Source organism: Candoia aspera, chromosome 3 (assembly GCF_035149785.1).
Source record: "Candoia aspera isolate rCanAsp1 chromosome 3, rCanAsp1.hap2, whole genome shotgun sequence".
NCBI lineage: Eukaryota > Metazoa > Chordata > Lepidosauria > Squamata > Boidae > Candoia > Candoia aspera.
The window spans coordinates 197,456,210-197,707,679 of NC_086155.1; the positions used below are offsets into that span (position 1 = coordinate 197,456,210).

General features: G+C 40.9%; 5 protein-coding genes across 23 annotated transcripts; 2 read left to right on the forward strand and 3 right to left on the reverse strand.

The window, feature by feature from the left end:
- Positions 1–27,427: 27,427 nt before the first annotated feature.
- On the reverse strand, positions 27,428–44,973 carry TMEM65 (transmembrane protein 65). Its single transcript, XM_063299651.1, has 8 exons — positions 44,410–44,973; positions 33,330–33,374; positions 32,631–32,698; positions 32,298–32,352; positions 30,646–30,688; positions 29,674–29,779; positions 28,532–29,153; positions 27,428–28,388 (listed from the first exon to the last, which is right to left on the reverse strand). The coding sequence occupies exons 1-7, from the start codon at positions 44,756–44,758 to the stop codon at positions 29,055–29,057; spliced, it is 765 nt and encodes a 254-aa protein (XP_063155721.1). The 5' UTR covers positions 44,759–44,973; the 3' UTR covers positions 27,428–28,388; positions 28,532–29,054.
- A 20,552-nt stretch (positions 44,974–65,525) lies between these two features.
- On the forward strand, positions 65,526–78,945 carry RNF139 (ring finger protein 139). The gene is made up of 2 exons (XM_063299652.1): positions 65,526–65,937; positions 76,878–78,945. The coding sequence occupies exons 1-2, from the start codon at positions 65,754–65,756 to the stop codon at positions 78,662–78,664; spliced, it is 1,971 nt and encodes a 656-aa protein (XP_063155722.1). The 5' UTR covers positions 65,526–65,753; the 3' UTR covers positions 78,665–78,945.
- A 268-nt stretch (positions 78,946–79,213) lies between these two features.
- TATDN1 (TatD DNase domain containing 1) lies at positions 79,214–91,627 on the reverse strand. Of its 2 annotated transcripts, XM_063299655.1 has the most exons (12): positions 91,501–91,627; positions 90,850–90,915; positions 87,276–87,325; positions 87,051–87,114; positions 85,394–85,537; positions 85,264–85,306; positions 83,677–83,762; positions 83,543–83,583; positions 82,917–82,993; positions 82,042–82,112; positions 80,286–80,412; positions 79,214–79,590 (listed from the first exon to the last, which is right to left on the reverse strand). In XM_063299655.1, the coding sequence occupies exons 1-12, from the start codon at positions 91,520–91,522 to the stop codon at positions 79,488–79,490; spliced, it is 894 nt and encodes a 297-aa protein (XP_063155725.1). In that variant the 5' UTR covers positions 91,523–91,627; the 3' UTR covers positions 79,214–79,487. The 2 variants fall into 2 exon arrangements, with proteins under 2 accessions (XP_063155725.1, XP_063155724.1); XM_063299654.1 differs by lacking the exons at positions 90,850–90,915; positions 91,501–91,627 and having other exon boundaries at positions 85,394–85,524; positions 87,276–87,331.
- A 739-nt stretch (positions 91,628–92,366) lies between these two features.
- On the forward strand, positions 92,367–99,812 carry NDUFB9 (NADH:ubiquinone oxidoreductase subunit B9). The gene is made up of 4 exons (XM_063299680.1): positions 92,367–92,496; positions 96,514–96,706; positions 97,932–98,045; positions 99,568–99,812. Exons 1-4 carry the CDS (start codon positions 92,411–92,413, stop codon positions 99,697–99,699), a joined length of 525 nt encoding a protein of 174 aa, XP_063155750.1. The 5' UTR covers positions 92,367–92,410; the 3' UTR covers positions 99,700–99,812.
- Positions 99,813–101,726: 1,914 nt separating this feature from the next.
- Positions 101,727–235,800, reverse strand: MTSS1 (MTSS I-BAR domain containing 1). Of its 18 annotated transcripts, none has more exons than XM_063299659.1 (16): positions 234,859–235,800; positions 215,460–215,521; positions 208,447–208,520; positions 139,905–139,989; positions 138,739–138,830; positions 136,644–136,718; positions 130,714–130,725; positions 125,463–125,620; positions 123,303–123,410; positions 122,201–122,298; positions 118,880–119,087; positions 115,390–115,512; positions 114,017–114,214; positions 109,048–109,212; positions 107,499–107,661; positions 101,727–105,015 (listed from the first exon to the last, which is right to left on the reverse strand). In XM_063299659.1, the coding sequence occupies exons 1-16, from the start codon at positions 234,928–234,930 to the stop codon at positions 104,330–104,332; spliced, it is 2,379 nt and encodes a 792-aa protein (XP_063155729.1). In that variant the 5' UTR covers positions 234,931–235,800; the 3' UTR covers positions 101,727–104,329. The 18 variants fall into 18 exon arrangements, with proteins under 18 accessions (XP_063155729.1, XP_063155728.1, XP_063155727.1 ...); XM_063299658.1 differs by having other exon boundaries at positions 115,390–115,509; positions 118,880–119,090; XM_063299657.1 differs by having other exon boundaries at positions 118,880–119,090.
- Positions 235,801–251,470: the final 15,670 nt, after the last annotated feature.

Below are 251,470 nucleotides of genomic sequence, written 5' to 3' on the forward strand. Positions count from 1 at the left end.
GGCTATTTTTGGACCTAGATCTACTGGTTTTTCAGAAGACCAGCAGAACTATATTCAGAAATAGCTCAAGTGACAGGTTATTAGACATAGCATCTCTGCACTGATGACCTGTTGCTCAAACAGCTTGAAAGATAGCTAAAGCCTCCTGTCTACACTTACCCAAGCCTGCTCCACCACATTTTAAGTAGAGTGCTATTTCCTGCCAGTGGGTGAAGTTGTGTTGGAGAGGAAATGAAACGGGGGGAATCTAACAATTGCTACCCTTAAATTGCCCCACATTAAAACTGAGGAAGATTAGAGCTTGTTTGCCAGGGCAACTTGAATTATGCTAACATAATTTTCTGCCAGCTGGAGGAACCTTAGTAAGCTGTCCTTTCCAATCATGGCCTATCCTTTATATTCTTTTTTCTCCACTTCACTATGAAGTAGCACTGGTACTTTTTTTCTCTCTCCCTCTTTTCTTTATTGGACAAGGGGGAGGATCATTGAATATTTTTTTTTTTAAGTATATGGTGCCAAATTTGGAGACCCTCTGTCTGTGGGGCTCTGGACCTGTAACTAACAGTCCAACCCCATTTGAAAGACACCCCCATGACAAGAAGTAGGCATTTTTAGCGGTCACCCCACTTTTGGGGTGTAAAGGATGTAATAGGCCATGTTTTAAAGGCAAGAGCTCATCTTTTATGGAGGCTTTTGGCTGGTGCTTTCTGATCCTTCTTCAGTTTTATTTCTGACTGTGATCATCTTGCAGGACCAGCTAGAACATAAAACCAGACTGAAATAGACAAGGGGGCAAATGATAACCCAAAAGGAAGAAGAGGTAAAACAGCTCCCCTATAAAGTTGCAACATTTGAGATGACTTAAATCAGAAGGGAAAAAAGGCAAGTGAGAGGAACATGACAGAGATATATAAGATTATTCATGGTACCATATGGAGAAAGTATATAAGGATATTTTTTTCCTTGCTGTTTTCAGAATGCTTAAACACCTAATGACCTTGAATGGTGGAAGGAAATCAGGATGGACAGAAAGAAAAATCTCTTCACCCAGCAGAGAATTAAGCTATGAAATTTGTTAGCAAGAGGTAGTGATATCCAGCGGTGTGCTGCCATTTTGTTAGGAAGGGCCTCTACAGTCACAGTTGGTGGTGGGGAAAGGAGGGGTGATGAGAAAAGTCTTACGGTTACAATTTTTATTGAGAATTTTTCCATAGTTACTGTAAAAGACAACTCTAAAAAAAAGCAAGAGAAGAGAAGAGAAGAGGAGAGAGAGAGAGAGAGAGAGAGAGAAAGAAAGAAAGAAAGAAAGAAAGAAAGAAAGAAAGAAAGAAAGAAAGAAAGAAAGAAAATTAAAGAGGCAAGAATCAGAAAAAATAAGCAATTTCTGACCTTCTTTTCAACAGATATAAATAAACTCATTATCCCTCCTCCGTCTTTGGTATTACAGAAATCCCTTCAGCCCCTTATTTAATTGTTTTTCAATGATCAGATCCATAATTCCTCACTTTACTTTTTTTCTATTTTCAACAAAAAGCCCATAAAAGGTTTTCACTCTTTTAAAGAAGTACTTATTGTTTTGTCTCTGACCAGGCAGGTCAGTTTTGCCATTTCTGCCAACTCTGCCATCTCCACAATCCATTCCTCCACTGTAGGAATTTCAGTATTCCTCCATCATTGTACATATAATAATCTTGCTAGATGCTAAGAAAAGTCTTTACTTAGTGGTCCTCGAGGACAATGACATCCTGTTTCTCTTTCTTCCTCATTTCTGCTTCCCTTGGAATCATGTTAGCTGAGAGAGACAAAAGTGAATAATGCCACCAGGTAACAATGTGCAAGCCCACCACCTCCCAGGTCTTGTTCAAGCACTCTCCTTCTTAACACGCCTTACATGGGATCAAGCTGCTGTCCTCTTATCACCTGTCTTAATTTGCTTGACCTAACCAAGCTCCTGCAAGAGATCCTCCCTTGATGCTTCTCTCTGCACTCTCTTGCACTGCTCCATGATTACAGCCTTAAATTTTTATTAGAGGAGGCTTGGATAATCCCCCCAAATTTAACAGGGGGCTCCTGGAACTCTGCAAGTCAGCACATCCCAGGTAATTATCTCAAATTGATGGGCTGAAGGGATGTTAGATAAACCGTGACCAGTCCAACACTATTAGCCATGATATTAGTCTTATTATGAATACTTAAGCTGTTTTTTTAATACTTAGGTTTGTTGAATAATCACCAAGCTAAACCAAAAATAGACCATTATGGCTTAGGGTAATGTGTGAATTTAACTGACTGCCTTCACAACAGCTCATTCAAGCTACTTGAAAAACCTGTTCTTCCTTCATAAGCTACAATATAAATAGCCAACGTGTTCAGCCGGAGAAGAACTAGTGAATTTATTGTATAAGGATCTCAGTTTCATTTTGAAACTGGAAAGGGTTCAGGTTTGCTATGCATAGAAGTGTTGTAAATATTATTTATTTATTTATCAATCAAATTTATCACCTCCCATCTCCCCCCAAGGAGGAATTATTTGGATTTCTTTCAGATTACCCATTTTAAAAACAAGGGCAAACGATGTGCATATTTGTGTATACTCACAACTCCTGCATTTGCAATCATTTTGCCCCTTTATATAATTCTGTCTGTACTCCTGTGCATTGGAGATGACATCTTTATTTTTAAAAAATCAATTTATTATTGTACTACAAACCATCATGATACTTGGGTGTTTCAGTTTGTAATAGTTTTTTATGGCTGAATGATAACACAGTGAATTCCCTGATAAATTGATCTTGACAGTGTGATTTCAGGAATGAGATACTCACTCTTCAAAAAATGATCCAGATTATATAAATATGACAGGTTACTAGCAGACACAAAGTTATGGAGTGATACAAGCTTTAGACAAAAGAAATAGTGGGAAATGTGACAGGAATGAAGTCAGACTAACACAGATCAGATAGGACAAAGGTCTTGCTCAGCCTGTTATCTGGCTGTAGACTATGGAAAGGGAGCTTCAAGGTCCTGTGCTCCATTTTTAAGGTTCCATATCTTTAAAGTGCCCAAAGTATGAGAGTCTAAGCCTAGGTATCTTTGCTTCTAGGGAACATTCTGGTCACATCATCAGGAAAGACCAATCACTTGAAAAGGACATCACGTTTGGTAAAGTCGAGTGCCAGAGGAAAAGAGGAAAACCTTCAATGCGATGGATTGATACAATTGCCACAACAATAGATGAAAACATTGGAACAGTCATATGGCGCAAGACTGAATAGCACTTCATTCTGTTATACATAGGGTCACCATGAGTCATAAACGACTCAACGGCAACTAACAACAACAATCTTTCAAGTGGACTTCAGCTAGTCAGCCCTTCAATTAAAGAACATCTTCAAAGAGAGAACTGTTCCCAAGCAGGATAACTGGCCAACCATTATGGAATTCACTCTTCAAAGAGATTTATCTATAGCTTTTCACGTATGCACAGAAGGATTGGCTTTCTTCAGTGTCGTAGCTAGAAGTAGGTATACCTGAAATCACAAAGCAGCTGTTTTAAAGAGCAAATCCTAAGTCTTCTTTGTTGGTAACTCTTAGTAATCCAAAACATGTGTGCACAAATATCATTGCAGATCCTCAGGGAAATAAGGTGGTGACACTGAGCCTGACTTATTCCCTCTAATGCAGAGTACCAGAGGAGGTGACCTCGGTTTCCTAATGCAATATAATCCACACAACATGTTTGGCTAGTCTAAAATGAGGTTGGTAGTTTGTGGTTCAGTGTGTTCTGGGAATCCAGCCACTGACTTAACAAGTTGTATGAAGCACACTATGATAATAAATCCCCCTCATGTGATTTATTTGTGTGGATATACCATGTTATGTGACAATAGCAATTGGGTATTCTTGACCCAGCTTTAGATTTTTGTGTCTTATGTAAACCAAGCCGATGACTGATAGGGAATAGAGAAGGCACCAGCCTTTTAGGGTGCCTGAGAAAGATCAACATAGGAAGAGGCATCTTGTGTATCACCAAATATGCAGCTAGCAACACATGAGGAGGGAACAAGCAATGGGTAAAGGAAAAATATATAATAGGCACTAATAGGCAAGGGTCATGTGGGAATTCTTAGAAATTGGGAACCCTGCACTGCAGAACTGAAAACTTGCTGTTGTTGCTGTGGGAATGATTGATTAAAGAGTAACACAGTCACTACTTCCTTTCAACTAATCCTTTTGCTCTATCAGCTTTCAACAGCAAATGGCATTCTAATGGCATTTGCGATAATGCTGTCCTCTGGCAAGATCAACTCTGCCTAAAATACACAGCCAGAGAAGCACAATTAATTTTACTTTTCCTGCCTCTGGAATTCAGTGAAATGCAAGAAGAAATGTAGGCCATCTCATTCCACAGTGCATTCTAGGGTATTACAGATTTCTTGTAATGGCAAATGAAAAGATGCCTCATGTTTTAATGATAAACAAATGCAGAACTAAAAACAGAAGAAAACATTAGTGTCATTTTCATTGGCGCCAAGGTTCAGATAACAATACTTGCCATTTCTTGGTACAGAAGAGGTTGTGTTGTGCAGTGACTGAACCAATATTCTTTCTTTGATCAGGAGCTTTATAGCATGGCCAACTTTGTCATTTATGTTTTATCTGTTTGGGCCAGGACAAGGTTACTGAAGCACAGAGCTATAGTAACCCATCAGCATTGTGCAGTTGCTCATGCTGAAGATAATAACAGCCCTGCTGAATCAGGACACAGCCCATCATGGTCTACCATCTTCTCAGAATGACCCACTAGATGCCTCTCGTGCTCAAAAGCCGGAGATGTACACATACCCCTCTCTCTTTGCTGTTCTCCTGCAACTGATTTTTGGAGACATCTCACCCATCCTGGAGCTAACGCTGAGTCTTCCAAACTAACCCCTTGATAGACTGTCCTCCATGAGTTTATCTAATTCTCATTTAAAGTTAGTAATTCTTGGTTAAAGTTAGTAGTAACCACTGAGAGCCAGTTTGGTGTAACGGTTAAGGCATCAGGCTAGAAACCGGGAGACCGTGAGTTCTAGTCCCACCTCAGGCACAAAGCCAGCTGGGTGACCTTGGGCCAGTCACTTTCTCTCAGCCCTAGGAAGGAGGCAATGGCAAACCACTTCTGAAAAAACCTTGCCAAGAAAACTGCAGGGACTTGTCCAGGCAGTCTCCAAGAATCGGACATGATTGAACAGATTAAAAAAAATGTAACCATTACCATATCATGTGGTAATGAATTCTGTTGGATAATTATGTGCTGTGTGAAGCATCTAATATGACATAGGATTATTTTATACAACTAAAGCAATTTTGGTGATGGTTGCACCATTGGACGACCTGAAGGATCAAGTTAGGGATAGATCATCATGGAGAAAATCTATGTGGTCACTAAGAGTCGACACTGACTTGATGGCACATAATCAATCATAACAATTTAACCAAGAAAAATACAAGGCACAGATCCAGGGTTATTTCATCCTAAATTGACTTTGTTAAAAAAGAGTTTTGGTAATGTTGATTCTCTAGATAGTGAAGCAAGTGGCAGGAAAGTGACTGGCCATGATTCACAAAAACATTCAGAAAAGGATGATCTTCACATCCTTTTCAGGGACAAACTGCTCCCACAGCACATAAAGTAGAGAAATGGATCTCTACTTTGTTAGCTGTCTTAATTAATGTCTTAATTAATGGTTGCAGTACTGATATAGAGTTTTTCCCTACAGAGCTGGGGCTATCAACCCATCCTTGAATAGGCTTAAAACATGTTTATATTATGTATAAAGTGTGCATTGCTAATCCCTGTCCTGCCTCTATTGACTTTGGACGGTTCCACCAGCAGCCTTAAGCTGCTTCTCTCTGGTGCTGAAACGGGCTAAAAACCAAGACAGCTTAAGAAACAGCTGTCTCAATTTTAATCTGCTCTTCAATTGATGCTAGCCAGGAGGTCTGTCTGGATGGTTCCTAGTTGTGGATTTCCCTGCTTCTTTAAACAACCCCACTTCAACTGTGCCAGGAAAGCAAGCACCAATTGTTTTGTGGGGGTATGTGAGTCTTGCAGAATATGTGGTTTCCACTGATAGACCTTTGTATAAGCCCAGATCCACCCACCCTCTCCTTCCCATCTCTCCACTGGTGGAAAAAAGAAAAACACTGCAGTTTTCCCAGTCTTTCTGTTGCTTGGGCCAGAAGGACCCTTGTCAATTTCATGTGGTTCCACAGAAGGAAGAAAAGTTCACCTGTGGACCTCTGAAGAGAAACAAACACACAAAAACCCCTGCCCCTGGCTTTCATTGGTCTACTGGTGGACCAATGAAACAACAACAGAAAGCAGAGGTTCATCATTTCACAGAAGAAACAAACAAAATAAAGCAGGTCCACTGGTCCATTGTCCTTGCAACTGGGGCCAGGAGCCCAGCAGCCCCAGATGAAATTGTTATGGAGGGCAGTGATCAGTGGGGAGAGGACATCCCTACCACAGTGCAAAGGTCTATCAGTGGAAGGGTGTGGCTACAATGAAATTAGGTACAGAAGGCAGATTGCTAAGTACTGCTTGTGCTGGCAAAAGTCAAGAGTTTGCCTTTAGGGGGCCTGGAAGGGTTGAAGAGGACCTTGCGCATTCCTGTCCTTGTGAAACAGTTAGTAAGCAGTCCTCTCACCAAGGCAAGGAGGACATGACATAAGCTCTTTGTATCAAGTCATTGCGTACACCTGAGTTTCCTCCAAGATAAATTGATGACAATGTGTAAGAGGTTTTATACACCTTGAAGTTGCCTTTGGAAAGTATCAGTATAAGAGGGAAAGCATTGCTTTAACACGGGTTCAGCTAAGCACCACTTAAGCCTGTCTCAGTCATAAGCTGGGGATGAGATGAAGGCAACATCATGAGAACATGGCAGAAAAGAGATGCTGCCAGGGCATGCTTGTGCTGTAGTGGAAGTCCCATAGACACTAATGAGAAGTCTGTTTTAAGTGCACAGAATACAAATCATCAGGATGGGAAATAAAATGATTTTTGCCTTGTAGGTATTGTATGTGAAGAGCTTAAGCAGATGTTTGCAGGTCTCAGCCTTGGTAAATCAGTCTGGAATCCCTCATTAGATTGGCATTGCTTTGACCCTTGTGGTTGCTAATATAGCAGCTTCTTGCTCTTCATAATTCTTATTCAACATTTGCAAATAAACAGCTGTTACTATTTGACTTTGGCTTTTATATTTGAAACATACATTTTGCTTCATTTTTGAATTTTGACGTGGATGGGTATCTGTTAAAAAGTTTTGCATATCAAATATTACACGGACTTTTGAGGCAATGTTAAATAACACTACACAGTTCAATGCCTTATCATTTTTAAGAAACACTTTGCATTGAAAATTATCTCTAATCAGACACTAATTATCTAATTAGTAGATAATTAGTAGATAATTAGCTAGTGCGCTAACGTGATGATGAGAGCTAGTGTGATGTAGTGGTTAAAGCAGTGTTTTTCAACCTTGGCAATTTTAAGCTGAGTGGACCTCATCTCCCAGAATTCCCCAGCCAGCAATGCTCACTGGGGAATTCTGGGAGTTGAAGTCCACACAGCTTAAAGTAGCCAAGGTTGAGAAACACTGGGTTAAAGTGTTGGCTTAGGAGTGGGGAGATCCAGGTATTGATCCACATTCAGTCATAGAAGCTCACTGGGTGATTTTGGTTCAGTCACTGTCTCTCCGCCCAGTCTACTTCACAGGATTGTTGTTGTAGAGAAAAATAGGAGGAGGAGCATGATGCAGGCCATACAACAAACAAATAATTAAATATAGCATTTAGTAGGGAACTAATTTTAAGAATGTAACAGTCAAACTTGTGCAATCAAAATTAATTAGAATTAATGCTTAAGAATTTAATGTCAGTTTTTTCCCACTCTCATCAGCTCTTCCAAGTCGGGAGATGATTATTGAGATGATTATTATCTCCAAAAGACGACACCCCTATGAAGAATGCAGCTTGAGAAATGCATTTAGAACACTGCTGCTACACTTGCCATGGCATTGTAGAAAGGAGTTTCAAAAAAGTCTTCTGTCATTTATATATAGAAAGTGATAATAAATTCCCACTAGGCTGCTACAAATAGATGGGATTTGGTTCATGTTAAAAATAGAGCAGAGGAAGGGGGAAGGGCCGAAGAGAGCCCACAAAGAAATGGAATGAGGCTGCTATCATTCAAATGGGTCTGCGGCATTTGCTGAGATAAGTCAAATCGCAGAGTGGTGATGAAGCAAAATTACAAAGCTGTGACTATAAAGATGCAAAAGGAGTACCAGAATTTCCAAACTAATAGAGATACAGAAAGAGTACCAGAACTTCCGACTAATTCAGCTTCTTTGCTCAATTACAAATAACAAGAATCAGCTCTTTTTGATACAGAGCACAATACAGTGCCTATAAATTGTTACTTAGAAACATTCTGCGTGAGCTGGTTTCTGTTTCCTAGATCTGTTCAAACGATTGTAATTTTTATGAGATCTTGAAGCCTATATTGTTTTTTCTCATATGACTGGGATGGTAAATGAGAGTTGTGAAAGTGAGTAGGTACAGATTAAGTTTTAGCATAAAGCAGGGATGGCCAACTTGCATGCAGCCGCCAGTGGCATTTTGCTGACACTGGACCCACAATTGCATCTTCCTTCCCTTTGTTGTTTTTGCTTTTCTTTGTTTGAACTGGAATAAGCCAAGGCAAATATACGTATGTGCAAAGTCTCCCTTTTCTATTTTAAATGGATGCGGTTTCTCCTGCAAGACTGAAATTTATTTTATTCTGCAGCACATGGAATCTTCAGAAAGAGGTATTATAAATGCAGTCTGGAAAAAACTTCTCATGAGAACAAGTTATGTTTTATGAATGAGGCACAAATCACAGTGATGGGATAAAATGCCATCCACTTATGCTCTGCTTATATATTTTGTAAATCTGCCTTACTCCCCAGCATTGTGCTTCTTCCTGCAGTGTATTCTACTCCAACTAGTCCTTTCCTTGAAATACTGGGGTAGTTTCTCATGTTACATGCATTGCACCCACATGATCCACAAGGCTTTCTCAGAAGGTCCCAGAACAGCCAGAGAGAACGTGTTTCGTTGTCTGTGTATGTTTGACCTTGGCATTTGGAACACACATCATTGGCATGATGCCGACCTAAGCAAGGAATACATATTCCTATGTCCATCAACCTTTTCTTCTGAAGGTCTACATGCTTTCTTAGATTACAACCTTTTTATTTTCCTGGCAGGGGTCCTGCATCTTTAACAGCTGCAAGATGGTTAGAAAACCACCAGTTGACAATCTCAGCATCGAAGTATCAACATACTGGGACAGGAATGAACTATGGTTACTAGTTTAGAGGACTTAAAAGGAAGATATAAAAAATAATATCAGAGCACAAGGAGACCTAATAAATATTAATTTTAGGAAGAAAATAGAACTTCCTTGTTCATAAATCTCTACTGTATTACATGCCAGTTAAAAAGGGTACAACAGGTAATTCAAGTGGCTATTGTCTTCATACCTTGGTTTTGAATTTCTCCAAGACAGAATCAGACTAGAATAGGATGGGGCAATCAAATCCCATTTGATCCAATCCTGTTTGATAGGCCATTAAATCCCTCCTCCCATAATAAAAGAATCCAAATTAAACCTTCTCAGACAGGTGCCCAGCCTCCACTTGAACATATCTGATGAAGGGCACCCCCCGTCTCTAGATAATTGGTTCCACTATCAAACTGTGCACTGCAATGCCTCTAATGTTCTTGTAATTCAATTCTTTTATTCTGTGTCCTGCACCCTGGAACAAGTGAGAACCGGTCTTGACCTTCTTCTATGTGACATCTTCTCAGATATTTGAAGAGTGCTATTATATTCCCCCTCAAGGGGAGGACTGACCACTACCAAAAAGAGTTCACTGGTTCTTCATGTACAAGAAGGTGGTTCTTGTTCTCCTACGCTGCTTGTATACTTATTCCAGGAACAGGAACCCTGGGAGAAATATGACAATTATAAGTGAGACAATATGTGGAGACATAATTCCCATTATTTGATATGAGTACCTGGTTCCATCAAGTACTTCAAAATTGCAACTCTGTTTTTACATGCACATTTTCCCTGTCATTCACAAAGAGAGAAGAACTGTAATTCCTTTAATACTTAGCTGGTGTTCAATTAGTTAATCTGTGTGCTTACCCAGATGAAAATCCAATAACAGCTGCCTGCTTCAGGAGATAATTATCATAAACAGATTTGCAATGTCACTTGTCCATATCTGCACATCATGTCCTTATGCATATCAGTTCAATGTATTGTAATCTGTCTGGGGCCTGAAGGCCAAAACCGAAACTGGGTGAGCAAAGACAGCCCTACCATTAGGTAGGATATACCAGAATATACCTGAATAGGTGGAAGATTGGACAGGACTGGTCACTGCTACATGGAGCAGCTATTTTTTGCATCTAAAGCATGCAGCTCTCCAAAACAGTTTGTCCCTAGGTTGGCTGCTTTACAGGCATTACTCAAAGGGCTCCTCAGAATGATGATGGTCCACCACTCGTAGGGAAAACCCCACCACTTCTCCAAGACACATGCCTACAGTGCTAGCTGCAAACCAGGGTTGGTGCACTGCAAGCTGCCAAATTATCCAGCTTGTTCAGAAATTTACAAGAAACAGCTCTTTTCTTCCCTCCTCTGGCCTATGCCTCAGGAGACATACATTCTCATATACTCGCCTCCTGTCTTTGGCTCTTCGGTTGAAGAAATTACTTCCACCCAGCCCTCCCTCTCTCAGCTTGCAGGTTGTGACCAGCCGCAGGTGAGATGTTTTTCAGGCATCCTTCCCTTGGGTGACACCCTTCCTTGTGTCACCAGTGGGCTGTAGCCCAGCTGGACTCCTTGGGGTTGATTTGTCTACCCAGGCAACTCTCACACCAAACTCACATTGTCTACTCCTGTAGAATTCCAATAGTGTGATGAGTGAGTGGCAACAAGGAGCACTAAGGGAGCATCAGGTGCTCCACACATCCCAAGGAGCTGATCCTCTTCCACCCACCATTGGCAGATTGCTTTTTTGTGTTTTTCTATGATGGAGCAGAGGTGTGCAGTCCTGGCCTCCAAAGTGGTCAAGGGTGCTGTGGATCTGGTGTGAGCATACTCTCCATACCTCTGTTGTAGGTGAGAGAGTCTGCTCATATTAGATCTGAAGTATCCTTGCCTGCTTTGGATCCAGATACTTCAGGTTGTTAGCTTGTTTGAGAATGAAGAGTACACAAAGCAGGAGTTATTTGTCACAAATTTATAACCCCATATTTTCTCTAAGGTGCTCAAGGAAGCTTATAAGGATTGTCATAATGACCTCCTGCTTCAAAATATATCCCTGTATGGCTGCTCACTACCCAGAGTAAGCCATTAGTCATAATTGTTTCCACCTCAAGACAGTTGCCAAATTAATTGCTGTTCCTAACAGTGTGACAAAATGGAATAGTAGAATGCAGTTTTGACAGCTTCTGCCACCAGCTAAAATTTACAAGAGAGCAGCAGCCTTTTTTTAAAAAAAAGAAATCTGTAATCAAAGTTCCACTCTCTCCCTGTTCATCAGAACCAACATAACACAAGATCTGAATAAACAACCTTGCATATAAATCACCCTCTTTAAAAACACACACAGAGAAAAAGAATTTGTCCTCTGAAGTTGATTATCACCTCATTTACACTCAAATAGTCTTTAGATGCATATTTCAGTTAAATGCATGCCAGATAACTAAGCTGTATAATTCCAGCTGATGATCTGAATTATAAGGTGCAATCTGGTAGCATTAAGGGTACATTTGATGTGATCTCAGAATGTACTGGCTCCCACTTGAAGCAATAAACTCATAGGATGGGGGAAATGCACACTTAGTGTGCTGCTGAAAATCAATATAGGTTTGGCTTGGAGGGTTTGTAAACAATGCGTATCACCCTCAGTAGCAACACGGACTTAATTTTTTTTTTAAAAAAGGATCAAACTTGCCTTTTACAGAAAGCACTTGTGTGCAATTATTCCCCCATGTATTCCGTATTTTTCCTCCTGTGTCACATTACAATTTCTAATTTAGCATCAAATTCTAGAAGCCATACCCATGACTTCTAGATCACCCTTGTCCCTGGACCCTGAGGTTGCATCTGCCTGATTTAGAGGCTCTTGGAAATAACTGACACTGTTACCCTTTTAATTCAGATTTTCTGTAATTGCTTCTTTTGACAGAGAACTGTCCTCCAGCACACTGGAAAGGTTGTGTGAGCTGCATCAACTCTTAGCACATGCAAACACATGATTGCATGCATATACTAGTAGGGATAATATAATCCCAAACCATAGAAGCTCGTTAGCAGCTCTTTATTATGCCAACAGATGCTGGACTTTGCCAAGGGCTTGTGTTTCCATGTTCCTGATGTCACTTTAATTGAGTTGAGGATAGTAAATAACCACTATGAGCTTGGTCATAGGATCATAAAAATTGCCTTGTTGGATTTAGCAAATTTTATATGCTACTGAATAATTAACATGGTGCTCAGGGGAAGCTTACAGAGAGAGCATAGTGATTATTCCTAATTGTTGCCTACAGCATCAATTCACCAGACTTCTAGTGCCTGCCATGAATATGAGGGCTCCAGTCATTGTTATTGTGGTAAATGCTCACTGTGAATTTGTCTCATCTATTTTTAAAGCCACCTAAGCTGCTAGCTATCAAATATCCAATGTCAATGAGCCATTTTATACACTGAATCATAAAGCCCTTCCTTATTATCTCCGTAAATAGATTGTCAGGGCCAAATATGTGAAGGGAGTGGGCCTTGCTTTCAGTTTATATACTGTGGCTAGGCCCACTCCCTCTTCATACTGAAGATGTTGCCTAGTCTGGCAATGAAACGTCTGCAAGAAAACAACAAGGCTCAGAGAGCACCAAGGACTCCAGTGTTTAGAAGTAAATCAGAAATGTAATAAAAGGAAATTATCTATGGTGCATTGGGTGATTCCTCTCATTCTAGGCTGTGGAATGAACTTGCACACAATTTCTATTTATTATCAGAAAAAACAGGTGTGTTATTCATTGTGTTCTATTGCACTGGATAATTAAAAACGGAGTGCAGTAGAGGTCTTTCCATTCTTTTAAATAAGTTTTTTTGGTGCAGAGGAGGAAAATATTTCTTTCGTGTGTTCTGGAGGAAAACTTGCATACCTGAGTACCTTTTGGTTATTGATAAGGTTTGCAGATTAAAAGAGTGTAGTGAAGCAATAAATAACAGGCTTCCTAGGATAAAAAGAAGCAAAAGTCCTCTATTATAAATAGGTGAAATATACCAAGGGCAGCAAGAACAGAACTTGGGGACAAAAATGAGTGTTTGTTCAAGATCAAGTATGATGGTCAATTAAAAGACCTTTGAGCCTCGAAAGGAAATTCTTGAGAATGGAATTGTCCCGTTAAGCAGATTTTCAATCAGGGTTCCTCTAAAATAACCTCATGACTCAATAAACAACCTGTTAGGAAGCCCACCAGAATGCTCACATACCAAATCTATAACACCGTCTGGATCAGTGTTTCTCAACCTTGGCCACTTTCAGATGTGGACTTCAACTCCCAGAATTCCCCAGCCAGCAAAGCTGGCTGGGGAATTCTGGGAGTTGAAGTCCACACATCTGAAAGTAGCCAAGGGTGAGAAACACTGATCTGGACTGTCAGTTCTCCAGCTTTGGTTCCTTTGTAATGACCAAAGATAAGTTGATTCATTTTTGGTTACTTAAGTAGATCTATAAGGGTTCCCAATAGTAAATGACTTTTCTTTTGCTTTATATTAACAATAATTTGATTTGATTTTAAGCCCTGGCCAGGTGATATATACTGAGATAGTCCTCACTTCCACTAGTTCAATAATGTGATAATATTTTATTTGTTGTGTTCTTTGTTTAGTGTCTTTGTATTTCTGTTTGTCACACCGAGTGGTCGTTGGCCACAACAAAACAAACAATAAAAAACCTAAACGCAAATGTCATTTGGTCTAATCTTGTTGCTCAATCTCAAGTGGCAGCCTTGTATGAGATACTGATTTATTTGCCCACCAAATTCTTTGGTTTCCACCTAAAACCTCGGCCAGTTATATATCACCTCCACTCCCTTGCAATGTGGATGATATGAACCAGGTAAGTGAGGAAGTGAGAATTAAACAAAAAGTGCCATTTAGGAGATTCTGCTGGTCTCAATTTCAGCTTAATAAAGATTTAACTGTGACTACTGGTAAGAGAATTACATACCCACCAGCATCTGATGCAGCTTTTTCTCATGGTTTTCAGATGGAAGATTTCATGGCTGGTCATCATTGGCATTTCAATGATGAGTTCATACATTCATTTCCAATTCAGACCAGACCACTGCAACATTGTGTAAGAACAGCAATACAAAATATTGATATCTGTTAAAATTGTGCAAAGCTTTGCATCCAGTTTGGAAGATAGGTTTGAGAACACAGAAGAATGTGAATGCAGCACCTGTCTGCAACATAGTCCAGCAGTCAAATTATTTCTCCCACACCTCTTCTGAAGCAAACCTAAAACATACCACAGTCCTCATTATCTACTTATCTTTGTATACTCAGATATTTGCCAGATCATATTTTATGCATTCTACTGAGTTTTTTCTAACTTGGTGCCTTGTGGATCCATGATTTCTCCTGTCCTTAACTTGTATCTTAGAACACCGAGTTTCTGGCACCATCAAGGTAGTGGAGTTTTTTACCTACATAACATGGTGATCTCCAATGACAGACTTAACTCGCTTGTAAGTATAGAGATAAGTCCCCCAGAAATATTGGTGTTCAGACACTTGTAAAATGGGAGTGGAACTGTGGAATTACATGCAGTGCCTATCTTCTTTTCTGGGTTCTGCACAGGCCCACTAATACTTCCATCTGGAGTATTAGTGGTATAATAGCTGAAAATCAATTGCTGAAATTAATCAATCAACTACACTAATTAGGTTTTGATTAAGAATAGATGCAGGGATGCCAACAAGTGCATCATGACATCAACACACAAATGACATGACATACAGACCTGTATCATGATGTCATGGCATAATTGCATCATTTGTGCAAGAACATGACACAAGCATTATCATTTTGATACCACAATACTTTGGCCACATAATGAGAAGGCAGGACACCCTGGAGAAGATGCTGATGCTAGGGAGAGTGGAGGGCAAAAGGAAGAGGGGCCGACCAAGGGCAAGGTGGATGGATGATATTCTAGAGGTGACGGACTCGTCCCTGGGGGAGCTGGGGGTGTTGACGACCGACAGGAAGCTCTGGCGTGGGCTGGTCCATGAAGTCACGAAGAGTCGGAAGCGACTGAACAAATAAACAACAAATGGCTTATAATGGATCTCATGTACAATTTACAAGTTTAGTGCTTCTCTGAAAATTAACATTAGCACTAAGATCAAGCTTAGGTTTATAAGGAAATAAAAATATTTTCCAAGCTGATTATTCATAAACATGACAGTAGAACATGCTGCAGAGGAACGGGCCATACATCTACATATTGGATTTATGTGCACACATTTGAGAAGTTTGCAGGGAAATTTCTGTTAAATAGATAACCTTTTGCTTTTGAGGATTCCTTTGTTCTTCTCTGGAGAGCAGAAAATGGACATTCTTTCCATGTGGTTCTTTCTTTGTTCACAAAATTTTGTTACCTTGTGAAACTTAGGTGTTGTTGTTGTTGTTACTATTATTATTGAACCTGCTCCCTGAAGAGGTTACCAACCTCTAGTTTGCAGGAATACCACTTTGAGAATGGAGTCATGGTCCTCCCTCATTTTTGCTTGCTTGCTTTCTGTATATCCTTTTTTTTTTTTTTTTGGGCTAAAGGAATCATTTTTCTTTGGTGCATTGATTTTCTGTAAGACCATCAACAATAGCTGATCAAGAGCTTTTCTTTTATTGCCACTTCCTCCTCTGTTGCTATTGAGGCAAACCACACATACAGCTGCAGCGTTGCACAGTGCTAATGCTATTTTCCATCAAACTTAACCAAGCACCCCCAGGGATAAATGCAGAGGCCACAGATCTCATTCATACTGTCACTGTAATGTGATCCCTTGGGGGAGAGAGAGAGAGAGAGCACACTTTGCATTTTCACTTTGCATTTTAAGTACCTTTTAAATTTTTTTTAAAAAGTGAGCATTTTAAAAAAGTGAGCACCCTATTTCAGAAGAGATCACCAAAAACAGCATCTTCCTTATTCTGCAAGAAATGTTTGGTAAACATGCAGAACAAAGGGCTGGGTTCTCATATGCTCCTGATATATGGACACTACTTGAGAAAGTGTTACTGCCAATGCTGGGAACAAGCCAAACCTAATTACCACCATCTAGTGTTACTATTAAGCCAGGACAGGAGACATTTGGTGGAGGATCCTGCGGTCCAGTTGCACCTACCAGATAACTTCCAGATACTAGCGTCAATGGAATCCTGTACTGCTGTCCTGGCCAATAGTTGAAGTATGATTGTAACCAATCAGATTCTGCCTTTGGGGGGTACAGAGCAAGTAAAGGCATTGAAGCAGCAATAGATTCTTACAATAGTTTCCTCTAAAGCAGTGTTTTTCAAACTTGACAACCTCAAGATGTGTGGACTTCAACTTCAATGTGTGGAGCTGAAGTCCACACATCTTAAAGTTACCACGTTTGAAAAACACTGCTCTAAAGGATGCTACTAATCGATTCAAGTCCTCACTGTTCATTAGGGCTGAATTGTGCTCTGAAAATCATTTGGAAGAAATCCTTCCAACCTTGTGCAAGCACAACACCTCTCTGCTATTCAGGCTTCCAACAAGCCAGAAAGAAGATGCTGTTGCTTTAAGAGTTGCGTTAAATTTAATGGCTGGACACTTCATTAAAGTAGATGCATGCCAGAGCCATCACAAAGAAGGAACCATTGTTCATGGTTGGTCTTCTTGTCTTAGTACTTCTGGAATCTAAACTTAGCCTGGCCAACTAGATCTTGAGCTATATGATGTTATGTGTGGGAAGCATGCACATGTGTGTGAAATGTGGGAGGATGGCGAATACCTGACTTGAGAATATATTATCAAGCTGCACATTTAGACTATATTATTCCATTTATTTTGGTAGGCCCATCTAAACAATAGATCTAAACTGAAACTATATCAAAGCCAGATAATTTAATAAATCAACAGTTCTTCCACCCAAAACATTTTTCAAAAATAAACAAAATTGATCTTGCTTTTACAAAAATGATGCTCCAGATCTGAAAGAATAAATACATAGCCTTGATAAAGGATACTTCCCCGCTAACTCCTTTAATAACTTACACAGGGCAGGATAGTCAATGCCGAAATGAAACTTTTGAGAGGATGTAACCTTTAGAAAACAAGAGATTTCTATAGCAATAGGGAACCTCCCAATAAATAACAGATACAGCAATGAAAAGGTGAGAGTTATCATTATTTTTCTGGTACAGTATCAGCTTTAGCCTCTACGGGTAATAAGGACGTCGGAGCTTCAGCAATTTGTCCTTACACAAATTTTGAGAATACTTAACTATCTGGAACAACCAAAAGGAACAATTTCAAAATGTGTAGGCTACTATTGCAACTAGAAATAGGAGACAGGTTTAAAGAGGCTTGGAATACAGGTTTTGGTAAAGCTATACAGGAGACGAAATGGCACGCATTATAGAAATCAGCAGGATTCATCTCAGCTTCAGTGCAAGAGCTTCATTATTATTATACATCGCTGACACTTGAATCTAGTCTGCCTGGCATATGTGTATCGTAATTATTCTTCCAAATGTTGGAAAGGATGTCTACAGAAAGGGTCTTTCTTTCATACAGCATGTGGTAGTCATGTGATGAAGTCAGACTGTGCTGGCATAAAATTTTTTGGTGAAATAAGCATCATTACCAAACAAAGAACTGAATGCTCCCCAGAGTCAGAGTTACTGTATTGATTTACAGGATTGAACCTCAAATTTAAAAACAAGAAACTTGTTATTTACTTAATTTTAGCAGCTAAAATAATTGCTAAAATATTGGAAACCCTTAGGTAAGTTAATAATGGAGATGTGGATTAACAAGGCTTTTTCAATTGCCATACAGTATTAGAAAAGATTATAGATAAAGGTAAAACAATGAAACATCAGAGGCAAAAACCACAGTTCTATCAAACTAGGGTAGACTTTATATTTTATCTATATATCTTTATCTATTATTTATAGCAGCATTCAAAAATAGTTAAGGATACCACTGATGTACTAGCTGTCTTGCATCCAGACTGAACTGTCCCATTTCAGTGTGATTGGGGATTACTGATACACTGTTCTGACATTTTGCTACCATGGTGTTACAGAAGATTCATTTGGGCAAGCAGGCAAGATCAGCAATGATTTACATCTACCAATTCCTTGGACCAGAATAGCCAATTAGCTGGAATGCCAGCCAAAACTACTAGGATGTAATTTCCATACAGTATAACATTAGAAGCATGTAAGATGAACACGTTGCAAGAGATCAGCAGGCTTTCTGATTCCCAGTTATCAAAAGCAACCAAAGAATTCAATCCATGCCCCCACCCAAAATGATTGTGCTGAAACAAACAAACATCTGGAATAACTAGAAATAAAACTGTGGGTTCTTTACAGGTCAAGTACCCAGAACAATTTCCTGGCTCAAATTATTTACTTCTAAATACACAACATTCACACCAGAAGGTGGAAATCAATGTTTTAATGAGTCATAGTCATAAGACAAGGTAAGCACCTGTAGTCCTTTCAGAAAGAGATTTCTCATGATTTTTCTATAATCAAGATTGAGTGAACATCAAATGTACAATTATAAAACGGGAAAAAAAAAACATTTAGACATCCATCATGTCTTCATACTAAACACAAGCAAGATTCCCAATCCTGTGTTTCCTTCTAGAGGAGAAAATGGGAGGGGGAAGGTTTAGAAGAAAGTGATAGGTAGGAAGGGAAGTGCTTAACTCTTTTCTACCTGCTCCTTATTCTGTACAACTTTTCCTGACTTTTTCAATCCAACCCTAATTATTTCAGGATACAAACAACGGACACATGGGGTTGCGCCTGGGATAGAATTCTACTTGGCTATACTAACTCCATTTGCTCTGCAAACAAGGAAGTCACTCACTGGCAGAAGATTAAGATACCCTGTAGGTACAAGAATGTGGCTATTATTGTAGCTAAGTACTAGCTACTCCTACTCTGAATGGATATTACCTCAAAATCTAAGTGCTAACGGCCATAACTGTAAATGGAGACTTCCTGGTTTCTTAGTAGTGCTAGAATGAATGAATGAATGAATGAACGAATGAAGATGCTTGTAATAGCAATGCAATTTCTTTTTATGTATATGCTTGAATCTGAACTGTCTATATAAGCTTGCATGATCATATGCTTGGAGTCTTGCCCAAGAAAGCATTGTCAGACATGTGTGTTGACTAATATTAGTCTGCAGCTTAATAAAGGTATTGGAGACTTCATTAATTGTGTCCTGATTGAGTAGAGGGACAGACCTAAACTGATCTTAGTCACTTAAGTGACTGAGAAGGGGGAAGAGCACTGTGTTCTCCAACACAGACTCTTAGCTGAAGACTAAAATTGATTCATTACCTGTCAAATGTCCCAGAATGTCTCAACTTAGATCAGTGTGTCTCAGCCTTGGCAACTTGAAGATGTGTGGACTTCAACTCCCAGAATTCCCCAGCCAGCATGGCTGGCTGGGGAATTCAGGAAGTTGAAGTCCACACTTCTTCAAGCTGCCAAGGTTGAGAAACACTGGCTTAGATAAAATATTTTCTATTAACCACCCCACCCCACCACAATCAGCTTCTCCCAGTTGGTCAGAATAAATCAGGAGTAGGGATAGAGTTGAACAACAATTCTCAGCATTTTACCCTTATTCATGATGCCTGGCCCTTTGAGAATTGTCCTGCACATTTGGAGACCATAGATCCCAAGCCCTGACACAGACATTGCTAGACAACATAGGTAAACAGGCCATTGGTTTCAATGGGTTGACATATATGCCTCCCTAATTCCATTAATTTCAGTGAGCCAAGGCTGCCCTCAGTGTTGATTGGATGGCTATGGAAAAGAAGCCAGAGAAACAAAATTCAGTGAATTTTAAAATTAGAATGGGAAAATTAGGAGCTAATTGTTCACTTCCATATATGTTATGCTAGAATAATCACACATCACAAATCCTTAAACAAAAGAAACGAGGGTCTTGTTAAGAAAATGAGTCATGGGTTTTAACTGGCAGAATGGAAAGACCTTTTGTTGCAATAATGGTTGTTGGGTGTTGTAATCTGTATCTTTCTGAAGGCATTCTGCTGTTTCTTAATCTAAATAAACAAAGATCACTGCAGGAGGAGGTTAAGACTTCTACAGCAAGGATGATCTTCTAATCCCAAGAAAAATTTACTCATCCTTTTCTACAGTGGCAACGGTGGACAAATCCAGATCCACTTCTGTGCCAGCACTCCAAGATACCCCAAAGTAACAAAGCTTTAGTTTTGCTTCAGTTTTGTGGAGAGGGTAATTCTGGGGAGAGAAAAAAAAATCCATTCTTGTCAGAGATATAAAACGTAAATTTAATCTCTTGAACAAATCTCAACTGCTCCACATTTCCTTGGGGTGGAGGTGGGGGTAAAAGGGCTAAATAGGTTTCTTAAACCTCTGAAACTCTCCCCCAAACTACCAAAAGACCAAAGATTTGACCTGACCACTCTGGTGATGCTCTCTGCAGCTTTGGTTTAGAAATACAGTAAAAAAAATTTTTTTTGTATCCATTCAATCGTGTCCAATTCTCATGTCCTGGACAAGTCTCTGCAATTTTCTTGGCAAGCTTTTTCAGAAGTGGTTTGCCATTGCCTCCTTCCTAGGGCTGAGAGAGAGCGACTGGCCCAAGGTCACCCAGCTGGTTTTGTGCCTAAGGCAGGACTAGAACTCACGGTCTCCCGGTTCCTAGCCCAGTGCCTTAACCAATGCGCCACACTGGCTCTCACAGTAACATTAATAAACAGCTAACCTACTTTCAGGACTTTAAGGGAAAACTGATGTCCAAGAACACATAGGGAAAGCCAGACTACCCTACCATTAAGCAGAATGAGACAATTGCTTCTACCCCTGAGCTATATCCTGGGTCAGACTTATCTTCTTGAGCAATGGGAATCTTTGCAAAGCATGCGGGCATAATCTAAAAGCTCTCTTCTTTGAATGGTTAAAGCATATCCCTGGAAGGCTCAAGATATCAAAACTTTTCCCAGCTGTCTGCATGTGTACAGGCCTTTCACCAGGTCCACCAGCAAAATGAAAGCACCAGCAGCAAGCATTTGAAACAGCTGCATCAAACCTTCTGAGCTGCTTTAATGCTTTGAAGGTTGTTGTTTCATTTGCATCAAGTGAAGCATCCCTTTCACATTCTTTGCACCATCCTAACGATTTATTCTACTCAAACAAAAACTCTACCTGGTACTTAACAGTGTTCACATAACCTATTCAAGTTGTATGTTAAAGGAAAATAACCCTCCCTCACCGGAAGACCAGGAAATAGGACAGAAGGCTTTTGACCAGATTACCTAAGAGAGTTTGGAAATACCCATCAGCATCTTGCAGCTCACCTTTGAGATGGAGGTAGCACATGGTGACCAAAGGCAAGTTCTGCTGAAGGTTAGGTGACTCAGCCCCCAAAAGGAAGATAAGGCTGTTATCTTCCTGCCGGCCAATAATTACCTGAAATTAATAGCACTGAGGGGCAACTTGTGTTCCCCGAGAATAGAGGAAAGGAAGACAGCAATCTGCGGAGGAGACTAAGCTGATAACAAAGAAGGGGAGAAGCCTCTGTTACTGTCCTCAAAGAAAAGTATCTTCAATGCAGAACTTCCTCTATCCATAAAAGATGAGCACTCCAATGAGAAGTTTAGAAAACTGAACATTAAATTGGTGGAGTTATCTACTTTTCCACAGAGGCAATCAGTTACAGGTGTTTTCCCCCTACATACGGAGAATAAGGCTACCATTCTGACGGGACAGGACCAGAAGTCCTAAATATAGTTCCTGGAACAGAACTGGTTGGAGATGAAGACCAACTAATTTTACAGCTAGGTATCTTATGGTACAGGCAATTAATTTGAATAATTACTCCAATTAATATTAATTGGTTAGTACAGGTAGTCCTTGCTTACCGGCTGCCTCATTCAATGACCGTTCAAAGTTAGGATGGTGTAAAAAACAGTCGAAGCATATGCGTTCACAATGATGCTATGATGTGCATCCCAACAGGTATGTTGCTAAGCAGCTATAAAACAGCCAGTACCTGGTGGATTCCAATAATCTCTAGCTAATCCCAGGAGAAGTAAATATGCCAGTGTACACTGGTAAAGTTGCATAAGCTTTCCCTGTTAGTGTGACAAACCTTGCTTCATGCAACAGAAACCAAGGATGAAATGTTACACTCAAGACAGAGTATATGTATATGAGAAATGTGTCTAACGACACAGCATTTATTATTATTCAATGTGCCGCCCTATGTAATCAACCTGGTGGTCATACTGTATAGTATCTTTGGAGAGGTCTCCAAGATAGCATCACTGGGTCTCGACGGCTCAATAGGCTTTTCAAAATTGGGATTTTTATGATAAAAAAGTTAGGCTCCTTGGTCAAGCTTGATTCCAGGTGACTTCATATTCATAGTTTTCTCGGCAACATTTCAAAGTAGTGTGCTTTTACCATTGCCTTCTTCCAAAATATGCTCCCACTTCCATGTCTAACCATCAGTTCTGATAGTCCTTGATGTCTCCCATCCAAACACTAATGAGACCTTTGCCTGCTTAGCTTCTGAGGCCAGAAACAGGTGGCTGAAATATATTTAATGGTATGTATTTAATGTGAAAAGATACTCAGATTTTAAGGATAGCTTGGTATCAGCACTCTATAAAGCTGCTTTGAATAGTATGTTATCCTTCAGTATTGTAATAATCAAATCAAATCAAAAATATTTTAAAAATAATTTTTAAGCCCATTCTTGCTTTACAATTTATTGAATAATGTATAGGAAATGCTTAAAAGCAGCAACATTTTTCTTTACAATTTCAGAGTGCAAGACAGTTGAAAATTGATACTTCAGTTCAAATAAATATATATTATAGTTCAAGCCAAATATACATTTGGTTCAAATTATATACATGGATACATATTTATAAACACAAGTCTGAATCAAGATTTACATTATGTTAGGTCCCACTGATTTCAATTACCTTAGCCTAAGTTAGTAAAGGAAGAGTTTTGTAGGACTGTAGTGCTGGAAAAGGCCAGTGTGGTGCAGTGGTTAAGGCACCAGGCTAGAAACTGGGAGACCGCAAGTTCTAGTCCCACTTTAGGCACAGGGCCAGCTGGGTGACCTTGGGCCAGTCCCTCTCTCTCAGTCCTAGGAAGGCCAGGGCAAACCACTTCTGAAATCTGGCCAAGAAAACTGCAGGGACTAGTCCAGGCAGTCACCAGGAGTCAAAAACTGACTTGAAGGTGCATGTGTGCACACGCACACACACAAGACTTTAAAGTTTGTATAATAACACAGTGTTTGTGGGGAAAAAACTATTTTAGTCTGTGTGTGTATGATCTGTACCATATAAACAAGGACCCTAACACCAAGAAAACAAACAAACGGATCATTGAGCAAATCAACCCAGAATTCTCACTGAAGATACCAATGACCAGGTTCAAATTATCATACTTTGGACACATTACGCAAAGACCTAGCTTTTTTTGTTCTTGCCATTGTTCCCCAACATCAGCTCATCTGAACATTAGTGCTATAGAGGTAGTACCTCTATTCAACCCCAGTTGACCTATCATGGTTTCCAATACCTTTTGGATCTCTGTGATATTAATGAACCTAGACATGATTCAATCTAGAACCAATGAAATAGCATCCAACCATTTTTTTAAGCACAAATGTACACTAAAATACCAGAGCCATTCACTCTTTCTCCTGAAACTCTTAAGATATTGAAACCTGCTTTACCTTACAACGGAAACCAACTATTTCTAGACAACAGTCTCCACCACCTAATCAATAGTAATGCAGGTGTTTTAGTGATACTACCAATATTTGACACTATTCCTTAAACTAGGATTATATTCCTAATACTTAAATTAATTTTGACTTTGATTCAGGTATAGTACCCTTGAAACTCATACATTAGGAATAGTAATCACAGCCATCAGTTTACCCCATCTTCAAAGACATTGAGCACCAGCTACCACCATCCCATTTCCAAAAAAGCTATTGAAACGTGTTAATAATTTAGCCCTTTTTGCGAAAAACAGTGAAGAATAAATTTCCCTACGTGACAGGATTTAGCATTGCAATGAACAGTGTGTTGCCAACCACTGCTGCATCTGTAGTGGCTAGGTAATAGTATCATAAATTCAGACTCTTGATTTATACTAGGATTATATTCCCCTCAAACCTCTCATAGTGAGACACTGAACAAGTGGAAAAAAGACTGCAGTGAGATATGGTGTCCAATTCTGAAATCCAGACATACCGACAAACCTGCTCATAAATGTTTAGAGCCTTATTCTTAAGCACTAGATTCCTCAATCATGTCTTTTCTATGTACAATGAAAGCATTGCTGTCATCTTTTCTACAGCTGGATTTCTAATGTGCGTGATTATGGCAGACCAAAGAAGTAGAATGCATCATGGTGCAACAAATTGTATTAACATTCTTCAGTATGTTGTGCACAGGTTTGCCCAGGTTCAAAGCTGATACTAGGGCTGAGGATCCTTCACCAGCTTCAGGGCAGCCCATTATGTCCCACTTTGTTTCTACTGTTAGGGAGGTCCTTTGCCTTTTGGGTAAAGGGGTTGGACAAGACGCTGATGGCCATTTTGACCCCATAGTAATAGTAGCAGCTATTGCAGGTACAGAAGTGGGAGACAGGGTGCTCAACCAGAATCTCTCTCTACACACACACACACAGTATATACCGTATACACACACACACATACATATTCATTCATTCAATCATTCATGGATGAAAAATAATCATTTGCATAATAGCAAATTTGCACAAAGTGAGAGAAACCTGTACTATTGTAAATAACAGGCCGGCATGAAGCATTTTTCACTTCAAGGTATTCCCTTGATCTGGACCATCACAATGGTCAGAATGGGGTGGAGGCTGGGCTGTGGGTCAAAATGGGCTGACTTGATTTGGTCAACAGTGGACAGAGGCTGCTATGGACAAAGAGCACCCAAGTCCCTTTTAGCATCCAGATGGAGGCACAGAGGCTGCTTCCAACTGATCGAAATTGCACCAAACCCTGCACAACCCTAGCAAACAAGCCATATGCAAGAATAATCTATGCTACAGATTTCAGAATGGCCTTCTGAAGATTTCAAGGTTACGTGGAAGTTCCAGTGGCCAACTTAACTTCCACAGGCTAGGTTCTGTCTTCATGGGACAACCCACTGAACAAGAAGATCCAGAACAGCAGCAAAAAATCTCCAAAAGAAAGAATGATCCACAGGACTTTGCCTCCGTAAGTCAATGGTTGCTGGCTTTGATGATGCTTTTCCTATTAGCTTACATTCCAAAAAAAGTGAAAAGAATTACACCTACGGCTTTTAGCTACGTTTCAAGTGCATTGCATTTTTGTGAGGTCAGATGCATGACGCAAAACTTTAGAAATATCTGTTGCACTGTCAGGTAACATTGCTAATTAAAGATTTGGACATATGTAGTTGGAACTCAGAGTTTCCGTCAACTCTATCTCCCTTTATAGTAATTAAATTTGTGGCCATGATTTTACATTCCCATTTAGAGATGTTCTCTAGGCAATGATGGCACCCTTTCCGTGTCACAACTCAAACTGCTTAACAGATCCACCATGATGGCCAGCATTATTCATTAGACAACAGCAAGGAGCAGTTAAGACAAAACTACATACTGTATCAAATAAGTAGTTCATTTCCTTTTGTTTCTAGATTCAATGCTCTGACATATAATAGCAACAAAATATAATCAGTTAAATACACAAATCAAGACGATTGTTATATACTTCATAAACACAACATATTGCTGCACATTGAATGGGGTTTGTATTCTTCTATAACAAAGGGTATGGGATGGGATTTTGTGTTTGTCAGGTCATATAAAGATGTTGTCTGTTTGAAGGACGTTTCAATACTGTACCATAAAAGTTAATCCAGGTTAGGAAAAAAACGGTAAGCAAAGTATTTCAACAGAAATAAAAATAACTAAGTCTGTACTTACCACTTTATATGCAGCTTCTTCAAAACAGACTGAATCAATTACCATGAGGAACAAGGAATATACATTTGCTTAATGATGAATGCAAGTATTGACCTAAAATTAATGCTACCACAAATATTTATATTTACTACTATACATATGTATCTCTGAACATGCTGAAGACAAAGAACTAAAGAAAGGAAACAATGTTGTGATTCAACCACCATGCTAGGCCAGTTTACTGAATAAACCACAATAGCCAGTTGGTACAATACACTAGGCACAAAGGGCTGTGCAGTTCTTCGGATTCAAAGGCAAAAAGGTGCTTCAGGACACTCAGGGGTATGTGTATGTATCTGTCTGCAAGTGTTACATCATCATCTGACTTTTTTCTACATCAGTGCAATGGCAGCCACCACCTGTTCCAAAATGCTGTATGCACAGGCCTAGAACTTAGTGTTTTGTGTGAATTCAGTCAATGCACATACTTAGAGGCAAGAGGGGAAACTGAAGGATTTCCAGTCTCTCTTCAAGGCAATACCCTCTTTTTCACTACTTTTATAAGATTTTTATCTAGTTTCACCCTGAAAGTAAAGGCATATGCAGATGATAAGTAGTTTAATCCAGCTGGAAGGAACTATATGGAAGTTTAAACTGGGGATTGGCATTATACTGGCTGCATTTTAAAAATGATTTATGAGGACCACAGTGGGTTTCAGTGTTATTTCTCTACATTTTTGTGGGTGTTTAAAGCTAACCCAAATAATGTTCCCCAACAATTTTTTCTCCTTTTTGGGGGTTGGTTCCTCCTATAAGAAGGATGGATTGCAGCATTCCTTCAATGTAGTAATTTGTCACTAATTTTAGCAGTGCAATTCTTGGTGGCTACAGATGAGTTTGGAACGGCATGTGGTCCACCCTTCACTTATCCCAGGTTATTGCAAAATATCTGGACAGCAGAACCCAAGGCACATGATTTTGTGATCAAGTATGCTATTTAGGCCTTTCAGTAAGTATATTTCACTGGAAACAGATGAACAAATGGTCCTCTTTATTTAATAAAAACAAAATGCTTAGAATATACCCACATAATCAAGGAGACATAATGCTCTTTACTAAGTTTCAATTGTAAGGATTCTTTTGAATGCTGCACAGTAACTACAAGCATAACATGGCAAAATGAAAAGAAACCCTATTAAATGAAAAGTAAACAAGTTTATTTCTGTAAATTGAAGTCTGCACATAATAATCACTCGTCCAGACAGTGCCAAATAGATTACCATTCTCCCCCATTAACATTCACAGACAAGGACACAAATATCATTACTTCTGAATTGCTAAAGCAGAACACATGCAACAGTGGCAGAGATTTGTTTTACACAAAAGTCAGCGCATTTTGGGGGACAGCTGTATCTTTCCAAGGCTTAATACTTTACTTTATTCTTCTGCTAAACATTCCTCTACTCTCATCTTTGAGCACTGCCTCCCCTTCACACTGTGTTTCTGTTCTTGTACACGGCCTCAAACCAGCCACATCCTCTTCTGCATCCAACAGAACCTTTACCCTGTTTCCCTAATGCCTTGAAATCAGGAATGAAGCTTGGGCTGATTAGTGTTTTTTTTTCCAGAAAGCTAAATAGGGTTGGAAGTTCATGTGCCAAGTGAGACTAAGCCTGATTTTCAAAAATACTGTGGCAAAACAAGTCATGCGCACAACGGGTGAGAATATCTGACAATGGAAATCTGAGAATGAAGACTGCCACTACTTGCTGCAGAGGCAAGATGTTTTAAATGCTTTCCAAGTCTGTTGTGTTGCAAGTTAGCTATTATTGGAGATACCAACTTGTAGGGTTGCTTGGATCTAAGCTGCCACCTGGATAACTTAGGGACTCGCTCTGAGCATTGTCTGGGGAAAAAAACTGACCATAAATGGGTCTGTATCTTGGCCTCACTATACAGCAAATACCTCTCCATCACTCCTTTCAAGTAAACACTTGTTCTAACACAGGGTTCCTCAACCTTGGCAACTCTAAGCTGTGAGGACTTCAACTCCCAGAATTCCCCAGCCAGCAAAGCTGGCTGGGGAATTCTGGGAGTTGAAGTCCGCACAGCTTAGAGTTGCCAAGGTTGAGGAACCCTGTTCTAACAGGCTTTGTTTCAGGCACCTGTATACAATTATTGCCACAAGATACCGTAAATAAAAGCAAAAAAGCTACAGCATGGTATTTCTTAGGGCCCCTGTCACCTAACTACACTGAAGTCTGGAGTGGAGGATTCCATGAATATCCAGGGCAATTTGTGCCATGCATTTCCAAAGACTTAGAAAAATGCAAAACCAAAAGCTATACACTGCATCAATGACAGGTAATTAAAGTAACAATCCCGGTGAAAGAAACCAAGGAAGAGGGAGGGAGGGAGGGAGACATGGTCAAAGTCAACCATCAGTGTTAAGTGAAATCACATGTCAACAATTTACTTTTAAAAAAAGGAAAACTCCTTATAAAAAGATGTACTAAGACAAAAGCCACAATAAGTTAAGTGTTTCTGTAAAATAGCATGCTGCTTGTTACTGTCTCTAAATTCCTATATACTTTGACAGCATAGTTGTATATCTGAGGTACATTAGTTTATATATGTGTAGATAAGCATTGTAAAAAGGTTATTTTTTTCCTTCCAGTTTTTTGTCTTCTTCATCTCCAAGGAAGAACAACGGAAACATTCCTAAAAGGCAGCCAATGGTCACTCCAATAGCTTTACCCTAAAAAAAAAAGGAAAAACCAAAGAGAATGGGGTGTTCACAGAGTCAGATCAGATAGTGAACATCCAATTGACATCACTTATATAGCTCAGGCTGAAGTGTTCACATTAGGAACTCATCACTTTGCACAGGAATTAATGTGCAATGAGGCGGATCTGAAAGTCTCTTCTCAAAATCAGTTGTATGCAGAACGATGTATTTGGTGCATAATCTATAACAGTGTTTCTCAACCTTGGCAACTTTAAGATGTGTGGACCTCAAGTCCCAAAATTCCACAGTCAGCATGCTGGCTGGGGAATTTTGGGAGTTGAAGTCCACACATCTTAAGGTTGCCAAGTTGAGAAACACTGATCTATACTCTGAAAAGATCTGGTTTCTATTTTCACTCCCACAGGAATAATAGGGAATAACACACACACACAACAAGTATCCAAATGCTAAGGTTTAAGTAGTACTGAAGTTGCTATTTTTCCCTGACTTGGTGTCACTTGAGCCCTCATCCATAAATTCACATACTCACCAAGTGTGCACTAAGACGTGTTTGCCACATGTCAGCTTGTTTGGGAGTGAGATCAGGAATTGAAAGGCCCAATCTGGAAGCCATAGCTTCAACGTAGCCTGCAAGACTTGGAAGAAAAACACAGATGTGAGCACAAGAACCTCTGAAATATACCAATTTTGCTTAGTTTTTATTAGCAAGCAATTAAAGAGTCAGTCTCTTTAAATTCTGCACTGCCGACCAGTACCAATAAATTATACAGTAGAAAAGAGAGCATTTTTAATCTTGAGGGTAATATTGTTTTGAGTGATTTATAAGTGCACAAACATCCTACATGATGTAAATCCTAAGTACAGAGTGGGTGGCAAAAACCTAGTCTCTTCCTTTCCCCTCCAGTATTTTTATCATTCTTGCCTTCTTTTTATACATAAACAATGTGAAATATTTTTGTTTCAAATCATTATATTCTTAAATCACACTAAATTTATTAAATCTCCTTAAATGCCACATTATCCCCAGAAAGGCAAATTATAAATTTAATAAAAACATGATACCCTGAACTATGATTCTTTGTCAACTCATCAGTCTCCCACTCTTCTTCACATAAACACCTATTCCTACCTGAGGTGAGAACTGGGTAAGAATTCAAAACAGAATGAGGATGTATGAACTCAATTGAGTATAACAGGCACAATGCTATACAGGCACACCCTTTGCTCCAACGTCCTAGCTTGAATTGCAGCTCAATTCCAGCTTCACCACTCTGTACTGGCCTGTCCAAAAATCCCAATAAATATATCAAAATTAAAAATACGAGGGGATGCGCAAAACATTTCCATGTTCAAGCCAGTTTATTAGTTACTCAAAGGGTTCTGGTGCTGTTCTAGCTATGATTAAAGTATTTTGAGCTAAAACCAGCAGGGCATTTTGAGCCTGAAATACTTCTATTATATAAAAACATTTTAAGATCACGAAAAATACAATTAAACTTACCCCAATCCAGCTAAGTCTGAGACAAGATTTCCCAAGGCAGCAGCTAGTTGGAAAATCACAAGCATTATATAAATTAGTAACAGTGCAGAAATACAAAGAAAATGTTTTATAATCATATTATTACTTAAAGCTAAAATTCTTCTGAAGACTATTGTTGGATATATGTATATATCTCATCAAAGCTGCTTTTCAACATAGGTCAAAATAAAAACACAACATCAGTAAATCAGCCATCATGAAAACTAAAAAAAAAGGTATGAAAACACCACAAATTTAGCAGGGTAACCTACAAAATTGTTTAGTAATTGCATATGAATGATCCCTAGGACCAAAACCACTTCTAGGTTATTGCTATTAAATGTAAAGAAGCTCTCTCAGATACCTTTTTGGTACTGAGAGAATCTGAAACAGTCTTCAGAAAAGGAACTTGACAAAAAAAATTTTTTTCCCAGATGGGCAATTCCTAAGAATGTATGGCTCCAGGACAGAGAGCTTTTAAGTCAAAGAGAGGACTTTGATTTGAGCCCAGAAACAAACTGGAAACCAGAGAAGCTAATATAACAATATGAATAATACTGCTGAACTGTAAAGAACTTATACCCATGTTCTCCATTCTTTAGTATAATATGTACGGATGATTAGCTCAAACCAGAAATCAAGCATCATGAAAGCTACACAGTATTTCCACAGATATCTTATTGGCCTCAATGGGAAGGGAATGTTAAGATAGGTCTTCAGTCTGCTCCAACAGAACTCTTTTTATATTCTTTAGACAAGACCATGATAAACTTTTATCTACAATAAACCAATATTCAAAATTCAAACTAAAACTAAGTAGTGTTTATTTTATTTGAAGAAAGCATGTTCTTTCCATTTCTCAAAATTATACCAAACTTTAAAAAGTTGAACCATTAAATAAAGTGTAAAAGATGAAACAAATTTCTAGGTATATTCTCTAAAAGCTGGAAGCACAATGACAAGGTCAGTTCTTCATATGGAGGGTCTGAATTTATATATCACACTAAACCACAGATTGTTAAACCATAATGGCTGACTTAGCCAAAATCAGAAATCACAAAATAGCTTAATGCCAATTGACTCATCCTTTAATCTATTTTTAGAAAAGCAATCAAAAAGCTGCATCCAAGCAGTAGGACAGGTCAATAGAAGCTCCTTAGTTATTTCCTCCAATAATAATAATAATAATAATAATAATAATACATCATCATCATCATCATCATCATCATCCAATTGATTGTTCGGTAAGTCATAATTATTCCCCTTTACAAAAATATCCATACTCTTCCAATTGCTTCTTCTACGGAATAACTTCCCCTTAGACGCTTTTGCACCCATATAGGGAAGCAGCTCAGATAAAGCTATTTTAAACAGAGAGTAGAAAAGCTATCATTCATAGATATAATTTATCCAAGACTGTATTGGAATAAACACAGAAGAAAAATATCAAGGAACTTCAGACGAAGAAGTATGTGTTCCTAATTTTATCTGGTGATAAAGTTTCCACTGATGTTAAGCACATGTTTTCCTCAAGCAGCAGCAAAGGGTTTCTATGAGTTTCGCTGCACACATAAACTTAGATAAATACATAGCTATAAAAATCTATATGAACAGCAATGACATTGATTACTTGCCTGCCATGGTAGAAATTCCAAGCACAATCCCTATTGATAACTCTATCTGTGTGCCCTAAAAATAACAAAGAGTTTCATTATCACCTACACATTACTGTAGACAAGGCTTCAGAAATCACCATATAGGAAACAATGCAAATGTTAAAGGGGGAGGGGGCAAGCCTGCTCATAAGTTCCTCCAGAAGGCCCCCCCAAAGCAGTATACATGATACGGCATCTTTGTAATGGTGTGTTAAAGCAGAACCAAAACTAGCAATACTGCACTGCTGCAATACTAGAAATGGAATACTGTATAATTCAGTACATATAAAGATTGGTACCAAGATGACTTACCGCAGCAATCATAATTGCATTATCAAAAAATCCAAAGCCTACAAAAGGTACTGCATTGTGGAAGAACACTAGAAGAAAAGAGAGGTGTACAAGGAATATTTTAAGTACCTTAATCTCAATTTGCCCCGCTCTGTGATATTACTTGTTATTTATCCAAATCCAAATATGGACTGAAATGTGCTTAAAATCCCAGGCATGACACTCTGTTTCTATAAATAACCCAACCCAGAAAAGGCTTTTCATACCGTCTTGAATACAACCAACTACCAGCAATTTGTATGCAGTGATCACTAACACCAAAGTGACTATCTCTGAAAGGCCAGGTTCATTCAGAGTACTTTCTAGATAATGCCATGCGCAGTTGGGTGATGCAGGGGAAACAACAGCAGCGACACAAAGGAATCACCGATAATCACCAGTGGAATTGCTTTCTATCACAGCTCTGTACTCAGCTACACAAGTTATTTTAACCAACTTGTAACTGGGGAAGAGATGAAGAATTCAGGAGATCCCCATCAAGCAGACCATTCTGTTGCAGATATTTAACTGCATGGCGAATACTATCCCCAAGAAAATGAAAAGTAACAGCCAAATACTAAGAATGGTAACACTACAGTTCTTGGAGGTTTTCCATTCGCTAACCCATGGAAATATCTGATTTTTCAAAGAAAACAATACAAAATAGACCCAAGCATTTACCATGTTTCAGTTGTCCAGTGGATGGTGGTGCAACCTCCAACTTCTCTAAATTTAAAAAAAAGGAGATTGAAAGAATAACATAAACACAGACTTATTTGGTTAGTTATTTTGTATACAACACAATTTAAAAGTGAACATATTACATATAAAATAATGCTGTAATTCTGATGCATGAAAAAAAGACAGGCATCAGTCAAAGACCACCACAGAGTCTGTTCTGCCTTGTCTGCCACACAGCCACATGCTACCAAATACCCTAACCGAAGACTTACCATTAATTTTGTTTTAAATTATAGTAAATATTATGATAAATGTATAAATGTTAACTATAATTAATTATTGACATTACTTATAAGGATTTGTATGTGGAGAATTGAGAGCCAGTTTGGTGTACTGGTGAAGGCATCAGGCTAGAAACTGGGAGACCGTGAGTTCTAGTCCTGCCTTGGGCATGATGCCAGATGGGTAATCTTGGGCCAGTCACTCTCTCTCAGCCCTTGGAAGGAGGCAGTGGCAAACCACTTCTGAAAAAATACTGCTGAGAAAACTGCAGGGATGCGCCTGCGTAGTCACCAGGAATAAAATCTAACTCAAAGGCAATAAATAAATATAAATTATAATTGTAATAAATTCATTTTTGCTATTTCTTCAGTAAATGGCTCAAAAACGCAATCATGTGAGTAATCTCAAATGGATTGATTTTAAATTTCCAACGAAGTCATTATAAAGACATAATGCACACAGAACAAAGCATCACTTTAACAATGACAAAGACGTTAAGAGTCTCCAGAGTCTCATTACATCAGAACGCACAACTAATGGTAGATGGGATTCTCCACAAACCTAACTGGAATTGAAAAACTGTCTCTTCAGTCACCAAATATGACACGTTTTTTCTTAACTTTATTACCACTATATTATAGTGTCCCACAATTTAAGATGGCTCATCATATTCAAAGAATGGGCAGGATATAGGCTTTCTAAAGACAATCATTTATCCTTTCATTACCTTGATAAAATTCATCCTTCGCTAGGGAAGGCAGAACTACTGAACTTCTGAACCAACACTATAAAAATATTAAGCTGCCCAGAAGAATTCTGTAACATTGATTTCCTGCTACCAAACAGCTCCTTGTCAGAAGTCTACCTCAGCTTCTGCTGACTTCAAGGATTACTCAGGAATTTAAATTGATTTTATTTACACTGGGAAGAAATTGTATTAAAAGCAAGGATGCTTATTTCACAGCAAGCTACTGCTGCAGTGTGAATAAACATATGACTATAAAAGAAAAGTTGTAGCCTAAGCACCCATTACAGAGCATTTTCCAGCAATCCAAAAGTAAAAACTTAGTTCCCTGTTATAAGCTAACAGAAACATGAGCCATTTTTAGCAGCCATAGGCTGGAATGGGCAGGGGCAACAGAATGGAATGGGTGAAGCAATGGAGCTAAATGAAGATTTGCAGGCCTGTTTTTAATTGTTCGTTGCCCCCAAATGGTGTTAAATTGTGTCTCTGTTTCTTAGCAGTTGACTACTGAAAACTGGCAGTGCAACTTTTGGGATATTTAGCAGCCGTATTAGGGGATTAAGGGTGTGACGAGCAGGTATTTAGGAAGTGTATGGTAAGATTTAAAGCCTCATGTGGCACAGAGTGGTAGGTGGCAGTATTGCAGCCGAAACTCTCCCCACGACCCGGGTTCGATCCCAGAGGAAGCTGGTAGCCGGCTCAGGTTGACTCAGCCTTCCATCCTTCCGAGGTCGGTAAAATGAGCGCCCAGCTTCCTGGGGAAGGTGATGACTGGGGAAGGCAATGGCAAACCACCCCACTATAGTGTGCCAAGAAAACGTTGCGAAAGCAGCATCCCTCCAAAGGGTCAGACATGACTCGGTGCTTGCACAGGAGACCATGGTAAGATTTATTGTAATGTTATGAAGTTTAAGCTTTGTGGGTTATTAAATTATGTTTAATTTATGTTTGTAATGTGTAATACATTTCTCTTTACTTGTAAGCTGCTTAGATTCACTTGACTGAAGCAATATAAAAGCACTTGTAATGCACACATACGTACATACACACCCTGAACTCAATTTTGTGATATGCAGCCTATGGTGAGTTGCCTCTGATTTAATAGCAAAAGTACTGATCATGCTTGGCAAAGAATTATGGCAAATAGATACTATTTATTAGTATCTCAAGCAAGTCAAGAGTCATACACAACACTAAATTATGAGCCCTTATTTGCAAACCACTGTGGCTGCATTCACATATCACTTTCAGCAAAACCCAAAGTCCATTAGAGTTTCAAATAATGTGCACATGCAAATATACATGGCATGGCATCATTAAGAAAAGTTTAGCTTTGACTGGTGAGTTATTTAGCACAGTCTAATCTGTCTCTGCATGAAAGTTCCTGGAGTAACAGGAGGAAATAGATACAATACAATGCAAAATGACTATTTGTCAGTCCAGAACCACTGATAGAATGGTGGCCTGATATAAAAGAATCTACATATACAGATTGAAGAAATATCTTTCCTGAATTTAGTAGTTGTGCCTCAGATTTAGTATTACCTTAGAGTATATAAGTACGTAGTTCCTCTCCAATCTGTCTGTTAAGGCAAAGCCAGCAAGCCACTTGCCAAGATACCAAGACGGTGAGAGTTGTAAATACATTACAACAAAGGCAACTTATTTCTCTTTGTACAGAGGAAGATTTTATTCACAAATCCTTTAAAAATGGCACTGTACAAGAGAGGACATATGGACTGGTAGATAAGAGGCACAGAAACCAAATCAGTATTTTAACCTTATTCCAGCAACTGGAATATTCTCTTTTGGGAGAAGATACTCCCAAAAGAATGGGAAGTGGACAAAAGAGCATGTGAACTCTGCTTAGAACAAGGTGGAAAGAATATTCTCAGAAACAGATTGTAAGAATTAGCAAAGGCTTCAATTGAATGTTTCATTTGCAGATTTAACATGAATATGCAAATATTTATCAAATCTATTCTTAACAACCTCTTGCCTTTGGCCTTCTAAGGCAAAAAAAAAAAAAAGTTATTCAAACATAAAAATTCCTGGGACCTCAGCTAATTACTTTCTTACTTAATTACCCTTCTTCACTATTAGGAAATACCTACTGTAAGGAAAAGGCAGGGGATGCTGGCAATGAAGCCATCAAAATATGAATGCCTTCTAGTTGGTAGGGCTGGGTTTACAAGAAATGCATTTTGAGGAAAATCGCAACATATTCCGAACGAAGACTACTATATCCAGGGGGGAAATTATTCTACTAGGTTGCATGAATGGACAAGTGGAAACAAGCTGAGAGAGGGCAGAAAAAGTGATGGGGTCATTTGGAGATGCAAAGAGTAAATTAGAATGAGTGTCTGGTGAGTACCTGCTTAGAGAAAGCCCTGGTTTCAAAAATACATATGGCAAAGGAATAAACATAAATGTAAAAGTTGATTGATTTGGCTGATTATGGAAGATTGAGAAAATTAAGACATTCTGAATGTGGGATTTTTTGGGGGGTAGTATCACAAGTGGATCTTGAGAAAAAGAAAGAGAAAGAAAGAAAGAAAGAGAGGGAGGGAGGGAGGGAGGGAGGGAGGGAGGGAATGCAGGCGAATGACTGCAACAAGAGTATTAATCCTATATGAAAAAGTATCAGAAGATACTCCCAAAAGAATGGGAAGTGGACAAAAGAGCATGTGAACTCTGCTTAGAACAAGGTGGAAAGAATTATGATACGAAGTGCTACAGAGGTATGTAAAGGTAAAGATAAAGGTTTGACATTAAGTCCAGTCGTGTCCGACTCTAGGGGGTAGTGCTCATCTCCGTTTCAAAGCTGAAGAGCCGGCGTTTGTCCGTAGACACTTCCTCTGTGGTCATGTGGCCAGCATGACTACACGGAACGCCATTACCTACCCGCTGAAGCGGTACCTATTAATCTACTCACATTTGCATGTTTTCAAACTGCTAGGTTGGCAGGGGCTGAGAATAGCAACGGGAGCTCACCCCGTCACGCGGATTCGAACCGCCGACCGTCCGATCAGCAAGCTCAGCTGTTTAACCTGCAGCGCCACCGCGTCCCACAGAGGTATGTGGAACTATGCTAATGAGAAGAATGAAAAGGTATTGTGGTGGAATGATGAAGTGAAAGGAGCTGTGGATTATAAAATGCATGCAAGAGGATGAATGCAGCAAAAAATAAGCTGAAGATAATATATGGTATGTAAAGGCAGAAAAAGATAATTGCAAAAAATACAGTCAGGGAGAGCAAGGTACAGTTAAGATATTAAAAAACAGAATATGCAGAGCAATTTTGATGGAAATGTAAATTTTTATGGAGTTTTTTTTTTTTTAATTGATGCATTTTTTTTCAATTTAAAATTAAAAAAAAGGAACTTCCAACAGAGTGAATGGAATTAAAAATAAAACTGATGAAATGTTTTGCGGTGAAAGTGAAGAAAGGGAATGTTAGTAGGAGTATTTTAGAGATCCATAGGGGAATAACAGCGGATGGTTGAAAAATAGATTGGGAATACATATCATGAATGTGGACTGAATACAAAAATGAGTGACCAGCAAGGGAGTAGTATGCAGAGGTGGTTTAGTCATATAGAGAGAATGAACAAAAATGAATCACAAAAGAAGTAAGAGTGAACAGATTAAGAGAAAGAACAAAAACATGTGGGCTCAACAGTGATGAGGTTTTCAAAATAAGAGAGAAACTTGAAAGAATAGAAGATAAAATATGAAGTGAACCAAGAATGGTTTGAAAGGGCCAAAAAGTATGGAGAGATATAGTGAATGGTGTTGGTATTAACTACTTTTAGTTATGTTTCTTTTTTACTTTCCTTATCTTTTTTGCTATTTTCTTTTATTTCTTTTCCTTATGGTTTCCTACTCTTTTTCTATGCTCTGCATAACACTGCTTACCCAGAAAGAAGATAGCATGATAAGTATGCAAGTATGAAGGTATTTGTATTTTAGGACCAAACTGAATTAACCTTATTACTTTATACTTATGTAAAAGAATGCCATGGTAATCTAAATAAAAGATTGGAAAGACAAAAGGCAATTCATCTGTTTTTTCCATTGACAACTGAAATGGACTATAAACGTTTTATATAACGTTCCCTACATTTGTAACTTGAAGCAGAAAAGACCGTGAATTGTATTAATGTACAGTTTTTCCATAATAATTACTACTGGTTATATTTAGAAATGTTAGCAATTTAGTAAAAACATAGGGGGAAACCATTGTTAGTTTCATTTAACTTCAGAAAGTGAAACTAGAACTAGGATCATAGGTCACACTAAACCAGAGTGTGAGTTTTCTTTTTCTGACTGCTTTCAACCTGACCATTGTTATTTGTAAGGCATGTTTACAGCTTGGTGAGATGTGTGAACCCAGCTTGTGTTAAATATTCAATAAGCTTGACTCAAACAATTATGGTGCTAATGGAAATGAGATCCAGGCTTGCGTATTTTTTCTTCCACTGCGTGCTACAATCACATCAACTCCTGATAACAGTTCGGCATTATACCTGATACCTGTAAACTATAGCTTGCATTTTTGTATGGCAAACGTAAGCCGTAAGTTAGCAATTTGGACCGGTAATTAATTAAATAAATGAAGAGTGAAGGGGTTAACGAAGCACTTGTATGCTCAAGCTGTGCACCAGTTTCTGCCGGGTCAGCCAAATTTGAATCATGCCTTGTGCTGGAACACATGCTGAAAAATATAAAGGAAATAATCAGCTGGGCAGGAATACCTTGCTTGGGGGAAAAAAAGCTAAATGATGTTAGGTTTTCTGTTCATAAAAAAGAACTCATCAGAAATGAATGAAATTACAGCCAGTGCAGAGAAAATAGGCAGAGAAAAGCAGCTTGTTTTCATTATTATAGAAATGACTGGCAGGGGATTCAAGGCCAGCAGGAATGTTTCTTCATACAATGCATAATTACGTATAGAATTAATTTCCGCAAGTTACAATGACAACAACCACTTGCTTCAAATTTAAAAGAGCGCATTCATTCATTTGGGATGAGTTCCTAAATCTCATGCAAATAAACACTGTAGCTTAACATTAGATGTGATCCAAAGCCAAACACTTCTTCAAAATAATATTTTAGAGTAACTGTACTAATGGGTAAGACAATCTTGGAATCACACAGCAGAAAAGCCAACTAGTTATTACAAGCAGGGCTTCATGACAAAATGTCAGATTATTTGGGGAGAGTTCTTTAAACTATGGTTTGTTATTACATCCAGATGAGACAAAGAGATGTCAAAATTTCAGTTTCCTAAATTAAACTGAAAATAACCCATAATAAAAAGTATACTAGAGGCCTTATCAGAATGTATATGCTTTTCAATGGAACTTCAATTTCCAGGTGAAATATGAATTCATGAGGGTTCCATATTAGTCCACGCTACATTTTATAAACTCTTAATACAAAGCTGTATTCTTGCAGTTTCTATTTTTGGTCTGATATTAAGTAAAATAATAGCCCTGGTCTCCCTACAATGCTTACTATGATGGAAAGTTCCTGGAACGAGTTTGGACAATAATAATTAGCTGCTAGATCTGTGATTTGCTGCATGTGTCCTAATGCAAAAATGATCACATAAGTAATGTGTTTTTGCAAGATACAATAAAATGTCAAACTCTGCAGTTTTCTACATTATTCTTTGTAGTTTCACATTCTTTGCATTAGTAGGAATCTAAAGCATACTTAAATATTACAAGTAATGTTATGATACAATTCAGAAATGTGGATTTATGTTTGGCATTTAATCATCTGTTAATCTAGCATGACTGGTATCACATAAGGTAATTACTGTAACTTGATTAATACACAAAGAATTATGCCTGATTATGCTTTGAATAGATTTGGCCTGATCCCTTTTAACCTTCCACAAGTCCCTCAAGACCTGGTGGTGTCATCAGGGGACCCGAGGGGACTGACAAAACATTGAGATGGCTCCAATGTAATTAGCACTTGTTCCATACACACTACTAAAACTCCCATTGTGTTTATCTGTTTGTGCCCCCAAGTCTGCCCAAACAATGCATTATACTGCAACAATTTTTGAATCGAGGTACCTAAAATCCGCTAACTTCAAGAATGTGTAAAAAAATCTGAGACCCATTATTCCTGTGGAATTGAAATTTCCGTGATGTTTATACCCATTTTATTTACAAGGTTGTGGCCACTACAGTATCCCCACAGTCACATGACTGTAATTTCCAATGCTCCCTGCAGCTTCCCAAAACAAAGTCAACGGGAAAGCCAGCAGGAAGTCGGAAGTTGCTCCCGCTCCCACTGCTTTTTGCCCGACCATGATCATTCCGTTGATCTGTTTAGGTAAGTAAATATTGACTTATTATTGAAGCTCATTTGCCATTACAATTATTTTTCTATTTATGATATACGTTCTTCTTAGATGATCATAGGACTGTCCAGCACTGGGGTAAAAAAAATATGGTCAGCCTAAAATTTAATGTTCATTCTGGTCACATCAGACTGCACTACCTTTCTCTCAAAGGACGACCCAACGGGTTACAGGGTTGTCTAGTATATATTAGTTTTGTGCCTTTTATAATTTTAAAGTTTTGAATAGTAATATTAATACTTGCTTGTATATATTGTTTTTAGCTTTGTTGTACGCTACCCAGAGTCACTTGCCTGTGAGATGGACAGCCATATAAATATGACAAATAAATAAAAAAATACACACATAAAATATTAGCCTGATCCAAAACCAAATTCTGGCATAACCTCTATCTGTAGAAATTGACTTGCAGTTGGGATTTTAAACTCTGGGAAAATTACTTTAAAAGTTCTAGTTTTAAAAGCTGTAATTAAAAGAATAAGAACACACAAGCATACATGGCGAACGAGATGGGAAGTGTTTCTTCTATTAAGCATTCATCAGGGGCTTAATAACAACACACTTGTCTCTTATCCCCAAGACTAGAAACACTACAGGCCACTCAAATTCCTTCTTCAATGACACTATTACATGGATCAAGGTCAAATGCAAGTGACTTATGTAAATACATAAAATACAAAGCTTAGGCTTAATAGTTGCAGTTAATAATCTAACAGATAAAAATTTTAAAAAGCTAAGCAAGAAATTTTTGATTATTTTCCATTTCAAAGGTTGAAATAGCTAAAGAATTGCTCTGAATTTATCAGCTGGCTGACAGCTGTCCAATTGCAACTTTTTAAAAAAGAAAATGAAAAATCAATGTGAAAGGTAACAGGAGATTTTCAGAGCAACTTTAGACTTCAGTACAATCACATGCAGGCAGACTGAAGCTCATTTATTAGCTGTCGTTTGTTTTGGAAAAAGCCGAGTAGACATTATTCGCACTATGATGCAAATCACATACATCAGTAGTACATTTTATTGTATTTTATCTCACCTTAGTATATTTCATCTTATAGTATTGGATTTTATCTGTCTTATGTTACTATATTTTATTGTGGCTGATGCCCAGTTTCTTGATATAGTCAATTGACTAATCAATAAAGTTATGTTCACATACCATGCTAGCTATGCCAGTATTTGCTTTAGCTAAAGTTTGCTGAATAAGCCAGGGTCCTATTTTACTTATAACCCTAAGCCATATACCATGATCTATGAATCACAATGACTTGATTCAAATATTAGGCTATACCAAAATGAAGAAAACCACATTAAATAAGACTTAGCATGAGGTGTGAACACAGCTGAAGTACTTGGACACTGGAAATGTCTGGCCACATTCTGCGATAACAAATTAGTTCATTTTAAGGTTCCATTAGACTCTTTGCTACATTAGACTGACACAGCTTAGAGGTATGATTTAATGTTAACCATTATGGTTAATTACATCTAAATATGTCAGATTTCTTTTTTTAACCAGTTCCTTTGTTAATACTAATTGCACTTCTCTTCCATTTCTGTTCCTCATCTAAACTGTCCGTGGTAAGCAGTTACAGATCTGTCTTCTAGTACTCAGTAAAATGTCATCCACAGAGGCTGAATTCACCCATTCAGTCACGATATTTAAACCATGGTTTCTTTTACAAAACATAATGGCTGAGTTCATTCAATACCCTAAGCCAAAATAAAAACAAAGTACATTACGATGTAACATATGTAAATCCAATCTGTGCTATAAAATGAACGCTGCCCAAAATTGAGTAATCTGGAATCTTATAACTCCCATCGTTGGTTAAACCTGTTTTGTTATCCAACTGATTAAAGTCTCAAAATAAGATGAATCTTCGATCAAGTATAATATTTATATATTGCTTTACAAATTAAACTGGTTGCTCTATATTCATCACCCACCCTCCAGCTTAATATTCAAGGCATTTACAAATGAAGGGCCAAATCCAATGGGAGCCTTCCACTGATACAATTGTTCTCAGCAGAACAAAAAGAAGTTATTCCTCTAACCCAAATAATTCACTTTGAAGGATGTGCAATCTTCCAGAATAGCCCGTGTGTAGTACCGCAGCCTTCTCCTGGTTCCACTGGGACATGTGCATCTGTTAGCTGCTAATTACAAACTGCCAATTAGCAAAATAAAGCTAGCAGGAAGAGCCCACATTAGCAACTGTAGTGTCACACTATGACATGGTTATCTGGAACCACACTGACAGAAGTATGACCCCTTCCTAGTTTTGTGTATCAGGGCTAGTTACTGAAGAAAGTTGCAGCCGACATGAACTCTCAGAAATAAGTAGTAAATAATTCAATTGATTAACTTTGAGATATAACTGCAACCAACACTGGCAATGAAAGTGGAAATTCAGGGATTCTGAACATACGCATGTATTATTCCCTTTTGGGATGGGCAACATTATGCAGCTTGCAGAAAAAGACGGAAAAAGAACAAGCTAAAGGAATTAAAGGTACAAAAATCTTGGGCCAAAGTACTATTTTTCCCCTGTATTTTTATATTTCAGTAACACTTGACACACTATGCATTCTTTCTTCATGTTCTACTGCATCGGTTTTTTAAAAAATATCCTTATCTGTGTTTTAATTCTCAAAACAGGGATTTTAAGTTGGCTTTGATAGCTGATTGAAACTATTACTACCTGTTCAAGTTCCACTGCTTAAAAGTATCAACAGGCTAACTGAGCCTATTAACGGCATCATAAAATTGTGCTAAAAAGGTATCAGTCCCTGCCTGCATTTATCAAGCACACCAATGAACCATAAGGCAGAACCTGAACACAAGGATAGGCACACAACATGAAGCGCACACACACACGCACACAATTGCAAAAACATTATAAAGCACTGGAATTTTGAACACACTGTAGACCTCCAGAAATCTTTTTTTTTTCTTTTTAATAAAAAAAATCTGCAGGAAGAGGCAATCAAGTGACACATTGAGAGTCTTCTTGCACCACCGTCTGGCACAGCACCGCAGCTGAACGAAACTATGAGAAAAGACCATACAGGTATCACTCCGGGCACAGAAGCCGGTTCCGTAGCTCCCGTCAGTCGTGGGATGCAGCTGGAAAAGCAGCAACAGCAAGCCAAAAACCACAGCTGCACGTGCCCAATCACCAGCTGCCGCGCACCGGGGATCAGCCAGGAGCGGAGTATTTTCCTACAGCAAAACGCAGGCGCGCACATGCCTGTTTGGGGCACCTGAGTTAACTTGGAAGCGTTTGCTTAGGGAATGCAAATAAGCGGACTTACATCGTCCCGGAGGCGTTTCATTCCCGGGCCCCGGAGTCGGATTGGATTCCTAGCACTAAAGGGAAATGGCCAAGCCCTCCAGGGCCGATGCCAATATTCCTCATCCAGTCGCTCCTTAGTCTCAATCCCAAGGACTACGTGCGTACACGTGTTTGCACGACTTCCCAAGAAAGCCAGCCTGCACGCGGGGGGGTGCCCGCCTAAAAGTGCTTTGCGAGGCCGCCGCTCTCGCTGACCCCCCCGAGACGCGTGTTCGGATCGACCCACCCACCGGCGGTCGGGCGGGCCAGGCGGCACCGCACCCGGGGGCGTTCACACGTCCCCCCCCCGATTCCCCCGACGCCGGGCCTTACCTTGCGCGATGGCGATGGACTCGAAGCGGTGCAGCTCTCGCAGCAGGCAGCTCCGCTCCGTCGAGTGCAGGCTGTAGATGAAGTCGCGCGCGCCCTGCGCCGTGTTGAGCGCCTCCATCGGCTCCTTCCTGGGGTGCGTGCCCAGCGGCCGCGGGGAGCCCGAGCAGGAGGCCGCGTGCGGGAGCCACAGTCCGTCCCCGGGCCGGGGGGCGCGTCGGAGGGCGCTCAGGCGCCGGCGGAGGAGGAGGCAGCGGCACCCGCCGAGGCGCGACGGCCGCGCTGAGGAGCCGGCCGGGCCCACCGAGCCCAAGCGCAGCGCCAGCCGGCAGCTCAGCCACGTCGACGACATGCCGCCCGCCCGCCCGGCTACCGGCGCTGGGAAGGAGAAGGGCGGCGACGCCCGGGCGCGGGCAAGGCGGTGCTCATGAGTCTCTCCCGAGCCTTACCCCGGCCGAGCTCGGTGGCCGCGCCTTGCCCGGCAGTCCCGGCGAGTCAGAGCCCGAAGGCGGCTCCCGGCAGCCGCAGCATCTCCCCTCCGGCGGCAGTAGCGACGAACCCCGCGAGCAGCTCCCGCCGCGCCTGTCGGGCGGCACTGAAAAGAGGGAGGTGGCTGGCCGGCGCCACGCAGGCGCAGTAGCCTCTCCTCGTCCAGGGGCCGCGGCCCCGCCCCCAAGTCTTCCAACCAACGGGAAGACGAAGAAGCCTTCTTTTTCCGTCTCCGCCTTCTTTCTGCTGCTCGTAATTAGATGCGGGGAAGGACTAGATTCCAGCCGCGCCCACCTCCCTGCAGATCACCGCCCTCTCCTTTTGTTTGCTTTGAGTAGCATAGCTGGCTGCAGAAATCTGGGTGTTCGCTGGGTGACAGGCAAAAGCCCCAACTTTGGCTGAATCTTGGGGTGGTCCGGATCTTTGCAATCCAAAGCTGACAGCCCTCCCACCACCAGTGCACGCGCTCTTCTTGCATATTCCCTCCTGAGTGTGGGTGTGTAAAGGTGGAGTTTCACTTCTGCTAACTTCATGGAAACATCCATATTACTTCCTTGGGAGCAGTCCAGAAGTTCTGCTAGGAATATAAAAGCAAAGTCTGCAAGTGGAGACTTGGTTGCTGGTGACTTTCAAATACGTGCATGTAGGAAAGTGGTTTGTAATTCTTTCTTCCAGAATGTTTTAATTTGGGAATACAGTATACCAACAAGACCTGTCTCTTTTCCTATCTCCTTAGTTTTTTGAAATAGGTTATAAGTTAGTGCCTCCTTTATACTATTACAAAGGGGATTTTTTTCTCAATTGAACCCCCAGCTTTGACATACTTTTTCCAATTGGGTATAGCTAGGCTCCACCGTCTGAGCCAAGCATTTTAATTTGTATAACATTTCCATCTGTATTTGTATTATAAAATTGTTACAGCCATCTATTATTACTGCTCTTGGATAATAGTTTTAAAATTCTGGGGTTTTTTAAAGTAATTGATTATGTATGTAAGAGCTCACCCTGGTGTCACATATGAGGAAAAGCAGAACAGAAATATTCTATAAATAAATAAGAAATCACCCATGTATTCTTGCTTCTACTCCCTGATTTCTAGATCAGGATGAATATGAATATTAGTGTTTCCTTTTTCACATTACACATGTATATCTGCTGCTTTAAAATTGTCTGGGATCAAAGCGCCCTACATACACACTACTGAAGATGCTTTAAACTCTGTCTTGAATACATGGCAGTATTCTTCCCCAACTTGATGTCTTCCATATTGGTTAGGACTACAACTCCCAGAATACCCAGCCAGCATGGGGAAGGCTGCCCTACAAGGCAAGAGAATCTATACAGTTTAAATTTAATCCAAGGTGATCATGAAAATTCTGATTTAATGCTGCAGCATCCCCTGAAACAAACTTGTATAAAGATACGAGAAGTCAAAGCAGAATTCACCCTATAGATGAAACTTGGATTTTTTTTAACACTTCAGGGAAATCAACTACAACAATAATCTTTTGTTTCAGTCATAGACTGGCATAAGATAACATAAAACTTCAAGGATGTAAACATTACATCCATTTCAGCAGGAACTGAAGCTTACTATTACTAACCTAATATAAAATTTTACAGCTCTAAGTTGTATGAATAAAGGTGTAGTACTAACACCAGTTTGAGCAATGAAGCACAAGCTAACTATAAGATAGAATGATTTTAAAATGCTAATAGAAACTAATAAAATATATGTCTAAAATTAATGAGAGATTTACTATCAATTTACCTCTAGAGTATGAAAGAAAAATCTACATAATGTTTTTTACAAAATTTTAAAAATTGGCTAAGCATTATTCTTAATTTTTAAAAAATCAGTATTATAAAGCATCACTCTTCTCCCTGCCTCCGTCTGTCTAAAAAATACATTCTTTTAACAGAAAAAAAACATGGATAATTCCAGAGACCAAATTAATTGATTCTTACTTGCCTATGGAGAGTTTGGAATGAAAGAGCCCAGTTTTCTACCTTTTTCTACCTTTTTGTTTGTACACCATTGTGTCTTGCTAAAACACTATGTGAACTTGATGTTTATTTATTTATATGATTAAAACACAGGAAAACCATCACATATAGCCCCCTCATCACCCATGGAATAAATAATAAACAATCTATAGTTACCTTACTGTTTGTCCTGTTCAGACTATGCGACCAGGCAAGGTCTTATAAAACACTCTTTATTAAATAACTATTTACAATCATTAAGTCCTTGGAATGCGAAGACTTGAATCAAGAAGCCCACCTGGGCACAACAGGCAGCAAAACAGGACTTCTCACTGGACAGATAGGCTGGATGCAACTGGAACGCAGTGTGTTGGAGGCAGCAGATCTCAAACTGGAACGGTACTGGAACTGTCCTGATGCTGGATCACTGGCTATCTGGAACTGGGTTGGGACTGGACGCGGTAACTGGAACCTTGGAGCAGGACTGTGAACAGTGAATAAAGCTGGACCGAATACTTGAAGCAGGACTTGAACTCAAGACAAGGCTAGACTAGGCTGGAAGCCCTGGACTAGGCTGAACTCTCTGGACTGGAGACTTGGAGCAAGGCTTGGAACTTGGAATGGGGCTGGACTCGGCTGGAAGCCCCGGACCAGGCTGGATTCTCTGGACTGGAGACTTGGAGCAAGGCTTGGAACTTGGAATGGGGCTGGACTCGGCTGGAAGCCCCGGACCAGGCTGGATTCTCTGGACTGGAGACTTGGAGCAAGGCTTGGAACTTGGAACGGGGCTGGATTTGGCTGGAAGCCCCAGACTAGGCTGGATTCTCAGATCCTGAACAATATAGGCGTGAAATACCTGGACACGGCCAAGCACACGAAGCACGGTTGGCTAGAACCGAAGATTCACTGCAGGGCTGGGAATCAAGGATGCACTGAAGCCGCATGGAAGAACTGGAGCTAAGTGGCAATCTGGGAACGTTGCAAGGCTGCACCGAAGACTCAGGATGGAACTGCGGACTTAAGGCATGACAAGGCTGAACTCGGCTGGAGACTCCTGACAAGACTGGAATCTGAAGCACGACGAAACTGCGCTGGAACTCCTGGGCCAGGCTGGATGCTGGAAACACTATGGAACTGAGCTGCAGTTCCGGAACAAGACTGGATTTGGCACAACGAAACTGTACTAGGAACTCTGGACAAAATTTTTTGTTTGTTTTATCTCTGTGTCTTATCTAAGTAAGAGATCCTATATGTGGATTTTTTAAAAGCAGACAAATACAGGATTATACTCTTCGCTGGCTTGAGACTCTCTGAAGCATTTAAAATGACCAAGTCCATAATGTATAGGAGAATACATTACTACCCCTTGTTAGCCTTTGATAATCTTTTTTTTTAAAGCACGCAGTCAAATTACTAAACAACTGGAAATAAAAATTCAAGCAGAAATTCCAGCAAGTAGTAGAAGACACATCAATAGTGGTGTTGCTTGGTTTAAAAGGGAACATTCTGCCCCCGGAAGTGAGGCAGGTCCCTTTGTTCCCAGCCTTCCAGAAGAGTTTGAAGACCTGGCTGTGCCACCTCACCTGGGAGGGGAAGGGCAATAGTTCTTCTTGGGGGTGGCTGGCACTGTAGAGCCCTCCCCGCTGAACCAGATTTCATCGCTCCTCGCATTTTATACTTTCTTTCTTTCTATTTATATTTGGCTGTTTGTACTGTATTTTATATGTTTTATGGTTTTAATCGTTAATTTTATTGTAAACCGCCCAGAGTCCCCCTTTTGGGGGAGATGGGCGGTGATAAAAATTGGAAAAATAAAAAAATAAAAGGTCTGTTGTATTTTGTTAGCAGGACCTGAAATATGAAGAGGTACAAGATCCCACATTTTCTCTTGGCAATTTATATATTTCAATTCGATACCGTAGCAAAAATACTCTGATTTAACTAATTTCTAGATGAGTGTACCTACTAATACTTTTTGTCCTTGATGGAGGACCATTTCACAATACCTATCCATTGGGGAATTATGGCATTACAAACTTGCCATGTGTGAAATTTTCTCACCATGGATATGAACACAGTTTGTGCATCTGATATTGCAGATGATCTTGTACTCTTCTAACTGTTACAAATGTCATGGATATGTGAATCCATTATAAATGCTGTTTTATTGTTCATCTCTAGCTACCCATCGTTTCTTATACGTTGGTCTCACACACAACAAGAATCCAGAACCCAATTTTCTGCAGAGGTTTGTTTCTGTTCTTCAAAAACCACATCTCTGATTCATTCCTCCTCTTGCATTTCACAACTACAAGTGTTATTTGCTGACACAAGTTGGGGAGGGAGGGAGGGAGGGAGGGAGGGAAGGAGTCATCTGGCATGAGTTCTATTTCTAAATAGAGATTTTTGCCTTGGATCAATTTTACTGGAACATTTCACTAGGTGGAAAGAGTGCAAATCCACTACTGTATGGAAAGCAGAGAAGGTGAGCTGCAGTCTTCATCATTTATATTTATTATCGCTAAAGGTTGTTGGTCACAGTTCATTAGAAGGATTTGTCTGTGAAAAGCACATACGGCACTCTGCTGGAAATGTTTCACATGGTTTTATAATTTCTGGAATGCTACTCCTGCAAGATGTGGAGGGATCCTGCCAACAGCATAGAGAAAATAAACAGAATGCAGCAGCGCTGGTGCACCTTGGTCTGTATTTATCCTTCCCGCATTGCTTAGTTCATCTAGGCCCCAAAGCTTTGTCTGCAACTTGAACAGTGTCAGATGTTCATTTTTTAAAAAAAAAAATACTGAATTTTGTAATAAACATAGTAAAAACTAATACAAACTAACCTAGAAGAAAAAAGAAAAAGACAAGTTCCGAAGGTGCAGAAAAAAGAAAAGGAAAAGAAAAAGATAAAAAGGAAAAAGCAACAAAGGCAGTAATAAAGAATTGGCTTCCAACCTTCCTCACACCAAGCATAACTAATATAATAACTTTTCACCCTCTTTTAAAGTTACAAATAAAAAAACTCTTCTCCCCATAGCCTAACTTTTATCTATACGCAATCCAGAAATCATCTTTTCAGTCCCAGTTCAGCAAAACATTCATTAGGCGTTACCAGAAATAATCAAACAAATAGTTTATCCCTGATCAAATAGTCCAACTTTATATTCCTTCTTTTTGCTCTTCACAATCTTAACCTTTAAATCATTCCAGTGGCATCACGGGATTTGATATTTCATCAATCTTTGGCATTCAAGAGGAGCCTTCAAAGCTTTCACCAGCCTACTTTGTAAATCCCATAAAGAGGCAGCACCAGATGTTCACAGAACTTGGTTTCCATTCCTACTTGCTAGTATTGCATGCTTCGAACGCTTCACAGAAGTGGCCTCTCTTTCTTTAAATCCTTTCCCAAACCTTGAGGTTTTGGGCACATCCAGCAGCCTTCCCAACTTCTCAGATGGCTGGGAATTTGGGGGTGGTAGTCCCTACACATCCAGCGGCCATCCCACTGGTGAAGGTTGCCCTCTTGCTACCAAGCCTCCGTTCTCCAAGCTGCAAATATGACCTTTCTCTCAAATTCTGTCATAGACATTGCCAGTGAATATGTTGGAGGGAGTTGTACTCCTTGTGACCCAGAAATTCAGTTAGGTAGTCTAACAGCTTTAACAGGGTATGGAAATATTAGACTTTAGATCCATAACAGAGATCCTCAAGCTAGAGTTATGCTATTTTTACCAGTTATATTGGTTCCTGGCAGCCTTTTGAGGTAGACCAGGTCAGGAATCAGACATCACAAGAAATACTAAAACTCTGCTTTACTGAGATGGGCTATACCAGTGTTTCTCAACCTTGGCAACTTTAAGATGGGTGGACTTTGACTCCCAGAATTCCTCGCCAGCTTGCTAACAGCCTGACAGCATTTTCCCATTTCTCCCTCCTATACCCAAGACAGTCAAGGTGGGACAATGTCCCTCACCCCCTCCTGTCTTTCTGGGCTAAGCTGATGTTTTTGTAATGGTGCTGTATATGTTCTTCAAAGCTATCTCCGTACCCTTCTATGGTTTCTGCTGTAATAATTTCTCTGTTGATTCCTATTTCTATAGTTCCTGATGTTTAGATTCCTAATCTATACTTGATTCCTATTCCTTTTTATATGTTTCAAATTTTAATTAAACATTAAATTTAATTAATTAGTTTAAAATTATAAAATAATTTAAAACCAGGTCAAGTACAGAGCACAGGGAGGTCTGGGAAGTTAAGGAAGTTAAGTTAATAAGAATTTGGGAAGTTTGATATGCAAATATTCTTTCCCTTCTAACTTTTCTGCAGGGCCCACGTAGGGCAGAATTATACTGAACTTGTTCTGACAGCTTATTGGTTTTTCAGAGATTTTACCAATAGAAATGTCACTGTAATACAGAACCAGATATATTTATATGAATTAAATCTGCCACCTAGTGGCAAGGAAGGAAGGAAGGAACAAACACCTGAATAATATAAATAATTTATTTTTATGGCAGATCGCAAAGCTCGTTATTTGGTTATTTATTTATTTTTGTTTCTTACAATTGTTGTATACTACATAAGTCCCAAGTCTCTGTAGAGTTTACAGGCTTCAATAATAACAGAAATAGAAATAGAAATAGATAAAATAAAAGACCCTAAATGGGAGTTTATTCCTGGGAACAAGAATATGAAACACCAGAATGGGTATACAGGGGGAAGAAAGGAAGGACTGTTCATGCTATAATTTGTTTCTAATTTTTATCAAATTTTGAAAGAGAAAAGTAAGGAAAAGTAGTAAGTAATTGAAAAAAAGTGCAAAGAAAGAAATAGAGAAGAGAAAAAAAGGAAAAGGAAAAAGAAAAAGAAAAGGTTATAAAGAAGCAGCTTCCAGTCTTCTTAACAGCAGTTACAAGTTCATTTATATTTTACCCTCTCTCTTTAAGGTTACAAAATAATTTCCTTCTTTCCATAGTCTACCCTTTCTAATCACCAGACCCATAAATCATAAGTTCATTTTTTTCTCTCTTCAGCAAAAAGTCCACAAGGGATTTCCAGTCACTAATGAATGTAGTCATTGTCCTTTCTCTAATCCAGTGTTTCTCAGCCCTGGCAACTTGAAGATGGGTGGACTTCAACCCCCACCCATGCTGGCTGGGGATTTCTGGGAGTTGAAGTCTACCCATCTTCAAGCTGCCAAGGCTGAGAAACACTGCTCTAGTCAAAGAAGTCAATTTTGCCATTGCTAATTACGCCATCTTTACCAGCCATTCCTCTGTTGTGGGTATTTCAGAGTCTAGAATTTGTTTCAACCTTTTTATATCTAGGGTTCCTATTGCTTGACAGCTGGAATTTTAGAAGTTCAACTTCTGAACAGCAGGTGGGAGAAGCAACTTGAGGGCCCTCTTTTGACATTTACTCAACTTCACTTTTTTACTTTTAGTTATAATCAATTTCCAAATCTTGATATATGATATGCTTCCATAAATTACTGCTGTCCTACGTGGCAACAAATTTATATTCACAAGCATTAATTGTTCAGAGACAGCAATGAGTAGATGATTTTGCTAACGCCAAGATGCAGGGCCGCAACTGGGTGGGGGGCAAGCAGGGCATGTGCCCTGGGCGCTGCGCTGGGGGGGCACCAAAATGAGCGCTGGGGGGGGCACCAAAATGGGCGTGGAATCCATGTTTGCCCTGGGTGACACAGGCCTTAGTTGGGACCCTGCCAAGATGGATATTATTAGAACTGCCAAATCAATTTTTATTTTGGCAATTAAGTAGATTTTCAGGTAAGTATCCAACAGATCCTGTTCCCAAGTCAACCCTGGTATTACTTGTTTTACACTGGCATGACTCCAATATGCATTTTCACATGTATGTGCATGTCTGTCCAAGCTGATAGAACACTTGTTTTCTGCCCACAAATCTTTCCAAAACTTCATTTGGACTTTTCATCCCCACCAAACACGAACAAATTTCTTAAGGTAATACACTTAGTTATTAGTGTCAGCATGAGCCAGCAGCTTTGACTCAACAGAGCAACAGAGATTCCTGTAATTATAGTTTATCTTCGGAAAGTTGGACTTCCCTGATTCATGGTTGTTAGCGCCCTGAAACTGGATATACTCATTATTCAAGATTCACAAATATGAGAAGAAACCAAAGCCTTTCTTTAAATTAGAGAAATTCAGAATATTTCCAAATGGTTGAGATATGTTCATGTTACTACACACAAAACAACAGCAACACATAAAATGATATATATGTGCAGTTGGGTATATATATGTGCAGGGTACAATTATACAAGATACTTTAAGATTTGAATGTCCCAAATATCACTAGAAATGGAGAGGGTGTTGGGAGATTCCTAATTATTAGGTTTCCTCAAACCATTCCAAAAGCTAAGTGACATTTGCACAGTCCAGATCACAGTAAATACAGCCTTCCAAGTCATTTTCTTGGCTTACAATGATACTTTCTAAGTGCTGAGGATGCTGTCCAAGGACTGAGGGCCTTGGAGATGCAGAGGCTGGGAGATGGGAGGGCCTCCAGGAAGAGAAATGGCATGGTGGCAGTCAATGACTCTGGGACTTCTGCTGCTCTCATACTTCATGGTGTGATGCTTCTCAGGTGGCACCTGGGTCTTGGGACAGGGGCAGAAGAGTGGTGAGATTTGGCCAAGGAAAGTGGGCTGGGAGGCTGGGGCTGCCCTTAGGGAAGGAAGAGGTGGCTGGTCTGGCTGCCCCACCGTGAAAGTGTATGCCTTTTAATCAAATGTGTTAGTTGGAAAGATGTTACTAGACTCCTCCTGATTTTTTTATGTTAGGCAAAGACTGGGAAAGACAGTGAGCAACTAAGGGAGATCTCTGTGCAGGAGGAAGGAAAGAAGGGAGGGAGGGAGGGAGGGAGGGAGGGTTCAGCCAGTGAGGGGAGGAAAGAAGCAAAAGCAAAGCAGAAAAAGCCAGAAGGGGAGAAAGATCAGTGAGGAGAGGTGGGGGTGAAAGTATGATTTGGGCATCTCTAAGATAGATGTTCTAGATCAGTGTTTCTCAACCTTGGCAACTTTAAGATGTGTGGACTTCAATTCCCAGAACCCCCAGCCAGCATGCTGGCTAGGGAATTCTGGGAATTGAAGTCCACACATCTTAAAGTTGCCAAGGTTGAGAAACACTAATCTAGATTGTATCATCCTATATATGCTCTTGAAAAATACTACATATCAGTCCAGTAATATTGGTGTGGTGGTTAATAAAAAATACTGCCACCGAGTGACCAAAGTAATGTGCCACTTTTACAGTTCTGTTTTATAGTAAAGTTTTTTAAATTACAATTCATGTTTAATGGCTTATCACAATATTCTTCATTTTTGATCCACTAGAGACTTTTTATTAATGTATGAAAATGCTTCAGTGTTGTAGCTCCTGTACTGAAGAACTAGTCTTCATGGGACACTTGTGACAATTTAAGCACCTTAAGATGTTCACTTTTCTATTCCTTAGGTGGCCTTCAAAATCTCTGTTTTGATTTTCATTTTTTTAAAAAAACCTTTTAATTATAAAAAAGATGGTAAGTGGGCATGCAAGAAAGCAAAGAACAAGTCTCTAGCATAATTGTTATTTATAAAAGTGCTTCTGGGCCAACAGGCATTCCTAGAAGATAAAAATGCTGGTTGGCTGCAAGCCATGTTTTATTTGGAAATGTGCCCACCTGTCAGAAGAAGGAAGAAGTTGAGGTTGAAACATCATTAAGAGCTAGAAGGGGTGGCAGAAAAGCTTACCAGTTTCCTTTCTGGTCTGGCCACTGCCACCATAGCAATTATTTCTGAACAGGCACCCCCTCCCAATGGCAACCATTTTGTGAGTGTGCCCATGTGCTCTCAAAATTCTAGATTTGTCCACTGGCCCAGAAAGGATGTGTTTACCTAGTCAAAACATTTGACATTCTGCTTCTTATAAGAAGTCATAACATTTAACTGATATCATAAGGCAGTATTTTATTACAGAAATCTTTAAGTATATATAGGGTGTATATGTAGGGTGACAACAGACAGGAAGCTCTGGCGTGGGCTGGTCCATGAAGTCACTGTTGGCAGAATGCTGGGAAAGCCTTTAGCCCAGGAGAGATCAGAAAAGTCACACACACCAGGCATATCTATAAAAATAATTTATTTACAGAAAGCAAAACAAAATTTAAAGGACTTAGCTCTCATGGCTTGCTACATGCCGGCAGAGAGAAAAAAGAGGAAGTAAGAAAAAAGTCTGGGCAGGATCCTCCCCCCAGGCAATTTGCATGAAGCACGTGCGAGGAGACAATCAAATACAACCTCTTCAATGGGCCAAAATGATTAGGTACAATAGCAGTCTTAATCGTTAGTAGGAAAACCTCAACAGTCACGAAGAGTCAGAAGTGACTGAACGAATAAACAAAAACATGTAGGGTGTAATGCTAGTCTGTAGAAGATCTATTGCTTTTTTAACTCCACTGGAATAACCTGTATGTCTAGTAGTAACTAGAGAGCTTAGTTAACTAGTATATTGTACACAACTGTTCAGATACTTGATTCTTGTATGAGATTGAGAGAACCCAACAAATCTGTACTACATTTACTTTATTAAAGATTCTACTACTTTATCCTGGAGAAAATCTATCTACGTGGTTGCTAGGAGTCAAAAAGGACTTGATGGCACATCATCAATCAATCAATCAATCAATCACAGTACTTTAACCCTGCCTGCTGGAGGTGAGAAGGATGAGAGCCAGGCTATTTGAAGGACTGCCCACCTTCCATGTTTCTGCCTATCCAGTAAGACTGGGAAGAGCTGGTGCACTTTGGATTCCATCAATTAAACAATGCTATCTATTTATGCTTGGTTTAGCTTGTTGTATTAATCCAGCCATTGTGGTTTGTAAACCATGATTTATAGTCCAGCAACCTGGCCGACTGTGTTGCAGTCAAACATCCACCCAGCGGCATCTGTGGGGAGCCAAAATTGGCAAGATGGTAGACAGTGTTGTGATGTATTGTTGTTTATTCGTTTAGTCGCTTCCGACTCTTCATGACTTCATGGACCAGCCCACGCCAGAGCTTCCTGTCGGTTGTCAACACCCCCAGCTCCCCCAGGCACAAGTCCATCACCTCTAGAATATCATCCATCCACCTTGCCCTTGGTCGGCCCCTCTTCCTTTTGCCTTCCACTCTCCCTAGCATCAGCATCTTCTCCAGGGTGTCCTGTCTTCTCATTATGTGGCCAAAGTATTTCAGTTTGGCCTTTAATATCGTTTCCTCAAGTGAGCAGTCTGGCTTTATTTTCTGGAGGATGGACTGGTTTGATCTTCTTGCAGTCCAAGGCACTCAGAATTTTCCTCCAACACCACAGTTCCAAAGCATCGATCTTCCTTCTCTCAGCCTTCCTTATGGTCCAGCTCTCGCAGCCATATGTTACTATGGGGAATACCATTGCTTTAACTATGCGGACCTTTGTTGTCAGTGTGATGTCTCTGCTCTTAACTATTTTATCGAGATTGGTCATTGCTCTTCTCCCAAGGATTAAGCGTCTTCAGATTTCCTGACTGCAGTCAGCATCTGCTGTAATCTTTGCACCTAGGAATACAAAGTCTTTCACTGCTTCTACATTTTCTCCCTCTATTTGCCAGTTATCAATCAAGCTGGTTGCCATAATCTTGGTTTTTTTGAGGTTTAGCTGCAAGCCAGCTTTTGCACTTTCTTCTTTCACCTTCATCATAAGGCTCCTCAGTTCCTCTTCACTTTCAGCCATCAAAGTGGTATCATCTGCATATCTGAGATTGTTAATGTTTCTTCCAGCAATTTTAACTCCAGCCTTGGATTCCTCAAGCCCAGCATGTCGCATGATGTGTTCTGCATACAAGTTGAATAGGTAGGGTGAGAGTATACAGCCCTGCCGTACTCCTTTCCCAATCTTAAACTAGTCCGTTGTTCCGTGGTCTGTTCTTACTGTCGCTACCTGGTCGTTATACAGATTCTTCAGGAGGCACACAAGATGACTTGGTATCCCCATACCACTAAGAACTTGCCACAATTTGTTATGGTCCACACAGTCAAAGGCTTTAGAATAGTCAATAAAACAGAAATAGATGTTTTTCTGAAACTCCCTGGCTTTTTCCATTATCCAACGGATATTGGCAATTTGGTCTCTAGTTCCTCTGCCTTTTCTAAACCCAGCTTGTACATCTGGCAATTCTCGCTCCATGAACTGCTGAAGTCTACCTTGTAGGATCGTGAGCATTACCTTACTGGCATGTGAAATGAGTGCCACTGTTCAATAGTTTGAACATTCTTTAGTGTTTCCCTTTTTTGGTATGGGGATATAAGTTGATTTTTTCCAATCTGATGGCCATTCTTGTGTTTTCCAAATTTGCTGGCATATAGCATGCATTACCTAGCATACATCATCTTGTAAGGTTTTGAACAGTTCAGCTGGGATGCCGTCGTCTCCTGCTGCCTTGTTATTAGCAATGCTTCTTAAGGCCCACTCAACCTCACTCTTCAGGATGTCTGGCTCTAGCTCACTGACCACACCATCAAAGCTATCCCCGATATTGTTATCCTTCCTATACAGGTCTTCTGTATATTCTTGCCACCTTTTCTTGATCTCTTCTTCTTCTGTTAGGTCCTTGCCATCTTTGTTTTTGATCATACCCATTTTTGCCAGGAATTTACCTCCGATGTTTCTAATTTTCTGGAAGAGGTCTCTTGTCCTTCCTATTCTATTGTTTTCTTCCACTTCCGCGCATTGCCTTCAGCAAAGGATTGTTACCTTGTCGTGGTGCTGGAGCTTGAGCACCTCAATGATGCCATGAGCTAAACCGTGAAGGGCCACCCAAGACGGGAAGGTCATGACAGAGAGGTCAGACTAAATGCGATCCCTGGGGAAGGTAATGGCAACCCACCTCAGTATTCTTGCCGTGAAAGCTAAATGGATCAGTACAACCAGAGATATGTCGGTATACCATCGGAAGATGAGACCCCCAGGTCGGAAGATGGTCAAAATGCTACTGGGGAGGAACAGAGGATGAGCTCAACTAGCCCCAGACGTGATGACGCAGCTAGCTCAAAGCCGAAAGGACGGCTAGCGGCCGACGGTGCTGGTGGTGAACGGCGAATCCGATGTTCTAAGGATCAACATACCATTGGAACCTGGAATGTAAGATCTATGAGCCAGGGCAAATTGGATGTGGTTATTGGTGAGATGACAAGATTAAAGATAGACATTCTGGGCGTCAGTGAACTGAAATGGACTGGAATGGGCCACTTCACATCAAATGACCACCAGATCTACTACTGCGGACAAGAGGACCACAGAAGAAATGGAGTAGCCTTCATAATTAATAGTAAAGTGGCTAAAGCAGTGCTTGGATACAACCCAAAAAACGACAGAATGATCTCAATTCGAATTCAGGGCAAGCCATCTAACATCACAGTGATCCAAATATACGCCCCAACCACAAATGCTGAAGAAGCTGAAGTAGAGCAGTTCTATGAGGATCTGCAGCACCTACTGGAGAACATGCCTAAAAGATATGTTATTTTCATCACAGGAGACTGGAATGCTAAGGTGGGCAGTCAAATGACACCTCGAATTACAGGTAAGTATGGCCTGGGAGAACAAAACGAAGCAGGACACAGGCTGATAGAATTTTGCCAAGACAATTCACTCTGCATAACAAACACTCTCTTCCAACAACCTAAGAGACGGCTTTATACATGGACTTCACCAGATGGACAACACCGAAATCAGATTGATTACATCCTTTGCAGCCAAAGGTGGCGGACATCTGTACAGTCGGTAAAAACAAGGCCTGGAGCTGACTGTAGTTCAGATCACGAACTTCTTCTTGCACAATTTAGGATCAGACTCAAGAGATTAGGGAAGACCCACAGATCAGCTAGATATGAGCTCACTAATATTCCTAAGGAATATGCAGTGGAGGTGAAGAATAGATTTAAGGGACTGGACTTAGTAGATAGGGTCCCGGAAGAACTCTGGACAGAAGTTGGCAGCATTGTTCAGGAGGCGGCAACAAAATACATCCCAAAGAAAGAGAAAACCAAGAAGGCAAAATGGCTGTCTACTGAGACACTAGAAGTAGCCCAAGAAAGAAGGAAAGCAAAAGGCAACAGTGATAGGGGGAGATATGCCCAATTAAATGCAAAATTCCAGAGGTTAGCCAGAAGAGATAAAGAATTATTTTTAAACAAGCAATGCGCGGAAGTGGAAGAAGACAATAGAATAGGAAGGACAAGAGACCTCTTCCAGAAAATTAGAAACATTGGAGGTAAATTCCAGGCAAAAATGGGTATGATCAAAAACAAAGATGGCAAGGACCTAACAGAAGAAGAAGAGATCAAGAAAAGGTGGCAAGAATATACAGAAAACCTGTATAGGAAGGATAACAATATCGGGGATAGCTTTGACGGTGTAGTCAGTGAGCTAGAGTCAGACATCCTGAAGAGTGAGGTTGAGTGGGCCTTAAGAAGCATTGCTAATAACAAGGCAACAGGAGACGACGGCATCCAGCTGAACTGTTCAAAATCTTGCAAGATGATGCTGTCAAGGTAATGCGTGCTATATGCCAGCAAATTTGGAAAACACAAGAATGGCCATCAGACTGGAAAAAATCAACTTATATCCCCATACCAAAAAAGGGAAACACTAAAGAATGTTCAAACTATCGAACAGTGGCACTCATTTCACATGCCAGTAAGGTAATGCTCAAAATCCTGCAAGGTAGAATTCAGCAGTTCATGGAGCGAGAATTGCCAGATGTACAAGCTGGGTTTAGAAAAGGCAGAGGAACTAGAGACCAAATTGCCAATATCCGCTGGATAATGGAAAAAGCCAGGGAGTTTCAGAAAAACATCTATTTCTGTTTTATTGACTATTCTAAAGCCTTTGACTGTGTGGACCATAACTAATTGTGGCAAGTTCTTAGTGGTATGGGGATACCAAGTCATCTTGTCTGCCTCCTGAAGAATCTGTATAACGACCAAGTAGCAACAGTAAGAACAGACCACGGAACAACGGACTGGTTTAAGATTGGGAAAGGAGTACGGGAGGGCTGTATACTCTCACCCTACCTATTCAACTTGTATGCAGAACACATCATGCGACAAGCTGGCCTTGAGGAATCCAAGGCTGGAGTTAAAATCTCTGGAAGAAACATTAACAATCTCAGATATGCAGATGATACCACTTTGATGGCTGAAAGTGAAGAGGAACTGAGGAGCCTTATGATGAAGGTGAAAGAAGAAAGTGCAAAAGCTGGTTTGCAGCTAAACCTCAAAAAAACCAAGATTATGGCAACCAGCTTGATTGATAACTGGCAAATAGAGGGAGAAAATGTAGAAGCAGTGAAAGACTTTGTATTCCTAGGTGCAAAGATTACTGCAGATGCTGACTGCAGTCAGGAAATCAGAAGACGCTTAATCCTGGGGAGAAGAGCAATGACAAATCTCGATAAAATAGTTAAGAGCAGAGACATCACACTGACAACAAAGGTCCGCATAGTTAAAGCAATGGTGTTCCCTGTAGTAACATATGGCTGCGAGAGCTGGACCATAAGGAAGGCTGAGCGAAGTTAGATCGATGCTTTTGAACTGTGGTGTTGGAGGAAAATTCTGAGAGTGCCTTGGACTGCAAGAAGATCCAACCAGTCCATCCTCCAGGAAATCAAGCCAGACTGCTCACTTGAGGGAATGATATTAAAGGCAAAACTGAAATACTTTGGCCACATCATGAGAAGACAGGACACCCTGGAGAAGATGCTGATGCTAGGGGGAGTGGAAGGCAAAAGGAAGAGGGGCCGACCAAGGGCAAGATGGATGGATGATATTCTAGAGGTGACGGACTCGTCCCTGGGGGAGCTGGGGGTGTTGACGACCGACAGGAAGCTCTGGCGTGGGCTGGTCCATGAAGTCACGAAGAGTCGGAAGTGACTAAACGAATAAACAACAACACCGCGCATTGCTTGTTTAAAAATAATTTCTTATCTCTTCTGGCTAACCTCTGGAATTTTGCATTTAATTGGGCATATCTCCCCCTATCACTGTTGCCTTTTGCTTTCCTTCTTTCTTGGGCCACTTCTAGTGTCTCAGCAGACAGCCATTTTGCCTTCTTGGTTTTCTCTTTCTTTGGGATGTATTTTGTTGCCGCCTCCTGAACAATGCTGCCAACTTCTGTCCAGAGTTCTTCCGGGACCCTATCTACTAAGTCCAGTCCCTTAAATCGATTCTTCACCTCCACTGCATATTCCTTAGGAATATTAGTGAGCTCATATCTAGCTGATCTGTGGGTCTTCCCTAATCTCTTGAGTCTGATCCTAAATTGTGCAAGAAGAAGTTCGTGATCGGAACTACAGTCAGCTCCAGGTCTTGTTTTTACCGACTGTACAGATGTCCGCCACCTTTGGCTGCAAAGGATGTAGTCAATCTGATTTCGGTGTTGTCCATCTGGGGAAGTCCATGTATAAAGCCGTCTCTTAGGTTGTTGGAAGAGAGTGTTTGTTATGCAGAGTGAATTGTCTTGGCAAAATTCTATCAGCCTATGTCCTGCTTCGTTTTGTTCTCCCAGGCCATGCTTACCTGTAATTCCAGGTGTCATTTGACTGCCCACCTTAGCATTCCAGTCTCCCGTGATGAAAATAACATCTCTTTTAGGCGTGTCATCCAGTAGGTGCTCCAGATCCTCATAGAACTGCTCTACTTCAGCTTCTTCAGCATTTGTGGTTGGGGCGTATATTTGGATCACTGTGATGTTAGATGGCTTGCCCTGAATTTGAATTGAGATTATTCTATCGTTTTTTGGATTGTATCCAAGCACTGCTTTCGCCACTTTACTATTAATTATGAAGGCTACTCCATTTCTTCTGTGGTCCTCTTGTCCACAGTAGTAGATCTGGTGGTCATTTGATGTGAAGTGGCCCATTCCAGTCCATTTCAGTTCACTGACACCCAGAATGTCTATCTTTAATCTTGACATCTCACCAAGAACCACATCCAATTTGCCCTGGCTCATAGATCTTACATTCCAGGTTCCAATGGTGTGTTGATCCTTAGAACATCGGATTCGCCGTTCACCACCAGCACCGTTGGCCGCTAGCCGTCCTTTCGGCTTTGAGCTAGCTGCGTCATCACGTCTGGGGCTAGTGGAACTCATCCTCTGTTCCTCCCCAGTAGCATTTTGACCATCTTCCGACCTGGGGGTCTCATCTTCCGATGGTATACCAACATATCTCTGGTTGTACTGATCCATTTAGTTTTCACGGCAAGAATACTGGGGTGGGTTGCCATTACCTTCCCCAGGGATCGCATTTAGTCTGACCTCTCTGTCATGCCCTTCACGGTTTAGCTCATGGCATCATTGAGGTGCTCAAGCTCCAGCACCACGACAAGGTAACGATCCTTTGCTGAAGGTTGTGATGTAAACCCCACCTTTTTGAACATGCATGCAATATTAGCACATGTACAAAATGGGCAGAGCTTGCATCATGGTGCTCTGCTTGCCATCTTGCTAATTTTGACATTACTTGGGGACACCCCTGAATCTAGGGTGAAGGAGCCCTGGCTTCACACATTTGTACCCAGACAGTCTATGTTTGTAGATGGAATCTGTGTGATGTGAATGGAATACATGTGTGCATGTGGATTTGAGTGTGGGTATGAAGCACTTGTGTGATCACAAACTTGACAGCATGCACCACTGAGCATTGGTCCAAAAAGTTTCCCCTTTCTGCTATTAATATAGGGGACCCAGCTTTGTATGATATGACACTCCTAAAAACATACATACCTGTGAAATGAAAAGGTATTTTTTATATATGTAAAGAGGAAATGTGCACTTTATTTCAAAGTGCAAACACTTAAAATACTGTAGTTGCATGTGCCAGTCACTAATGGCATGGCAAATGTTACATAAGATCCAAACAGGGAGAGTGACCTGTGCTGGTAGGATTCCAGGTGATAGATCATCTAAGATTTTGACATCCAGTAATTTTACAATAGTGTGTACACATCCAAGTAAAGGGAAATATGTACCAGAGGTGGCTTTGTGTTAATCAGTTACTTTCCAGCCTTCAGTATTCCTTGTCAGAATGGGAGACCTAAGTTCACCCAGCCATAGTATTCAACTGTCCAGTCACTCTCTCTCAGCCTAACCTACATCAGACTAAAATGAGATGGGGTAGATTAAATATATATGCTACCTCACGGTCCTTGGAGGAAAAACAGGAGAAAAATACAGTAATAAACAAGTTCTGTTGGTTGTTCCATGTATAAATATTTTCTTTGCCTGTACAAATGCATCTACCCTACAATCCCTTCTTTTAACATATAACAGGTAGATGCATTCTCACTTTAAAGCAGAGTTGGGGAACCTGGGGTTGGGGGGAAATCCAGATGCTGGAGAACTACAATTCCCAGGAAACCCAATGAGAATAGCTGGTGCTGAGGGATGATGGAACTTTAGTTCAACAATAGCTGAAAAGTGGAGGCTTCCAAACTTTAGGTTAGATCTCAGGTGGTTAATGGGTGTTTGTGGACCCAGATGCAGCCAGCAACATTGATTTTGCCTTAGGCTCTGTACTTTAGCTGTTTTTTAAAAAAAAATAATTAAAATTAAAGGGGAAGCTAGCATGCTTCTACACAAAGTACCAGCTTCAAGCATCTTTTTATTTCCACAAATGCCCTTGGATCCCACATAGACTCCCACAACATTATCAGAAGCTAAAAACGGTGGGTATTTGTCAGCCTATGGTTGAAAGGTGTAATAGTATTTGGGAATGACCTTGGGAGATGGGGCGAAGAGACACTGCCTAAGGAATGGTCAGATAAGAGACAGCATAGCCTGCAGCTAGATAGTAGGAGGGGCAAGAGGCTCAGAAGGGATCCTCCCTAAGTTCTTGGGTTGTAAAGGAGACAGGAGGAGGACTGTACTTTCAGATTCTGTCAATGTAGCTTTACAATAAAGTAAAAATAGCTCATCTGGTTGGGGTTCCTATTTTGTTTACCGCGCAAGGCTGACAGAAGTGTACTCCTCTACCCAGAAGATGTGATAGGAGAGACCTCTCAGGGGTTGAGAAAGGTGGCAGGGAGCATCTTTGCCAATTAAACTTTTGATAAACGGGTAATTTCTAACCAGGCCATGTCCTCTAGGATAGTGTTCCACAACCTTGGCAACTTTAAGACGTGTGGACCTCAACTCCTAAAATTCTGGCTGGGGAATTCTAGGAGTTGAAGTCCACATGTCTTAAAGTTGCCAAGGTTGAGAAACACTGCTCTACAGCAACCATTTGGTGATTGCCCTTCAACACATTCTCCAGTTTCAAATATGCTGCCCAGCTCCAAAAGGTAAGAGGTCCTTTGAGTGTATGTGTTTGCTTGTAATTTCACCAGCTTGGTATTTGCATGCACTCTCAGGCATAAGAAAAGTCCTCTCATGTGATTTGGGCAACAACAGTTGTACTGTTGTTTACTGCAAACAACTGTGCAGGATTTCCCCTCTATTATCCATCCTTGGAAAGGCTCAGGGCTAGAAACCAGGAGACTGTGAGTTCTAGTCCCGCCTTAGGCATGAAAGCCGGCTGGGTGACCTTGGGCCAGTTACTTTCTCTCAGCCCATCTCGGTGCAATGTAGACTAGCCTCCTCATGGTGCACCCAGGGCAATGTGACTTGTCATGGCTAAATAGTCTACACATCTGGCTGCTGGATCTCACAAGGATTTCCCAGCAAGAAAAAAAGCGGCATGAACACCAAACTGCTATGCCATACAACAACAAAAAACCAGACTTCTAATCTAGAGGGCTACCCTTGCCCATCCCTGCACTAGATGCTGAACAAGAGCTGTATTTGGGTAATAGGTTGAAGCTATGTTCAACAACATGCTGTCCCCTGGCTTGCTTAATGTTGATCCAACCACAAGTGGCTGGGTTCACACGATGCGTTAAGGTGCAACAATAGTGATAGTGTGCATGAGACCGTTCTCTGGTTATACTGATTGTATGGTGTTCAATTGTCTTCAGCTGCTATTTTATGCTGTTTTGTTTTTAATTACTGGTTGTGTTTACTTTGTTCCTATTTTACTGTTAGCTGCCCACAGTCATGTATGAGTTGGGCAGCCATATGTATCCACTAAATAAATAAATAAAACCAACCCTACTGACGACTTGAACATATTGTCTGATTTCAGAGATTAAAAATATCAGAGCAGCCCCAATGGGCCAGTCCAATTGGGTTTCTTCCCAGGTCCCTTGGAGGTTCACAAGCAGGAGATGGAGACCTCTCACTTTCCCCCCATTGCTGCCCTGCAACTGGGATGGAGGGGCCCACTGCTTCCACCCAAGGGTAACCCTGGGGTCCTCTGAACAAACGAGGAAAGCTTTTAACGCGGGTTTAGGAAAAGTGCGCACACCCACGACTGGAACACGAAGGGACTGAGAGGGCGGGCGTCCCGTGGCTCCTCCTCTCCTTCTCCTGGGAAGGGGCGGGACCTTTCTTTGTGACGGAGGACGTCGAGGCCGCGCCCCCTCGCACCTCAGGGCGTCTCTCGGACGCCGTTGGCGACGTCAGTGGTGCTGCTGCCGTTGCCGCAGGTGGCGTGCGCTGGCTGGTCCGCGAGAGGAGGCGGAGGCGGCAGGGGAGCCGGGCGCAATGGCGGCGCCGGCGGCCCCACGCGCGGCGGCGGCCACGCGGGTGGGATCCCAGGCGGCTCGGGGGGAAGCTGAAGCGAGAACCGGGCGCTAGAAGAAGCCGCCGCCGCCGCCGCCATCCCCTTTCTCTACCTCTTCCCCGCCAGCCGCCCAGAGACGGACAGGAGGCGGCGGGGACTCGGGGATGGCGGCCCCGGGCCCCCCTCAGCCGCCGCCCGAGCTGCTCGGCCCGCGGCTCCGGGTCGCCCTGGAGGTGGTGCTGCGGGTGCCCACCCTCTTCCTCATCGACGCCATCTTCAACTCGCCCCCGGTGTTTCCCGGTGACTCCTTCTGGGCCGGCTTCCTGGGGGGGCTGCTGCGGCTGCTGGGTAAGCTCCTCTCCTGCCCGTCCTCGTTGAAGGGGGGGTCGGCCGGAATGCCCCCCGTCCCCCGCCCTCAGTTACGCTGTCCCCGTGGGAACGTGGGCACCCTTCCTGGCCCTTGGCCCCTCTTTCACTGGGGCAAAGTACGGGGCGAGGCCTGCTTGCCTGCCTGCCATCTTCCTGAAAGTCCCCAGCTTCCTCCTTGGCAGCTTCGGGCTGGCACAGCATCCCTTCCCCCTTATATTTCCCAGTTCCCAGCGTCCCTATAAATAGGTGTTGAGATGGCAGTGGACAAACAAGTCTGGAAGACTGTGTCTCTGTCATAGTTCTGCCTTTGTGTTTGTGAATGTCAAGGGCGCTCAAAAGCTGACATCTAGGGAGCTTCCTCTTGACATGTAGTTGACTTTGTATTTACCAGCTAAGGGAATTTCTTATGTAACCTGCATTCTGATCTCCCTAGTCACTCTTAGGGCTCTCCCAGCAATTTATTGTGAAAGGCGCTTCCCATTTCATCTGCCTAAAGAATGTTACAATTATGGAATGACAAAGGCCCATTGAGACCAGAAACTCTGACATAGGTGTGCTGTGTCTCTGTTAGTTTCACTTTTTTTTCCTTAAAATGACGCCTTCTGAAACACAAAAGTGGTGCAGTCATTCGGGTGATTCACCAAGTTACTGCCATGCCCAATACAGAAATGGGGGGGGGGAGGTTTTTAAAAATAATCATGACAAGTTTGCCCAGTTTTGTTTTATAGTCTTGGCTTGAAGTAGGCATTATAAACATCTTGGGTGTAACTTCTGATGTTTCAGTTTCTACTCCCTGTTGTAGTGAAATTGTTGGTCTGTTGTTTAGATAATTGTAAATCCTTTACCAAAACTTAATCACTTTATATATAGCAATTGTGTATGTCAGCCTTTCTCGACCTTTTGACCCTGGAGGAACCCTTGAAATATTTTTCAGGCCTCAGGGAACCCCTGCACATTCAGGCTCAAATATAGGCCAGAAGTTACAAAATTATTATATTCATTTTGTGTGTAGGCCTGTATATGCATTAACAGTGTTCTTAAATTAAAAATAAAGAATGGAACTTACGGTTGCCCAAATTTGAAATAATTTTTTAAAGCATGATCTCCCAGGGAACCCCTAGTGACCTCTTGTGGAATCCTAGGGTTCCATGGAACCCTGGTTGAGAAAACCTGGTTTACGTGGAAAGTAGCATTCAACTTCATGTAGTAGCTGCAAAGGTTGTTTGCGAAGAAACAACTTTTTGGAGAGCTATAAAGACATGGCAGTTCAGAAGAGCATTTGGAGTTAGTAAAATAATGCTGCATATAATAGTATTGATTTTTTTTAAAAAAATTAATACCTTCAGCTGTGCAGTGTCTGTAGAAGTGGAGCAGTATTTAAGTCGTAGTAATATATCAGTTGTTCATAGAAAGCCACAACTAGTCACGTGTAGGCTACAAACCTGGGTTGCCAAAGTTTATCTGCACACAAATGCTATCATTCCAAGAAATGCCACACTTCAAATGGCTGGTAAGTCAGGCATGACAGTACTTCTTGACTAGCCTGCTAGAAATAAGAATTGACTTTAGTTGGCCAGATAAAAACGCTGTAGTTGGCAAAGTTGGAAACCCTTTTTACTTTCAAGTTCAGGTGCCAAAAATAAACAGAATATATTTGTGGGCTGCAGTCATGTAAACAAATTTATTATCTGCTAGAGGTGGCAGGACCTAGTTTACCTTGGTTGAAAAAGAACAGTGTTGAACTTGGTTAATACAGATCAGAGATAACAGGAAATCTCAGAACTGTAGGCCAGATTGGGAAGCTTAAATAAAAATTCTGGACAAACCATTTTCCTACTGTTGCCAAAAAAAAAATACATGGATTTGCTCATGTAGTCACCAGAAGTTGAGCTCCTTTGGAAGTCTTTTTCTTCTAAATCACTTTTGTGTCTTTTTTGTGAATCCTCTGTAAACCTTGTACTAAAAATCTATTTTAAAAAAACCCTGTATCACAGAGCTTCTGAGATTTTTCATCCCTTCTTCCCCATTTAAATTCTTATGCATATTTATTATATAATGATTAGACATGAACACTGCCAAATCTGTTCAGGCTCCTGACAGATAACCGTAGTAGCATATTTCATGTTCGTGAATATACTGAAATGAATTTAACTGTTACCTCTGACTTAATCCCAAAGTAGTCAAAGTATCAACAGCATATTGAATTTGAATCTGTATACTACAGGTAGTCCTCGTTTAGCAACTGTCTTGTTTAGCAACTGTTTGCTGTTGACAACAGTGATGAAAAAGTAACTTTGCAACCAATCCTTGCATTTATGATCTTCGCAGGTCTGTAAAGCAAAGGAAAGCTAGACTAAGATTGTAAGCACAGTCGTGGGTTCACTTAGCAACTGCTTTGCTTAATGACCAAGTTGCTGGTCCCAATTATAATTGCTAAATGAGGACTACCTCTACTACATTTATTCTGTTATGGCAAATATGTTTATTTTGCAATAGAGAAAATATATTTTCTTTCACTGTTAACACAATTTCTGTTCTTTCTTTCATTGTTAACACAATTTCTGAGCATGACTAAATTGTGCACTGTGAATTTAGATTACTGATGCTTCAAAACATGTTCTAACTGACCCGGATAGAATTCCCCTTTCTGAGAATTTATCATTGCATAGAGGAGGAAAACAACTGAATTGGATGTTCTTTTATCTCATAACTAGACTTCTGTCTTAACTCTCATGGCCTCCCACAAAAGGCATATATTCCATAGCATGTAGGTGTGTCTTTACATACTGACATTTTAATCTCTTTTTCTCTGTTGCCAAAATACGCTGGAGATTAAACTCTGTTTGATTATATTGTTGATAAACACTGGATTATTGCTGGGATGGGATTCTAATACTGATGTCCATAATGTGACCCAAAATAGACTTAGTTCTTCTATATTGCATTAAACCATAATGTGTCCTTATTTTAAGCTTAATATTGTGTAAATATTGTGTGTGATTTGCAAACCACTGTATATGGCCTAGCATTTTGTGCGAATTCAGGTAATTCTTTTGTTCAATTAAGTTTAATTAAGTACATTCCATTGTGTGATAGACGAATCCAGACCTAGTGATCTGGGCATAGGGCACAGGAAGAAGGTACATTGGAGTATGGTAACAGTCAAAAGATAGTTTAGCATAAAGCACAGAGAGAGAGAGAAATTTTGAGGTGGTCTGTCATTCAAAACAAGGCATTCATTGAAGCTAGCAGGACAAGTTAGCTAAGGAAAGAATCATTTTCAGAGTGAGGCTTTTACATATTACAATTTTGTTTCTTCTTGATCAATTTTTTTGATCAAGGAGGTGGTGTTGGAATTATAAATCTCATCAAAATATGTCCTTTATGCTTTATCACAAGAGTTTTGAAACTGATTCTGGGTAAATTTGCTTGGTCTGTTACTCAATAATCTCTGTTAAGAGCACAGTGTTAATATTAAATGATTAGTTCCACTTGAGAACTATGTGCAAATGGTTATTTTCTTGAAAGGATTGGAGATAAATAGGGTCCATAAAGCCTTTTTAAGAGACTGGTATGGCATTTATAGCTCAGTGAGCAAGGAAAATGGATGCAGCTTCTATTGATAATTCAATGAAACAGGCTTCACTTACAAAGGGAAGTCCCTAAAGTAATATAAGAAGCTTCACATTGTCCTCTTTTTCCTTTTGTATTATTTTTAATTAATTTAATTTGGATTATCTGACACTGATTATTTGAGAGCTGATAATACTTGTTTTTTAATTGTTTAGAAGGCAAAGTGTGTTACATAAGAAAGTGGAAAGGCCTAACTACACTGCATGCACAATTATTAGGCAAGTTGTATTTTTGAGGATGAATTTCATTATTGAACAACTACAGTGCTCTTGGTCAATCCAAAATGTTAATAAACCTCAAACCTGAGTATTTAAGAAAGTAAAAGTGAGGTTTTGGCTTTCTTAGGAGCATATCTATGTGTGCACAATTATTGGGCAACTATTAGTGTGCAGAATTATTATGCAACTAAATGAAAAACGAAAATTCCCCCATCTCACTCGTTTATTTTCATCTGTTAAAGTGAAAATAACAAACAACTCAAAATTTACAAATAAACATTTCTGATATTTCAAACAAAAAATCAGTGACCAGTAGAGCCACCATTCTTTGCAATAACAGTCACAAGCCTTCCATTCATGGAGTCTGTCAGTTTCTTGATCTGTTGATTATCAACTTTTTCTGCAGCAGCAACCACAGCCTCCCAGACACTGTTCAGAGAGGTGTACTGTTTTCCTTCACTGTAAATCTCCCATTTGAGAAGGGCCCACAAGTTCTCAATAGGGTTTAGGTCAGGTGAGGAAGGGGGCCATGTCATTATTCTTTCATCTTTGAGGCCTTTACTGGCTAGCCACGCAGTGGAGTACTTCGATGCATGCGATGGAGCATTGTCCTGCATAAACATCATGGTCTTCTTGAAAGATGCAGACTTTTTCCTGTACCATTGCTTGAAGAAAGTGTCTTCTAAAAACTGGCAGTAGGTTGATTTTGAGTCCATCTTCGACCTGAAAAGGTCCAACTAGCTCATCTTTAATAATACCAGCCCATACCAATACCCCACCTCCACCTTGCTGGCGTCTGAGTTGAAGTGGAGCTCTGTGCCTGTTACTGATCCAGCCACGGGCCCATCCATCTGGTCCGTCAAGAGTCACTCTCATCTCATCAGTCCATAAAACCTTTGAAAAATCTGTCTTCAGATATTTCTTGGCCCAGTCTTGCCATTTCAACTTATGTGTCTTGTTCACTGGTGGTCGAGTTTCAGCCTTCCTTACCTTGGCCATGTCTCTGAGCACTGAACACCTTGTACTTCTGGGCACTCCAGGTAGGTTGCAGTTCTGGAATATGACAGCACTGGAGGATAATGGGTTCCTGGTAGCTTCACGTTTGATTCTTCTCAAATCTTCGGCAGTTAATTTGCGTCTTTTTTTCTCAACACGTTTCTTGCGACCCTGTTGACTATTTGCAACAAAACGTTTGATGGTTCTGTGGTCACGCCCCAATATCTTAGCAATTTCAGGAGTGCTGCATCCCTCTGAAAGACTTTTTACAATTTTTGACTTTTCAGCATCAGTTAAATCTTTTTGCCCATTTTGCCTGAGGAAAAGAAGCTGCCTAATAATTATGCACACCTTGATATAGGGTGTTGATCTCCTTAGGCCACACCCTCCCTCATTACACAAATACACATCACCTGATATGCTTATATCCAATAAGCATTCAGATTTATACAGCTTGGAGGTGGAAAATATGCATAAAAACGATGATATGGTCAAAATACTCACTTGCCTAATAATTGTGCACACAGTATACTTACTCCACAAGTATTCTTACCCTAATCTTGCTTAAACATGCCTTATAGTGCAATAAGTAAAATCAAACCAGTTGTGCATTTTACATTACACACCTATCCATGTCAGTTCAGAAGTATCATCTGTGATTCATTGGGACTGACACGCAGGTAGCATGTACAGTGGATTGCAGCTAAATAATTGAAGAATGAAAGTGTGTTTGAATCTAAAGTATATGTCATTAAGAGGTCCTATCGCAAAACATGTTAAGCATATTTTACTATCACTGAAATGAAGGGCACAGGAATTAGCAGAGTTGCCCTTATTTCAGTGGGACTGAAGCTGACTAACTTTCCCTGGATTTAGATAATGATCTATGAAGCTAACCTTGGCAAGCTTTATTGCTGAAACTTGAGCTTGTGGCAAGAAGCAGACGCCAGACTTCATTAGGTAGTACAGTTAGTCCTCGGTTAATGACCATTTGTTGAGCGACCATTTGAAGTTGCAGCGGAGCTGAACGAATGGTACTTCACCCGGTTCCCAAAGTTACAGCCGTTGCGGCACCCCTGCAGTCAGGTGATCAAAATTTGGGCACTTGGCAGCCCACCTGCACTTAAAACTGCAGGGGTGCTTCAATTTCCCCCAACCACCTATCTCCCCCTCCCCCATCTCTACCCTTCCTGAGGCCGCACGCAGCGTTCTTGCAAGGCTTCAGAAGCATTCGGAGGCCTTTTCATGAGGCTTCAGAAGGCATCTGAAGCCTCACAAGGAGGCCACACGTGACTTGGAGAAGGACATGTGCAACTTGGAGGAGGCCTCACGTGGCCAGCAGCTGCCTCACAGAGGGCCAGGTCAGGTGCACCTGGACGGCAGAGGTCAGCTGGGAGCAGCAGGGCCGGCAGAGTGCAGGGTGACTGAGGCGGCTGGGCTTTACTCTGGGGTGGCTGGCTGTGGCACTCATGGTGATGGTGCCAGCGGTGCCAGGGCAGAAGTAGAGGCCCTGGGGTGTGGTGGCAGCTGGCTGAGACTGCTGAAGGCCCTGGGCCTTTACTTCAGCCCCAGTGCTGCAGGCGCCACCACCCCTGCCAAGGAGTGCTGCTGTGCAGGGTGGCCAAAAGGGCAGAAATGGGGGGGAAGATAGGCGAGTGGGGGGAGTTCAAGAGGAGGCAGTCTTACTGAGGCTCAGGGCTGGGAGGGACCAAGCTGGAAATGGCTTGGATTGGGGTGGGTCCTCGCCTAACAACTGGGCAGGATTCATTTAATGACGGCAATGGGGACTGCTGGGATTGCTGTTGCTAAGCAATGTGGTCATGTAACGTTGCACTTTATGACTGCATTGCTTAGCGATGGAAATTCCAGTCTCAATTACCATCATTAACCAAGGACTACCTGTATCTAGCTTATGGATGTTTCACCAGCTTTGATTCAGAAAGAAGTGTTATCACTGAACTTAGTAAGTTGTAAAAGGTACTACTGAATTAAATTGGAACATTTGGATATGCCACTCTCTTCTGGGAATTAATAAAATGTTCTGCAAATGTGACTCATGAGACAAGCCTGGATAAACTCCGTGTAAATTCAGTTTGGTCCATAATAGACATTTAGGACTATTTGAATTGGAATTCATAAGGTAGAAATATTACAGAATATAACGATAGTTGGTAGCATCATTTCACCCTTCAACAGGAAATCGGAATTGCATCATTTTTAATACTCTACTGTTCAAGCTCTTTCTCAGGAATCTTATTCAGCAATATGAAGTAGAGTCTGTGTCAGGTTTTTGAACATAAAACGTTCTTCTACCTTCTAGATACATGGAAACAGGTTTAAGACAAAAATCATGTCTCCTTTGTAACTGCTTCTTTCTGAAGCAAGATCCTGATTTTGATTCAGATTTGTATCTTTGGAAATAGTATTCTCTTCAAGGCTTATAGGAAATGTGAGTAATTTGCCAAGCCTTGCCTTGTTACATGGTGCATTGCAAAATTATTGTAGAAATATGTTCTTCCTGCTACTGTGCTGAACCAGTGTAAGTTTGCCACTATTTTCAATAACTATATTTTTCTTTCTTTTCTACCTCTTTTCTTTAGATTTGTCTTTTATTCTATGTGAAATCCTCAATAAACATAAATAAATTTAAAAAATAACCATGTAAGTGAAAGGTCAGTGTTATAAAAAAGTTCTTTTAAGTGAGAAGAGGTGCTATCTTCTAATCAACAAGCATATTTTAGTAATTTCCCTTAGGAAGTAGTAGGGCTTTTAGGTTGATTCCTTCACCCAAGTCACGTCTTGGAGAATCTTTATTATTGTATGGCTGAAGTGATAATCTATACGTAGCTTTCCTAAATATATCCAGTCTTTTGAAATCCAGAGTTTTGCCCCTAAAGCCTTATTCCCAAGTTGAAAATGTTTAAGTCTTAGTTCTTGCATTCAAGATTGTTCATTTGCCATAGCAGAGTACATAGAAATAATTAAATGGCCTTTCAGCTTCATATAGTTTAAAAATCTAGTTTTAACTTGCTAAGCAAAACTATTTTCTTATATTGTTTTAAGTATAATGCCTTAATGCTTCATAAATAATAATTACTGTAAGCAGTATGGGTCTACTGCTCATGCCTCTGATAGTTCTAGTTGCTGCTGTTTGAGCTTAATTTAATCTTTATGAGAGGCCTGCATAATTTATGGCACACCCAATCAAATACAGCCCCACTGAGTTCAAGGATCTGTTTTGGTTACCTCCCTGAGATAGTGAAAACAGGAGGACTGTAGAACATCTGATAAGCCTCAGTAGGCTGGTGAGTTGTGTCCAGCTTGCAAGGTCACAAGTTGTGCTGGCCTACTTTAATATGAATAACTCTGTTTTTCAAATAACTCACCAGGTGTTGGATAATACTGAAATAAAGATTTTCTGTCTTACTAAATGTATTTTCTCAACCTTAAGAAGCTTTCTGCATTTAGCTTGCTGTCAGATATTATGCACTATTAATCAATAATGAATGCTTAAATTAACTATCCACAGGCAAATGCTTTAAAAATTGTTTGGTTAGAATCATATCTGTACTCTTTCTTTTGCATTCTGATTTTTATGTTGGAAATGCAACAATATTTTTGAATCTTATTTGCTCCTAAATTAAGCAGACTGCATACCTGAAGACTCAGATTTGCTTTCCAGATTTGAGTAGAAGAAACAAAAGATTATAAAATGAAATGATTTAGTAATTTGATATACCTGGTGGCCTACAGAATGTATATAAAATTAGTCAGTTGTATACAGTGCATTTGGAAAGTATTCAGACCCCCTTCACTTTTTTCAATTTTGTTACGTTGCAGCCTGATACTACAGTCGTTCAAATTCATTTTTTTCCTCATTAATCTACACTCAATACTCCATATTGACAAAGTGAAAACAGAATTTTAGAAATGTCTGTAAATTTATTAAAAAGGAAAAACTGAAATATCACATGTACGTAAGTATTCAGACCCTTTACTCAGTACTTTGTTGAAGCACCTTTGGCAGCAATTACAGCCTCGAGTCTTTTTCGGTATGACGCGACAAGCTTTGCACACCTGGATTGGGGGATTTTCTGCCATTCTTCTTTGCAAATCCTCTCAAGCTCAATCAGGTTGGATGGGGACCGTCGGTGGACAGCCATTTTCAGGTCTCTCCAGAGATGTTCAGTAGAGTTCAAGTCAGGGCTCTGGCTAGGCCACTCTAGGGCATTCACAGAGTTGTCCCTAAGCCATTCCTGTGTTGTCTTGGCTGTGTTCTTAGGATCGTTGTCATGTTGGAAAGTGAACCTTCGGCTCAGTCTGAGGTCCTGAGCACTGTGGAACAGGTTTTCATTGAGGATATCTCTGTACTTTGTTCCATTCAGCTTTCCCTCAACCCTGACCAGTCTCCCAGTCACTGCTGCTGAAAAACACCCCCACAGCATGATGCTGCCACCACCATGCTTCACTGTTGGGATGGTATTGGGCAGGTGATGAGCGGTGCCTGGTGTCCTCCAGACATAACATTTAGAATTGAGGCCAAACAGTTCAATCTTGGTTTCATCAGACCAGAGAATCTTGTTCCTCACAGTCTGAGAGTCCTTCAGGTGCTTTTTTGCAAACTCCAAGCATGCTTCCGTGTGTTTTGCACTGAGGAGAGGCTTCCATCTAGCCATTCTGCCATAAAGCCCAGATCGGTGGAGGGCTGCAGTGATGGTTGTCCTTCTGGAACTTTGTCCCTTCTCCACACAGGATCTCTGGAGCTCAGTCAGAGTGACCATTGGGTTCTTGGTCACCTCTCTTACTAAGGCTCTTCTCCCCCGATTCCTCAGTTTGGCCCGGCAACCAGCTCTTGGAAGAGTCCTGGTTCTGCCAAACTTCTTCCATTTGAGAATTATGGAGGCCACTGTGCTCTTGGGAACCTTCAGTCCAGCAGAAATTTTTTTGTAGCCTTCCCCAGATCTGTGCCTTGTAATAATCCTGTCTCTGAGCAATGCAGGCAGTTCCTCTGACCTCGTGGCTTTTGCTCGGATACAGTATGCATTGTTAGCTGTGAGGCCTTCTATAGAGAGGTGTGTGCCTTTCCAAATCATGTCCAGTCAATTTAATTTACAACAGGTGGATTCCAGTCAAGGTGTAGAAACAGCTCAGCAAGGATCAAGAGAAACGGGAGGCACCTGAGCTAAATTTCAAGTGTTATTGCAAAGGGTCTGAATACGTACATGTGATATTTCAGTTTTTCCTTTTTAATAAATTTACAGACATTTCTAAAATTCTGTTTTCACTTTGTCATTATGGGGTACTGAGTGTAGATTAATGAGGAAAAAAAATGAATTTGAATGATTATAGTATCAGGCTGCAACATAACAAAATTGAAAAAAGTGAAGGGGATCTGAATACTTTCCGAATGCACTGTATGTAATTTATAAACACATAATTAAGCTTGGAAAACAAATATTTTATATGTATGTCCACTGCATGTTCACAGAAATATATAGAATCTGTTAAGGAAAATGCTCAGGTATAGCAGGCAATTAGGATGTGATACAAGTCACAGTACAATTAAGTTTTGTTCTAATTTTCTGTTTTCCTTTCTGTAGTAGAATCCTAGCGTCCTGTGCTTTGTATAATGTATATTAGAGCAGGCTGCTATAAGTTGATTTTCACACGATTTCTGTTAATATTTATTTATTTATTTGGACTTAGGCATCATCTGACTCCAGTTGAGTCTGGATGGCTCAGGTTTGATAAAGATTAGTCACAGATTCCAGCTCCTGAACTGTTTTCTCCTTTCCCATTTGTGCTCAAACATTGGACTTGTTAGATAGGGGGTACCACAGTGGAATCGAGATAGAGGTGATTACTCTACGTAAGAACTGCCATCCAGTTGTTGTTTAGTCAGTATCATAGCATGCTTCTCAGCTGGTTAGAGGAGGCATATACATAAATTAAGATTCTGGAATTTGCTTCCCTGTTTGTTCAAAGCGATTAAGTGTTAAAATTTGCAGCCACCAACTAATTGCTGTTGAAAAACATACCCACCGGTTAACCGCTGCTTTCTTTTTTCTTTAGGGGTCTTGGCATCCAGTGTTGTTCTGGTTCTGTCACAACGATCACTTTTCAAGTTTTACATGATCAGCTCTGCTTTTCTGCTGGCTGCAACATCAGTGTTGGTGAACTATTACGCTTTTTTGCACATAGACTTCCACAGTGCCTATTACACAACAGCTTTTGGAGTTCAGCTCCTTCCTCATAAAGGACCTTCCTTATGGATGGCACTCTCCGTCCTTCAGCTTGCCTTTGGAATCGGCTACGTTGCTCTCTTAAACATCGAGTCCATCTATTCTCAACTGATCATCCTGGATTTATTGATTCCCATTGTAGGCTTGATCATTGACTTGCCCTTACACATCAGGCAGATTTTAGTCTTTACATCAGGTTTCATTTTGACATTACACAGCCTGGCTATTTTATTTACTAGAATGAAATGGTTCTACTATTCCACAAGGTATGTCTATCTTCTGATAAGGCATATGTATCGCATTTATGGATTACAGTTGCTGCTGGAAGATACATGGAAAAGGATTCGTTTTCCATCCGTGCTGCGTATTTTTTGGTTATCAAGACTCACACTTCAAGCTGTTGTGCTACTTTATGTTATCAAAGTAACCGAAACAGATCCAAGCATGAAATTCTACATGATTTCTTGGGACAACTTCTGGGAATTACTTTGCAGCCTTATTATCAGTGGATGTGATTCCACTTTAACTGTATTAGGCATGAGTGCTGTAATTTCATCTGTGGCTCATTATCTGGGGCTTGGTATTTTGGCCTTTATTGGCTCTACAGACGAAGATGATAGGAGGCTTGGTTTTGTGGCACCAGTTTTATTTTTTATTTTAGCCCTGCAGACTGGTTTAAGTGGGCTAAAGCCAGAGGAGAGACTAGTCCGCTTAAGTCGAAACATGTGCCTTTTGCTGACCGCAGTCCTACATTTTATCCACGGGATGACTGACCCTGTGCTCATGTCCCTGAGTGCCTCCCACGTGTCCTCGCTGCGCAGACACTTCCCTGTGCTTTTTGTCTCAGCTGGCCTCTTTCTTCTTCCAATTTTGCTTAGCTACATCCTTTGGCATCACTATGCATTAAATACGTGGCTGTTTGCTGTTACAGCATTCTGTGTGGAACTCTGCCTCAAGGTCATTGTTTCTATCACTGTGTATGTACTGTTCATGATCGATGGCTACTATAATGTTTTATGGGAAAAGCTGGATGATTATGTCTACTACGTTAGATCAACAGGCAATATTATTGAATTTATATTTGGAGTAATAATGTTTGGAAATGGTGCTTACACCATGGTATTTGAATCAGGAAGCAAAATCCGGGCTTGTATGATGTGTCTACATGCCTATTTCAACATTTACCTGCAAGCCAAGAATGGCTGGAAAACTTTCATAAATCGCAGGACAGCTGTTAAGAAAATCAACTCCCTTCCTGAAGTCAAAGGAGAGCGATTACGGGACATAGATGACGTTTGTGCAATCTGCTACCATGAATTTACTACATCTGCTCGCATTACTCCATGTAACCATTACTTCCATGCACTTTGCCTTCGGAAATGGCTCTACATTCAGGACACTTGTCCCATGTGCCATCAAAAAGTCGACATCGATGAGAAGGAGAATGCAAATCTCTCAAATAACAATGCCTTTGCTGCACTTGATGAAAATGAGCCCGATGAAAATCCTGCACTGGGAGGAGCAGCTGCTGCTGAAAACGAACTAGATAATAATGACAGCACAGAGAGTGAAGACGAGGTGGCAAGCTCAACCCAGTCTAGTGCCACAGTACCCTAACAGCAGTCCGAACGCTGGCCCTTACCCTGTGCCAGTTTAAAATGGCCTAACCTGAACCCTGCGGGTGTTGGCGGAGTTCAGCATCGGAATAAAAGCGTCACTTCATCAACTGAGCACAAGCACACTATGTCAGAATGTTGAATCTGTGAACGAGTTGTCATTACTGTGATGTGCGACTGTAAATATGGCTCGTGTTAATGCTGGTCTCTTTTGTGACCACTTTAAACTTTATGTACATTATTGTACATGGAATAAAATGTTTTCACCTATTTTTTTAAGAAGTTGAACAAAACACTCCTTGATTAATAAAAAAATTATGGTGTGTGTGTTGTATCCAAAAAAACTCACACTTTGGTACGTTTAAAAGCCAATGGCTTTTAAGGTACCTTAAAAATTGAATGTCAGACAGACAGACATTTAAATCTTGGACAAAAGTTAAAATATTCTGTTTAGAACCATGACACAGCATCACTCCCAGCTTGACGGCTAAAAATAAGAGATTAAGAGATACCGTTCCTCCTAGTATATAGAGAAGAACATAGACTTGGGAATGAAGAAGATATATTTATTTATGGAACTCTATTACAAGTCTTTTGAGCGGAATTCTGGTTACTGTGCAATTACACAATAACATTATCTGAAATACTGGCAAAGAAGAAAACTTTTTAAATGCCAGAAAATGCACAACAAAAGTGTTCTGAGAATTTCCACATATGTATTTTTAACTATGCCATCCTGTACAGCAAACAGACATCTAAATAATGATTTCAGAATTAGGGAGTAGGCTTAGAATACTTTATTTTATGAATTGAATTAACTAGATTTACATATCTGGAAAGAAAATTTTAATACTGTTGTTATAGATAATGTTGGCCAGTTCTAATGGCTCCTCTTCACGAACTGCTGCTAGTATTTCCAGTATCTGGCTACAACGAAACAAAACAAAATTTGTAGAAAAAAATACAATTTACAGAGGTTGATGACAACTTTTGATAAAATTGCATAAAAGTTACGTAAACCATATTTACAATTTTTAAAAAAATGTTAGAGTTTGGGAATTTGCATTCAACAAAAATGATTGCATGCAGCTGTCACACTAAATGATGATCTAACAAAGCAGCAAGGAATCTAGCCGAACCTGGATGGTGCCTCTCTGTGTGACTGGGAAAGGGCTGGAAGCTTTGGTTTTGACTGAGAGTTTCTAACATGCAAAGCTGGAATGGTGGGTAATCTCAACAGTGGTTAACTTAAAAACATGTTTTATCAAGCAGCTTGAGGCCTGTTAAGATTAGCCTGACTCTGTGGGGTTGATACCATAACAGATGTTTAATACTTCCAGTGCTGTTCTGTTGGCCACTATTGAAATGGAAAGTAGATGGCATCTTGACATGCTCCAGCGAAACAAATCTCATGATGTTATGTTGCACTCAAGAAGTGGAAGTCCAGAAAATGCATCTTACAAAGCATTAAATTCTTTGGCTCCAGCCTAGACAGACATGAGCGCATCCCATTTAAAGCAATGTAATTTGAGCATGTCATGACTCATTAGATCAGCTTCATGGGGACTTAATCATGACTAATCTCCACTAGGCTGAAACTCTGACAGGAATGGCATACTTACATTATATGGCAAAGTTCATTTCTGTCCTTTAGGCAGTGTCCCACTTCCCATTTTTTTTTTGTTGGAAATGTGGTTTTTACAAATTTTGAGCCTGCGTGGGTGTTTTTCACTCCGCACCAGGGAGCGTCTAGTCAGAGAATAATTTAAAAAAACAAGGTGATATTTTTCTAACCGATTAAGAATTCCAGAAACTTGAACACTTCAGTCTTATACTCCTGCTTGCCTTTCTCCTCTATATATATCTTGCACACTGAACTTAGAAAATAAGCTAAAAATTCTCATTTGATTTCTTAAAAATTGTTACAGGCTGCAAATACGCAAGTTGCTTTTACTGCAACTGCAAGCGCAGGCTGAGTATAAAGCAGCAACATCAATACAATTATTCCAAAGATACTGCACACCTCCATAAGTTTGTACAGCAAAACCTTGGATTTAATGGACCATTTGGGGGAAAGGATGTCTTAAATTCTCAATTTGGTGAAGTCTAAATGAAAAATGCCTGTTTTATCTAAAGTCCATTAAACTAAGGTTTACTATATCTGATTTTGGTAACTGATGATGAAGAGATAGGGTAAAATACTATGTTAACAAGCTTCCACAGAAGCTTGTCTGAATCTTATTGCCTAGGCCTTTTGGAGCAGTTTTTAATTAGAAGCAGAAATTGGTGTCAATATACTACAGAACAAATAATAAGGCAATCTATTTGGTAAAGCTTGCTCCACCAATGTATAAATTTTAAATCATCGTGCAAATGGTAAGGAAAAAAAATGAAATGATCAAGGATCGAGCACAAAACTTGATATTTTTCTGCTCTCACCCCGGTTACAATTCTTAGGGCTATGCTTGCCAGTTAACTGAAGGAAGGGGATATATGTCCTACAATACCATCTATTAAACATTTGCTTCATCTACTTTGGGGAAAGAGCGAGTAGCACGTAACAGTAAGCATGTTCTATTATGCTCTTCTTCAAAAGCAGCATTCTCAGATAAATGCTGATGCGTGCACAGTAATGTCATGGTGCAAACTCTGCCCATACAGTGTCACATTGCAAAAGCTGATGCAAGTACTTATACATACTATATGTAAGCTGTACTTGCATCAAGTCACAGGTTTTGCCACTTGCCTTCCACATGGTACTTTCCAGATAAGTTGTCAATATAATTCTCATGTTCAGCCTTGTTAAGAATTATGAAAGTTATGGGCCTAATATGCCTGAAGGGTACCAGGCTGGATTTGCTGATAGAAGAGAAAAAGGTGTAATCCAATATTTGGCAAGAATCTGACGTACAGGAAGAATCCCAGGCTTGGGAACAGAACAATTTGGAGTTCCTTCTCTGGACAATGCTGCTCCAACGCTGGTTCAACAGTTTTCTGGAAGTGTTGTCTGGAGCACATTTCTGATTCACAAGATTTACTTCCAGAAACACACTGAACTGTCCCCAGAACGGCATGATCCACACCAGGAATGGAAAATTCCAGATTCCTCTGGAACATTTTGTTCCTGAATCTGTGAGTTTTGCACATGGTTAAATATGACCAAAGGACTAATAATGCCTTTCAAATTAAAAAAAAAATAGGGCGTTTCCCCTTTCTATCAATGTAGTATCAATGAATTAGCTATCCAGATGATCATGCTAGGCTAATCTTGTGTCTGGCCTTTGATCTGGATGTGCTGTCTCAAGATTACAACCCAAATATATCTCAGACCTAAAAGAGTTTTGAAAATGATGTATTAGTAAAAGCAAAATAACTTACCTGTCTCTATCATTAACCTTTCACTGGGAATTGACTTCACTGTTTCTAGGTTGGCTTCAGTTTTCAGAGAACTGGAAATAATTTTTAGAAAGTTTGTTTTGAAGATGAAAATATCTGTGGCTTATTAATGTTGTGTACTTCATACAAAAGAAACCACTCATAAAATTCAATGAATAATTTTTATTTTTGGGTCCAATATTTTGGGCATACTCCCTCCAATGTTGTGTTTCTAATCTTACTGACATCAGTGTGAATTTTTCAATTAAATCCTGGTGACAACAGCAATACATGAACTATTTACTCAAAAGTTGATTTCTACTGTATCTTCTCTGGATGATACTATGCAGAAGTTCTAAAGCTAAATGTCACGCGTAGTGTTGTGTCGTTTTCCCCCTTTATATTTTCTGTATTTTGTAAGATAGAGATGAGATAGAGGCTGGAAACTTGGCATTTGAAATTATTCCCAGCCCTTTGGTGGACAGGAAGACCTCCAAAACTGACTGGATACATTAGCTGAGAATTGCAGATAAAGGATTTTTCTGAGCTAAGACTAGTACATCTGATTGAGATTGAGATTATTGTATATTATTGACTGTTACTTGTGTTTATTCTTAGCTATGAGTCTAACATACTGCAGTGCTTAAGAAAGTTAATGCGGCCCATCAAACCTAGTACAGCCTATTAGCATCTTCATAAGATTTTGCTTGTTTCCTGCCTCAAGCTTCACAAATAAGGTCTTTATATTAGTCATATCCCTAGCAAGACACACTATATAGTTAATGATCTGCATTTTTATTTTTTAAAAAGTCATAAACCATACCTACCAAACTGAACCTTAATGCTTAAAGGAAGTGTCAATGTTAAAAATAACTTGCCAGCCATTTATCCCTATATAAAGATCCAGATCTATTATAGCTGCTGCCTCTTCTTTAGTGCCATCAAAAGAGTGGACCTATGAAAATAATTAGAAGCATGAATCATAAGACTGAAGGTAAATGTTTCTTAATACCCAACCATCGTTTTTGTCAGTTCCCTCTAATTATTTTTGTTGGTCTTTCTGGGTGGCATTTGGCAGCTGCGTACGCGTAGAAAATGTGAGAAAATTTAGCAGCTCGAATAGGAAGATAACATGGTTGCCCTCTTTTTCACGGGTGTGCCATGCTTTGTGCTACCCCAGAAGATGCAGCTACGCTGTCCTAGTTCAACTTCTAGACATGGCTAGCAAGGCCTAAGGGTGACCAATTCATGGAAAGACACGGCCAAATTAAAAAACAAAAAAGATTCAGATCACAGAAATCACGATTCCTAACAAACCAGTAAAACTTGGCTTGATGCTACATCCAGACTGCTCTTTATTTGGCTAGTGTTCTTGGGAGCAGGTTTTGGATGATGAATGCAAACACAAAGAGAATTGTAGAACTTGTAATGCATATATAGCAATAGGACTTCACATCATAAACAAGGATAATGCTGAAAAAGGTTATAGCTGCATTGCACCTACCACTCCTCCTGCACATCTCCCTCTGTTTCGTCTCATTATTTCTGTGCAAAAGAAGAATTTGATTTTAAAATCCTAAGAGCTTTTGTTCCCTCAAAAGTAAACATTCATTCTTTTAATTTATTAACAAATCTCACCTACGAATTCCGGGTGTGAATTCCTACAGTGCAAAAACATTGGCAATTTGGTTTGTTCAGATAGATCAAACTGTTTTTCAAAATACCTGAAAGAAAATAAAAAGTTTATTTATTGCTCAATCAATCCATAGTGTTTATATGGCTGCTCAATTCTAACAATACAATTCTGGGCGCCAAACAATAAATCAGTACACAAAGATTTCAGAAACGAAATAATATTGACTACAAACCACTTTCAAGAATCTGTGATTGGGAACTCACGTTTATTACACTTTTCCAGTTGGGCGTTCTAATAGTCCTGACCCAAATGTCAAAGGAAACAGCCCAATTACCTTTAACTGTGAAGGGTCTTAGCTAACCAACTGTGGTGCCATGACCGACCCAGGTATGCAAAACAGCATAAATATTTATTTTTCAAATTTATATAACTGCCGATCTCACAAACAAGTGACTCAGCTTAAATTTTCTCCAATATGCAAAAAAGCTGTCACTTTATCAGATCTGTTTCGTGATCTGCCAGCAAAGATGCAAATATTTTAAACATTCACATATATTTGTACGCTAAGAGACATTCTACATCTTGCTGACCAGATGTCAGGACCAAAAACAGACGGCGAGCATCCCTTTCTCATGAGCATCCAGGGGCACCTGATCAACTTTTGCCTAATGCTAGGCAAGGCACCCAGATCCAGCAAGACAATCTTATGTTCCCTACATTAGCAAAGTTTATGTTAGGAATGTTCTTTTGTGTTACATTCTTTTGCTCCGAAAAAGCTATTTTTTCCATTTCATTTAATGGAATTAAATCAGGACTAATTACTGAGCAGATATCCATCTCACTAGTAGTGCCTTGGGTACTCTGTAGCAACAGCATCCAGGGACAGACAGACAGACAGACACACACACACACACACACACACACACACACAGAAAACTGGGCAATGTGCACTATGATGTGGACATTTCCCCCTTTGGGCTGCCACATCCCACTCGTAGCCACAACCTGAGGCCTCGTTCCCTCATCCTAGCCATCCAATTTTACAACCATTTCTGTCATAATAGAATGAGCAGAAGCAAAACATCCAGAATGAAAATCTTGGCAGCCATTGCAAGCACCAACAAACGCCGTAAGGCAGGTGATGTCGGGAAGCAGAGAATCTCTACTATGACAGTCTGAGGATAAACAGTGGAATTGTTGATTTGCTCTTTGCTTTTCCATCGGCTTAAAATAAGGGCAGAGCCAGTTTGGTGTAGTGGTTAGGGCATCAGGCTAGAAACCGGGAGGCTGTGAATTCTAGTCCTGCCTTAGGCACCAGCCAGCTGCGGGACCCTGGGCCAGTCACTCTCTCTCAGCCCTAGGAAGCAGGCAGTGGCAAATCACTTTTGAAAAACCTTGTCAAGAAGACAGAGACCTTGTCCAGGCAGTCTCTCAGAACGGGATACAACTGAACAGATTAAAAAAAGGGGAGATGTTCTGTGGCTTCTAAGGGACATTCCTGACAAAACCGCAACAGAACAGTACAACATAGGGATAAAAAGAAAGCATGACCAGCACAATGTATCTGAAACAGTAAATACATTTCTTACTTGAGTTGGATGTCTTTGGGGCAGAATTCTAATCTGTCAAAGTCTGGAATGAGGAAAACAGACAGTGAGGTGGCCTTCGAAAAACTGCCATGAAAAACCAGTGCCCTTAAGCGAGGGGGCTGATACCTACCCAGGCCACACTCTCCGACTGCGACAACTTTCCCTTTGTTTTTCTCAGCTAAATCTTGCAACTCTGCCAGGTACTGGTCAGGGTTACCCTGATCAAATTCTCCACAGCGAGTGGGGTGGCAGCCAACAGTACTGTAAAACATTTCTGAAATCAGATAACACGAGAGCTTTGACACTGCTGGTACAGACTCCGTTAAACCATAAAGGGAAAATGCCTTTACACCTGCCCTGTCTGTATATATACGGTTGGATCCTGAAAGTTGCTTTACAGTTTTTGCTAGGGCAGGTACTAGAAAAAGAAGCTATCATTCCCTGTGTGCAAGGATTTGCAGAAATGAAAGCACAGGAATTGCAGCCAATTCATTCTTCTCCATTAAAGGCAGGTACCAGATAGTTTCCTCTCTAGTTAGATGCCTGAGTTGCCATTTGCCAGCTACCGCTGAGACACATTCTGGAGATCCCCCCCAAAATATATGCATGTAACACAAATACGTACATGTACATGTATATGCAAATATATACACTTAAGACAAGACCCAGGAACCTCTAGAAAGGAATACATTTTATTAACCTTGTTAAAGATTATTGATCAAAATTAATTGCCTCTAAAATAAGGCGCCCCACCTATTAAATTAATAAACCTCTCACAAATGTACACACAAATCTACTCACATGCAAACTACATGCGTGTAAAGACCCACACACAGAGACTGCAGGAATCTGGGCTCAGCAAGCATAAAGACACAGTATGTTCGGTCTGTAGTAAATCACGTCCAGTTCAAGGGATCTAGGCAACTGCTATTCTCAGGATGGATCTGTTCAGCCAGCGTGTTCTAGTGATGGAATCTAGGGATGTGATCTTTGGGGTACAGTTATTTCTTCTGCTGCTTGCAACAAGCAGATGAGTTGATAGGGGTCTTTTTGCACTGGGCTGCGAGCACAAGGAAATCTATGCATGCCTGGTAAATCTATGAGCAATTGTGGGCAATGATACGTATGATGATGTCATCACTCAAATACTATGGCATACGTCACAAATCAAAAATCATGATGCAAATATACAGCTGTGTCATTTCCATGAAGACATCATTACTTGCATATAACTGGCATTACAACTCATTATAAACGCCACTAAGTCCAATTCCGTTTCGTAGCTCAAGCACGCTAAGGTCTAATCCTGCTTGGTCAGCTTCTCAACCCCACCACCTTCTCCTTCCCATGAAAATACAGAGGGTGATTGTCCACAACAGAGATCTTCCCTATCCAGGGAAGTGATGGAGGATATTTATTTTCCAGAATCCCCATTCACATTGTTAAGAGTCGACTCCAACCTGATGGCACACAATCCCCTTGCATTAAGAACTTCCAGGTGTCTCTCCATAGCAGACATTCACCTATACGGGAGGGTAGCAAGAGAAGGACAGGGCTGACTTACTACTCGCCACCCCCCTGGGAGGGCTTCTCTCCTTCCATGTCAAACACTTGCTTTCGTTATGTGACCTCTGGCTCCTCCACATATCCTTTTCTCAGTGACTGTAAGATAACCAACCTCCCTAATTCACCGGTGCAGGAAAAGTTTCCTTTTCCTTTTAGGCAAATACAATGTAGGATAATTCAAGCATTCCACTTAAAGGTATATGATGTAAGACGAGAAATACCATTGGTTTGGGCCAGCTGCAGGGCATCTTCACTATCTTGCAAACTCCCACCTGTGATGATGAGCTGAAATTAAGAAAAACATGTTATCATAAACGCTAATTTCTGAATGCCAGGTTTAAGAAATATGTTACGGGGAACATAAATTGACAGTCAACAGCAAGGAAAAACTGACATTTCAGACAAGATAAAGCACCACATCTAAAAACATTTAATGCCAAACTTACCTTTCGAACCCCAATTTTGATTGCTCTGTCTATTACCTCCAAGAAGTCATCTGCAAATATATACAAACATACACACATAAATACATAAAAAATAAAAATCCATATTTTAAAACAAAGCTATGATCCTTATAACTGTTCACAATCTCTATTTCCTGTTTTTTTTGTTTTGTTTCTGTTCAAAGTTTCATAGCAGTAACCATTCCAATCATATTATGCCATCATAATTAAACAGTAAACCTCAGTAAAATATTGTCTTAATCGTCACACCTCTGCAATGCACAACAGTAATATTCCACTCTTTTTTTAAATTTATTTTCTATCCTGCCTTTATTATTTTTATACACAACTCAAGGCAGAGAACATACAAAATACTCCTTCCTCCTCCTATTTTCCCCACCACAGCAACCCTGTGAGGTGAGTTGGGCCAAGAGGGAGCGACTGGCCCAAAGTCACCCAACCAGCTTTCATGCCTCAGGCAGGACTAGAACTCTTCATCTTTCGGTTTCTAACCTGTTGCCTTAATCACTAGACCAATTGGCTCTCTTTTCCACTCTTTACTTTGACAAAAAAACATTGTTATATACAAATGCAACATATCAGGAGCACTCACATATTTTCAGAATTTCCAAGGAACTGCCTTCCCCAGACTAATGGGATCAGAGCTAGCAGTGACTGATGAGGAAAGTTTGGTCTAGTAGTTAAGGCAACAGGCTAGAAATCAGGAGACTGGGAGTTCTAGTCCCACCTTAGGCATGGGTGACCTTGGGCCAGTTGCTCCCTCTCAGCCCAGCCCACCTCACAGGGTTGCTGTTGTATTTAGTATGTTCCCCGCCTTGAGTTATTCATAAAAGTAATAAAGGTGGGATAGAGATCTTAAAAGAGAGAGAGAGAGAAATCTTGGAATAATGGCAAACCATTTAATAAAGGTGTCAACACCCTGTGCATCTGCTGTAAAAAAGACCAACAGAATGTTGGGGATAATAAGAAAAGGCAATTAAGATAGAGATGCCCTTATATGAAAAAAGGGTGCAACTGCATCTGGAATACTGTGTGCAATGCTGGTCACCACACCTCAGAAAGTACCCAGACTTGCTAGAGAAGGTTCAGAAGAGGGCAACCAGCATGATGGAGCAGCTTCCCTATGAGAGAAGGTTTTTAGTCTAGAGGTGACTGAGAGGGGACATGATGGAGGTGTACAACATTATGCATGGTGTGGATAAAGTGGACAAGGCGGAGCTATGTTCTCCTTCCCAAATATGAGCAGCAGAAGTCACCCAATGAAATTGATTCCCAGAGGAGTCAGGACAGACAAAAAGAAAATAATTTTTTATACAAGCCGTAATTCAGCTTTGGAAGTCTCCACCACGAGATGTGATGCTGGCTGCCAGCTTGGCTGGCTTCAAAAAAAGGTTGGACCACTTCATGGAAGTCATAGTGACCAATAGCCTTGACGGCAGTGGGACTGCCTCAGTGGCCGTCTGCTGGGCTTCCTTATGCAGTGGGTTGGCCGCTGTGAGAACAGACTGCTGGACTAGATGGGCCAGGAGTCCTGCTTGTGTTCTTAGGAGAACTCCTTAGAATTCCTGACCAGCCTAGCCCCTGTTTAAACCAACCATTTGGCCTCCAAATGTGTTGCCACTCACTGAATTGGAAGAAGCCCCTGAGGCCATCAACTCCAACTCTTAGTTCAGCGTAAGACTTCAAAGGAAAGTTTTCCTGACAGACGGCTCCCCAGCCAAGGAAGGAGAGCCCACTATCTATCCAGATGGTTGCTTCCACTGTCTACTTGTTCTTAGAAAAATGTTCCTACCATTCAACTGCATCTGCTTTCCCATAAATGAATTCCATTCCTCCATCTCTTGCCCTCTGGAATTATAGAGAACAAGCGTTGACATTCTTCCATGGGGCAACCTTTCAGGTATTTCAGGGGTGGTCTTTTCTCAGGGCTAAACATCCCTAGCTCTCTTCAGTTCTCTTCACTGGACTAATCATCTGATCATCCTTCTTGCCCGTCTCTGAAGCCCTTCTAGTTTCCCTGGAGCCTTAAAGTATGTGGTGCCCATCACAGGATACAGTAAATATAAGTCTGACCAAAGAAGAGTAAGGTGGATATTTCTACTTCCAATGGTTTGGAAATTGTGCTTCTGTTGATCCAGCCTAAAACTGCATTTGCCTTTTTCGCAGTTGCATCACACTGCTGGCTCCTGCAGGCTATTCTAAGATTTTTTTCACAAGCACCATTACCAAACCAGGTATCCCCACTCTACATCTGTGAATTTGATTTCTGCTTCCTAAGGGAAAAATTCAGCATTTCTACCTACTAAATTTCAGTTGAATTTAATTTCTGTCTTCTAGGGCAGTGTTTCTCAACCTTAACAACTTCAAGAAATGTAGACTTCAACTCCCAGAATTCCACACATCTTGAAGTTGCCAAGGTTGAGAAACACTGTTCTAGGGTATTAGGTAACCCATCTCATTTTGTGTCATTGGCCTGTTTGATAACACTCCCCCCATCTCCATATCAAAGTTATTAATAAAAATGTAGAAGATCCAGGATTGATTGTCATGAAGTAACAGAACAAAATATAGAGCAGTTAAATGGTTCAACATTGGGAAAGGAATGCATCAAGGTTATGTACTGTTATTTTATTTATTTATTTATTTCTCAAATTTCATCGCCATCTCCCCCAAAAGAGGGACTCTGGGCGGCTATATGCAGAATATATCATCCATTTCTGGACAAGAAATAGAAACTGGATTTAAAATTGCTAGAGGAAACACCAATGATCTCAGATATGCCGATGAGACCATTTGAGAGTTGGAAGCAACGGAATCTCCTATTGAAGGTGAAAGAAGAGGGTGCAACCAGCGGTCTGCTGTTCAATACTATATGGTTATGTCAACAAGCAATGCCAGCTAATCCAAACAGGCAGAGAAATTGTAGTAACAGAATTTATCTTCCTATGCTCAAAAATTCAGAGCGATATTGACTCTAGTCATGAAATAAAGAGATGCTTGCTACTTGGGAGAAGGTAGGCCAAAGTATAGAGAAATTACACTGACAATAAAGGTACATTTTTCAAAGACTGTGCTTTCCCCAGCTGCACCACATAGCTGTGACAGCTGGATCATGAGGAAGGCTGAATAAAGAAAAATGGATGCCTCTGAATTGTGGCACTTAAGAAAATAGTTGTGAATACCTAGAACCTCAAGAAGAACAAATCTTGATGGAATAAAACCAGATTGTTCACTGGAAGCACTACTAAGGAAGTTTAAGCTTAAATATTTGGGGTATGTAATCAGTCACTGAAGAAGACCATGATGCTTGGGAAAAACTGAAAGCAGTTGAAAAAGCGACTGATAGGAGAGAAAGTGGCTTCTCTTCAGGTCATGAAGTGAATGAACAGCAAACAAGATACATGGAGGCCTCCATCTTAAGAGGGTTTTTTCCCCTTCAGGATCCAGAGAAAAGACAGTGTAAAAAGATCTAGTCATATAACTACTCAAAGTTGTTATTATTATGCATCTACATACCCCGAAATCTGGGGATGGGAGTAAGCCAATATAGCTTTACCTTGATGTTTCCGAGTACCTCTGTATATGCCTCTGAACATAGGATCAGTTAAGTTAATACCAATATCTAGTTAAAAGAAAAGGCAATAATTAGTTGCTAATTGGGTTGAGCGAAAGTCTGTACTTTTGCTCAGAGTAGCAAATGCAGTCTTTGCTATTTCAGCATCTTCCAAAAGTATCCAGCACTGCACTTCAATGCTTACCGAAGAGACCCTTAATTAAAACCTACTGACCCGATTCACATGATACCCTTCAACATGTCCAGTAAAGATTCAGAGGTTGCATTCCCATGACACACTACCCTCGGTTAATGCTAATTTTGCTTAGTTTTTTGTGAATGGGCATTTTGTGTGCAGCCAGGTGTGACCCAATGAGTCGTGCCAGCCCAGAATCTGCATTCACTCCCTAACCAGAACCAGCAGGTTGTGTGAATGCAGCCCCAAAGATCCAAGCTGGGACCCTCGACAGGGAAGCGAGCCCCAAGGGCTTCGCTCCTGCGACCCCCCAAACTGCTCTTTTTGGCAAGAGGGGGATGCCCGAGGTGGCAGGACGCGCACCACTCCCACGGCCACCCAACCCCACGTCCCCGCATTCCGCCCCAGGACCCCCGAACGCCGCTCTGTCCCCCGGTTGCCGAAGCAACCGCCCTTACCAATGAATTTGAAGCGGCTCATGACGATAGCGACCGGGCCCCGCACGTGCCTTCCTTGCTCGCCCCAAAGAGGCAGAGAAAGAGGAGTTGCTACGCGCCGCCCCTCACTTCCGGTTCCCTTGTGACCGCGGCAGGTCGCCCAGGAGGAAGCGGAACGTCCGAAAACGAAACACTCGTCCTAGGGAAGGAAGCGCCAACCATCTGAGGCTCCGAGGCGTTCTTGCAGCTCGGACCCCAACGAGTTGGTTTGCACAGCGCACTAAGCCCCCAAAATTTGCAAAAGCAAAATTAAAAAAGAAACTCTAAGTCTTAAAATAGCGTATCAATGTCAAGTCAATATCGTTTCGTAACGGCAGACTCCCACCACCGTCATCTTCCTCTCCTTCTGCACAGGCCGCTCTGTTTGTCTTGGGCTTCCCAAAGGGGGCACTGACGGTGAAAGTGTGTGTGTGTGTGTGTATAATTATATTGACGGAATAGAATAGAGCAGAATAGAATATTTCCTGCTCCTTAAATATTCTACACCTGCTGGACATTACTAATGCCGGCAGAAAGGCCCCTCTGATTATTATCTCCATGAGTCCGAATCAAAAAGAAAACGTCATATCCTCCCTGGTGGAGGATTACTCGTAGACATAGAAAACTTAAGAGTGGTACCTCACATAAAATCGTCATAGATTTCCGAGGGCGCGAGGCGCAGAGGCAGAGGAGTCGCTCCAAAGACTTCGATTTGGCTCACTCTGTATTGATGTTCGGGGAAAAAGACGGTGACGGGACTTCAGTGGCCGCGTGTCACTCTACATTTTCTCTCTCTAGAGGCCGAACGTCATCGCGCTCCCGTCAGCCCCTGCGGCGCAACTCCCCCCCCCCCGCGTCCCCCGGCCTGAAAGTCGAGCGGGTTGCAGCCAAGATGGCGGCGTACCTGACGCACCGGCAGAAGGTGATGCGCCTCTACAAGCGAGCCCAGCGGCACCTCGAGTCCTGGTGTATCTTCCGGTGAGTCACCGGCCCCTCGCCCCGTCCTGCAGCCCGTCAGGCCCTTCGTTCCCTCCTGGGTTGCGTGAAGACTCCCATTCCCATCATCCCCAGCCCTCGCGGTGCTGGGGGAGGGTGGGCGTTGTCGTCCAACGGGTGGACGATTTCCCTGCTCTCACAAGCGTTTATTTCGCTCTTTTTCTTCACCCAGCGCCTCCGCGCTTTCTTCTCCGTTGCGCTTTTGTTGCGCGAATCCTGCGCCAAGTTAATCCGCGTGTCCGTGGCCTCTGTTTACACGACAGCTCTGGGTTGGGGTAGAAAGGCACGGGTCTGGGATCAGGCCTCACGTTAAGTCAGCGTTTCTCAATCTTGGCAACTTTCAGATGGGTGGACTCCAACTCCCTACTGGCTGGGGAATTCTGGGAGTTGCACACATCGGAAAGCTGCCAAGGTTGGATTAGCCGTGGTTTGCTGAATATGGGCCCCAGTGGATTGCCCAGGAAAATTAGGGTTTGTGGTCCCTTTTTTCAGGGAAGGGTAGTTCCATCATCCTCTGCCAACAAGGCTTATTCAGAGCTGAATAGAGATGTGATCTGGGCCTAACCAGTGATGTACACAACAATAATGACAACGACAATGGCAATATACTGAAGTCACCGTTATGGTACATTGCTTGGAAGGAGGACTTGTTGGACTAACCTAGTTGATTTCTAAATCGATAATGTTGTGATCCACTGTGGACTATGTTTCTGTCTGTTCACCTTAAGCATCCCACTGTTCATCCTCTTGCCCACTTTTCTATACACTCAGCAGCAAAGAGAAAGAGGAAAACATGTGTATGAAAAAGTAGTCATCCATTTCTATCTCTTGAAGAAATGAGAGTTAAGTTTAAGTATTTTGCAGATGATGTAGTTCCAAGAGAAGAGAATTCAGTATATGTAACGTATCCCACCCTCCTCACAGTTTCAGGTTTTCTCCTGCAGAACGTTTATGTGCAGTATTTCCCTTCTCTTTGATGTCTTTCCAACATTTTACTTTCTGGTGTTTTTGGATGCCAATATTATTGTCCTCTTCTCTTTTTTGAGAATTTTTTACTATTTGTTGGGGAGTATGATGGGAATAGATGGGATACGTTTGTCAGGTAACTCTTGGGTACTTCCCAACACAACTGGAAGAGTTCTAGATGAGTTTTGGGAATTATAACTACAGTACCTAGGATGAGAATAAAAGAATAAAATGAGATTGTTGCCATTTCTTCCAAACTGTGCCTCCTGTCCCTGTTATTTCTCCAGAGCATCAGTGTTTAAAAATAATAAAAGGCTGAGAAGTGGGATGCTCGAGAGTACACTGATTCCAAATCGTTAGATGGATCTTCCCCTAAATGGACTGCAGAGAATTTGAAAACAATCTCTCCAAACTAAGTAACTGAGAACAGAATGACAAATGAGACTTACACTAAGTGTAAAGTGTTGGGGCCCACACCCTACTCTGATTGCATGTGTACCACCGTGGAACTGAACTGGTAGGGTAAGTGGTAAGTGTGTGGCAGTCAAAAAATAATAATGGCCCACTGTCATCAGTGGGACATGTGGGTAGAATGGTGCTGGTAAAAATGCTGTCAAATAAGCCAGTTTTGTTTATTAAGCAAGTATTAAATAGCCACCCTTGCTATATTGTGTCTGGTTTTTGTTGTTGGACTCCACATATAATTATGTGAAAATATGTTGAAACAGGCAAATTAGGATGATGGGATGAGGTGGAATGTTTCATCTTGAAAAACAAAAGAATTTAGGATTCAGAAATAACTACTGTAGCCATTTCAGTCCTACTTAAAATGTGATCCAAGGCTATAAAGCTTCATGTATTTAGGAAGAAAAGCTGCAATCAGATAGATAATCTATTTAAATATATACTATGCTTTGCTTACCGCTGGATATAAATCAATAATTAACTAGCTACTCTATTTGACTATTAGGGCCCTCTAGTGGCCATTCTACAGAGTTTTTCCACTTAGAAGTTTTTTAACAAGTGTGTTCTTGTTATATATGTATCCCACCTTATTTATGCTCTCACCTCCTATTTTCCCCACAACAACAAGCCTTTGAGGTGGGTTGTACTGAGAGTGGCTGGTCCAAAGTCACCCAGCCAGTTTTGAAGAAGTCAGTGGCAAACCACTTCCGCATTGTTGCCAAGAAAACTGAATAGATGCATCCTTGTAATCCCCAGGAACAGAGCGGCACTCAGGAGCATCTGTCCTTCTGTTAACTTAACACCAGGGTATTTTAAGTGCTCCATAGGACTCGACCTACCAGAGAGTCTTTGGCTAACTGTGTGGCTTAGATCATCTTTGAGTCTGATCAAGTGTGGTATAAGCAGACTAATCTTTCCTGTCTTGACTTTAATAGCTTCCGAAAATATCCAAGTACATGCTGTGTGCCATTCCATTTTTCACATGATCATGGCAGAAAAGTGTATGTTATGTAATACTTAACAGTGACTTGGAAAAAATAAAGGACAAACCTTAAAAAGGAGCAAATCTGAAAGAGGTTCATGATAAAAAAAAAAGTTTATGTTTATAACTTTGCTTTACAAAGGAAAATTCAAGAGCAAAACCAAGAAAGTAAAATTTTGCTTTTATCACTTTTTTCCCCATTTAGATACTTTCTTAATCATAGGATTAATGAAGAAAGTTGTTGGAACTGGATTACATACAAACTGTTCTATTTCATTTTTGCTATTTAGGATGATTTTGTAGTTCCAGAGCAGGGAATGCCTAAATCTTGTTTAGACCACAAAGTTCTTTTTCAATAATATCGCATTTGTAGCTTTTTAAAGGACACTTTTGGTTGTTACAGTAAGGCAGAAGAAGTATAAATGTTTGCCTTTCTTCTTAATGCTTTTCTGCTTGAAATACAGGTAGTCCTTGACTTACAACCACAATCGGGACCGGTACTTCTGTCGCTAAGTGAGGCAGTCATTGAGTCATGCCCAATTTTATGACCTTTTTGGCTGTGGCCATTAAGTGAATCACTATGGTCGTTAAGCAAATCTGGTTTCCCCCATTGACTTTGCTTGTCAGAAGCCAGCTGCGAAGGTCGCAAATGGCGTTTACGTGACCCTGGGATGCTGCAACTGTTGTAAATACATGCCGGTATTTAGATTGTGTGCCTGAATTTAGATTGTGTGACCGCAGGGATGCTGAGATGGTTGTAAGTGCGAGCACCGGTCATAAGTCACTTTTTCCAGTGGTGTCATAACTTCAAATAGTCGCTAAACAAATGGTAGTAAGTCGAGGACTACCTGTAGAAGTCAGGAAGTCAGCAAAGCACTGAGAACAGCACTGTTACACTATCAGAGAGCAATCTCTTTGAACCTACCATGAGATGGTAGTGTTTGATAAATGTGGGAGGCTGAACCCGTGTATCTACCCTCCGTCCTCCGGTGAGGTTTGGCCCTGGGTGCTTTGATAGGTTTGAGGCTGAATGCAGCGTAACAGGTGCAGGACACCCCTTTTTGGAGCCAATATAAGTGGCTGGTTGGTACGGAAAGGAGCTGCCTGCTGTGGATAGAATAGCCCTGGATTCTGTGGTGATCTCTGTGCCAGAAAAGACAGTGGGTCTGGTAAGAAGGTGGGAAGGTTTTAGGTTCACATAAAAAAACCGGTTTGGACTTGGGGAAGAAATGCCTAGGCTAAGTACCTTTTCCATATGAAAGGTCAGGTATCAAGGGTTAGTCTAAAACAGAAAGATCACTTGTCCTCTGCTTATATTTTGGCTATAAGGAAGGTGGTTTTCCAAAAACGTATAAAGCATGGGAGCATAGAATAAGAAGGGTTTACCCATGAAGATAGTGAGGACTATGGTGAGGCTGGAGCTGCTGGTGCTGATGAAATCACAGGAGGGAACAGATTATTCAGCCCCTAAATAATAGCTTTGAAAAAAAGGAAAACCCTATTAAGTGAAATACGAAGTATTTGTCAGTTGAGACGATAGTTACAGGTTTTTTTTCTTGGAATAAACATTGTCTTTGTATTCTCAGGGATAAGTATCGATTTTATGCCTGTCTGCTGAGAGCACGGTTTGATGAACACAAGGATGAAAAAGACATGGTCAAAGCAACCAAGCTGTTGATGGCCGCTGAAGAAGAATTTTGGGCAAATCAGCATCCTCAGCCGTACATCTTCCCTGACTCTCCGGGCGGCACAAGCTATGAGAGATACGAGTGCTTTAAGGTCAGGAGGTGACATGGCAGGCATTATGCGTAATTAATTCCTGGATGTGGTGCACATACTGGCACTCTCAATCCCAAGAGTTTTCAGTAACTTCCATTAATGAGTAGGAGAAGATTCCACAATGAAATGCAGAATTATCCTCTAGTTATGAGGAAGAACCCATGAATGCAGGGCAACAGGGGAGCTGTCCAGGTCTCACATGGATGAGCATCAGTGACTCAGCCGCTACCTGTGCATAGGAGAAAGCTCGGTGGCAGGGCGTGCTGTGCTCGTCGTAGGTGTCTGCTTGACCTCAGTTAGAAGAGAGACCGGATAGCAGGGAATAGGAGGGAACAGAAGACTCTAGGAAGCTGCTGCCTATCTACAGCATGGGAAGAGCTCACAGGGCAGTCCTGTATACGGCAGTGTCTCATGTCTGCAGCCAGTGCTTTATCATATCCGCACTTTGGGGAGGTTCGGGGGGGCTGAAGTGAGGAGGCGCTGCGTTTCTGTAGCAGCACCAACATTGTGGAACAGCCTTCCTGTGAGACCAGGCCAGATCAACTCTCTTGGTTGGTTTTTCAGGAGCTTTTGAAGATGGAGCTGTTTCAGAGACCCTGCCCCTGACTTGTGGTTCCAACCTTTATTTTTTCTGGTTTTACTGTTGTGTTGTTGTTGCACATTTATTTTTGAACCATGGATGTTTTAATTATATTCTTTTTTTCCTATGTAAGCCACCACAAGTCTTCTTGTTTGCGGCAGCATAGAAATATATTACCTAAGTAACTAAATACCCAGAATTATGAGCATCTAATTACAACCCCCCTTTGTCTATAGATGAGAATAACTTTTTTTTCTGAAATGCACTGATTCTGCCATACCAGGATGATCTGGCAGTTTTCTGACATTAGGTCTTCCAGTGCAGGAAATAGCATCTCTGGAATTTCATCATTTTGGTTTAAGCCAGTGTTTCTCAACCTCAACAACTTCTAAGATATGTGGACTTCAACTCCCAGAATTCCCAGAGAATTCTGGGAGTTGAAGTCCACGCATCTTAAAATTGCTGAGGTTGAGAAACACTGGTTTAAACAGACCAACAACCACAGTCTAACGTTACTAGATGCACAGTATACAAAATAAATCTATCGGAAACATCTCAGCAAAAGAGCAAGAAGAAGACTATTGTTCCTTTAAAGATGCAGCGGATAACCGTTTGTTCATGCTATGACCTGCTTCTGACCTGCAGTCACCCAACTGGGTCCTAGAGATGTGGCATCCATCAGAGAAAGCAATGTACCCTGATTACTTTGCTAAGAGAGAACAATGGAAGAAGCTGCAGCTGGAAAGTTGGGATAAAGAGGTTTGTTACCAGTAATTTTACAATTACTTTCCTATGAAATAATTTTGAAGCAAGTCACAAATAGGAGTTCTGTTTGTTGATACCTTGGGATATGGGTCTTAAAATGTGGTTTGGGGCCTGATGGCCCATCACCCACTGTCCGTTAGACCCCTTTCCTTAAGGTTAGGAGGGAACAAGACGTGTTGACCCTTTTTTAAGAGTGGGCAGTTAAGGAGTAAAATGGGTGCCTTAGAGGATGAAAGCACTCTTTTCACTCCTAAAACCTCACCAAAATGGCTCTTAGTTCTGTCCACCAAGGGAGCTTCAGATTCAGCATGCTATATGTATGTATGTACGTGTACACACACACACAGCCTTGCTCTATCCTGAAGGGAGCCATGGTTTTCTGGGGCTCACATGGCCACATGGACTCAGGAAAATTGTGTGAGATGGCAGCAATACAAAGACACACACTCCTTAATGCAAACACAAATTTTCCCCGGGATCATGTGGCTCCTGTGCAAGCTTAGAAAATGATGTGGCTTCTTTGAGAAGGTGCCCTCGTGTGTCAATGCCCATATCTGCTCTGAGGGACTTTTTTGCCTATAGAACTGAAGCATGCTAGATCCCTAGTGTAAAATCATTAAAGATACATCAAAGGGACCTTGATCAGTTGAGTTGATTTAGATGCATTCATTCCACCTCTGCCCATTTGGAGCAACCCCCCAGCTTCTAACTGCATTGTGCAGTTTTCTCAGTCTTTTCTGTTTATCCCTGAACCTCAAAAGAGGCTTTTAAATGGGTGGGGGAAGCAGTTTTATGCAAGGATACAGTTTATGTAGAAGTAGATACAGTCCATCTTCTCCAGTTCAGCAGTATTACCATTTTTTAACGCTAGATTTGTTGCTGCCTGGAATTGGAAGTGAACTTTTAATCAGAACATTCCAAATGTAATAAAAAGCCCATCTCCAGATTATCCTGTCACTGTTACTGGTGGTGGTTTTTAGAAACTGGGTCCAGGGTGCATTACTTCATCCTTTGGGTCTGTCTGTTGTCATTCCTCCTCCCCTGCTTTATAATTTTAGTTCCTGAACCTGACTGTCACAAAGTTCTGTATTTTAGGCTTTTAATGCTTGAAAGGGATGCTTCCCTTAAAAAATACTTCCATTGAAGTCTTTCCCCTGCCCCGCAACTTACAAAACCACCACCTACCTTACAAAACAACATTCTCAACTCCTCCCAACATATTTCTAAGGAATGAAGGGAAAACTGTGGATGTGCTGCTGGAAGCTGCTTCTAATTACCAGAAGTGTTGGGAGAGATCTCGGAAGCTACACGGGGCGCTTGTTGAGCCAAAGCACGGCCCCTCACCTCTGCCTCATCACCATCTCATGGCTCAGGGTTTTCTTGTTGCAAAGAAGTTACACCGGAGTTGTAATGTGGAAACACAGCTTAAGATGCGTTCTAAATTAAGCATTTTCCCCTCAGGCATGTGGAAAGCTGCAGGTTCCGGGTAGTGGATAAGTCCGTTTCTCGTTTACAGGTTCAGCAGCTTCAGGAAGAAACTCCACCAGGAGGTCCAACTTCAGAACAGCTGCCTCCAGCTCGTAAGGAGGGACACTTACCTCCCCTGTGGTGGCATTACGTAACTAGACCTCGCAATTATCCACTGTAAAAACTCCTTTCTGAAATGCCGATATGCTACCATAAAATGGTTTGTGAGCTTTCTGCAGATGGTTTCCTTGCTTTACTGTACTAATGAATACAATAAAGTTTGATATAAATGAAGCTGTAAGCCTGCATGCCTAGCCGTTGCTGTAGGTGGGGTTTCTCAACCAGGGTTCCACAAGAGGTCACTAGGGGTTTCCTGGGAGATCACAATTTACTTAAAAATTATTTCAAGTTCAGGCAACTTCACATTAAAAAGGTAAGTTTCATTCTTTATTTTTAGTTTAAGAACACTGTTAGTGCTCCAGGCCCACCCATGAAACGAATATGATGATTTTGTACCTTCTGGCCTGTATTTGAGCCTGAATGTGCAGGGGTTCCCCGAGGCCTGAAAAATATTTCAAGGGTTCCTCCAGGGTCAAAAGGTTGAGAAAGGCTGCTGTAGGTTATCTTAAGCAGTGTTCTCAACCTTGGCAGCTTGAAGATGGGTGGACTTCGACTCCCAGAATTCCCCAGCCAGCATGGCAGTTGAGAAACACCGATCTTAAGCCTTCTCAACGATTGTACCGTGAGAAGCAAGACTTGCAGTATCTCTTAAGGCAGTCACAGGATGCTCCATGATGTTAGCAAAGGGAATGTAGTTAATAAAAGGGAATCCATTATGTAATCTTGCCACCACTGGGTTTATACAGGGGTGTGTGTGTGTACGAGAGCGAGCGAGCACACGTGTGCGCTTACCCTGTTCCCACAGAAGCAGGAGTGCACAGAACTGATCTTGGGGAAGCTGGAATCACACTGGAGCACTGATCACAATTGTTAGTTTTGCAGTTCTTATTCCAAGTAGGAGCACGTCATACTCTAAAAGTAGCTGCGCTGTGGCCAGATTTTGTCGTCTTCATCTGCCTTCTAGCAAAATAGAAAGCTGCGGCCTTTCAACGCAAGCTGCTGTTAATCAGGTCATAATGCAATAGTAATGGGTTGGTCAGAGAGCTTTGGAAATAGCAGTTGAGTTGCTAAAATGCTTCTAGAAAGCGTTTAAATGAGTTAGGATTAATCATTTGCCGGCTGAAAAACATACTGTCTTTCTGTAGCATATGTGATCAGCTCCGGATCATCCTGATTAAAAGTTGCCAGGCTTTTTGAGGGGCTGGATGGGCCCTTGAGTACCAGTCAGATCACCATTGCTCCTTAACAAAGAGCTCAAAGGTGGCAGGATGTTCCAGGAGCTTGGCTTTATTAATCATGAACAATCATGAGCTTTATAGAAGATGCTTTGGTGAAGCATGGGCAAATGGTGTGTGCCTTACTTGTGGGAAGTTGCCTTGATGTTTTTCACACTTATTAAAGCACAAGAACCTCATACTGGAAGTGAAGCTGATACAACTTAGTCTGTGAACCTTTCTGATGACCGGTTCATTGCAAGATAATTTTCTTCAATAACCTGGCTGTGTAAGCCAGTGTTTCTCAACCTTGACAACGTTAAGATGTGGGCTCCAACTCCCATGCTGGCTGGGGAATTCTGGGAGTTGAAGTCCACATATCTTAAAGTTACCAGGGTTGAGAAACACTGGCTTACACAGCCATTTACAGTTGGTACTGTGAGCTCAAAATTCTAGAAGACAGACCAAAACCTTTTCTGGAGATAGGGGCAAATTCAGAAAAACCAGTGGTACAACTCTGGGGCAAGTTTCATTTGCTTCCTCAGTCACCTTATCAGGAAAACTAGCAAGTTGAGGGATAGGAAGTGTGTGATCCTATACACAAAGACGCTCTTCGCTGCTGCCTAAAATGCTGTGGGACTAGCAGGATTGGTTTTCTATGTGGCAGCTCTGAGGTTAATAATTCAATCTCTCTCCTTTCCCAACCCAGCACCCTCCAAAATTGTAGGGTGACAACTTCCAGAAACCACATAACAATTGGAGGTCACAGCTTGGGGAAGATTGCCTTGTCGCATTGCTACGTAAAGGGGGGGACAAAAAAAATAAACCCCAGTCGATTTCTTGGATGACAGAAAGGACGCAAACAACTCAAGAGCAGGATCATCAGCAGGTCTTTATTTGTAATATAGGCTCGAAGCATTCATTACAAGGTAGAAGGGAAGCACAGTTAACAGCTATTTTTATTTTTAGCAGTTTGGAACAAAAACACTGCATGGGGGAGAGGTCAACTCTCGGTACAAACTAGCAACTAAACCACAAGAACTTACCATTAGAAACATTTTACATTGTGACGCTGCTGTTACAATAGGCAAGGAACACAAAGGAACCCCCCAAAACAAAACAAAACAAAAACAGAACTATTTCAAGTGGTTTGCCATCTGTTAACATTGAATTTTGGCAATTTTTTAAAGTTTAATTTTTATTATTATTTAACAGATTTAATTCTGGTGTTTAAAGAAACGAGGCTGTGCTTTCAAATACAGCTGCATCCAAAAAGTTTTCTAAATGTGTTTTAGATGTGATTTTTCAGGAATATCTCCTGTATGAGCCTCACTGAAAGCAATGGGGATTACCCAAGGGCATGCTGAGCCCTTAACAGAAACACATAAAAAAAAAAATCAAGCTTAGAAAAATCACCTTGTCAGCCTGCACCCTTTTTGTCCATTTTTCTTCCCCATTACAGGTAGGTAAGAAAAATGAAATCTTGGAGCATCATTTGCAGACAAGCATCCGCTCTTTTTTCAGGACAAGTGGGCTAGTTTGACAGGCACTATTTTTTTTATTATTTATTTTTTTGTAGGAAGGAAAGCTTATTGTTTTGGATCATGCCTTTTTCTTTTCGCTTCTGACGCCATAATGAAAAAGTGTTAAGCAACCACAGCTGTGTAAATGTATATAGAACACAGTGACTATAACAGGTTTACAATACATCTCACATCCAATGCAGTTATGTATTTAAAGCATAAGAAGTTATGTAGGCAAGATGGCAGCCCATACGAATCTCCGAGTGTCCATGGCAGAGTAGATTGTGCGCACTCACAACCCAGCTCCTTCCACAACGAGTGGTGCATCGCTGCAGCCACAAACGCACCCCTCCGTAATCAAGAACTCTGCTAGCATTGCCCATGTAGAAATAAGGCAGACGGTATCCAGTTAGACTGCAGAATGCTTTTAAAAAAACCACAGAACTTAAAACACCAGTGGTGCCTGAGTTATGCACGTTTCTACTGACCCCGTGAAATGGAAACATCACAGCAATGTTCATGTTAAGAAAAGAAAATCTTATTTATAAATTTATCAACAGTGCTCCCCCCAAATAATTGCAGGGAAAAAAATAATAAAAAAGGAAACTAGTTGTGAATGTCCCCTCCCACTGCAATAAATAAAACCCAAATAATGTCCCCATCCCTCCCCTATCCCCAAATCTTGTATTTAGGAAAAACCAACCCAAACTGCCATTTCAGAAAAAACAGTCCCCTTAACAGTAACATTTGCAGTTTTACTGGAGTTCCCAGTTGGTTGCCCATCCATCTATGAGTTCTTTTGTCAAAAGTACTGGGGGCTTTTCCTGTTTATTTGGCTACCCAGCCTGCTGGGCGCAGCCAGTAAAAGGTATAAAGTTGTAACTAAGAACTCCCTGGTTTTTCTTTATTATTATTATTATTTTTTTTTTGCTCTTTTTTTTTTTTAAACAACGTATACACCCTTCCGCCTTCACATCATCTACTTTATGTCGTGTTCTGCGTATTTCTTTTAAGGAACACAAAGTGAAGAGAGGAATGCAAAGTTTAAGCCTGTTGCAAGATGGTACAAACTGATAAAAGAGGTTTCACGATGACCAGAAATTAAAGCATTACCACGCGGTTTACAGAGGCAAGAAATCTTACCATGGCTCCAATCAGATTTCATGGGGCCCAACATAGGAAAAATTCCTAGCAGGCAGTACCGAAAGTCTTTAAAACACCTTACTCAAATGAACACTGTAATTCATTATGGCTTATTTGGATGCGTTTACCATGAAACTACCTGCTAGGCAACATTTGTGCAACAAATTAAGCCCCTCCCTTCCTAATCCCTAAAGATTAACCAATTATAGTCATTCTCTCTCTCTCCCATTATATATTGCTTCAATCAGCTTCTGTTCCCTGCCTTTGCAACAGGAGAATAGTTCACTGTGCTTCAGTGGAGTTGTGTTCTTGCCGTGAACTTTGTACAAGAAAACGAACACTGATTTGGGACCCCCACTATTACAGACAAGGTGCTCTACAAAAACTTTCAAGAGGGAGAATGCATTACTGCCGGATCCCCACTCTTGCTGACACTTAACTACTTGACATTTTTTATAACCGTCCTTTTGCGAATGAATACATTTTGCAAAGAGTTATTAAAAAGTTAAATGGGATTTTGGCACCTTTGGGGAAAAAAATTAAAAGAGGAACTCAAGAGTTTTAAAAATGTGCAGGGGAAAAAAAATAATCAGCCACCCTTACAAAAAAATGTAATAGTCAGGAAGATGTTCCTTTAAGAGTTTCAGTTGGCCAATTCTAACCCTTCCCTCCATTTTGGAGACCATTGCCAGCTGTCTCTCCCAGCACTTCCCAGAAAATCTTGATTGTACGGTGAACGGACCAAGACACTAGGTTGATTCTGTCAGCTAGATCCGTCTCTCTTCCCTCAACCCGGGCACTGATTCAGCATCTAGGAAATGCGGGGGGCCGAGCGATCGTTCGTGGTGGTCTTCCTCAGCTTAACGCCCCTGCGGATAGCGTTCAGCATGTCTTCGCCCTGCGGGGCCTCCGCCAGGTTCTGCCCGCCCAAATGAGGCACGGGCTGGCACGGGGGAGCAGCAATGCTCAGCCCTTCCCGTTCGTTCTCCTCTCCCTCACTTTCGGCAGCCGCCGGTCTCTGATCCTCTGCGTTGCTCAGCTTCTGGCTGGTGGGAGGAAGGCTGGCAGGCGCTTGCCCGCTCCATGAGGAGGATGTGCACACCATGGGGTTGCTGCCACTTCCAGCCTCGGGACTCTGCTCGGAGCTTTCTTCTGCCCCGCCTGGGAAACTTGGAAGCCCTCCTGGCATGTCTGGCACAGATGGAGTCTTAACAGGAATCACGGGGGTCTTAATGGGAATTGGCCCCGCTCCTATGGTCCCGCGCCTGACCGCCGGCTTGGTAGAAGGGGTCCGCCGGATGGTGGCCACCCCCGGTGTAACGATCACAGGACCGAGGGTGGTCGGGAGGCCTGCAGTGGAAGCAGGACGCTTTGCATGGAACATTCGACGGTAGGACTGGCTGATGTCGCTGTTCCTCGGAATAGTTGAAGACTTGTCAAATTCTTGCTGCTCTGAGTCTTGGTCGCCACTCACAGAAAAGTAGTCATAATCTGAAACTGGAGAGGAGAAAAAGGGGAGTCAGAACCTTAACAAACAGCAAATCCTAGGGGCTAACTTGGCAAGGGTGACCAAATCCCCATTGAATGTACAGGTAGTCCTCACTTAACGACCACAATGGGACTGGTATTTTGGTTGCTAAGTGAAGTCATCATTAAGCAAATCCAACCCAATTTTATGACCTTTTTTGCAGTGGTCATTAAGCAAATCACCGTGGGTGTTAATGAACCACATGGTTGTTAAATGAACCATGCGGTTCTCCATGATTTTGCTTGCCAGAAGCCAGCCAAGGTAGAAAATGGTGATCAGGTAACCACGTGACACTGCAATGGTCATAAATGCAAATCGGTTGCCAAGCACCCAAACTGCTATCACGTGACTCTGGTGATGCGACGGTCGTGCGAGGACCGGTCACAAATGTGTTTTTCAGCACCGTTGTTAAGTCTGAACTGTCACTATTGTTATTAAGCGAGGGCAGAAGAAAGCGTATTCAATCTATACTTTCTCTTTTGTTTTTTTGTATATAATTTTATTAAAAGTTTTAAAATGGAAGAAAAACTAATACAAACTAATATAAAGTAAGAAGGAGAAAAGAAAAAGAAATCAAAGAGAAAGCTAAAAGTCCAAGAAAAAAAGTAAAAGAAAAATAGAAAAGAAAAAAAAAAGATACAAAAAAGTGGCTTTTGATCTTTATAGCAGTTATAAGTACAATTATAAATTTACCTTTTACTCCAAAGTTACAACATGACTCCCTTCTTTCTATAATTTATTCTGTCTAATCATCAAAACCATAAGTTCATTTTTTTTCTGTTTTATGCAAAAAGTCCATAAGGGGTTTCCAGACAGCAATAGATGTAGATACTATCTTTTCTCTGATCAAAGAAGTCAATTTGGCCATCTCAGGAAGTTCGATCACCAACCATTCCTCCACTGTGGGAGGAATGCTGAATCTTTCCACCTTTGTGCATACAATAATCTTGCTGCAGTTATCATGTACAAAAACAAAGTTCCATGACTTTTTCCCCAACTGTTTGTCCATAAATACCGAAAAGAAAGACCTCTGGTATCAATTGTATATTAATCTTTAAAATCCTCTGAATCAGTGTATGTATTTGAATCCAAAACTGTCTATTTTTTTTACATGCCCACCAAGCATGATAAAATGTCCCTTCAATCTACACTTTGCACTGGGTTTTTGACTGGCCTTGAGTTCCAGACCTTGTGACTGAGAGCCCTGCCCTAAACGTTGGGCTTCCTTGCTTGCTCTTCTCCACTTTTGATAATTTCTTTGATGACAAGTGCTGGAGAACAAAAAAGCTCATATTCTTAGGCCACTTGGGTTGGGCTGAACTGAGAGGACCAGAAAGATGTTTCACTCGGTCACATTTGAGTGATCTTTCCACCCAACAGCAGCAGCAGAGATGGGGAAAAGGGGGCTGTCTGGGCTTGGAAGACTGCATGGGGAACAGCTTCTCTCTCTGGTATTTCTCCTTCCTGAGCAGTTTCAGTTCAAGTTGCTAATTATAAGAACTCTGAAATTTCAATTATTTCCTTTCTCTTTCTCACTTTTCCATCTATATTAGAGTCAAGGTGTGATAATATTCAATTATTTATATAAATGAAAAGAAATGGATGGTCTGCCCTAATCTTGAATAATCCCTTTTCAGCCAAAGCGGGAAAATGCTTTAAAATAAGGAATAATACAACCATTAACATCAATCCATTTTCAAGAAGGGGGAGCCTTGAGAAGCTTCATTCTCAGTAGAGAGAAAGTAATTCTCCCTCATTACCTATAGAATGACAGCACTGTCCACTTCACCAGAAGGCTGTAGACCAATTCGAGGTTGCAGGGCAAGGTGAAGGTGTCCCACAGCTCTGTCCTCTAAGAGAAGGAACAGCGGGCAGGCTGCCCCCACTGTCTTCCCGGCTTCCCATCACCCATCAACACTGCCGGAGACAACTGCCTCCCATGCCCTCGTCTTCTGCCCTAACATGGAGAGCTAGGAAGGGCTTTAAACCTCAACATGACAATTGCACAATTCTTTCAAGTTTTAGGAGGCCCTGGAAATGACCTTGGAGAAGCTATTCAGAAACATTACAGCAACGTGATGTGCAAAAGCATGCTCTGAGCCTGGGAAACAAGGAAGACTCAGACTGGCCCCTCCCTGGGGTGTTAAGAGGAAGAGAAGGGAAAATACAGACTAGCAAGATTCTGTTCCAAGAGCTTATCTCAACTAAATATAGTTCTGGTCTTCCTGCAGACCTCAAAGGGCTGACACAAGTGGTTCTTGACTCTTAAGTATTTTCTATGGATGGCCAACACTTCACTTTTCTCTTTGTATCCTCTGTCCAGGGGACACTTCACATAATTGAGGAAGTGTGTAGCAATCTCTATGCAGCTTGAGAAGCGAGGGAGCTGGTCTAGCAAAATCCAAGAAGCACTGCAAAAATAACTCGAGACATGAAGGCTTCTGCTCCTTACCTTGAGAAGGAATAGTATCCTCAGAACAGCAAGGGGTGGTTGTCTGGGTGCTGTAGCCACTGGAACATTGCAAGGAATCCCTGCTGCTCCTCTGAATGTCCAGTTGCAGCCCCCGAGTTAGAGCAAGGGCCAGCTCTTCACACGCCTCCATCTCCTCTCCTTGCTACCAACACAAGGGAGGCCTCTCGTTAGATTAGGACATGATTAAGACAAGAGCACCGTCCTCTTGCAAAGCCCGGGTCCCTTGCTACGATGCCTCTTTTCAAACTGGATGTTGATTCACAACACTAACAGGTTGGATTTAAGGACAACCAGGCTCCAGCCCGCCTCCTCCATCTGTGTTGGGAATACACTCTCCATCATCCCCAGCTGTTTCAGCTAGTCTCGGCTGTCATAAAATCATTCTGTCACCATATTTAAGGGATACCTGATTGTGGTAGGCACCGTAACTGGGTTCACATAATAGGCTAAGCCATGGTTTGGTTTAACCTTGGTTTGCAGAACAAACCATAGTGTCCTGGTTTGCAGAAAACAAGCCATAACATGGTTTACAAGTTAAAGTGACTTGAATCCACCTATTCCACTGAGCCAAAACTAAACAAACTACATTATGGTTTAAAATGGTGTGTGAATTGACCTCAATGGGGCTTGGGTGGGAATAACTGAAGTCCCATCAATTCAGCAGGTCCATGCTAAGTTTTTATGATTCAACTGTAACTAGAATGGATAAAGGGATAAATGATGCATATATATCTTTTGCAGATTCTGTCATCCAATTTTCCATAAAATTTAAAAGGCAGGGTGGCACAGAATGCTCTTAACAAATGAACATATATACAAGACATCAGTAAGCCTAAAGCCACCATACCTAGGCTGCAAAAATCAGGGCATCCACTGGAGGGTAGCAAAAGGTTAGAAGTTTCCCTGCCATCCAGAGATCACCCAGATTTCTGCAGTCCAGATAAGCCCCTTTGATACCATTCATCTACTGTTGTCCAAAGGGCAAAATATTATTTCCACATAACCTGATCTGCTTTTCAAATGACTCACTTTTACGTAGCAACAGAACTGATAAGGGACAAAACATGTGAGTTACACAAAAGCCTTCCTTGAATGGGTTCACACATTATGGTGATTCAGGGTAGCATGTTGTATAATCCAAACAATTAGGTTTTATTCCCTAAAGCATAGTTAAGCAGACTTAGCGTAATGTGTGAACTAAACTTTTTATTTCCTCACCGTGTTATTTATTTAAGGAGAAAAAAGAAGAATTGTCTGGATCTATGCAACCAGACAACCAACCAACTCCGGCTTATCAAACTGCTGGCTTCTCAAAAGATCTTAGGCCCAAAACCAAACCAGCCACGTTATGGATTAGTGGTGATGTGAACCCTAGGTGGCACACACATTGTGCTAAGCTGTCATAATTAACCATGGTTTGCTGTGCCCTGGTTTGCATATCACATCAAGCTAAAAGCAAAAGCCAAATGTGTACTTTGAACCTTTTTGGTAGCGACACATCAGTTCTTGAATTAAGCAAGAGTTTCACCTTTGAGGCAGCTGATACAGTCATGCTCCGGGGCCTCTGAGGGTCTTCTGTGGGGAGGGGCGGCCCACTTTGAGCCCCCACTGGAGGGTCAGCTTCTCGTTTTTCCTTGCGGCGTTGCAAAGTGTTTACCATGGGCTGGTCGTAAGGACCAGGCTTAGCCCAATCCTAGAAAAAATGGTCTGTTAGTCAAAGCTCATACAGGTTCTCTCTATCCCTGTGTAATACACAAGCTGCAAACCCATAACCTTCTAACAGAAACAGCCCGATATAATTCAGATAATCTCCCCCCCCACCATCTTTTCTGAAACCTAGTGACCAGTTTAAATGTGGGTGCAATGAATATATCTGCAAATTTCTCAGTGGTTACACTTTGTATCTTGACTGTACTAGAGCAACAGCAGTGCAATGGGCCAGTTCTGCAATGGGCCAGCTCTGATGATCCCAGCTTGGACTGCAACACCATCATCTATCACCATTGGCCACGCAAGATCGGGTGAATGCAAGATAGAGTTCAACATTTGAACTTGAATACACTTAGGGGGCCAAAGACTTATCTCAGACAAGTTTCCTCTATTCCCTTCATCTTCTGGCATGGTTTCCCAGTATGTTTAAAATAGGAACCACTATTTAATGTAGCACAGTATTATCTCTTAAATAATAATAACTGGCTCTTAAACCATGGTTTGATCTAGGCTAGAAATATAAACACCCCGTTTCAGATATAATGGGAAGCTCTTGGTTTAAGCATCTCGGGATTAAAGCAATGAAACTCTTTATGCTTGAAGGATGCAGGCCATCAGCAAGTCCTGATGGAGAACTAAGGATCATTAAGTGTGACACAGCCCATTGTGATGCAGTTGTGTATGGTTCTCGGCCACAGCTATTTGTGGAAGCCCTAGCATTCTTGACTTTTATTTATCAGGCCAAGCAACAGGACTGGCATTCTGCATGACAGAGAATCCCTTTTTTTCAGTACGGCGATGAACAGAGAAAGAACTTGCTTGCTCTATTGTCACGGCTGTAGTTCTAAACTGTCACCCCAAAACGTCCTGCCTTCAAACATAGAGCGAATAGCCTGGATTTCATGGGGACACGTCTCATTCCTTCTACAATTTCATCTGTGCTGTCCTGGAGAACTGGCCCCTGGACTCTCTCAAACTGCTCCAGAATTCTGTTTTCTATCTCCGGGAGATACAATTTAAGCTCAACCCTTCTGAGATCTTAATCTAGCCACTGATCTCTAACTCCAACGAGCAAAGAGAACTTTCCACTCAAGAACAGGGAATGTTACACTTTAAGTCTGTATGTGTAATTCAGGAACTAGCAAACCTTTCAAGCAACAGGCGTTCCGCTCAAAGGCACAGGTGCCCCAAATGCAATATCCTTGTTTTTTTTAATCACTACAAAAGGCCAAAATGTTGTGTGATTTTAGGTGAGATTCGGCAGAATTTGTTTATGGGATGTGGCCCATTTGAAGTGTGTGAGTATATGTCGGAGATCAACGGGAGCTGATGAGGTGGTGCTGTGGGCATCAAGGCCCTGCTGGCACAAATCTAAGGTTCCTTTGGGTTGCTATTTAGTAAAACTGACAGACTTGCATGTCATAAATCTCGGCCAGGACTGAAGGAGGAACAACAACCCTACACTTGCAATGTCAAAGACCAATGACAGAATGGGATACTACCAAGTAAGCCCATATGGCACTTGGTATCCAATTGTACCAAAAGGTGCTTTGGAAAGTGCAAATACGGTACTTGCTTGCAACCCCCTAAAGCAACTGGGCGTCTTGGGATTGTGCGGCTGCTGAGGATATGACATGCGCGCTTCTGTGCATTACGAAGCACCTTTTGGAGATCAGATCCAAAGAACTGCACAGCTTACTATCTACTCTGTGTCTGAGTCTAGACAAGCTGCTCTTGGGCTCTGCAACAATCCCTCATTTGGTTCTGTTATGTCCCTTACCCAAGGACAAAAACTTGCAGCAGAATGGCTTGCTCAGAAGGTCTCATCTGTAGCTAGCCAGTACAGGTAGTCCTTGCTTAAGGGCGGTCACATGATCGCCATTCAAGTGCTTGGCAACCAGTTTGCATTTTTGACTGTCGCAGCGTCCCGTGGTCAGGTGATTGCCATTTTCCACCTTCCAGCAAGCAAAATAAACGTGGAACGGTGTGATTCACTTTTATGACCGTGTGGTTCGTTTAATGACCATGTGATTCATTTAATGACCACGGTGATTTGCTTAACAGCTGCTGCAAAATGGTCATAAAATCGGGTCAGATTCACTTAGCAACTGAAATTCCAGTCCCAATTGTGGTCGTTAAGCGAGGACTACCTGTAAACTGTTGCCAAGGCAAAGAACTCAGGGATCAGGCACTACAATGGACATGCTGATTTGTGCCTGCACACCTTTCTAATGAGGCGGCTACCACTCTTCTATTGTTGAGACCAGAAAAGGAAGAACCACACTTTGACAGTGAGCATTGCTGCAAGTGACCATGGACCCAGGTGTAAAACAGCAGAAACAGCACCTGCGCAGGAAATGTTGCCTTCACATTTAGCTCCAAGGTTTTGAGGGGTTGGAGGTTTGAGAGTTACATGAAATGGATCTGGAGCATAAAACATCTGAGTGACTCCGATCTCTTGCGAGGGTGGTGAGGAGGGTAGATGTTAAATATTCTGTTCTTTGTGTGAACATAACAGAAAATGACCAATAGTAGTTTGCAAACTACAGAATGCTTCTGTATTTCCACATGTCTCCTTTGCTTGGGAATCTAAGTCAGTAATTCTTCTCCAACATTTTCCTGGGGCATATTAGCAATGTCAACATTAAAAAAAAAACCTGATTAATGGCTGCTGCCATGTAAACTATGGTTGTTTGGCTGGAATCAACTCCAAAATTGGAGCATATATTTTCCCACCTTATCTCAAACAGAATACTTTGCCTTATCAGACAGTGTTAGAAACTAAATATTTTGCACTGCTGAAATGTGGAATGTGTTGGAGATCTCTGCAACAGAGGAATCTCTGTCCTATTAATACAAGTCTGTAATTGACAAGTATCTCCTTAATATACTAAGGAGAAAGCAAGGGAGGAAATGCTGACAAGCAATTGCCCATTCTTGGGCCAAATGTCTATGCTGGCCTGGACATTGATTAGCAAAGCTCAGAGTCTATGAATCAAAATTAAAACTATCCTGAAATTTGTATTGGTCGAAGACGAATTAAACAGTGTATACATAAATGGTATGTGGGAAGTTTTTAAAAAAACGTTTTAATTGCCAGTGGATGGTTTGGAGATGTTTAAACGGATTGTGCACTGGTTTGGCCAGAACTAAAGATTATATGGAAAAATGGGGTTTCTCCCTGAGGGCAAGGATGTTTGCTGCGAATGCGGCAATATTCAAACAGCTACCCTTTGGGACCGACATGCACACAGAGTGGCTTATTGATTGGAAGCACCTCTGCCACCAATGTGGCCCGGGGACACTGGGCTAGAGTTATGTAAATGTTATATTTTTATTAAATGTTTTTAACTTTCTAAATTTTAATTAATACTCTCCCCATTTCTATCTCCTGCACTTCTGACACGAAATGAGATGAGATTGCCAGTGAATATTTACAGATCCACTACTTAGGTGGAGGCATTTTAAGTTCAAAAATGCAATGAGTTTCACCCAACTTGTGAATGTGATGACCACTTCCAGGGCAGGTTTGAACCTACAGGCAAATACCCACATGTAAAACTTAGCTTTTTTGAGAGGAGCACCTTGATGCAAAACCTGTTTTCCCCTTTAAAATAAACAGAACAAATGTCAGTTTCTAGGGGTCTGTTCCTGCATATTTCAGAGAGAAAAAAACATCTATGCATGCATCTTTCATAACTAACACAATATGCAATTGCTTTGGGATCACAACCAGGTCCAGATTCCTAGGTCAGGCAGAGATGGGTATTACACCCAAAGCATATGTTCTCTATGGGGCTGTCTTCCCAAACCTGGTTCCCCCCAGGTGTGTTGAAATTAGAAGTGTGTGAAACATTAGGTCAAAACATCTCAGCCCTGAAATACACCATTTTGACTTCACCAAGTGGTCTGACCTCAAAAGAAGCTACTCCAACCTATTTTGGAGTCAGAATAGCCCATTCCAGGCTCAGGATGTGTTGACCGTGAAACAGTTTGCAGTCCTTTAGTTGGGACAACATCCCCCAGAATTCCTAAGCAACTTGGCCAGCACTGGAAGTTAGAGTCCCAATATTCCTAGGAAATTTTGCTCCAGAGTCTCCACAGAAGTTTCCCTTTGTTTTTCCTACTCCCAAGAATGTTGCTTTTCACATGCTTTCTCAAAGCTTAAAGTCTCCCCTAGATACCAACTGTACTGCAAAGGTAATGTACAGAGACCAGTTTCTCATGACATTTGGTACTAGCAAGAAGATGTCCTGAATGTGATCCCACGGAGAGTGAGAGATGGCCATAAAAAAACGCTGCAGCCACAGCAGTTGCCTGACAAAAATCTCCAGGAATGAAATCATGAACAAGTTTTAGCAAGGTTTATAAAGGATTTACTAGTGGGATCATTCCTGGAAGAAAATAACACAGATTGTATTTTTATAGTATCTATCATCCACACTGGCATTCTGTTAGATCACATCAGAAAGCTATCTCTGCAAGTACCAACTGCTACCTTATACACAACCTCAAGATTCAAAGTGTTGCATAGATTACAAAGCTGGAAGCACGTTCATCCAAACAATAGCACATTTTTTTTTTTTTTTTAAATATTCATTTACTGGGAAAACAGGATGGGGGAGAAGAATTCCACCAGATCAAGAATTCAGAATGGGAGGTGAGAGCTGAAGAAAGGGAAAAGATCCATCAAGAATTAAATGAGAGTTGAGAAGCAATTTCTTGCAGGGGGTGGGGTGAGGGGATGACAAGGAGAGACTTTGACAGGAACGAAAAGAAACACAAACCTTCCAGCTAGGAATCTGAGATGATGGTAACATGCCTGGCCCAATGGAGTAATAATGAACGTAGTCTGGAAGGAGGGTGGAAGAGGATGCTCGGGTCCATGCGTGAGAGACAGACGGAATATAAGGGAAAGAACCTGCACCAACTGGGGCTAAAGATGAGCCACTTGGTAAACTACAGTGATAATACCCATTAGACAACTGGAAACAAACAAAAAGAAAAATAAAAAAAAGAAAAGGGGAGAAAAAGGGAGAGCAATTAATATAAATAGGCCAAAATATGGGGAAGTATAAAGTGAAACAAACATGCATTGCTGGGGAGAAAGGAAGGGGAACCCCCCGCCCGATGGTTCTGGTCACTTTGGCCGGTCAACACCTCTACCCAGTGCTTGCTCATGCTTTGTTGACGACGCTCAACCAGGCAACCGTGTTCTGAAAAAGAACACCAGAACAAGAACAAACCAATCATTTTCGGGAGCTGAATTCTTTGACCCAGCTGTGCCACAGAGGCACAAGCCCTCCATAGGTCGGTGCGAGGAGAAACCTAGCAATAAAAGGCCCTGCTCCTTTGTAAGCGAGAACCTCCCCAGGAGCTTCATTTAGCCCAGTTCTTCTTGGGCCTTACAGTTCAGGATACCCACGTTTCATTTCACGCAGCAGCTCAGCTTCAGAAAATGACACTTTTGCGGACAAAAAACAAAACAGGACAAAACAAAACATGGGAGGAATGGAAGAGGAAATTGCTCCTATTTTTGATGAGAATGGATCCCATCCGTCCCCTCCCTCACTCTGACCTCTAGGATGCTGGGCACATCCACACCTGCCAAAAGGATCTGGATTTTCCAGGTGAATTTGGAAAGTGGACAATGAAATTTAGATTGTGAGATGATGAAATTCCTGAAAGTCTACTGTCTCCAGATTTGGTCTCCCTCTTTAGAAAAAAGTGTATTTGCTTATCGTTGTTCTATTGCTCAAAGTGGGTCTGTTGAGAGAAAGCTGTTCTTATCACGATCACCACATGCTACAGAAGCCTTGTCAAATGCCCTGGAGAACGGTCCTTCCAATGCAATTTCTGCCTACCAAGCCTTACTGTGTTCCTTTCAGGACAGGGCTGGCACTACTGGGGGCATCTGCAAAACTACTTAACTATGTCTGAATTGGGGGCAACTTCTTTGGCAAAGCTTAAATGCCAACATCAAGGCAGGTTTCTACCATGGTTTCATTCATGAGTCCATTCACTTCCAGGGAGCCCAGAAAGTTTCTATTCTCATCTATAGCTTGTTGTTGTTTGCGCTTGTGTAATAAACTTTCTTCTCTGAATGCTACAGAGCCTGGAAAAACCAAAGCAGAAGTCTTCAAGATTAAGCCTTTTTCACCTTTTCTGTGGAGGCCCAAGCCGCCATGGTGGAGCCTGAACTGACAGAGGTGGGAGAGCTGCACTCACTCACTGACTGGCAGGTTTCAGAGGCTTCAGAAGAGGCTGAGCTGGACGAATTCTGCTGGGGTTTAAAACAACAAAACGGCACCACAAACGGAGAAGAAAGAAGAGGAAGAAAGACAAGCCAGTGAAACGAATTAAAAACAAAAAAGCAAAGGACAAATACATACACAGGAAAGAAGAGGAGAAAAGCAGAGTGTTAGGGGTTAAGGAAAAAAAATCTAAGCATTAAACACGACTGAAAGTTTTTCAAGAGTGCAGAGGGACGAAAGCAATGGGTTCTACAGGGCAGATTCTTCGCAGCATAGCCTATCAATCTAATGCGGCTTCCTCAACCTGGTGCCCTCCAAAGGGGCTGGAGGACAAGGTGGATATCCTGGCTGCAGATTTTGGACCTGCAGTCTTGATACAACTGGAAGGCAACATGTTGGGGAGGGTGCCATATAATTTCCCCAAATCATAACCATAATGTACAAGAACATGAGCATCTTGACACTGCGGACAGCAACACTGCCCTTCTGCTGGAGGACTAAGGAGGATGCCCACTTCAAATGATCAGTCTCCCCACCCCGCAAAGGTGAGATTCCCTGCTTTTTCCTCATCAGCATGCCTCCTTTTCTGGACCCAGCTAGATACACCTAAAGAACAAGGTACAAGCAACTCCTCAGCAAAAGGTGATGTAATTGCAGAGTTTGTAGGCAGCTTCAAATACACTGTTGGCATCATTTATTCCAAGGGCACAATTCAGGATTGTCTGCCTTGCAAGTGCTGAGATTGTACAGCAGGAGAACACAGCTCTGTTCAGGCTGAGAGCTGCCTTTAGCTTTGAAGATCCATGCTGGGCAGAACCATGACAAGGAAGCAGGCAGGGTCAAGACTAAAACTACATCAATTTGATTTAATTTAAATATCACTGAAACAAAATTAATAAAATGCTATTAATAAGTTTACATGCCATGTATTTAATAATGCCCTCCTTGTTGTATTATATAATACAGTTTGGTGACTATTCTTGAAGGAGGTTGGGAGGTGAAGCACCCACGTCCTACAAGATGAAGCCTCCAATCTACATTTCCATTTCTGAAACACCTTACTATTTCACCCAGAGCACTTCTTAAAGTCTGCTCAGGAGTACGCCAAGTTACTCTATAGCACAGACTAGATGTCTTTGTAGGATCCACTAACACCTGATCAAGTAATCTCTAAGAAAAAATTTCTTCAAGTTCAGCTCAACTCCTGGTGACCACATGCAACCTCCATACTGTTTTCTTAATAACTATATAGAAGGAGGTTGCCAATTGTCTTCTTCTTGGATTTTTTTTTTACTTTCCAAACTAACCTTTAACATTTGGACTCCCTGATGGACTCTCATCCAAGTACTAAGTCTGAACCTGCTTAGCTTTTCTGAGACCAACCAAAGACAACTAGGTGTTGAGAAGGAAGGAAAGAGAAGAGAACGGGACAAAGGTAAGTACTACTCACATGTACAGACTATGGCTTCAGCTATGGAAGGGCATGGGAAGAAAGCTCTCACCTGGTCCTCATCACCTGTACAACTTCTAGCATTTCATACAAATACACTAACTGACAGGAATGCTTATTTCTCTTTGAGTCAACAACCCTTTCTCTTACTGCCTACTTACTGTCTTACTGTCAACGCCTCAGACTCGCCCAGTACTACGGGATAATTTTGAAATGCAACATGAAAAAGCCCTTCTATTCTGCTCTTTGGAAGAGCTGCGAGAACTGCTGAATGCATTCTTTTGTCCCTCAGCAACAGAGAACGAGACACTAAAAATACATAAAAAGCATCATAAAGGGAGGTGGGTGGGAGTTGGTTTCCACCACAGCGTTTCTGTTAAAGACAGCATTTTGTTTTCAAATACAGCATATGGCATTGTACGACTACTTTTTGTCACACACAGCCCTTGATGCACAAACTGCAAAGTTACGAGCTTGTCAGCTGGTTACAAACACAAATTGCACACAAGGAACAGTTTTGGGGGAAATCTGTCCACCAAGTTAGTTGTCACTGCCTGTAACTAGCAGGACTTCAAACACAATTGCAATACTAAAGGAGGGGGAAAACACTTTTGTCTGCATGCTGAAATCATGCGGATGATCTCTTTAAGTTTTTTTTAAAAGGTGACTTGTATGGACTATGTTTATCAATTAAAGTATGACACACAACTGCTTCCAGAACCAGATAGGCGATAGACAAAAGCTAAATTTAGTTTAATATAATTTTGCCTTTAAGTGAAATTAAATTAGACTCGATAAACAATGATTACAATTACTCACTGTGTAGTTAACAATTTTCCTATTCTGTCACATCAAAACTGCAATTTGGTAGCCATTTTCAAGGACCACTTTCAAGACTTTCAGAGATTACATCCAGCCTTGAAGTCGAATGTTGGCCCTCAAGAAGCAGTATCTCCAGGGGGTCGAAGGACGAAAGCAGAGTCCCCTCGTAGTGACACAAGCCCCTCCCCTTTTGGTACATGCATCACACACATACAAAAGAGATGGCGCTTGGTGTGGAACATAGCTTTTGTCAGCCTCCTCCTGCAGATACTCATGGCTTCAGTTTGCACATTTCTGAATTGAGTTAAAAATATTTCTCAATATCCTCTATCAGAGGAATGGGAAACCTGTGTTTATCCAGATAATACTGAGCAAGAAATCCATGTACCTTTGTCCATGAAGGCTAGCACTGCTGAGAAGTGCAGTTCATTCACATGTAAAGAACCACAGGTTGTCCATTCCTGCCTTCAGCACTTAAGGCGGCTTCAGACACAGCCAATATACCAACTGAATGGTAATTCTTTAAATTGGGGAGCTTGGTTTAAGATAATTTAGAAGAATTTGGGTGTGTGAAGGTGTGATGGAAAATCTAAGCTTGAGTGTGTTTTTGCAGTCAAGAATGGCAGAAAACACACTAGGAAATCTTGACTAACAGCAACTCTCAGTCCAGCACCTTCTAGTTGCTTGCACACCCAATTCCCCTACCTAAATCCTCAAAGTATTACAAAAATGTTGTATGTTAAAAGACATAAAAGGGCTCTCTATTTTGATTGGATGAGACAGATTTCATATTAGATACAAGCCATCTTCTAGGCTTCTCTCTATCAACTACAAGCTAATTTCAGCTACAACTCTTAAGCTGTTGGCATGACATTTGGAGATGATGGGAACGGCAGTTTGGAGGGTATCAGGTTGTTGAAGACTGTTCTAGGCCAAACCTAGATACAATTCTCTATGGGGAAAAGAGAATCAGAATGCAGCAGACAGATAACCAACTAACTTTGGCTAGAGGACATGAAAACCATGTTGTATGACCTCTTGGGGACTCCAAAGCTAGATTTCCTTTCTCCCGCAGCATTACCAGCTAAGACATCACCATCCTACCATGTTAGTTCAAGACATACCTGGTTGGGGGCTTCAGGCGGCATTGGGGACGGTGACTTGGACTGAAAAGCATCCTGGGACATGAATCCAGAGTCGTGCGAGGACACACTGGAGAGCCTCATTGGTGCCTGCTGAGGCAGATTGGAGCTGCGGTAGCGATAGTGTGAACTGGGTGAGTGAGAATGCGAGCCACTTGACCGGGAATCACTACTGTTTACACTGTTCAGACTGCTGTGAGATACAAAGGAGGAGAATGGGGGCAAGGGGGGGAGGGGAACGAAACAAACAAAAAGAAAGGGGTAGGTAGGGAGAAACCGGCACAATACAATTAACGTCCCATGGGTCCCCAGCAAGGCATGCGCAAATCATAAAATGGTGAAACTGGCAGAACTTAGAACCTAAGCCATAGGTTGCTGCAGTATCCTTAGTAACCAGATAGAAAATGGCAAATCAGGGGGTGATACTCAAATTCTAGTCCACACCAGATCGAAAAATAATCCTATGCTGATTGCCTGGGGCGTCTCAGAATTTCTTCCAGGGAAATAGCTAGTGGGTGAAAGGGGGATGGCTTTTGTTTTGGCTACAGGTAGCCCTTGCTTAATGACCACAGTTGGGACCGGGATTTTGGTTGCTAAGCAAAGCAGTCATTAAGCAAATGCGACCTGATTTTACAGCCTTTATTTTTTTGGTCGTGGTCGTTAAATCAACCATGTGGTTATCTATTGATTTTGCTTGCCAGAAGCTGGCTGGGAAGGCTGAAAATGGCGATTACACGACCACAGGATGCTGCGATGGTCATAAATGCGAACCAATGCCAAGTGCCCAAATCATGATCACGTGACCGTGGGAACACTGCAACGTAAGTGTGAGGACAGGTCGTAAGTCATTTTTTTCCAGCACCATCCTAAGTCCAAGCCATGGTTGTTAAGTAAGGACTACCTGTAATGCAATTCAGCAGCATTATTCCACGTTGGCACCTTTAAGTTGTTCAACTCCACACAGCTGAAGTCCACACAGCTTAAAGGTACCAAGGTTGAGAAACACTGCAATACAGCATGCCTATTTGGGTCTCGTTCAAAACATTTCATGGGCAGGTGGAACATCCAGCCGGCAGCCATTCCAGAAAACATTAGTATTCGGAACAATCAATAGGGTAGTTCTCCTAGGCAAGCCCCCCCAAAATCAATGGTGAACGATGCAAAGGGACTATTACAAACTGGTGCTCCAAGCAGGGTTTCTTTGAGGTTTGTGTAGGTGATCAAATTTCTTTGATTCTCATTCCCCTGCTTGGAATTCTCAACTGGCTTTCTGAAGCTGCCCCTTCATCTTATCTTCCAGCTTATCACCAGAACAGTCAAACCCTATTTAGAGTATAAATTGTAAGCCGCCCACCAATGGCATGGGATGACTGTCTAGTGCAATTGCTGGCTGCCCAGTTCACACCTGCCTCAAGGAAGGCCTAGATGATGCTCTAAAAGGCTGTTGGCCCCACAATCTGACAACACACTGACTCCTTGACAAAAATTCAGGGATGTCTGAAGGGCTCCAGGGGCCACACTGAAAACTTTTGAGTTCCACCTCTGCTTTAATCTTGTGGACTCCAATACTTAGAGGACACAAGTGAACGGGAGCTAAGGGGGAATCGCCCTGGATTTATTGTACTGTGTAACAGCAGCCTCTAGGAGGGCCCATCTGAAAGGAGGAAGAGGAACTATGTTGGCTTATTTGGCCACTGCAACACCACAGTCTCCTGCCATCTTGTCTACTTGGCCATAAGACTTCCAGGAGACCTACGGCCTGCCATTTTCCCTTGATGTTTCAGGATACTGCGTTTTTAAAAGCCTGTGCTTCCCGCCATCAACAAAAATATCTATAGATCTCTTGGATATAGATACCGTACAAATGCATGCACAGACAGCTAGCTTTGCAAGGAAATGCAAATGAACTCCTCTATCATGCCACAGATGCTGCAGCTCTCCAAGTGATGTGATTTAGAAGGCAAACATTTAAAATAAAGTGATAGTAATAATGTGAGAGCATCAGAGCTAGGAAGAAATGAAAAGACGGAAGACACAGCAGGATGTTTTCCTTTTGCTGGAGAAAAGGAGAAAATTAAGGTTTCAATACACCTGGGAAGGAGCAAGGAATATGGTCTGCATGCTGTCAACTGTTTTAATCAATAGAAAAACAGTTTCTCGGAGGAGGTAGAAAAGGCATCTGAGAATTCCAACACACACACACACACACACACACACACAGCTAACAAATTAAAACAGTGCTGAACAGTTAATAGCTATTGCATCTAACAGCAAAAAACTTTATTCCAACCGCTTGAGAGAAGTCTGATGCATTCAGACATTTTAATTTGCTCTGCAGCGAAAGCTCCTGCATGATTAATTCTTGTTCTTTCCCCCCCCCCCCACATTAAGTGTTCAAGGTCACGAGGGCAGCACAAAGAATAGCAGACTCTGAATCAGCAATTAAACAGGTAAACTGACTCGATTAAAAGATACCTTTAATTTTTTCAAGCTGCTTTTGGTAAAATCTGTTAATCATTAGAATCCTCAGCCATACATGTTCTGAATCAATCAAATATTTAGGACAAATCAACAGAATTTCAATGAAAAGGTCAGCCAAATTTGGAAATGCCTCAGGATTCCAAAATACTAAGCAGAAATTGCAATGTTGGAAGCCCGACTAAATTCAGTGTCCACAAATGAACAATGGAAAAGTCAACATAGCACTGACAAAGCTAAGCAGAAATGATGGCTTGATCAGTTCCAAAATGATCACTTGAAACTTGCTGAACTTTTTAAGGTTCAAATCCAAATACTACACATTAAAAAGAAACCCATGCTTAAGCAATAGGGGTCCCTAAGAAACAGGATTATTTTATTTTATTTTATTTTTATCCTGTTTTTTCCCCCCTCTGGTTGCTGAAGGAGGCATACATGGGGTTTAAGGGTAAAGATAAAGGTTTCCCTTGACATTAAGTCCAGTCGTGTCCGACTCTAGGGGGTGGTGCTCATCTCCGTTTCAAAGCCGAAGAGCCGGCGTTTGTCTGTAGACACTTCCTCTGTGGTCATGTGGCCAGCATGACTAAACGGAACGCCGTTACCTGCCCGCCGAAGCGGTACCTATTAATCTACTCACGTTTGCATGTTTTCCAACTGCTAGGTTGGCAGGAGCTGGGACTAGCAACGGGAAATGCCCATATAGTTGAGGTTGGTTGAAAGTGTGACTGACACACAATGAGTTCCATGATTGAGAACAGATGTTACGTTGGGTCTTCCTGGTCCAAATCCAAAATCTTAAGCACCATGCCACACATTTTCACTTACCTGCAGACACTGGATTTTCTGGACATGGTGGTACTGGGAGAAGAAGGTGGTGTCTGATAGGACCAGCCATAATCGGAACCTTTCAGATCAAGAATTACCTGGAGAAAAGCAAAGATCACCATGAAAGATTAAGGATGGCTTTAAAAAGCTACTTTTGGGTCTTCTAGCTGGACCAGAAAATTCCCTTAGCATATTCCACTAGCGTCTCAAAAACATTCTTAAAAGCTAAGAGTCATATTATGACATTTAGCACCCTTAATCTGAAATGGGTTGTTTGTGACTGCTATCAATGAAAGGCACAAAGGAACACTCTACACTAATAATGGGCTTACTTTTCAAGTGCGGCTCCTCTGATAGCAATGCAATATAATCCATGAACCAAAGGGAAGTATCACTAGGTCTAGGGGAATCCCAAGGACTGCATAAGTACAAAAATAAGTTAAGAACAGATTTTCAAGGGTGTAAAATACAAGTAAAACACCCTAAAAACAGCAGAGACAATACTAAGCAAATTACAGAACACTGATCTAGCGAACAGAATGTTCCAATGAAATCAACAGACTAAGAGCAGAATTGAAATCTCTCTCTCCTTACGCACAGTTATGGTATGACTTCTGAGTCAGTACTGACTCCTGGTGACTGCCTGGACAAGTCCCTGCAGTTTTCTTGGCAAGATTTTGGAAGTGGTTTGCCAATGCCTTCTGAGAGAGAGTGACTGGCCCAAGGTCACCCAGTTGGCTCTGTGCCTAAGGCAGGACTGGAACCCACCCAGTTTCTAGCCTGATGCCTTCACCACTGCACCAAACTGGCTCTCTTACATGTTATATGACTTCTATAACACAACCCTATTTCAAAACCAACTTACTGCATTTAAAAACCTGCTCCAAATACTCCAGCATTCCTTGCAAAAATCAAACCGTGTAATATCTCTGAGAGGACCATCTACTGAGATTTTTGTTCCTGCCTAATCTGCCAACTGAATGAAGAGAAGCTACAGAAAAATTTTGTCAACAGACTGTATCTTAAGCTCTTAAGTTATATATATAGACTTCCACTACTTTGGAGTCAGGAGTCCCAATAAACAACATTAAGTCACGCTCACCTGTTCACTGGATGATGGCAGCTTGTGTGGGTCCATAGTGAGGCTTTTCAGATCTTCTGATATGGTCTGCAGATGAGTTATTTCTCCCAACATTGATATTTCTTCTTCCTGGAAGATATTTTTTAAAAATACAGAAATCTGTTATTGCTCACGACTGTTGAGTTTTATTGCATATTCAGTTCTGTCAACTTTTAGTATTTTACGAGTACGCTCCTGAGGACACTCTCTTAGAAATCAGTGCGACATGGATTACAATAGGGCAGATCTGTATTTCTCTGATATTTTATTCTCACAAAACTGATGTGTTTCTTAAAACATACTACCAGGAGCTATAAAACCTTCTTACTATCTCTAACTGAATTTGGGGAGGAATATTCCCCAAATTCAGGGTTTCTGGAGGGAGGGAGGAAGAGATCTCTCTATTTACATATAGTAGCATGTATATATATATATATATGCAGTGAACACGCTGGAAATTCTGAATGGGGAGATGATCTACAGATGTGTTCATAGCCAGGGAATAGTTCAACAGCACAGTCTAGTTATGCCTCAGACACTCTTGCTTCCGCGAGATACACATCCAGTCTTGAGATCAAATTTACAAGGGATTTTTGAACAGGACAAGTTCATTCACAGGTGAGCTAGCTAACACAGCAAAGGTAAGAACTAAGTAGCAATTCTCCAACTTCCACCACGCCCAACAGCTATTCTATCTATTCTGTTTTTCTATTCCCAATTTCCCAGGACACCCTATGCACAAGGTCTCTGTCGTTTCCAACAGAAATTACTTCCATGTCTGGAAGATGGAGGTGGATGAAAGGAAGCTGGAAACAGCTTATGAGAATTCCGTCCCAGAAGTGTTGACTGTCACTTAATGTGCAGTTTTCAGTGCCGAGCAAATAATTTTAAAAATTCCCAGCTTTCAAAATCTGTGATTATCAGCTATTTTATACTTTTCATGTATTTGTTTAACTTGCCTGAGAATCTTTAGGGTGACAGATTGCATAGAAAATGTTGAATAAACAACTCTAAGGGTACACAGGGAATTTTAAGAGACCAGAAAAGCCTTTTAAGTGTCAAAACATCACTGCGTGTCCTTAAATCAATCTCATAAAGATAGGCCAATATCATCCTCATATTGCACAGTGCATGAACCTCATGCTCACCAATTTCATACCTCATTCTTTTATTCTGAATACCTATATATGTCCACTGACGTTCCACTGAATTCAAGAAGACATATTCTGAAATAAGAATCTAAGGCTTGACACTGTGTTACATCAATTGTCAGAAGAGAATAAAGCATTTTTTGACCATTTAAGTGACTGCAAATATCATGTTCGTTGCATCTTGATTATCCAATCCAGCCATATAATTCTTCAGAAGATCCCTGAAATGCCCATAATATTCTTCAGACAACTCCTTTTCATGGTATGCATAAAAGAGAAGACTTTCACAGTGGTGGCTCCTCAAAATATGGACCAGCAGACTTAATGCAAGGCCCTTTCAAGTATTTTTACAGAAACAGCCTATGAAGGTCTTCCTTTCTAGCTGCTGGTCTATCTCATCTTGTAACAGTCCTTTTATGCATAAGTGTGTGAAGAAAGAAGCATTACGTAGGTTATGAATACTTAGAAATACATAGGAATCAGAGATACAATACGGGTAGCCCTCACTTAATGACCACAATTGGGACTGGAATTTTGGTTACTAAGTGAAGTGGTCATTAAGCGAATCTGACCCGATTTTATGGCCTTTTCTGTGGTGGTCATTAAGTGAATCACTGCGGGCATTAAGCAAACCACATGGTCATTAAGCAAATCGCCTGTTACCATTGATTTTGCTTGCCGGAAGCTGGCTGGGAAGGTTGAAAATGGCAAACATGTGACTGTGGGATGCTGCGATGGTCATAAATGCGAACTGGTTGCCAAGTGCCCCAATTGTGATCATGTGACCATGGGGACGCTGCAACGGTCCTAAGTGTGAGGACAGGGCATACGTCATTTTTTCAACACTGTCGTAAGTCTGAACCGTCACTAAATGAATGGTTATTAATTGAGAACTACCTGTATGTTACTATAGAAATACTTTACTCTCCTTCGAGGATTCGTGTTCGTTTTCATGCAAGTGAACAATAAAAGAGTTTGGAACGGAACTCACAATCACAGGACGCAGCATAGAAATAAATGAACAGAATCGGCCGCGCTCTTCGATCAGCGCTTTTCTAACAGCCTGTTTCTCCGTTTCTTCAAGAAGAAGGTACTTATCGTTCACATCCTGCAATGCACTGTCCAGCTGAGGCTGGATGTCTCCTCTACCTATTCATAACAGAGGAAAGCAAAAGTCATTTCAAGCCCAAGCAACTCTCAATAAAGGCTGTGGATATTTGCAGCAATTTTCTTCCACGCAGCCAAACTCACAAGCATGGCAGTGTATGCACATGTTTTCTATGGCTGGCTGTCCCATCAACGTCAACCAACGTAACCCTGCCTAAATCAATAGAATCAATAGAATTTCATCTTCAATTTAAAGCAGGATTCTAATGCAATTTTATACAAAGCGCTCTTCTGTTTTTATTCAGAAGATGGTACGTAGATAAAAAGAAAAGGCTCAAATCTGCCTTTCAGGCAGCAACTGAAGACAAGATGACAAACATTTCTATCTATTTTGACTTAGATGGTAGCTTTCCAACTCAATTCAGGGGAACCTTGGTGGGGTAGCTTTTAGGGCTTTCTCAAATGAAAAGATTAGCGGGCAAGCTTTTGCCGGACACCATAAAATTAGACACAAAGATTTTTCCTTCCTTATAATGTTAGAAATGAGAATCACTCAATAAAAGCTGAACAGTGTTAGTTCTAAAGACAGCACACTTTATATAAGACACAGGAAAATGGTCAAAGACAGCACATCCCTAGTTACCCAATTTAGGTAACTTTAAAATGGAATTGACAGAATAAGGCTATCACTGGCAACTAGTCATGATGGTTACATGCTTCCTCTTGGATCAAGGGCGTGTGATCCTCAATATCAGTTAATGGAGAACAATTCCAGCAGCAGATGCTTATGGAAGTTCCCAAGCAGACACAGGAGCACTAAGATGCTAGATGCGACAGGTCTTCCGAACAGACTTTTGGTTTGATTCGGGAGATCAGACTTTATGTTCTTATGAAGATGGACAGCAGGAAGACAAGCAATTGTCTTCTGCAATACACAGCTGTGAAACTGCAGGTTCCTCAGTGGTCATTATGAATTGATACAGGGCAATGCTGAGGTCCAAGAGGGCAAAGCAAAGTGTCTTGTTTAGTATGGAAAGCTGTCTTCTATTTCATCCCTCTTTCCTAATAATGTATCTTATTCTGACTTATACTGCCTTCCCAGGTTTTCTGCTAGAGGTATTTCCCATTACCCATGCCTTGTTTCTCTTAACTAGAAAGGCCAGGGAATTAATTTGCTGTCTTCTGCGTACAAAGCATTTATACAACCAGATTACATGACCGTATACCCTAGGGCAGTGTTTCTCAAACTTAGCAACTTTAAGATGTGTGGACTTCTTGCTGGCTAGGGAATTCTGGGAGTTGAAGTCCACCCATCTTCAAGTTGCCAAGGTTGAGGAACACTGCCCTAGAGCATAAACCTGAATCTTACCCAGAAGCTTAGGGATAAAATGCAGAGACTAATGGAAGAACAATTCTTTGAAAGCAGGAAATTTGAAGACTGACCTATATGAAGATTATCCAACAACTCTTATTGAAGGATTTATGGTGCTTCCAGGGATAAGTCAGAGGCCAGACACTGCTCTGAAAAAACAGATGCCACCCACCCTCATTTTAAATCTCTCCCACTTTATTAACAAAATTTGAGGTTGGTGTATGTTATGGGTGTGTGCCAGTCCATATCTATCTATCCATCCATCCATCCATCCATCCATCCAAACTCATTGCAAAATTTTGACAAAGAGGAAGAGGGAGAGAATCTTACCAAAAAATATACATTTCCATAAACAGGTAAACTAATTCAGTTTAAGCTGCAATATTACAAAGAACTGCAAATACAGTATATTTCTAATGTATGAACAGTGTTTATCTCCTGCAAAATTCCATTCAGCAATATGATAATAATGTATTATATTATACATATTATTCTACTATACTAATAACATATTATGAAGTTTATATTTAATTTCCAGACCAAATACTGTATCTAAATCCTACCTAACATTACCCTTGGTGGGCATATTAGAAATTGTTGTAAAGAGGCATTAATACAAAGATGTCATGAGCCATGGAGTGCCATATGAAATGTATTGCAAAAGAAGACAACTTGAAACTGTAAGATTATTCAGAAGGGTTATTGTGAGGTTGTCTGTGAATTAAAAATGCAGCATGTTTTACATGTGGCTAAACAAAAATGTTCCATGAGGTTTCAGCTATTGAATAATATGGATAAAAAAATCCAGTTGTAAGAAGTGAAGGATTACAAGGATTAATATTCTGAAGCCCAGTTACCCTCTGTCTATCTTCACACAACATGTTCAACCAGGTCAAATAAGCCCTTAGTGATTATATTTGCACAACAAGCTAAGCATGATTGGTGTTAACATTGGTTATGACTTTTGGGAGGTTTAATATGTAAACTCAGGCACTTTGTTTAATTTAAGATTCAGCGCATTGAGCAAACCTTGAAAATGGGTTTATTCCATAGATACTTGAAGTGTGTTATGGGAATGCAATCGCTAAATCTTCATATGTCGCTTCACTTCCTTTACCCCAACAATTCTCTTCTCCCTCCCCCCCTCTCCAAGTCCTACTGTTTTTGTATCTTCTATCATCACACTCTTACAACTCTATTAAGGACCATAACTAATGCAAGAAGCTGAAGGAACAAGCAGCAACTGCCAAGCCTTGACTTCCACCATGGAAGCCACCAACCAAGAACCAGGTTTGCCAGCTTGATTCCGCCTTACAGTAAGAGGCCTTTAGATACAAATATTCTTGAATCAATCACCAATCATGTCTCAATTCCCCAACAAGGAATGATTTTCCCAGGTCATGGTGTTCAAAGTCAGCCACCACTAACCTGCAAGAGAAAAGCTGGAACCAGAATTGTTTACAGTATCACTGATGATGAGAATACTATTTCCTGCAGACTTATTTAACCTCTACTCTTATGAAGATTACTTGCAGTTTTTAAGACCCACATAAGATATATCAATTGTTAGCTGAACTGCAAAGAAAAGAACAACTAAACTGCGTTTAGGCTGGAATTATCTGGCTACTCAAGTGCAACTGTGCATGGCAGGAGTGTATACCTGAAAATACTAAATCATAGCTAAAGCCTTAAATCTCCTGTTAAGTGCTGAGAGATGCCATATGAATGCAACTAGGAGCTTACATTTACAGGAGTTTCAGATCTGTGGTCCAATCAATTTCCTACTATTCAGGATGGAATTTAGGAAGACATCAATTTCTGGTTCTTATTTAATATCAGTATTATTAACTAGGTGAAAATCAGGGTGACTTGCAACACCTCGTGGAAGCAAAGGTCCTAGCTTCCCATCGATATATGCGGTTGGGTCAATCAAAGTTCTCTTTGTCAAATTTCACAACAGTTATTTTTTTCAACGTGCAGCATATTCACAGCATTTAATGGATCTCCTCCCATAGGTTATAGTTAGGGTACAGCATGTATGTATACCACTTACGTTGTTCCACCAGCACATATACCAAATCACTCATACCTATCCATTATTTCTGAGAGAAGCCATTCAGAATGCCAACAGAAGTTAGAGGAGAAATATGTCAAACCAAGTCAGGGACAGCGGCTAAGAACGCCTGAATCATAATCTAATTTGATATGAATTTTCTAGAAGAAATGGATAGGTAACTGGTGTCTATGGCACCTGTATGTTCACACATTCCTTGATGCCTCCTTTTACAACCTGACTCTAACATATATATTTTTAAAGGATACATTCAATTAAGGAAAAAAAAACAGTTAATGGGTATACTGCACAACAAAATGCCAGCCTCCATCAATCATTTCATTTCCAAGAAAATCTATGGACCCTGCAATCTAAAGCTGTGCCTCAAAATGTGTTCCCTGTTCCTGAAATACATATGAGAATTTGACTTGAGAGTATCCTGGAGGACCAGACGAAGTTGGTAGGGAACAACCTCATCAATATGCCCTGTAATAAATGGGGAATATGTGATTGCCCATATATATCATGGTATCCATTTTGGGAGAGTACTCAAAACTTGTGTTATAAGAGACTAATAATCAGTTGAAGCACTGCTCAGTGAACACACACACACACACAATTCAAGGCAAAGTTGCTTTTTTGTAATAAAATGGATATAATGTAGTATGTTTTACTCCTCTCAGGTTTATGAGATTATTCTTCCGTGAATTAATCCAGAGTTTCAAGACTGCAAAAGCGTCAAAGCTGCCAAGAAGCAACAGGATGAGAAATCCCGAAATGATTCAGTAAGATCTTTCTGTGGCTTATAAAGCCACTGATTATGAGATACCAAGGAATATGAGAAGAATTCCTTAAGTATTTCATACACAAAAAAGCACTTTATGGAGCTCCCTTGATACAAGCATTTTTAAATTCACAACATTAGGTATATAATGCGTATTATATTTTTTCACCCCAAAGCCTGTCTCATTTCAGCCCCATCATCATCATCCAAGATGAATTATTTCCACCAATTTCTAATACACTGAGTTTATACTTATTAATAATTGAGGTATAACGTGCAAGGGATTTAAGGTAGAAGAGAGGGTACTTTTAAGCTAAAAGGATCACAGAAATTAAAGATTTTAGGTTCTACAGACATTAAAAGGTGTCTGTTTTTTAAACAGCCTGCTAGGAGATAGTAAAGATCTTCAGAAATTTCTGAGTGTCCCATTTTAGCAGGCCAACTGGTCATCTGACACAATCCTAAACACACAAATTAAAGTCTGCTACTTCAATCTATTATGATCACTTTGCTTACAAAAACTGGTTGCAATCTTAGTAGCAAAAAATGTGCACCTACTTTCTACTGCGTTCACCATAAAAGAGCAGGTGTACTAAGGTACCTTAGCATGTTCATCAAGATACAGAATACCATATTTTTAGCTGCAAATAGAGGTTTTGCCTAGAACCTTCAATCATCTTTAACATTTGATGACAGAGTGAGTATTTTCAAGTTCTAGAAGGTGAGCTACTGCTTTTATTTACTTCTGGATAAAGAAGATATGGACCTTAGTGCGTCCTTGCTCTTAGATTGCAAGTCCAAAATAAGCTTTATTTTTTTCTTTAAAAAAAAGGTCTAGGCAGCTAGTAGACACTAGAACCCTTAAGGAACCACAGCAAGAATTACCCCAACCAGCCACCAAGGAGAGAGTGCAGGGTGAGACTTACCCAGTGCCTCTGCTGTCAAGAAGGTGAGCATGGTGGAAAATAGCAGGATACAAAAATTGACACAAAAAAGGAAAATAAAAGAAGTCAAAACCAGCGTTCCAGCACTCCTAGGGTTCAATCATCATTCTAAGCTTGAACAGAAGCAAACTGATCACAACTCCATTATTCATTTTTCCAACAAAATCTTTTGTATAGGCCTTTTCTTAGTTATAAGTCATGTGGGGAAGGTGGTCCTTCAAATCTTTATGTGCCAACTCAACCTGATACAGCTCGATGAATTAGAGCAGGAAACATAAAAAAGAGACATTGGAATTATCATATTCTGATCCTTCAAACCATGACACAGAGGATCCTTTTTTTGTTCACACATTCTGGCTCCCCCCTCCATTTCTAATCCTTTGGCCAAAGTTAGCCATAAAATACCAACAAAGCGAAGTACAACTGGGGCAATGGCCTAAGCAAGAATTTGAAAATTGATTTGCAAACGATGGTAAAAAATAGAACATAAAAAGTTGGCACTAGAATTTCCTGGTTCAAACGTCAGGAAAAATTATAGTTAGAGAAATAGAGGGGGGAGACCAGAAAGCAACAGGGAATGAAAACGAAGGAGCCTGTTTAATCTCCAGTAAGTGGCTCATCACTGAAAACAGGCTTCAAACAGCTTTCTCAAACCTCTATCCTCCAGGTAATCCTCTTGGATTATGAGTACTATTATTCAGCATGCTAGCTGCAATTTACAGGAGACCTGCTAGGAATTAAGGAACTTGCAGACCAATACACCTGATAGGAAATTATTTGGAAAAAAACTGGTTTAGAAGATAGTCTGAACTGAACCATCTGGGGGAAGGTTCTGTTTTTGTTCTTCTCATCCTGGTGTTATCTTAAGGAACTTCTTCATCTTTTTCTATGTATACAAACTAGAATGAAGGTAGAACTCTGCATATAAATATTAAATCTTTCACATATAAAACCTACACTGTGCAACTAGAATAAGTAATGCAATTAGAAGACAACATGCAACTAGAAATTAGCATATAGCTGCTTAAAACCTGTATAGGTTATTTGCAAGTGTATAGGTGGCAGCAAACAAAGCACTTGGGAAAAAAATTAGGAAACCAGATTCCTGGAGACTGGAATCCTCACGTATCATTTTAGGCAGACAGATAGAACATTCTTGCCGGCAACTCTACAACTGGAAGTTCTCAAATCATAAAATTAGTCTCTATTATGTATGATCTAGAAGTATATATGCAATAAAAACATTCTTACTCCTGCAGCAAGAAATGGCAATAATGTGATTTGTGCAAATATTTGTAGCCTCTAAGGTCCATCAAGATAAGGTCTTTTCAAAGCAGCAAATTAATCTGCAAAAGCTAGCAACAGGTTTTTTTTTTTTGTTATTTATGCACAGAAAGTATGTACATGCTTATGTGATCCCTCTAAAAAACTATCTATGACCAATTTCTTTTTTGCTTTTAGAGATTAACACCCAAAACTCCCAAGTAAAATTACCCTTAATTATTTTCATGATGAAATTTGCACTTCTGTTGGGTGAATTAGTTTTTCTTGTGGTACATGAAATGTTGCTCAAACAACTACAGGTAGTCCTCGGGTTACAACAACAATTGGACTGGAACTTCTGTCACTAAGCGATATTGTTGTAAAGCATGACATCACATGACCACATCGCTTAGTGTTGGCAATCCCAGAAGTCCCAGTTGCTGTTGTAGCTCCAGGACAACACGGGTCATTGAACGGGAAGAGGAGGGGACTCCCAGGCAAGCAAGAGCTGCAAGTGAGAACTACGGATGGAGTGCGGGGTGCTGGAGGTGTGCACTAGGGACTGTGGGTGGGTAGCGGTGGTCATAAATGTGGGCTGGCCTGAATTTTGATCACGTGACCATGGGAGGGAGGGAGTGCTGGAATGGCCAGAACTTCAAGGACTGGTCGTAAGTCAATTTTTCCAGCACCGTTTTAACTTTGAATTATCACTAAATGAATGGACATAACCCGAGGACTTCCTGCAGAACTACTAGAATCCCCAGTCAGTACAGCTGAGAAACTAAGTGAGCGGTAGTTTTATAGACACCGGTATCTATATAAATTCATATCCAATGGACCAACAAAAGTTGAAGTGTCTAATTAAGCTGCACTTTTAGTATTTTGCTGTTCAAAACAATTAATAACATTTAATAATTACCTAAGATTTCATTTAGGCTAAAGATTATCAAAGTATAACATTACCAAAATGGAGAGGAGGTCACTTAGTAACCATAGAACAACCTTAATTTTACTTCTTAAAATAATACGGTTGGGAATGTTCAGGGAAGAAATGCATAGGACAACAATTTGTTTTAGAGGTAAGGTGGAATTCCCAAAGGTGAGTAATCATGATTGTTTGAACTAAAGGAAGCTATGCCTTCCACCAGGAAATTATATTAAATAAAAATACAGATCCAAAACTACTGAAGAACTTTTTATGTTGTTGATAAGCAAATAAAAGTGCAATGAAGGAATTAATATTACATAGCAGTCTCTTAACTAAACAGTCATGCATCCTCTGAGATTTATGTTTTGTATAGTTCTGAATGCAAGATTAAAAACAAAGATCCATAATCATTCTAGCTAAGAACTTGGATCTTACATTATACTAACACAATGTTTGTTTGGTTTAGTGCGTTCTGTGAACCTAAACACTGTAACTCCTAAACCAGAGTTTATGACTTAGTGTGTTATATGGATCCAATCATTTCTAGTTAATTCAGTATAACAGGGCTAAACAAACTGACTTACAATGAAGTGTGAATCAGCTCAAATAATTTTCCACCATGTAATTACAAGCAATAGCAAGCAATAACAAGGCAATAACAAGACTTATCCCTAGCAAAACTAAGTGGCTCTGCGTTTTTGGGTCCCCTGGATCTGGAGAGCTGCCATCTTTAACCCTTGACAAGGTACCACACCCCTGCACAGAGTTGGCACACAATTTGGGGATCCTCCTGGACTCGCAGCTTCTGTTTGAAGAGCACGTAGCAGCTGTGGCTGGGAGGGCCTTTGTATGAATCATCTTGTGCATCAACTGCACCCATTCCTGGACCAGAGGTCACTCATGCCACTCCTGCCTTAGTCACTTCTTGTTTGGACTACTGCAATGCGCTCTGCATGGGGCTGCCCTTGGAGACCACCGGGAAACTTCAACTGGTTCAGAATGCAGCGGCACAGAGTTTTGGGCATCTTGCAGTTTGCCTGTGTTACACCCCTGCTGTGTGATCTTCATGGGCTCCCAGTTTCTTTCCGGTTGCAATTCAGTATCACCTTTAAAGCTTGGTTACCTGTGTGGACGTCACTCCCAGAGGACACCTACCCATCCCACTCAATTGGATGGAGGGGGTACACTCCAGGTCCCCTCTATTAAATATGGTTATCTGGGAAGACCAGGAAGCAACCCTTTTCTGTAGCTGTGCCTACAATATCAAACAGCTCCCCCCACCCCAGTGTTGCATTAGAATTTTAATCTTGTGTTTTTATGATTTGTGTATTTGTTTGTCAGCCATCTAGAGTTCTTTTATATAATATAGGCAGCCTTTTTCCCCCCAAATAAATAAGAGACAATGACACACAAAAGGCAACTGAGACTGAAAGAATATACCACATAGCGATTGCGTCCCAACACAATTAGAAATCATTAGCTACGCCTGTCCCTGTGGATATCTGATTATTTGCTTTTCTGTCTCCATATTGCCATTTCTACTCCAAGCAATTTTGTTCAACCTCACTTATAAAAATTCATCAGCACCAAACCAACAAAACTGGAGTTGACTGGATACTTCTATCTGCATTGTGTAGGATTTTTAAATTTTTATCTCACAAGTTTTAAGTTAGTCTTGGGACAATTCAAATACTTTCTGAAGTTCACCTCAAACTTGCCATAACTATATCCTAACAGATCTAGAAAAACCCATACTTAAACTTAAAAGAGAATTTATTCTACCTCCACTTCTGCTTGGAAATTATTTCCCTGTTTTTGCTTCCCCCACCCCATTTACTGGTGATTGTGAAGAACTGGTAAAGCCACCTTCAGCGGTAAAGCCACCTTTACCCCTCAAATCTTCCTTGGGATGGATTTTAACTAATAATTTCCAGCTTGTCCATACACATACATGTCCACGGCTTGTCCTTTTCCTTAATGGTTTCAAAACACAACACTTCTTTCCAGGAGAGCTCATGAGATGTAGTTAAAAAAAAAAAAAATCAAGATGGTGGCCACAACAGTACAAGTGAAACTCTGCCTGTTTTTTAAATTTACACTGGACATGTGATACAGAGAGCCAGTTTGGTGTAGTGGTTATGGCGCCAGACTAGAAACCAGGAGACCGTAAGTTCTAGTCCTGCTTAGGCATGAAGTCAGCTGGGTGACCTTGGGCCAGTCCCTCTCTCCAGACCTAGGAAGCAGGCAATGGCAAACCACTTCCAAAATCTTGCCAAGAAAACTGCAGGGACTTCTCCAGGTAGTCACCAGGAGTGAACACTGACTCGAACGCAGAGACACATGTCTTTTGCTCTGTAAGCCATCCTCCAGCAGATGAGCAAAGAACAGCAGGGTTTTCAGTGGAAAAAATGACTTCAAACCAAGGAACTAACTCCCATTATTAAAATGTATTTGGGGTTTACATATGAAAATTTGTCAAGACATCCATATGAACTAGTTCTACTGCCTTATCCACACTGAATCCTGCCCAGTACAAATAAATTCCCAGCAGCCATTATCCAAAAGCACTGACTGTAGGAATAATACAACGTAAGGATGGAACACAAAAAAGATTTCACCAGTATAACACCCCAGGAGATTCAGCTGGTGCCCTCATTTCTGGCTTTTTGGAATCAACTCAAACATTTTAAACTTGGCTTTTAACCATCTGAATGCCTAACAAGGATGAAGGGTTGTTTTTATGGTGTTGCATTGTTATATGAAGATTCTGCTTTGATAGCCTTATAGACCATTCAGAGGGATCGACTGGGACAGTATAAAAATCTTGTTAAATACATAAAAAAGTTCCCAGCATACTACATGGCATTCAATATGACCGCTGCATTCCAGTATTTTTCCTGCTGTTACCAAACAAGGAAGCTGTTGCTTGCTTGCTTGTTTGTTTGTTTATCACATTTAGATCCCTCTGCAACTGTATGCAGACTCTCAGCAGCTACATCAATAAACTTCAGAGTTTGCAAGCCAATCACTTTTGGGCTCCAAGTGTGAGCACGTAAATACTAAAATGCATGTGTTACTGGAAGAAGAGGGGTCTTATTTCCTTGTAACATATTGTTACGAATAAAAGGTTGTGCTCCTGTTTCCCCAACGTTTCACAGGTTCACAAGTTTCTTGAAACAGTAGGCAAGGATTACGAATCCTGACACCTTCACACTGAAGATGCCATTATCTAGCAAAAGTGACATACTATGGAGGAGGAGGAGATTTCCCCGTAATTTTTCAATTAAGTGTGATTATTCCTCAGTAGCATCTATATTCTACGTATTAGGAAAACGTAATACACAAACCCGGCTTTCAATCCTGAATAACTTAAAAACAGGCCTTTGAGCTTGCAAGAAGCATTTCTATGGTCACAGAATTGTGTGTGAAAATTAAACTGGTGCGAACAAACATTTCCGTGCTCATTTTCCGGCCTCCAGCAGTCCTAGACCTACGCCTTCAATGTCTCTGGAGCAGAAAACCTTGCAATTTATTTATTTGTTTATTCTCATTTTTGAGAAGGGGTGGCCACCCATAATATAATCCCAAATGAGGAACTGAAAGAAAACCAGCTAATGGCAATATGTAGTTATATGCTTGCGACTTATCGTTTTCAGATAAATGTGGAATCTTCTGAGCAAGTGTCTGTCAAGAGAGTCAAGAAAAATGCGAGGAACTGTACCTTTCTTTGCTTTCTTCTGAAGCTTCAGTGTATCTGAGGATTTCTTTTTTATTTCCTGGCGAGCTTTTTTGTATTCTACAGAGAGAGAGAGACAGTTTGCATATAAACATGTCTGATGGGCGATGGTGCTAGAAACTCAAGTTAGACAAGCAGTGTTGGAGGAGAATTTTAATAGAATTACTGCATAAACGTAAGCCACGCTGAATTCAGTGGCATTTATGCCAAGGCAAGCTTATGCGAGATCGAAGCCTAAGCACTTTTCATTTTAATGTCCTAAAGCATTTAATATTTTGCATGAACGTACATGCAGAAGGTCAAGAAAGAATAGGAAAACATAATCAACTGTAGCTATAGAGGTTGTAAGTAACCACAGGAGGGATTCTTAGCAATTGCAGGAGGTTGCCATGGCTTGATTTTTTATATAGAGGAATAAGGTCAATACACTAATCAATTTATGATCTGGAACAAGCAGGACCCCTTTTGACTAGCAGTTTGAGTGCCACACATATCCTCCTACAGCTAACAAAAAATACAGGACAAACCAAGCAATGTTTTTGTGCCACCTTAGACACTGACAAATTTATTGTGACATGGACTTGAGACTTCATTCACATCAGCAGATGCATAAAAGGCCATGTGTGTGTGTGTGTGTGTGTGTATTTGGGGACGGGGGGGAGAGAGGGAGGGTGGGAGGAGCAACACAGCATACAGAAGAGGAGGCTAAATTGTAAACTGTGGGATCAGAGCAAAGTCATATGCAAAAAATGACCATCACATTATTAATAGAAGTGATCATGTTATCATAATGTTGGAAAGGGCCATTTAAGGCTAAGGAGTCTAACTCACTGCTCAGTGCAGGAATCCAAGTTAAAGAATCTCCAGTAAATGTCCACCCAATTTTTACATGAAGACATCCAGCGAAGGGGAACTCACCATTTTCCTAGTCAGAAATGGGGTGTCTTCTGGTGGCCAAACCTTTGTGCCTTAGGCTACCTTATCTGGGCTAAAAAGAGATATGGTGGACTAACTATTGTGGTGCTAAAGGCCACAATGTGGGTGTGACCCTTCAATGTGTGAGTGCAGCTGTATTTTTAGGGGAATTTTGAAAGTTTTGCTTTTTAAAATCTGACATGCCTACATTTTACGGCCAACAGTATAATTTTTGTCTGTTTCCCATCTCAGATGTCACCAAAATATACTTGTAATTTTCTTCTGCAAAAAGGGGACTTGGGGACAACATTAGGGTTACAAGTTGTCCTGCCCAGCACCAGGTAACTGGTTGCATTGTTGAACAGTTTTCATTGTTGGTAAATTTTTCTTAACATTCTACTGGAATGTGCCTTCTTGTAAATGAAGACCATTGTTTCACGTCCTGGGACAACAGAAGTGTTGCATCAGCAGTCTTTGTTTTGGGAATGTTGACTGTTAACAGTGTAGCAGCCATTGTCTGAAAGGAAGGAGCCCTCATCAGGCTGATTTTAACAACCTATAGGGGAAATAGGGAGTGGCCTTGAAGGACAGGAGGTAGAGCTGCTACCAAGGCAAAGGTCAGATAAGGGGGGCTTGAACCCAGGCCAAGAAAATATCTTCAGAAAACATCTGTCATGAGCACTGATGGTGAGCAGGAGGGGGCCCCTATCCAGGGGGGAAAACGCATGCATAATAGCGAGGATTTGAGCAGTCATTCAAAGAGACACAGATCAGACCCGCCTTGACTTCTGGGGTTTATCTGTATGGGTTTTCTTACGCTTCTTCAGTTTGTTAGGATTTTCTGTCTAATGTAGCAGTAATAAAACACTAGAGACTGATTCCTCGTCTCAGCGTGGTTCCTGCTTGTCAGGACAACATCTCAGACAAGCCCCTCCCTAGTTCACAAGAAGATAAAGTGGGGAAGCACATTCAGACTTGCAAGATTCTGTTACTAGAGCTGTTCCAGTAAAAATAGTTCTAACCCATATGGTGTTGGTTTCTTAATCTGGTCTACCTTGTTGGAGTGACATCAATTTTCCTCCTGTCCTTTAAGGCCATTCCCTATGCTCTCTACCCACATCGTTCTGTAATTTCTGCCCCCCTGTTCCCACTTCCACATATCTACCTTTTGCATGGTCTTTATCCAGCTGATTGGCCACTTTCTTCCATTCTTCCATCTGCTCTTGAAGTGGGTTTATCAGACAGTCAATTAAAGCACTAATTTTGTTGAGAAAACACAAAGAGGAATCAAATCCTGCAGGAAAAGAACCAATCTGAATCTCCCTCCAAGCTTTTTAAAGGAGCGCTTTCCCCATGCAAGAACCAAAGTCCAGAACTTAGAAAGACATTTAAGTCTGATTCAGTCATTGCACATACATCAAGCCTAGCAACCCTGCAAGGCAAGATTCACATATTGCCTTAGTGGTGCCTATGGAGGGAATGAGAGGGTGTTTGAGACTGAGAGGCTCTGTTTAGCCCAAGGCCACTCAGTGCAAGAGTACATGGCTTTTCTGGGGAGGAAGGACCACACTTAACCTTTCAGTGGTGGGCTGGCAAGTGGGAATGCCCAGGACAAAGAAATAACCAGGGCCAGACAAATGCTAAATTTGATTTAATTACACAGGCATGTAATCTAAATTAAATTACTTACAGTTAATATGATTTGCCATTATCTGATAATTTCCCCCATCTGTTACATTAAAAAACAACCGTTCTGTGGCATCTCTGCAAGAAGGCTACAAGCCAAATCCAAAACTCTGTGGGGCCTCAATCTGTGCATCCTTGATTTAGTGATTACAGAGCACAGTTTAGGTTTGCAGCAATACTTCCCTAATTTCTTTCTCAATCTCTTCATCATTACATAAGAGCAACTCCCAAATTTACTCAAGGGTTACCAGAAGTAGGCCCAGAAAAGCAAACAAAAACAAAAATGGTTTTTGCAACAGTAATCAATGTTCTGAAAAACGGAAATCATGCCTTTTGCCATTCTTCACCCACTGCTGAGTTACAGTACTGACTGAAACAGGAATTCCTAATTTGGAAAGAGACTTGAGCCAGCAAGCCTGGTTTCTCCTGATGGACAGTTGAATTTTCCTCTTGTACAAAGCCCAGTGAACAGAAAGGGTGTTCCCAGCAACAAAAAGTCGGGAGGTTAGCTGGAAGCCAGCCCCAGTGAACAGTTTAATATGGTCCTGAATGAAAGAGGTTGTGTACCAATTACAGTTTGAATGCCATCGAGAAGCTAATGAAACACTATTTCCAAACCTACAGTTGGTAACATGCATAACTCACCTTGAAAACTGCCTGAGCTTGGATTCAATGCTTCGATGCCTCATGCACATTCTGGTTAAAGCAGAGCCTATTTCTCTGGTAGCACCTGAAAAACAAAAGAAAAAATAAAATAAAAATGGCCTTTCTTATAAAAACTTGCACCACATGTTGCTCATCCTGGCAAAGAAAGTAAGGGCTTAAAACACAGATTAGACTGAAGGTATGAAGCATTAGGGATCAAGGACCTGATCAAATCTTATTGGGGCCCTACAGAAATCCATAACATTATCACACAAATTCCTGGATCTTGGTGAGGCTGAGGGAATGGATGACACAGAATCAGCCTAAAAGGAGGTATATTTGATGTATATAGAATTGGAGACAGAAAATGGAATTTAAGGGCTTTTAAACCAGATTTGGAATGAGATGATATTTTTGAAAGTTGCTCCTCCAAATGATTGGACTGCGATATAACCAGAGTAGGTAGTAAAAGAAATATTTTTAAAATATCAGTGAAATAGCTCACAAATAAACAAAACTTTATTCAGCACTTCAGTGTAAATGTTTAACAGAGCAAGGAAGGCTACAAGCCAAATCCAAAACTCTGTGGGGCCTCAATCTGTGCATCCTTGATTTAGTGATTACAGAGCACAATTTAGATTTGCATCAATACTTCCCTAAATTCTGTCTCAATCTCTTCATCATTATGTAAGAGCAACTCCCAAATTTATTCAAGAGTTACCAGAAATAGGCCGGGTGGGGGACTATTTTTGCAACAGTAATCAATGTTCTGAAAAACGGAAATCATGCCTTTTGCCATTCTTCACCCACTGCTGAGTTACAGTACTGTCTGAAACAGGAATTCCTAATTTGGAAAGAGACTTGAGCCAGCAAGTCTGGATTTTCATGATTTTAATACCCAGAGTTACCTAAGACTTCCTCAAACTAGTAACTCCCAGATGGTTGAATTTCAGTTCCCATAATCATTATCCAACTTGACCTTGCAGGCTCAGAACGATGAGAACTGGAGTCCAGCACATCTGGAGGGCACCAGGTTGGAGAAGGCCATTCCAAGCCTCCAATGATTCTTCTAAACAGATCTTGATAAAATCAGGGGACTTCATAATAAGAGTGTTAACATTTTAGTAAGTTATGGAGTGCTGAGCTGCAAATTGTCCATGTGAATTATTCTAAAATCTCCAGTTATGCAAATGTTTTGAAAACCTCCACCATACCCACAAATAAACCTGGAACAAAAAAGTGAACTAGTATGTGTCAGTCCAATTGTCAAGCACACAAAATATTAAATAATCTTTGTTATCCACAGCAAATGATGACAATGAACTCTTCTCCAAGATTTTTGAACTTGTCAAGTATCAGTGAAAAACATAAAACAATAATGAGAACTGAATCAAATTAGCTTAGACTTTATAGACTCATGATATATCTAATCACTTAGTTGCTTCTTATTAGGAGATGGATGCAAAGTGTGACCCCTTCTCATTCAGAAACTAGTCCATGACAACTCCACGGTCCTACACAGCCAAGGAGTTACAAATTTGATCCCTCACAACACAGAAGTCAACAGTAGATGGTGCTGTTTCTAAAGGACATGAGAACTTAATAAGAACTGCCTTGCTGGGTCAAACCTGAACTCTGTGGAAAAAGACACATATCCTTGGGGAAAATCAGAACATAACCAAGACAATCCAACCTTTGTTTGCCACAAGGACCTGATACTCAGAAATATGACTATGACTGAATACAGATCTAATCCAGCCATTGACACATTTTTTCTCTGAATCTGTTTTATATCTTTGGAACCAGCTGCATTCCCTGTTTTCACCCTAGCCCCCTCCTTGTCTTCATGTTAACTATGAAAGATGCAATGCCATTAAAGTTGATGCAGTGCCATTCATGGATGACACTGGGATATCGTGACTTCCTTCCTATCTAAGCAGGTGGGCTCTCCTTCTTCTGAGGACTCCTAGGAATTTTATAAGCTTTTTCTTTTCACTCTCATGAACCTATCCTCATTTTCACTGATGGATGATTTCAAACTCTAGGCATCTGAGGAATCTCTGCTGTTTTCTCAAAATTGTTAGGATTTTTCAGTGAAGCTGAGTCTATGAGTTGACAAGGCAGCAGCCACAGACACTAGGGATTCTACAGCAAACTAAAAACAGCATCCACAATCCAATTAATTTAAAAAGGATAATGAGGAGGAAGAGGGGGTTGGTGGTTACCAAAACTCAGAAGCTTTGGGCATTTCCACACATGATCCCATGAGATTTGGACTATTTTAAAATATATATATTTTTGGGGGGAGGCAGTATGCTTTATCATCAAACAAGACAGCACAATAACACTCAAGCCTCAAAAGTTCTGATTTGCAGGCTCTTGATTAGCCTTTACAAGAGTACCATCAAGGAAGTCTGCATGCTTCCTATACTTTATAGCATTTTTTGAGAATGATACAATAGTTGAACAAAAAAGAAAATGTTATCCCAGTATTTTTCAAAAACCTTTTGCTTACTGAAACTTTAAGGATTGTATAGTTTTCTTCTCAAAGATCAAGGGTTACTTCAGATGATGTGGTTCCACTGAATGGAGCAACCAAGTTGTGCAGATCTGGCATATCCAAAACTGATTTTTCCACTTAGATTCTTTGGCTGGGTAAGTCAATGCTTCCATTGTTTTCTGGGTGACCGTACAACTGGGGCCTAAATGTACAGATCCATTTTGGCTATGCCAAGTTAAGTGGCAGCACCTTGGCTCATTTTGAAAGACAGCATGGACATGTCCTTCTGTCACCAGCAGTCAAGTTCGACTTGAAGAACTCTGTACTTTTATTTCATTTATGCCATTTCCACTAAGAATGAAAGGACCACACCCTTGCACAACTCCATGTGACAATCACACCATGATGAAATGCACATTCTGTGGAATACATCTCACATTTAATCACTGTGGGTTGGGGTAGGAGAATATGCAATTTTAAGAGCCGCTTAATGCTGATCAGGAGTAGGCAACCTAATGAACTACGGTTATTTTGCTCTACAATGTCCATATTCCTGAACATTCTAGCTGGGTTTCAGGGAGATGTGGCCTAAAACGTTTCAAAGAAACCAGATTGTTTACTTTTGGTTGGGACAATGAGTTGGTATAAACACAGCCTCATACAGTACATTCTAAATATAACTTTCAAATTGGGACAGAATAAGTGTGTGTTTACACATTTACTAGCTTTGAATCTTAACTGATCACTTTATTGTATTGTCAAAGCCAATCACATATGGTTTAAGCCAATCTTCTGCAACACAGGTGTTTTCCAGATGTCTGGACTTCCACTCCCATTACATCTGGGAGGGCAACCAGATTGGGTAAAGCTAGCCAGGCAGAACTCCATGATAGCACCACAGGGTTCAGTATGGACAGATCACATAATTCAAGGCTGCTGGGAGGGACACTCCACTCTCTGCAGTGTGCACCATCTACACGACCAAACCATGTGAGATCTGGCCACCAGGGTGAAGTAATGCAACTTCTGTTCCCTAAATCCTAGATGTTTTGTTCCAACGGTTGTCACTAGATATAAACAGCTGGAGGGTTGATTTAGGTTTTCCTTAAAAACAACCAATGTTGCTCTCACACCTGAGAGAAGCTCTTTAAAGCACTGTGGCATTAAAAAAAAAAAGGACAACTGACTTGATACAACATTTCTTCTGTGTGTCAAAGCCACTGCCAAGCAGGCAACCCACAATGCACTTATATACAGCAACCCACAGAGGGGGTTGCAAATTCTGAAGAAGCTGTTTTAAGTGAAGAGGCATTGCTGTAAGTCTGGGAGGGTGGGAGAAAAACTGATTCCTTCATCAAAACATGCCTGCTCAAATAATGCACTGTGCACCCAAAAATCCTATTGGAATGCTGTTAAAGGCCCAATAATTGAAAAAGACCAAGTGCAATCTTAGTATGAATTCAAAGATTAAAAGATGCCTAACCCAGCATGATGCCTTCCAAATGTGGTGGATTATAGCACCCAAAATTCTCAAGGGTGGTACCAGCTGAGATTTTGGTGGCCTATAGCCCAATCTGACTCAAGGGCACCAGGTCATGAAAAGTGAGAATGAAAGGATATGGAGTTGAAACAGAGCAGAGATGAGCAACTGCAAGCCCGGTTTTGCTTGGAGCCCCAAAATTGTTTTTTTGTAGATCCAATAACTCCCTGAAATTGTGGCCCTGGAATTAGTCAACAAACCACTGATTTTAGATAAATGATACAGAAGAGGTATACAAGGTATTGGGATTAGAAAATATTCTCCCACCTCAAACTTTTCATCAATCCCAGGTATGGCACGCTGGTGTCAATGGCCAGCAGGTGTGACCCTCACCTGCTGGAATGGGGGGAAGAGGGTGGAATAATTTAAAAGCTTGTTCTACTAGCTGACAGATGTTTGTCTGATTGGGAAGAAAAGGTGTGGGTGCCCACCACAGTCTTTTTTCTACCTAAAGTTTTAAGAACTTGTTTGAAATTAAGCTCAAAGAGGCAGGTTTTCTTTGGCATCACCAATGCTCTGGAACAGCCTCCTAATGGCTCCCTTCTTGCTGGCTTTCCCCAAAACATTAAAACCTGAATGATTTCAGGGGGCAGAAGTTTGAATGTGGCAGGGTAGAAGAGGATGGACGGATGGATGGTTGGTTTAATCTGGACCTGCAAAACAAGCCATTACTTTCTAGCATCATGTTTTATTAAAGAAATGTCCTTGAGCACCACAAAAATCCCATGGAGATGGTAGAGAACATCTTGGGACAAGGTGGAGATAAGTCCATCAGACTAACAAATGCTTCCTGATTGGTTGCCTCTGCCATGGCACCCATTTTATGAATATGCAGATCACCTCAAGCAACTGTTTTGTGAGTGGGTCCATTAACCATCTTCTCTCAACTTTCTACTTGTGCCCCCAGCCCCAAATGTTTGGCTACTTCAGGGATGCAGTCTGATGCATTTTCACCTAGACAAGTGGCATCTGATGGGAAATGCTTCTCATATAATCACCATGTGAAGTTGCCGCCACTCCTGGATAATCACCAAACATTCTTTAACCTGTCCTAATGCTAACACTAAAAGGGTAATTCTACATTTATTTGCTCAGAACAACCCCACTGAGTTCAAAGAGTCGTATTCTCAGGGTATGTGCACACAAGAATGCAGGCACAGTCAAATATATTGTCAAACTACGTATGGCATCCTTTCACTTTGCTGCTTTGGTTATTTACAGCTTAACACCAGTAGCTTCAAACAGTTAAGCAATAAAAGTCCACCGCTAAGGAGGGTGCATTTATTTCACACTACCATCTTCATCTTCATTCATTGTCTTCATCTCCCTCCAGCCTTTTTGCCAAGATAAGTACATGCAACAGATTTGAGGAACAGAAAGAGAAACAGAATGCAACCCTTAAACTCAAGATAAACATCATCTGAAAACATGTAGGCGCAACAGAAAAAAAAAGATTTCAGTGAATACCAACTTCCCTTCCTTCCCTCCCACTTAAATTATTATTGGATCCCTAAACGTTTTTTCAACGCTTGGCATTTCTATCTGTGAACGTGTTTCATACACAAGCTGGTTTAACCAGCCATGCCCCAGTGTACAGTACTCTTCTTATAAATATTTCATGGAGAAAAAGGCAATATTAAATCACTTAAATTCTCTGTATCTACGGCTGGACAGCTTTGCTATGAAAGGGGAAGCCAAAATGCAACCGTGTGCATGTTTACTTATGAAATTATTATGGATTTACTTCCATTAAAATGGACATAGAACTGCAACAGAGCAGCCCAAGTATAGGAAGGCAGAAGAGATCCAGGAGTAGGCAGGGCAGAAGAGAAGGAGGAAGTGGGGGGTTTCACCCCCTCCCCTTTTCATTGCCTGCTTATTTAGTTTTCCTGTCAAATGGTTGCAAAGGGCTGCTGTAGCTTTCCTCCAATTCTTTTGCCACCACCAATTCTGGAAGACCAAGAGAGAAGTAACAGCTGCAAAACGTTCTGCGGTGACAGGAAGTGTCCCACACTGCTGACCCCCAGGTAGAGAGTCAGCTTGGTCAGCCTTGTAGACCAATGGGCAACCCAACCAAGATCCTTTCTCCACAGGGAAAATCAGGATCGTACCAGCACCAACCGAATCAACCCAACAGTATTTAATGATTGCCACCTTTCTTTTTTTCCGTGCATATTAAGGCCAGCATGTTATATCCTTAGGTAATTTGGGAACAACTTAGGTCAAGATGACCTAAAATTTGCTCCAGCCAACTAATGAATCAGGAGACAAATTCATCACAGGAGAAAGCTAAATTTCTATCTCTTGGCACAGGTTTAACAGACCTCATAAACCATTTTCTGGGAGAATTATACAACAGCTTATCATCTCTTGCCAATAAACTGTCCATTTGTTTTATTTATTTATTTACCAAATTTATAACTGCCCATCTTCCCCCTAGGAGGGACTCTGGGTGGTTTACAATAAAACAGAATTAAAACAATATAAAACTATACAATAAATGCAGATACACAATAAAATGAATATAATAGAATTCTGTAATAAGACTAAAAGGTACTTTCAACTTAGGGCTAAGGGGATTTTGATCTTGGCACTAAGAGGTTGTTGCTCAAAATTCAGACTGCAGAACCAAAGGGAAGTGATTTTCAGGATTCACCTGTTTAGAATTAATTAAATATTATTATGGAGAACTCTGGTTTAGTGCTAAAGTAGCAGAATTTCTCCATCTGGTTAGTGCATCTTTAAATTTACCTAGGCCCTCTCCTGAGAAGCAAGCTCTGTTCTTGCTTAAGACCTACATGACTGTACATGACTCTTAATTTATTGAAGAGTGTGGCATCAGATAAATAATACAGTTCCAATCATCCTACATGGGACAAAAACAGCATTTGTAGGCATGAAATTGATTCTCTCTCAACAAAATGCAACATCCTCGTGCTAACAATTAAGGAAGGTTAAAGAGCTTTCAAGGAACTAATTAGGGATATGCAAAATGTTCTAAGTTTGGAAAATTGTGAATATTCCAAGCTCAGAACCTAGAAACCAACCAAACAGAAGTCTTTTGAGCTGCAGTGTTTCAAATGTTCACAAAATCATAACTAGCTTTTTAAATTCCTGGCTGGCCTATAAGTTGTATGTTTTAAAGGCATACCATTAGCCAGTAACACAGTAGACATTAGATCATCCCTGCTGCTTTTGGCTGGGACAAAGAGGATGTGACGAAGAAAGTGGCAGTTATAAAACCACATGTTCAGACTATGAGGCACCATTTTGGATTCTGCTGATGGGAAGGACAGACTTAGAAATGACATCAGCAAGGTATGCATCACATAATAACATTAACAACACACTTTCAGGCTTTATTCCGTAAATGCAAAATCCATGCTGCTTTGTTTGTTGAGCTTTACAGAGTACACTCTTTGCGTGGTCCTGTTGATACTGAGTTTTCAGGCTGCAAGCTAAATTGAAAAACTATGTTGCTGCGCTTTGTTTGTTAAGGGTTCCTGTCTAAATGGTGGCCAAAGGCAGCATGTCCAGCCTGCTTCTTCATTAGGAAGAGAGTTGCTTTGAGTTCTAGGGCTGTGTAAAGGCTTTCACATGTACTGATCAGTGCACAGAACAGCTGGTTTCAGGATGTACTCATCTGAACTGAAACATGCATGTTTTAGTCAAGGCATGGAACAACGTGGAGCTATTTTGCTCTGTACGCAGAAAAAAGCATGGGCAATGGGCTGATAAATGAAATTTGAGTCCAAAGGAAGAGGGGCGACGAAAGCATCTCAGAGGGGACTCCCCCTAGTTTTCAGGACAGTAAAAGTGAAGGAAGGGAGGATTGCTTTCAGACTTGCAAGATTCTGTTAATGTAACCTTACAATAAAGATAGATCTAGTACTCCTGCTAGTATGTCTTGCTGGACTCCCTTGCAAGGCTAACATGAGAAAGGAAGGTAAGCTGGTGTATATCATCTCCTCTCTTTCTTTAGCAGCTCCAGCATGGCATATCCCACTGGCCTGCTCATCCCCTGATCAATCCATCTCCCTCTCTTCTCTCAGCTGATATCCTAGCATCCTTCCCTCCTATCTTCCCAGGAACTTCCTTTCTTTTCTTCTCCTGAGCAACTGCATGCAAACAATGTTGTATCCTGAACTGTAAGTCTCAATGAAAAGATTGCACCAGGGGCTAAAGGTTTCATCATAACATTACTATCCATTATTTACAGCTCTTTATGGCATATATTTGGGCTCACTCAAAACTAGTGAAAGGTCCCACCTAAGTAGTGTGTGCAACATGGTCAAAATGTCCCTGGAACAACATTTCCCTTTCTTGTTGCCCTTGAGATGTACTGGCTTGCAAGTGATGGCTATACAGGCTGGCAATGAAGAGAGTAGCTGTTTAATTTGTTTGCTTAGATTTTGCATTGACATAATTTCTACACACCCCCTAATGTCACACTCTGTATACAAGAATCTGAAGGGAAATTACACTGAAGGTTTCTCTAGAAGATGCACCACACTCAGTTCTACCTACTTCAGCAGGAATCTTGTCCACTCTTTAAGAACTGAGTATGTCATGTGGCAGCAGAAAAATAATTGTCACTACAGCACTAAGGAGTCTTAGCTGACTTCATTGTGCACTTTCTTCCTCCCTGACCCCGCTGTCCTGCAACTCCAAACAGCAATTGATAGATTGGTCATCTCCTGAAACACCTTAGGAGAAGAGAAGAGAAGCAACAACTCAGTTTTCCCATTTTTTCAGGACATGTGCTCTAAATCAAGATTTGGATTGATTCCTCAAGTAATTAAGTGCAATCATTCCTCTACCAACTTCAACATCAAAAAGGAATGTTAGCTGTTTACATGGTCTGGTGTCTTCAAGACTAATTTAAACCCAGACAACAGCAGGCTATGAGAGAGAACACAGAGGCCTCTAATGTTTAATGATGGCCAATATCCAGGCACCTCAACAAAAACAGGGTTACATCAAAAGGAAATCTCCTGGTCTTGCCCATTCGTTGACCCACATTTATAAAAAATAAGCATCTCTGTTTACAGAAGGAAACATTTCTTTCAGAAACACCTCTAAGTACTAGGAGGTGCTATATAATTTTCTTGGAACACCTTACAGGGCTAGAATTTACATACTAACACTGTTGGAAAAGAGCACAAGCACTGCCAATACATTTTCCACTGTGTTGTCTGCACCCAGCCAAAGGAAAGCATTCCCTGTCTTCAAGAGCTTTATACAGGGACCTTGTTCTTCTGAAGTACTATAATGGCTTTGCCCAGCATGGTATATTGGGACTGTAATTTGTATGTTGTTGAGCAATTCTAATCCGGAATGCCCCAGTGAAGGCTGCATTACTGTTGAAGCACATTCTCCAAATTTATTCCACACCGTATCAAATTAAAAGCACAACCCCCAAGTGACAGCAGAAAGTAAAATCACTGCTGACCCACCAGTTCCTTTTGGGTTCGGCAGCTTCCTGGTGATGAGTATGATGGCCACTGACTGCCTTTACAGAAACCTGTATCTTTCTAACAAAAATAACTAAACTCAAGACTTGAGACTTCCAATTTCAGAGATAGAAGGGAAAGCTTGGAGACCATGTAGTCTACCTGCTTTAAAGCAGAAACTCAATGGAGAAGGCAACCACAGGATGGACAACCTACAAGTTGTCACAAGCCCTATCTTGATGGCCTCCAAAGACCAAAATAGCAGTAACCTGATGATTTTCCACCAACTAATTTTCTTTGATAGCTGAAAGTGAAGAGGAACTGAGGAGCCTTATGATGAAGGTGAAAGAAGAAAGTGCAAAAGCTGGCTTGCAGCTAACCTCAAAAAAACCAAGATTATGGCAACCAGCTTGATGGATAACTGGCAAATAGAGGGAGAAAATGTAGAAGCAGTGAAAGACTTTGTATTTCTAGGTGCGAAGATTACTGCAGATGCTGACTGCAGTCAGGAAATCAGAAGACGCTTCATCCTTGGGAGAAGAGCAATGACAAATCTCGATAAAATAGTTAAGAGCAGAGACATCACACTGACAACAAAGGTCCACATAGTTAAAGCAATGGTGTTCCCCGTAGTAACATATGGCTGCGAGAGCTGGACCATAAGGAAGGCTGAGAGAAGGAAGATCGATGCTTTTGAACTGTGGTGTTGGAGGAAAATTCTGAGAGTGCCTTGGACTGCAAGAAGATCAAACCAGTCCACACTCCAGGAAATAAAGCCAGACTGCTCACTTGAGGGAATGATATTAAAGGCAAACTGAAGTACTTTGGCCACATAATGAGAAGACAGGACAGCCTGGAGAAGATGTTGATGCTAGGGAGAGTGGAGGGCAAAAGGAAGAGGGGCCGACCAAGGGCAAGACGGATAGATTATATTCTAGAGGTGATGGATTCGTCCCTGGGGGAGCTGGGGGTGTTGACGACCGACAGGAAGCTCTGGCGTGGGCTGGTCCATGAAGTCACGAAGAGTCGGAAGCGACTAAACGAATAAACAACAAATTTTCTTTACTTGTTTCAATTAGTTAAGGCTGAAAATGTGTATTAAACATCTGTAAACTCAAGACCTATGAATCCTCCAAAATGCAGGGGTAGGGGGGTAGGAGAAGGCATCCAAAATAGATTTCTTCTGCATCCTGTTTCCTTCCTTCTCTTGGCACTCTTCACAAAGTAAAATGATGGCAGTTTAAACCATTAAGTCCCTTCCCAATCTCTAGGTTCTGGCAAGGACCTCTATCCAAGTGGTTATCAATTAAAAATGGAAAGCAAAAACGGACAAACCAGAGCTTTAAGATAGACTTACAACACGAATTGAAACATTATGGCTTATATAACAAAATAGTTCTGTTAGCTGTACTATAAAAGGTAGGGACTCAACGTGGTCCTTCCTACTTAATGGTGCTACTTCTCTAATCTTCACATTTCCATGCTCTGCAGGACACCAAACTAGTAAGCCTACCAAATTTTCATAACAACATCCTTTCAAAAGTTTAAGCTTAAGGCCCCTTATTTGTGGCCAAAGAGAGTGCAGCAGGTGATTCGTCGCACTCTTGACTCACCACATCTCTGTAATGCAACAATTCAATTAGACACTTTTAATATGCTTCCATTTTTCACTGCCACTGCATGCTGGTTGCAGGCAATCTCAGTTTGTCTTGCAAAGCTTTGCAAGGTCAGTCTGGGTGACGGTTGGGTTAGCAGACTTCTTCTGAGAAGGACTGCGTGATAGCAGGCAGTTCCACAAGTGATAAACAGGGCCAAGTCCAGCTGTGCACAGTTCCACTGTTCAGTTTGAAGAAAATCTACCTCCATCATGCCTTTCTAACTATCAAGCAATGTAATCTGAATTCTCCTGCCTCCCTCAAAAGCAAACCAACCCACCACTCCCAATTCAAGTCAATTCAAATCAACATCTAGAATTTATATGAGGATAGGAACATGACTGAACTTTGGTCCAGCTCCAAATCCTATACAAGGAAACACCACCCTTGTCATTTAAAGTTCACCCAAAAATGGGAAGTTCAATTCCCTTCCTGTACAGGAATACTAAACAGCTGCTTCCCAACCAAGTCCACAATAATCCAGCCAGGAAAAAAATACACACAAAGCTCCAGATACTTCCTCTTCTAGAAGCTTCTGCCAGGGGACTTAAGGTCTGGCAGGAAGCAAACTCAAAATATATCTGATGCACCCCACCTTAAAATCTTATCAGATGGAACTTACTTGGAACCAGAGTCAGTGAATGAAGAAAAAAGCAAACAAATTTAGCCCTTAATTTTCTATTGGATTTATGAAATAGACTTATAACTGAATGTGAATGTTGGTGCACCTTGTTTAACAACATCTACAGCTCCTGCATGGACAGCAACTTTCCCTTGCTTCAGCCAGAGTCCTTTCTAGCCCCAAAACTCTCCAAATATGAATAACCAGAATGAACATTAGTTTTCTATGTTTCAAACCACACGTTTTATCATCCAGCAACAGTCAATTCACATGAGAATGAAATATACCTTAAATAATCCCTACAAGAGAGAATATATTCCCCCCCACCATCACAACCTATTAAAATTATTTAACAACCCTCATCATTGAGGGCAGGTTTTTATGGCCCACTAGCCACTTCATAGACTTGATAGGATTACTCATTCTTTTCTTTTACGTTTAAAAAAAGGAAAAAACAAGAAACACAAAACCAGGACAGAGATATTTCAAAAAATATCTTGGAAGCATCTACCAGAAAAATAAGCCAGATAACAGTTTTAAGCACAAAATGCCTTTCTTTTAGCCTCCTTTGTGCAGAAAGAGACAAGTTCACAAGATGAACACACATGACAGGTAGTCCTCAATTTAAGACCATTCATTTAGCAACTGTTCAAAATTACGAAAGCGCTGAAAAAAGTGACCAGTCCTCACGACTTTTGCAGCATCCCCCACAGTCACATGATCAAACTTCAGGTGCTTGGCAACTGGTATGTATTTATGATGGTTGCAGTGTCCTGGGGTCACGTGATTACCATTTACAACCTTCCTAGCTGGCTTCTGACAAGCAAAATCAATGGGGAACTGTGATTCACTTAAGACCATGTGGTTTACTTAACTACCACGTAATTCACTTAATGACCATGTTGATTTGCTTAACATCCGCCATAAAAATGCTGTGAAATCAGGTGCAGTCACATGATGCCTCGCTTAACAACCGCACTCTTTAATGACAAATTTTCCAGTCCCTATTGTGGCTGTAAGTTGAGGACTACCTGTAGTCAAGTAGACCCCTTCTACACAATTACATTTTGTGTAATAACCAACAAACCCATAGGGCTAGAAGTCAAGGCATTTGTTCTTAGGCTAAATCTAGACATTTTAGAAAAACAGCACTCCATGTTTAGTTATCTAATTCTCCATTCACAATATATAACACTCTCTTTCCCACTCAGCAGGTCAGCTCCCTGGAAGCCTGGAAATAAAGTCCCAACGATCTATCTGGAAATGCCTGATTGGAAAAAGTTAATGTATTTCAAGTTGAGTTTCCACACCATGCATTCTTCCAGATGCTACCTTCACCCAAAACCCCAGTGCCACCACTGCAGTGACATACCGCTCTCCGTGGACCAACCTTCCTTTCTTGCTCTGCTTTTGATTCAAAGTCTTCCTCCTAGAAAATCCTCAATCCCCTTCCTGAATTCAGTCCATATTCCCTCAGGTCCTGAACAGGTCTTCTCTGTAATTAAGTTGTCTTAAGACAATTAGTTCATGAAGCCAACTAAGGCCACCGAGCACAACCTCTTCCCCATTTATCTGTTTGGGAAATGGAAGCAATTCAAGAAAGAATATGAATGTTCCACCTTCAGCAGGCTAGGTTCTCCATTATGAAAAATTACATTGTTATGTAAGCTGAGAAGCCTCTTTAACAGTCCATTAGAATCCACTGGTGACGATGTAAGTAATAAATAACAGGAGAAAAAAAGTCCCTGTTGGGTGGTTATGTTCACTTTAGTGCTGATGGGTTTACACACACAATTTTAAACAGGAAAGATGCACAGGTCCTCAAGGGAAATTAAGCTAGAGAATCATCTGTACAGGAAAATTACAGTAAGACACCCTCTCTTAAAAAGGAGCTCTGGACAGCTTCAATCCATCAGTAAGTGAAATGACTCAAAGTTTTAATCTGAGATTAAAGTATATTCCTTATTAATGTTATTTTAATTTGTCATATTTATATTTATATCCTGCTTTTTCTTCAGAAGCTCAAGACAGCTTACAAAGGGAATCTCTATTCACTTTCTCAGCAAATCATTATTTAAAAGTAACAATGCACACCAACCATAAGATTTAGTTTAGTGCTTCAAAAAAAAATAACCCATCTTGACTTGGAATAGATCAGAAATTATCCAGTCCAACTTGGGCAACAAATCAGGAGAGATAATTTATCTATCTATCTATCTATCTATCAATCAAATTTATCGCTGCCCATCTCCCAAAAGGGACTCTGGGCAGTTTACAATAAAACATAAATAAAAATATAAAACTGTAAAACACTGTAATACACAATAAAATAAATATAATCAAAACCTCAATGGCTGGAAGTTATTTATGATTTGCAAGCAGAGCAGGGTCCTTCTAAGAAACTAACCATCCCCAGGAATGGCTACTCTCTCTCCCGCCACAGGCATAATTACAGAACCAGGTCTTTAGCTGTTTCCTAAAGTCCAGGAGGGAGGGAGCCAATCTCACTTCCGGGGGAAGGATATTCCAAAGGGTAGGGGCTATTGCAGAGAAGGCCCGCCTCCTGGACCCTGCCAGACGGAGTTCTCTTGCAGACGGGGTCCGCAGCATGCCCTCTCTGCACGACCAGGTGTGACAGGTTGATGTGATGGGGAGGAGACGGTCTCTTAGGTAACCTGGACCCGTGCCATGTAGGGCTTTAAAGGTGATGACCAACACCTTGAATTGGACCCGGAAGCATACTGGCAACCAATGCAAAGGGGTGACGTGTGCTGATCTTGGGAAACCCAAGATCGCCCGTGTGGCTGCATTTTGCACCAGCTGTAGCTTCCGGATACTCTTCAAGGGTAGCCCCACGTAGAGCGCATTGCAGTAGTCTGTATGGGAGATTTTGGAAGCTGACCATGTATGTTTCCAATCTCCTAGCATGGTAAAGGGGTGTAACTTTTTCAAAGCATAGTTTACTCTCCTGGGGAATGAAGCCCGTTCAATTTCAGTGAAATAGATGCAAGAATTTTGGAGTTACTTTTCTTTAAATTCTGGATAAATGTTTTTATTTTAAAGCAGCTGTCTGCATTTTGGGAGATTTGGATCTGGCTTAAAAAACATTTGCAGGCAAAAGGTGAAGCAATAATCCGTTCATCAAAACACTGTGAATGGAGAACGCCAGACGAATCACTCCCCGTGTTTAGAAAATCTGTCAATCTCTCACCTAAAAAGATGAGTCTCCAACTTCAATGGAACTTCAATGGAACTGCCAGGAGCTCTGCATGAGTCCGTGTTCAGAGCATGCCTCCTGAAAGCAGTAACTGACATGGAGACGTAACAGGCAACCTCCTTGGAGGGAAAATAATTTAGCTGTCTCACACTGCAGTGCCCAAATTACTAAAATGACCAACGTTGCTAGGACACACAGAAGATGACTGGAAAGACCCAACGGCAGAACAATGACTCAGATTTTATCACAAAGTCTCCTTCCTGGATGGTATTCCGGTTTACTTCTCAAGGCGAAATAGCCATTCCCTCAAAAACGGAGAACTTGAGAATTTGAGGAAGGCACAGAGCAGTGAGAACGCACATCCTTAAGATGCAGAAGGTGCTAAGTTCAATTCTCCATTCCACCAAACAGCACAAATGGCTTCAGAGTAACTTCTTCTTCCTGTTGGCAGATCAGCCAATCCTGCAAATACGTCTGGCATAACCTCCTCATTCCTGGAGAATACGGCTAAGAATTATGGAATCCACAGTCCAAAACACTTAAAAGATGGTAAAATCTTTTTTAAAACAATTTAACTGTTTTATAGTTTTATTGTTGTAAGCTGCCCAGAGTCCCTTGCTGAGATGGGCGGCTATAGAAATCAAATCAAATCAAATAAAAAAATAAATAAAATGGATTTAACCAAATAATTAAAGTTAAGGCAGCTTTATATTGCCAGCCGTTGGTTTACATCAGTGTTTCTCAACCGTTGCAACTTTAAGATGTGTGGACTTCAACTCCCAGAATTCCCCAGCCAGCATGGCTGGCTGGGGAATTCTGGGAGTTGAAGTCCACACATCTTAAAGTTGCAACGGTTGAGAAACACCAGTTTATATAGTTTAGTGACTTCCAGTCCAGTGCAAAGTTTCTCAGTGGAATCTGAAGAACAACATACAATATTGTCACCTGAACACTATTAGACAGATGGACCTATCCAAATCTGACTATGCTTCACCTTTTTCAGTATACTAGTATTCTTTACTTTGTACGTGCAAATGTATTTTCAAACATGAAAAAGAAACAAGGTAATAAAAAGCAAACACCACCAGGACGTAACACTCCACACAGGCACTTTATTAATAAACTTTCTGGAATGCCCCATTACTTCTGGTTATATCTGCTGCAGAAGCAATAACCCGGAGAAGTACTACATCTTTAGGTCATTTCTTCCTTCAATCATTCTGTAGATCTTATAAATAACAAGCCAGCAAGATATTATTTTTTGGCCTATCCTATCGTGAATAGGCATTAGAAGGTCTTTCTTTCTTTCTTTCTTTCTTTTTCTTTCTACTGTGTAGAAGTGTACTGTGCCTGCTTTTTGGTATCCCAGCAATGGAGTCTACCAATTTTGGAGTTTACCAATTTTAAGATACACAGTGGCACCTAGAATGGGAGTTGTGAGACCCCCATGGAGATCCAGTCCCAAGCAGTCGGATTTCAGATCCTGATTTCAGATACTTGTGAAGAGAGGTAATGATCAGATGTTAACTGGAAGGTACCATATTTGAGAAGGCTGAGGAAAACACGGGTATTTCCAGCAAGACTTCCAAAGTCCATGGAGCAGCTGACTCCATGTCAATGCTCCTTAAAATGGAGAGTGCGACTTAAATCAGAAGAGCCTTGCCTGACTTTCCATAGAACCGGACTGAGATGCTGCTCAATGCATCCAAACTCTTACAAAGATGGCATATAGAGAGTCAGGTCAAGCTTGCACTGTCTACCATACATTCATTTAATTTATATGTCCAATAATTGCAAGCAACTCAAGACAGCATACAACAGGTTTAAAAACACAAATGTAACAACAAAGCGGGAACCATGAATAACACCATCACCATGCTGGGGAATTCAGCAAAATTTAAATAACAAACATTTGTGCAAGTTTACAAATTGCCCTGGCCCAGAAGAGCTGGAAAAGCCAAGTTTTTAAAGCTTTCCTAAAAGTCAGCCGATAAGAGGGCACACAGACCTCAGGGGAAATATAGGGGTGGCAGCAGAGAAGCACGCCTCTGAGGTCCTATAAGATGGCACTGTTTTATTGATGGAAACCAAAGCATGCCAACCCTGCCCAGCCTTACAAGACTGGCTGGAACAATTAGAGAGAGACAGTCTGATATATATTCATCCTGAGCTTAAGTAGCTTGAATTGCACCTGGAAACCAACTGATAACCAGAGCAACTTGCAAAATAAAGGTGTCACATGAACATACCACATCTACTTACGATGCACCATTCTCAATCAGCTGCAGTTTCCAAATGGACCTCAAGGGCAGCTTCATGTACTGTGTATCACATAGCACCAATCCAAACAACAATTAGCAAACTGCCTAGTAGTACCTATTTAGCAGATTTGTGAATACAGTAACTGTGATTTGTAAACTGTTGTTTATGGACCCATCCAATCTGTGAACCCAGTCAAGAAAACATCTGTACTCTATTAGAAGGTATCCTGGTTTCCTAATTCAGGAGATTAATTCAGCTTTATGCGACCTAGAAATGTCCCGAGGACGCCTTTCACCCCCAGCCCTGGCTACGTGGGTTTAGAATGATGGGTGCTGTAATCCAAAATCTGGTGAAAATTGGTAAAAAGAGACTCCTACAAACAGAAGAGGCCAATGACTGTCTGGATCCATTAAGGTCCAGCGGTAGGCAGCTCCAGTCTATTAAATCAACTGGCATGCACGAACAGACTGGGCAATTAGGGAAGTAGAAGGAAAAGTTGCTCCCAATAAAAATCGTAGGCTCAGCAAATATTCCATCTCAATAAACGTTAACAGAGTTTCCAGTTAATGATTCCTGAAGGCATCCAGCTGACATGATCATTCAGACAGCTGTGATAAATTAGGTTCAGCTTGCTGAGAGCCATCCGGCCCCTGTTCATTTAGCTACAATTACTGGGACATCATCCCAAATGCTCCCACCCAGCAAAACTAGAAACCATCTTGTACATATCAACAAATTTCAATTATTCCTCTATTACCACATCAAAAAGAGCATGTGGGAGGGGACACATACACATTCTATTAATGCCTCCCCGCAAAGGTTTGGAAAATCCTGCTTATCCCAGTCATACAGTGGTGAAGAAAAATGCTTTGATTTAGCCATGCGTTTATTGGGACACGGAATCACCATCCAAGCTCTATGACTGTAAAATAATTCTAAGACTGCTTTTTTCAAGCTGATGCCCTCCAGATGTGCTAGATTTTATGGCCATGTTGGCTGGGAATTTGTGGAAATGGAGTCCAACATATCTGGAGGGCACCAGTTAAATGTGCTTTAACAGCATTTCAAATACTACTTTTTCTACTTAAGATATAACTTGAGTGAAGAAACACATTTTTTTATTCATTGCTTGCATCAGAGCCATACAGTTCCAGGGCTACTAGCATGCCAAAAATCCTCCAGGGATAGCTTGCAACCCTTGAGACTTCCGAATGTTACTAGCAAATTGTAAATTTTAATATGTCAGAAGGGGAAAATCATGAAATACAGACCACCCAGGATTATGAATATTAACAATATTTAATTTAGATAAATGTAAATGAAATCCAATCCAATCTAGTTTTCACCTTGGCCCACTTACCGTTTTGGGGAGTAAGCCAAAAAATTTACATAATTTACATAAATTCAGCTTAATTTAATAATAAATAAATAAAAGCGTTTGATGATTTAAACCCTAACCCTTAGTTTACATAAATTCAATGCAAGTAACATTTCTTTCAAAAGCCCACATATCAGAAAGTAAAATGTAAGTGACATTAAGGACACTTTGCTCTAGACAAAGCAGAAATAGCATAGTTAGATATAAGAAGGCTTCAGCCATTACATTACTGTACTATACTAAAGTTTTGCACAATGTTCCTACAAAGAAACCATGTAATACTGAAAGGCAATTGACACCCACCATGGGCCCTCCTTTAAACAAGCTCTGCCTCTTCGTCTCCTACACTCCAATCAACACTGAGTGTCTAGGCCTGAAATCCTTCATTTTCATTTCTTATCATGTCCTGGACTTCATGTATTTGACATCCTGTAGAAAATTAAACTGTAGTCCCTACAGAGGAATGCATGATGCCATTCTGATTTCCCATAATTTGTTGGGAAATTGGTCTCCGGAGAGTGTGTGCGCGCACACACACACACAGGATGGGGACCACCAATGGGTTTTTTGGAGGGGGTGCCTTCAAATCAATCTTGACTCCTGGCACCTATATGGCAAGTCCATGCAACATTTTTGAAAGTGGTTTGCCACTGCCTTCTTCCTAGGGCTGAGAGTATGTGACTGGCCCAAAGTCACCCACCCAGCTTTCATGCCTCCTAAGGGAGGACTAGAACTCATGGTCACTACACCAAACTGGCTCTCATTAATGGATACACTTTGGCAAAAAGATGTAAAGTCTCCCATGAGTTTGAGTCCTGTTGACTCTGTTGATATACAGGTAGTCCTCAACTTATGACCATTCGTTTAACGACTGCTTGAAGTTACAACAGCACTGAAAAAGTGATTTGCAACAGGCCCTCGCACTTACGACCGTCGCAGTGTCCTGGCGGTCACATGATCAAAATTCTGGTTCTAGGCAACCAGCATGTATTTACGATGGTTGCAGTGTCCCAGGGTAATGTGATCACCATTTGTGACCTTTCTATCCAGCTCCCGATGAGCAAAATCAATGGGGAACCGCGTGATTCACTGAATGACCATGACAAAAAAGGCCATAAAATCGGGTGTGGCTCACTTAACGACTGCATCGCTTAGCAACAGACGTTCCAGTCCCAATTGGGGTCAAAAGTCAAGGACTACCTCTAGAGGGTTTTTTTTGTTTTTTTGAAACAATACATCAACAAGGTTGTCCATTGGGTTGTCCTGAAACATGAAGTCGGTTCTAACAGGCTTCTTAAAATACTATATTTTTATCAGTCCTGCTTATCATTGTAAAAACAGCAGGTGAATACCACAAAGGAACTCTGCTACAAAATTTCTGCAATTTGTAGGCAGGAATGCAAGAGGGGATTTCCCAGACACCATCTGCTGTTCAGACTTGTGGCCTTCTAAACAGGTGGCTTCCCACCCACCTCATTCCTCACAAAGTGAAACACAAAAGCCATATTGGTTTTGTTACATGATGCCTTCAGACAGCAAATTCTTGAACAGGTTTTTGACATCTTGTTCATTTTTTCTTTCCCCTGAACCACCTAAGTGTCCTTTTCTCTTTCATTTAAAGCACATCTTATTGACACAGAATGATTAAAGAGGAACCCTTCTCAAATTGGCATCCTGCAGACATGGACAAGACACAACTCACATCAGCCCCAGCCACCACAGCCAATTATTATGCTGGCTGAGGTGATGGAACTTGCAATCAGATACATCTGGAGATTAGCAGGATGAAGAAGGCTTTGAGAGAGGAACCAAGCCCATATATCGTATTTGGGCAGAGAGTTCTAGTCCAACTTTGCAAAGTATACTGGTAGTCCTTGACTTATGACAACAATAGGTACCAGAAAAAATTGTCATTAAGAGGTATGGTCGTTAAGCGAGGCATCACGTGACCGCACCCGATTTTACGACTGTTTTTGCTGTGGTCATTAAGCAAATCGTTGTGGTCATTAAATGAATCACGTGGTTCCCCATTGACTCTGCTTGTCGTAAGCCAGCTGGAAAGGTTGCAAATGGCGATCATGTGACCCTGGGACGTTGCAACCATCATAAATACATGCCGGTTGCCAAGTGCCTGAAAGTTGATCATGTGACCTCTGGGATGCTGAGACAATCATAAGTTTGAGGAGTGGTCATGACTTTTTTTAGCGCTGTCATAACTTTGAATGGTCACTAAACTAACAGTCGTAAGTCAAGGACTACCTGTACCCTGAAATCTATCACTGCTTCACATTAAAAGTCTCCAGTGCTAAATTGAATAGATGCAGAATACTTGGGATGCAGAAAACTTGGGATTTCTCTTCTGAAATACAATTATGCAGGCATCTTGGCTTATTTTAGGATCGCCATCTAAATGGTCACTGACCGGGCAAAAATATCCTTTGTGGAAAGTTTATTTTTTACACAGATGGATAAACACACATACACATGGTTTTCAGCTGTAATGGAAACAGATTTTTTTGTGGTCTACTGTTACTGGATTAGGACCAGGAAACCCAGATTCAATTGTATACTAAACGATGACTTTGAAGCCTTTAAAGCTTGTTAAGAAGGGGGAGATGAAATTCATGATTCAAAAGGAGGAGAACAATCCCACAGCCTGCTCCTACTCACTTAACAGCAAATAAACCAATTGGTGGCATATCATCTGTTCTTATTAAGTTTATATCCCTTTATTATTTTACAACTCATGGTAGTGCACATCATGCTCCCACCTCCTATTTTTGCACAACGATCACCCTGAGAGGTGGGTTGGGCTGAGAGAGAATGAATGGTCCAAAGCCACCCAGCCAGTTTTCATGCCTAAAGGTGGACTAGAACTCACAGTCTCCTAGTTTCTAGCCCAGCACCTTTACCACTACACCAAACTGGCTCTCACTGTCTATACATTTATACAAGCCAGCAAAAGCCCCCTCACCATGCCCTTTTCCTGTTCATTTTTTACCCCAAGTTTCACTGTTTCAAATCATGTACTTTTTTGAAAGATTATTCCTTTTCCCCCATCCCAAGGTCTTCTAAAAGATCAATGCCCCATCTCCTCGGTGCATATCAGACACAGCTATAGAAAAAAATACATAGATCAGAATGTTGCAGGCAGTTGGAACTGAGCAGAGTGTGCCACGTCACAAATTCAAACAAGCCTCTTTACATACATGCGAACAAAGAGAAAGCAATCAGACTAAGCTTAGCAAAACAGCGCCCAAAATTATCACCTTAAATCAACAAAGGCTCCACCTTTAAAATAAGATTCTGGAAGTAATCCTTTGCAGAGTTGGGGAAGTAATTTGATACTTTCTCTACTTAGCACAAATAAGGCATCACTTACACACCTACAGAACATTAAATATAGGTCTCCTTTATTCAGCACAGTTGTCTAGGACAAACACCATCTTATAGAGAGTTCCAAACACAGTGAATTAGTTTTACTAATTATTAACATGCACTGGCTTCTAGAAAAAGAGAAGAGTGACCAGTGACCTTGTGATGTCTTATGACAAGTTGTTTCAGACAACTCATACTGTGTCATACAGTAGTCAAAGAAAGCAAGATATCCGTAACCGTCCTAAAGATAACCTTTGGATTAACACACCCAATCCTCTCTTTCATGCACACCCTTTCATACATGTGCCCTGTACCGTATCAACAGAAACATCTGAGTCAAGCATCGCTGACTGGAAAGCAACAGTGGAATGATTCTGCACCCACCACAAAGAGCAAGGTTTGGTTGCCACAAACTCAGTACACAACAGGGATTCCAAAACCTTAGTTACAAGAACTTTGCAAGCCCTGTGAAGTTTTCTCACTTTTAAAATTTGGAAAATTACTAATGCACAGCATGGAAGATGGATCTGACAGGAAAGGCTTAACTCCACCTCTTTTTGGTAGAAACCAGGGCTTAGGACGTCTTCCTGTTTTGTCAAGGAAGCCCTTCCCTTGCATGTACTGACCTCAGCTGGGTGTGGTTCCCCTCTTTCTTCATTGTATATTCCATTGTGACAACCAACGTCTAACTGGGAATGGAAGAACAGTGTGCAGAATAATTTGCACCTCAATCTTGGAACACTTGCGTATTCTCTTAATCCACTGCCCCTTTTGCACTACCATTTAGAAGTGTGCCAAGTCGACTGATAGATTTTGGTGGTGACCTGCCATCTAGCCAGAAAAGGTGGTGTTAACCCATTCAAGTTGGCTCTGTCCCAGAGCCCAAGCAAGGACATACTCCTGCTTGCCAAAGACAGAATCCTGTTAAATAGGCACGTGGCCATTTCATCTATTGCATGGGTTCATTTGTCCCTTATAAATCATTCACAAGTTTTGAGAAACAATACCGTTTTTTGTAAATAAAAAAGGAGGCACAGCTTATTCATACTTTCTGTCTTCTCTGTAATTTCTGCCAAGCAAATCCTGCAGTGAAGAGGGTGTTAGAATTTTCCAAGCTCACTTCCAACTCTATAACCCTAACAGCCAAAGTGGCACTGGGGACAGTTTAAGATTTTACTACAGAAGTGGTGACAGAACTGAATTCTACTTTGATTATTAAAACAATTGCTCTGAGATCAGGAAGTAAAAATCTTCTTTCCAGTTCCTACTGTGTTATACAAACTGAGATCACCTACAAAATGCACAGGCTGCTTTTTTGTTTCCTAAGTTGGGTTTTATTATGTATTTCTTTTTTTTTTTTTAAAGTAACTTTTTATGTATAAAAAAGGAGGGAAAAAGAAAACATACATCAGTTACATGGTACATCCAACAGTCTTATTTATTTGTTTGTTTTTCAAATTTTGTTGCCGCCCATCTCCCCCAAGAGGGACTCTGGGCGGTTTACAATAAAATAGGTCCATGTGTATAGAATAGCATACAATTAAATTATTAACATTTAAGTCAGGTCACTTAGCAATAAGGGGTGGGGGAATTAAAATGTATGGACCAGTAAATGCAGTGAAATGTCTAAATAGTTTTCTGAATGAGAATCCTAACAATAACATGCCTGTTCAAATATAGAAAGTAAGATGCATTCAGCAGACTATGGTATAATTGATGGAGATTGGGTGGCATTCAAGGGTTATTACATCTCTGTCATAAACATGCACAGTATCTATTTCGGCTGTCTGTGTTAGTTTCCAAACTGTTGTTATATGTTTTAAGGTCTTTTGTAAAATAAAGTGGACCATAAAAATAGAGAAACTGAAGCTAGAATGGTGCTCTGATCTTATTTATTTATTTATTTATTTATTTATATCTCAAATTTCGTCACCGCCCATCTCCCTCAAAAGAGGGAATAACAGGATCTTAACATTCCTTCCAGTGATAATTTACCAAGTACTTTTCTATTCTCATTACAAACATTTGGAAATTGACGCAGGTAGCTTTCATAATGCAAGGGTCCTCTCATGCAGAACTGAATTGAATTAGACAAATAAATAAATAGTGGAAATGCAAGTGAGTTCTACACAACCAGCCTTCTTTTGCACAACAAAGGGTTGTTATGTGCATCTCAATAGATCACATTCCATGAAGGTTCCTTTTGGAAACAGTTACTTGGAAATATAAGAGAGACTTGAAGCTTCCTGGAGCTCTTTGAGGCAGCTTCTAAAAAAAATAACTCAGAGCGGAAAATGCAACTCATTTCTCCCCTCACCTCGCCCATCGCTGTGTCTGTAATAAGGCTACGTATCCCTACGAGGCAGCAGAATAAAAATGGGTCACATATCTAATTATCACTGCTGGAGTGTAAAGTCAAAACTTCCATGAACTTCTTGGATAGGCTTTTTTTTAAATTTTATTCTATTTCCTTAGACTATTTCAGTCAGCTGGATATACTCAAACTGCTCAAGAGCACGCTCCATAAACACTGCTGCAAAAGAGAAGGCATCATGCTGAAACAAAATTAAATAATATATTTGAATTTCTTGTGTTTTACAGTCAAACCTCAGTGGCCTCGGATTCCATTCTTGTTGTAATGCTCCAAATAGGAAATGTGAAACTTGAATTTCCTTGCACAAAATTCAGTCTTGAAATCAAAAATGGACAACTTGCATCACTGTTTTGCCTGCATCCCTAACCCTTTTTATATCGAACTCCTCTGAGTACAATTCTTGAAAATCAATAGAAAGGTTTCCAGCAATTTTCAAGCAGCAAATACATTAAAACTAGTGTAAACCTTAAAACAGGCTGAACAGATGTAGAAGCAAAGAAACTTGTCACCCTCTAGGGAAAAAAAAATAGATAAATGCCCTAAAGCTGCATTCCCAGCATCTCTACCCAGCAAAAGATGGTCCACAATTTTGGCCCCAACAAGTAAAAATGTCTTAGTTTGACTTCAATATATATAATACACTAATTTTTAAAACACAGGTCAGTTTCTTCCTGTGGAAATCATCAAGGCAACATAAATATGAAATTTGTTTCATGTGCAAGAAGCTGCTAGTCTGAGAATATGAACAACGCTCTTAAAAGTGCATTTGTGATCTATATATGCAGCCCCACAGAGCAAAGCTATGCTATTATCTCCACCCTCCAGATGGGGACAAGCTTGATGTAATAATAGTTTCTCTTAGGGCTACCTATGAATATAACTAGTGACATTTGAACTCAAGACTTCATGGCTCTCAATTCATAATATATTATTAGCCATGACTATAACCAGCTTTTAAAGAAAATAACCCATTCATTAGGGGGAAAAAAAACCCTCTCCCAGTTAGAAGAACAAAGATAAGTTCTTCACTTAACCCAACATTTACTTAACTAAATGTTGCTCATACTGTATATATAAGCTATTTTATTGTTTATGAAGTATCACCAAACGTTGGACACTTCACCATTTCAGTGGTGAAGAACAGCGGGACTCCATTGCCAGGTAGTTTACAATATTTGTATGTTGAATGTTCCAAGGCATAACTCATCTTTCAAAAGGCGCTCAACTTAGAGTTAAAAAATAAAATATGTAATCGTTATCATCCGGGAAGCACAAAAGCTAAAAGCATTTTTACAGCAACCCCCAAAAGCCTGCCTGAAAAGGAAGGACCTGGCTCCTATTTTATCAGAAATCAGAACCACAATGGAGACTAACTGCAGAAAATCACATGTACATTTTAAAGTCCACCTGGACTTTAGCATCGCATCGAAGCATTGCTATAGGTATAAACAGAAAGAAGGATTAATATGAGGGAGTAGCAGAAAATTCCCGATAACCAGGCCAAATTCAGGCTACAGTTATCCTCTGGCATGTCAAGAAATTTGCAGAACCATATTTTCCCAGTGGTTTCTGCCCATCCCATAAGATCTAGTAGAGACGGCACCCTTGAAGTCCCATTCTCGGGTGATTCCTGTCATCAGGACCATGAGAGTGCAGTAGCTGCCACTCTCCTTTGGAAAAGCGCTCCACCTGAGGTCAGGTCACCAACCCTGTTGGCAATCAAAAAACCCACCAAGACTTGGCGGTCTCTAAAAGTCTTTGGGGACTGATGGCATGGTGGGTCCCCTATTTGCAACATGTGATTTTTGCTGCTAGGACTGTTTTCTGTGGTGCATCAGGAATAGGACCGTGAATGATCTTGGGTTTGGGGGTTTATTGACTTTCAATTCTTTTGCATCATTTGTAAGCCACTTGGGGTTTTTTTCTTTCTTTCTTTTTTTTTGAGTGGCATATAAGTCAAAGCAATCAATCCAACATCCGTCTGGGCGTTGTGATCCCAGTACATCCAGGAAACATTAAAGGTCTGTCAAACTGATGCAGAAAACAGAGTAATCATTTGTTTCAAACTGTCACATTCTTCCCCCCCCTTAAAAGGGCATTATCTTGTTTCTCAAACCAAACACATTTCTTCAGAAAATTTCTTCCATTGTCTTTTCCTGCCAAGCTTCATCTAACATTAAATCTTGAGAAGAGAAGGGGGAATAGAAACTGAAAATCACTGGCAGCAAAAATTTTTACTGTAAAAATATGCCAAAATTATAAAGTGTTTATTCATAACACATCAGTAAAATGTCTACAGTTGTGCTAAAGGTTCTTTTTTAAAACAGAACAAAACTTATCTTACCAAATATTGTGGAAATCCTTTTTCTAACGGTTCTAGAGAGAATGTTATAACTGGGAATTACAGGATGGACACTTATTTAAAATGTAAACCAGAATTATAGCTTTGGAAAAATTTAAAAGATTTGTTGTTGTTTATTCGTTCAGTCGCTTCTGACTCTTCGTGACTTCATGGACCAGCCCACGCCAGAGCTTCCTTTTGGTCGTCAATACCCCCAGCTCCCCCAGGGACGAGTCCGTCACCTCTAGAATATCATCCATCCATCTTGCCCTTGGTCGGCCCCTCTTCCTTCTGCCCTCCACTCTCCCTAGCATCAGCATCTTCTCCAGGGTGTCCTGTCTTCTCATTATGTGGCCAAAGTATTTCAGTTTGGCCTTTAATATCATTCCCTCAAGTGAGCAGTCTGGCTTTATTTCCTGGAGGATGGACTGGTTGGATCTTCTTGCAGTCCAAGGCACTCTCAGAATTTTCCTCCAACACCACAGTTCAAAAGCATCGATCTTCCTTCTCTCAGCCTTCCTTATGGTCCAGCTCTCGCAGCCATATGTTACTACGGGGAACACCGTTGCTTTAACTATGCGGACCTTTGTTGTCAGTGTGATGTCTCTGCTCTTAACTATTTTATCGAGATTTGTCATTGCTCTTCTCCCAAGGATTAAGCATCTTCTGATTTCCTGACTGCAGTCAGCATCTGCAGTAATCTTCGCACCTAGAAATACAAAGTCTTTCACTGCTTCTACATTTTCTCCCTCTATTTGCCAGTTATCGATCAAGCTGGTTGCCATAATCTTGGTTTTTTTGAGGTTTAGCTGCAAGCCACCTTTTGCACTTCCTTCTTTCACCTTCATCATAAGGCTCCTCAGTTCCTCTTCGCTTTCAGCCATCAAAGTGGTATCATCTGCATATCTGAGATTGTGAATGTTTCTTCCAGAGATTTTAACTCCAGCCTTGGATTCCTCAAGCCCAGCATGTCGCATGATGTGTTCTGCATACAAGTTGAATAGGTAGGGTGAGAGTATACAGCCCTGCCGTACTCCTTTCCCAATCTTAAACCAGTCCGTTGTTCCGTGGTGTTCTTACTGTTGCTGCTTGGTCGTTATACAGATTCTTCAGGAGGCAGACAAGATGACTTGGTATCCCCATACCACTAAGAACTTGCCACAATTTGTTATGGTCCACACAGTCAAAGGCTTTAGAATAGTCAATAAAACAGAAATAGATGTTTTTCTGAAACTCCCTGGCTTTTTCCATTATCCAGCGGATATTGGCAATTTGGTCCCTAGTTCCTCTGCCTTTTCTAAACCCAGCTTGTACATCTGGCAATTCTTGCTCCATGAATTGCTGAAGTCTACCTTGCAGGATCTTGAGCATTACCTTACTGGCATGTGAAATGAGTGCCACTGTTCGATAGTTTGAACATTCTTTAGTGTTTCCCTTTTTTGGTATGGGGATATAAGTTGATTTTTTCCAATCTGATGGCCATTCTTGTGTTTTCCAAATTTGCTGGCATATAGCATGCATTACCTTGACAGCATCATCTCGCAAGATTTTGAACAGTTCAGCTGAGATGCCATCGTCTCCTGCTGCCTTGTTATTAGAAATGCTTCTTAAGGCCCATTCAACCTCACTCTTCAGGATGTCTGGCTCTAGCTCACTGACTACACCGTCAAAGCTATCCCCAATATTGTTATCTGTCCTATACAGGGCTTCCGTATATTCTTGCCACCTTTTCTTGATCTCTTCTTCTTCTGTTAAGTCCCTCCCATCTTTGTTTTTGATCATACCCATTTTGGCCTGGAATTTACCTCCGATGGTTCTAATTTTCTGGAAGAGGTCTCTCGTCCTTCCTATTCTATTGTCTTCTTCCACTTCCGCGCATTGCTTGTTTAAAAATAATTCCTTATCTCTTCTGGCTAACCTCTGGAATTTTGCATTTAATTGGGCATATCTCCCCCTATCGCTGTTGCCTTTTGCTTTCCTTCTTTCTTGGGCTACTTCTAGTGTCTCAGCAGACAGCCATTTTGCCTTCTTGGTTTTCTCTTTCTTTGGGATGTATTTTGTTGCCGCCTCCTGAACAATGTTGCGAACTTCTGTCCATAGTTCTTCCGGGACCCTATCTACTAAGTCCAATCCCTTAAAACTATTCTTCACCTCCACTGCATATTCCTTAGGAATATTAGTGAGCTCATATCTAGCTGATCTGTGGGTCTTCCCTAATCTCTTTAGTCTGATCCTAAATTGTGCAAGAAGTAGTTCGTGAACAGAACTACAGTCAGCTCCAGGTCTTGTTTTTACCGACTGTACAGATGTCCACCACCTTTGGCTGCAAAGGATGTAGTCAATCTGATTTCGGTGTTGTCCATCTGGGGAAGTCCATGTATAAAGCCGTCTCTTAGGTTGCTGGAAGAGGGTGTTTGTTATGCACATTGAGTTGTCTTGGCAAAATTCTATCAGCCTATGTCCTGCTTCGTTTTGTTCTCCCAGGCCATGCTTACCTGTAATTCCAGGTGCCATTTGACTGCCCACCTTAGCATTCCAGTCTCCTGTGGTGAAAATAACATCTCTTTTAGGCGTGTTGTCCAGTAGGTGCTGCAGATCCTCATAGAACTGCTCTACTTCAGCTTCTTCAGCATCTGTGGTTGGGGCGTATATTTGGATCACTGTGATGTTAGATGGCTTGTCCTGAATTCGAATTGAGATCATTCTATCGTTTTTTGGATTGTATCCATGCACTGCTTTAGCCACTTTACTATTAATTATGAAGGCTACTCCATTTCGTCTGTGGTCCTCTTGTCCACAAGGGCACATATTTCAGACAGTGACTTTCAGTGAACTCTCATGTTTTTATTGTATTGTTTTATTGCTTTATTCTATTTTAACTAATATCTTATGCCTGTTTTATTGTAAACTGCCCAGAGTCGCTCTCTGAGTGAGATGGGCGGTGACTAAACTTAATATATAAATAAATAAAATTAAAATATTCCACGCGCTCACACACAAAGACTTCTGTTGAAAAATAACTTGTTTTAAAGAGGATATTACGCTTGCAGAATGAATCCAGAGCTCCTTAAGAGAAAGAAGAACAGGAAGGTTAGAAGTCAAACGTTGTACACCAGATTTCATTCTTCCTGTCTTCTTTACAAAATGACAGCGACTGCTGGCTAGGTTTTGCCCAAGAAAAGTACAAGGATGTTAACAAGCAGCAGCACAGATAACAAAAGGCCAGTATTAATGTTGACGGATAGTTCAGTGGCTATGCAACTGCCCTGTGGGCTTGTGAATCGTTTGTGGAGCGCATCGTGCAAGGCAGAATGCTCTGCCCAGCAAAGTTCTTTACCATTTCCCCCTCTTTCTATAACAGGAGAAGACTTGCAACTGCTGAGCTATGGGAACCACACTAATATAATATAATATAATATATAATATTTAAATGAAATCTGGGTAATGAAAAATAAATCATGCCGATTACAGTCACAGGAATAACATACAGAAAGCCAAAAGGAACTCTTATATGTTGGGAATATTTAAAAAAATGTACTACTTTGAGGAAAAAGCCTGATGAATAAAAGGCCATTTCAAACATGTTTTGATACGTTTTCCACTATAATATGAATAACCCATTATAAGGGTTGGATGTGCCATTCTTTCTCTTCCTCTTTTATTTCTCCAAAGAGGAAGTCAGTCACTTTTGTTCCAATTTTAAAGGAATAAAAAAAGTTTCCTGTAAAGTCAAAGAACTGTGTCCTGGTTAAAGTATAGTAAGGACAGGATAGATTCTATTTGCACTTTCATGCCCCAGCTTGTTCTGAACCCATAGCTTAACCAGCTCATAGCTGTTTGAATTTGGATATCCCAAGGAAGTGACTGTGGGATGGCTGCTTGGTTTTTCAACCAGAATCTATTTCCACAAGGAGAAAAGGAACGGGGGTGCATAAGTGTCCCCTTGCAAAAGCTTATTCCTATAGTAGGAACCTGTAATTATTGTACCATCCAACCAGGCCAAGTAATGAGTGAGTGCCTCTATACAGAAGCTGGTTGCTTTTTAAAAATAAATAAATAAAATTCCAACCTGGTTTTGCTTGGATCCAAAGCCACCAGTACACATTTGCTATTTATTTATTTTATTTTATTTTGACAACGCTTTCATGCTAGAGGAAAAAAGACATCACTTATTGGTTCAGTAATGGAAGAGGAGTAAGTAATAAGAGCATAAAATGTCAGTTACAAATCAACAGAAATTTTAATAGTGTTTTAGACTGTTCCAAAGGCAGACTAGAGAAATTCAGGGAGGCCCAGACTAACAGTGGCTACCAGTCTTGAGAGATGTGTACTAACTCCAGAGTGTGGAGTCGTTAGTGCTCTCTGAGCTTGGTTGTTTGGTTGCAGACATTTCATTACCCAACTAGGTAGTGTGATTAATACAAGGTAACATCATCATCAACTTGCACTCATGATGTTACCTTGTTGGGTAATGAAATGTTTCCAAGCAAACAACCAAGCTCAGAAAGCACCACCAAGTCCACAGTTCAACCCTGAGCTACATATATTCTCTTCTATTGTAACTCTAGAGTCCAAGTCAGAATGCCTTAAATTCTCTTTGCTCCTGCCCAAAATTGTGAGCTTCTTGGATGCGTCCGTAGACTTTTCTTAGACTCCTGATAGACAAATTGTCAAATAAAGATCACCCTGAGGATACCAGACACCCGAGAGGGAGGAGTTTGTGTAGGCTGTCAGTTTGGGCTACTGATATGTATGTTATGAAGCCCACCAGTATATGCCATGCTTTGCAGACCAGAAGACATCTGTGCTCCAAAGAGCTTAAAATCTAAAATTTAATACAGGGAAATAACAAAGGAAGTAGAACAGGTTTCTGAAGAACTCTGTTTAAATAATTCCAGTATTTCAAGCTCAGATCTTCTTAGGTGCATACTTACTCCTTTCTGTTTTCCAGCCAAGACAACTGCGGACTAAAAGTATTTATGAGCCTTTTCAAAATAGGCATTAGCCATTTGAGAGCAAATGCTGTATTTCATAGATTTTTAGGCTGGCTAATCCAATCTGGGAGGGAGGGAGGGAGGGAGGAACGTAGGGTCTCTGAAAATTGCAATAAGCTTGATGTCAATCCCCCACTGGGCCAAGATGACAAATTAACCTTGGGCCTAGCCAAAACTAGAATCCACATCCTCTGACTTTCAAATCTCAGCCCATATAAAGGACTACATAGTATAGAGCAAAACAGATCAGATTTAGCTTTTCAGTGAAAAAAACAAAAACACTGTGAATGAAAACTAAGGGTGCAACAGTCATAATAAGCACATCTCATGGACAGTTTCCTTTTTTTAATGAGATAAATAGAGGACACTTTCAATGTATCCATGGCTTGGAGCTGAGGGAAGAATGAGCTATCCATGTGCATGGAACTTCAATGGCAAATTACAGCCAAACCTTTCTTTAAAGCATTTCAAAGCGGAGAACACAGCTTTATTTCTCTTCCTTCACATTTGTGTTTGTGGAAAAAGAGGGGTTTCTTCCCAAAAATGGAGAAACAGGGGATGTTTTGTCAGAAGAAATTAAATGGGTATAGAGAAAAAATACAGCACACAAGACTTGTGTTTGTGCAAAGGGATAGATCAGGGACTCAAGTTCTTGTCTTCTACACACATACAAACAGTCACACATACACAATAATGGAAACATCCCACAAAGTATTCTCTTTCATACACACACAGAGAGCTAAAAGGCAAATATTTGCATTTTAATTTAAAGGTTAGGGAAAATTGGTTGGAATGGGGAAAAAATGCCACACTCAACACCAATATAGAAAAGGGCTTACCATTATTTAAGGCAATTTAAAAATGCTTAATAGAAGTCTGTCAGGGACATTTCTGAATTGTCAAGTAGCAACCATTAACAAAGAACTGTATGAGAAGAAAAAGAAATGATACTGACCATGAAGGAAACAAAGTACAAAATCAATATTAAAGCAACCTATTTCCTAAGGCAACTGAAGGTTTATAAAACCTTCTGCTGCTCTAGCAAAGAGATACAGCGTGATAGAGTGGTGATGTGTTGAACTGGCACCGGGAAAACCCAGGTTCAAATCCACCCTCAGCCATGGAAGCTCCATGAGTGACTTTGGGGCAGTCCCCATCTCTCAACCCAACCTGCCAAACAGGGTTGCTGTGGGGGAAAATGGCAGGAGGGGACCCTATACATCACTGTTTCTCAACCGTGGTATCATTAAGATGTGTGGACTTCAATTCCCAGAATTCCCCAGCCAGCGTGCTGGTTTGGGAGTTCTGGGGATTGAAGTCCATACATCTTCAAGCTGCCACGGTTGAGAACCACTGCTATACATGGTGTCTTGAACACCTGAACAAAAGGTAAGATATAAATCTAGCAAGTAAATAGATATTCACAAAGGATAAGTTGTTTCTTTGAAATTTGAAGGAGAGAGGGGTTTTTTCATTTAAAATCAAACAATTTGCACAGAAGTGTAGTCCATGTTTAAAGGAGCATTGAAATCCTGTTTCAAATATGGCTGTTCTTCCAAACAGTCAATTGTAATTTGTTTGGAAACTGAGAGAGCTAACAGTGCATCAGAAGAAGGACTAACTCTGCCATTTGATAGTGGGAGAGGTCTGTCATGGGTAGGACACTCAGGACATAGCTCTGACCAGATCTAGCACCTGGAGGTTCAGAAGGAGACGTTGTCCTATTGCCAGTGGTGAAATAAGGTTTGGTTTTTCCACCAACTGGAAAGCAGCCCTATAATATTTATGTCAGGCAGCAAATAATCTGCTTCCTCACTCATGCAAAGCAGAAGCCTAAAAGCAGGTAGTGTCATTTTTAAATATGACTGCCTTAACTTAAAAAGGATTCAAGTTATACGTATGATAATTTTAATCAATGTGTTGGGGTTGCTATGTGTAGGAAGCTGTCTTATACTAATTCAGATGTCCAAGTGTTCCTCCAAAGTCTAAGGTAAGATTTTATTTATAGGTAGTCCTCGCTTAACCACCACTTGTTTAGTGATGGTTTGGACTTACAACAGTGCTGGAGAAACTGACTTGCGGCTGGTCCTCACACTTATGACCGTCGCAGAAACCCCATGGTCACATGTTCACAATTCAGGCACTTGTCAACTGGTTTGCATATATGACCGTCACAGCGGTCACACAATTGCCATTTTTGACCTTCTCGGCCAGCTTCTGGTGAACAAAATCAGGGGAGGGCACGTGATTCACTTAATGACTATGTGGTTCATTTAAGACCTGCGGTGATTTGTTTAACACCCACCACAAAAATGGTCATAAAATTGGGTCGGATTCACTTAATTACTGCTTCGCTTAGCAACTGAAATTCTGGTCCCAATAGTGGTCGTTAAGTGAGGACTCCCTGTATCGATTTGTTAGATGTTTATCCCAGCTTTCCTCCAAAAGATTGAGGCCACATACATAGCATTCCCTGCTCCATTCCCCCCCACCCCAACAATCCTCTTTGGTAGGCTGGCTTGAGAGAGAACGACTAGCTCAAAGTCACCCAGGGAGCTTCCAAGGCTGAAGGAACCTGGGTCTTCCCAGTCCTAGTTCAACAACCTTTCCACTACATCATACTAGCTTTTTAAGTGCATTGAAACAAAAATACCATTTTAAGTAAAGATTCAAGAACAGAGTGATATAACACGAAGTATGTATTATATCACTGAACTCCCCCTCCAGTGATACGTCAGCATTCTGTGATCAAAGAGTGAGTTTCTCCTTCATAAGAACCGAGTCTCATCTGCTTAGAAAGAAATTATGTTTGATATCCATGAAGAAAAGGTCTAGACACTTTACAACTAAAAAATTAAAAACTGAACATGCAACTTTCAACACCCCATATTTGGTGACTCCAGATGTATTGGGACAATTTCCAGAATTCCCAATCAGCATTGGGCATGATGCCTGGGACTTTTCAGAACTGTAATGCCAACATAACTGGAGGGGACCAGGTTACATAAACCTGGAATCAAGCAAGACTTTCATGATTATACTGCTATGTCATGTTCCATGGTGTTGACGTGGAACAAAAGCCAACTTTGATTAAACAGTAGCAACACTAGTACCTCCCAACCCCTAGAGAACTTATACTGCTTTGACTTCACGTGTACCAGCCCATGAGCCATAGAATGGGGACTGCACACTATGAAGGACCATGTGAATTGCATTCTACAATCATTTCAAAAAATCATATTGCATAGATTAAGTGGGAGATTACATAGATCTATTGCACAGATTAAGTGGGAGAACTACATCATCTCAAGGGCACTGTTGTCCAATGGCTAAACGATCTAGATATCCGTCCATAGGCTTAGATACTTTGGTAACTGCTCATACATAGCTTAATTTATTCATCATTTTATTCATCATTTGCACTGCGTGTTTTTAAAATGATTTATTGTCCCAATGTCCTATATTTTATACACTTCTATACATTGTTTCTGTGATTTGTATGCAACAATGCTGCATTCTGCTATGCCATACGAAATAAATAAATAGAAATGGGAGATTATTCTAAAATTACCTTCACGTGGGTAGAGTGGCACATGGTAGGAGAAGGGATAGACAAGACCACACAAAAAGAAATGTTGCACTAAAGTCCATGAGCCACAGCGCCTCCATTTAATGTGGCCTTGCACTCCACTTTGTATGGATTTCCTAAATGGAGGCCAGAGCAATCATCCTGTACAGAAAGGCCATACTTAACATTTTGGGACAACTGAAGGCTACAGTGTATTTCCTGAAGAGTTTCTGTTTTCCTTAACTGTAATATGCTTGCTTTAAATCTCACATTACATCTCTCTCACCATACAATAGCAGGAAATTAGGTCATCAATGTTTAGCAATCATGATTGAAGGGTGCTCAGATGGTCACAAAAAGGGGGCTCAGAGGGCCCTAAAATGCTCCTCTCTGCCACATGGATGACCAAAAGTTGTCAACGGTAACACTATCTAATTAGATTCTTGGAACATATGAATCCTATGTGTTGTTGATAAAGGAAACACCACAGCACTATTTGTCATCCCAGGGGATGGGATACCCCAGTGGCTGCCTAGATTCCACCACTAAGCAGCTCCTCTGGGGAGGAGGAGTCCAGCAATATGCAACTTCACTGACAAAGCACAGCAATCACATCACCCAAAGGATTATTGCTAATTCTACCATGAAGGAGAGTCGGAAAATACATTTCTTTCCTCTCCTGGAGGGAAGAAGATTTGGAGAACAAAACAGAAGCTTTAAAAAAATATCTAAAGCATCAAATCTGTGTGTGTGTGTGTGTGACCTCAACATGGGGCACGTTTTATGCTGTTATAAATTTAATGTTAGCAAATAAAATGCCTGTCTGAAGTAATGTGTTTAATACGTTTTGACCTAGCTCACCCATTGCACTGTTGGTCTGGTTTTGGTCTAATACGTATGAACTCAAACATTATGGACTGTAAGACATGGCTGATGGCTTAATGGAACATGAGACTCCAGGTAATTATGGTTGGCACCACAAAGCACTACTTAGTGTGAAATGTGAACCTGATGGCCAAAAACCCAAAAATTAAATGGCTGAAAACCAAGCCAACTCCCCCCTGCCCACAACCCAAAAGATGAAAAGTATGCACAGTGAATACACGTGAGATAGATCCCACACTTGCTTATGCTATTTGGGTTGATCACAACAGAAATAAATAGAAATATAATTTACCTAGATTTGGGATTTGTTCTTCTCTTCTGGATAAACATGGCAATCTTTGTATTTCTTTGAGAACGTACAGCATCTAACACTACAGGGAAGATTCACATATTCAAATTAGAGATGAAGAAGCCTAGACCCAAATAGAAATGTTTATATCTCTTACTTATGGTTATGTTTATCAGTGTGACTTTTATACCACTTCACAGGCAGTCCTTGCTTAACAACCACAATTGGGACTGGCAACTCTGTCGCTAAGCAATACAGTAGTTAAGCATGACATCACATGACCGTGACAGACTTATGACCTCACTTCCACCACGGTCATTAAGTGAATTGCCCAGTCATTAAGCGAGACTTCACGTGACCACAACTTGCAATTTTATTGCCAACTTCTCCATTGACTCTGCTTGTCAGAAGCTGGCTGCGAAGTGCACAAATGGTGATCGTGTGACTGCAGAGAAACTGTGGCGGTCGTAAATGTGAGGACCGGTTGCAAAGTTACTTTTTCAGCACTGTTATAACTTCAAACAGTCGCTAAACAGGGCAGTTGTTAAGCGAGGACCACCTGTAATCTATTTGACATTAAGTAATTTAGTAAAGAACACAGAAGATCCAACAATATATAGCTCAGCAGCAAGAAATGGAAGATTTTGCATTTATGCAGGGATGCATGGGTCCTGGATAAGTGGTCCCTGGCTTGTCAGTAATATTTGTGAAAAAACAACAACTGGGCATTCTGTTAGATGACAGATTAAGCAAGAGTGGGCTGCAGCCAGTGAAAGAGCCAGTGTAATACTGAGCTGCATCGATAGAGGTATAATGTCAAGATCACAAGAAGCTGTGTTCTAGGCTGCCCTTGTCAGGTTGAACTTGGAATACTGTATCTAATTCTGTTCACCACAATACAAGGAGGATGCTGAGGAACTGGAAAGAATATAAAGAAGAGCAGTAAAGTTGGTACTGAGGGTCTTGGAGGCTAAATCCAGTTTCAACTGTGGACATTTTATCTAAAGATGGTAAGGCTGAGGGGAGCCATGACAACTATCTTCCAATACCTGAAAGACTGTCTTAGGGGAGAAGGCGTGGTTTTTTCTCTGTAGCACCCAAAGATAGGACAAGATCCAATGGGTGGAAACTGTACAGAGGGAGATCCAAACTCAAAAGGAGAAGGAATTTTCTGTCTGTCAAAGCTATTAGATAGTGGAACAGCCTGCCTCTTGGGAGTCATGGGCGTTCCATCACTGGAGGTTTGAAGCAAAGGTTGGACAGCTGTTTATCGGGGAAGATCTGAGGCTTTCCGTCTTGGGCATGAGGTTGGGCAAGAAGATCTCCAAGGTCCCTTCCAATCTATGATGCTATGATCTTGATCTATATTCATCAGATACTCAGGGAACTCCATCTTTCAAACAACAGTAATCTTATCTTCAAAGGACTTCTGAAATAACCAGGCCTTACAGATAAGGAAGGCCATGAGAGGGAGGGATACTTCCATCTCTGGGGGACAAGCTGTTTCATAGAGGGGAGCCTTCACAGAGATTGCCCACTTCCATGGTCCCTGCCATTTAACTTCCTGATAGGAGAGGGCCTTCAGTAGGGTATGTACTTCAGTACTCCGTATGTATAGGAGGGGCAAATTCTACTTGGAAGAGGCAGTCTCAAAGATGCCTGGGTCCCAAGCCATCTAGGGCTTTATAGGTAATCCCCAGCACTTGAACTGCATTTGGAAAGAGCTTGGGAACCACTACACCTCTCATAGCAGTGATGTAACATGACAGTAATCGGTCCTATCCATTAGTACGCAAGAAACTGCGTTTAGCATCAGTTGACGTTTCCAAGTGAGGTTTACGGGCAGCCCCATGTGAAGAGAATTACAGTATCCCAATCAAAATCATGACTGACTGACTTCACTGAGTCGCATTCCAGGAATGGCCACAACTGGCTTTTAGGACTGATGATAACATTGTGGCCCTGCTGGTTTCTCATGAGAAAAGCCACTCAGTCACTGCATAGCAAAAAAGGGTTTATTCATGGAACAGTTGCTTAAGAGTTTTGGGCAAACACTGAAGAATTTCTCAGCAAACAATGTCGAATGTTAATATCCAAAGTTTTGTGATGGCCACTAATAGTAAGGGAACAACCACCTCTGTACCTTCTGCATTTCATTCCCCCATGCAGAATTTTCTTGTTACAATTTCCCCTCAACCTCTCCAACAATATTGCCCTAATTCATAATTGCATTTTATGTAAGATATTGGCAATCTCGTGAGACTCCAACCATTTTTAAGCTGTTTAAATTTTAATTTCACTTTTTGGCAAGGTCTGCATCTGCCACATAGGGATATCCTGATATCCTGCCACTCATAGGTACCCCTGTGTTGCAACTTGTTCTTTTTATTTGGAAAGACTGATGTAGGGGCTCCCAGGAGTAGTTTTCTCCTTTTTACCCGGCACCTGGACATTGGAACTTCGTATCACAGTCTTCCATTTGTAGGCTTAGTGCACTTGTTTTCTCTCCACAACACACACACAATAAAAACATTGAGAAGGCGGAATTGCTAGACAAAGTCTCCTGATTACTGGTATTAACAGCTCTCAGTCTGGAAGGGCCCTAAATCAATCTCCAATGTAGCCCCCATTCAAAAGGGATTTAATTTGCATAGAAGAAATGCTGTTCTGATTGGATTTGCTGAATATGGATATTGCCCTATATACAGAATTTCTTTTTAACTCCTGCTAGCATAAAAGTGCAGATGGTGTGGGAATAATGTGTAGCTATACAGCAGTAGCTGCCTTTCCTAAAGGAATTTAGAAATGTGATGCAATCTTCCAAGGGTATTGTTAATCCTGGCCAACATGCAGCTCTGGTAGTACATATGCTAAAACTGAAATGGTGCAAAGATTAGCATGTCCCCTGCACAAGATGATGAATTCATGAGAAAATATGCTATTCATTCACGTGTGAACCTTATTGAGCAAGTTCCAAAGCAAACTGTCAGGCTAGCTTTGTAATTACAAGTAGTCCTCACTTACCCACCACTCATTCAGCGACCGTTCAAAGTTATGACAGTGCTGAAAAAGGAGACTTACAACCATTCCTCAAAGTTGCGGCTATTGCAGCATCTCCGCTATCACATGGTTGCAATTCAGGGGCAACAGGCGTGCATTTACAGCAGTTGCAGTGTCCCACGGTCACATGATCTCCACTTGTGACCTGCACAACCGGCTTCCTTTTTTTAAAAAGTAATTTTGTTAAAATTACAATTACAATAAAAACAAGTACAAACTAAAAAAAAAAAAATAGTAAAAATAGAAGGTGCAGAAAAGAAAAAGAAATAGAAAGAAAAAAAGAAAAAATAATAAAGAAAAAGAAAATAAATATATAAAGAAATTATTTCCCCCTTCATCACAAGTGTAAATGATTTTAGTAACTTATCATGTTCTCCTAAAACACAACAAATGATCTGTTCTTTCCATATCCCATTTCTCATATATAAACAAATCTCTGGTAACCTTAATGGACTTTTGCTGACATCAGGACTGAAATGACGAGGCTTCAGAGCTGGCTTCCGACAAGCAAAGTCAGTGGGGACTTGCACTTAATGACCCACAGTGATTCGCTTAATGACTGCAGCAGAACTGATGTCTTAAGTTGGGTACGGTCACGTGACATTTTTTACAACTGCATTACTTAGCAGTAGAGTAGTCCCAATTGCAGTCAGTGAGGACTACTTGTATTGCTAAGCTGTGGTTTATTTACCAAAGATCTGAAAACCCCCCAGAAGCCTACCAGTTCTGGGACTGTACCATATTTGTCTCATGATGTTTTGGTTTCTCAAAAGAACAGGTCCACAATCTGAGGGCCCTCAAGGACTCATAGTTCCTGCTTAGAAAAAAAGTAGAAAGTGTGGCTAGGAAGGGCTTTGTCCAGCTCTAGCTGTGAAATAGATACCCATTAAGGTGTGCTGTGAAAGTACAGAACATTGAATTTGAATTTTTTCATGTCCACACTTGTCCAAGCATACTGGTTTTCTGGAATATACATCGGGGTCACTATGTCCCAATCTAAAATGGTTTGCACTAATCCACAGTAATTTTGTTACATGTCGAAGTGCCACAGGAGGAATACCAGGAAAAGCATTGGTTCTGCGTTGATCCATGAAAAGTATCCAAAATCCATATGGTCTGTTGGGACTCTGCTTCTGCTTTATCCCTTTTTGTAAAATCTTGCATAGTGAAAGGTTCTGGAAAACTCAAACACCTGCACATACTTTTATGACGCTTAATTCTAAGGAAGACATTACCCAGCCATAAATTTTGCACTAAGTATGGTTATCTCTACATTAACACCTCCAAACAACTTAAAGGTGTCTGAGCGAATGTAGTGTGATGGTTAGCTCTCTGGTGAAACCCAAAGTCAAATTTAAACTTGACTTTCAGCTTTAATGGTGACCTTGGGCCAGTCAGTCCTCTTTAAATATAATTTATCTTTCAAGACTGTTTATTGTGGAGATAACATGAGGAGGGATCTGTCTTGAGTGTCTAGGGGAAAGGCAGTATATAAATTTAATTACAAAGATGGAACTTGGCATCCAGATATAATATTATGACACAAATCAGTAGTACTATCTTCTGGTGTTAATTAGGTAAAGAGATCTCTTTAATCCTCAATTAACCCAATTCCCCTGCAGCTTCAGCATAAAGGAAGTCTACCACCATCTGCTCTCCAGGGGTGTGGCAAGATCTCTCATGCCTTTTCTTAGAATATTCCCTACCAAAAGCAAAGGAGAATGCTGAGAACAGATACACCTGTTCCTATCTGGTTAATCCTCTGCACAGTTCAGTAATGTAAATGACAGAGATGCTGATTCTCTACTTTGATAGTGACAATTATCTTGGTCACTGTTTCTAATGGGCTAAGAAGATCCTTCTGAAAAAGGGTTTCTCTAACCTGGTGACCTCTAGATGGGTTGGAACTGTAATTCCCAGAATTGCCCATACTGGAATATTTTGCATACTCTAAATGTATGCCCCTTTTCTGACACCCCCGCCCCCCTAGGATTGTGTGATCAAAGTTTAGCAGCATTTGCCAAAGAACAGTATTGTACTCTCTTACTGATTTTTATGGGTAAATGAAATAAAATAGTTGTGTTAGGCTCCATGAACTTAGAAAACATTAAAATAAGTAGAGGAAACTATCTTAAAATCACCCCCATAACATTTTAAGATCACTTGCCCACCCTCTGTGGCCATCAAAGGGCAAAAGAACAACAGCAGCGTATCTCCCCATTACAAAAAAGGTTGTGCCCCTGAAGTAAATCAACGGAAGGGTAAATCACAGAGAAGATCCCATAGATACAGCCACATGGACGTGGAAGAAGGTTATAAATGCAGTATGATTCCAAAGTGTTGATAACCTGAACAAATCAGGGAAAATTTTTGGACATAGTGTTATACTAGAGGCTTGTAAAGTAAATCATCTGCATGATCCTGGCCTAGATGAGTCATTCCCACAGTTTCCACAGTGCTAGCTAAACATTCTCAGCTAACTCCTGCTGATTGTGACAACCATGGAAAGCCAGTTTCCATGTATAACTTTCTCACCAACCACAAACCACCTTTGGGTAAGGAAGCACAAAACTACATATAGACCATAATTTGGAAATGGTATGCAAATATGTCTTTTGCTAGAGCAAAACAACACCTGTGCGTTTCCACAACATTGTGATTTGTAATGTTTTCTTTACTCATCTCTCCAATCTCTATATAAGCAAAGGCCACATTTAATGCTTCAGGCTGTGCAACTTCACACAATCTGGAAATTATTATTTCCTAAACGATCTACAAAAGCTGAATATATAATACATTACTGTAAGTAAGTAAGTAGGTCATAAGGTAGCATAGCATAAAATACAATAAAGCAAAATGACAAGAGTGCTCCATATAAGAAAATTGGATCAAAATAAAACTAGGGCTACAATTAAGAATTTAAACATTTCTTTCTATTTACTTAATACATCATTAGCTATATTATTTGCTTTCTGCAAGCTTTTAGGAACGGAATTATTTCAGACAGCCTATAGAGAACAAAATGACTCCATCAGTTCATTATTTTTATTGTTGCTTTATTTTAACATTCTAATTTTATAGTATGGACATTTTATTATCTATGTATTGTTAATTGCCATATAGCTATTGTTAACTACCAAGAGCCTAGCATAGGGTATAAATATTAAATAAATAAATACACACACAAAAGGGGAGGAAAGTAAGGAAGAAGGGGGGGCAGGATAAATTCTCATTCAAATTACACAGATACTTAATACTCAGATGAAAATAGCTCCTTTTGAGAGGAAAGGAACCAAATGTTACTGAGTCCCTACTGAGATGACGGGGACTGTAGATAGAAAAATACAAATTCCCAGATGGTTTAAAACAGCACTTTGCAATGGGCATGCACGATTTCTTCTTAATCTCCAGTTGTAGTAATGAATAAGTAGCCATGTGGATAAAGCATATGGGCTAATGGTCCACAGCTGCCCACTGAAGCTTAATTGAGCCCAACAGTTTGTTTATTTATTTTCTATCCCTTTATTTTTTTTTATAAATAACTCAAGGCGGCGAACATACAAAATACTCCTTCCTCCTCCTATTTTCCCCACAACAGCAGCCCTGTGAGGTGAGTTGGGCTGAGAGCGAGTGACTGCCCAAGCTCACCCAGCCAGCTTTCACGCCTAAGGCGGGACTAGAACTCAGTCTCCTGGTTTCTAGCCCGTTGCCTTAACCACTAGACCAAATTGACTAGCTGTGAGATGGGAGCATGTCGCTGTTTTAAGTACTATTTTTTTGTATCCCAACGACCACTTGTTCTCCATCTTTTTATGCAGGTCACTAATGCCTAGGGTAGAATAAGCATTAGTGACCTATTAGAATACCACAGGGGGTCTGCTGGCCTCCTTCACCTGTTATTTGTCAAATATTCAACAGTTGCTTCTTCTTGTCTAAAAAGACACCCCAACCTTGCCCCAACAGTTAAATATAGATTATGTCCATGGAATTCCATTCATTAAAGAGGGATTATTTTAAGCTTTAATCACCTGCTTAAATTCCTGTTAAAAGACAAAACAAAGAATGTTGTTCAGTTCCCCCCTGAAACAGCAGCAGTACTGTAGAGTGATGGTACATACATCTGTAAATGGACATGAAAATGATGAAGCAGGTTCAATGGGCACAGAATGAATCTTGCTCTGCCCACTGAGCTATCTGAAACCATCTGATGCTAAAAGGGTGCAGCCCCACCGGGGCCTATCTTCTCACATGTCCTTGTGCTTCAGAATGCAGGTGGAATCATAAACAGCAGACAGACTACCAAAAAACGGTATTAAATTCAGCATGAGCCTGTGTTTGTGCTATTTGTTTTTTACCTACCCAACTTTTAACTGAGATTAAGACTGTACAAGAAAACAAAAAGCAGGCTGATGGAAACAGGTCAGAGATGAGATCATGCGGCTTACAAACTCTTGATTAACGTTTGTAAAGTTTAAGAACAGACCACAGCTAAGTTGATCTATTTTGTAGTCTCCAATGGAGGAATCACAGAGAAATTTGGTTCTTTATTTGTTGTTCTGTCTTTCATTCTTTAAACGCAAGAACAAAACCAGATTTCAGCCTCAGCACTGGCTTTTCCTTCCAGACTATACTGGAGACGCTTGAAAAATAGACGGTTCAGTTCAGAGCACTAATTACAGTTTCATCTTGGCACATGTACCTATTCATCTGCACAATAGTGTGTTAATTTAAACAACAGATTACCACTTCTCCCTGTCATTTTCAAAATTATCCGCCAGGTATAATTTAACATGATAGCTGAATTATTAGTTGAAGGCAGTCTTCATGGCTCCTCACTCACCGATTCAACTTATTTATCTGGAGAGGCCATAAGTCTCCTGACAATTCCATCCGTCACTTTATTAGAAGCAGGAATACTCAAAAGTTTGGAGTTATGTCACAAAGCATACCTCATTAGCGCTTCCGAGAGGTGACAAGAAGTGCTTCCTAGAAGGCACTGTGAACTGGAGCAGGCACACAACAGTGTCAGATTGCTCTAACTTCTTCCTCTCCAGAATATCAATAAATAGGAGTGGGAAAGGAAGCTTGCTATTAACCCCAACTTATCCCTCCATGGCTCCACAGGGCAACAGCAGGATCTTAGATTTTTCTCAAAGGTCTGTAAAGATGGCCTACAGTTCAGGGATGACACCATATGCTTTGTATGTTCAAAAGAGTCCTAGTTTCAGCTGTGGCAGCCATTGGTTGACTAAGTGGATTAAAGAAATCACAACGCAAAGTAACTTCTATGTTTATATCTCGTCCAGAAGTATGAAGTAGTTTGAATTCAAAGTTGGCACAGTGTTTCTGATCCAGTGTGGGCACCATCCCTGTACCTGTCACCGACCAACTGGTAAGACAATTTCATGCAGCAGGACTCCTTCACAGACCCTACATTTCTGGAGAGCCTAAGAGGTTTCTGGAATATTATGGAGAAGTTACTGAGAAGGAAAACTACAAATTAGCTTGGAAACTAGTTTTAGGTGAAGGAAAGGTATGCAAACTGGCATGCAAAGTATTATACCTTCTGCAGCAGTATCCATGATGAATACATCCAATTACTAGCAATGAGTATCTTATCAACATTGATCAGATATATTTATGTCTCTGAAAGTATACACATAACGCATGTCACACGTGAAACCTAAATCCAGAAATAACTGTTACAGCTCCCCTTGAATTTTGCTTGTTAGAGATCTCCAGGCCTTGGCATTCCTCAACACTTTTCAGGTGCTTGGGTGGCAGCTTCGAAATTCCCAGACAGATGATGGACTCCCACAGTGGTTAGGAGCTCTGCTACAACACCATCTGACTTAACTTCTCAGATTCTCCGGTGCCTCCCATGTACAAATCACTTTTCCCCCAATTTGTCTTCACCAGCAGATCTCAAATGCATCCAGAAAACAAAGCAACTCAGTTCTTTGCTCAGCAGATGAAAGAGGGGAATGGCAGGCAGCCATTCTTCCAACTGGAAAACAAAGGATGGGAGCAGCGTAAGGTAGAGGGATGGAAAATAAGATGTTTCTTGAAGGAAGCGAAATCCCTCAGTTTTCTCCAGTCTGTGATGCATCAGCATCTTTTTGCAGCTGGTGCCATGCAAACACAGGGGATGGATGTATTAGTAGATACAAGGTTTTCCCCATAAAGCACAGGAGGCAATATTGCAATCCCACATTGGAAAAATGCCAGGGAATGGAGTGGCCCTAGCCGCTTTCTCAAGCTTAAATTCCCAAGGTCTCCTTAGGGAGAGATTAAACCAAATTAAGTCTATTATACGATCATTTACACGCTATCGATCCCTCTGCAAGAAACTGGAACTACAGAAGAAAAAGGGCCCTTCTATCGGCAGTATCTTCAATTGAAGGTCCAATGGTGCATTTTGGCCCTGGCCTGATATAGACCAAGTTAATAGCCTACACCAAATAATGACCTATAAATATGAAAAATTGTCAAAAGCTATTTAATTTTTTTTAAGAGGGTGGTGTTCTCTCACCAGTGAATGAAAAAGAATGTATTCTGGCAAACAGTTTGGCATGGTTGCCTAGGAAACATGGTAGAAGAGATGGTCAGAGAGACCATGCATCTACTGGATAATGAGTTCAAAGGAAGCAGAGAAGTCCTTAACACACAAGATAATGCAAACATTGGCAATAAAATCTTTTTTATATATTAGTAACTGCAAACAGCTCAATGTGACTGGGCACATGAATCTACTTAAAATCCATTTGCAGTTTTGGATTTTTTAAACAATAAGATGTTCTAATTCATTTTGAAAATCATACACACCTCCTACAGAGATAAAGTAGAATTACAGCATCATAGAGTTATTTACAGGTTGTGGATTGCACCCTCCTACTCAATGCAAACAAGTACATTTCTCAGACCAAATATTCAATATAAAACTCTACATATTTACAGCTTTGTTTCCATACCAGATCTCTCCAGATCTGATTTGCTCATTTCCTGTTCCTACTGACTCAAAATACTATCTAGATTTTATCTCCTTGTCTTTTTTTTTAATAGTTCGCAGCAAATTTTCTGGCTCGCAACACCACCCCTGCACCAATTATGGGCAACTGCCCCAAGACAGGACTAGACCATAAAGACCAGTTTTTCATCACTGCCTTTTCTCCCCTTCTACTCTTTCATGTTTTTAACTAACTATGCAAAGGACACACGACCGCAACATGTATCCTTACCCACACACACCCTTCCTAGAACAGCACTAATGACTGGAAGGAAGAGGGTTGGAGGGGTGTGAGGAACGACGAAGAGTGACAGCCACTCGTCCTATTTCTCTTCCTGCCCTAGACCACCAGAATAACACTCTTGGCTTCTCCATGGCAAAAATGTAAGGAAGGTAAAGGGGAGGATGTCCCAGCTTTTTGGCAGCACCTAGCTGATGTTGGCTGATCTCAGAAAGCTCAACAGAGACAGACCTTGTGCTACTACAACGGAAGGCCATCAAGAAATCCGATGTCTGTATTCTAAACTGGGAAGTTAAACTTCTGAGGAGAGGCCAGTGACAAGCTCCTTTCAAGAAAACGTATCCACAAAGGCATCAGAAGTTAAGAATTCAGATCCTGTCCCACCATCTCAGTGCTTCCCAAACCTTTTCCTTCATTATCCAAAACCATCGTAAGTCCCTTCCTTCAGCACCATCGTAATTTTGAACAGTCACCGAATGAATGGTCGCAACTCAAGGACTACCTGTACTATAAAAACAGTATCACTGAATGATCGTTATATCATTTCAGCAAATTACCATTGGTAATTTCATTGCTTTTTGTCTTAATAGGAATACTTTGGAAGATTTTAGAATATATTTTAGTACATGTGGCAATCTTTTAAGTCGATTTAAATGTCCCTGTTGTGATTGGGTAATGGGTTCCTGAGTCGTTACCCAAAGAAAAACCACTTTTCCCCAATTTTGGGTAAATTACCCGGGTTTGGGAAGCACTGCACTATCTCAAAGCTGATCTTGCTATAGCTGCCACAGTTCTCCAACAACCTGATTTGTTTTCACACACATCCCCCTAACATAAACACACCAAAAGGACATGGAATAAAAGCAAGAGATATACAGCTACAGAGGATGAAAGGCGAGAAGGAGCTACTGAGAAGTCCATTATTAAAACATGCACAAGGGACGAAGGAGTCATTCTCCCACTTTCAAGCAGCATTGAATCAATTTTTTATCATGTGCACTGCAGGACTAGAGAAGGAAATCCAGCATTATATTCTCTTTTCCAGCAGACTGCAGAGAAACCATTCTAAATGCCCTGCCTATAAAAATGACTGTGTACCATCTCAAAGCTTTCTTCAGTATTGTCATTTCATTGCTATTTTAAAGGACTGCATGCTCTCAAAATATCAAAAAATGCAGAATTGCTCCTAATTATACAGTAAAAAAAAGCTTAAACCTCACCCCCCACCTCCCTCCCATTCTTGACAGGCAGGAAGATTATTTTCCTATAAAACAACAGGAAAATAGGGTAGGTTTTTCTGCTTGGTGCTAAATCAATCAGTCAATTACTTTGAGGCATCCCAGAATTCTCCTGTCCATTATTTAAAACACTCCCACACACACATACATAGTCATACACAGATGGGGGCATTTACTTTACAATATACCAAATCATTTGCATTTATCTTATACAATATTTAGACTGTTTTCTCAAGGAACCTTCAGGATTGCAAAACTGGCCAGGAATTTCAATAGCAAAATCTCTGTTCCCACATCCAACTTCTCCTCTAAGAATTCTTTGGGAAAGTTACTGCAATTCAGTTCCAATGAATTTCATTTTGAAGGATAAATATACTGCAAGATGCCTGACCAAGAGGTGTCAAGGAAGTCTCCAAGGCTGAGCCATACCATTTCAGCTTTCTTGCAATAGGTAGGTAGGTAGGTAGCAATTAGAAGCTTCACAATGCTTCAGCAGCAAAGCACGGTTATGCCAAAAGGCTGGAGTAGTAGCTCTATTTGAAATACTTTTATAGCAGGAACTTTTGAAAACTCATGTGCCAAGGCAAAACTCAACTGGTATTACACAGACATGCAAACAGCTTCCCAACAAATTTTAGTTACTGGAATAATAACACTCGTGTTCATTCATACCTTCTAATGTTCTCCCCATATGAGGTTTATTATACAGTTCATGTCACATTTCAGTAACTATACTAAAACAGTTATGATTCCATGCCCAGGTGCCAGGGTCTACAATATGAGTGCCCAGAGAAACATGCATCCACCACAGGCCTGGCAAGAGCTCATATAGCTACTTTATATGTTTCCACCAAATCCTAATTTCTAACGTGACAAGCAAGGGAGAATTATTAAATACACGGAGAGTTCTGTATTTAATTTATCTTAATTTAATTTTAATTCCATTTAATAAATTTAATTTGTCTTTGGCCTTCATTCTGGATGGTAGCCCTGGGCATGTCATCCAAAAGATGAACATGGACTCCACCTGAAAAAGGTTATGCCCGTCTCTTTTAAGAGGATAAACAAATGTAATAATTACAGAACAAGTAACCACATGCTGTCAACCACAACGATTGCTACTCAGAAGCTGAACAGCGCACTGTAATTTGTGCTAAAGATGTCAAATCAGTTTCTATATTATTCAGTTTCGGCTGCATTACTTGGGCTGTCTTTCTTCAGCCCTCTTCTCTCTTCCTTGGGCCTCCAATATATTTCCTTCTTCTGTGATATTGCAGTGTTCCCAGATTAATGACCACATGCCTCAAGTCGCTCAGGGAAACACTAAAACAACTTAACAACAATAAAAACAACACGCTTATCTCAATCACTGACATTTCTACTTGCAAAAATGAAGTATCTCAGGAACACAAAACACCACCTGGATTTTCAAACCACTGCTTCTTGACCAAACCATAATTGGCTGGTTTCATGCACTGCATTAATTTCACAAAGCTTACATCAAAGTACATCCAATATCTAAGCCACCCTGTGGCTTCTCTGGCTTAGTGAGTTGACTAAATGCTGCTACAGGTGATATCATATACACTGCCAAGCTGCTAAGGAGAAACCAAATTAATAATTTCAGAATAATTATCCCCATCTAAAAGTTTGTCCTTTGATGGCTTAAAAAAACAGTCTCTGTACTATTGTCAATCTAAATTTGGTTTAGGTTTTGCCACTTTTTTCTTAAGTGTAGTGGAAAGAAGTTCAGATTTTTTTTTTAAAGGAAGGGTAAAATAAAAATGACAGATCCACCCATCCATATCCACAATTAAAAACTCCACCCACCCAGAGACTACCTAAACTTTGAAGACCACAGTTTGAATAAAGGTGACATAACAGATTATTGCCCATGAAATAAATCCTATTCACAGAGCAGAAATACTAAAAACAGTGCTTCGACCACATTATTTTTTAACTCTCCAATATTATTTGTTTCCAGCCTTGTAGGTAGATGCATCTTCCACAGCTTCTCCTTGATCCATAGTCAACCTCACTCAAAAACAGACACAGGTCCTTTTTTCAAAGATATGGTGGACTCATTTAGTGCTTTCTACTGATATCTGAAATTACATTTTATGAGCTGCCAAATGACTGCTAAATCTTTCTCGTGGTTTCTGAAGGGATGAGAGGAAACAACCAAGTAAAGAACATATTTGGTTAGCCACCCACAGGATCCATGCGGTGGAACATAAATGCATCAAAAATAAACAAACAGGGCAAATTAATAGGTTTCTCAACCTGCATTCTCAAAAAAAATAAACCCTTCAATTTATTGTCTAGACAAAATGCATACTCACCATGCAACTGAGCTATCTTTTAGCAATTTATTTACCATAATTTGTTTTGTTTCATTTTGGCCTAGTATGTTGTGTGAAGTCAATCACTGTGATTTATTCAACAAAGCATGGTTAAAACAAACTATGGTGTAGTGTGATGTGTTAACTAAGCCACTAGGTTCCATATACAAAGGCTTAAGTCCTTTAAGAGATGACCATGGTAGACATTTCTGTTAATGTGGATGATGCAACAATTCAAAAGGAGCACCTATTATTTACAGTGGCGAGAACCACACCTCTCTTATGAAACCTACCTATTGATTTAGTTAAGCAGCATTTATACTTTTAGATTGTATTTCGGCTATTGGAGTATTAAAAAGGCCATTATCGGAAGCTGATTGTAAAAGAATCCAGGAACCCAAACCATTTTCAAGCCAGTAATAGGTAACCAAAAACAAAAACAAAAAACAAGCTGGCAAGTTAAGTAGACTTAAGAAGTTAAGCAGCCTTCTTATCTCTTCATCTGTTAGTTGTCCAGAAAGACTTGTGCTCACTGGAGAGCCAACACCAAGATGTGCTTTTAGAGTTATTGGAAGAATCACTCTTGCACCAAATCTACCGCACAGACAGACAACATTTAAACCACAATTACCAGTTGGTAGATTTACTGAACGTTTTTTCATACTGTTGAACTATTAGTCTTACAACTGGTAACGGCAATGTCTAAGGATACGTCATGCATATTCTTTCATGTGCATCTGGAAAGTCCATCCCCACCTATCTGTGCACTTCATCTTATCCCCGGTCTATGATTATCTGTGTCATCCATCTGTTTCCTATGCACAAAGTTTTAAAATGTATTTTCAGTTTGGATAATGTTAACAGCGCAGTCTAAGAGACGTGCCAATGCCAACTGTAAAATAAAAGACACATCATCCAACTTTCTGCTATGCAGGACTTTTCAATGAAGCTTGTTCCATCCATCAGAATTCCATCTGATGGAATGATACCTTTCCTATTTTATTTTAGATGACAAAGGCCACTTCAACAACAACTTCACACCCATAGCTTAGTTGCTGAAGATGAATGCATGAACTCTTCATCTATAAAATCAGTGTGGGTTTCAATCATCCCTCACAAAGTAGACCTAGACTGCACCAAAATGAAACCAGAAAATGGGGGGGGGAGGATTTCCTGCTGTCATAACAAATTTCAGTCAATATAGACAAATAAACCAAGCATCCCTCCCCAAATCCCCAGACAATCCAAAACTAAAAAACTTTTTCATCTGCAAAAGAGTTGCATCTTTATGTTTTAACTTATTTATAATTCCTTCATAATCAACCAGAGCTGGTACTTATATAAAAAACAATAATCAGAACAAAAAACCAAATAACAGCACTCAGTTTGCTGCTTGTGAGCTGAGCAGAGGGAAAATACTGTATTTTCTGTGCTATTCTGAAAGACCCAGATAAGGAGAATATGTAGTCTAGATATGCTGCAATGGAAATAAGACAAAGCCAGACAAAGAAATAACTCCCTATTTTAAAAAGTACTTTTAAATTTGAAGTATTTTAATAGATAAATTGTCAGGGGATATATATTTTTACTTTCATTTTATAATTTCTTACCCTATAATTTCTAATGTTTTAGGCTCACCCCATAAGGTAACAAATGTATTAATACAGTAATGGCAGAGTGAATGCTGTAACATTATGTGATATATGTTGTTAGTTCGTAGTTTGTTATTGTATTTCTTGATTGCACTTTTTTTTCTTTTAAATTTTGCTGGTCGTTGACCGAATAAATATATATCTATCTAGTTATCAATGACAGCATTGTGTAAGTCCAATACAACTTCCTGGGGGGAAGGGGGGCAGCCAGTTCACTCTATTTTGATCTCTTTCCCAGACATATCTAACTTACATCACTTATTGAGATGTCACAAGACAGAAAATACAAACCCACAGGACTGGCCCTCAATCAGCAGAGGTATGGAGGATATGCAACAAGACAAGATGTATTGTCTTGCCACAAATAGGAATACTGCTTTTACACCCCATCTGTTCTTCTTTTGTGCTGAGGGCAAGAGTCAGAAAGGGGTGGGTAATACCCCTCCCCGTCCTTGAATTTCAACTGCAGAGGATTCAAAACTTTTTCTGTAAGGCGCCCTTGCCTGGGATTTGCATCAACCTATTTCACACCAGAATTATGATGATCATAATCAAGGGGCTGCCATTCACTTGTGCTGCCATGTCTTCTTTCCTACTAGCAATCGCTTTTGCACCTCTGCAGCGAAAGTCAAAAATCACATTCTGTTTCCTTCCCGGAAGAAAAGAAATGAGGGTGGGGAGGAATCACAACACATTGGCTTGCACCATACTGTGAAATCAGCTCAGACAGCTCCAAGGATGAGCCCCCAGTCAGTTCCTCAATATTAGTTTCTATAGTAACCAGTCCCTAAGCCCAGGCACTCACAGCAGGGAATAATGCAAATTTTTCAATTTTGCTTAGAAAGAAGCGCTGTGATATGAGCACAGGGAAACCATTCCAAACATTGCCATTGCAAAGAGAAGCAGCTTCTACTGCCCACTGCCAGTTACCCAGGGAGATACCAGCTGGCTACAAATTAATGCCCTTTCATTTTTAAAAGGATGTTAGCCCTACAGTTGAAAACAGGCACCCATCAATCAGCATTAGTTGGTTCACTGCAAATATTTTAAATAATATTCATTAATCAATGGGACTTGGGTCTCATAAAATGAGGATGTTATGTTGCCGACCTAATTAAATGGAGTTCCGTAGTGAGCTCACTTGCACGAGGTATATGTTACCACAATGCACTGCTTTAAGATTAATGAAGAACTGAATTCACAGAGGAAATTAAAAACTGTATCTACTAAAGTTTAAACTAGAGCCCTTATCCCTCATATTTAGCAATTTTTTAAAATTTGGGCAAACATGAAGTCTATGACCAACATTCCAATACACTGTCAAACAGTGTAGATAACCTGGATACATGGAATAGCTCAGGCTTTGTAGATTTATCACTGCAAAGATCAACACAGTGATGAAGTATACCTAAAACCATGGTTTTTTTAAAAAAATAATGCTGCCCACACAGAAGGCTGCAATGTTTGTACTGAACGATTCAATCACACAAAATATTTTGGTGCCAATACACCAAATCCCTGACACTGGCATAAAAACATTCCTCCTAAACTGAGTAACTTTTGGAATCTAATACTCAACCAGGGTTGGCATTTGGAAATGGAAGGGGTTAACATTTATAATAGAGCCTTAAACAACCTGCTCTTTCAAAGAAAAGATAACCACAAAAGCTAATTGTATTGAGATTTTTCTGTAATGTATTTCCTTGGCTCAGAGTAGAAGCCAGTTTGCCTGTGTAAGACACAAATGAAAAGGGGCTTGTTTTACACAGACAATGAAATCCGTCTTGAACAGTTAACACTCAGCGGGCTTCTCTCTATTGAGAAAGCTCCATTCATTCCCGCACAGGTAATGCAGGAACACATAGTAAGGAAAGAAAAGAAAAAAAGAAAAAGACTGGTGTAGATGGGAAGTCTTGTTGTGGCAAGCTGATTCTAGGCACAAAGCAACAAGATAAATAATTGACTTGACTGTGTCCCCAAAACCTGGTGCAGAGAAAAACAGTTTATTTAAAATACACATGATGCAACTGAGCACACAAGTAAGGAATACATCATGGGTAAAATGTTCCACAACCTTGCTAGCCGGCTTGCCACATGCATGGAACAAAGCTCAGCTAGTGAGTGAGATGTCTCTACAACAGGAATGTGTTAAAACACACAGAGTCCTTAATCCTCCAGGGATAATGGGAACATCAGAGAGCAGAGCTCAAGAGTAGCTCTGAAGGAAGATATCATCCCAAGAGTGGGAAATGCCTAAGCAAGAAAATCAGTGCCACTGGCCATTGTGTTTAAGGATTAAATAAAGCTGCTTTTGATGTGCCAACTATTAAGTGGAGCTTCCCAACCCCATCATCTTAGGGCTTCTTATATCCCTGGCCTTGTTTTGCACATAAATACACAAACAGAAGGCTGCAAAATGGGTTTGCCCATCCAATTCAATGTTAATAGTTTAATTTGCATCACAAATCAGAGGCCGTGCCAAGAAATTGTTGAAAAGAGCTGGGGAATTTTTAAAGAGAGGAATTTTTGTGTGTGTGCATCAAAGCTGACCAGCGCTTGTGCCTCATTTGGCTGCATCTTTTGCTGCCCCAATCTTTGTACAATTCCTTGACATATTTGCTTCCTCCTTGTGAAATTGTTGATTCAGGTCCTTATCCTAAAACAAGTGATGAAGGTAGACTACCTTGATGCAGAGTACTAAAAAAAAAAGACCAGGAAAAAAATGGAAGAGCTGGAAAAGGTATAAAGAAGGACAGCCAAAATCGTTACAGAGCCACAGTAGGTCACTTACCCAAAAAACTCTACCACAATTGTGGGGATTTTTAGCCTGGAATGGACGCAAATTCATGACAGAGGTGTATAAAATTGTGAAATGTGGAAAATGCAGACACAGAGTATTTTTTTAACCTTCTTTTGCAAGGCTAGAACTTTATGGTATCCATTAAAATTAAATGCAGGGAAACCCAAGATCAATACTGTAAAAGGAAGAACAATCCAGACCACAGAGTTCATCACCATCAGGTGTCCAAATTAATGGGATTTGGCAATCAAGGGCTATGAGTTTTGGTAACTGTACAGTTCCTTAAGAATCACAGACAACAAGACTTGAATGCTATCTGCTGAGACGTAACAATGAAATTAAGCGAACACCCTGCTATCCTTCAACAATTAGCAACAAATACATGTTTTTGGCAACCGTTGCCATCCCATGTGTTAGATTCACAAAAAGAAAACCTTCTCCTGTTTGGTTGCACCAATTACTGTTGCCATGGCACCCATTACCTGATTTCTAGCACATCAAACATTGATGCAGAAACAGACCTGAAAGTAACAAAGCCCTGCTTTCTTTAGGGAAAAAAACCTACTAATTATAAAGATTTTAGAAACCCAGGATTTTCCCCCTTCATCTTTTTTTAAGATCAAGAGTAAAATGCAGGCATTTGAAAAAGCTGGCAATTTTACACTTTCCAAAATGGAGACTTTGGTTTCCTTTGAACTTCCATCTTCATCCCTTGAAGATTTGTTTTATGAAAACAGAAAATCTTCCTCTTTAGAAGGGTTGGTACGACCAGCAAGGTAAGGAGGATTTTAAAATATTGGCTACAGTTGGTACGACCAGCAAGGTAAGGAGGATTTTAAAATATTGGCTACAGAAAAGTTCCAGAGTACGTCTTCAACTAAAAGAGATATGCCCAATGCAACAGAAGCACAAAGGGGAAAGCAGAAAGCTGTTTTTAACCGCAAGGCATTCTTTACACAAAGTGTGTTATCTTTAAATGCAAGATCTGGCCCTTTGTTTAGCTTGCATGCTTCTGAAAATGACTGCTAATGGGTGCATTTTTGGCCACCAGCATCAAGGGAATTGGAAACAGCTCAATTTGGTTCACGCTATTCCCCATTCATGCAAATGGCTATCTAGGGGATGTTGCAACAGCTCCCCAGGGGAAAAAAAAATTCCTAAGCTGGAGCACAAGATCTCATTTCCAAACAGAAGTTCTTGTGCAATTTAGAAAGTGTTGGGCAGACTTCCTCTTTTGCACAGAGTCCCATACAAGGAATGCTGACAAAGCTAAGATCTTTGCACCTTCCTTACATAAACAAGGGCCTGAGCCTATCATAAACATTTTGCTTAAGAAATTTGAAAAAAGGGCATAGTTCAGGATTAAAGAGACTAGAAGAAATCAGATAATTCAGGCAGCTTCAATTGGATAACTCTCAAAACTCAAGCACCATGCTTTGCAGACACAAAATCTGCCATATAACCCTAATCCCAGTTAAAAAGAGAAAAAAAAAAGATTAGTAGACAATGGATTGAAAATACTACTGACCAGGAATGAAAAGGTTCACACATGGCTATATCCATTATTGTTATTTATCATCGTCACCATATCCTGCATTTCTCCAAAGGCTTGAGGAAAAATGAAGGGACTCCTGATGTAAATTGTAAGGCTGGGATGAGAAAACCATTCATTGAGTATCTGTGGCTAAGAATGGACGTGAACTTGGTTCTCCTCAGTCCTAGTCCAAGTCCTTCACCACCACACACCTGCTCTCACATCACACTAAGCCTGGTTCATTTAACTCCTCTACTATGCCACATTTGGCTGGGTTTGAAGACCACACTAAAACATGTTTATAAACCACAGTGACTAGATTCATGCAAGCCAAAATCATGCAAACTATTGAAGCTAGGCGCCATCTTCGGAAGAGAAGCCAACAGAGATTACAGCAAGGAAGGGATGTGGCAAATGATCAGAAGTGGCATGAGTTCTGGTTTAAAATATCTGGAAGACATCAAGTTACTGTACCAGTAATTTGTCCCACACATTCTTTCCATTTCAGTCTAGCACAAATCCAATTCTTATTGCCTTAATACAAAATAATACTTATTTTTCCAACTTACTCTAGTGTTTTTCCACAATATATCTCTTCTTTACACAATACCATCTTTTCAAAGAATCCAAGGCTTCCAAAAAAAAGGGGAGGGGCTCTTGAAGTTTGTTAATTACATTTTTAAAAGGTCCACAGAAAAAGGCATCCATGTTGGTTACCATAGTGATTATTTTACCGATTGAGCTGGAAATATCCTCCCAGCAAAAGCTCCTGAGCGGCAATAATTGGGACTGTGTGAACTCTAAGCTAGCTCTAGTCTCAATTTCAAGAAAACATAATCATCAATGAATGAAAATAAGACGGAGCCTGTACTGTTGTGGGCAGCTTCCTCCCACACTAATTTAAGATTAATATACATCTCTTTTAGCCAAGGCCAAAAAATGCAAGTCACTGGATTCCATTTGTGAAGATTAAACATCCTGATTTCCTTTCATTCTTAAATTCCTGCTCCTACAAGAGGATCAAATTAAATAATCATTGTCAGAAAACAAAAACAAAAAAGCTGGACAGGGTTTTGTAAACTGCTCACTCATTGATACCAAACCTTTTCCAGTGCAGAAATACACATTTTTAAGATAGCTCAATTTTCTAATTATTAAGTTACGTTAGGTGATGCTTTCAAGTGATGCACTCCCATGCTACTAGCCTAGGTGGGTAAGGGATCCTCATGCAAGAGACTGTCAAAATACTCATTACTGGATACTTCACCATCATCTTGTAAGGGGAGAGTTATCCATTGAAACTGTGTGTAGAGAGAACCAGGCCACCATGTTAAGCCAAAATATAGGTTATTCAGGAAAGAGAATTAGTTTTCCCCTGAGCCATTCAACCACACAAGGCTACTTTTCTCCATAGGCTCTGCTGAGGTCCAGAAGGTGCTTTGTACAAGCCAGTCCCTTTTACACAGAAAACCTCAAGTGGCACCAACAGCAAGAGAAAGTTTTGTCTCCATTTCCTTCCTGTAAGGCCCCCAAAGCATCTGGTTGGCCATTGCATGGAAGAAAATGGACTAAAATGCACATCCGCCATATCCATCAAGGCTGCTTTTATGTTCATTAGCCTCCTGTTCCTGCTCCCCATAAAAGTTTTAAGATTTTTAAAGGTTTGATTGTTTTGCATTTCATTAACAAAAATTTTAAACTGTTAATTTTTTAATTTTTATCTGAAAAGAAAAAGTATATGCAGGGCACATTATTTCTGTTTATTTACTAAACACATTTAAGAAAAAGTACATACAAGAAGAAATCAAAGACTTGTAAACGGAATAAAAAAGCAGAATAAAGATAGTAGAATCTAAATAAATAAAGGATCTAAATTGCCTAAAAATTACAATGTTCAATATACAATTGCATACAAATTGCAAAATACATCATAGCACTTTTTGAAGAAGACACTGAGAATCCCTATTAAGCTTTAAACTAGGGTACCTGGTTAAAACAGTGTAAGTCACTAACTAGGACTATAAGCTAAATTAGGTCAGTACTAGAAATCTAATTTTCCCTGAAGTTTAGAGAAACTGTACGTTCTATACATAGAAAAAACCCAAACTGGGGTGTGGTACAAATCCACATATTAAATTATAATCCGGAAATGGTTTTCAATTGAATTCAATTTTACATCACATTTACTTTTTATATACGAAGTTACTCCGAACATCAAAGCTTACTCCCACAACTTGATTACCTGTCCTAACAGTCAGGAACCACGCTGAGACAAGGAATAGGTCTCTAGTGCTTTATTACTGCTACATTAGACAGAAAATCCTAACAAACTGAAGAAGCGTGGGAAAAACCCAGAGAGGTAAACCCCAAAGGTTAAGGCGGGTCTGATCTGTGTCTCTTTGAATGGCTGCTTAACTCCTCAGTAGTACGCATGCGTTTTCCCCTCTGGATAGAGGCCCCCTCCTGCTCGCCATCAGTACTCATGACATTACCCATTCATCCAAGAAAGGAATCCACGATCCTTTCCAAAAAAAAAAAGTATATAAAATCCTTGCAACAATTAGCATGTGCAGTACAAAGCTAGTTCAGTGTACTTTGAATGGCAGGGCACATTAAATAGTTAAGTGCACACACACCTTGATCATCATCTGCTGAACCAGTTGTCCTCTTTTTGGGTGATTCACGGAGAGGTTAAGACCCTTTCTAATTCTCTCTCAGTAACACAGAATAAAAAACAAAAGAAAATAAAGGCATGCTATAATGAAAAACAGGGAGGAGAAATATAAACATCAAAGGGAGTATCAAAGGATTTATTAACAATTGTACTTTGAAGATCAATTGTCCATTCCTAGAGGAAGTACTCAGCTTTCAAGTAATCTCTGCATCAGTCTCATAAATTCAAACTCCTGGAAACACAGGAAAGGGCAAAACGGAAGTAGAAGAGGAAGCAATGCTATTTAGTGTACCTTCCAGGCTTCTTCTGCATGAATATTTAATACGGCCAGTCGAAAGGACATCAACCCTAGGTGGACATTCACCTCCTGCTAATTGAACAACGGCCAAAACTAAGCAGAAGGTAAGACATGTACCCTCTTCCCCAACAGCCCCAGACATAATGCAGTGTTCAAGGAGACAGAACCCGGGTTCAACCCTTTCACACCTTTTCAGTGCTCACATGGTCAGATTTAAAGGTCTTCATCCGGCAAATGAAAAACATCAGCAGGGGAGGAAGAATGGAGAAAAATCATATAGGTTTTACGCAGGGGGCTAAGGCAGATTCTCCAGCACCATGTAGAGAGGCACCCTCAGTGAGTGAGGTAGTGGTGCACCATGTACTTTTGTTCTGGGGTGGAGGCAGATTTGATCTACAGGTACCATCGATGGTCCCTATGGTCACTTTTGTTCTTCGCTACACAACAGAAATAAAGCTCACTCACTGAAATGCGCTGCCACCCCAAATCCTGAGATCGTGACACAATTAAGCTTGGAAAAGTATTCCCAAAGAAAGGTACCAATATTTCTCTTTACAACAGTACGCTGTTCTCCTTGGCAGGCCCGAAGAAACAAAACCCACTGGATAAATTGGACAGAAAAAAAGATACAGTTGGAATGGAGAAGAATCTGTCAAACCAAAAATTCTATCCTATACACAAATTTCTAACTTTGTACTGTGTCTTTGAGGAAGTTAGGAGGAGTGGTGAAAGAGAAGGCAGAGAAAAGAGAGACACAGGACATGTTCTGTTGAGTTCACCAAGTTAGATGTTGGGCTTACAAGTGTTTCGTTACCATACCAGGTAACATCAGATGTGGGGAAGACACAAAACATGGATGTGGGGAAGACACAAAACATAGTCATTTAGACAGGTTACTTTTTAATAAGTTATGTATAACTTGAGTTATTTATAAAAATAATAAAAATATATAAAAATATATAAAATTATAATTATATATATATATATATATGCGTATGTATATAATATTAAAAATAAAAAATATATAAAATTATATATAAGGTAAAGGTAAAGGTTTCCCTTGACGTAAAGTCCAGTCGAGTCCGACTCTAGGGGGCGGTGCTCATCTCCGTTTCTAAGCCTTGGAGCCGGCGTTGTCCATAGGACACTTCCGGGTCATGTGGCCAGCATGACTCACGGAACGCCGTTACCTTCCCGCCGAAGCGGTACCAATTAATCTACTCACATTTGCATGTTTTCGAACTGCTTGGTGTGCAGAAGCTGGGATGAGCAACGGGAGCTCACATGCATATAATATTAAAATAATAAAAAATATAAAATTATATATATATATATATATATATATATATATATATATATATATATATAATAAAGGCGGGACAGAAAATAAATAAATAATAAAATAATACTATGTGTGCACAGAAATATTGTATACAGCCATTTTGTTTTTCTTGCAAATCCAGTGCTGATAAAAGCAGGCTGATGGACCACGCACGAGGTTTCCTGCTGACTGACAAGGATAAAATACTTTTCTCAGCAGGATTGGCCGGCCCTAAAATAGAATGCGACTTCCAGGAACTACAATAAGCACATACAAGACAGCTTTCAGCTCATTAGGGTTTCAGAATAAAATTTACAATTTATCATCCCCTTCTTTTTTGCATTAGGCAAGAGTAAGTCAGCATTTTTGTCTAACTACCCACAGAAAATGAATGCTTCTATGCAAATCAGGCACACCACACCCTGTAGCAGGTACAGGGTTTCCATGTCATTTTCCCGGCATATTTTTGCATGGCACTTTGAAATCCTACACAAGTATGGGAGGATGCAATGGATGGGTGCCAAGGGCTGTTCCCTAGTACAGACAGCAACTTGGGGGTAAGCTCTCCTTTAAGGCAAGAGTGGGTCATCACTGAGCAGACTCTGGTCCCCAGCAGCACCATGGGGTCGCGAGGTAGTGAAAATATGGTGATCGATGTGGTATGGTAGTTAATGTATTAAGATTTGGACTGCCTCAAACCCTAGTCAACTATGGAGTCAGCCGGATGAATGTGGGTCAGCTGTTCACATGCAGCTCAACTTACTCACAGGTTGTTATAGAGATAAAATGAGAGACGACCCCTTGCCCCATGTAAGCTGCCCTGAGCCCTGAAGAGAAGAGATGGGATATAAATCCAATTAAAAGTCAAGTCACAGGCAAATGGATGCCTTAATTTTTTGTACCTCTAAGACCCCAGGGAAAACAAAACCGGGCTGATTTGGGGGTTCATTACAAAGGTCTTAAGGTCTCTGTTAAGATTTAGGGCACCGATTTCTTACTCTTCATACCTCCACCTAGAAATTCCAACACCCAATTCTCAAAATTTTAACTTCATTCACCCCACCAGTTTCTTCAGGCAGGGCAGGAAATGACAATATGGTCCCTAGGCCAAAAAAAGTTGTCTACTCCTAATTTAAGGCCTCCATTTCAACATCTGTGCAGATGGCCAAGGCTTTCTGAAGGCAGGACTGAAAGAGGAAGTTCTATCACTGCAGCACTGTTTTAAAAACCAAGTTTCAATAAAGCAAGAGTCTGTCCAGAAATCTGCACTCACAGCAACTATTCCTACTCGAGCCATTATAATTGGAAGAAGAGGACAGCTTAATTTATTTGTCTATTCCAGGAGAGGAGAGGAGAGGAGAGGAGAGGAATATCTAGGTAGTCCTCAACTTACAATCACAATTGGGACCGGAACTTCCATTGATAAGCGAGGCAGTCATTAAGTAAGTCACACTCGATTTTACGACCTTTTTTGCCATGGTCGTTAAGCAAATCACCATGGTCATTAAGTGAATCACGTGACCATTAACTAAATCTGGCTCCCTCCATTGACTTTGCTTGTCAGAAGTCAGCTGGGAAGGTCACAAATGGCAATCATGTGACCCCAGGATGCTGCAACCATCATAAATACATGCCAGTTGTCAACTGCCTGAATTTTGATCACATGACTGCAGGGGACACTGTGACAGTCGTAAGTGCAAGGGCAGGTTGCAAGTCACCTTTTCAGCACCACTGTAATTTTGAACGGCCGCTAAATGAATGGTCGTAAGTTGAGAACTACCTGTACTTAAGGTTGTGTCATGCATAACATAAAGCATTTCCTCCAGGAATAAGCTTAATAGGAAGCAGCACACAGCAACATATAGCTAGGTTAAAATCAGTACACCCAATTATCTTAATAATAAGATTCACACATTCCTAGATAGTCATTGCTCTACAGTTGCTTCACACATCATCCTGTGTGAAGCAGCTCACTAGAAATGAGACATGCTACAGAACTACAAAGAAATGAAATGTAAGCATAAAGCTCATATTCAAATTGTGTTTGGACCTCACTTTGTGAAGGATTCCTAGACAAATTGCTATGGGAACCAGGACCATTATTGGATGCGTAATATTTCCCAGAAGCTAAAACCCAGGGCAGATTTTTCACCTGTTTCTAGCAAAAGGCAGATATATGCAACACAGACAGGTTCTCAATGGTGACTGCAAAACATCTGGAAAAACTTAAGCATTACAGGTAGTCCTTGCTTAACGACCATTCATTTAGCAATGGTTCAGACTTACGAAGATGCTGAAAAACCAACTTGCAACCAACCCTCACACGATCATGATTCGGGCACTTGGCAACCAGTTCACATTTATGACCGTCACAGCATCCCACAGTTACGTGATTGCCACTTTCGACCTTCCCAGCTGGCTTCAGGCAAGCAAAATCAATGGGGAACTGTATGGTTCTCTTAATGACCGCATTGTTCACTTAACCACCATCACAAAAAAGGCCATAAAATTGGGTTGGATTTGCTTAATGACAGGCTAACTTAGCAACTGAAATTCCGGTCCCAATTTTGGTCGTTAAGCGAGGACTACCTGTACTTAGGAAGAAACTACCAGAAATTCAAACAACCAGAAACAGCTTGAAACATCAGCATTTGAGGAACTGCAGCAAGGGAATCTAAGGCAACTCCATTTTTTTTCTTTGTCCTTTGTGTTTTTAGTATTTTGGGGTGGGCCAGTACACTGTTGTTCATATTATGTCATTACTATTAGCTGCAATGGAAATCTAGTTATAAGAAAGAGGATTACAAAGTGAAATAAATGCATACAGAAAAATGCAAAGTGAAGCCCATTTTAACAGACAAATGGAGAGAAGGGGTGTCTGTTATTCAGGAAAGTCTTCAAATCAAAGAGCAGAAGGGGTGTACACTGTTTGCATGATGACATCATCACCCCAAGGAAGTAAAGTGATGCAAATGATAAAATTTGCATTATCGGTAGAATGGCATTGTTATACCCATGACATAAATTGCAGTGGAAATTTAATCCATAGTATGTAATCCATTGCAACAAAGTCTGGTAAAATGTGGTTTTATAGCATATGCAACTTGACTTGGCTAAATCTTCCTCTGTGCGTGTATCCACCACCCATAAAAAATTGAATAAGTATACATACAAATCACTTCCTAGATGATAGCTCATAGCTAACCCTGGATGACCTCAAAAAGCTAAGCAGGGTGGGCCTGATTATTACTTGAATGGGAGATCAACAGGACATCCCATGACTTTAGGGTAGACTCAGAAGTCACTAAAGCATCCCAAATAAATGCAACAACAAAGCATTTCTGTAACACCACCAAGAAACTGATTGTGTCCCGGAAGTCAAGAGTTGAAATCAACTTGAAGAAACCTTTACCTTTAATGGTTTAACTTAGATGGGTAAACCACACATCCATCTATGGCTCTGTTTTGCTCTAGTTCACGTACTTGACGATACACACTGCTGCAGAACCATGTGTTAGGGTCTTAAAGCATATGCTATGGCTGCACAGAATCACAGGTTAATTCCAATTTCACTTGTTCGATATAGCTGCACTGCAAGAGGGGAATCATACAGTATAGGAAAAAACTGGGGGAAGGGCCAGTATGCAAACATTAACTTCTTCCACTAGCCATCAGAAGTGGGACAATCATGTGATGCAGCTCTTTCTGAAGAGCTACATCACACGATTCTGCTGCACAGGCAGATTAGTTATACCAGCCTTCCCTTATCTTCTATCCTCCAAGATGGACTGTAATTCCCAGAATTGTTATCTAGCTTTGCTACAAGATGGTTGGGGAATTCAGGAGCGGCAGTTCCAACACAGGCACATAGAAGACTGGAAAGGTTTACACCATTATTATTTATTACCTTCCTCATCCATACTATAGCTGAAAAGGTAACTATTCAAGCAGTATTGATTCAACACTTATGGATTCCTTTATTTCTACTGATTATTAATAGATCCTAAAAGCAAGTTACGATGCTAAACGGGGCTTTTTCAACACCCCCAAATTGCTCATTTTACCACAGTTGAAGAAAACTAGAATACAGATACAAGGGAATCATTCAAGAATCCTCAGATACCTTTGCAAGCCCAGGTGTTACCTTATTCCTGACCTCACAAAAGACTTCTTCCTAGAGACGAATATTTGTGAAAACAAATAAATCAAAAACATTTCACTCTGGACCTCTGGCAGGTTTTTCTTTTTTTAAACATTATTCTACTCCGTTCTCCTGGCTTGTCCTTTCTTTTTACAAGAGAAGTGCATCACTGAAAACTGGAAATTTGCTGCTGGATAATATGCGTGAAATGTGCAGCAATTACTGTGCAATGTAACAATGGGATACATCATCACATTAAGCCTAATGTGTTTTAACCATGGTTGTTGACTAAGCACAATTGGCTTGGTTATGTCACACTAAGCCTCAAACCACAGTTTTCAAACCACAGAAACTGGGTTCTCATATCCCGTTCAGCCAAAATCAAAAAATGTTACAGATGAGCCAGAAATAACACACAAGATGACAGCTGTTTTTAACTGCCTTAAAATGAGACTTTTTGCTCTATGAAGAAAATGGTTTTCTAACTCTGAAAGAAAATGCCCAGAGTGACACTTGGACTTCTTTAACAGGGTAGGTGAAACCTGAACCTTGTTTGACACTCCCAGAATTATTGTCGATTGTATATTATTTACATTTCCAGAAGAGCATATTTGAAAGCGTGATCAGAGAATGTATGAGATGAAGTCTTTGAAAATACATTTCAGAATGCTGATCTGTGAATGCCACCCATCTCCAAAATGGCAAGCAAACCAAGGGTGGCACAAAATAGTAATTCTGTCAACCTTAGAAAGAATTTTGTAAAACAAACGTAACATATAGGTTTGAAATATAACATCTTAACATAAACAAAGACTCATGTTTTGCTAATTAGCGAAAGGACTGCTACTCTTGCAAGCGAATGCATCAAGGTCTGTCACAACCTTTTCTTGAGGATAAAGATACAGAGAACCCTTCCTTCTTATTTCCCCAACAGGTACAATCTTCCAGATGTATGGCACGGCATCTTCCAGAATTCCTAGCCAGCATGGAATTTTGGGAGGTGTGGCCCCAAAACATCTGGAAGGCACTGGAAGGACTGGAAAAGCCACCCTATGCACACTAAAAGCCAAGCAATAGGACTGCAATGAATATGCCTTTACAATGGATCTTCTGTCAGAGGGGATCTGTTAAAAAGTACTGGTGTGTCAGCTATCAAATGTACTAACCCTCCAGGAAGGCACATTATGCACGCCTTTCCACTTTGAAACAAGCAGATGAACCTACGAATTCTACTATATTAAAAGCTTGTAGCCAAAGTTTTGGCAAGTAGCTTCACCTCACCATATAAACTTCATTATGGGGAGGACAACTCACAGGATCCTATTTGTGCTTACTTATCTCTACTTCTGCCTTTTATCCTAGGAAGGAAGGAAGGAAGGAAGGAAGGAAGGAAGGAAGGAAGGAAGGAAGGAAGGAAGGAAGGAAGACAGACTACAATTGTGCCACAAACACGTAAAGCAATGTTGGGTTATTTTTAACCCTAGGTATCTCCAAGAGACTTTACCATGAGATGTGATGCTAGCTATCAGGTTGGCTAACTTCAAAAAAAGAGTTGGATCAATCCTTGGAAGTCACTGGGATTTGCTGGGAAACTACTGGGCTTCCTTGTGCAGTTGGTTGGTCACTGTGAGAACAGACTGCTGGACTAGATGGGCCTGGGGTCCCATCCAGCAGGGCCCTGCTTATGTTTTTGTGCAAAAGACTGCCTTTTCCAAAGTCAACCTGCCCTTCCTGGGAGATCCGGGAGAGAAGCCATGCTGAACTTTGATGCTATAAGCCACCCAGAGTCGCTTTCTGTGAGATGGGCGGCTATATAAAATTGAGCATGCACAAACAAATAAATAAATAAATCCATCCCATCTCTGAAGGAGTCCAATCTACAGGGCCTTGGACCAGGGCCTTCTCAATGGGGGCACCCCCTGCCCCCCATGGAATAACTTGCCCCACATACAATAATCACCTACTCCCTACAGAGTTTCTGGGAAGAGGTAAAACTTTGGCTCTGAGAAAAGAACATTTGAAGGGTTTTAGTTTCCTTTCTGATCTGTTTTGGCTGACAAGCACTACTGTAATGTATTTTAATGTCTTTAACCTCCATGTCAGTTATACACCATATGGAGCCTACTTCAATAAGGTGGCATAGAAATGCTAGGAAGGAAGGAATAAAGAAATGTATCTGGGGGGGTTTACTATGGGAATGGGAGTAGCAAGTTTCTCAGGGACCTCTAGTTACCAATCCCACCCTTAAACCCCTCCCTGAAACACTGGGCTGGCACTTGGGCCCCATTTCCTCCTGTGATGGCACCATAAGGTTTCCTGCAGCCCTCCAGAAACTTAGGAACCTGCATTACAGCCCCCAATTTTCATGTATAATCTGATTTCCTATCCACAGGATACACAAGGCAGCAGACAGTAGATAGTAAAATTAATAAATTGATTTAAAGGGTCTGACGGAAGGAGAATGTTTTGACTTCTTTCCTACAAGTGGAAAGGGCAGGTCTAAACAGCACTCCTCAGGAAGAGCATTCCATAGCCCAGGAATGATACAGGGGAAGACCCCCTCCAATGCACCCACCAGACTTCATCTGACATCTGTATCTCTCTTCTTGGCCCCATCTACACATCTGCTGAGCATCTCGACTCTTTTTTTTCCTGGCCTTCTTCTTCAATACTCTGAATTACGTTCTCTGCCTTGCCAACGCCTCTGTCTGCTGCCTTCTCACCCCTTATCTGCTTATTTCCAAAATCATATTTGAAGCATTCCTCTTCTAATCCTTTTGCCTGCCTCTCCAGAGGTTATTAAGCCTTATTCAGGCTAAACAATCCATCACAGCCACAAGTTTCATAGCTGACACAACAGTTCTTGGACAGGGATGAGTATTCTGTATCGACAGGGCCACAAATGGCCCTTGAGTCCTCTTGGGCAGCCCTCAGAGCCCCCCTTTAAATAGCTCAATTTTTTGCCATGAAGAGCTGTGAAGCAGAGGAAAGCTGTAGTGTAGGTCCTAAAATAAGCATATCATAAAGACAACATTCATATTCCTGAAAAAAATAGCTCTACCCACATTGTAGCTTCCCAGAAACAACTATGAGTAGCCGTTGGCCATAAAAATGGTTGCCCCTCTGACTTTGTGCATCACAACAGAAACCAACATCTCCTAAATTGTGTCCTACACAAGGTCATTCAGAGTTTTATGCACTTCAATGTCTGTCTGTCCCTAACTCTTTGAAAGACTATGGGAAATGAAACACATTTATTCGTGTTCCCTTCTTCTCCAGACATTTTGCTTAGCAAGAACACGGTAGAGAGAAGACCAGGAAGGTGCACTTTCCTGGTACATGCAAATTCCTTACCTTCCGAAAAAATATGTAAAGATATATATGCTGCAGCTCATTTAATGGATGTGTGGCTTCCCCCAACTCTTTCCAAAAATCAGGACTTATTCCTAACCTACCCTAATAAATTCCTCTTCAGATAAACCCAAGCAGCCCTTTTGTTTCAAGTCACAATAGCAATTCAGATGGCCAATGAAACCACGTGCCCGTTATTCACACCAATCAAGTTTCAGTGACAGGTTTCTGGGTTTTCATATTCTTTCAAGCCACTGGCACATTTTCACACTTTGGGGGCGGGGAGGGGAATATTCGCAGATGTCTAACAGATATGTCATTGGTACGAGTAGCCAAATTTCCGAAATAGAAGAGAGAGACAGCACCTACATGTTGTACAGACCATGTATACTCGTTCTGCTAAACTGAAAACCGGCGCATCTGCTTACCACGCGTATTGGTTGCCATGTCTGCTACTTTCTGAAAGGCATCCAAGAAGGCAGCTGCTGCTACGACCGTCGTCCTAGAATACAGGCAGACAGCATAATATTAGAAACAGCTTGTTGCCATCAATTTGGGTCACTACACAAGAAGAAAAAAATGTATTATTAGACTGTAAAAAGAAGCTAATAAGGCACTTGTATGTGGAACAAAGAACTGATGATTTTCCCAATCTGATTTGCTCTTATTTATTTATTTTTTGCAAAGGGACCGTGAGTAATAGCAGGAAGTGCTTTCTGTTGTCTAAAACTTTGCACTAAGAGGCAGTACAATGACTAAAAAAGACTAGACTGTATGCTCAAAAGTGCAAACCTTATCGGCTGAGTTTGCACACTGCACTGAAATTATCACGTGATTCATTTGGTTTTGGCTTACTCTGTTGTGCAAACCCCACTGGTGCAACTAGTAAAGCATGGTTCATGGCTTAACATTACAGGTAGTCCTCACTTAATGACTATTCATTTAGTGATGGTTCAAACTTACGATGGTGCTGAAAAAACTGGCTTATGATCATCACTTACAACTGTCACAGCATCCCCACAATCACAATTCAGGCACTTGGCAACCAGTTCACATTTATGACTGTCGCAGCATCCCATGGTCATGTGACTGCCATTTTTTACCTTCCCAGCTGGCTTCTGGCAAGCAAAATCAGTGGGGAACTGCACAATTCACTTAATGACCACATGGTTCTCTTAACACCTGTGGTGATTCACTTAACAACCACTGCAAAAAATCAAAATCAGGTTGGATTCACTTAATGACCACTTCACTTAGCAACTGAGATTCCAGTCTCAATTGTGGTCGTTAAGCAAGGACTACCTGTATGAATCCATCAAGCTAGTTAGATTTATTCAACAAGCTAAGCTTAAGTGATAGCTTAGCATAATGTATGGGGCCTTGTAGGGCAGACTGTGCTGATTTTGGCCCAGCATATCATGAGAACCCAGCCTTTCTGGCTTGTAAACCATAGCTGGGTGGCTTACTCAGTAGGCAGAGTATTACACAATACATAGCATTGTTTAAACTCTGCCCACTGAGGCTAATTTAGTAAATCATGGCTTAGTGTATGTTATCACAGCCAAAGAAGAACAACTCTTAATATTTGAACAGTAGGAAAGATGTCATCAGTAGAGATTAGTCAAGTCCCATTCTTGACATCCCAAAGAGTATGATATGAAATAATGGATTTAAATGATTAAAAAATAAAATACTAACAGCAAATGCCATGACCCAGAGGTTCTCCTTTACTGAATATGTTCAACTGGGGGTTAGATAACCATCTGTTGGGGATGCTTTAGTTTGGATTCCTGCACTGACCTGGACTGGCCTGGACCACCAATGGCCTAAATGGCCTCTTCCAACTCTAAGAAAGTAGGCTTCTATGAGCTGCTGGTAGGGATGCTGATGACTCATAAGACTGTTTCCCTTTTGGAGACAAAGCTATTCTGTATTCACAGTAAATTTTTGGCTTATCAAATCTTGTAACTACATAAAGGACATACCACTGTCTTATTTCAGACAACAGTAAGATAACAAAAGTGTGCAAGTGTCTACCTGTTTCAATCAAACAAGTGGCAGACACCTGGTCTACAAGAATTCGGGAGCAAATCAACCCAAGAGACTATTTACATCTCTGGTCTTTGATGACCAATTTGACAGACCAAACTATCTTTTGGTCAAGAAGCCTCAGATTCTGTAAGTGAACGGGGGGGGGGGGGGAGAGAGAGCTTCTTTTCATTTAAGTTAGAACATCTTAGATGTTCTCTACAATACATGTCAAGATGAAACAGCTTCCTGAGGCAAAGGATACTGAACGCCATTAAGAACATCCAAATGCAAAATTGACCCTATGGAACTACCTATCATGAGGCAGTCCCACAAATGTTCTGTTGGAATAGATGGAAGCCATAAAGGAAACAGGATATGCACGAATCCTCTTCTGAGCCATGCATTAGTCCGAAGAAGCATGCATCGAAGAATATGTTGATGTATTACAGTGATGCTGGCTAGCAGAAAGGGTAAATCATCACAGAGATTTTCCAGCTAAGTATTTAGGACAGTCCTAACAATCTTAACTCAGGCTGTGCTCAGATTGTGATAAGCCACAGCTTGTGGAAAGTCACAGTAGCCTGCTTCATATGTAAAATTAGGATTCAGCACTCTACTAGGCACACTGGCAGGGTCAAAAACTGAGCTAAGCCAGCCCCCCCCTCAGAAATTGATATTACAGCATAATGAGATATATTACACATTTTATTGTAAACCGCCCAGAGTCCCCCATGAGGTGGAGATGGGCGGTGAATGAATGAATGAATGAATGAATGAATGAATGAATAAAGAAAGAAAGAAAGAAAGAAAGAAAGAAAGAAAGAAAGAAAGAAAGAAAGAAAGAAAGCCTCACGCATGTGCATGGAGATTTTTCTTTGGTTTAACTATAGGATATTCAAATTGTTATCTCCCCATTCAACACTTCAAGGGATATAGTCTGGGGTCAGTATAATTTGGTTTTCAGTTAAAACTTCTGCCAAATAAAATGAAAGGTAACCATGCCATTTTTTTCAGCACAAATTCCCAAACAGTCTATAGACACTTAGTCCCATTTCAACATAAATCTAGTTGCAGCAGGTCCTCAGATTCCCCTTCAGCAAGATATGACATTCCCTAAATATAGAAGGCATTTTGTGAGTAAGTAGGTCTTAAAGACCCTGTTCACCTCGAAAACAGAATGGTTTCCCTCTTTGGCTTAATTAATTGCATATTCAGATTTAAATTTTAAGGAATCTGGGGCATGACTTTGGGGATAAACTAAAAAGAAAGGCACAGAGCAGGTGGAAGGAAAAAGAAACCCAGAATCCCAAAATCAAGAAAAAACTAAACATCTGACAGCTGCTAGCAAGCTTAACTTTGGTACTATTTTAAGTGCCTTTTCTCCAAGTTGAGGAACAAGGGCAGGTTAACCAGTATGTATCTCCCGCCCTCATTCTACAGCTTGGACCAGCTTCAAAAATGATGGTAAACCATGATGTGATTGTGGTTTTTTGAATGAACTGCAATAGGCTGAATTCAAGTAACACAGTAACCTCAAGCAAAACAAATCCCATTATGACTCTGCTTGTGTAACAGACTACAATGGTACAAGTAGTCCTCAACTTATGACCACAATTGGGACCAGAACTTCCATCGTAAGTTGTTGCAGTCATAAGTCAAGTCACTACATGACCGGACTCAATTTTATGATCATTTTTACAGCGGTCATTAAGCAAATCACCTTGGTTGTTAAGCGAATCCAGATTCCCCAATAGGTGGTTTTTGCCAGAAAACATCAAAAAAGTTGCAAAATGTGATCATGTGACCACGGGATGCTGCAGCCGGCCATAAATGAGAGCCAGCTGCCAAGTGCCCAAAATGCGTCCATGTGGCTGCAGGTGTGTATGTGTGTGCAACATTTTGCAACGCTCAGAAGCGTTTTACAGACCGTAAAGCACCCGTTCTGAGGCTGTCGTAACTTATTTATTTATCTAACCTATCCCTGCCCATCTCCTCCCGTCGGGGGACTCTGTTAAACAAACGGTCCTAAGTCAAGGACTACCACCTGTACAGAGATATGGATTCGAGGAACGAAAAGTAATTTGGAGGTGCACACACTGAGCAGCTGTGCAAGTCCAGAAAAACATGAACCTGCCTGAAAGTCTTTTCAACAGGTGTTCTGTGTGTATCCCATGCATATTCCAAATCACATTTTCTCCTTTGACCCTGGATCTTTGCTCAGTCCAAGAACACACTAATCCCAAACCTAACAAGCCCACGACAGCTCAGAATGATATGTGAACCCACCCCAGCCATGGTCATGCAACTCTGGAATAGCCAGATGCTTCACAAAATTAGAGTGAGCTCCAATTGCAATCAAACCATCCTGAAAGAAGAGAAAATTCCACATTGCTTCACATCTGTTATGGACTTCCCTTTCACATTTCTACACTGGCTCCCCCTTATTTCCATATTCACCATCCACAGCAAACCTACAATATACTAATTATATTTGCTTTCTTTTCTCAGCAAAGAGGTCACCCAAACCAAACAATTCTCTTCAGTAAAACCTCAGTTTTTACTCAGCCTTTATTTCCAGACAGTTTTGCTCCTCCTCCTCTTAGTCTTCTTTTCCCACATTCATGTTTGTTTGTTTTTTGCTCTGCAGCATGAGTAAAAAAAAGAAGAGCCGGTTTGGCATAGTAGTTAAAGACACTGGCTAGGAACCAGGAGACTGTGGGTTCTAGCCCTGCCTTAGGCACAAAGCCAGTTGGGTGACTTCAGGCCAGCTACTCACTTGTAACCCTAGGAAGAAGGCAAGGGCAAACCACTTCCAAAAACATTGCCAAGAATGACAGGGACTTGGAGACCACCTCGAAAGGAAAAAAAGTAGGTGTAGAAAGAAACATGCAATCTTCTTGTTCCTCTTCAATTTCCAAGCTTTTAATCCCACAAATTGGCTAAAGAGATCTGCTAAGAATGCCTGGTGGCTCAATCCCCAATCAAAGATCCAGAGGAGGATACTGTGATGGACTCAGGACAACAAATTCCCTTTCCATAGCACTCAAGAAGGCAGCTCTTCTCTCCCCTCCTACCTGGTAACAGCACCCATCTGACTTTGGCTGACCTTGAGAAACCTAAGTGGGATCAGAACTGGCTAGTCCTTGGATGGGAAACAGTAAGGAAATCAAGGTGGTAAAGCCTGACTGCAAAGTCAAAAGATCACCCTAGAAGACAACAGCAAACCATTTTAATATTGTTACCAGAAATCTATCTAGACCTGCCCAAATAGTCAGCAGGAGCCCAGCTCAACTAAAGGAAATCTTTGTGTCTATGAAGTAGATTAACATTTGCACTCTGTTCCTTCTTCTGTTCCATTCCCTCACGACATCACTAACCCAACCCATCCCTTAAGCATATTGCCATATTACTTCTAGTTCACACAGTATGCTAAATCAATTCAGGGCAGCCCATTTCCAAAAGAATATTGACAGGCTGGCAAAGGTTCAGAGGACACAAGGTCTTGAGGTTGTGCCGTAACAGGATAGGCTGAAGGAACCTGGGATGTCCACTGCCACAGGACCAGAAATAATGGATGTAAGTTGCAGCTGCCTACATTTAATTATAAGGGGAAACTTCCTTAAAAAGTCTTTAAGATCTGTGGAACAATGGAACAGTCTACCTACGGAGATACCCACTTTGCCTCTGACAGTTTTTAAGAAGAGGATGGACTGCCATCACTGATGGTTTTCCTGCATACTGCAGAGGATTAAATGGATGATCACTGTTCCTTCCAACTCCACATTTATATGGTTTATTAGGTGTTAGATTTATATTCCACTTTTTCTCCAGAAACTCCAGGCAGTTTAGATGGAGATTTTCCTTCATCTTATCTCCACAACACCTCTGTGAGGTAGACTGAGCTAAGAGACTAGCCCAAAATTCCCAAGGTTGATGATGAACTTGGGTCATCCTGGTAGAATACCTTAACCACTACACCACATTAGCTCTCACGTTCTCTCCCGCCCTTTAAAATAGCTGCCAACCCATGACTATTCCTCATACATAATCCTTAATATTGGTTAATATGGCTTCTCACATCACATTAAGCTTAGTTCCTCCATTACCATGGATTCTCCACCATTAGTTCTAAATGGGGCTGCTCTTCCAGACAGAACTAGCACACAATTTTTCCAACTTAGAAAAAAAAATCCTCAAAGTAAGAACAATTTGACAGTAGCTCTCTTTCACCAGAGGCTACGGAGTCATATGTCTGGAACGTTTCCATTCAGATTCCTGCACTGAGCAGGGTTTGGATTTGCTAGTCTACACGGCTCTTTCCAACTCTTCAATTGTATGATTGTTTGGATAGGAAAAATAAATTCCAGGGAGCAAGTAATATTCCAGATTTTGCTAACCGATTTCTTTTCCTTTTTTGGTGTTAAAGCCTTTGAATCATCACAAAAACAGGACACAAGACAGATCTGCCTGTTATTCCCTAGCTGCATAATTCACTCCTCTCTCATTTTTAGTTCCCAGTGGCCAACTGTGCTGCAGCGTCCCAGATCAGTTTTAATGACAATTAAAATACAAAAAGCTTCTGTAAGGCAGTAAGTGCATCAGACAAGGGTCAAAACCATCCAGTATGCCTAGAAGCTTTTTCACTCTTTTCCTTTAACTGAATTAAACCTAAACTGCCATCACTGCTCAGATATAACGTCTTGTAAGTTCCCCTTCCAGGGTGTCTGCCTGCTGAGCCTTTGCAAAATGCTTTCATAGGTTGAATGCAGTGTAGTTAATAAACTACAGTGAATAAACCATGATTTGTCTTATCATGCTACTGTGGCTTAGTCAGCAAGCCACGGTTAAACAAATCATACTTAGCAAATTGTATAAACCCTGCTACTGCAACAGATTAAAGGAAAATAACACGACCTCTTTAGAGAAAGCCTGATAATCAAAAATAAAAAAGGCAAAAACACTGATATATGATATGGATGGTCAATCTTTGGGCCACATTCAGTCCCCAAGCACCCACTTTGCTGCACCTGGAGCATGCTCCTAGAATGTAATAGCAAATAAATCAGCTCTTAGCAGCCTTATTCCCCCCTCCTGTTTTCCGTAAAATTGGGGCTAAAAATGTGCGCCTCAAGCTTTGTGGTACTGAGCCCATGTCATTGTTTAACACATTTTATTTTATTTTATTTATTTATTAAATTTATATCACTGCCCCCCCCCAATGGGGGACTCTGGGCGGGTTCATTTCCGCCTTACCTCGCCCAAACTGACCTTGCACAGCCAATTCCATTGCTTTGCTTGCAAATTCATGCCCACAAACTGTCTATAACGCTTGGCAATCCAGTCTTTTTAAAGGGAGGGAGGTCCTGCCGTCACAAGGAATTGCGCACCCCGGTATACAAGAATAGCTTACCTAAGCTGGGACTGGAGTTTCCCTGCTTTATTTATGAAATCTTCCCAAATTGGGTAACTTCCCTGGAAGAGAAAAAGTACAAAAAATCGATCAATACAAACATTCCCCCATTTCTGAAAAGTTAAGCAAACTTACAAAAAATGGAAAAAAGAAAAAAAATACACAGATGCAATAAATAAAAACACAGGTAACGTTGATCCATGTTTTTCTTAAAAGTCCCAGGATGAAAAGCAAGTTCGTATCAGCACGGAAGAGTTTCTTCCTATCAAATTTGCACACTAACCTTGGTTGCACTCAAAAACTGGGGCTACTTTGGAACAACCATTTCTCTTAACTTTACAAAGGGGCTGGGGAAAACAAGCAACCTGTTTACACAGCAGCTACAATACACACAACCAACTGAAGGTTGTTAAAGTTCACTCTAACCAAGATAGAACCCTGGTTATACAGCATTTTAAACCCTTCATCAGCCCAAACAGGAAGACATTCAATTCTCAAACACAGATATTCGCAAATGAAAAAGTTTTTGTGGCGTTTTTTCAATTTGTTCAAAGTGGCCCAAAAAGCAGCACAGGAGTAAGAATGAGAATACAGTACGTATCAGAGATTCTTAAAACGTTTGACCCAATTACCCCTTTTCCCGGTCTCGAATAATGTCATTATCCCAAGAAAACCAGACTTGGTTGTTTTACACAAGTGTCTCAGCAGCATCCAGGTCCCAAATGGGATCCTCAACTCACAAACAAGCAATTACAAATTGCTCCTCTACCCCCAGGATATACGCAAATTACCCCCAGTCTAAGAACCAACTGTATATATGCATATATGTCTGCTTTGTGGTGTGCAGAGATGCAAAATTTGCAGGAATTATAAAAATATGACAAAAAAAAGTCACTCCAGGAGCAGTAGAAGCAGAGTGGATATTTTGGAAAATGTGCAAAGTTTTCTATCGAGCTCCATTTTATTCCACTGGCAACGTGAAAAACATTATTTAAAACAAGGATGGAGAATAGAGTCTGCCCCCAAGGTCTGATTACTCCCCACATATTCTCCTGCAGGCTAGGTGACATCATTGAGCAGGGGCAAGACTCTGTCTCCTTGCAGGGAGAATTTACTACAGAGTGCAAGGAGCACCCTGAAGTAGCTCCTCTGTAGGTATGGGGACCTGAAGGCCTTTTGAAGACTTCCTCCATATGGGCCATTCTTCACCTTTTCCCAGTGAAGCTCCAGATCTCCGATGACAGAGCGAACATTTCAGGAAGGAGCGAAGTTCCTGTCAACTGGCTATGGATGTGTGGCTCTTGAGCCAGAGACACCTTGTATCAGATTGATAATTTAGCTACCATATAAAATGAAATTATTTTGTGTATTTGAGACATAGAGAATAATCCTATGCACCCTTTTAAGTATAAACCACAATCCCCCAACAGATTTTCAAAAGCAAAATCTGGAGTGAATGCTGTTGGAGCGAGTAAATTCCTAACCACATTCCCACCCTCCTATTCCTCTTTCACCTCAAACTCTGCCCAACCCTGCCTTGGTTTTGACAGAAGGCTGCAATTGCTCTGCGGCCATTTGACAACCACTGAATCATTCCACTTTTCCCAGGAGACACTGCAAAAGACCCACTCAACACAGACACTATTCTGTCAAGGAACAGTCGCTTCTCGATAATGGTGAAACTAGATCGGAGCAGTTCTGGGCTGAGCAAAAGATCTGTCAACTGTTGATGATTCTAAAGTACCAATGAACACACAAGACTCCCCCTCTGGCCTCAGCCTCACCTGCTACAGCACAAGCACCAAACAAAACAGCAATTCATTCAGTCATCATCAGATTTCTTGCCTCTCTGGTTCATTCTCACTGAACTTCAAAACTATCCACTTCATTTGCCAGGGATCTTTTTGTTTTGTTTTGTTTCTTAACACATCATGAAGCTTTTACTAATGTTTTCATTGTATATTTCATAACACTTAACCTATTGTCCTTTACCTAATTACTTACTTATTCCTTAGATTTATAACCTGCCTTTCTTCCAGACATTCAAGACAATGTACTTCCCCAACTTTTCTTCATGTCATCAACCCATTAGGGTAGGCTGAGCTTAGTGGCTGACCAAGTTCACCCACCGAGTTTCAGGATTGAAGATAAATTTGAACCAGGATCTCCCCTGCCCTAATCCAACAGCTTAACCAATATACCATAGGGTCAGCAACATCAGAGGATCACATAAAGTGCATCCATGAAGGCAGAGGGGCCACACTTGGCATCCTTACCTCTTCTGCTGCCCATAAACTGGACAGCTATGTTGCCCACACACTTAGCACACATGATGAAGAGGCCTTTATAGGTTTCAATGTATAGCTAGTTCTTGCTTAACAACCATTTAGTGATGGTTCGGACTTATGACAGTGCTGAAAAAAACTGGCTTACAACCGGTCCTCACATGTATGATCACTGCAGCAGCCCCACAGTCACATGATCAGAACCGCTTCGCATTTATGACTGATACAGCATCCTATGGTCATGTGATCACCATTTTCAACCTTCTGGCCAACAAAATCAATGGGGAACCACATGATTCGTTCAACAACCAAGTGGCTTACTTAACACCCATGTTGATCTGCTTAACGACCGCCACAAAAAGGTCATAAAATCAGGTTAGATTCACTTAATGACTGCTTCACTTAGCAACCAAAATTCCAGCCCCAACTGTGGTTGTTAAGCTATCGGTATGTGTACAGGGTTTTTCCAGGTGAAGGGGAAATTCTAGATTCTTATTACCTGCAAAATCTGAGCAGCTATATACTGTTGCAACATCATCCCATTCACTTAAAACTGCCAACTGGCTGTGATAACCCTTCCAATTAATCAAAACAGAATATTAATCTCTTGTTCATTATACTACAATGCAGTTTTCTGCTTCTCTTTGTGGTTAATGTGTATTTTCATTACATCCGCTAGGGAAATAAAATCCAGGTGGAAATAACACATGCAACCTAATACAGCAATTATTCTCCCTCAAAATAAAACCAGGTGATCCAAAACCCAGATGATTCAAAACTGCAATTCCATTTATCCTCAGGCAGAATAACTAATGAAAAGGGACAACTGCCACCTATGGCCCCAAAACATTTGATGGTCCCAGGTTCTTCACTTCTAACCTATATTTTGAGCAAGCGGCACTCAAGTAGTCTTCCTTTGACACAGGAACAAACATCATGGCTAAAACCAAATGAACACTGAAGTTCGTCACTTAAAAAAACACAGTCTTATCCAAATATACTAAACTGGAACTCAGAACTTTCTGGAGAACAGCAGGTTGGGAAAGGTTGTATTGTAGCATACTCCTAATGTCAAGGATTCCTATTATTGCACTGTAAATACCAAGGTTTGACAAATGAACCATCCTAATTAGCTTAGAAGAAGGCTCTTATTTCAGTGAGTTTACTAGCCAACTGTAAATGTATGCAGAATGCTGCTTTACCTGCTTTCACTTTTCTATTCCTATCAACTATGTTGACACACACAAAATCACAATCTTTTACTCCAAACAAATTAGCCTGCAGTAGCAGTTTTACTTATTTTCTTCCCTCTGTATTAAGAGTCGCAGAGATTTAAAAAATCCGTATTATCCCTAAGCCTATACTGAAGAGGTGGGAGGGGGGAAAATCCATCCAACATGATGATTGAGATACCTAATCCAGGTTAATTGCTATGACTCAATTAGTCTTGAATTTATACAAGCCTGATTAATTTAAATCAATTGCATTTAACTGATTCACAATTTAAGTTGCAACTAGCTATCTCTCCAGAAAGGGAAACAGTTTTCCTAAATGTGTTTTTCTGCCTTCTTTGTCCTAACTGTGGAATAGCAGAAATTTAGAGGAAAACTTTATGAACTCACGGCAATATGACCACTAATCTCATGGCTGGCTTTTTCTGACCCCAATTTTTTTGCACATTCTTTCATGAAACAGAGAAGAAAATTGCTTTGCTATGAGAAAGTAGTATGAATGTGCAAAATTGGGAAAGGAAATGCTTCCCACAGCCGAATTATATACATCCCTGAACTGTGGCTTCTTTTTAGAGATGCTAAGGAAAGAGTCCTCTTTTGTAGCTTTTACCAGCTATACTTAGCAGGACATCAGAATAAGGACACAAAACACAATTGCAAACGCTTGTAATAATATTTTGTGGATTGCAGCTGTGGAAGGAGTTATCTTAAAAATGTATCTGCTCCAGCTGGGGTAAGAATCATAGATCAGACAGCACCTCAAGGCAATCTGCCCATGTAATTCACTGAACATGGGGTTATATTTTAAATAAATAAAAGTTTACTTGTTTGCACTAGCAGCACACTCATTTTTCCTGCAGCACAAGCTGTTTCCATGTATAACCCAAACCTCCTCTGGATTGTGTTTCTGGCTTTATAGCTTCCAATTCTGGCAAGTAGCTAAGACAAGAAAAGTATAGCCTGTTAACATCTGACTACTTCTCAATTCTTCCCTACCCTTCCAGTGTATTATTTTAAGCCCCTAGACCCGTGTTTCTCAACTCAGCAACTTTAAGACATGTGGACTTCAGCTCCCAGAAATCCCCAGTCAGCACACTGGCTGGGGATTTCTGGGAGTTGAAGTCCACATGTCTTAAAGTTGCTGAGGCTGAGAAACACTGATTTAGACTTTTCAGTATAAATATTAATCAGATTCAGCTAACTAGAATTATCCTGTTATTTAAATGCTCTAGCCAGAGAAAGATCTACCACGCAGGATCATTTGAAGCTGGTGGACCTCCTAACCTAAATTGAACATATCGAAATGTCGTATGAAAGAACTTTGCCCACAGAGGTATGTCAACATGCACACTGCTAACATGATTAAAAAATGGGTTTACTGAACCAAATTGACATTTGTTGCATAAATATTTCATTCAATCCATGAGGGAAAAGGCCACTTGCAAAACAGAAAGCAAAGAGCAAATTCCAATCTGTAAAAGATTTACAACTCTTGCAATTCTTCTAAAACATATGCCTTTTGCAAAATTCCAGTTCACAATGCCTTTCACTCTAGTTATCAATTTGAGGGGGGAAAATCACAAGGTGAAGTTGAATTCTTAGTAATTCTGCAAAACATCCAACCCAAGGAATCCCAGTGATGTTACTGACAACATAAGGGTTGGCTTATATAGGCAGTCCCCACTTAGTGACAATTGGGACTGGTAATTCCATCCCTAAGTGAAAAACCATGTGACCATGATGGTCTTACGACCTCACTTCCCCTTTGGTCATCAAATGAAGCATCACATGACCATGACTTACAATTTTACTTCCACCTTCTCTATTAACTCTGCTTGTTACAAGCCAGTTGTGAAGTATACAAATGGCAATCATGTGACTGCAGGATGCTGTGACAGCTGTAAATGAGAGGATTGGTCACAAAGCTGGTTTTCTACAACACTGTAACTTCGAATGGTTGCTAAATGACACAGTCAGTAAGCGAGGTCTATCTGTATGACCCAAAAGACATCTAGGAAGAAGATATTCAAAGTCTGGATATCTGATCAAGAACAAATACCTTAGACAACCTACTGTGGCTTACTGAATAAATCACAACTGGCTGAGTTCACACATTATACTAACCCCTAAACTACGTTTTACAAGTCCTGTATGGCTGAGTTTGCATAACATATTAAATGAAAAACAAAACTAAACCAAAAACAAGCTAACAGCATTGTGGCTTATCCTAGTTCCTGTCAGATGTTTGATAAAGCCAAGAATGCTATGAAGTAGGAATTCCTTTTTATGTTTCCTCAGGAAATTATGTTTTAGTAAGGGTAGGAGGACAACCACCTTCCCAAGGCCCCCAAAAGTCAGGGGCACACAATAGAATATCACATGGCCACCTCGTATAACATCTGGCAGATATTTTTACCTGTAGGACATCTGTGACAAAGGTAACTGCCCAGGACTTCCAGAGAGGCTATGTCAGGTTAGAATTCTGGGAACATAAATACCACACATCAGGTGGGTACCATCTTGGGGAGGTTACTTTAAAAATTATTTAAGCAGCATGGTGTACTGGGTAAAAGAGCAGGGGGTCCATGTTCTAGTCCACCTGCAGCCACAAAAGCTCACTAGGTGATTTTAGGGCTAGGCACTTTTCCTTTCAGCCCAACTATCTCATAGGGTTGATGTTGTAGGGGAAAATAGAAAAAGGAAGCAATGTTCTGCTGAGCTGCTGAATGAAAGGCAAGATATCTAATTAATAAATACATGTACTTTATTCAACAGACTTCATTCCAGTGGCATTCAGCTGTGATGCCAACATTTTCAACAGAGCTACAATTTTAAGTTACTAAACTTGATCACCTTTCTGCCACTATCCTTGGAAGCATGCTGAAAAATCACTGAACTGAACTTCTCATGTTATGTCTTACAATTGCGCAATGCTTTTGATTCAGTTCAGGTAAGTTGTTTTAGAGCCCTCAACAGCCAGAACGCAGCACCTCCTGGCAACTTGTTAAAATGGCTATGTCTGTCTCAGCATCCCTATTGTGTGTTAATTTCCCTATGTGTACAACTACACAAACATATCATCAAACAGAGGTTTAATTATTAATATATTCCCATAGCAGTTGACAGAATTCCTTGCAAAAACTCACTTCTGTAAAACCCTTTTGTAGTACTTGACATCAAAGAAAAATCTCTAAGAGCAGCATTTTCCAATCTCTAATAAAGTAGAGTATTTTAGAGCCAAAGCATGCCTGTACAAACGTTTTTATACATGCAATGCTGGCCCCTGCTAAACACAATTTTGATCAAGATGTTCAGCATGCCAGTCTTCTCCATGCTCCACTGGTGCTCCCACCATCCACTAGGACTCCTTGCACCCCCACATTCACTCGCAACTTTGAGCAGAAGTACACACAGAGACACAACTGCAATGATGGTTCATAGTTTGGTGCAAAACTAGGTATACAACTTCCTTTGCATACAGAAGACCTTAGATACACTTTCAAAAATCTGCAGCTTAAAAGATGACCATGTACTAGGGTAGGGAAAAGTGACCTCAAATCCTCTGCAACAGTCAACACAGGATTGACTGAACCACCAATCTGACACTGTGGCCAGATTCATACATTGTTAAGCATGTTGTATGAGCCAGCCAACTGTGGTTTATTCAATAAGCCACCACTAACCAAAATATGGTGTAGAATAGGTGAGGCTATTATGACATGGAAGACTTGCTCATGGAGGTTGGGCCTAAAACCAAAACCCCCCAACTCAGAATGACACAGTGGTACCCTCAAAGAATCTAGTCCACATTTCACTCCAAGACAGAAGACCCCACCAAGCGCCCAGGAATACACACACATGAGGGGAGAGAACCAGGAAGCCAGCAGACCAGGACGTGGCAACCTTTTGAAAAGTTGGGCACTACTGAGTAATTTTGCGTGATGATGCACTATTTCCCTTCCCCAACGAATAATTTAAATAGGCAAAATATAGTAAAATATTGCAAGATTTTGACATTCTCATCCAAAATCTCAGAATGTTGACCCTCTTGTGAGAATTAAACCTTTTGACATGTTGTTGCCTTAGCATGTTGTATGAACCAGACCTTGTGTACACACGAACGTATACATATTCATACTCAATTCTGGGGTCCTCCATGAGCCAAGGCGCCCATTGGTGTCATGTTGCCAATACCTGCAGTAGAACTACTGACCTCTTTTTACTGGGAACATAACTTCACTCATGAATAACCTTCCTGATTAGTAGAGCCCAATGGTGATCAGCTGAATTTGGGAAATGGGCAGATTCAGCAGAAAGAATCTGCCCATTCTTCCAGTGTTCCTTGGGCCCAGGGACCCCTGCTTGTCCTTTTGCTGGGTGGACCACTTTTTAATTTTTTCTTGGAAAAATGTAAGCTGCTCAGTCCTGTTTGACTCGGAGTAACATATACATTCAAGTAAACAAAATGAATTTAACAGATCAGTGCTGGGTTTGGATCCTGCCTTGAACTGTATTTCTATTACTCTTCTTTCTCCAGAACATTTCCTAATGTTATACTACACACTGTAAGCTTTGCATTCAGAATGCAAGAGAGCTTGAAGTCACTGTACTGCAAACCACGTTTAGTATATTGTGCAAACCAATTCCATGCAGCTTTATGATTCAGTACACTGTGTGAACCCCAAAATAAGGTTCACTAAGCAAGCCATGGCTCGACTGGCCATGGATAAGCATGCTGAGTGAACATTGCTCTTGATCTGGCTTTGTTGGCTGGCCAGTGATTGTGTGTCCTTCAATAGCAAGCAGACTTTGGGTAAGATTTCCTTCTAGCTTTGTGTCACTGGCTCTCAAAGCTACAAAGGAGAGTAAGCTAAGCTCTCCTATCCTTTCCTTATCATGGTGGTGTTTCCGTCCTTCTATAGCAGGCTAGTTACAAAAAAGCCAGAGATCTCAGACCCTGCTACACAGCACAGGCTCACCTGCTCAGACAAGCTTTCGTCAGCCAAGTTCTTCGAGGTGAGAAAGCGCCACAGATCAAGACATAATAAAATATTAAAAAGACATTGATCAAATGCAGCTTTTTGCCTGCCTAAACAGAGTTGCATTGGGTTAGCTGGGGGAGATTCTAATTATCACTGGGTAGTTAGCAAGGAGTAGTTTACACAGCTGCATCTTCACAGAATGGTGTGTATGACAGCAGGATGCCAGCAGTCCCAATCGGTTGAGGAGAAACTGCAACAATAATAGACAGGAGAGGTGAGAAAGGAAGATGGAGGCCCAGTGGATGAGGGATGGGAACCAAGGAACAAAAGCCTGGGGGAAGAGCTTTGTCCCAGGCAAATGAAGCTGCTTTTGAGAAACCAGTTTTCTATGGCAAGTCAGGCTTCCCATCTCAGATTATGCAAAAAATCACAGCTCTATTTCACAGCAATAGCTGGTCTTGACCTGGCAGAGCTTCACCGACCCAGCTTGGCTAGATTAGAATCTTTACTGCAGACAAGACTGAAACCTTAAATACAGCAGTTGATTGCTCACTGTCAGTGCAATGATGCACAGCTAGTACAATGATGTACGGTTCAGACTTATGATGGTGCTGAAAAAACTGGCTTATGACCAGTCCTCACACAACCGACACAGCATTCCCAAGGTCACATGATCACAATTCGTGCTCTTTGCAACCGGTTCGCATTTATGACTGTCGCAGCATTCCATGACTGCCATTTTTTACCTTCCAGACTGGCTTCTGGCAAGCAAAATCAAGGGGAACTGGGTGATTCACTTAATGACCACACAGTTCGCTTAATACCCGTGGTGATTCACTTAACCACCACAAAAAGGTTGTAAAATCATGGTGGATTCGCTTAATGACAGCTTCGCTTAGCAACTGAAACTCCAGTCTCAATTGTGGTCATTAAGCAAGGACTACCTGTAAAGGATTTTTATATCCTTGAAGGTTTAAACTTTCTCTACTTCTTTCTCTACTTCTGAAATAACGGTGGCATTTGTCATGGCCCTTGATGGTCCTGAAGCTGAGGAGTGTTGTATGTTATGTAACAGACCCCTCTGTCTCACCACCTCAACTCTTACAAAGTCACCTTCAAGCAATCAGCAAGGAAAGTTTGTGCATTCCTATGGTGATGGGATGGGGCAGCGAGAAGAGGGAGGACTGCTGTGCCCCATCCCTTCTTCCAAGAACACGCACATACAAGAACCAGGATTCTTAGAAAACAAACTTTGGTGAGTAATTATAGCCACAGCTTTGTTCAGAAAACTTTCCATGTCCCCGCAAAAGACAAAGGTATATAGGGGAAAAGTAACTGGTAGCTTGCTATGCTTACCAAGGTAGCCAATTTGTGAAAGCACCCATAAAAATGCTTGCACAACTGAAATGCCCCACTAGCTTCAGAAGGTGGGGACTGGACTCCTGTTACAAGCTTCCAACTGAGCCTTAATTTAAGTATCAAAGGAAATGCTAAAGAAAGAGTATTTCTGAAAGCTGTTGCAATGGCCTGGGCTGCTAACGATTGCAGCATAGCCCCTGAGATGAACCCAAACTTCTTGAAGGTGGTGCAAGGAGGGAAAGATCTGGCTCTGGAAGTTGTCTGCTCTTCCTCGGGGAGTATGCCTCCTACATCCAGAGCAACTGCATGAACTTCTAAAAATAGCTAATCATTTACCCAGCCATGCCATTGGTTTAAAGAAACCCCAATGTGCGACAGCTGCTTGGTTGATTGTTTCCAAGATCAACACTCAAGATCAGAGGAGAGAAATCAGAAGGGTGTTTTTTTTCCCTCCTCCCCTCTTTCTAAGCCTGAAAAGAAACATACTGCAGCTGTTTATAATGGCAAAGAAATGCAGAACAAGGAAGACCAGTTGGTTGCACTTAATTACAAACAAACAAGTGAACAATCAGCTGTATTTTGAATCAATACAATGTGTTGGCAAAAATATCTCCTCCAGGACGAGGAGGAAGAAAGAACTGCAGAATAAAGACATGTCATTGTATGTGATAAAATGAAAATGTGAATGGTTAAAATGTAACTCCAAGATATACATATTTCTTATTACAAAATTAAATGGTAAATAAGAAGCCCTCCTCCCAACACACGCACTATTATAAGCAGGTATATTTTAATACCTTTGCTATAGTCGTTAAGCAAATCATGCAGTTTCCCATTAATTTTGCTTGCCAGAAGCTGGCTGGGAAGGTCGAAAATGGGGATCACGTGACCACAGGACACTGCAACGGTCATACATGTGAACTGGTTGCCAAGTGCCCAAACCATGATCACATGACTGTGGGGATGCTGCGGTGGTCATAAGTGTCAGGACCGGTTGTAAGTCGTTTTTTCCAGCACCGTTTTAAGTCCAAACTGTCACTAAACTAATGGTTGTTAAGCAAGGACTACCTGTATATTGGTTGGGACAAGAATGGAGTCCAAGTCACTGTTCCTATCATTACTACATATAACAGGGACATTAGTGGGGTTTTAGCACTGGGTTATCAACTGCTTAGAGGAATCCACCAAGCAAAATGGTTAGTATTTGGTTGGGACCAGACAAAACTGTTACCCATCTTTGTTGCACCTGCCCATACCAACTCTAATCAAGAGAACTATGACAGAGGAAGTATTACCAGAATTACTATACCTTTAACTATGGGTTAAAATCCTATTATTAAGAAGATGTAGCCAACAAAATATTAACCACTTTTTCATATCCACACAGTGAAAAGGGGTTCTCTTCCCTTTCAATCAATGAACGCATGAGCACATACATGTAGCCCGCACTTAATGACCATTTGTTTAGTGACAGTTCAGACTAACAACAGTGCTGGAAAAAACAGCTTACAACTGGTGCTCACACCTACAACCGTTGCAGCGTCCCTGCGGTCACATGATCATGATTTGAGCACTTGGCAACCAGTTTGCATTTATGACCATCGCAGCATTCTGTGGTCACATGATCACCATTTTTGACCTTTCTGGCCAACGTCTGGCAAGCAAAATCAATGGGGAACTGCGTGATTCATTTAACAATCACGTGGTTCATTTAACGCCTGCTGTGATTAGCTTAATGACTGCCACAAAAAGGTTGTAAAATCAGGTCAGATCCACTTAATGACCACTTTGCTTAGCAACCAAAATCCCAGTCTCAATTGTAGTCGTTAAGCGAGGACTACCTGTACAGATCAGTTTTATCTGTACCTTATTAGCAGTTACCCCTCAGGCTGAAACCCTTTTCTCTATTCCTTAAAACATCCTTTGGAAGAAAAGACATTTAAAACACACTGGACTATAAGTTCCCTTATTTGGTGATTGTCCTCACTAAGCAAAGACTATGCTGAGACAAGGAGAAAGGCTTTAGTGTTTTATTACTGCTACAGTAGACAGAAAATCCTACCAAACTGAAGAAGCATGGGACAACCCAGACAGATAAACCCCAAAACTCAAGGCAGGTCTGTTCTGGGTTTCTTTGAATGACAGCTCAGAGTCTCTAAACTATGCATGCGTTTTCCCCCCTGGATAGGGCCTCCCTCCTGCTCACCATCAGTACTCATGACAGTGATTTTTCATATGTTGGGGGGAATTATTTTGACCCTGATCCAATATAAACTTGGGAAAATGAAACGATGTTGAGTTCAAAACATTAAAAGCAGCACTTTCTCACATACTTAAAAAATTGCAAAGGGATCCAAACAGGAGTGCAGAAGAGGTCAGCAATTTATGTATCAAGTGACAACTTTTACCAAAACTTTACAGCATATGGCCTGTATTCTTCTGTGTTCAGGGGATCCGAGGACAGTTTACCACAACTTCCCAAATTGTTTCAAGGTTTCAAAAAAGGCAGAGTATAAAAGATATGCTGGACCAAGTGTTAGGGCAGTAGCCACGTCTCAATAATCTGGATTTTCTTAAGATCATATAAATCCATAATCAATGCAGCTCTAAGTGCAATGCTGGCACTCAATCATGTTGGCTGACCTTGCACAACATAGTAAACCATGTTTTTACCATGGCTTGTTGAATAAACTACACTTCGCTGGTTCATCCCACGCAGTATATATGTGGATATAGCTGCTGTCTTCAATTCTGTAAGAGCCTTTTGACATTACAAATGCTCATGAACACAGGGAACTATAAATTTGAAATTAAGTTTAAAGCTTTCCAAACTTTTTGTTTCAATAAAAATGTAATATTCAGTGAATAGCAAGTAGAATGATCAGATGTTCTTTACTTGAAAGGCTGTCCCTTATTTTCTTGGACATCCTAATTTTAAACAGCTTAACCTGTCAGTATTTGGGGTGAGCAGGGAAGATCTCCCCTAGATTGAAAATGAGATCTGGTGACTGTGAAGGAAACAGAATACCAAGGATGTGGACAGCTGGTAGATTTTAGCACCAGGAATAAGGTAAAAGGTGTATGTGATAACCAAATCAATATTTCAACTGAGAACAGTTTTAACAAATTAGAATTTTTAAGACATTGAGGCCTTTCACAGGCCTGATTAGCATGCTATTGCTAGAGAAATTTGGACGCATCTGGTCTGCAAAGATGATTTATCCATTATTTCGTAACTCACAGCAAGGTGGTAACTCAACTGAAGCAGTTAAAAATCACATCTAACAAGCTTGGACAGGACATACTGTTCAACAGGATTTATCCTTGCCTTGACTTGCCAAAGCTACACCCCCATGATCCCTATGACAGGTAATGCTAGAGGTTCTTTGGTTTTCAGTCAAACAGGCAGAAAGTCTCCCTGCAAATATTTAATATTTAAAGCTACATCCTGAAATATTTAAAGTACATCCGAGAGGTTCGTATTTTTACAGCAAACTGCTGAAGCACTGCAAACAGACTGTGTCAAGTAGTTGGGGGGAGGAGGGAGCAAGTCCTTGCTCTGCCTGACAATAGAAAAGCAGGTTTATTAGGTCTTTGTTAGAACTGTGCAACCATTTAGTTAAACAAAATAATATAACTAAACCACCTTTAGGTCTACATCTACCTTCCCCAGCTACAGCATTCAGGGAGCAAGCTGTATATCCCTTTAGGGCCAAATCAGTTGGAAGCAAGGTTTCTGGCAGCAAGATGACATCAAATGGAGTTATTAAGTTATTATCTCTACATTTTGACAACCAACTGGCCACATTCCAACTAATTAGGGTAGCTTTGTTCTGGTGGACCTCATGTCAGTCCTTTATATGGCTCTGAGGAAAACCATGTACATAGCAGATGCAACAGGAAGATTCTAGCTTTAGTGACCTTTCTGGTACCCTGTTTGGGATACATTGGCCTGCTTCCATCTTTGTAATGTAGCTCTTGAGGTTGAAGGTTCCCTCTTCTGGATCATTGTAAGCAGCTTCTAAGTGTTTGGTGACCCCTTCCTCATGATTAGCAGCTTTGTCCAATTCTGAGGGTGACAATGGATGTGTAGGAGATTGATTAGGAAGGACTACTAGGTTGTTGTCAACCTCTTCTCTTATTAAAGTAGAATCTAGAGCAAAATCTGAGAAGTGAGCTAGCAGCTTCCCTCCAAATAGGTGGGGTGATAGTTCATCGTTCTCCAACCAGTTAGTTTGTGTATCAGAATCCAAATCTGAGTTGAGAGAAAATCTTGCTTTTGAGGAATATACTGCTCCAATTCTTGGGTAATGCTCTAGGTCTGAACCTACAGAGATAACTTCCCATTCTTGGAGCTGCAACAAACAGGTTAAGATGGGAAGTTATACTCTTCTCTAAGATGTTGTCAGTTAGGTCCAGCTGGGGGATAAGAGGTGTCAATGTGGAGGTGTGCTTAAAATCTGGAGTCTGTTCTGAAGATCTATTAACTGAGCATAAAATGAATCCTTGGGGGAGAGAGAAGGATGGTTGCATTCTCTTTGCACTGAATCCTCTGCTCTTGGCAGGAAGCTGTAGCCTTAACAAAGTGAGGAGAGTATAATAGCTGAATCAGGGGCTGGACTGGGGTGTCTTTAAAAATTCTAGAAGGGAAATCACTGTATTTTTGTTGAAGAGTTTCTGCCATCCTAAACATTTTCTGTACATTATACGGCTTATGAGAAAGAAGAAAGCTTCTTTTAAACCCAAGAAAACTAGGCAAAAAATGGTATGTATTGAGATCTACGTGCTTGGGATGACAGTTTAGGAGCTCGTTTAGCAGATTTATTACTGCTTTCCGATGTGTAAGATTCCTCCCAAACAGGCTATTTAAAGGGATAGAGAGCAGAGCCTGGTTCTTTTGAAGCACTCTAGCTATGACCTCAGATTGATTTTTAGTAAAGGACCCTGCACCATTAGATGTTGTGACGTGGCAAATACTAGCACCAGGCATTGTTAGAGCTTGAATAAGCTTATCGATTTTAGATTGGATGTTGTTTAGGGAAACAAAAATGGCCACAACTGTGGAACCTGTAAGTAGACAAAGCTCTCCCAGAGCCTTTGGGATGGTCTTTGAAGAGTGATCGTGTGGTCTTCCCTTTCTATTCCCTCCAATATTTCATGGCTGATAGCAATTGGGACTATAACAAATCTTGTTGGGTGATACGGAAGTGATCAAGGGTTGTCTTTCCTCAACCTCCTTCAAAGGGTAACTAGAGTCTTCCTTTCTCAAGATAGCAAGCTTGTTCTTAAGTAAAGGCGTACTTACAGCTCTGTGAGAATCATGATGTGGTAAGACAGAGACAACCTGTCGTTTCTCTTTTTTTTTTTTTTGCACTGTTGAATCCCATCTGGGCTATTTCTCAGTCATTTCTTTCCTTTGGTGGTCATTTCCAAAGTAATCTGTTTTAATTCTTGGCTTGGCTTTTGCTTCCTTCATAGTGCAACTCACTGAACGCAGGCTTGTTCTGGAGTATCCTCCTGGCCCAGTATGTCTTACGGTCTTCTACAGCACTTAAATTTTAACTTAGTACTGGCAAAATGTGGTCCTTTCCAGTCTTCTCTTTTGACAATGTTCTTGTACCGTGTCCTAGCCTACACATAGGAAAGGTGTGGCGCAGGTCTCCCAACAGCACAGTGTGGCTTTTGTCCCTTCTTTCTATCTAAATCAGTGTTTCTCTGATTTGGCAACTTTAAGATGGGTGGACTTCGACTCCCAGAATTCCCCAGCCAGCCATGGAAGATATGTGGATTTCAACTCTCCAGTTCTGGGAGTTGAAGTCCACACATCTTAAAGTTGCCAAGGTTGAGAAACACTGATCTAAACAAAGCAATATAGATACTACCATTGCAAGACACCACATCATGCTTCTCCTAAATTCTCTGGTCAGTTCAAGCATGCATCCTAGTGAGTCTGCATTTTGTTTCTCCCTGTTTGCCCGCTAATGATCTATCACCAGATACACAAACATGTTCAAAATACCTATACATTTCAATGTATGGTTTTCTGCCCCATCACACACACACACACACACACACACTTTTCTTTTTTTCTTTTTTTTTGCTATATCTGGAAAATGAGGTCAGGTCCTTCACTCCCACGTCACATTCACAGAGAAGCAAACTGCACTAGACTTAATGACTCTTACTCTCAAATAAATGTGCAAAGGATTAGAGTCAAAATGAGCACGGCTTCGGCCCCCAGTTAGCAAAGTCAGATTTGGGTCTAGTCCGAGACCAAGACCCATTCCTTAAATGAAGCAGGATATTTGAAGCAGGGGAAATATCCTGCTTCATTTAAGGATTGGGTCTAGGTCTTGGAAACAGCAGGCTTTGGCAAAGGTGCTATACATTTGAGAAAGCAACCTCTAGTCCAGAAAAGCTTATGGTGTGGCAAATCTGCTTGTCTTTAAGGGGCCAAGGGATTGTTCTGATTTGCAATTGCTAACAGCCTAACACAGCTCCCCCTCCTGGAGTTTGTCAGCAAAAATGGTTGTCTAAATGACATCACAAGATTGAAGAGAAAACAGATCAAATGTTGGCATCTCCGTGAATTTTTATCTTAACATTCTACAAACACCGATAAAAATGGCATTCCGTGCTATGACTCCAATTTATTTCTGCTGTCTAAGCTTTGCCAAGCCCCAGTAAATACATGCTTCAAGGTGGGGAGGCATTCCAGGTGTACACACTATCAACTGCAAGTCGCAACAGAATAAGATTTTCCAAGACCAATGTGCTTCCTGTTAGAGGGAAGGAAGAATAAAGCCCCTGCTTTTAGCAATGCCTACTCATAGTCCATCTGGCGGAAGACGACATCTGTTAAAGCGTTTCCACTGTTGAAATGGACTTAATGAAAATGATTACAGGTTTTGCTCCGGACCTCCCTCCTGAGAGATTTACATGCTGTTCAACAAAGGGAGATCTGGGATTCAGCCACATCACAAAGAGTTCATTATGACAAGACTCCTGACATACCATTTTCCTCCCATCCACATCGAAGCAAGCTGCACATCTGCAGAGACCTGCTTAGATGGCAGTACAAAAGAATCTGGTGTTGTTTTTTTTAAAAAGAAACCAGTGAAACCAGGCCCATTGACTGATTAGCCACTGTTCATGGGGACGTTCCCCCTCAATCAATCAATGCACTTCCAGAACCCTGGTTTCTTTGCCAAAAAGAGCAGAGAGAGAGAAAGAATCCATCTTCCATGCTATTAAAAGCTGTATTTCCAAGTATTCAAAAATGCCACCGTCAGTTGAATTTTGACCATTCATTTTTTCTCCCACACAGCTTCATGCTTCCCTTTCTTTTAAAAACTCCACATTTTCTCCTCCTCCTGCCACCTCATCTTTTGGTTGTGCAACTCAGCTGAAATAACTGGGAATTATCTGTGCAATCCGCCACCTCACCCTCAATGGACGCAGGATAGTTCTAAACATTAAGGATCTGCAGCATGGTGAATAAAACCTTGCAAATTCATGGGGCATCCAAACAAGGGAAGAAATCAGGGCCAAGCGCCAAGATGCCCACGTTACAGTAATCTGTAGGGATCTGAAGGGGAAGCAGGCACCATCCTGGATCATATACTGCCACATACACATGATCATATGGAACTGCTTTATATTGGATTACTTGCCCACTCTTGCTGCCTATGGTTTATTTGGGCTGGCGCAGCTTGCCAAGTGCTCTGAGAGAGATCTTTTGTGTTTGGAGATGCACAAAAGTTTTGATGCGTAACACACCCCACCTTTCCAGCTATGCTTCTTCCCCCTTCATAACTAAAAGCCAAAGGTAATCATGAGCCTCAAGCCCAAACATCACTGTGAACAAGTCACACTATTAAGTTTAATTACCTTTACTGCAATTCTAAGTCAGAGCTCACACAGCTGTGTCTTTACGTACTTGGGGGAAGGTAACAAAGGAATTTTGCCTAGTGAGTGGACAAACAGGACAACGTGACAGGGATCTGGGGTACTGAAGCTGTCTGTACAGTAAAGCAAAATTTGGGGAGAAAAGATAGAGTCCACAGATCTCCTTTCATCAGCCTTTTTTAAAACTGGCCACTAGATATTTCTTTTGATTTGTTAGCTTTTTGTCCCGCCTTTCATTCAGTGGTGTACTGAGTGTGCCACCCTTCATTTTATTCCATGGGGTTGGTTGGGCTGAGAGACAGCTGCTGATTCAAAGTTGCCCCGTGAGTTTCTGTTGCTGAGAGTGGATTTGAACCAGTCCAGCCCCCTTCTTCACATTACATCACAGGGGCTCTTCCTATATAAAAACTATCTCCATGAATAACTTCTCAGCCAGCCACTTATACAGAAAACCAGACCAGTAACTTTCCTGATCTTTTTATACAGAACCAGCATATGCTATGCAAACAGTCGCTCAAATCATGTCTATTTTTCAAAACATGTGGGCATCGGCTTGATTTATCACAGCAAACCCCATCAAACCCCATCACAGTTCTTCTTACAGCACTCCCAAGCATTTATAAGGGAGACAAAAAACCAATGGCCCTTCCCTGTAGGTCCCCAACCGTTGGCTTTCACAGATATCCTGCCACTACATATGGGGGTTCCATTTCAACAAACCAGCTGGGAATTCTGAAACATCTGCAACTAGGAAGTACATCTATTCATAAGATATGTCTTTATTACGTGGCCTTGGGTTCCATGGATAAAATGAGAACAGGACATCAGCAAACAAGGACAGCATTTGCATATTATATTTACATGACAGCCAGTTTGACTAGTGGTCAAGGCATCGGGCTAGAAGCCAGGAGCCTGTGAGTTCTACTCCCACCTTGAGCACAAAGCCAGCTGGGGGACCCTGGGCCAGTCCCTCTCTCTGAGCCCTAGGAAGCAGGCAATGGCAAACCACTTTCGAAAAACCTTGTCAGGAAAACTGCAGGGACTTGCCCTGGCAGTCTCCGAGAATCGGACACGACTGAGCCGATTAAAAAAAATGTTTACGTATCTTCCCATCGGTCCAGAGAAAGCAGAGGAATGGAGAGGTGAAACTCTGAAACACCAAATGTAGGTACTCCTGGCTTGTGCGTAGCAATGCTTTCCTCTGGATGCCAGAGGCTTTGGCTGCACCGTTTCAGCTCTAAAGGCCTTACTCAGCAGCTCCGTCGAGCCCACCCGGCAGACCAGGGAAATCTCGGGCCCGGGAAGAACCCCGAAGGGAAGCCCCGCGCGGCTGGGCAGCAACAGGGAAACGGGTCGCCTTCGGGAGGGACCTGGGGCCAAGCGAGGCCCTGCTCGCGGGAGGCCGAGGCAAGGAAGGCGGGCTCCCTCCGTGCGCAGGGAACCAGTCCTTGGGCGTTTGACTGCCCGCCTGCCCAGCGACCCACCCAGCCGCCCACCCGTGCAACGCAGGTGGGACGGAGGCAGAGCCCTTCTCCCGCGGGGGTCTGCTAAAGGCGGAGGCGGGGCTCGTGGGGCTCTGCCCCCCCGCGTCTCCCCTTCTCCAGCCCCCCGCACCGCGCGCCAGCCCCCTTACCTTCATGTCACTGATGGTGGTCTGGAAGAGCCCTCCGAGGGCGCTGCATTCCTTCTCGATCACCGCCTCCATGTTTCTTCCCCCCAGCTGCAAAGGACCCCAAAGCAACGAGGGGGGTGATCTCCTCCTCCTCCGCCCCCACAATCAGAGCCTCGCCTCTGGATCCCCACCACGCGGGAGGCAGAATTTAAAAAAAAAAAATCGTTTAAACCGGGCAGGGGGAAAATCCCGAGGTCGGCTCCCGTTGCGCGAGGGCACGCTCCGAATTCAGGCTGGCTCGCGCCGACTCCCTCTTCCCCTGCAGCCGGCGAGACCGCGAATTCAGAGTTTAAGCGCAGCTCCTAGCAACCCCGAGGAAAATCCCACGGATGGGGGTGGGGAGAATAAATTACGATGCTGCCAACCCCCACTCACAAGGGCAGTGACCAACCCCGCGATCTGCCATTCCGGCTCATGCCCGCTCGCCAGGAACTCCCATCTAATCTGGCGCTCCCCGGGAAGGCGGCGAGCGGGTGAACAACGTCTCGGATGCACCAGCCGCTCTTCTGCCGCCCACAGCAGCCCCCCTCCCTCGCAAGCCGCTATTCATTGAGCAGCTGCAGATCCGATTTTGCCAAAAAGGGGGAGGGGGAGAGGAGAGCTACCAAATCTGCAGGAGGGAAAAGAAAGAATACGCGTTCCAGGAAAAGGCTAAGACCACGTCGCCAATTTAAAAAACAAACAAACCAGAAGCTCTATTAAAAAAGCAATTGCGCTGAATGCATCAAGGCGACCTGGCGGAAAGGAAGATTATCACCGGTGCTTTTATTCACATACACCAGATCTCTTTTTTTTTCTACCAGATAAATGCCCATTCCTTCCTCCCAAAAGGGAGGGAATCAAAATACAAAGGAAACCCACCCCCGCAGCAAAGCCTTCCGGCGTAATGATTCCACAGCTAACACCCCTCCCTCCTCCTCCTCCTCCTCCTCCTCCCCTCCTCCTCCTCCTCCTCCTCCTCCCCCTCCCCTCCTGCCGCCGCCGCCGCCTGCCCACCACCCCTATCCGCTCTACTCCGCTCTTCCACCGAAGCGCGACTGCACGCAAGCGCGAGCTAAGGCAGCTCCTCCGGCTTCACAGATTCCCCGGGAAGGTACGTCACGGACACCAATGCCCGGGCCGCGCCTCCTGATTGGTGAGAAGGCGGGCTGAGTCGCTTGCTTTTTCCAGCGCCACCGGAGTGGCGGGGAGTTGTTTCTTCGATATTTTAAGAGGCGGCCGCGGCCGCCGTTGTTGGAGGTGTGCATCGGAGCTTCCTTCGTTCTTTCTTCAGTGCTCAAGGCCGAATTTACACGAGAAGTTCAGTCTGGTTTGTTGATTAAGCCACCCTTGGCTGAATTCTCACAATGTGCTCCTACCATGCCTGTGAACGATCGTTTACCAGCAGCAACGGCTGGTTCCAGGCAACACATTAAGGAAAAAAACAACAAACGCTCTTGTGAGAATCAGCCAATTGTACAGTATTAGACAACTGACAAAGTGCATACCTGAATGCAGATACAGATTTTAAGCAGTGGGGTTCACGTGTTACGTAGTTGTGTAAGCCACAGCTCTCACAATATGAAGCCACAAAACATGGTTTACAAATCACATGGACATACTAAACTAGGATCAAAGATTTATACCAGCCTTTCTCAACTTTTTGCCCCTAGAAGAACTGTTGAAATGCTTTTCAGGCCTCAGGGAACCCCTGCACATTCAGGCTCAAATATAGGCCGGAAGTTACAAAATTACTATATTAGTTTCATATGTAGGCCTGCATATATGCACTAACAGTGTTCTTAAGTGAAAAATAACAAAACGTACCTCTTTAATGTCAAGTTGCCTGAACTTGAAATAATTTTTAAAATCATGATCTCCCAGGGAACCCCTAGTGACCTCTCGCGAAACCCTAGGCATCCACATAACCCTGGTTGAGGAACACTGACTTATACAAATGGAGGAAAAACCTGCAAGTCACATTATGGTGTAAGGTGCTGCATGAACTAAGGCTCTTGATAAAGCTCTAAATGAAAATAGGTAGAAACAGAGAGCTGGATGGCTGTGAGATCCCTCATTCAGACATTATTCACCCAAAGCGGTATTTTAAAAATATGCCATGTCCAAAAATGAATTGCATTAAGACCTAATGTGTTCGCCTGGTTCACACAACATCCTATGATGGAGCTACTCAGTGTGACAGTTTCTTCCCAAACCTATAAAAGTTATCAAAACAGGAAACAGATGCAAGCTTCCAGACTTCAAAAAAGTGCAAAGAAATGGGTAAGTTTTGCTGCCCTAAATTGCTATACACACACACACACACACATATATATATGGACCAGGGCACATTCTGAGCCAGAGTTTAGGAGTTTTAAAATCCCCCCCCAAAAAAGGTAGGGCCCAAAAGGGATATTGGTGGGGTATGTGCCTTCCTGGACACAGTTTTTGTATCTCTGAGCTGAGAGAATGGATGGGTTCTCATAACATGTTGAATCACTATCTACTTATCTTTATTTTAGTCTAGCCTAGCATGTTGTGTGAACCCAGCTGCCATGCTCTTCAAAGTAGGCTTAAAACCATTAATCTATATCCCCGTATTAGCTCTGTTTGAGGCACTTGTGGAAATTCAAGGGATATATCCATTCCTCAAATATTTAATTCTTATTCATAGTGATGAATGACAACAAAGCTGGTGTTGGATCAAATGCTCTGCTTCTAACTTGGTCAAAAGAACTAAGGTATCTTGGTTAGTACCATCACGAAACTCCTGATGACTCCATGGACACACTGATGTAGGATTTTAGGCAGCAGTATCAAAGGAAGTTTGATAATATCTTCTTCAGTGATTTTTTTTTAGCTTTTCAGTCTAGCATAGGATTTCGCTGATGGTTTTCCATCCAAGTTCTGACAACAGCCGAGTTTGTTTATCTTTTGTGATCCGCTGGTATCTAATTGGTGTATAAATCCAGAAATATATGGTCTTTAGAGCTCCGTTCCTGAATCATTTGGTCTCTAAAGATGCTTCCTTATAGCTCCCAAAGGTGGTGCTGACTGGAGATGATGGGAATTACATTTCAGGACTTCAGGAGAATGCCAGGTGGGCTTTTATAGTAGCTGCAGTCCCTGTATATATTAAGGCCAAAGAGATAGCAAAAGCCTGTACAGGTAGTCCTTGCTTAACAACCATTCATTTAGTGATGATTCGACTTACAACGGTGCTGAAAAAAACCAGACTACAATCAGTCCTCACACTTACGACCATCACAGCATCCCCATGGTCATGTGATCACGATTTGAGCACTTGGCAACCAGTTCGCATTTATGACTCTCACAGCATCCCATGGTCATGTGATCCCCATTTTCAACCTTCCCAGCTGGCTTCTGGTAAGCAGAATCAGTGGGAAACCTCGTGATTCGTTTAACAACCATGTAGTTTGCTTAACATCCATAGCGATTAGTTTAACTCCCGCTGCAAACAAAGTTGTAAAATTGAGTTGGATTCACTTAATAACCGCTTTGCTTAGCAACCAAAATTGCAGTTCCAGCTGTGGTCGTTAAGCGAGGACTACCTGAATCTCCTAATATGAATGGGATCATTTTTTCCCATTTCAGTTACCAGTGTGTTGGTGACATTGGAGTTATCTGTTATAAGAGGACATATCAGTAACTACCAGATCTTGGGAAAGCTATGCAGGATTATGCTTGGTTAGCATTTTACTAAGAAATCCAAGACCTACACATATAAACAGGAAGTTCCAAAAGCCAGGCCCCATAAGCCAATCACCATATGTTTTATTAATTGTTTTTTCCAGATAAAATGTTCCTGTACTTAGGAATGTTCAAGGGTCATGCGTCACAGAAATAAGGAAGTGCTTAGAAGGAAGTAGCAACCAATTCAAGCATTTAATGTAATTTATATAATAAATTGTCTTGGTGGCCTGGTTTTTGTTACACCCTGTATGTAAAAATATGCCCATATTCAGTTTGCAATAAGAAAGTCAGAATGGCTTCTGCATATACTGTATTTCTTTCCCACCAATTCTTTTATCCTTTCTATCTGCCAAGCAGGAGTGGTAAAACCAGACAGACAAAACAGGAGCAGATATACCCAAACCAGAAGCTGAGCAAGTGAGACACAGCCTTTGTCTTCACTCGATCAAGAAATATATGTGTGTTTTCTAAATAGGAATAAACACTGCTTTCTTATTCCATCATGCATAAAATTCCATCTTATTCCAGCATGCATAAAAGAGCAGCTGCAGCACCCTGTATATTAAAATATTAAAATATCCAGTATTTAAAATGAAAGGATTGTAACCCTATTTCAAAAGGGAAGAGAAAGATCTAGGCTACATGGAAGGAATCAGAGGATTATTAGCCCAATGTTATGCAAGTTTATTCAAGAGTAAGTTCAATTAATGTCACTGGGATTTATGCCCAGGTAAACAAACCATGCATAAGGTGTCCTCAGAATGAAACGGTAGTGATTTTCCAGATCCTCTATACTGGATTAATTAATTGCCATGAATTATTTCTTTCAGCTACTCCTCAGTTTCCTCTCATATCATCAGGCAATTTTTCCTTAATGGGAATTCTTTTTCCAACAGTGTAAATCCTGGCTCAGGAAATCTGCTGATAGAAACTCTTCTGCAGGTTAAAGGCAACACCAATGAGAAACAAGGAACTTCAAATTAAGAAAAGTAGTCTTTAGTACAGTGCTTTGTATTTCTGACTTATTCCACATGGAATTGGGACATACAGCAACAATCCTTTGTACATTTAATAGGACTCCTGTCCTTTGTTACTTTAAAATTAAAAAAAAAAATAGGGTCCTCTGGAAAGTCTTCATCTTATGATTATTCAAAGAATATCACAAGATCAAGAGTTTCCAGAGGACTCTCTATCTTTATTCAAAGAATAATAGCTGGAGATCTAGTATGATCTCTTAATTAATTAACTAATTATATTTCTAGCTCACTTTTCTGGTGCAAGCTTAAAGCACCATACATGGATTCTCCTCTTTGATCTTAGGAAACTATCTGTGATGTAAGTTAAGTAGTGACTTTTCAAACCACCCATGGAACTATAAAACAGCCAACCACGTTTTAGCTCAGTGTACTGTGTGAAAACAGACCTGTGATTAGTTTATAGACCAGTATGGTGTGCAAACCCAGAAGACAATATTTATTGAATAAAAGATGAACTACACAGATCTTATGTTGGACCACAGGTAGAATTAGCTATGCTGAAGCCATGGTTTACTCATGGTTTAACCCATTTTCTGGGTCTGCATAACTAACCAGGCTAAACTGGGATTTTTTAGTTTGCTTTGCTATGTAAATGAAGCTGAAACCTGAGATAAAACAACTTTTTAAGTTTTTACATTTTGTGCATTTAAGGGAGTCAGTGTTTTGTGAGGGCACCGTTTTACTCTACGTGCTCTGAGTTTGCATGATTCACCTGGCAACAGAACAACATTTCATGCAAAGACAAAAATCCGACATCATTTTTATGTGTATAATCTGCCTATTCTTTGCTGTAGGCTCTTAGATGGCACCGATAGCTTCCTAATTCCCACACCTGGGCTTGAACGAAGTTGGGCAATAAATAACAAGAAGGCAGATCTCCCTCTGATGCTGCTAAACCAGGAGCAACAACTTGCTAAATAAACTTAAGCTTCCCTGTCTAATTTATATATGTGATTATCTGTGCATGCTGGGCTGCTTCTATAATATCTTCCACTACTGCAAGACCGTTTGTTTACATTAGTAGCTTGCAGCTGTCTTCTCCCAGTCCCACTGTGAGTTCTTGGCACATAATTGAACTGGACTTCCAACTGAGATTTCTATGCTACATGTATACGCTGGCCTTTCCCAGGAATGGCTCCATCCAGACATGTTGAGACATCCACTCCCAAAACTTCTCACGCAGCAGGTTTCAGATGGTAACTCACATAGCTGACCATGGAAGTGCAGATTCAATACGTTTGCAAGATGCCATCTTGGAGAAAGGTACACAGGATTGTGGCTTCCATCACCGCCCAGCAGTGATCTTGGGCGCCCCATGCAAACATAGTTGTGGGTAAGGAAGCAGAAAGGCAGGTGAATAAGAATGGGAAGGGCTTTCGTGACAAATAGCTAACCACCCGCATGGTTTGTTGAAATCCACACCCTCCTTTCTGAATTCATTTCTTCCCAAGAACAAATTTCTCTCATATCACACCCTTCTGTTTTAGTTTATATAATAACCATTGCATAATTTAGGAGGCTTCTTAAGGAGAAGAAGGCTTCTTAAGGAGTGTTTTGCATCTTTCTGGGTTGGCTCCAAGCCTGATTGTTGTCTGTTTTCAGGAGCTTTGTCCATTTCTTCTGGACTCTGCTCCCATTTATTGGAGACTGCAGCAAAGCTGTGGCTTCCTTCTTTGAATCATTGGGCTCTGCAGACAACAACTATCTGTTTCCTCATCTAACTCATGGCTCCTAGGTTCATTCCAGCTGTTATGTTCTCCCCTGCCTTCCAACAGAGCAATGTTTCTCAACCTCGGCAAGTTTAAAATGGGTGGACTTCAACTCCCAGAATTCCCCAGCCAGTCATTTTAAGTCCACCCATTTTAAACTTGCCAAGGTTGAGAAACACTGGAGTAGAGATTCATCACTCTATCACTAAAGCTTGTCTGTTCCAGCTTAGCATCAGTTACAACTGAAATAACTTCTCCAAAACCAGCCATTCTAGCAACATACAGTCATGGCACAGTTGTTAGAGGAAGCACTCAGTTGCCAGATTGCAAGCATGCTGGGATTTATCTTCATAGCTCACAGGAGCTTTTAAATATAACAGAGGAATAGCAGCCATGCAGCCAGGAAACTTTTGGGGGATTTCAATGCTTTTGTTGACATTTTTACAATTGACCTTCCTTGACCCAGTTTCCTCTCTTAGAAGCTGTCCAGGTTCTTTTGGAAACAAGTAAAGAAATGCACACAAACATGTGTACTGAAAACTGGATTGAGGGTGGTCCTGAACTGGTCTTGTGTTAAAATGGTAAGGACAGCCACACTCACTGCCCTGTAATTAAGGAAAAATAGAGCTCAGTTATCAGGGCAGAACGATGTTTGCTGGCATACATTTCTGCCAACTCAAGAACTGACTGCAGACACATTAACATGGTCATGAGGGAGCAGCCATCCATGTACTTTTCTTGCCAGCTCTACAGAAGGGATTTGCCTTTCTTCTGAGATTTTTTGGTTTAATTTTGTTTCAGTACCTAGTCTAGTTTACAGCCATGCTATTTCCTGGTGGTCCCCCATCCAAGTCCTAGCCAAGGCTATATCCTATTTTGGTTCTAAGCCCAGGCAAGATAAGCCAAGCAGTGCCACCTTCCTCTCCTCTCTTCTGCCTGCCTTCCCCTCACTCTTTATAGGTTGGCACTTGGCAGTAGACACTAAAGTTTCTGATAGCCAGAAACCCATGGCTGATGTAATTACCATCTGATCTGCTGACCTGTTGCAGAACACCAAACCTCTAAATGAATCTTGGATTCAATAAAATTTGTCATATACCCTTAAACAATCTCCCCCACCCAGGTGTCCTCCAGACTTGTGGGTTTCAATTCCTACAACCAAGGCAGAGCAGTCTGGGGATAGTGGAAGTCAATCTAATGCAGTGATTCTCAATCTGGACAACTTTAAGATGGTTGGACTTCAACTCCCAGAATGGCTGGCTGGGGAATTCTGGGAGTTGAAGCCCACCCATCTTAAAGTTGCCAAGGTTGGGAATCACTGATCTGACGTATCAGGAAGGCACCAGATTGGAGAAAACTGTTGTTAAGCAAGACTGCAGACCTGGGATTGTTTGTAATATGTCACTACGCTTTCAGTATTAAGCAGTCTGTCCAATATATGCATCCTCACATATTTTCTAGCATAAAAATATATAATAGAATATCTAGATAAAAAACAAAGGTGTAGTAGATTAAGCAATATTAAAGTCTTCCCACCAATAGATAAGAATGTATACCCATCCCACTGTTTCCTGGAATTTCCTGGTTTTAGTCTATGATGCCCCAAACCCTCCACCACATGGAAATGTCATCCAGATCTCAGAAAAACCTTCTGCTGATCGGTCATCTGAAGATCAAGTTGCTATAGGCAAACAACTTCCTGCAAACATTACTTGCACAACATTCTCAAACCCTCAAGGCGGTTTCAGAAGTTATTATCATCAAATTACCACTCACTCACATATACACACACACAGCAACTGTGCCTTAGAAAAGGAGCGGTATTTTGAATAAAAACATCAGATTCCATGTCAACATAATTTTGCTCTATCTCAAAGAATAGCTAAGAGTGGCTTTGTTCACACAACATACTTGCCCATGACTAATATGGTTTCTTAATTAGTCCAATTGCTTGGATCTGCACAATCAGAATCTAGCCAAAAGGCACATATCATGTTAGACTATGATGTCCTTGGCTAGTTTATGGTTTAATGCACCATGTGAAATCAGCCAATGCCAGACTGGATCTGATTTAGGGGAAGGCAGTTTTCTGTATGTTTATGTCAGTATGTTCTGAATAATGTAGCCTTGTGCTTTACAACTCTGAATTTTTAGTGACTCACCTGGCAGCTGAACAAAATTTTATTTCAAAAGAGAAAAAATTAAGTGTACAATGTACCCAGTTGCTTGGGGTTGCATGAAACATTGCACCACAGTCTCAACAGCACAGGCTGGTTTTGCATTCACAGTAATCGAAAATGGGCTGGCTAGCTGATTCTCCAGTATGTCTTAGAAACATAGAGTACATGTAAATAAATTCCCATGATATTCACTCTCCAGAGGTTGTCAACACAGGGTTAGCTTGGCAGGAGTGCAGGGTCTGAATTGCATTTAGGTATGAAATGAGCCCAGATACTTAGAATAAAAGATAGGTTTTCTCTCCATTAAAAAAATAATACATAATTATACCACAAAGGCCCTGAGTATGGTAAATACAGGGGTTATAAATGGGTTTGAGGTCTACCTCTAGGCTCTGCTCTCCAAGCAATGAACTTCACGCAATTTCACAGTAGGTCCCCTTTTCCAATTTTTTCAATAAAATTGGTTAGAAAAGCTGCTACCAGACTCCTTCTGATTTTTTGTCACCATAGACTAATACAGCTTTCCTCCTACAGTAGGATCCCTTATTTTCATAACAACCAGGATGAAATCACCTTCATCTGGCCAGCAACCCTATAGAGCAGTGTTTCTCAACCTTGGCAATTTTAAGATGTATAGACTTCGACTCCCACAATTCCCCAGCCATGCTGGCCATGGAATTCTGGGAGTTGAAGTCCACACATCTTAAAACTGCCAAGGTTGAGAAACACTGTTATAGAGAGTAAGGAAGATGACCGTGATGGAAATATGCAAGAACCGTTACCAAGGCAAAGGGGGTTGAAGCAGTTTTTGAGCCCTGAAAACCAAGATAATATTTGGAGGTGACTTAGGCAGATACCTCCCTGATTCACTGGATTTTAAGGAGGAGAGGAGGAAATACATCATAGTCAGACTTGCAAGATGCTGTAATTATAGCCAATCTCAATAAAAGTAGTTTTAGCCTTCCTGTGAAGTTGATTTCCTGGTCTGGTCTACCTGGTGGGGCTGACAAACCTTGATATGCAACCACAAAAGCATTAATTTTAGCACAGGCATGTCCAAAAACTTCTTTTTGCTGTTGAGTCACTATGACATTGGCTTCATCTGACCCACAACCACACCCAGAGCAGTTTTAAGTAGCCCTTAGCTGTACCAGGGATACATTTCCTTCTTACTAGGAGTCACTTTCATTGTGGATACAACATGATGTACTTCACTGCTGATTCTGTTGGTGGGATAGTCAGGTGACCCCAACAAGGTAGGGTCAGGGTATTTAGGCAGGCTAAATGGGTGGCTTAACCTCTGAAGGCAAAAGATTGGGCAAAGCAGAGATCCCCACCAAATGCAAAGGAAATAGAAACCAACATTTGCAAACTATCTTATGAGACCTTGTAACTAACTCACTGCACTGAAGCAGCTCAATGAAACAACATGACCAGACAGCCTTGTTTCAGAAAAAGAAAGGAGCTGCATTGCCTCCTTTCACCTGAGACCTCTTCTGGCAGTTCCAGTAACCACGAGTTTTCCATAGAACCAATTATTTCTATACCGAAGTATCAATATTTTTAAGCAGGAAAAAATTCCCCATAGATAGGAGGCCTTCAGAAATAGTCCTATGAAGAAGGTTGAATATCTGTTGGTGAAAATTAGGGGAGAGAAGGGTTTCAAAAAAGAAGAGAGCTAGCTAGCAATTGGGTCACATCCCTTAACCCACACCCCCATGAAATAATTGAGAAATTCTTTCCTGCAGTACTTTCAAGTTGTGGCTCAGGAGAACTGCCTCATTCTACCTAGGAGATGATGATGATGATGATGGAGAATTATTATTACTATTATTATTATTATTATTATTGATGCAACAGTCACAGGAATAAGAAACAGTAACCAGTCCCATCATTCAGTTGTATAAAACAAATGCCCATGCTGGATTAGCAGCTCTAGCATCTTGGGAGTGGGGAAACTATAGTCCTCCAGATGTTGCTGAACTGCAGGTACTTATAGAGTCAGCCAGCATATCCAACAGTGAGGGATCTGGGAATTGCAATTCAAGCAGCATACGGAGCAATGTTTCCCAGCCGTGGCAACTACCAGGTGTGTAGACTTCAATTCTCAGAATTCTCATCAATGTACATGCTGGCTGGGGAATTGTGGGATCTGAAGTTCACACATCTGGAAATTGTCAAGGTTGGAAAACAGTCTTCTAGAGGAGAACAGGGTTCTTATTTCTGGCCAAGTCCAAATGTTATATAAAACAGTTATTTTTCAGAACTCAAAAATGATTTATGACAATGACACCAAGATTTTGATCAAAAATATTTCCATATGGTCAAAAAAAATAACAAAAAGCTTGAAAAAGTTCAGTCAAATTTAGCTAACAATTATTAGCCACATTAATAATGCTTTTTCTTCTAAAAGATTATCCTTAAATGGGTAAATGTCTCTATTTTTCCTCAATATGTATTCATTTATATTCCCAATTATTTTCCCTCCTTCTTAGAAAGTGTTCTTGGTTTTTATTTATTTTTTTAATCCAGTATCACCATCTTTTGGCTTTGTTTTGCAAATAATACAAATTTTTTAAAAATTAAAAGATAGTTTGTATCTAAAATTAATTGTCAAACCATTATTTCAGAGTAAAAGCTTGTACTATTTTTAATTGTGGAAAAAAGTACATGGGTTGCATGTATAGTCTGATATCTAGTACACACCGTGATAAAATCATGCTGGAAACTGACCAAGCCATCTCAGTTTAGGGACTGGTAATTCTGTTCCATCCGTCCTTTGTAGAGAAATAGTTGTCCAGGCATTGCTTAATGCTTGCTTTGTGAACACCAATACCAGTTAGAAAACTATCTGTGTCTGTGCATCCTTCCTTTTTCTCTCATTTTACTTGTTTCTATATCCAACCTTGAACAATGGACATAAATACAGGTAGTCCTTGACTTATGACCATAATTGGGACTGGAACTTCAGTTGCTAAGCAATGTGGTTGTTAAGTGAGGCATCACGTGACTGCACCCAATTTTACCACCTTTTTTGCCATGGTCCAATCATGTGGTCATTAAGCAAATCTGGCTCCCCCCATTGATTTTGCTTGTCAGAAGTTGGCTGGGAAGGTCGCAAATATGACCTTGGGATGCTGCAATCACTGTAAATACATGACAGCTGTCAAGCATCTGAAATGTTATCACATGACTGCGTGGACACCACAACAGTTATTAGTGTGAGGACCGGTCATAAGTCACTTTTTTCAGTGCCGTCATAATTTCAAATGGTCACTAAATGAATGGTTGTAAATCGAGGACTACTTGTACACTCCTCTTTCAGGCTAATACACCACATATTTGATAAACTTCACGGCAGTCCGTTAAAGCACCTAACTGTGGTGCCCCAGTTATTGTTGAACTACAATTTCCAGGTACCCCAGTCAGTATTGCCAATGGTGAAGGATTCTGGGAGTTATAGTTCAACAACATCTGGAGAGCTATAGCAAATGTCTTAGCCTTTCAGGTTGACAAGACTTTTGCTGCTACAAACTAGAACAGCTACTGCTACAGAAATGGATGACTTATCTTTCCTACCATCATCCTTCTCTTTATTTCCAGCATTCACCGGGTTATGAGTGTTACTGCTTCTGTGGCCTAAATATGTCACTCAAACATGAGAGAGAAGTTAGAGGCACAAGGTTTTGCCGAAGTATATACCCCCCTGCCAGAAATTGTTAGGAAAAAGGAACTCATTTAGGGAGGGACTTGTCAGAAAACATTTAGATGAGAATCAAGTATCTTCAGTGGAAGGAGGAAATGTTGGAAGGGGAAATGAAATAGCTGGAATCTGGAACAGCAGCAATGTCACATCCTTCTGTTTTGGAAAACTTCCAGGAAAAAGTAAAAACGTAATCCTTCACTTCATCTACAGAATGTTACAGGGGGTCCAATTTTCCAATGATAACCTTCTATCTTTTCCACCCTTTTCTTCTTTACCCAATAAAATGGGTAAAGAATAATAGCTGTGCAGTTCCTTGGTCGATGGTGCTAGACCATACACAATCTTTTGGATTTCTTATTTCCTTCGGTGTTTGATCCGTAGTGAAATTAAGTACAATAAATACAGATGGACAATAAAGAAATTAGAGTAATGAGGAGTATCTACTGTTGGCTGTGCTCTTTATCCCACAAAGATATACCAACACATGAAACTTCCTAACAAAAACAACAGAGTTCCAAAGCCATCTAACTGATCAGTCACCACCACATTCTATACCAGCCCATAGAATTACCTTATAGAATTATTTTTGTTACGGTCCTGTTTTGGGCTTCCTGCAACAAGTTTTCAAACTGAAACTTAGGGAAACAAGGCTGATGTTGAGTTATCAAAATGTTTCACAGTAGACTTGGTTGGGTACAATGCAGTCAAGAAACAGCACAGGAGGCCAAGTACGAAGACTGGGCATTAAGACCTAGCATGGGCAATAATAAAGCTCAGTTGTCTGAGAAGACACAAGCGTCATGGTCAGAGGCTACAATGCAAAATTATTACTGACTTTGTTCTGATACTGACTGATAGAGGCATTTATTCAGGAAGCTTCCTAGCCCCCATGAAAGGAAATTCCTTGTTCCCCCTCCCAAAAAAATCCCCCTAATTCTCATGATGCTTTTCTTGAAAGTTGGTGCTCCTATCTTTATGTTCCTTGACTCATCTGCCTCTCCTCTTATGAACTTGGAGGACTGGTGATTTCATCAGGGTCCTAATCCAGAGCTACACATTTCTAAGCAGTGGGCATCAGTTCTGCCACCAGTTCTGCATTGAATCAGTCCAAAGAAGCCCATTACATTCAGCATCCAACAGCAAAGAAATACCCCTGGGTGGTGTCATGGGAAATGCACCATCCAACTAATGTTCTCCAGCAATTATGCAATGGCAGCCTACTTTTGTATTAGAGGTCATAAATTGCTCCACTGCTCTGCTTCACATCTCACATTTCTGGGAACTCCTTGAAGTGTTCATAGCTCACTGAAGGTGCTGGAAAGAGGCTTCTGTTCATGTACAAAAGCCTTTCCTGGTTTCTGGACATGATCAAGGAGACCCTCAAAGCTTCAGGAAGTGCTCCATCAAGACAAAGCCCAGCTACCACACAGAAGCCTAGCCTACAGCCATCATAGCTTTTTAAAACTTCCATTCAATTCAGTAGCCATCGCTGTATCTTATGGCCGTGAAATCCTTTTTTAAATATGCACCGTGTGAAGAATTCTTTCTTCTGTCTAAAATCTCCTGCTACCCACTTTCATTAGGTGATCTTAGGTTCTAGTTTTATAAAGGGCAAAAAACCCTTGGCCCTGTGCACTTTCTCTTTCTTGTGCCTTACTATATATATTGCTATGACATTCTCCTCTTACCCCCCTCACCTTGTTTCTAAGGTAAAAAGCTTCAAACATTACAACTGGGGAAAGGTTTGGTGACCCCTGTGGGAACTTTTTGAGGTTCCCAATATTTATATTCCATCTTTTGAGATAAAAACCCTCCCCAAAGCAAAGTCAAATTAAACTGTGACCTTACAATAAACAAAGTATCAGCATTGATGGCTGTTGGTCTCTTGTGTTTATTAATTGCCGGACCCACACTTCCGGGAATGCTACCATTGAACAAAAGGAAATCTCCTGGTATCTGGCTTGTAAGAAAGAATCAAGTGGGCTGTAAGATTTATAGTATGTTTGGACAGTTAGGAAACCAAATGCTGCTTTATTATAAACCACTGCCTCTGTAATTTACTACTTCTATATCTGTAAATAAACAATGTTACAGGAACACCAAAAGTCTCCAGCGCTGTCTGTTCTTCAATAAACAAAACCTCTAAAACAGAGGTAACAATTCTTGGAAGATCAGGGGCCATCATGCAGCCTACTGACCTTCTGGAGGGCTGCAGAAGCCCATCTGGTGTGCTTTTCATGTTACAGGCACAGGCGTGGCTCAAATATTTCATCAGGTTTTGCTTTGCTTTCATTTTGCTTTTTGGGAGGGGCTCCAGGTTGGAGATGGGAACAGAAGGTCTCCCAAAGACAAACCACCTTAACAGTCCCACTTTTAAAGTCACCCCCAAAAACAAATCACACCACCAAAATTCCAATTTCATCCATGTTGTTCCCAGCTGTGGGTGGTGCCATCTCAGAGTGTTGTCCTCAAAAACTGGTCCTAAAGCTGAGAAAAGCACCAAATATCATGACTTTGCACAGCTGCTAGAATGAGGGTAAGTCTTTGGCAAGTGACAATCAGCTGATTAAGAAGTGCCATCTGTTATTTCGTCCTTCCTACATCTCCTAAATGTGAAAGCCTAAAATCTGCTGAAGCATCTGAACAGGCAGCAGCATCCAATATAGCTGAATAAACTGTTTTTTGAATAAGAAAAAAACACCATGTAAATGTACATATCACTTCCACCATTTTTGACACTGAAGCTGGGGGTTGGGATGGTCCTGAACTTGAGGATTCAAGTTGCCTCCTTTTGTCCGTGAGTGACCTCTTTCAGATGTGGCCTGAGTGGATCCAGTCATGTAAGCAGAAAGTATTTCTGAAAGTTGGGAACTGCATGCAAACACTTTTTGTGTTTTTCTGCAGTGACAAGTTGAATTTCTATTTTGTAGAGTACTGATTTGCAGATCGTAGAAAATGGTGGGGTGTGGAGATGGTGAATAAATTCAACAAGTTTCAAATTTCGAATTTCATTTTGAAACAATAATGACCTACCACCTAACAATGATTCAAGATTCATTCTTTGGGGAAATTTTCAATTGAGCAGCAATTTTTTAAAAATATACTAGAAAAAAGCCTGTACAAAATCACATATGTTGAAAGCCAGTGTGCTATAGTAGTTAAGGTGTTGGATTAGGGACAGAGACACCCCATGTTTGTGTCCACCTTTAGCCACAGATGTTCACCAGGTGATGTGGGGCCAGGCACTCTCTCTCTTTCAGCCCAACCTATCTCACAGGGTTACGGTAGAGACAAATTGTTGTAGAGATAAAGATATAAGTGGTCTTGATGTCCTGGAGGAAAAGCAGGATATAAACCTTGCAAATAAAAATAAATCAAGTTAATATGTTCACAAAAAATAGTACACAAGAATGTATTATGTCAGGGGCACATCTTTGGAAAGTACGTATCTTAGGAAAATTATGTGTATTTAAAAAAGGAAATGTTTGAGGAAATGTATGTAAAAGCCCATGCACATTTCAGTGTTAACATTTAAAGAAAATCAAAACTGTCCATCCAAACGTGACAAATTCACAAACTTGAAAAAATGAGAAGAAAAAAGGATATGGATTGAGAACTGACCGATTCCCCCATCTAAAGTGGATCAAGACAATTGGAACTGATGTGAGCACCCTTAGCAGAAGAATCACAGTCCCAATGGAGACACAACTGAGGATGTTCTCATGTCTTATTTTAGAAAACAAAATGTACTTTGGAGGAAGCATAATTGTAGGGCTGACTTAGAATTGGCTAGCCTTGAGAAGGTCTGGAAGAACTAGCTGAAGAACAGAGTCAGGCCCTAATTTGTTTCAGAGAAGCAAACAGAGGACAGCAAACTGAAACGATGTTTACTGACCAGCCATTTGTTTACCATTCAGTCATTTTCTTTGTCAGCAACTGAGACAGACCATGGAGCCATCCATTGTGAATCTGTGCAAGGTATGTGCTACGTTATACAGAGATGAAATATAATTTTAGAGATAATTCTGGATTGATCATCAATTATTTTATAAACACAGAAAAGGAGTCCCAGTGGATTTAATCAAATAATTATCTAATGTGCAGTTTTGTCTCCACCAGTATGCCACCAGATCCACAATTGATTGATTGATTATGTGCCATCAGGTTGGTATTGACTCTTAGTGCCCACATAGATTTTCTGCATGACAAGCTGTCCCTAACCTGGTCCTTCAGGATTTCCAAAGGTGC

What these genes read in the sequence shown, in the direction of transcription:
- TMEM65 (XM_063299651.1), bottom strand. Translation starts at nt 44,758, where the DNA reads ATGTCGTCGACGTGGCTGAGCTGCCGGCTGGCGCTGCGCTTGGGCTCG. An exon ending in ATGCAATTATGATTGCTGCG is followed by an intron (nt 32,353 to 32,630) that starts GTAAGTCATCTT and finishes TGTTATTTTTAG; the next exon opens with GGCACACAGATAGAGTTATC. An exon ending in CACGTCTTAGTGCACACTTG is followed by an intron (nt 29,154 to 29,673) that starts GTGAGTATGTGA and finishes TTTTTTTTTTAG; the next exon opens with GGTAAAGCTATTGGAGTGAC.
- RNF139 (XM_063299652.1), top strand. Translation starts at nt 65,754, where the DNA reads ATGGCGGCCCCGGGCCCCCCTCAGCCGCCGCCCGAGCTGCTCGGCCCG. An exon ending in GGGGCTGCTGCGGCTGCTGG is followed by an intron (nt 65,938 to 76,877) that starts GTAAGCTCCTCT and finishes TTTTTTCTTTAG; the next exon opens with GGGTCTTGGCATCCAGTGTT.
- TATDN1 (XM_063299655.1), bottom strand. Translation starts at nt 91,522, where the DNA reads ATGAGCCGCTTCAAATTCATTG. An exon ending in TTCACACCCGGAATTCGTAG is followed by an intron (nt 83,584 to 83,676) that starts GTGAGATTTGTT and finishes TCTTTTGCACAG; the next exon opens with AAATAATGAGACGAAACAGA. An exon ending in AAGGTTAATGATAGAGACAG is followed by an intron (nt 80,413 to 82,041) that starts GTAAGTTATTTT and finishes TTCTCTGACTAG; the next exon opens with ACGCTCCCTGGTGCGGAGTG.
- NDUFB9 (XM_063299680.1), top strand. Translation starts at nt 92,411, where the DNA reads ATGGCGGCGTACCTGACGCACCGGCAGAAGGTGATGCGCCTCTACAAG. An exon ending in AGAGATACGAGTGCTTTAAG is followed by an intron (nt 96,707 to 97,931) that starts GTCAGGAGGTGA and finishes TCTGACCTGCAG; the next exon opens with TCACCCAACTGGGTCCTAGA. An exon ending in TGGAAAGTTGGGATAAAGAG is followed by an intron (nt 98,046 to 99,567) that starts GTTTGTTACCAG and finishes TCTCGTTTACAG; the next exon opens with GTTCAGCAGCTTCAGGAAGA.
- MTSS1 (XM_063299657.1), bottom strand. Translation starts at nt 234,930, where the DNA reads ATGGAGGCGGTGATCGAGAAGGAATGCAGCGCCCTCGGAGGGCTCTTC. An exon ending in AAGCTCAGGCAGTTTTCAAG is followed by an intron (nt 138,831 to 139,904) that starts GTGAGTTATGCA and finishes CAACAAAATTAG; the next exon opens with TGCTTTAATTGACTGTCTGA. An exon ending in CTCAGATTCCTAGCTGGAAG is followed by an intron (nt 109,213 to 114,016) that starts GTTTGTGTTTCT and finishes CATTTTTTCTAG; the next exon opens with GATTGGGCTAAGCCTGGTCC.